At 39.0% G+C, this 288358-nt stretch overlaps 16 protein-coding genes, 2 long non-coding RNA genes and 1 pseudogene across 21 annotated transcripts in view; 4 read left to right on the top strand and 15 right to left on the bottom strand.

The window, feature by feature from the left end:
• LOC144636158 (uncharacterized) overlaps window positions 1–8387 on the top strand; it is a 14061-nt gene extending 5674 nt beyond the window's left edge. The window contains exons 2-5 of the mRNA XM_078495307.1: window positions 1–358; window positions 1756–1808; window positions 6808–7632; window positions 7747–8387. The exon at window positions 1–358 is cut by the window's left edge and continues 148 nt beyond it. Coding sequence (XP_078351433.1) covers window positions 1–358; window positions 1756–1808; window positions 6808–7632; window positions 7747–8387 — 1877 coding nt within the window. The remainder of the gene's footprint in view (window positions 359–1755; window positions 1809–6807; window positions 7633–7746) is intronic.
• A 7607-nt stretch (window positions 8388–15994) lies between these two features.
• LOC144659518 (galanin receptor type 1-like) lies at window positions 15995–26031 on the bottom strand. The gene is made up of 2 exons (XM_078520010.1): window positions 25935–26031; window positions 15995–17715 (listed from the first exon to the last, which is right to left on the bottom strand). The coding sequence occupies exon 2, from the start codon at window positions 17574–17576 to the stop codon at window positions 16266–16268; it is 1311 nt and encodes a 436-aa protein (XP_078376136.1). The 5' UTR covers window positions 17577–17715; window positions 25935–26031; the 3' UTR covers window positions 15995–16265.
• Window positions 23747–36331, top strand: LOC144665317 (neuropeptide FF receptor 1-like). Its single transcript, XM_078526584.1, has 2 exons — window positions 23747–23864; window positions 34388–36331. The coding sequence occupies exon 2, from the start codon at window positions 34523–34525 to the stop codon at window positions 35435–35437; it is 915 nt and encodes a 304-aa protein (XP_078382710.1). The 5' UTR covers window positions 23747–23864; window positions 34388–34522; the 3' UTR covers window positions 35438–36331.
• Window positions 36332–39344: 3013 nt separating this feature from the next.
• Window positions 39345–44082, bottom strand: LOC144632533 (uncharacterized). The gene is made up of 3 exons (XR_013566919.1): window positions 44008–44082; window positions 41255–41631; window positions 39345–39595 (listed from the first exon to the last, which is right to left on the bottom strand). It is a non-coding gene; the product is annotated as an uncharacterized LOC144632533 (long non-coding RNA).
• Window positions 44083–44109: 27 nt separating this feature from the next.
• LOC144664953 (carbohydrate sulfotransferase 11-like) lies at window positions 44110–52370 on the bottom strand. The gene is made up of 3 exons (XM_078526173.1): window positions 52246–52370; window positions 50282–50313; window positions 44110–45125 (listed from the first exon to the last, which is right to left on the bottom strand). The coding sequence occupies exons 1-3, from the start codon at window positions 52352–52354 to the stop codon at window positions 44310–44312; spliced, it is 957 nt and encodes a 318-aa protein (XP_078382299.1). The 5' UTR covers window positions 52355–52370; the 3' UTR covers window positions 44110–44309.
• Window positions 52371–61075: 8705 nt separating this feature from the next.
• On the bottom strand, window positions 61076–69780 carry LOC144662431 (carbohydrate sulfotransferase 11-like). Of its 2 annotated transcripts, none has more exons than XM_078523266.1 (5): window positions 69437–69780; window positions 68361–68392; window positions 66474–66540; window positions 64195–64226; window positions 61076–62997 (listed from the first exon to the last, which is right to left on the bottom strand). In XM_078523266.1, exons 1-5 carry the CDS (start codon window positions 69711–69713, stop codon window positions 62197–62199), a joined length of 1209 nt encoding a protein of 402 aa, XP_078379392.1. In that variant the 5' UTR covers window positions 69714–69780; the 3' UTR covers window positions 61076–62196. The 2 variants fall into 2 exon arrangements, with proteins under 2 accessions (XP_078379392.1, XP_078379463.1); XM_078523337.1 differs by having other exon boundaries at window positions 66474–66507.
• A 3159-nt stretch (window positions 69781–72939) lies between these two features.
• On the bottom strand, window positions 72940–75969 carry LOC144664230 (ankyrin repeat domain-containing protein 61-like). Its single transcript, XM_078525367.1, has 2 exons — window positions 75543–75969; window positions 72940–75061 (listed from the first exon to the last, which is right to left on the bottom strand). The coding sequence occupies exons 1-2, from the start codon at window positions 75724–75726 to the stop codon at window positions 74151–74153; spliced, it is 1095 nt and encodes a 364-aa protein (XP_078381493.1). The 5' UTR covers window positions 75727–75969; the 3' UTR covers window positions 72940–74150.
• A 7596-nt stretch (window positions 75970–83565) lies between these two features.
• Window positions 83566–115822, bottom strand: LOC144658267 (mitogen-activated protein kinase kinase kinase 3-like). 3 transcript variants are annotated; one of them, XM_078518827.1, is made up of 10 exons: window positions 115416–115822; window positions 110561–111234; window positions 109912–109946; window positions 109302–109379; window positions 108861–108986; window positions 93318–93447; window positions 87782–87852; window positions 85903–86006; window positions 85199–85364; window positions 83566–83715 (listed from the first exon to the last, which is right to left on the bottom strand). In XM_078518827.1, exons 2-10 carry the CDS (start codon window positions 111177–111179, stop codon window positions 83620–83622), a joined length of 1425 nt encoding a protein of 474 aa, XP_078374953.1. In that variant the 5' UTR covers window positions 111180–111234; window positions 115416–115822; the 3' UTR covers window positions 83566–83619. The 3 variants fall into 3 exon arrangements, with proteins under 3 accessions (XP_078374953.1, XP_078374834.1, XP_078374908.1); XM_078518708.1 differs by having other exon boundaries at window positions 83568–83715; window positions 109912–109961; window positions 115416–115820; XM_078518782.1 differs by lacking the exon at window positions 115416–115822 and having other exon boundaries at window positions 83568–83715; window positions 109912–109961; window positions 110561–112403.
• A 3002-nt stretch (window positions 115823–118824) lies between these two features.
• Window positions 118825–119433, bottom strand: LOC144644519 (carbohydrate sulfotransferase 11 pseudogene; annotated as a pseudogene).
• Window positions 119355–247517, bottom strand: LOC144644514 (mitogen-activated protein kinase kinase kinase 2-like). The gene is made up of 13 exons (XM_078504023.1): window positions 247508–247517; window positions 247090–247130; window positions 246588–246624; window positions 246228–246280; window positions 244415–244513; window positions 243874–243999; window positions 236174–236303; window positions 235210–235280; window positions 234618–234721; window positions 231402–231566; window positions 136871–136930; window positions 120944–120975; window positions 119355–119496 (listed from the first exon to the last, which is right to left on the bottom strand). The coding sequence occupies exons 1-13, from the start codon at window positions 247515–247517 to the stop codon at window positions 119486–119488; spliced, it is 939 nt and encodes a 312-aa protein (XP_078360149.1). The 3' UTR covers window positions 119355–119485.
• LOC144636143 (ankyrin repeat domain-containing protein 61-like) lies at window positions 126468–127653 on the bottom strand. Its single transcript, XM_078495282.1, has 2 exons — window positions 127572–127653; window positions 126468–127111 (listed from the first exon to the last, which is right to left on the bottom strand). The coding sequence occupies exon 2, from the start codon at window positions 126894–126896 to the stop codon at window positions 126468–126470; it is 429 nt and encodes a 142-aa protein (XP_078351408.1). The 5' UTR covers window positions 126897–127111; window positions 127572–127653.
• On the bottom strand, window positions 152314–165316 carry LOC144631485 (uncharacterized). Its single transcript, XM_078489956.1, has 2 exons — window positions 164727–165316; window positions 152314–153099 (listed from the first exon to the last, which is right to left on the bottom strand). Exons 1-2 carry the CDS (start codon window positions 165153–165155, stop codon window positions 153028–153030), a joined length of 501 nt encoding a protein of 166 aa, XP_078346082.1. The 5' UTR covers window positions 165156–165316; the 3' UTR covers window positions 152314–153027.
• LOC144636135 (ATP-dependent DNA helicase Pif1-like) lies at window positions 156554–159401 on the bottom strand. The gene is made up of 2 exons (XM_078495272.1): window positions 158091–159401; window positions 156554–157589 (listed from the first exon to the last, which is right to left on the bottom strand). Exons 1-2 carry the CDS (start codon window positions 159329–159331, stop codon window positions 156554–156556), a joined length of 2277 nt encoding a protein of 758 aa, XP_078351398.1. The 5' UTR covers window positions 159332–159401.
• On the top strand, window positions 160934–163061 carry LOC144632247 (uncharacterized). The gene is made up of 2 exons (XR_013566876.1): window positions 160934–162427; window positions 162807–163061. It is a non-coding gene; the product is annotated as an uncharacterized LOC144632247 (long non-coding RNA).
• On the bottom strand, window positions 173057–174527 carry LOC144648074 (uncharacterized). The gene has a single exon (XM_078507714.1). The coding sequence runs from the start codon at window positions 174525–174527 to the stop codon at window positions 174045–174047; it is 483 nt and encodes a 160-aa protein (XP_078363840.1). The 3' UTR covers window positions 173057–174044.
• LOC144636125 (uncharacterized protein F54H12.2-like) lies at window positions 175381–176075 on the bottom strand. The gene has a single exon (XM_078495260.1). The coding sequence runs from the start codon at window positions 176026–176028 to the stop codon at window positions 175381–175383; it is 648 nt and encodes a 215-aa protein (XP_078351386.1). The 5' UTR covers window positions 176029–176075.
• On the bottom strand, window positions 176077–176793 carry LOC144636113 (uncharacterized; the record flags this gene model as incomplete). The annotated part of the gene is made up of 1 exon (XM_078495250.1): window positions 176077–176793. A coding segment is annotated over exon 1 (708 nt), but the record flags the coding sequence as incomplete, so codon positions are not given.
• On the top strand, window positions 188276–189390 carry LOC144648066 (uncharacterized). The gene has a single exon (XM_078507708.1). The coding sequence runs from the start codon at window positions 188313–188315 to the stop codon at window positions 189102–189104; it is 792 nt and encodes a 263-aa protein (XP_078363834.1). The 5' UTR covers window positions 188276–188312; the 3' UTR covers window positions 189105–189390.
• On the bottom strand, window positions 218595–220004 carry LOC144636100 (ankyrin repeat domain-containing protein 61-like). Its single transcript, XM_078495241.1, has 2 exons — window positions 219875–220004; window positions 218595–219505 (listed from the first exon to the last, which is right to left on the bottom strand). Exons 1-2 carry the CDS (start codon window positions 220002–220004, stop codon window positions 218595–218597), a joined length of 1041 nt encoding a protein of 346 aa, XP_078351367.1.
• Window positions 247518–288358: the final 40841 nt, after the last annotated feature.

Genomic DNA, 288358 nt, shown 5'->3' with positions numbered 1-288358 from the left:
ATGTCGCAGGGTATCACATTAGGCTCAAAGTTGACAACCCCTGGTTAGCTGGACTCTTAGGCGTTGGCGCACTGTCGTTGGGGGCTTATTATTTGTCACGGAAGGAATTTGTTGAGGCTGCAGTAAGGAACGCGCTGGCAGGACTAGGGGATGGTGTCCTGGCTATAAGACCGTCTTCCATTCTTGTCGAATTGTGTTGCCATACTAAAGAAAGTTTCCTGTCATTTTTGGACGCTTTTGAAGCAAAGATAGTTAAGCAAAGACTACAAGAGGAGTTTCTAAAAATTGGCTTCAAAGAAGAGCTGGAAGTAACTATCACAAATAGCAATGAGGTTTACGACAACGTGAATCAGATAAGGTAGGGTACATGCAAGCTCAGTAAAAAGTGGTAAGCTTATGATTTAAAATGTAATCCTGCACGGAATACATTTAAGATGTATCCATGGCGGGACATTTGGATTGCATGTGATGTATTAGTCGGGTCCACGTAACTGAGAAACGACAATGAACATCCTTCAAATGTGACAGAGCTGCAGCTGTGTAACAAAACAAAGTAGATAAACAAACCAGAAAGAAAAGATTGGTTTTGTTTTCTCGAGAATGTCAATGCCCCTCCGAGAAAAATGCTATAAAACAGAAATGACTAGTTTCTGTTTCCCGCGAAACCAGTGGGAATCACAAAATAAAATTAAAACAAACGCCGAGTTAAAAAATAAACAGCCGTTAAATAAATTCGCAGTTCGTGTTTTATAAACTTGATAAAATACTGCTGCTCATTTATTAAAAAAACATTACTTAATAACAACACCTTCGTAGCTTGCTAGAAAATTTCGCATATTCTTTAAAAACACCTTCCGTTGAATGTGACAATTACCACCAAAACTGAGAGAAAGTAGGTGTGCCCGCCTAGCCGTCCGTCTATCCCGTATCAATCGTCCGTCCCATATCGAGACGATTAACTGGATGCGAGACGGGACGCTCCAGTAACTCTTATAATAATGATTGCGGGAGTTTGATTGATGATTCTGGTTATTTTTTGATTGATGATTGCCAGATGTTCTATGCATTGCTTTCCCGTTGGTATTGTGGGTCACTACAGACACCCGACGAGACTTCAACTAAAGGGGAACGATCTCTTCAGTCACATCACAAAGTTTGCATTTCATATCTAATATGAGAGTTTATAAGCGACCATTTTGGCGGGACTGCGCGCGCAATGCATTTGAACTGTGGATCTGTGAAACCGGCGGACAGCCTAACACACGTCTTTCAATATTTTATCACTTATATTTTTATTTTACTTTTGTCTCACAATCACAACCACAATCTTTATTTAACGTGGTCTGCACGCTTAGCTAAAAAGCTAGTTTTCAGATGCGCCACGAAATAAAAATACAAAATAGAGAAATAAAAACTTCTTGGAAGTGTATAAAAATAGATTAAGCTATAATTTAGAATAACTACAAATTACAATATTGTCTAACTAAGATTAAAATATAAAAATTTAAAATTTACAAATTAAAAAGAGAAATTTAAAATATTATTAAAAACAGTAAAATAGCAATAATAAAAATTGACAAACTACTCGGGACAAAGTCCCGTAAGATTTAATGTTCTTAGGTTCGTGTCTGTTATTCTTACTATTTTATCACTTCTTTTTATTAAAATGCTCGTGTTGACGGTGTGCCTGTGTTCTTTTTGCACCTGGCTGCTTTTAATTCTTGAGAATAATAAAGTAGTAATCTTTACTTTTAGGCACGAAATCATAACCAAGAAAGAGGAAGATGAAGGACTTTTTCGGAAAGCTGGTGAGTGTTGTTTTATTGCTTTCATATAGAAAATACAACACAGTGGCGAGAAGATATAAATTTTCTGTTCGAGTGGCAAAAAAATATATTGGTTTTGCCAGGAGAACATACCATTCGTATGTTTGAGCGCACGTGGAGAACTATTGTATTGTTTGTTAAGAAAACTCATTGTAGGCGACATAGCAGTGTGTACGGCTAGTTCACACTGGGGACGTGTCGCTGCAACATGTCCCCGATATATTTTCGCGCGTGCGTACATATAATTTATTGTGATTTTGTCGCTGCTTCATGTCCCTGAAGTGTGAACAACACATGATTTTGTCACATGATTTTGTCGCTGCGTCTTGTCCCCACGTGTTCGGAGACCTTAAATATCTCACCTTTGGTCTACTTTGCAAGAAACTCTTTGAATTGTTTTTAATCATGTGAAGTTTTTCTCCCTCATGTTTGTATTTTCCTGCTCCTTAGTAATCGATTTTAAGTCGGCTTCGGTGATCGGCTTCGGTGAACCTAACGTCTCTATCACTCGTCATCTTTCAACCGGCGTTTGGCAAAGTTTGGTAGCCATGCAGTGGCGCGAAATGACGTCATCGACATCCTCACTAGTGAAGATATGGAAAATACGCCACTACGGTCCCGGATGAAATTTCGCATGAGTTTTCCAGTAAAACACTCGCGTCTATATAATAATTATGAGAATTAACTTGGAGTCATGAGGAGTTTTTCGCGTTACATTTTTTACCCAGGTGAAGTTGAAACTGCAATACCTCGTTGTCACCCCTTCTTGTAGACCTTCTGCAACCAACCAATGTCAAGGAGGTCTCTTTCTCTCACTGCATCTACACAGTTAATGAAGTAGTCGTGAAGAAAACTGTATATTTAACAGGGTACGAACGGGTCAGGGAAAACCTTGACCTTAAAATTATAAAATTTTAGAATTTATTTTTCCAAGCCTGGAAAGTCATTGGATTCTATAGGAAAATTCATTACCTGACGAGGGAATTCCACGTTAAATTTCACGCGAAAAACCGATATCGATATCGGTTTTTCAAGTGAAATTTAACGTGGAATTCACGAGTCAGGTAATGGATTTTCCTTGAATCGCATAGCCTTTTTAAAATGTAAGAAAAGCCAAATTTCTTTTTTTGTTTATATAGTGGCTGAATTTTTAACGCGCGCTCAGAAAGCCATTCCAAATCATCTGTCATGAGCCAGCGAATCGGAGTCAAGCTAAAATCGATCACAGAAGTTCATTTGAACCTCGCAGTTGACACTGAATTAAAGTTTTTCAACGGTCCACACAAGCTTTTTTAACTACCATTTTAACTACGGAATGGTAGTATTTGACAGAACATTCTTGTTTTTCGAACATCTATTTCAAGTTTTCGTCTCATCAGCACAATGCAAACTTATGAAATCTTTTATCTCTTCGGCCTGAAAGAAGTAGACAACACGCATCCGTAGTGAAAAGCACTGAACATTTAACAGCGTCAAGTAAAGAAGAAGGAGGCGTGGAACGATGAAGTAAGTACCTTGAAATAACTTACAATTAAAATTCGACATTTATAAGTTAAAGGTCTAAGTCCATCGCAGACAATTTCTAGGAAAGAGCAAGGCTGCTTTCAAAAAACCCGCTATTAGCGGGTCGCTACGCAAGCAAATAGTTCGCTGGTTCGCTGTGTGTACGTTTTGTTCATTTCCAGAAACCGCTTTTTGCATCGTGAGAATCAGTAAAAGAATGTAAGAGGTCATTCTTTATCGAAAGTTTGGAGCTTTTCACCGCATAACAATTTCTATAAAACTGTCTTTTGTTTTAATCGAGTCTACAGCACGCAGTAATTGTCATAATTTGTTTTCTTTCGTTTCGTGTAGATTTTATTGTACAAACACGGCATTACTGTCGAACTATCAACAGTATTTAACACTTTAACCCTGCTTTAACAGAATGAACAGCTGTTCTTTTACACGAGAAATTTGTAGTTTTTCTTTCTTTTAACGTTTCTACAGTGGTCATGTAAGCGTAACTGCTATTTACTCGCGAGTTTGTCCATACAGTACGGACATTTATATTTTCCGTTTTATGCGGTGAAAGAAAATGTTTAACTGCTGCTCGTAAGAACGCCGTAATTGAAATTTAAACAAGGAAAATCTTTTACTTCCTCACTTCGGTCAGGTTTTTGCTTTGTAAACGGACAAAATAGTTTTGTAAACATAAATCGAATCCAATTTGAGTACGTTGCTATGTGAAGCTACGCGTTGCTACGGTGTAATATCGCTCAACCTCGCTTTCAAGTCGCAATTCCACTCTGAATACCAATCAGATGGCGAGAATTCTCCTAGCTATGCGATTCTAGTGTAAACCATGGAGATTTATGGAAAATTATGTTGATTGTGCAACATAAAATTAGGCAGTGTTTTTTTTGCGAAAAAATCAAGGTAAAAACGAGCCAGAAACTGAGATAAATTTTGAAAACGTCCAAGAAAATAGTCTAATTAAGTTCAGGAAAAACTTTAAAAAGTCATGGAAAGTCATGAAATTTCCAAAGCTGACTGAGAAGTGGGAACCCGGTTTAAGTTTAACCTTGGGATTTAAACTATAAATTATGTGGTTCTCAGCTGAAACATGCATTTTGAACAAGGAAATTACAAGGGTAATTTTAATTCGGTGATAGTCAACCAGATTTTTTCTCGCATTATTTTTTTTAAGGATTTCTTGACTAGTTCTATTACAACAAATTAGTTAGAAGAAGTTAGGGTTGTTAGTAATCGGAGTAAAGGCGTAAGAAGATCTCTTTAATCGATTGCCACTTGGATGGTAGTACATTGAACCATTGCGATTCATCAGAGGTGGATCCATTTTCTGTTCACGTTTAAGTAAAAAAAAAATCCGCTGGCAAAGACTTTGACGATCATGTCACCGATTGCAGATACAGTTTCTAATTAACACGTAGACGGCAAGCTAGAGGTTTCTATTGCCCAAGTCAACAATCAAAAGTCGATGGAAACTAAGAGCGAGCCGTCTACATGTAATGTAATTGTTTAGCATAACCCAGAGACGATCTTTTCAACCAAACGTTTAATGAAACTGGTTTTTTATAGTTTTGGTTTATGATTTCGGCATTTTTTTCACCAACTGGAAGACTCGTAAACTGTTGTTTCACGACCCGTACGATTTGTAGGACTTGTAATACATCCAAGTCTCACTAATTGCATACACTTCTCCAACTGTACGACTCGAAAACTAGTGTTTCACGACCCGTACGACTCGTTCAACTCGTACGAAGGGTGTATTGTCTCACTAACGATATACAATTTACCAACTGTACGACCGGTAAACCATTGTTTCACCATCAGGGCTCAAAATAATTTATTGGATTAACCGATTTTAGCTCGGCCACGTGTCGTTTTTGAACGGTCAAAATAGTGAAAACAGTAGTCGCTTTTGCTGTTCGTCGAATCGTCATTGTTTGCGTAATAGAAAAGGACCCACCATCTCTTCACCGTTTTGCCACAGGCAGACCACCCTATGTGTTCGTGGTTAATAATCGTTCACATAAGACTTACATAAGAAATATGTTGAAATCTATGAGAGTTATGAATAAAGCTCTGAAAATTACATTTCTAAATTAATCTCGTTCTAAATATTTCAATAAAGGTGAATCAAATGTTAATCGAATCGTGTGTGGTGTTTTTTCGCTTTTCTGGGCTATATTAAGCGTTTTTGTCCTATGTTACTGTTACGTTAGGCCGAAGGCCGGTAAGCAGAGAAAAGGATGTCTCCTTTTCTCCTCTTACCGGCCTTCGGCCGAACGTAACACGTTATGATTATTAACTACGATCACATAGGGTGGTCTGACTGTGGTTTTGTCTGCCATTTTTTTACTGATAATTTCTTATTTTTTTTACTGATAATTTCTTAATACCCTTGTAAGATGCGATAGCAACAAGTCAATTAACTGAGGCAAAATTCAAACATCTCTCACATTGTTTTTCCTCTTTTGCGTTCGAATCAAATGCCTAGTTACCAAGCTTTGGAGGTTTTTCCGTGCACGTTCCTTTCACTGACGTTTCGCATAACGCTTTTAAGTATTATACTTAAAAGTATAATACTGACCTTAACAGAACTGCATGGGTCAAATACCAGCAAGAAAAGATGTATCATGTTTCCGAATGACATTTAGGAATTTAGGAATGACATTTATACTTCATGTATTTCAAATTGGCAATTAAAGGTAAGACTTAAAAGTTACCTAAACTTAAACGTAGAGTGGCTTAAACGTAGAGTTTGCTGATACTGTGTATTAAGCAAAAAATCAATATCGCTCCACGTGTACATGTTAAAATGAGTTGTTTCTAATTAACGTTATAAATTGGCAAAACAAATTTTTCTGGTCTGGTGCATGGCCGGTCAAAATGACCGGCAAACCGACCTTTTGTCTGGACAAATTGTCATCTTGGCCGGACATTGTCTGTTGACCGACCGTTATTTAGAGCCCTGACCATTCGTACGGGTCGTAAGAATCGTACGGTTAGACTGATGCCATTTACGACTCGTGTATATTGGACAACCCTAAAAAAGGCCGGTAAACTATTTCTAATGCTCGCTTAACATCCCGCTCAATATGATTTAGTTAAAGTTAACTACATGAAGTGTTTAGTTTTCAAGGATTGTTTTGGAGTTTGGAAAAAGTCCAAGTTACCGCCCATACCCCAATAATAAACGAGTCAGTGGGAACTAATGAACTACTTCATTTTAAATTCAAAGAATTATTTCTGGGATTGCAAGCGTAAAACGAGGATTGGAGGGAAGGAAAACACGCCCCATCTTCCTTTCTCTCTCTTCCTTTTTCCTCCCTTCCCCTCCCCTTTCGACGCCTGCCTTTGTTGGTCGTGGACGCTCGTTTAGAAAAATTCAGGTTTAGTCTGTTTCAAAGTCAGTTAAATTTTTATTAGAGTTAACCTGGTTCACTGTTTTGCCCGGGCTTATTTCTTTTCCTAGGAGCTGCATACCAGGCTCTCGGTGACTATGACAAAGCAAAAGGATGTTTTGAGAGGGCACTTGCTATGAGCATACAAACGGGCGACAAAAAAATGGAAGCAGAAAATTACGAAAGCCTGGCAACGTTGTACCTGTTCTTTGGTGATAACATTAAAGCAAAAGACTCCTTCGTAACAGCCCTTGGTTTATTTCAAGAAACTCGAAATCTTCAAAAAGAGTTCCATTGCCATTGTAACCTAACATGGGTAAACGTTTTGGAAGGAATGACGGAGGAGGCCTTCTTGAATCTCTTTGCAAGCATCGAGAAGTACAAAGATTGGCGAGGATTTCCCATGGACACGGACGACTTCGAAATGTCCAACAAGCACGCGTTTCCTTACTGGTTATTATGTGCATTGTTTTGCGAAGTTGGAGATACTGAAAAAGCTCTCTCTGCCTCGGAGTTTGGGCTTGCCTTGCTCCCTATGGAGTCTAGGGAAAGACAAATGCCTACTTTTCCGAATCCACGGGATTATATTAAAGACGTTATCAAGAAAGAAGATTTATCCACTTTTGTGCATATTTCCTACTCTTGCCGAACCATTTTCTTTTGGATTCTGAAGGCAAACAGGGAAATTGTTTTCCGACGAAAAACAGACGTGATTTATGAGGGATCAATTCATGATTTTTTAGCAAGTGTCAGTAATCAACTGATATTGGAATTCAATCAATTTTTGTACCAAATGATCATTGCTCCTGTGGTTGACTTGCTTGATAGTTCCGAAATCATCATTGTTCCAGACCGAGCCTTGTACCAGGTCCCATTTGCAGCTTTACGTGATGAAAGTGGGAATTACTTATCAGAGACTTTCAGGATCCGCATTGTTCCTTCTTTCGCGACACTCAAGCTCATTCAGGACAGCCCTACAGACTATCACAGTCAGACTGGTGCACTGATAGTGGGTGATCCCGAGGTCGGTAAAGTGAGTTACAAAGGATACACTAAGGACATATCGCGTTTGCCTTATGCAAAAAGTGAAGCAGAGATGATTGGACACATGCTGGCCGTTCAGCCTTTGATAGGACAGCACGCAACCAAACACGCTGTACTTGAGAGGTTAAATTCAGTGTGTCTGATACACTTTGCTGCACATGGTGATGCCAAAAGTGGAGACATTTTCCTTGCCCCTCTACGCACATCTGGGATGCCACAAGAAAACGACTACCTATTGTCAATGTCTGACATCTCCAAAGTAAAGATGCGTGCTAAACTGGTAGTACTCAGCTGTTGTTACAGTGGACGGGGACACGTCAAGGCTGAAGGAGTCGCTGGAATCGCTCGAGCGTTCTTAGGATCCGGTGCACGTTCAGTACTGGTGGCACTGTGGGCGCTAGACGACAGTGTAGCAGAGCAGTTCATTGGTTGTTTCTATAAGCATCTTGTCTGTGGACAAAGTGCTAGTGAATCCCTTGACGAGGCCATGAAGTGGATGAGAAGTGGATACACGTATTCTGACGTGAGAAACTGGGCACCTTTTGTGCTGATTGGAGATGACGTGTCTTTTGCTTTTGAACAGCTCACGCATGTTTTGGAAAAGTAAACCTTGAATACTTTCCAGTAAGAAAACTAATGAGCTAAACGTGACTACACTTGTGTCTTAGAACGGTTTCTTTGTAGGTAAGTTTTTTTCGCTTTTTTCCTCAACACCAGAACAACAAACATGAAAACATTTATTGCCGTTTTCAGTGAAATGCGAGCTCTGAAATTCAAAATCAAACTAACGATTGCGTTTTTCGCTGCCGTCAATCATAATTATGGCGACAGCCAACGAAACATGAAAAACAGAAATAAACAAAATGGATCGTAATCTACCAATCACAACTGACAGACGTGACCTTTTGACCCGATTGAAGTAAACTTCTGTTTCCCGAGAGGTCCGCTAAGATGATTGACGGCAGCAAAAGCGGTAACCGTTGGTTGAGGATTGAATTTCAGAGTTTGCATTCATGGAGATGAAATTATTGCAGATATGGGACAAAAAACATTTTTACAGCGATTCTTCGTGTTAGACCAAATTCTGTGGAAGATATTGAGAATTATACTATGTTAATGCTATCTTAATTTTGATTGACTCAGAAAACTATGCTAACGCTAATTCGAGATGGTACTGTGTCTAAGCGTCATATCTGCAAATACTTCTTTTTTATGCATGTAAGAAATACGCCTTTTTTTTACTGACAATCGTTTTTATGTTCGGCTTGCAATATTACGTCACGCGCGGCGAACGTTTGTAACAAATGCTGACAAGCTGTTTGCGCATAAGGCGTTGCAATTGTTCAATAGAAATTCACTTGAAAACCAACAGGGACGACCAATGGTAAATAAATACACTATTTCACCGTTCGTAATATTGTGATCACCGAGGGGAAACCTCATAAAGCTTTGTAAATTTTAGAAAAAGTTTGAAGCAAGTGCTTTTGTTTTTTCAGTGTATATTAAAACAGTAAACGGATTCGGTTTTCGCATGAAAGCGAAATTATCAAGCATGATAGCTTCGTTTTATAGTTTTTTTTTAGGTTTTTTTTTTAAGCTTTGGCCAATAACACAAAGCTCGGTCTTTGATAATCATCACTATCATGCCCAACCTAATCTTATGTCGGTAGTCTTTAGTTTTTCTAAAGATAGATATACCTTTCAATAAGTGATTTGTACTATAAAGACTACAGCAATCGGACTGGAATTGAGAACATTAAATTATAATAACAAAAAAATATTAAGGGTAGATAGTAGTATTTTGTATAGCCGTTATGAGAATGTCATTGGCTTCGTAGTTTTGACAATTAAAAAGACGTGGCAAGTACTCTAAATTTGTAGGAAATTATACAGTTATCATAGCTAACATTTAAGCCGAAGGCAAAGTCCATGTGCGGAACATTTTTGAAACCTTCGCACTATCAGTGGTATTAAAACCTTGAAAAGCCACTCGTGTTGGCAGCAACTCTAAGGCTGTCGGGTTCTTTAGCCTTGGCCTTTAAAGAACGTAAAGGAATAGTTTCCTTTATAAAGTAAGATCATTCTTGTATTTAACAAACAACTAAGTCCATATGGTGCGAAAAAGTGACGGATGTTTGTCCGCGGACATCCTGATACATCATTCACTTCGGAGAAAACTGTGAGAAAATTTATTCCAGTCACCGAATGTCACCAGACGACCCTCCTTCGATCAGTGTAAAGCTTTGAAAAATAAGAAGCAAAGATTACTTCTGTTTTTTTTTTTTTAATAAACAACGGAAAAGAAAGCAAATGGGCTCGCAACTTCACAGTGTTGTTGAATGATGTAGAATTAAGTGTCTACTTCAAGAACCTAAATGTGTCTGCAAAGAAAGTAAATCAAGAGCGTTCTTCTTTAAGAACCATATGTGACAATAAAGAGCTATGTCTATATGCAATAGAATGCAACATGGCATGTGTGTTTTGCCAAGAATCTGACTCAATAAGCCAGATGGTCGAAAGAATTTTTCTCCGAAGTAATGCTGGTTTTCATTGTCACGCCAGGGACGCTACTGTCACGCGCAGCAAAAAAGTAAATCAAAAGCTAGTGAGTAAAAAATATAAAGAATATTACATGTTGTAAAAAATTACTCGATAGTCTACTTGTCCTAGTCTCAGGTCTGTACGGTACAGTAAAAACCCGCGTGTAAGAACCTAGGGATTTAAGAACCTTCTGGCAGAAATTTGCTTTTTTAATACCCCAAAATATAAGAACCTGTTTAGCCAAACAAATTTTAACAGGTTCTTATATGTGGGGTTTAACTATTTTATTTATATATTTTTTTACTGTATCATTGATCAATTAATGTTGTTGGACTTTTGGCAACATGGGTACATTAATAATTATTTATTATGAAGAACAGACCAGATTTTATACCATTTTCTGATAATCAACAACAATGTCTACTCTGTGAAATTAAGAACCTAATTAAGAACCTACTTAGCCTAAACTGACAAAAAGTACCCCATAATACAAGAACCTGTTTTGCCAAACTCTGAAAAAAGTAGGTTCTTACACGCGGGTTTTTACTGTATTCCTTAATCGAGTTATCCGTCAAAATGTTCCACGTAAATTTAGAGAGCCCAGTATGAAAACGCCTTGTTGGTGCCCGTGTGGAGGGCCACCAACATGGCGGCCGGGCATCTGGCATTCACTTCTGCTATAAAAAGAGATCAGTTCACCCTCATGAACAAGTAAACATTCACAATAAACACTCGCAAAACCTCAACTGTTCAGATTGTTAAAAACAACAGGATGAGGCATTTTTTTAAGGATACGTGACAGCCTTCTGACTGCCATATTGATGTCGTGTGGCGTGAAACTTCGAAATTCAAAATCTTATATCTTAAAAGCGGATGCTATTGAGCTGAAAACCTGAAACAAGAATTTTTCTTTGTCCCATGCTCGTGTCATTGTTGAAAAATCCATCTTCAATAAGAATTAAGTGGTTTAACAAAAAAAATTGACACCTTTTCTCCTCCTCCTTTAACTCTGGGAAATTCTCAAATGAATCTGGCTCCGGTACAACCGCCATGATACAAAAAAAAAACTTTGTTTAAAAGAAGGAAGATTAAATGGAGGAATTAATTAGGAAATTGGAACTCAAGTATCACGTTGAAGATTTGTAAGTCATTAGTGTAATTAAGCCTCAGGAAAGGTTAGACAAGACAATACTAAGTAAGTGACTAATTAAATAATAATAGCTTTACTACCTAGACGCCGTTAAGATTACCGTATACCTTCGAGGGGTGATTCTTTCAAAAAAAAAATAACCAAACCAAATCAATGGATCTAGTTTATGTGTAACGTCCAAAAAAATATTTCAAAAACTTGAAACGCACGCGTGTTATCCACAAAATCGTATTTTTTGAATACTTTTTTTACAAGCCAGTTAGAATGTGCCAACTGCAGAGCTGTACGTGACGTTTTTTTGCGGCATCCGAGTACTAGCATTTCAAGATGCTTTCCTTCTGTTAACAATTTTCACACAGCAACCTAAGCTTTTGTCGGTCATGTTTTAGCCAGGGCCTTATATGCCAGCTTGTCGCGGCGAATTCGATTGCCTGCAATAAGCGAATTACGCTAGCGAATTTTTTCCTTGCACTTCCCAAGGAGGTGACTGGCCAAGTCATCTGAGAACGTGTTTGCAGGCAGATTGTGGGCGTAGTTTGTTTGCAAGCGAGCGTATTTCTTAAGCGCCGTTTAATTTCTCAAATTAAATTTTGGGGCCTGATAGGGACACTTCAAAGAGCTAATTTCAGAGTAGTTAGTTTAATATGGATCCATCAAACACGTCTGCGATTGTTTTATTTCTCCAAACTTCTGCGTCGAGAGGCTTTTCTGTACGACCACTTCATATTTTTAGCCTTATTTCGAAAATTTTCCATAGCCTACTTTAATGAATATGAGAAATCGCAGACACATTTTTTAGCGCTTAGAACAAATTAAATTAGCGAAATACAAAATTCGTTGTGAGTTATAGCTTTTAAAAGCCGTTTACGACGTTCGCGTTCAGACGCTGTGAAAAATTCATCAATTTATTTTGTTACATAATGGATGTAAAATTTAGATAGCCAGCTTTTTGAGCTTTAATTCGATATAGGGGTTTGGGTATCTACATTTTAACCCTGACGCGCTACAGCGTTTGGAAGTGAGCCACCCCTGAAGGTATAGTGGTAACTTTTAAGGTTGGTATTTTTGTGTGTTTTTTCTGTAACGTTTTGTAGGTCCTAAATTATTTCTAGAAAGGATAACGTAACGTACGTAGTGTAATTACTATGTACTTTTAATGTAGTGTATTGTAGTTTACTGTATATTGTTAATAATGGAGCATGACATTGTAATGTAGTTTAATGCAGTTTAAGAAGTAATGAATTATACTGTAATGTAGTGTAGTGTAATCAAAAATCTAGACTTTCCACCGATGAAGGGCAGAGCCCGAAACGTATGGAACTTTGAACCTTTTTTAAAGGCACTAATTACTCATTTAATGAGAACTTTTTAAACTTTGTACTGTAATGTAATGTAGTGTTTATTAAAGCCAAAGGCAAAGGCAATGAGCTGAAAATTTGGAAAACCCTCGCAAAATCAGTGATGTTATTGAAACCTTGAAAAGCCGCTCGTGTTGGTAGCCGCTCCAAGGCTGTCGGGTTCTTTAGCCTTGGCCTTTATAGAAGATAAGGGAATAGTTTTCTTTATAAGATGAGATCACTCATTAAATAAACAACAAAACCCATATGGTGCGAAAAATGACGGATATTTGTCTGCGGTCTTACATGTATCATTCAGTTCTGAGAAAACTCTGACATTTGAGGAACGGATAACGTCGCAGGACAAATATCCATAATAAGTTTGAAACCAAATGGTTATTTCTTTTACCATCTTTGAAATATTTTTGAAAGATCTCAGCTTAGCTGTAATACGGCAAACAAGTAAGCAAGATTATGGTGTTTCATTGGGTCTGATATTTTATCCTTGTACATATACGTAAATAAAATTTCATAATCATTTTGTGTTGTTGTTTTTAATTGGCTAAGTGATTCTGTTGGCGTTTTTAAAAAATGTTAATTCTGTTGAAAACATTCAGTGCGGAAATTTTCACAGCCTCCCCACATTTATCTAAAGAAGATGTACGGAAAAGAACCGCGAGTGAAGTAGGCGTAGAGCGCGAGGGGGTTGGAGTCGGGGGCAAACGAAAAAAAAGATGCTGTCTAAAAATGTAGAATTTAATCTTAGACTCCTCCTTAGGTCATCGCCTTGTCTCCACCAGTATTGCTCCTTGACCTTGACCTCTCGAATTCTATTATTTCAATTTAACTAAATTGAAATAATAAAATTGAGGAGTTGAATAGGTGGTACATACTACAAGTCTCAGTCAGAGACGTCTTCTTAAACTCCAACCAAAAAACAAACAATTTATCCTATTAGATATTTTAGTGTGTATTTGCACGGGTCTTCGTTCCTCGGCATGATTTACCGGTTTAAGACGTTTAACAACGACCTCACAGGGACCGCGGAGACCGTTTTAAAGTGGTAGGGCTAAAAGGCTGGACTAAGACAAGCAAGCATTAGGGGTCACTGTTCCGCCACTTATCATGTAAAATTTTATAGCGGAGCTCCCGCGCGCGCCTTCGCGCGCGCACGAGCGAAGCATCCATAAGAAAAGGAGGGGAAATTACAAACAGCAAATAAAGCTCGCAGGGCAAGGCAAAATATAGACAACGGGTAAAATTACTCAGCGACAGTACACAGCAGAACATCTGAGAGGTTTATTATCCAACTGCTCTATTTTGTTTGTCTTTTATCATGTATGAGTGTATCGAAACCTCGACGCCTTTACGCAAAAAAATGCGGCACTCGTTCAATCGCTACACGGTTTTTTTGTAACCGTGAAACGAGCAATTGACATAAGGGGTGGACCATTTGATTTTTGATGGGGGGGGGGGTTGCAGGATTTTTAGGCTGCTAGATATTTTTTTTATTCTTCCAGCCCTGCAGGATTTTTTTTAATCTTCAGGTTCTTGCACGATATTTTTTTAATGAAAATTTGGAACACAAATTTTGAAGTTAACTTGACCGTCACCAGCCACTCATAATAGACATAATTCACCCTATTAAAAACCACTTAACACGCAATGCCTTTTAAAGTTTACATCTTTTTTCAAAGCAGTAAAAACTCATCTTTATTCAATGTACAAAGAAATGCATCTCAACTACCTGGGGCTAGTGGATTTTACTGTCATGCACATAATGTGCAAAATGTGTTAACATTCCTCAAAAATTGGATCAACGAGTAACATTCTATGAGGTTGTTGTTCGGCAAATTTCTGAACTATAGCATCGTAATCGACAGGCGTTTGGTAATGGATACTCATTAAAGCCAGGCCCGAGAGTCTCGGTTGTCATCGTCGTTCGAAGGTGGCCCTTAACTAGTTTTAGAGTGTTGTTTGAGCACTCGTTGTCTGCTGATGTCACTGGAATTATACATGCAATTCGCAACAACAGGTGGATGTTCGGAAAGATGTTTTGAATCTGAATGCATGAATATCTTTGAATCATAATGTCCTTCTGGATCAGAGGGTTCACTTTAATAGGAAATCTAATTGATAAATCACGCGTCACGCGCTTGCAAAATACCAAATCACGCATTAAAATATGCGATGCCCAGTGTGACTCACAGCTACTTCAGGGGCCGTCATGCGTCACGCAAAAATCCTATGCCACGCCCTTATTACGGCTGCTCGATATTTTTTTCCTTCTTAACAATTCTGCATGATATTTTTTTTAAACCAGAAGCACATGCTCGATATTTTTTGGGGGATTTGCACAACCCCCCGATCAAAAATCTAATGGTCCACCCCTAATCGTCTATCAACTGGATGATGTGGACGTTTTAGTTACATCTAAATGAAGTTATGATATGGAAACGCGGGAACATTTGTTGCACGGTGTTCACTGTGTATGCTGAATGAAACCGCGAGTAAAAAGAGCGACAGAGAACTTTCTTTCCCAATTTTTCTCCCATGATGTCCTCAAAAGTCATCTATATTCCGTGAAATTGTGGAAAACGAAAATGGTTTACGAGGAGGTCCAAAATAATTGCGAATGATATTCCTTGTGCAAGCCCAGTTTGCTTGTTTCTGTTGTTTGCTGTTGAATCTGCGGCTGTTTGTATTAAGGATACAATAAGCTTAACTTTAGCAATAATTGTGTTTAAACGAAGCTAACGACTGCATAGATGAAGTCCGCTGAAGAAAGAGACAGGACTCTGATGCAAGCTAACAACCTGTACTGAATTGCTTAACCAGTTTTTATGACAGAAACTTTCATGATGTTTTTACCTTGATGTGTTTACTTTTTTGAACGCAGTTTCGATAGATTCCGTGTGGGTTTCCCATTTAGGTCATTTTTAAATAAATGGGGAGCTTCGCTTTTAGGCTTGCCTAAATCTATATATTACATTATCCTTTTCATCTAGAGCCCTAAAATTTCAACCCAATCAAAAAAAGTGGGCTGTACCAGCCCTTCCCCCTCCGCGGTCCCTGGCCTCAAACATGCAGTCCAGTTGTTAAATAGTCAATTCATGGTACGAATTTTCATTCAGTAAAGACTCAGTAAGTTAAATTATTAAATTAAAGTTTAATTTTAAAAAAGGATACTTTTTTCCAAAGAGAAGATTATCTCTCTCATGGTCTTTATTACTCTTGCTACAGTGATGCATGTCAATTATTTATTTCACAGCCAAAGTAGAACTAGGGAATCTACTGTAAAATTGCTTTGCTTGCAATTTTGTAGACACCAATACATCAATAAATAATGCAGTGTTGACAGCCCAGGTTCAAGTATAGTTCTGCTGAAATCATCAAACTTTACAGGTTCAAGAGATTCTAGAGTTACAAACTAAAAGTGCTTCATCTCCACCTTACATTACAGTCTCGTGTCATGAACACTTTGTTCGTCATCAGACACATCCAAAGCAGAGTTAACAAAGGACAAATTTACAAGTGCTTTCGTTGTCGTACAATCTGGTTCGTTGGTAGTTGCTACTACGATCTCTGTGCTGTTTGGCTGCGGAACAGCAGACCAAGCAGACGAAGGGCTTCCAAGTCGATTATTCTCTGCGGTTTGGGATAAATTTGGTGAAGACTGCAGGTTGGTAGTCTTACTTTGTTCAACAAAACTCTTGCATTTCAAAGAACCGTGAACTATGACCCCACTACCTTGTCGTCGCGTGTGCCTTTCGCGCGTCATGTTTTCCGAAATTTCGGGGGAAGATATTCGCGTTTTCCTACAACAGAACACATATCTCAAGTATCGAACGTACCCTTGACGAAACTGACCAGTTAAAGACCCGTATACAATCGGGTTCACACATGCGTGAAGGAATATGAGCGCTTCTGCACTGATCCAAAAAGCATGGGAGAGTTGCTTTTGAGAATCGCCGCCAAAATCGTACAACAACCACGCGATCTGATTGGGCAGCATACAGGCCATAAATAGAATCACAATAACAGCTAATGTTCGTATGATCTGAATGTTTTCGCTCCTTGTCTTCTGTCTGACAACTTGTCCTCGAGAGTTGACTGAAGTTCGCATTGGTAAGCGGGATGTGATTAGGCGAAAGGCAATTCTTAGGTATGCTATAGCGATTACAATCAACGGGATGGCATATTGGAATGCGAATAGTACCGCAGTATAGGCTTGCCGATAAGAAAACTTCGGCCATTCCTCGACACATATCACGTTTCCCGAACGCGTTACGACCATTAACGGAATAATCGTGACGAAAGCGCCAATCCATATAAGGAGAATCCAAACCAAGGTGGCTTGTAGCTTGATTCGCGGTTGTAATGGATTTATGATTCCTCGACACCGCTCAACTGCCATGGAAGTTAACGTGAAAATACTGACAGAAAGAGTAATGGACATCATAGGCCAAATAATTTTACAGTAAAACACGTTCTTGTAGAATGTCTGGAAAAGCTCATACGTGTAGAAAGGAATAGAAAACCACAAGAACGTTAAGTCCGAGACTGCCAAGTTTAAAATGAAATAGTCATTTATGGTTCGCTTGCGTTTTCCTTTTACGACTACAATGACGAGGAAGTTTCCCAAAGAACCAATAATGAACAGACAGCAGTAAAACACCATTTTGAAGTTCCTTTCAGCTTCGCTTAAACCTGTTGATCCTCCTTCAGTCTGGTTGTTGCTTGACGAGTTTTTAATAGACTCGTTCATCTCATAGGAAAGCTGTCGAAACGAGCAATACAGATCACTGTGGTTTTGCGTCAAAATGTCTTCTGGTTAAAATGGAAACTTCTTTAACGCACACGTCCAAAGAGAATGAGTTGAAGTTTGGAATTGACTCTTTTGTTGCCTAGTCAGGGAACAAATACAGAAAAGTTAGTGAAAATGAACTACAAGTTCAGCGTAATATATACTAATCGCGATGGCAGTAAAATTTTACGCACACGTACTCTTCTCTCTAATTGGCCAAATGCAGCTATTAAAAGCGTCTGGCAAAATCAGTACTTTGCATCTATCGCTCGTGCGAGTCCACATTCAGGAACAAATATATTATTTACTGAAGATATATCATTCGGAAATGTTTCTCAGTTTACAAAACCAAGACAAAAAGGCAGATGTAACACTATACTTATACATTAGTATACAATTGCGAGATACAAGAGTACGCAAACCTGTAAATTACACAAAGAACATTAGTATGAAGATAAGCGCAAAGAGCAAATTTAATGATCCGTTGTAAATTATCGCTTCTGTTTTAATTTCTTGTGGCAAAGGTGACACGATCTCAATACAAAACAATGGCAGTAGCGATATAGGAGATGTAAAAATTTAATATTAAATACAGGAGGAAGAGATTATGATAATGGAGCGGAAACAGTGGAGCTCTGCAAATGGATATCATAAGAGTTTACCTTTCTAATTATGCTTCGGACCATCGTCACCACTAATGCGAACCATTATCCCACGTTTTTTATTTGCAACAAACGTATTTCGTTTAAAGAGACCATAAATTCTAAGATAGAAATTAAAACTGAAAGAAAACACAGGGTTAAATAGAAGCAGTTATATTTAAAAAAAATAACCTTGGAAAAGATTTTTCTTTTAAATATATAGTAACATAAACTGATAGCTATTGCAGGTATGTTTAAGACAGGGAAGATAAACATCTTAATTATTTTTGCACACAACAACGGAAAGTTGCTAAGCAGATAATGGGGCTAACTAAGGAGCATCGATTTCTACTGACGCACAATTTTTACTTTGCCGACGGACGTGACTTACACTGGCTTTACGTGTTTAAATTAAATAGACAATCCAAAATGTATTGACAGCTTGCGTCAGTGATACACGTTCATATTTTCGTTATTTGATTTATGATCGTAAAAGCCAGTTAAATTTGCATCCACAGGCACGTAAAAACCACGCAGCGAGTGGAATAAAAATGAAAACACTAAAATAGGTAAAATTGTCTCCAAATTCTCCAGTTGATTGTTAAAGAAATGTACTGAAGAGTCGGCGCTTTTCACAAGTGTTTTACATTTAATTGTGACTTGTTGTAATTTATATATTTTACCCGATGTTAAGTTTTTTTGTTTTGAGAAAAGAATGTCATGGAAAGTTAATGTTTGCTATTTTTAACAGGATTCACTCTAAAAAAGAAGCGTTTTATGGATATTTTAACAATAAATAGAAGAAAAACTACTTATTGTTATAAAATATTTTATTCAAACCGTCTTTAAATCCATGTAGTTGACGTTATTTCACATTAAACAACAGATGGACTTTAAATTAGCTAGCCTACTGAAAAGCTTAACGTTCATTTTTAGATACAAAAAATAACTTAAATTCATGTTGCACTTGAATAAAAGGATTCTCCTACAGAATTTAGAAAAGGTTATGTTTAGTTCATTCTGATAACTTCAGTCTCTGTTGTTACAGATATCTGTTTCTTACACTACTGAGCTCAAATTTAATTGAATGTGAAATAAAATAGGGATTCATTGACAAGTAAGAAAAACTGTTATCGCGTTCGTTATAGATCGCTATGTTTTTGCGTTTAAAGTCCTTGTCGATCGAGAAAGATACAATTAGGTATTTGATTTTCTTTTCGCTGTTGCTTAGCTTTTCAAAGGCCAGGTATGCCTCCACAAGGCTTGACTCAGTACAGTTACCACTGTCATTCCATGTTATTTTTCTTCCTTTTCATTGGTTGAGAGCCAGCCACGTGATCTGAAAATAATTGCCTACAAATAATGGTCTGCTTATGCGCATAACCTTGTGACAGTGGTTTTGCTTTTTGATGCAAATGATATTAAGCTTACGTGTAGTTGAAAAAAAGTTGCAGTTCATTTCCGGAGTTGTTGAAAAGGGGTCAGTATAATAAGTGATTTAAAATGTCTACTACACTAGAAGGAAACTCAGTGACAGAATGATAAAACAATTATCGGGCGAGGTTGAGCAAAATGTCAATCAGTTGATCAGGCTCCAGTTGTTCGAAGGTTGGATAACGATATCCACCGAATAAATAACTATCCAATGGATAGCGCAGTTTATGTTTTGTCAGCACTTATCCATTGGGTAGTGATTTATCCGATGAATAGTGTTATCTACCCTTTGAACAACCAGGGCCTACTTGCCACTGACAAATCACGCAATTTCGCTCAACCTCGTCCAATAATTGTTAATGATTCTCTGCAAGCACGTCTCATGTAGGGAACTGGGAGATGGTTGAAAAAGTCAGTCGAGTGGTATGCAATATGCTTCAACTGATTAAAATATAAACTTTGTTTTCTCAACCAATCCGGAGCAATATTATTGACTTACGCTTGTTTTTCTACGCTAGACACGTTACAGTTTGTTGTTGTCGTTGTTGTTGGGCTGTTAACTTAATTTATGAATAATAATTTATGCATTAAATTATGGGCTGTTAACTTTAATTTATGAATAATAATTTATGCATTAAATTATAAATTAATTTTCCTTGTTTTTTTTAAACTTTTCGTTTCACACTTCTGAGGTTTGAACCGGCGACTCCTAACATCAACTATGGTTTTGAAGACCAAATCCCTTACCGCTCGGCCACTTGGGCGAACTAATTATTTGGGTTGAAAATTAGCATATAGGTTCCTTTGTGTTGTTCTTACCCGCTGACCGATACCGTAGGTTCAAAGTTTAATGGCTTGTATGTATAAAAGCTTCTTCGAATGGCTCGATTTATAGCTCTTAAGAATTTCACATGACAAATAGAAGAAATAATCTTAGAGAAAATATGAAAATCTTCGAAGCACTGAACTGATATTCCGTGTTTTGATGGAATTTATTAGATTTTCCAGGCACGAACTGTGGACTGCGACTCTGTTGGGTATTAAAAGGTTGATTTCAGGACAATTGTATGAATAAAGTCCGATTTTAGCAGTCTCTGAATGTTTTATAGTTCCAAGCGTATTGTATGATAATCGATAGTCATGATACGTAAATAATTTATCGTAAAAAAGCTCGCCAAACTGCGCGTATTTCTAGTGGGTGTTTTGTTGTTCACACCCTTATGGGAACGTGATTTGTCCTACATTAGATAGGTTGTTCAAACTCCCTGATGAAGTCTGTAGTTATCAGACGAAACCGGTAGGAGAATAAAACATCAGTCAACAAGATTTCTTCGTTGCTTGTGCTGCTCACTAGTATTTTGTAAAAAAAAAAAAAATAAATTGTTCAATTTTATCGAAAATAGGGTTTAAAGGATTAATTTCCATTTATCGGAAGAAAGACGACTTTGAACTGTCACAGATGAAAAAAAGGAAATGAAATTTCATTTTGGTGTTACTGAGAAAACGTGACTATAAGCCATTTAAAATTCATCATAACAGACGAGGAACTTATTAATTCGTATATTCTCTTTGCCTCAGAAACACTTTAATGAAGTCCAATCTCTGCTAAACGTTCATTTTGCCCACATGCTGAGAGACTGGCTAAAATTTTTATTTTTTCTAAGTCAACAAAGAAATGATTTAAATCGATCTTCCTTATCTAAAGCATAACAATTTTTGAGCATCGAACAGGTTATTATGTGAAGTACACGAACTATTGGTTAAAAGAGAAACTATCACTAAAAACATGTATGAAGTGTATATGTTTCTCGATGGCTATAGCTCATTCAAGGCTCTAAATCCAGTATTTTTAAATGAATTATTCACCATCTTAGAGTCGTGCTGTAGCTGAACAAAATATATTTGGCTGGACATGAAACATGAAATATTAACACAATACATTAAGTGAAGTGAACAGATAGTAATACTTACAAGCCATTTTTACTTTTTCTCAAGCCGTTCTTTGCAATTCTCTTCTTCTTAATTTCAAACTAAGATTGCTTCCAAATTTACACCGGTTAAAGAGAGATGTCTAGGTCATGTCCATTATGCGTCATTAAACTTTAAAAAAAAGACCGGAGGCACTAAAACAAATGTAAAGGAAGTCTAAAAAATGTTTGTATTATTTTTAGTAGATAAGACAAGATTAGGAAACGCAAATCGAGTCAAAATTTAAAATTTCACCACTCTGCTGCTCATTATAATAAAAAAGCAAATTGAAATTAATTTCCTATTACGATCTGAATAACGCGTCATCAAAATGTCGCCACGTACAGCTGCTCTTAGAGAATTCTCATGTTCTGCACGATATGTTTTCTAGAAGCTTAATTTTTTCCCAAAAATGTTCAAAACACAATCCCTAACGTCGACTGAACAATGCTAAAATGAAATGAAATTATATATAAAGATCGCCCAAGAGAAAGCACCAAGATCGTATATTTTACAAAAGTGCGCGCACAATTATTCACGCCCACCCATAAAATTTCTCAATCAAATAATGAAAAATCGGATAATTGCTTATCTGTAAATTTTACAATTTAGCCGGAGATTAATCTTATGTTAATAAAAATTGCATTGTCAAATTTCATTTTGTGAACTTTCTTGTTTTACGAACAAGTTGCCGTTCATTGTATTATATTTCCATAGGAATTAGGTACATTGAATTGAATTGATCACAGAGCAAACACATTTTTTATTGTTATATTGTAGTATACCTGTACCAGTTTCCCATGATGTTCTCTCATCCTATAGTTATACGATCATAACTCAACAAACTTCAATTTCGATAATGTTCACAGCACAAACTATATAGCACTAACATCCCCCCAGGAAGGGGGTACTAAAAAACAATTATGTGCACCGATTTCTTATTGTCCGCTTACAGATCTGTTTCAGGGAAGCTAGCAGCCCTCCGAGAGCAAGTGAGATTCGATGAAAAGAGTTACACTGTCTAAAGTACATAGTCCAAGGCACACAGCAGGGAAACAAACTCTTACATATTTTGTCAAGCCACAGACTTTACAGAGACGTGCAACGTCGTTCCCAGGGCTTTTCCCTCGGTAATTTAGGGAAAAGCCCTGGGAACGAGGTTGACAAACGTGCTGAATTGCGATAATTTAGTTTACATAAGACGGAGAAACTCAGAAAACGTAAAGATCATTATTATAAGTGCAAGCTCGGGGAGGTTCGACTGTATCACTTCAAGTAGCCACTACACCCATATTGATTTATTTTTAATATTAAACATAGTTTTCAAGTTTTTAAAACAGGGTGTTCTGGTTAATCCGAAAGGGAATTGAAAACAAGGTAGGGTGCGTGTTCTTCTGCAAAGTGTCAGTTTCAGATCAGTATTTTATTTTATTTGATTCCCCCCGACTTGTTTAAAAGTTTGGTGGTATGAAAAATATAAAAACAGCTCAAAATATTCGAGCCTTAACAAAACGAAATTGTAGAAAGAAATACAAAACACGTGCACTGTGACCAAAGTAGTTTCCGCGTTTGCGTTGATTGACGGCTTGTATTAGTACCTTTTTAATTTTAATTATTGTTAAAATGCTAATTCGTTATTTTTTTGTCATTTAAAGATCGGATAAACGACGTTTCTTTATTATTTCAGTACTACGTTTTACACTCCGGTTCAAAAAAGTGGGAAAGCTGAGAAGGAGTATGAGCTGGATTTCTGAAACAGAAGTAGCTGCTGGTGTAAGCAATAATCGAACCAAACTAGATCCCAGAATCTCTTGGTTTCAGGACGCAGTGACAAAAAGGGGACTGGGAACTACGTTGAGCAATAACAGCAAAGATATCGCTTCTTATCTTCACTGGGTGGGAATTTACCGAATAGCTGACATGTGGCCCTGATAATCAATACAAATATCGTTCATATCATAGAAATTAAAGTTAAAATATTCTAGCAGCCTGGGGCTGTTGTATGCGCATGACTTTTGCCACATCACGGAAACACAGATAAATACCGAGTGGCGAGTTTCTTCCTTAGCTCTAGCGAGTGGTTCCTCTCTTTATTGCTTTGTATTCTTTTACAATTCGGTGACAAAGACGAACATATGACGGAAACTGGCATAATGTTTTCACATAGTGATCATATAGGGACGGAAACCGCTTAACTTTTTATGTGGTAAGTATTGTTATATCTTTAATTTTCTAGGAATGTTACTTGTGATATGCAATTAATTCTTGTAAAGCGTGTATCGAAAAAATGGGCATTATACGAAGAAAAAGCTTATTGTATGCCAATTTTAAAACGCGAAAAAGCGAAACAGAACTATATTGATTTGAAAGTAAAATTTATACAATAAAAACAGGGACTGTATTTCACCACCTATTTCCTTTTATCAAGATAAGATGTTTTACTTTTCGTGTTTAACCTTTAATTCCCCATTTTAAGATTAAATTTATTGTGCACACTTTCCCAAAAAATCATTTCCTCGTTTCGGCCGTGAATTAGTATTTGCTGGATCATCTCGGAAAGCTGATTTATTTTAACGTTTTAGCATGAAATATTTTAATACTGTCAAAGTTAGCTTGACATGGGAGCTACATTAACCGTCTTCTTCCTAATTAGTATTCGCTAATTACGAAAAAGAAATGTCGCAATATATAAATAAATCTGCCTAAAAACGAAGAAGCTAAATCAATGCGCAATGGGTAATCACAGGTAGTCGTGTTAGTGCTACTTTCAAAGAATTGCATTTGCCGGTTTATATTTTTGTCTTTTCTTTAAAAATGAATACATTAACCCTTGTAAGCGCCTTGGCATTTATGACTTGCATGTGCCATTTTAAAACCCGACTAGTGGATGCATTCATTAATTTTGTGTTGTAAAAAGTGGTGACCAAAAATTTACCTTTATACAATACAGAGAGATTATATATTGAAGAGCTTTTATATTCTGACAAACGTTTAGGGTTAAATGTAAATTTATATTTCCAAGTTGAACAGACGACGAAAAAAGCTTCCTCACCCACGTTATTTAGGGTCGATGTCAGCTAAAAAAATCTCTGATTCTTCGATCAAACGTACCAAAAAAATGATGTTCGAGTAATTTAAAAAACTAATTTTTTAACTTGAAAAAAGAAACTTCGATACCTCTTTTATTTCAGTCATGGCAAAGGCAAAAACTGAAAAAAATCGGGAACTGTCAAAAATCCATTCACGATTTAATTTCCATAATTCATCATTTAAAATTTCCTTATTAATAGAGGGCAGACCATTGCGTGCTATTTAGCATTTGATAGTTTTAGCTAAGTTTGATAAGAACATCATGACTCAGGTTTTTTTAAAGTGTTTGGTCGGCGTCAAAGTTGAATACTTACAACTGAAAGTATAATTTCCATCCCCAAAATTTATTTTCCTTTGTTCGCGAGCCTTGCCGGTTTCTTGGCCGCCCTGAGACTGTGTGTTTTTGTAATCACGGAAAAAATATTATGAAAACAATTACACTTTTTAACGGGCCCACACGGAGTTTTATTTTGACTGACAGCTTTCATTATTTATACAAGACTCGTTGTTATAGAAAGATTTCTGCGGAATCATTTTTCGTGTTATTTTTGTAACGCGCAAGGCACACGTTTTCCACAGTAAAGTAATAACCTGGTTACCAGAAATAGAAAGTGCCCAAATGATCCATAAATAAGGTATTTATTCGTCACTGTCATTAGCGGAAAGGTATTGTATCTTGTACAAACAAATCTAACCGTTCTAAATTGCCTTGATACCACAACGAATATATTTTTTCAAATACCCAAATTGTTTTAACTTTTAAAGTTTCGCACTGTTAACAATCTCATAATCGATCTTCCCGAAATCAACTTCCTTTAACGATCATAAATATAAATCTATGTTTATTTACTGTGCACATAAAATATCCTTTTCTGTGTTGAAAATTTGTGGATTCCATACATAACACAAACATCGAACAATGCTACTATATCTTGGCGAAACTTATAGTCAGAGAGCCTTTCGATCTCATAACATATACAACTTATCTTTGCATTTTTTGGCTTTACATTTTTCGCGCGAAGCTAATTTAGTTATTCTAAGCCAGTTAACGAAAATATAAACACACAGCTTTGTTGTGCCACGATTGTTGCGCTAAAAATGACTTAAGAACGGATTATGCGGTATGCATTGAAAAAGCATAAGATTTCTCACGCGTGTGTTGTGATATTCAGATAGAAATACATACCTTTCCTTTGATAGAGACCCAAATTTCTGCTGTGAGTGCGTAATCATGTAATGCAGCTGCTATTCTGCTATAATTGTGGCACAGAATTAAAGTAAAGTCCAAAGACCTTGGTGATTGGTACAATAAAATGGCCTCCTTGTCAACAAACTTATTTGACTAGTAAACAAGCTTATTATCGCCTTTGAAAACTTGTCAAAACCTGTCAAGCCTGTAGCTTTACATAGGAACAAAAAGAGGTCAACAGTAGAAACAAGTCTGTTGACACGTCTTTGCCACTCATCACTTAACTTATTACATGCTCTACAAATAATAAGTTGTGATAATTTTAGCACAAGTGAGATACATCAATTATTTTCATTTAAGAAACTTGATTGGATTTCATTTTTTATTGCAACACAGACAAAAACGTCACTCTCTACTTGTACAATACTTATACTACAAACAATACAATACAATGCGACGCAGTACTTACGCTACTGACAATACGACACCGTAACTATTTACAACACTTACACTACTTGCAATTTTATTTTTATAATGTGTGCAAAAAAAAACATAGTTTTAAGGTATTGAAAAAACTCGAAATAAGACTCAAGGAGGCCATGCGTCGAAGAGGCAGACCCAGAGAGACCTGGAGAAGAACGGTAGAAAAAGAAAGAGCGGAGCTTGGTCTAAAAGCTTTTGCGACTCTGGGGTTTGTGTTAAAGACCGAGAAACGTGGCGAGAAAGATAACAAGGCCCTAGTTCCCAGTTAGGGAAAATGAAAACACGAAGACGAAGAGGATAGTTAAAAAAAACCGACGACAATGTGGTATAACAAAAGGAAATCCAAAACAAACAAAAACCAAGGAAGGTTCAGATTAGACCAGATTGTTAAGGATTATGAGCTACGAGATTTAAAAAGTTTAGTCCAAATCCTGTAGTCAATAACTAAGAGCTGAATAAAAGGCTTAACTTCAGATTAGCTAAAAATCACACTTCTATTAAATTTTATGAATGAAGTCCGACGAAATTAAATGAACAATGTCACCGATAGGGCAACTTTCAAAATAAGCCCATAACATTTTCAACGTTTGTCATTTCTCCTCCGTTTTAATCTTAGAATCGTAACTTTCACTAACTTACATTTTAAAGAAATCGTATTCTTTTGACAATGTTTTTCTATATTGTTACTATTGCATGACTGTCAGTATTTTTTTCGTGGCGTAGTTTAAATAATTAGCTTGTAGCCTCTTGAAAACACACATATACACTTTTATATTTAGTATCGGCGGGTGCGCCCTCTGGTACCCGGAATTAAAACTGTAAAAAACTGAGCTTGAAATACTGCAACTTCCTCGCATCATTTTCATCTTTTTTTTTCCCTTATTATATTTTTTTTTTTTTAAAAAAAAAAAAAAAAAAAAAATTTTATAATATTTATTTTTAAAAATTTTTTTTATATAATATATCAAAAAAAAAAAAAAAAATCAAAAAAAAAAAGTCTTCTCAAAAAATAAAATATTAATCTACCTAAATAAGATAATAAAAGGTAATAAATTACAATATAGAAAATTAACTGGAATAGAACAATTGGTCCTGTTTTGATGAGATAAGAAACTAGTAAACATGGAAAAACGTAACCAAACCATATCATGCTTGATAACTGAGCTGATAAATAACATGTAACACGAAATATTCACTGTAAAAGATCGATTTAAAGATTAAAATATGCCAACATCAAATGAATGTTTTCCTATATGCGATCAGGAACGACAAAGTTTTAAATTTTGGATCAAAACGAAACAAATTAGTATCGTGAAAATTAAGAGGGGCCTATGTGATGATTGTGTTAATTTCCTATCATGGGGTAATAAAAAGTTAAAGTCGAGTTTTTGTGTAACGTTTAAAATTTAAACAAATAGACAATGTTTCGTCAGGTTTTAAAAAATCATGAGACGTAGCTGAGTAATTTCACGGAGTGATAAAACGTGTCGTGAGTTTATTGTACAACTTCAAAAAATGTCTCGACGGCAGTATAACCATCATTTTTGGGATGAAAAGAAGTTGACAAACGCAACAAAAGAGATAAAATTAGCATGCAAGGAAAATTAGCGTTTTTTCTATATATAAAAATTCATCTGCACACTAGTACTACTGGTGTTCTACCAATGTAAAATGCATGCACATGACTCATCTGTGATTTGGTAGTGCCTGGGCTTATTATATAAGGTCTTGAAAGAGTTATTCTAAAACAGTCAACGGGACACTTAAAGGTTATTGCATGTTGTTTGTCATGCCTGGGGAAAATATGACAAAATACCAAATTAATAAACTAAATTAATGTGAGTTCAACAAAGAGCTGCGTTGTATACGTACGCAATTACAGTAGGGGGCAATTTTAGGCGCAGGTGCAGAGAAGTGTATATAAAAAATCAGATAACTTCTCCTGTTGTAAAGAGTATAGTTCGAGGCCAAGGTAAGTCCAAAAGTAGCAGTCCAATTTTACAACCAAGAAACTTCTATAAGGACATTGTTTTTTAAAACCTAAACCTCAAAGAGTCTACAGTCAGCATCGTCAGCGACATAGAGAATACTCGAAGCTCGGGGTATTAATTCATACTGACGTTCTAGGGAAAATACGTTTTGTTTTAATCAACGGGGGAAAATGGTGTTCCGCAGTCTAGGATTAAAAAGACCAATATTACAAAATTAATTTCTTCATTAGGCTCTGAAAAAATTGTGACGCACTTTGCCACGGTTATGGTTAAAACCTGACTGTGCTGGGGTGTATTGAAAACCTATTCCAAATAAGCCGAATTAGCAGTAGGATGGACAAAATGCAAATTCGATAATAATTTTAATGTTTAATTTCAGAAAAGTTGGCTTTATAGCGCAGATACAAAGCAGTCTTTTGTATCTGACTTACTGGCATCTGTGCAAATTCTACAAATTCTAGAACCATATTAGAAACAAAATCGTAGGGCCGTGGAAGGGTTGTAGCGTATGATAAAAAATAATAAGTGTGTTCGGTGGGTAATTGAATTCTGATAAAGATCGTATGTTTTGTTTGAAATAAAACAACCAAGGGGCTGATCGTGACTTTAAAAACGGAACAGACCAAATTTATGGATCTCTGATTTTTATGACTTTTAATCTACCGAAAAGAACGCATTCATTTTATTTCAGTATAAATGAACCGCCGGGTAATTACATTAAATAAAATATAGGATTAGGGAACAAAAAGTACCGCCTGTTCTAAATTTCCGCCTTTTGGTTTTATGTTGATTTTAGTGTCTCGTTAACAACAAAGTGCTAACAAGAATACTAAATGTAATTACTGTAGGTACGCAGGCAAAGTTTAATTTTTTTCAACGTTCTAGCAAAACTAAAGTAAAACTTCCCCAAGGGTTGACTGCAAAGGAATAAACACAACTATTAAAGATTTAAAAAAAAAAAAGATTTTTTAAAAGACAATGTTTTGTCTCTTTTTCCTCGATACTTTTTCTCTACAAACTCATAGTAATATTTGTGCCAATTAATAATGGTGAGCTTTATACTGAGGGTTGACGCACGGATATAAATATAAAAAGCATAAAACAAATAGGAGGAGAAACAGATAATCAACTTATAGCGGATGTGTTGTTTCCGAACGTAATGTCACGTTTCAGAATTTCTCTTTCTGCATGGCCCTATCATTGCCTAAAGGCCACACTCATACAAAGCAACTAGCGTGTATCATGTCTTCTCAAGTAATAAAGCTAAAATGGTTAGCAAAACTAACAGCAAAATATATGCGCTGTAATTATTATTATAAGCACTTTTCACAGCTAGCATCAAAATAATACCAGGTCGCTCGAAGCGGTTCTTCAAAAAGTAACAATCGCAAAATTTAACTTTCATTTCATGTAAAATATTGCAAACAAAAGTGGCATATACGAACAGCGAAGGTACAGACCACTGAGGAAACATAATTGCGATAGTCGCTTTTGAAGAAAGAAGTTTCGCATTACGTCGTAATGCGAGAATATTTTCATTAAAATCTTCATTTCCTTATTTGCTGACTTAGCACCTTTGTTTGTTCGACCAAGCCAACCAAACAAACAAGCACGTGAACCAACGTGCATTTCTTCCCGTCTTGACTATCTTATTATATTTCCTATCTGAATGATTTTGCTTGTGTTTTTGAGTTTTAGATAATATCGTCCTGACCATGAACTTTCTTCCGATTCTGAGTGCATTTATTTTTCCGATTCTTAGTGACGCGACAGCTATCACTCCCGGAATTACTCTCGGTCGGAGAAGTGTTTTTCTTACATGTAGCAATATTCCCTTAAAAACTACGTTTTTCGGGCAATTTTTTTTTAAAGCGTCCATTTTTTTATATGGTACACTCCATGTTACCAGACGAAAAAAAAAAAAACCAAAAAAAAGAAAAAAAAAATTTAAATCCGTGAAAGAAAACTTTTCACGAAAGGCAAAAACAGTCCCACTGTGAAAGTAAACTGAAAATGTCCAAGAAGTATTCTATACCTGCTTAGATTTAGTTACAGTGCGTATTTTGTGTCAAGTTCAGTGGAGTTTGTTTTGAAGGTGTTTTCTCAGTCGAGGTTAGAGAAGGTTGTTATTTTGTTTTATTATCTGATCAAAACTAGCTTTATTTTTAATATTTATCAAAGAATTTTACTTATACATTTAGGTTTGAAAGGGTTGCGACAATGCAGAAGGTGTCTGATCCCCAAAAAAATCCTGCCATCTGATAAGCTAAATTCGTTTGTCGTTAGCTTGGAAATGGAAAAACCAGACAAGGAAGTTAATGAAATGTAATACTTCTTGGAAAATATTATTATATTACACTATTTTTACGGTAAATTATCACAAACATATACTATTACCAACTAAAATAGCTATTTCATCTTCTGCACGAATAGTCTCGTATTTCCAAATTAATATTGCTAAGACGTTCAGTAGAGTTGTAAGAGAAGATAAGTCAATATACGCATCTCTGGAGCACTATAATATGCTCCTTTCAGATAAATGTATCTATCTTGTGATGTTTTCTGGAATTCCCGGAGGGTAAAAAACCCTCTACATCTTCTACACGCCTTTTGTTTCCTGCCAGATTTTTAAAATCGTGCAAAACAAACAACAAAACCTTTAACGTGCAGTAAGAGAGAGCGCCACAACAAGTCACATATTACCTAAGGAATCATGTTTTAGCTCATTGGGAAATCAAAAGCCGGCTTTGTCTTTCAAGGTTTGGTGTATAAAATGACTACATTTACATGGTTATATTTTGATATAAGTTTTCAATTTTGTTCAAGGGTTTATTCTTCAAGTGTTATTTGTAAATACCTAGTTCGCAATATTTTTCACAACATGCCCAGTTCTTAGGAAATAACGCGTTTTTATAAAGAGGATTGCAAAGTTTTAGTCACTGGAAATCATTGTCTAGGGAATAAAACAATCTCCGAGAACTTTTTAAAATATTGATTATGGAACCTGTAACAAAACAGAGATTTTGTGAAGACTACAATTCTTAACGTTCAGAGGATATTTTCAAGACCTCAGGTTGTTTTTTTACATTCTTCTTCCTAAGGAAAGTTATTTTTATTGAAATTATTAGCTGTACAAAAAGGAATAAGAATAGCACGAGATCGGTTAGAAAATACATATTACGATCACAATTTAACTGTGGCAGATGTACATGCTAAATTGGCAAAACCTCATGTTGACATAGCAAATACATCAATTACTTTGCGGCTAAAGTGGTTGGTCGAAGTAAAAGTTGTCACCAGTTATACGGGGTTTCAAATTTATTTTAATTTCAAGACAAAGATTTTTTTGTTTGATCATTACAACTTCAGTTGTCTGCTAACATAATCACAAAGTCACCGACCACAAGACCAAACCTACAGTAAGGTAGGATTAACTTGAAAATACAATTTAAACCAAAAAATGAACCAACCGTACAAAGTTTAACTAAAGAAATTAACTAAACGATGTAGGCTTTGCGCTAGACCTTATCCTTTTTTCACAATCAGTTTCAATTTGGGTGTCGGTAAAACGCCGACTCGGGGTCGGGGCCGGGGTCGGGGTCGGGGTCGGGGTCGGGGTCGGGGTCAATTTTTTTTTTTTTAAATTCACTGATTCACTGAAAAATTCACAGAAAAAAATACAAAGTTTATATTAGCGTGTGGGTCAAAAAAAAGCATTTTTCTTCACAAATTGGGCACAAATCTTGATCCTTATAAGTTCAAGAGTACAAGAGAAGCATTTTAGTTAAGGTCTAACAGGCGAGAGGTGAAATTTAACTTTTACATACAGTTTAGCGACAAGATGTTGTTGTTTACCTCTCTGTAATCGAATATTTTACACCCGCTTTTAATGTTACGTGCATAGCTATCTTTCTACGTTCGTCTTTCGACATCATCTTTCGACAGCATCTTTCGACGTGCTGTTTAAAATGAGCCAATTTTAAAACAGCGATGGATACCCTTGTTGGTTTCACCCACAAGGTCAAAAGGTCATTCTGGTGGGCTGTAATTGGCGGATTTCGATCCGTGTTGTTTGTTTTACTTACCGCTATGCACCTAACACTGAAAGCGGGTGTGATACTTTCTCAACAGCATAACCTCAATTAAAATGTCTTTCCGCATTTCGGTCACGCAAATTGGAGAAATGGCTAGATACCTCCACTTATATTTAAAACAATAACAGAATTTAGAAACTTAAAGATTGCGAGACATGTTAATGCGAGCTTCGCTGTCTAAACAAAACAATTCTGCTTCCTTATAAATATTTTTTTGGAAACGAAAGGCGGCTTTATTTTAAAGATATAAACCTGAATTAATTTTCTCTTGCTACACAAACGCATGTACAATTTGATTTAAACCTGAAAAAGTTCATGCTATGTTGGCGAGGAGATAGCGCTCAGAAACAATTCGGCAGCAAATTCTATCCGCCAAGCTGTTAGAAAATTTCACCTTTCGCCTGTTAGACCACAGATTTCTTCTTTTATACTTTTGAACTTATAAGGATCAAAATTCCCGGCTATTTTGTGAAGGAAATGCTTTTTCCGACTCGAAATTTCCCACACGCTAATATTAACTTTGTAATTTTTTTCTGAATCGGTGAATTTTTTTTTTTAAAAAAAATTAAAAAATTGACCCCGACCCCGACCCCGACCCCGACCCCGACCCCGGCCCCGACCCCGAGTCGGCGTTTTACCGACACCCTTTCAATTTTTAATTCATCATCTGGGCCGATTTTACAAAAGAACTGTAATGCAGAGAAATTTTCGTGAAAACAGAATAACGTTTAAACAGCATAGCATCAAACCAGGCTGGTTTTCAAAATCAGCGAAGGTTTGATTTTTTCAAGATGCTTTTCCCTGTTTTGATTTTTTTTCGAAGTAGGGGGTCCAAGGAAGATCAATATAACATTGTCTCAATTCGAGCATTTAAAAGTTTTTCATTATAAATGTAGAGAAGCTTTTTTTGTTGTGGGTGTTTTTGTTTACACTGTAATACACGTATACACAAATTCTAATTAGAAGGACGGAAACAGAAGTAAAATTTTGTCACAACCGCGGTGCACTCATTTAGCTTGAAATTAGTTGAGGTGAATATTTCTTTTCAAATTTAAATTTGTCTTCTTTTATTTATTATTTGTGGGTATTTTTCTGTACTTTAAGTCCAATCTAAGCGCCAACGAAATAAAAAGTTTTACTTCCTAATGATTCTTCTAAGAAAATCATAAATTCGTCATCGTTCGTTGTCTAAAACTCGATTATAATCAAAATAGAAATCAAATAAGTGGGAAAATTTGTTTTTTTAATTTTATTAAAACTGTGAGCAAGTTTTCAATTATTACTCGAAAAGTAATTTGTAGTGAAATAACTGTTTTGTCCTATAATGGGCTTATTTAATTTCGAATCATTATATAGTCGATTTTCAATTTTTGGAAGAGGTTAATTAAATATGACATAAAATGTGACAGACTCGGAATCGCCTTAAATAACCTGATCTTGCTTCTAAAAGGCCACGTTATAATTAATTTGCAATAATTTATGATACTTACGTGACCTAGTCAATTAAAAAAAAGAGTAGTCGTAAAACAGAATGGGTGCGGGAAACCGAAAGAGTGAGGTAAATAAGATGACAAGTTTTGAGACGATTAAAATGTATATTATGCAACTTTTTACATACAAGTCTTCTAAATTTTTGAAAACTTTAAAACTTCCACAAAAATTAACTAGACATTTACGGCTTAATTAAAAAATGGCAATTTTGGTTATTTCACCATGCACGAGCTCTTTCCATTTCAGGCCCATTCTGTTCCCGACAATTTTGTTATGTAGACGTGTGTGAAACCGTTTGAAAAATGTATTTTTAACTTAAAACCCGCCGTTGACTTTCTTGTCGTTGTTTCTTATTTTCAGATCTAATTATTTTCATTTTTTTCGCTTACAGCTAGGTTCAAAGTTATTTATATTACAAAGAGGCTGTACCCAGGTACTTTTTGTAGACGCTGTGATCTTCAAAGTCAAGAATAAGATTTATCATTGTTAGAGAGAATATCAACATCTGACGCAGAATTGAGCATCAATGGGCCATCCTACTAACTTCTCCACTGTCACTGAGACAGAAAAGTACATAAAGCTTGGCTTGTATGTGCTTACATTCCTTCTTGCAGTTAGCGGAAACTGCCTTGTTCTTCTTGTCTTGTGGAAGAAAAAGCGGAAGTCAGTAAATGACATTCTTATTTTTAACTTATCCACATCTGACTTGACGCTCATGTTGCTGTCTTTACCAGTTAACGTTTATTTCCTCGGTGGGGTCGAGTTTCCGATGGTGTTCTGCAAGTTAATCTGCCCTCTTATGACTGCTACATTCAACGTCAGTATATTTACTCTGACGTTTATGGCGGTTTACCGCTGGCGCGTAATCGTCAACTCCCTGAAACCGGAAATGCGTCACAGGCACGTATTCATATGGATTGCGATTATTTGGATCGTTGGATTTTTGCTTTTACTTCCGCTCATCATCGTGGCGGAAACCGCCGAGAACGGGGGTTGTAAAGAGAACTGGGCACCACACCAAAGTCGGGTTTACACCGCTGTCCTGTTTACACTGCAGTACGTTCTACCGCTGACAACCATCGCCGGCGCTTATATCTTGATTGGAATTGACATAGGGAAAGCCAAAGAGCGGCACGACTCAAACGCGCAGGACCGCTTTGCGTCAGAAGTGAGACGAAAAGAAGACTTTCAAATTATCAAGATGATGGGAATGATCGTTATATTATTCGCTCTCTGTATGTTGCCAATTCAGGTCGCTTGGTTAATTCAGGACTTTGGAGCTGACGAGCACAAAGGAGTTGGCGATGTTTTATTAAGGGTGGCTGACATCGCGGCATATTTGCACGCTTGTGTAAATCCCATAGTTTATGGAACTATAACGAGATATTTTCGACGTGAGTATATTAGGTATGTGAAGTCCGTTTTCTGTTGGAAAACGTAAAATCGAAAGATATTTGCAGTTGTGCAAGAAGTTCACTTCGCAGCACTTAGTACACGGCACGAAATTGTGCCTTTGCAACACTTGATTCGCGTCAAAAGTGAGACAAAGTTGGATGACAAACTTTAAAACAGATATCAAAGGTAAACAAGTTCTTTGATATCGCCTTTGACAGGGATTTGACGCATGTCATAGATTATAAGATATTCGACTTGAACGGAAGGCACCTTTGATGCGGGTCAAAGTCACATTTCACGGTAAATTTGTCACGCCTTTAAAAACGTCAAAACCGTACTATCTTTGATCAAAATCATTCATCCGTAATCAAAGAGTTTGCACAGTCCCTACCAAGTTTACCTCCAAGCCAACGCTTTGTGTCATTTTAATTTTTCGTGCCGTGTACTTGAAGTGAGATTTCTGAAACTGAAACTTACCTGTATATAAGAAACATTCCACAACTAACGCTGACTTAAAGAACGGACTATGTCATGAAAATATATTGTGTCTGTTGTGCACAAAACTGTGTCACCAAGGTAGACCGTGAAACCCCGGGGAACTCCCATATGAGAGGTGCGGGGATGTTCGTTATCTCGCTTTTGAGTGATCCATATTAGGGATCTTGGTCTCACTTAGGGTGTTCTGGACAAAACATCAACATTTTCAGCCGTCAAGGTCTCGTTTAGGGTCAGACGTGAAGAAATAAAAAATGTTGTGATAATGTGTTGGCGGTCTGGACCGATCAGGAATGCGAAAAACGGTAACTTTTAGGGATCGAAGAAAGCTTCAGCTTCGCGCAGATTTGTCTCCATTTGGGATTTAATTTAAAGTTTTCGATGTGCATCCCCATCCCTTTCGTGTGAGAGTTACCATTAGGCAGAGAAACACCACAGAAGTAATAACCGGTATGCAATGCATACTAAGGCGGTGACGTTCCAGTATAGCAAGTCAGTATGTTTGAATCAATCCCAGTCATAGGAAAAATAGACCTTTTGAGCTTTGTTTGTTTGTTGTCCCATTTCAGACTATGTGATGTTACCCTTGAAAATTTTTTCTTTCAAATTGAAACAATTTCACGATATTCAGAAAGAAAAAAGGAAATTCTCTAGTAAGCATCATGTGATTTGTAATATAGGCAATTTACATACAAAGCTTAAAGGTCTATTGTTGTGAGTGAATATGTGAGCCCAAAAGATATCCAAGTAATTTAACACCAAAATAAATTATTGTCGCTTGAAGTGTGATTTCAGTTGACAGTTTAGAGACTGATTCATTTGCTATAAAAGAAGAAAAGGGGTTTGTCAAGTAAATATAGTTAATTTCTAATAAGTTGCTTTCAAGTGGTATTTTTTATTAAGTTGTGCACTCCAAGGTAAGGTTAGTTTCTAACCAATGCTAATAAATAAAAGGCAAATATTGAGCTGCTTTAATCACAAAATTGACATTTCAACTTGTACAATTCTAAATGAATGTCTTTTATCCTGATTTTATACAGTGGCATGCAACATAGTATGCAACAGTACTAGAGAGCCAGGAAGCTGCCACAACTTTGGCAGAAAAAAAATATCTTTAAATAATGTATCTTGATTTACTCTTGTTTAAATGCAGCATCGGAATCTTATTATTTAATTTTGGAGGTAACACACAAGTGAAGTCCAGGAAGCATGGTTGATACAATATCTTGATTTACTCCCCGATTTACTCTTGTTTAAATGTGGATGATAGTTGCCTACACTGACTGTACAATCCGTAATGCAAGCTATGTCCAATAAGTCCAAAATATTGTTACAGTACAAGTGGAGTCCAGGAAGTAAAGTTGATACAGTGGTGAGCCAGTGATGACTTCCGAATGAAAGGTCTTAACATGCAGAGCAATAAAATTGCAACTTTTTTGTATTTCATTTTTTTTTATTTTGCTTAAATTACAAAACAATTTTGCAATACATTACATGCATACAATGTGATGCAATAAGTAAAAGTAATGACCTTCATCAAACAGAATGGCCTAGCATTAATTTCCATACCATTAGCGAGGCGAGGCGACAAACAGGCGATACATGTCAGAAAACTGTGGATCATTTTCGTTTGTAAGGGTCACAGAGTCTGAATCAAATCAACAGCACTTTGAAATAAATATTATCAGTGCGTGTTCAAGTAAAACAAGGACTTCAGCTTAGATAGTCAGAAAGCCCACCTTTTCAATCTTTTGCAAGGAACTTGCTATCGGTTGGCCGTTTAGTACAGGCTTCTACGGAATTAAATTTACGAAACTCAACTTATGGTCGATCGTGTACAATAATTACGAACACTTCAGGACTGATGTACTGCATGACTCGTGCGAACTCAGATTTATCCGGTACCTGACAAAGTTAAACACTCACTTCAGGCCTGAAACCTCTGTTCGACCGCTGATGCTATAGCAGAAGTTGTAACAGAAAATTGTTACTCGCAACAACTCAAGATGGCGAGTCGCGTTGGAAAGAAGCAAATAAATAAGCTTAATATCAAGCTAAATAAAATAAGCTTAATATCAGTCAAACAAAGGTTTCAGATAGCTCACCTTTTCAAATGCAATCTGATCAAGAAACTGCTATCGGTTGGCGCCCTCTGAGTTACGACACTTCTAAACGGCCTTCTCCACTTCTCAAATTCAAACTCGAGTCAGTTATCGCGCATTACAAACTCAAGTACCGTAAGTGAGCTCAAATTTATCCGACGTACATTGGTCTTTCCTGCCAGAAATCAAACGTGTTTTACCGATGCTCTCAGCTGCGAAAGACGATTCACATATGAAAATCAAACATGGCGGAACGAAAAGTAAACAATGCTTCTAGTTCCCAGTTCTCTTAGGTTTGATAATTAAGTAACTCACACGAACGAACGAATAATCCTCCATCGTTCCCTGGCATATAGGCGTCACCGCCTAAAAAAAGCGGATTAAGAGCTACAGATGGATTAATTCCTAGCAATATGCATATGGCTGGATTTATTAAAACCAGGTTAATGAAATTTTTACCTTTTAAGCGCAAATCGCCGAAAACGCGTTTTTTCTCGCCAGAAAAAAAGTAGACGATATAAAAACTGAAGTGAATGTCAGTCTTTCTTTCTCTTCTCCTCTCTCTTATCTACCTTTCAGTTTTGTTTCTCGCCATGTTTTTAGCCATATCACAGTGCAATATACGTGGTTAAAAACACTCAGGTCACTTTTCGGCGACCACGTTTTCATTAATCCAGTTATGCATAGATATGCATATATCGATCATATGCGTTGACAAAACTTGAACAGATATCACTCATGAAGTAAACAAATTCTTCAATATGAGTAGGGTTATGGTGAAATGTTTTAGAACCCGCTAAAGATGGAGGGCTGAGCCGGCAGCTAATTTTTGTTTGAAAAACGCCGAAGGGTAAAATATATTTGACCTTACTGTGTATCAGTTATTATAAGCGTAGAACGCGTAAAAAAATCAGATTCAAGCCACATTATTTCTCTTCAAGAATGGTTCAATTCAAAAATTGTCGCAGAAGCACATATTTTGTCGTAGAGCATTTTCTTTTTTTTTTTTTTTTTTTTTTCAAAAACAAAGATACATTCAGGCCAGAAAATAAGACTTTTGTCCATTTTTGAAAATCTCGAGTCGTTTCCCCCAGATGGATGAGAAAACCTGTTGAATCCACCGTAACGTGAAAAAGATGGCCACTGGTACATTTACCCACAAGAACTTCAAACCCTGCAGCCTGAGCAGTTTCGTTAGAACAGAAACAGGAAAATGACTTTTAATGTGCCTATTGGCTGTGTTAGGTTTGCAAAGTATTGTGGTAAAATGTACAGCCGCCATCTTTTCTCATACGGTAGATCAGTGACTTTCCAGGGACAGGAACTCTTCCTATAAAAATAAAACTTGTTTGCTTGACTCCCTTTTTCGTTACTGATGTATTCTCAAATAAAATGCTTCCAGTATTTATAGGGGAAGTCCACAATTTTGCCAATAATCTCTGCAATGTTTCCTCACTAAGTTATTATGGTAATAAAGTAATTTATTATTTTTTTATTTTATAATTACAGAAATAGTATCGGATTCGGTCTTCAAAATGGTTTACACGCATTCTTTGGTTACCTATTTTACTTTTTTTTTGTAAAGAGCGCCTACTCTAAAGGAGTAACTTACAGAGCGTTTCACAAAACTTTTGACAAACGGTTTGCGAAGTTCGTTTGAAATTTCCGAAGTTCGCTGCGAACTTGGGAATTTCATTACGTAGTTGTCAATCAAATTGCGAACTTCGAAACGAAGTTGCGAATTGCTTTCAGCGAGACAGTTCCAAGTCTTCCGTCTATTTCCGATTGTAATGACAGACTTGCCGAATTGTATTGCTGTGTTTAGGGGCAAAAAGGACGAAAAACATAGCAGCTAATTGTTGAATTACTCTCAGCGAACTGAATTATTTACAAGTAGACTTCAGCTGAAACGTCCCACTTCCGATCAAGTCGATATGATGTTTTCAAAGAAACTAAGCTTACCTTTCGATCGATGCAAAACACTCGCTGATGTATCAAGTTGATTGGCTGAAGGAAGAATCACCGCTCCCAATTAATTTGAGGTAAGAGTGCAGAGCGAAGAAATATTTGTGAAACTAAAACCAGCGGAGAACTGCAGTCGAAGGTGGAAATGCGCCAGGTAAGTTGTTTACGTATTTTTACCACCGAGAAGTTTCGTTCGTTTTTGACTTCAGTCTATGACAATTAATTTTCTTTCTATTCAGGGGCGGATCCAGGATTTTTCAAAGGGGGGTGACTGTTTACCAATATTTTTTTTTGGGGGGGGGGTGGGCTTTTAGGCAATTTTTTGAAAGTGGGAGTGCAAATGAGTTTGGATGTGAGGCCCATATTTAATGGAGCCGAAGGCTCTATCCGCCTATGGGGGTCTGGGGGCATGCCCCCTCAGAAAATTTTGAAAAGTTGAAGCCTCTTAGACGTGATTTCCGCGATTCTGTGCAGCTTTATACAGCTGTCAATTAAGTTTTTAAACCACTGTTTCTCCTTGATAATTTGGCAAAATATTCTTTCTTCAACCTACCTTGAGTTATATTTCGGAGAAAAAGTCTAGTTCTTATGAAATAAACAGTGATTGAAATTTAAAGTTGACAGGCCACAAACTTACAGGAAAAAACAGATATGCGTTTTTTGCTCACCCATGTGCTTGAAAATTTTTAGCCCTTGGCAAAATGGCCTGGGGACAACTTTGGCGACTTTGCTTGTTTGTGAAATCGCTTCAATGCGAAAAAACGGTACGAACACTCGCTAAAAAAGATGTAAATGGAGAAGAAAATCATTCCAGCAAGGCTAAAACAACTCTCGAAAGTTAAGAGGAATCTAATTTTTTCAAATTATACACACATGTTTTGTTACATTAAGCCAGAAGTTCGTAAAACAGGCTGTCGGAAATCTCCTATTTTGGAATAATGGCCTTTCTTAACTTTGAACGGCCGCCTGACTATGAAAGGTGAATGTACATTGTCTATTTTAATATGTTTTTTTTTTTCATTTTTTCTGGTGGATCACGGGGGGTGGCTAGCCACCCAATCCACCCCCCCTGGATCCGCCCCTGCTATTGTGGCATTTCAATCGAAAATAGACAGAGGACGTACTTGAAAGCAACTCGAACTTCTATCTTGCGAACTTAGCTGCACGTGAAATTCGCAACTTCGTTACGAAGTTCACAATTTTATTGACAACTTCAAAATGAAATTCTCAAGTTCGCGGCGAACTTCGGAAGTTTCAAACAAACTTCGCAAACCGCTTGTCAAAAGTTTTGTGAAACGCACTGTAACGACAAACCTCTTACCATAAATTCCTGCTATATATTTTGTCCCAAGTAATGACGATGATGTCTTATGGAGCTAATTTTAAAGACATTATGTCTTGTGACAGCTATTACGATAACGTCAACATTAATAAAGATTGCAATGTGATTGCCTACTGTAACAGTTGTCTTGTTTGGGTATTCAGAAGAGGCACGCCGTTGGAGTCAAATCTTGGACCGAGTCGGGTCCGAATCCGAGTCCGAGTCGAATGAGAAAGGTCACATTCTGCTAAATCTCCTTACTGCCTAATGCAATATATACATCTACGGGCAAGTCTGCTGTGGAACTAAGTTCATCCACATATCTCTATAATATAAAAACAATACAGCAGATGATGTCTATCGTGTATAGTCAGGTCGCTTAGGGCAATTTTTTGGAGAAATCGTGACACGGTTGATAAAAGCACCAAACTTTGCAGAATGATTCTTTAAAGACTATTAAATAATTTTATCCGTGGCTCCACCTGAATTTTTTCTTGCAATTTGCAAAATTTGCTAAACATTTTGACCACGCACGATCTCTCAAGCACCGCTACCACGCCATTTTGAATTGATTAAATTAAAGTGGGACAGCAGGAAATATTTCTCTTCTCCGTAAGTAATTTGCAGTTTTATGCTTAAATGTTGCAAAAATATATATAACTTGAAGACATTGTTGAAGTTTTTTGCTAAAATTGTAATTTTTAGATGCAGTATTCTAAAATGTTTATTATGGTAGTTACAGTAGAACCCGGTAACTCGAACTCGAATAACTCGAAAACCCTGCCAAGTCTGGTTAGCTCAGTTGGTAGAGCGCCGAACTGCTGTGCGGGAGGTCGTGGGTTCGAACCCCAGACCGGACCAACACTCAGGGTCTTAAAATAACTGAGGAGAATGTGCTGCCTTTGTAATTACATCTGCAAATGGCTAGACATTCTAGTCTTCTCGGAAAAGGACGATAAACCGTAGGTCCCGTCTCCTGTATCTTCAGTCTTAAAACAGGGGACGTTAAAGAACCCACACACTATTCGAAAAGAGTAGGGCACGAAGCTCCTGGTGTTGTGGTCTGGTGTACAGCGCATTTGAACATATACACATGAAAAATGCGCTATATTAATTCATTATCATTATCATTACCATTATCATTATGGCCGCCGAGGGATGTGGAACATGCTTAAAGAAGCCTTGAAGAAACGAGATTACACAGAGGACGCACAAATTTTGGCCAAGGCAGCTTCAATAATAAGAAAATACATTTTTAGCCACGAGGCATATAAATTTAATGGTCGATTGTTTCCATAAAATAGCCAAGAAGCGTCGTTACCATCTTACCTCAAAATCATAATATTCTTGAACAAACATAGATCGAGAAGCAAGCGGATCATCCAGCATTTACCCCAGCTGGGAATTGCTATTCTTATGTCAGGGTCACACTAACCGGCGATATCGATCTTTCTCCTCCCGCCGCAAAAAAAAAAAAAAAGAACGCCTGATCGCAAGTTAGGGTTACACAGCTTGAAGAGTGGACAGAAGAAGCCATGTGCAAGCACTTTGACGAAGATGGAGTTGTATCCCCTGCCTGCCTGCGAAAGGTCTGTTCACTGTTGGTGCCTTAGACAACCCTAAAAAAGCTTTTTTTGGTACCGGCATCAGTCTCCTCCAGTTTCCAACTGAGAATTGGCAACGGGTAAACGTATACCAACAGCTATGATTCCTCCATCTGTACCTAGAAAGCTCTCTGCCATTGTTCCACGCTATATCTGGTTGTAATACTACATCCATGCAGTTTTAGGGAAAAGGGCAGACTTGGCAGGCATTTAAAGAAGAAACAGAAACAATTGCCTTTTCAGCCTCTCTCATCCGTTTAAATCTCTTGATGCCGACTGTGAACACTTCCGTAAAATTGAACGGCTGGCTGTCATGATCATTGTTTATGACAGAGAGAGTTCGTCCTTGTCTCTTAACCAAACTAGGATTTAACTTTTCTGTCTTAGCAGCGTTCATGGAGAAGATGCCACCGACGGAAAATGCTTTGCTTTAACTCACTTTAATAAGGCTCAACAAAATATCCCTTCACCAGACTTTATTTTAACCGAACATTGCAACGATTTCTACACCTTATCGAGTTTCACTCTCCTTATATTTCAAGGGGGTGGCTAGCCACCCCGATCCAACGCCACTAGATCCACTCCTGTCTTGGATATTACAGTTAATTTTTTCAAGCCTTAAGCCACCGCATTTTTTACTTTTGTCATTAAAAACGACTGCGTGGAACGCTAGGGTTAGGGAACCTGAAAATCGCGTGGTTTTTTCTTCAATTTACCTTATGGGTTATCAATATCAAGTACTCTGATAAATGCCTGTCCAAAGGGAACATTGAAGAACAGCGTTTATGAATTTATGCAAATTAGATAAAAACGTTCTTGTTTAAAGTCAAGAAAAATAAAAAAATTCGGATAGAGCCACGAATAAACTTAAAACAAGTATCAAAATATGGCTGCATGCAAAAATTGGGGCTTTTATCACAAAATCTAATCGATCGCTTATGAAGGGGCATTGCGGAACAACTTTTATGAATATATGCAAATGAGCTAAAATCGTTCTGGTTTAAATTTCAAGAAAAAATAAAATAATTCGGATGGAGCCACGGATAAACTTAAATAAAGTATAGAAAGGAGTCCGCATGCAAAAATTGGTGCTTTTGTCACGCAAGTAACGATTATTACGCTAACCGACCTGACTAGTAATAATTATGTTTTTTATTAATTATTAGTTTTTCGTCAACAGGAGCCCGTTAACAGTGCTATTGCATCATCATCATCATCATCATCATCATCATCATCATCATCATCATCATCACTGTTACTATAAATGCTATAAATATTAGCTATCACATCATAACCATCATAGATAAAAATTTCAGTAATAAACGTTGTGAAATAAATACAAACCATTAAACCTAAGGGAAAAAGCTTAGCAAGGGTAATTACAAGCCGAGGCACAAGAAGACAGTAATGATGTAACGCTGTGCTAACAGCTCAAATAGCTAAAAATTCATAAAAAGAGTTTGGTAAGTCATATCCAAACATCTCGGAATCGTCTTCAAATAACTGAACAACCCTGTACAGCCGCTCCTTGGCGATTTGTGAGTAGAAAAATGGAACTTTCGAGAAAGTGCTTGATGGCTTGACTTGTGGAAATGAAATATTCAACTCTGTATTTATCCCAGATATTTCCAAGACATAACGAGCTTCGTCTTCAAGATTTTCGAACCTTCCAATGAAATCATAATGAACTCCGCAAGGATAACAAAGTTTGTCGTATGTCTTCCAGTGCTCGTTCCAGTATCCATCTCCAATGTTTATAACGTAGTTTACAAACTCGTCAAATGTTATGTTTTTATCTTCAGGTTTACCTCCAGGTCTATACCGTCTTATAATTTCCTGTCCAAAATTCTTGTGAAAACCAGGGTCCTGGCCGCCATAGAATTTATCAAGATAAGCGGATAGCAGCCGTTCGAAAGGCTCTCGAACAAACACGAACTTAAAATAACTCTTGAGCATCTTCTCGGCTTCATCCGTGGGATATTGATGTAGAAATTTAAAGTTTCCTGCATCGTGGATCCAGTTTCTGGATTTTGTACGATTAAGGCTCGCCATGACTGTTTTCCACTGAGAGCAGGATACTTTTGGAATGTAACAAAATAGTATTTTGAACTTTTCATCAACTATGATATTGTCAAGCTTTTTGGTATTCACGGTTTCGTTGCTTCTGTTGTTCTGTTTGCAAAACTCCCTGACAGTTGCTTGCCTTTCCAAGTTCATAACGTGTATAGATTTCATGCCACTGGTATGCTAAGAAAGGAAAAAAAATTGTTACGGATCTTTGATTCGGTTTGGCTAATGTTTCGACATGCATACTGTAGTGTTTGTTACTTAAGCCTTACCCTCCCCACCCCCCATGTATATATTACCCAGCATGACACTGGAGATGTGATGATTAAATGTACACGAGTGTAATGGCGTCGTTCTCTTTTACTGTTGGTTAAATCCGGATCATCCACGGTTAAATCCGCACATCCACTACATTTTGGCGACGAGGACGGTCGTTGGTAGAGTTCCTCTGAGATGGCAAGTGTATTTTTGAGCGATACACAAGGTTTAAAGCCATTTGACTGTACCGAAACTGCTGGTATTTCTGCACGCTGGGAAAGATGGCTGCGAGCTTTTGAATTGTATGCTGCGGGAAAAGGAGTCAAGAATGTCGATCAGAAGAAGGCTTTATTGCTGCATACTGCTGGTTTAAGTGTTCAAGATATTTATTTCACGTTGAACGAAGAAGGAGGAACAGATAGTTATCAGAAAGTAAAGGCGACCTTGAATAAATATTTCAAACCGCAAGCGAATGTTCCGTATGAAAGGCTTTGTTTTCGAGAGACGAGTCAACTGGCCAACGAAACCATCGAACAGTTTGTGACCAGATTGAGACAGAAAGCCCAAACCTGTGAATTTGGAGACGGCGCTGCTGTGGATGAACAAATTCGTGATCAAGTGATTAGCAAGTGTTTGTCACACGAACTCCGTCGAAAATTACTTCAGAAAGGTCGAGCCTTGACACTGCCACAATTAAGAGAAATTGCCCGGTCTATGGAAGAATCTGAGAAACAGGCACGTTCAATCGAAGGAGCAAGTGGCGAGGTCAGTAGTGAGGTGAATAGTGTGAGTGGAAAGTCTGATTACAAAGGGGATGCGAGCACAAGGAATGTGAAATGTTTTTGTTGTGGAAATGTGGGACATAAAGCTAATGATCACCGATGCCCAGCGAGAGGGAAACAGTGCAGATGGTGTAAGGGAACTGGACATTTTGAAGCTGTGTGTAAAACTAAGAAGAAGCAAAACACTGGTCGTGGAAGTGGAGGAGCTAGAGGACCACGAAGACCAGATGCAAGAAGAAAGGATGGTCCGCCTCACCATGTAAGGCAAGTAGAAGCTGAAGATAAGCAGAGTGATGACAGTGAATATGCCTTTGGCATTTCAGACGATTGTAATGTTTCAAGTGATGGTAAAATTTCTGTGAAAATAGGAGGTTTGCCAGCAACAATGATTATTGATTCGGGTGCTAGTTGCAATGTCATAGGTCGTAATGTGTGGGAGTATCTGAAAGCAAATAAGGTTGAATGTGTGTCGAGCAAGGTGTCCAAGAAGTTATTTGCATATGGTAGTAATCAGCCATTACAAGTTGCAGGCACATTTACTGCAGAAGTGTCTGTTGGAGAGAGAGTGTTGAGTGGGGTTGAATTTGTTGTTATTGAAAATGAGGGACACGCCCTCCTTGGGCGAGAAACTGCCATTGCCTTAGAAGTTTTGAAGCTGGGTCCTCAAGTTAACTCACTAAAGGTATCTACAGATGGAGCAGAAGGGGTACCAAGCATTTTTGAAAAATTTCCCGGATGTTGTGAAGGTATTGGCAAATTGAAGGATTTTCAGCTAAAAGTCCCAATTGATTCAGAGGTACAACCCATTGCACAACCAATTAGACGAGTTCCATACCACCTTCGAATTTCGCGATAAGCTGAGTGACAAACTGGATGAACTTGTTAAGCTAGACATAATTGAGAAAGTGAGTGGTCCAAGTCCAGTGGTAGTCGTACCCAAGCCCTCAGGTGACATCCGTTTGTGTGTCGATATGCGTCAAGCCAACATGGCAGTAAAGCGAGAACGTTATCCAATACCCACCATCGATGAAGTTTTACAAGATTTGAATCAGAGCAAGTTTTTCAGCAAATTGGATCTCAACTCTGCCTACCATCAGATAGAGCTGTCACCTGAATCAAGAGATATCACTACATTTTGCACACATAAGGGACTGTACCGATACAAGCGTCTCATGTTCGGTATAAGTTGTGCGCCTGAGATGTACCAGAAGGTTCTCCAGCAAGTTCTGCAAGATTGTGATGGCGCCCATAACATCCTTGATGATGTGATAGTGCATGCAGCCACTGAGGAGGAGCATGACAGAAGATTTGAGAATGTGGTCCGAGTATTGAGCAGCAAGGGGTTGACATTGAACCGTGACAAGTGTCAATTTAAGATGTCGCATTTGGAATTCATGGGCCATGTGTTGTCAGCACGTGGAATTGGTCCAGCGGATGTTAAAGTAAAGGCAGTTGTTGACGCCCGGGAACCAACGATTGCTGCGGAAGTGAGGAGCTTCCTGGGACTGGTCAATTTTACTGCACGTTTTATTCCTGACCTGGCAACGGTATCTGCACCTCTCCGCCAGCTTACAAAGAATGGTGAACCCTTCGTGTGGGGACTGGAGCAACAGAAATCATTTGAAGAGACTAAAGAAGCGACTGTCCAGTGCAGCGACACTTGGATACTTTGATAAGAATGCCCCGACTAAGGTGATTGCTGACGCAAGCCCTGCAGGATTAGGAGCTGTACTAGTCCAACAGCAAGGGGAAGAGCAACGAGTTATTAGCTATGCAAGCCGAAGCTTGTCCGATACAGAACGCCGGTATTCTCAAACGGAGAAAGAGGCTTTGGCAATAGTGTGGTCCTGCGAAAGATTTCATGCCTATTTGTATGGTGCTGAATTTGAACTAATGACTGACCACAAACCTTTGGAATGTATTTTCTCCCCTAAATCCAAGACCTGTGCTAGGATCGAGCGATGGCTTCTCAGAATGCAACCTTACAGATTTACCGTGAAATACGTCCCAGGTCCCCAGAATATTGCAGATTCTTTGTCACGCCTCCTGCAACCAGTGCCGCCGTCAAGAGACGAAGACCAAACAGAGGAGTATGTGAAGTGGGTAGCTCAAGAATCAACGCCTGTTGCCTTGACAACTCGTGAAATTGAGAGAGCATCAGAACATGACCCAGAGCTGAAAAGTGTACGAGAATGTCTCTTGAATGGAAAGTGGCATGCCATAGAATTCAAAGAGTACCTACCTGTGCGAGGCGAATTAAGTGCAATTGGAAAGCTAGTTCTTCGTGGAACTCGAATTGTGGTACCAAAGCAACTTCGTGGTCAAGTACTAAAGTTGGCACATGAAGGTCATCCTGGAATTGTATCAATGAAGCAACGTTTGCGAACCAAAGTGTGGTGGCCAGGCATCGACAAAGAAGCGGAGAAAGCTTGTAAGACCTGTCATGGCTGTCAGTTAGTTTCACAACCATCTAAACCTGAGCCGATGTCACGTACAGAGTTGCCTTCTGCACCGTGGCAACACCTAGCGGCTGACTTGTTGGGTCCACTGCCTTCCGGTGATTATGTCTTTGTCGTGGTGGACTACTACAGCCGATTCTTCGAGATGGAATTTACCAAATCGACTACCTCTGAGAAGATTGTATCAATTCTGTCCAAGATTTTTGTCACTCACGGTCTTCCTTTGTCCCTAAGGACTGACAATGGACCGCAGTTTGTCAGTGACTATTTCGAGAAATACTTGGAGGAGAACGGAATTGAACACAGGAAAACCACACCCTTATGGCCACAGGCCAACGGTGAAATCGAAAGACAAAACCGCAGTATCCTGAAGCGCCTGCGTATTGCTCAAGCAGAGGGTCGCAACTGGAAATCAGAGATGGACAACTTCTTAGTGATGTATCGTAGTACACCACATTCTACAACGGGGGTTAGCCCAGCAGAATTGTTGTTTGGAAGACGCATCAGAACCAAACTACCCCAACTTCAAGAGTTCAGTATTGAAGATGAAGTCAGAGATCGTGACAGTGAGCGGAAAGAGAAAGGGAAGTTGTATGCAGACAGCAGAAGAAATGCATGTGAGAGCGAGATTCAAGAAGGTGATAAGGTGTTACTGAGACAGGAGAAAGAAAACAAACTGTCAACACCATTCAAACAGTCTCCCTTTACAGTTGTTCAGAAGAATGGCAATAGTGTTCTTGTCGAGGCTGATGGTGTACAGTACCGTCGGAATGTGACCCATGTGAAAAAGTATCTCGAGCGTGATGATGATGTATTACCAGCCACCAGTAAGTCATCAGATGTTTCGGAGGCTCAGAGAGCAACACAAACTTCACCAAGCCGAGAGTTTAGTGAACCTGTTCCTTCTGGAACAACAAGCGAAGACAAACCAGTGGAATACAAACATGTCATGGAACAAAGTGATGCTACTACCCTACGCCCGTCAAGAGTCAATAAGTACCCTCTAAATTTCAAGATTATGTTCTAGGCTGCGTTCAGTTGGTCCCAGGGTAGAACTTTTAGATCCAGATGTGAACTGGAACTTTGAACTGAACTGGAACTATTAGTTGTTGTGTTACATTTGTACTTATGCCAGTTTTAAAATGTTGAGCCTTTGTTAGTTCAGGAAAAGACATTCAGAGACATTTGCATGCCTATAAAGTTGGTTAGGTTTTATTCTGTTTTTGTTGCCTTCCAATAAAACGAGTTATTCGAAGAAGGGAGGAATGTAGTGTTTGTTACTTAAGCCTTACCCTCCCCACCCCCCATGTATATATTATCCAGCATGACACTGGAGATGTGATGATTAAATGTACACGAGTGTAATGGCGTCGTTCTCTTTTACTGTTGGTTAAATCCGGATCATCCACGGTTAAATCCGCACATCCACTACACATACGCTTTACATAGTGTACCAGTAAGGTTAACGTAATGGCGTAACATGAGCCTGTTATACGGCACGACACCAAGTTCTTTATTACTAATCATAACTATAATAAAATTCGAGGAACATTTTTTGATTAAGTTCATTAAAAAAGCAGTTTCTGGTGTTAGGAATATAAAGAAGGAGTGTTCAGTCTTATGAATGCTCGGGCATGAAAGAACCAAATAAAGAGCGCACTCGGCATGCGGATTTTGTTGTTGGCCCTGAACATCTAGCCATTGGACACTTTAGCCCCCACTATTGCACACCTTAGCTGCTTGCTAGGAACCAATCAAATTTGAGAATTTTGTTATAGTAGTTATGATTAGTAAAAATATTCTTTCCTTAATCAAATAGCAACAAAACGCTGCAAACCTGATTTATTCTTCTACTGACTGAGCTCCATCCTGTAAAATAAAGGTTGGGTATGTTTACAATTTGATCTAACACAATTAATGTGGACAATGTGAGCACAATTTTCAGTTCTTTAGACCATTTTATGTTAGTAGATCCCATGGCATTAAATTGGGAAACAAAACTTCTTAAACTAATTAATAATTCATCGAGTCAAACAAAGAAAATCATAACCGTGACTGAGGTTTTGGATACCCAGTCTTTAAGTTAGTTAGCATCAGGGGCGGATACAGGGGGGGGGGGGGTGGATAGGGTGGATATCCACCCCCCCCCCCCCCCATTTTTCAGTAAAAAAAATTTCGAAATGTCACTTTATTTGAAATAGAAAATAAATAAAGAAATAAAAATTAGCTCTAACCCCCCCAGACCCGCTCATGTCTGGTTGTTGTTACGCCACGTTTCGCCGTCTGCCGCCGTTTAGGGTTAGGGTTAGGGTTAGGCCCTAATGGTCTGCCATCCACCCCCCCTTTTGAAATCCTGGATCCGCCCCTGAGCATAGATTTTAACTATTTTGTTTTTCCGTTTACCTCGTAGTTTGTGTTTTGTTTGAGAAGATATATCAAACGCTTGAGACAATGTTTCATCGGCTATTTAAACACCTCGAATTTCGTCAAAGATATTCCGCATCGTGTCTTATTTTCAACTCTCATCTCGGTTTTTGGATATCCCGATGAAACACTGTCTCTTGTGTTTAATATACTACATTAACTGGCCCACGAGACTGCGTGACTGCTTAAGAAAGGAGTAACATTGATGGCGCACGCTATAGCTATTTGGAATAGATACTATGGTAAGTCATTAAAGGAAAGACAAACGAAAGGTTATGAATAAGTGAATTGAACCACGAGGATGTGCTGGAAACACTTTCCCCATCCACTTTCCTCGGCGTTCCTTTCGCGCCTCGTCACTATTATCCTATGGCCTTCTCGCAATCTGATTGGCTAGCAAAAGACAGGTGCATGTCTTCTACCGATTAATTTATTAAAGGCTCTTGGACCATGCGTGCGGTTTGGTCGTAGCTATCTAGGCGGGCTTTTTGTAAGATTATACGAATTGACTTGTCCCCACCCCCCTCGAACAAGTCGTGCATGCTACCTGCGGATGCGGATTGGGAGTATCTGTATTTGTTTATGTACATCTGAACGTAAATAAAAAATGTTATTGCTATATGGTACTCTCTAAATTAACCTTGTCAAGATGAAGTCAAGACGCGCAATTATCCACGGGGCTGCGCTGTATAACAAATTAAAAGACCTCTTGGTTTATATCGGCTTTGATAAATAGATTGATAAAAACCTGATTACTGGGCTCTTATCAGCTATCAGCCGTAGAAATCTCGCGCTCAATGTGCAGAAGTGGTTTTTGATCGAATTTTTAAATTGTCCCTAAAAGCCTTATCAATTCTCTTAATTACTATAACTCAAGCTGATTTATTTTAGAAGCTTCCTCGAACCCGTTTCAACCATAACATTATGCATTAACTGTGACGTTGTCCTGACGTTGTAAACATTTCTCGTAATTTTTGTAAGAAGTTGTCTATGGAGGAAACGTAGGTGCATTACAGTACATTTTGGGCGCAGTTGTGTAGTAAATCGAAGTAAATATTATGTACTGTGTTAAGACCTTCATTGAAAGCCACCAATCGGACTACCAAGGCTGCTGCGAATGTTTTTATAATTTGAAGCCCCCTACAGTTGGCCACCGCGTCACCACGGATTGGATTTGTGTAAAATGCTCTCTCCGTCATAAGTGATAGCCACAACTGATCAGTACGGCATCGGCTTTTTGTGGAAAAATATCAAATCGGCTTCAAATATAGCAGAATAAAACTACCCTCAGGCTTTGTTTCCTGTGATGCGATTTGCGAAGGATAAGTTAATGATCACTGAACATTTTACAAAAGAAGAAATTAATTTTTAACTTACCTTGTTTGTGAATCGATAATGAGTTTGTCCATGCCACATACAGAACAGAGCAGGAAATTACTATAAAGGTTAAGGTGCAGAAAGTGAACAAATATCTTTCGTTTTGCATTACGAAGAACGTACGCGTGTTGATGTGAATTTCGTATTTTTCTCAATGGAATATATTTATTCCCACATTCGCCGCGGCGTGTTTGTAATTCAACTGATAATTTAGACAAAAATTCCATTAAAGGAGTTCTGTTTCTAACGACAACCACTTTTCTCCAATTTACGTGAAAACCGCGATACTTTATACTGGTTATTTCATAATTCCCTATGAAATATGGGCGAATGTTTCACGATGAGTCATATTTATAGGTTATTTCACGGCTTTCAATGTTTAGTGAGAGAGTACTTTATAAGAAAAACGGTATAAAAATAAAAAAAGCTTTTAGATTTAAATACAAAACTAATAATTATAAATTTTAAATCACCGAAACCTTACAAACCACTCTTTACTACCAAATAAGCACTTCGTTTTTTTTGCAAATACTAAAACACGCGATAAAAGGTGTTTTAACGCGGTATCTAATCAGCAGAGAAATATACAGTACAATTTGAGGCAGAAATCCCTTGGTTGTTAAGTGAAAAGTGCCTTCTTTTGACGGCTTTAAATAATGAATTACTATAATTGAAATTTTTATCACGCAAATTTCACTCCATAGTACCATAAAGTCCAGCTGTGCAAAGCAATTGGTAGAAAATAAACTAAGCGAAGATAACGTTGAAACTGCGTTAAAGTGCTTGATATGAGAGACGTTTCTTTTGACGTTTAAAATCTTCGCGTCACTGACTTTTTGATTAACAACTGACGGCAAATGTTTTTAAAGGGGTGGAAATTCAATAAAGTGATCTGAAGTTTTCAACGGTGTATTGTTTTACGTAATTTGCATTTACGTCTAAGCCATTCTTCACGAGCGACAGTAAGCTAATGTCGGATTTTCAACTTTTCCGTGTAAGCTTTGCCATCTGGGTTTTAACATTGATTCATGCGGCTACAAACATCAATTTTCCTCCCAATGGACTGGGCCAAAGCTGTTTAGTAGAATTATTTACAACTTTCTATGCGGTCGATTTTTCTTCGTCAGATGGCAGTAGTTCTGATGAACTTGGCAAAATAAATTCTTGGCAAAATAAATACAGCTGTTTCAAAACAAGTTGACCAAAAGAGGCTTAAGAGCGTAAGTGACAATGCCGAAAAGTAGAATGTAGATTTAATTTGTAGATTTTTTTCCACTGATATGCAAAACTGCTATGAGAATACATCTGCAATGCCGTTCGGTTTATTTACGAAGCATGTCTATTCATGTTTTCTTCTGCCGTCTTGCTGAACTTACTTCGTATAAGCGTCGGTGAAGTATCATTACCCATAACACTCTTCAGTGTTGTCGCGTACGCTTTTACGCTGTGGACAACCTCTTCCTCGTCCCCAGGCGCCGATCGGCCGGATGGTTAAAGCAAGGAAACAGGGAGCCCGGGGGTTGATGGTTGGGTTGCGGGCCGCATCAGGCCCACAACGCCAAGCGAACCGTGCACCGGCCAAGGAGGAGGACGCCTGGGGACGAGGCAGGGACTACCTTTCTGGACTGAGCTGTATACATCTCCTCAGTTATGACAGACAATTTGAACTGAACTCGTGGCGTGTTCTTCAGTCCAACTGTTTCCCCAGGAGAAAGTTAAGCTAAGCATGTTTCCCACTTTAAATAAAGTATTGTATTGTCTCTTATTACCGCATGATACTCGACACAAACACAGCATGTTCTGTTGAAAATCCGCGGAATCTGATTGTTTCTCTCTAGACCCGGGATTTTCTTATTGTTGTTTATTTGCTGGTAAAACTGATGAAAGGCACGATTGTTCTTGAATATGGCTTTTTTTTGTATCGCAATCCTCTAGAAAGTCCACCAAAGCAATTCGACACCACGGCCTTGTTTTCTATGAGAGATAGTCAACTAGGACTGATATATTTTTTGTAGTTTTTATTTTTTTTGACATTTAGTTGTAATACGTACAATACAACACAAGACATAACACTACTTACAATAAGCTATAACTACAATAGACTACATACGGCAAATTACAAATACTAACAGTAACTTAATAATACTATATAGAATATACAATGCGTTGTTCATGCGTTTATTTTAAAAAAAGAGAAAACAAAGAAAATAAGAAAAGAAAAAAAGATAAAAGAAAACTAGAAGCTAGTGACATGCTGAGAAAAGGAAATTACACAAATTAAGCTCAACTATTATAGGAATCCTTCCCTAAGAGATGGCATTAGTTTTTCCCACTTTTTGTAATGTTTATAAAGTTGGCCATTTTTGGTAGCTATTTTTTTTTCAAATGTAGTATACTGTTTTAGTCTTTGCTAAGGAAATTTTTAGTGCTGGTTTAATTTGATTTAATTTCCCTTTTTTTTTAATAAAGAACTTTCCTAGAAGTAACAAGTGATTCAGGACTAATAAAATCTTCGTTGTTGTTGAACACTCCAAACAGTATATTTTCAATTGTCAAAGTATTTAAAGATATATTCTCGTTTGAAAGCCAAGAAGAAAAAGCCCGCCAGAAGTCTTTTGTTGTATCACGGTAAAAGAGAAAATGTTCGAGGGACTTGACCTCTTTCAAACAAAAGGTGCACATTGGTGATTCAATGTGATTCTTTGAAAATTAGTCTCCATTCGTTTGGTATGGCATCTACCATTCCTATTAATTTGAAATACTGGATTGGATTCGCTTCCAACACTTTAGGACTTTCAAGAAATTTACCCGTATCGGATAACAAGTCACCAATTTTAACAATTCCTTTAGTAAACAAATGTTTCTCAAATAGAGATTTTCCGTGCATCAAAATATTTCTATTATTCCAAATAATTTGGTCTACAACATCCTCATAAGTGGCTACCTTTGATTTCTTTAAATTACGAAATGCCTCTAGACACTCTTTGTAGAATATTGGAAGATGAACCGGTATTTTACTAGTTTCAAAATCACAGAACAGGATGAGTTTTCCACCTATATTTTCAAAAAAGAAATCATCTAAAATTATTTTCCAAGTGCTGTTGCTCTCACCTAGATATTTTTTTAAGGTCATGACTCTTTGAGCCGATATCATCGATTCAATATCAAGCATTTTTAGTCCTCCATTTTCAATATCAATAATAATTTTAAGCGCGGTCCGTTTAATTTTATCGTTACCTTTCCAAATGAAACTGAAAATCAGTCTGTTTATCTCCTTGACAAGATCGTTTGATATTGAGATTGCAGTCGCTTTACTAAAATTTTTTTGGAATAATGAAGGTCTTAACTATTTCAATATTACCAATCAGGGTAAGACCCCTCCACTTCCACATACTCAACGTTTTTTTAATAGATTTGAAAATTGAGTCGAAGCTTGCTTTGACTCGTGATGGTTTGGGATAGTAAAAAATGGTACCTAATATCTTGATTGATTTTCGCACGTTGTGAGTAAAGACATTTTGTGCTAATTTATGAGGGCCGATAGCAAAAACTTCTGTTTTATCGTCATTAATACGGAGACCAGAATGCAACGAAAAAACCTTTAAAGTTGCACAAAGTCGCGAATATGAGTTTATGTCTTTTAGAAAACAAGTCATGTCATCTGCAAAAAGCGTCAGTTTGATCTCCACATTTTTTACCATTATTCCTTGTATGTTTTTGTCTTGTCTGATTTGACATGCGAAAACTTCCAAAGCTAAATTTGAATAATAAAGGTGATAGAGGGTCACCTTGTCGTACGCCACGATGGACAGAGAAAAGATCTGTAGTAAAGCCATTGTTTAAGATACAGCTGGATATGTTCATATAAAATGTTTTTACCCATTGTAAAAAGTACGGTCCAAAATTACTAGAACTGATATGATTAGGCTGAGCCTTATGGACTATAGAAAAACTTGAGCCATGTGACGATAGGTTTTTCATTGCTTTGTGCGTTTGAACCGACTTTTGAACTGTACGGGAAGTGCGCTGTAACTACGCTGAAATCTGGCTGAGATATGACTCAAACACCACTGAAATATGGGGAACTTAACTCGGTAGAGCACTCACTTGCTGCGGAAACGAAGCTTCGTCACTAGCTTCTGTACACGGCGATCTAACTTCAAGGAACTTCAGAACTACAGACGTAAGGCTGAGACAGAACTTGGGTCCAACAGTAGTTTTTTTCCAACTCAGTTTGTAATCTTAGATGTAATCAAAGAAAGTTTACAATATCGCTTGCTTATATATGATTTCCTAGGTACAAATTACAATTCTTAAGTAAATAAGTCCACGTATATAACAAAAGAAGTTAAAATATTATTTTCAAAGTTAGCGATTCTAATTGATTGACAAGCAGGGAGATCTTCCGCTCGAAAGGATATGATGCAAAACAAACTTCCGCATGAAAGAAGCTGATGCAATATGAAATCAAAAAAAAGAAATTATCTTAAGTCCGTAGATGTACAAGTACAAAGTCCAACATAACTAAGCGAAAATACAAGTACAAAGTCCATTATGACTAAGAGAAAAGTACACAGTTCACCATGACTAAGCGAAAATACAATTACAACGTCCATTGTGAATAACCAAGATACGACAGAACTTATTGAAACCAGAGGACTACTGTTGGCTTTTCTAAATTTTCTCAGTGACGAACACTCTCTATTATATCGGTAAGACGAGTAAATGCGGCTAAATATTATAACAACTGTGTCACGTCCATATATGGCTTTTTGTCATTTTGGACTACAATTACATGATCGAATGTAAGGAATGTTCAACGATTACTTTCTTATTCTTAACGAGACTCCCGGTCGAATCTCTACAGCAAAACAGTGAGCGTTGATTAACGTAACATCTTAAAACTGTCTTTTTCTGAAATCACGGAATTATACTAATTTCCCTCGTTACAGCCATTATAGAAAAACTTGGTCTTATTTTTAGTTTTTTAGTTGGAAACAGTATTAAATAAAAGAAACATTTTATGCATAGCGTACAAACAGATATTTAACTTAAAGCCTGTAAGGGGTGTAGGTAGGTTGGGGAGGGGGAGGGGGAGGGGTGGAGAGAGTGTGTTCTGTCGCACTTTGTAATAATCATCGCACTTTGAAATACCTGTCGCACTTTGTAATAAAACTGTCGCACTTTGTAATACCTGTCGCACTTGGTAACAACACTTGTCACAATTTGTGATAAAATAGCTGTCACACTTTGTAATAACAAGTTGTCGCACTTTGTAATAAACTAGTTGTACCTATCGGTAAGTGCCAACGAGCGAAATACTCATGTTTGTTCATAAGAACAGATATTAAATGGTTTTTTGATAGAACTATATTTGAAATGACCACTGATATGGTAAATTGTATTTTAGGTAATATGCGAAAAAAGTGCTATTTCTCTGGTGTTCATAAATGACACAGGCTTGAGCGCCGTAGTTTCCAGCGCGCGTATTCTCGCGATCGCGCACTCTTTTAAACACCCTAAAAAACGTACACAGATGTCTGCTACGCAGGCTACGGGTTTGACAGATTGATAACTCTTGACAATTATTTCTTATCAACGTTAAAATGTCACAAAATGTAGGCAATAAATGAGGTTTAATCACTGTTTTGTAAATACAACACGCGATGGTTAAAATGTTTCCGTCCACAAAAGGGATAGTTGCATTTCAAGAACTTCTTATAAATCAAATCCCAAAATCAAAACTTCTAAGATGCTTATTTAAAAATAATTTTCAGTAATCAGAGACAGTAATGCACGGGTCAGATTTCAGTTTCGCATGCGAATTGTCATGTTCAGTTACGCAAAACTTGAAAAATTTGAACAGAAAACAAAACTTGAACGGTCAAGGATTATTTGGAGACAAAATTTTTATTCAAGTTAACATTAAATTTGCCGTTAGAAGCAAAAAACTTTTGACTTTCTTGTGTGTATGACAAGCAGTAATTTTAGTGAGCGTCGCTTTGAATTGATGTTATTCCTACGCGGAGCGAAAATGCGTGCCAAATAAAATATTAACGGTATTTGATTTGGAATAAATCATCGGTCAAACAATTACTATAAACACAATCAAAACTAAAAGGAAGCATTTACCCGACTTCAGCATTCTCATAAGTCAAGAAGACTCTATTTGAAGTCAACAGTCCGCTTTTGATTTTCATGTCTCTCTTCGATCGTAAATCAAAGGACTCCAAAGTCGAAAGATTATTTCATCGCTTTGAAGACCTTGATGTTCATTTTTTCGGCGGTCGAATATTCTGTAGGGTATTTTCTTTCGATTTATAATTCCCTAAAGGTATATATATATTTATCGGTAAAGGGATAAATGACCACATTGAAAATTTTAACAGCGAGCCGCGTGGACGCCATTTTGGTCATTTGCTCTCTAGCAAGGAGTGAGAGACTGGGAACCAGTTGGGAAGAACAATACAACCCAAATATGGGGTTTACTTACACCCAAATATGGTAAAAACTAGTTATACCTATCGGTAAGTGCCAACGAGCGAAATACTCATGTTTGTTCATAAGAACAGATATTGAATGGTTTTTTGATAGAACTATATTTGAAATGACCAAAATATGGTAAATTGTATTTTAGGTAATATGCGAAAAAAGTGCTATTTCTCTGGTGTTCATAAGTGACACAGGCTTGATATCCTGCGTAGCAGGCGCCGTAGTTTCCAGCGCGCGTATTCTCGCGATCGCGCACTCTTTTAAACACACTAAAAAACGTACACAGATGTCTGCTACGCAGGCTACGGGTTTGACAGATTGATAACTCTTGACAAATCAATTCTTTTCAGCGTTAAAATTAAATTAGGAATAAATGAGGTTTAATCACTGTTTTTTAAATACAACACGCGATGGTTAAAATGTTTCCGTCCACAAAAGGGATAGTTGCATTTCAAGAACTTCTTATAAATCAAATCCCAAAATCAAAACTGCTAAGATGCTTTTTTAAAAATAATTTTCAGTAATCAGAGACAGTAATGCACGGGTCAGATTTCAGTCTCGCATGCGAAGTGTCATGTTCAGTTACGCAAAACTTGAAAAATTTGAACAGAAAACAAAACTTGAACGGTCAAGAATTATTTGGAGACAAAATTTTTATTCAAGTTAACATTACATTTGCCGTTAGAAGCAAAAAACTTTTGACTTTCTTGTGTGTATGACATGCAGTAATTTTAGTGAGCGTCGCTTTGTATTGATGTTATTCCTACGCGGAGCGAAAATGCGTGCCAAATAAAATATAAACGGTATTTGATTTGGAATAAATCATCGGTCAAACAATTACTATAAACACAATCAACACTAAAAGGAAGCATTTACCCGACTTCAGCATTCTCATAAGTCAAGAAAACTCTATTTGAAGTCAACAGTCCGCTTTTGATTTTCATGTCTCTCTTCGATCGTAAATCAAAGCACTCCAAAGTCGAAAGATTATTTCATCGCTTTGAAGACCTTGATGTTCATTTTTTCGGCGGTCGAATATTCTGTAGGGTATTCTCTTTCGATTTATAATTCCCTAAAGGTGTATTTATCGGTAAAGGGATGAATGACCACATTGAAAATTTTAACAGCGAGCCGCGTGGACGCCATTTTGGTCATTTGCTCTTTAGCAAGGAGTGAGAGACTGGGAACCAGTTTGGAAGAACAATACAACCCAAATATGGGGTTTACTTACACCCAAATATGGTCAAAAAAAAGTCCCTTACGCAGAACTTAAGATTTTCTCTACCTATACACTCATACGCACACGGCTCTATGATTCTGCCGCCTCGACAGCCTCGCCTCTTGGCTCGGCTGTCTCGTTGGCAAAAAGTCCCTTACGCAGAACTTAAGATTTTCTCTGCCTATACACTCATACGCACACGGCTCTATGATTCTGCCGCCTCGACAGCCTCACCTCTTGGCTCGGCTGTCTAGTTGGCAATTAAGCTGTCGCACTTTGTAATAACAAGTTGTCACACTTTGTAATAAGCTTTCAAATTTCCTTTGAATAGGATATTTGGTAGAAATTATATGACTTAACTAATCCCCCAAGGCACAAATACGTTCTTTCTTGACATTTTGCTCTGCGAAACTCGTTCTCCCCCACGCTTCTCGCAATTGTTATTTTGGAGATAACACAGCTTGCTTAGCAACGATGGAATGCAATTAGTGAACAGAGGGCAAATAACTCCTGGTAAAAGTAAAAAGATACGCGAGAGGGTTTAGTCCAAGGGTTAGTAAGGGAGATGGAGACTTCAAGTGACTTGCCACATGTTCTATATGAGGTAATTTTTGGGGGAGTAGTCACAGGATTTAAAATAGTTGCTACAATCATGGCTAAAAGTCGGGATACCTTGAACATGAAATCACCCGTAGACTGGTCTCGATGCTCCCGAGTATTTACTTCTCTGTGAGAGTGGTGATCTTGGCATCGTTAGCGTCAGGAGCTTAATTAATTAAAAAAGTTTGGATCTTCGAGTGGTGTTGTGCTGGAGGTACGGCGAATAGTTGCCAGTCCAAATTGGGTAAATGCTTGGCTGGATCTACGATTTCGTGGTTTGGGATGGTTTATCATCCTCAACATATTCTGGCGAAAAAGTAAAAAGGGGTGAGTAGCAATTTGTTGAAATCTGCTTTGTCATTATCATCCACTCGGCTAGAATAGAATCACCCATGGTCTTTTAATGACTTTTTGCTTTTAAACAAAAAAACAGTTCCTTGAACTGAGGAGAAAAAAAAAACATTCTGTTCGTTCAGTTGTTTATTAAGTATTTATAAACAACTAGTTAATTCCGTTTCATGTTATAGTTCGTTGTTGTTTATTCAAGGTTGAAATAGACTTTTATTCAACGGTTCTGATTCAATGCTTTAATAATAATAATACCACATATCCTGATTACGGCTATGATGGTTGCTGTTCCATATTATGTCAAGCCAATGCGATTTTTGAATTAAAATACGATACTATTTCACAATTATTCTATTCAACTATAGTTAACGGTCCCTTCTTAGAAGACTCCCAGTCAAAGCCTTTATTTCCGGATCGTACCATTTTGTACAGCTGTTATAAATACCAGCAAGATGTGTCCTCTACTCTTTTACTGATACACTATGTCCCTGCAAGTTGCTTTCCAGTTTCGTCCTCTCTAAAACTCCCACGGAAACAAACCTTTTTATTTTCATCCGCAGGAGATGCCAGTATATTTAAAATTCGAATCTTTATTTAAGATGTGATAAATACCTTTTTAATACCTGAATTAAGCTATCATTTACAAATTAAACATGCAATAGGGTCTCATTTGCACGATAAATTAGACTAGTACCTAGCCAATGGAGTGGCTTAACAAAACCGATTTTTAAGTCATTATTCGTGATGACAAAGTGTTTCTGTCGCGATACATCGTAGTCAAGACAAATAATAATTGCGAGAAGCGTGGGGGAGAACGCGTTTCTTTTTCATCTCCTTAGTTTAGTATACAAAGTAAAATATCAAAAAAGGACGTATTTGTGCCCTGGGGGATTAGTTAAGTCATATAATTTCTACCAAATATCCTATTCAAAGGAAATTTGAAAGCTTATTACAAAGTGTGACAACTTGTTATTACAAAGTGTGACAGCTTAATTTATTACAAAGTGCGACAACTTGTTATTACAAAGTGTGACAGCTATTTTATTACGAAGTGTGACAAGTGTTATTACAAAGTGCGACAGTTTTATTACAAAGTGCGACAGGTATTACAAAGTGCGATGATTATTACAAAGTGCGACAGAACAGAGTGGCATATACCTTCCAAAGTTTCCATGACCCAGAGCAGAGCTCGAAAATGTTTGGATGTAAAATAGTTTTCTAGCGTTTGTGTTATTTTTTCCTCTCAAGCTCAATACATGTGGGCAATACCCTTCAGGTCTTTAGTTTATCATTTATATTCTGGCACGAAGGGATGCCGGTAAGTCATATCCAAACATCTCAGAATCGTCACCAAACAACCGTACAACTCTGTGAAATGTCTCCGTAGGGATTTTCGAGTAGAAAAATGAGATTTTCGATGAAGTGCTCGATGGTATCACTTGAGGAAACAAAACATTCACTTTTCTGCTTATACCAGACATAACAAAGCGAGCCTCTTCTGCAAGGTTTTCGAACCTTCCAATGAAATCATAATGAACTCCGCAAGGATAACAAAGTTTGTCGTATGTCTTCCAGTGCTCGTTCCAGTATCCATCTCCAATGTTTATAACGTAGTTTACAAACTCGTCAAATGTTACGTTTTTATCTTCAGGGTTACCTCCAGGTCTGTATCGCTCAATAATTCCCCGTCCATAATTCTTATGAAAACCAGGGTCCCCGTTATGAAACTTCTCGAGATAAGCGGATAAGAGCCGTTCGAAAGGCTCTCGCACAAACACGAACTTAAAATAACTCTTAAGCATTCTTTTTGCTTGATCCGGTGGATATTGATGTAAGAATTTAAAGTTTCTAGCATCGTGAACATAGTATTTAGGCTCTGGACTTTGAAGTTGTGCCAAAGCTGTCTTCCACTGAGAACAGGATACTTTTGGAATGTAACAAAAAAGTATTTCGAGCTTTTCATCAACTATGATATTGTCAAGGTCTTTGGTGTTTACGGGTTCGTCGATTCTGTTGTTCTTTCTGCAGAACTCCCTGACAGCTTCTTGTCTTTCCAAGTTCATTGCTTGAATGGATTTCACGCTACTGGCATGCTGGAAAAAGAAAATAGAAAAATGTTATTTCAGTTTTTCTCCCAGGCGGGGAACTCCCATATGAAAGGAGGGGGATGCTTGTCGCAAATTTCGAAAAGAACCCTAAAAAAGATCAATCTGGGCGTGAATCAAGCCTTTTATCGCCCTTAAGAGATATGGAATCGAAAAAAATATTTCTTTGCGTGCAACCTTTAACGAGACCTTGACTCAGAACACTCTAAGTAAGACCAAAAAAAAAAAAATGGAATTTACACCCCTTAGCGAAGCGATGGGCATCTCCGCCCTTTCAGATGGGCCTCATGCTGGACTTTTTTCTCTCCAATCCTTAAAATGTTTCTGCATAAAAATGAGTTAAAAAAAAAGAGAAAACCCGTTTCTTATAAAAACAATCAGAAACAATGACACTGTATTAACTTTTTTCCGCCAACCATTGGATGGATGATAATAAAAATTGTTGGCCGAGGTTTTGTTGTATTCTAATGTGAAGGCTAATAGTAAATTTTGTGAGTTGTAGGAATAAGAATATGAAAAAGGGAGCCGCAGATTTCGAATCCAGCGCTCTAAGCTACTCGGCAACGCCACTTTTCCAACCAAGGTGATGATTTGCAGAATTATTTACCTTAAGTTTACTATTGTCAGTGGCTACTAACTTAAGCGGTTTTTCTGGGTATAAAGACTTAGCGATTTTCCTAAAATTGAAACAGTTAGCGGAACGAGTTTAAAATGAACATATAGCGTCACTTTTTTTTTTTTTTTTTTTTTTTTTTTTTTTTTTATCTAAAAAAATTTTTTTTTTTTTTTTTTTTTTAAAAAAGAAAAAAAAATAAAAAAATCAAAAAAAAACCCCGCAAAAAAAAAACAATAAAAAAGGGAAGAACGGACTATCAGAGGGACAGAAGCGTCACGAAACTGAAGGAACGCTTGCATAACCGGAAAGAACAAGGTTAGTTAGAAATATGAGAAAAATTTGACCGATACAAATTTTAGCGAGTACTAAATTTAGCGCTATTCGCCCAACTCGCTAAAATCGCTTAAAAGGGCACGGTTAATTTTGATGTTTATTTTCGTGGCATCGTTAGCGCGAGTAAAATTTTGTAGGTCATCAGTTTTGTAGTGAAAACTTGTTATCAGTTTCGAAAGCACTCATTTTCCTTACTGAGTAGCAAACAAAGGTAATAAGCGAAACTCTCAACTAACCTGAGTCATTACGCTCGTGGTTGAGTTCAGTCCTGTGAAAAATATATTGTGAGTATTTATTTACTTATGGCGGATTCACATTTTTCATTTGATAATTGCTAATACAGGTAGAAAATTTACTAAGCTTAACAGAACCTGTAATGGCTAGTTAAAAGTCTAATATTGTTTACAGACTAAAAAATTAACTATTATCAATAATAAATTCGAAGTACTTTTGTAGGCATAGCGTCTAGCAATTTTTTTTTCAATTTTGTCACAGGACAGACTTTCGAACAGCTTAATCGTTTTTGGATCGGGCAGCTAACAATTAGTGCTAAATAGTGAAAACTAAACAAAAGAAAATAATGGAATAATTGTCTAATAGTATTTATTCACGGTTGAAGTAAAATCACTCTAGTCTGAAATGGAAAAATATACAACAGAGCAGAAGATAAAAAGGCCATTTGTTTTAGATAACAATAGTTGAATTAAAGTGACTTAATTGTTGACGTCACTACTTTAATTTCGAGGCCGTCGTCGTTATGTTTGAGAACATTCTGACTACATTTCTGTTATTTATGGTGCAATTCGCCCTGTATTTACGATTTTATAAATTACTTTAAGTTAAGAGCAGTAGTCTATCTATCTCTTCATCAGCCAGCATTTTTGTGTTTTCTAGAAGGCCGTAATGTCATGCATAAAACTTATGTATCATGACCTTGCAATATCGTCATAATTATTCAAAACAAATTCGATGTTTAGTTGTGAATGAAAACATGATGGCAAAAGCTCCATAATTTATGTTGTTCTCCATTCGTCATTTGGCGAGTCAAGCTGATTGTGAGTTATAACAATTGTATTTCGCAAAGTGAACAATGCACAAAAGTTCATTTTTAGTAAAACACCATTCAGTCAAGTCAGTACCCATGTATGAATAATTGTCTCACCTCGTGTGTGAATAAATGATGGATTGCTCTTTGCCGTATACAGAACATTAAACAAAATCCCAGTGAAAGCAAAAGTGAAGAAAGCAAACAGGAGGCTCTTTCGCCGGTCCATTGCAAGTTCTTGAAATGAATCTGATGCTCGTGTTGTAAGTGTTAAGTTTGCCGCGGAAAGATGCTCACAGTTTACACTTACGTTTTGGTCAATATGTTGATATTGGTCAGGCGTAACACCGTTTTAAATTGGCTCCTCATTTCGCCGGTGTTATCCGCTGACCACAAACAGGCAGCCACGTGAAACGTTTGTACTGATCGTAACACTGTAAATACAACCACTGTATGGGAATAACTCAGTTTCCTGAAGAAATATACCCTTGAAAGTCACATGACTGTATCAGTGTAATTGTAGCAGTCAAGGCCCATTTATACGACAGAAAATTTCTGGCACGGCTCGGATAAAAATGGTTCGGCACGGATAAAGTTTGTCTTGTAAACGACTTTGCCTCACCCGTGCCGAACCCAAATCTTACCCGTGCTCGGACCTAGTCACGAGGTAGTCCGAGCACGGAATAAAATTGGTTCACGTTCCTGAAAATATAACCCGGCTGGAAAAAAAAAAAATGTGTAGTGTAAACGATAAGCCGTGCAGAACCAACTCCTTAATTTCTGATGAAACTTCAGCAAATACATCTCCATAAATTCCACTCGATCGACATGGCGCTGTGTGAAATAAAATGCGTATTTTAAGAAAAATAGTTGCCAAAAATCTTATGAACATTCATGGAAGAACGAGCGTGACTTTCAGCAGTCTTCTTTGGTCGCATTCTTCCGAGATCGTGATCGGTAGAGCCCAGAGCAGAGAGCTGAAATTCTGCCTTGGAAAAGCATGATGTCAGTAGTTGATCCAAATAATGCAGAAAGAATAAAATAATTATAAAAATAATCGTCCTCGTTAATAGGGGATTAACAAGCCATCATGCTGCCATTAGAATAAGAACCATATAGCTTCACCCTTTTCTAGTCTTCTGGGAAAAAAAGAGAAAGATGCGCGAGTTGTATGTCACGTTCTGTCACGTTTAAATGAAATAGTGGCATGCGCACTAAGGCAGAATCGCGTACGCTGGCCAAGGTGTTGAGCCTATTACCCGCACCTAATCATTATTAAACGCAGTTTAGCTCGGTAGATAAAGGGACGTGTAAACAGAGTATCAGTGCTATTTTTTGGTACGTGTACAAATTCTATCCGAGCCGTGCCAAGAATTTTCTGCCGTGTAAATGGGCCTTCAGTTATTCACAACTATTTGTGTTTTATTTTAAAAGAGCTATTTTTAAAACATACTGGAGGAACAAACATACTCATTCTGTGAATAGATTCCAAGTCTTTATCATTCTGGAAAAAGACAATACCATCTTCAGGGGTAGCCTAAAGACAGAATAGACATAAAAACATGTTAGTACCTATATAAAGATGAGCTTTAACCCTATTCCTATGTAACTTCCAGAATATTTTTAAAAGCAATCACAATGAAACTTATAGGATGTAAAGTATGTCCAAACATCTTTCTTTTGGTATTCGTCACGTGGGGTGATGACGTCACATCACGTGACAATTACATCATGATGTCAAAACAGCCGCCATCTTGGATCCGCCATTTTGGATTTCAAAATTTTTCCAAAATGCCAGAAAACCACCCAAAAATTACTGCAAAGTACACAAAATCAATAAAACTGTGCTTAAAAACCGTAAAAAGGTAAAAAATAATTGCATTTAAGTTAATTTTCATTAATAGAAACACGAAAATTACAAATTTGGGAAAACATGCCTATAAAAATACCGTTACCATGGTGATGTCAAGTTCCTGACACAACATCCTTTCCTACCAAATTATTTCCAGATAATTTTTAGATAAACTCACAAAGTTTGGCAAGGTTTGGTTGAATCTTGAAATAGTTGTAAGCGTTCAAAGTCAGCGCGGGCCTCAAAAGCCCCCCCCCCCACCCCCCTTCCCGGTCTGAATAGGGTTAAACATGATTATGCCATCATGGCATCATAACAAAAAAATAGCATTGGAAACACCAAACACCATATTAACGGGTGACGTCTGATTTGGAGCAAGTAAACAGTTAGTACATGATGAAGTTTTGGTGAAATCCAGAGGCTAAGCCTGATTATATAGAAATCTAGTTGATGGCACTGGGGGATTTCAAAAAGGGACAACGACCTCCTTATTTCAAATCCAACACCCGCCATAATTACTCGGCTTCGCCAGACATTATAAATACAAGGTATAACTTAATTAGGCCATCCCAATAAAATATTTCGTTTCCCATCGCCCGACCGACCCCTTTTATTTTCGAAATGAAAAAAAAAAAAAAACAAATTCACTAGTCAAAGAAGCAAGTACCTTGATTTACAAGCATACGATCTTGTTTTATTAACAACAATCCATGATATGATGTGATGTCTTTGTCTTTAATTAACATCGATACTTAGTTTTTCAAAGGCTGTTTCGCGCCAAGGGCATTGTTCCAACATTCTCAGCGAGATCGACTGGAACAAAAATGAACCCAGACCCCTAGTCTTAAAATGTTCGAATTCTTTTTTTTTTTTTTGCCCGACCGACCGACCCAACATTACAAGAGACGGGGCAATGGGAAACGAAACATTTTATTGGGATGGCCTAATATAAAAGGAAGAAAGAAAGAAAGAAAGAAAGAAAGAAAGAAAGAAAGAAAGAAAGAAAGAAAGAAAGAAAGAACGAACGAATAAAAAAACACTTTATCATGATGTAGTAGATAAAATATGAGCGGGAGATCTGTATGGGCGTTTACAATGGCGAGCCGATAGGCGAGCCATTGTAAACAGCCATACAGATCGGACGCGAATATTTTATTCTACTTGTGAAATGAAAGCAATAAATTGAATGCAAAGTATTGTTATGCGAATCAGTACAGATCTGTATCAAAAGTTAATGAATACTAATTAGCTGAGCAGGAGTTTGTATCAAAAGTTAATTCTATTGATTGATTTGTATTGGGGTTTACAGTTGTGTACATGTGATCTGAATATGGTACTGGGATTGGTTTGCACCCGCATGAATATTTAATGAATTTTACAATACAATTTATTAATTTTGGTGCTTGCTGTCAAATGAAAAGCGCATTATGCAAATCTGTTTTTGGTCACAGTGCATTCACTAAACCACGCTTCGTTGACCAAAGAAATAATCAAATTCAACAAACCTGCTCCGTAATATCTGTGGTTAAATTCCGTCCTATAAAAATAAAGGATTTGATTAAGACAATGTTCACAAGTCACCGGTCTCAAATGGAGCCGAACTGAGATCGCAAACTGTTACAATTTGCCCAACACTATAAGTATCGATCGCCAAAGTTCCATTGTTTGCTGTGTCATTCTTTTATCTTCATTACATAGGCCGTTTCACGGATACGGCATTTTGCCCCCTTCGCATCCTATAATGCTTATTAAAATGATTTATTCTTTTATTGTGATATTTCCAATTACCATAATAAAAGAAAAAATATATATTATAGGATGCGAAGGGGACAAAGTCAATATCAATATAATTGATCTTTAGGAAGAACAAGTGTTTTACCTATGAAACTCTATTCACTGCTCTTTTCGAAATCCACTTTCTATGAGACATCATATACCCTTAAAATACTTTGTGTTGCATAATTGTCATTTCAAAGCTCTCCAAAATGACAATTATGTACATAATAATGTCACGCAAGGCTTCGCACCACCGTATTTTCGAAGCAGTTTGCGAACTTTCGTATCCTGCACCTGTAATTTATCGTGATATTTTATCGGCTCATCAACACTTGCGAATGTCGCAAATGGCAAAGGAAGTATAGATTTGGTAATATTTGAATCGATGTTGTATGTAATTTTCACCTTGTACAACAAACATTACCTCATACTCCGGCTTTTCAGCCGACATGGAAATAATTTTATAGAACGAATGCAGAATTGAAGGAAGCAAGCACGAGGCAGTTTAGAGGCGGTAAATGGTAAATCCAATGCTTAGCGAGATGGCGAAATTTATTGAGCGTACTTCAGTGTAAAAGTTAAATAATTTTGCCGGGTGGTATTCACGATTCGGAGTAACACCAGCATGATTTTCCTGTCGACAGAATAGAGTTGTTTCAAGATTATTTACATTTCCGGCACACAAGTTAGGAGATATTTATAATCACCGGTTTTCCCTCCACAGTCGCGACAAAGATCAGTTACAATAATGGTATTTTGCGAGTCAAAATGTGAAATATTTATGCATGTGTATAATTATTCTCACCTTGTTTATAGTTAAACCTCGAGTTGCTCCGTTCCATGTACAAAACATTGTAGGAAATTACAATGAAAGAAAAAGTAAAGAAAACAAACAGGAGAATACTTAATCGGTCCATAACAGTTCCTTGAGATGAGCTTGTCTCTTGTGTGTATTTGTAAGTTTTAAGTTTGCCATGTGAAGGCACACGCAGTTTGCTCCGGTAGACAAAAGGAACTGTATATTGCTTATTAATATTCAAAACATCGGCAGAGCAGAAAAAAATTGCTAATTGGCTGCTCATTTCGCGGAATTACTATTATCCGCTGACCATGCACCTAAAGACGGCTAGGTGAAACGCTGTAAGGGGTATCAAATGGTCTTTTTGAGCATGCGTGTTGTGTTATAACCTAGGGGACTGGGGAGGAGCCATGGTCTAGCTATCCAACTGGCGTAGTCACATCGGTTGTGCGGCCATTTTTCTCTCTCGCCTCCTTCTCCGTCTTTTCCTCTGGCGACGTTTGTCTCACTAAAATCCCCAACCAATTCCAAAACCTCCGGGGCCACGTCAACATCTTTCGTCCTCAACCTCTACTCCCCTTGCAGCTACTCTCTACACTTTCTCCTCTTCCTCTCCTCTGCCCCATTGCTCATCTTTTCTTACTTGTTTCCTCTTTTTTAATCCCTCAACAAATTCTCTTCGTCTCTCATTTCCTTCCTTCTCCCTTTTCCTTCTTCTCCTCACACTTAATCCTCCTTCTATTCCTCATCTTTCCCACTCCCTTTTCTTTCCAACCCCACAGGACCTCTCCTCTCCTTCTCTTCTGTTCTCCACACTCATCTTCTTCTATTCTCCTTTCTTCTATTCTTCTCCTTTTCTTTCCTTTCCGCTCGTCCATCCTCCTTTTTCCACTTGAGGTGTCCCTCCTCCCCTCCCTCTTCTCAACTCACTCCCCTCTCCAACAACTACACTCTACCATCTTCCCTCTTTTCTCACCTGTCCTCCTCCTCCGATCAAATTCTCCTTTCTTTGGACTTTTTCTTTCTTTCTCCTTTCCTCCCTTACTTGAGCAACTAAAAAAACTTCAAGATGAGCAACTTATCTCGCCCTTGTCACCTCGACCCCAAGGGCACTGATTTTCTTTCTTCTTGTCATTCCTCAGGCTTCATACTTCTTCTCGCCTCTCCACTCTGTCGTCCTCTCACTCTTCCTTCTTCCTGCATGACACATCTCTGTCCCCGCGACAAGGTCGTTCTGGCCTGAGTCTCTGTACCTTTTCTTCTTCCACTCCTCTACACTTCTGTCACCTCCAATCGCAGCTTCCGTTACAAGTCAGTGCCATCTTCCACTCTTCCCTTGTAGTCCTCATCCCCTCCCCTTTTCCCTTCTCTCCTCTCTCCCTCCACTTCTAACTCTCTCTTCTCTTTTCTCACTGGGTTCGTCCTCCTACTTGTGTTCTCCACCTTTCCCCGCTCTAACTTGGCTCCTGCCTGCGGGTAATTCTACCACTCCTACTCATCCTATTTCTCCTCACCTTCTACGGTGGGCATCTCACCTCTTCTCCCATGTGCCATCACTCGTGGGCATCCTTTCCTTTTTTTGTGCTATATAAAGTCTCTTTCCTCATTCTTCTCTCTACAAGATCTTTGTTCTCGGGCATTGACCCCGCTTCTCTTCCAACACTGAGCACCACCATACAAAAACCTTGGGGCTGGCTATTACCTCGTGTACCTCAACACACTTCTCTTTCGTCCCACTCGCCTTGGTGTCTTGCGGCGGCCTTGGATTCTGTGGGGTTTCCAACACACTTGTCATCCTACCGACTGGGCAGCCGTAATTGGGCCTCGGGTCAGTAGTTCGTTTTCTCGGTCCCACCCTAATTTTATTCGTTACTTCATTCCTCTTAAATGTCCCTGTCGCTTCCTCTCCTCTTCCTCTGAGCCCTTTCGTCGTGTTCGGCTCTCCCCAACTGTCCTCTACAATGTCCTTTTCTACTTTTCGTTCCTTTTTTATTTCTCCTAGGGGGGAGATGTTGTCTTCTCTCCTCCTCCTTCGGGGGGGGAGTTGTGTTAAACCTAGGGGACTGGGGAGGAGCACATGGTCTAGCTATCCAACAATGCGGGCGCAGTGTTTTTTTCCCGAGCATGAGCGTTAACAAAAGTTAGCCTTGCGAGCAAAGAGCACCCGCTAAAAAACTACTTTTACTAAAAACCGAGCAAAAAAAAAATTCGCTGTTTTCACCGTTCCCATAATACATCTGGTTTACCTGGTTTTCACTAGCGACGCAAGCACAAGCGCAAGCACAAGCACAAGGATAACAGCTCTAATTTCTCCGTGAAAAAGGCTTCGACTCAAGCAAAAACACAAGCGAATTGCATTTGGATGATTGTGCTTGTGCTGCGGCAAGCACAAGCACAAGGGTCAAAATTTGTCCTTTTTGTGTGATCGCGCTTGTGCTTGCGTCGCTAGTGAAAACCAGGCTTAAGAGTTTTAGGGCTAACGTTGCATATTATATTATAATATTATTTGGGCCGCAAAAGTGTCTTTAAAGCAAGGGTCATAAATGATCCCACAAAATTTTGCAGTGCTTGTAAAGTTATTCTTCTGCTTTTTTTTCGGAATTCGCTTTTTTCACGATCCCATAATACAGTCAACTCTCTCTTAACGGACACCTCTATATATAGACGGACACCTCCATAAGACGGACACCTGGTTATGGTCCCTGCCGTTTTTCAGTCATTTTACTGTAAGAAAACTCTCTGTAAGACGGACACCTCTCTAAGACGGACAACGGACACTTTGAAACCGCCAACGGACAGGCACTAAAAGTTATTTTTTCGTGAATAATACTTCAAAACTTGTTATCGACATATAGCATAGCAGGTCAGCGCCTTTAGAATACCAAATTTACCAAAAACAATCCGCTAAAACGCATTACTTCTCTGCTTAAACTTGTAGATTTAGTTTTCTACTTACAGTATCACCGTTTGTTATTAACAAACAAGTCGAATCTCTGATATTATTTTTTTTCCACTTTATAGGTTTTGCTAACGTAAGCGACTAAAACAGACGTGTATTCGTTGTGCATAGCCGTTTAGCTTTATCGTCTCAAAGTTTCTGGTGTCACGTTACCTCGACTCTCTATAAGGCGGACACCTCTATAAGACGGACAGTTGGGGCCGGTCCCGACGGTGTCCGTCTTAGAGAGAGTTGACTGTACATCTTGTTTACCCCCCCAAATTTTTGCATAAGCATTGTTTTCAATTTCTCTTGGTACGATTGTACGTCATTGTAAATCCCAAGAGAAATTAAAAACAATGCTTATGCAAAAATTTTGGGGGGTAAAGCTTGGTTTTCACTAGCGACGCAAGCACAAGCGCGATCACGCAAAAACGACAAATTTTGACCCTTGTGCTTGCCGCAAGCACAATCATCCAAATGCAAATCGCTTTTGTTTTTGCTTGAGTCGAAGCCTTCTTCACGGAGAAATAAGAGCTGCTATCCTTGTGCTTGTGCTTGCGCTAGTGCTTGCGTCGCTAGTGAAAACCAGGCTTTAAATGTAAAGCGCACATGACAAGGTTGTGCTAAACTCGCTTGTTTGATTCGCAGGATAAACTGCGCATGCGGGCTTGAAAATTCAAATGACGGCTAATCGCAGAACGAGGCACTTTGTATCACTTGCAGCGCGCCAACTATGAAATGTAAAGCAAAGGCACGTGATCACATCGTGACGCAAGTGGTGGAATGTGCGGCGAGATTGCGTGAAATACGTAAAAAACGGGAAAACACAACCTCTTGTTTACATTTGATCCCTCTCAAAAAGACTTGCCGAAGGACAGCAAACAAAATCTTGCGTTCTTCAGAAATGCGTCCGTCAGCGTTAAAAATCGAGAAGCGAAATTGCATGTATCATTAAGACATGACTGGGCAATCATTGCCCAAATTCAGCCGCAATGACTTGTATTTTTATTCTATATCCCAGGCTATCTAGATTTGTGACTTTATGGCTATTGTGACTATTGTTAAAAAAATTGTGTTTTGATTGATCTGTTCTGTTTGTTCATTACTCCACATCCAACGAAACGCTAAACGATAAAAGAATTATAAAATAAAAGAACTTCCAACTGTATATGGTATTTTATAAAAACTCAAAAACTGAACCGGACTGAAACAGAAAGCTTCCCTTCCTGTCTAGGGTAACAACGCGATTGGAGGGAAACAAAACTTACTGCTTCTTTAAAATCAACAAGAAGCACAAGTTACCAAGCTCCGTGGTGTGGCCAGTACCTTAGGCATGCGCGCAACCATTTCTTACCAAGGCGGCAGCCATGGACAGCTGTTTCGTTCTTGTTAGCGCCTGGGGCTATGCCATGCTGATCAGTCCTAACAATTATGATGAAACAGCTGTCCATGGCTGTCAAGATGTGATAAGTTTGATAAGTTTGTGTGATAAGTTTGTGCGCATGTGTATGACTCTGTCCATACCACGGAGTATGGTAGTGCGTGCTTCTTGCTGATTTACTTTTCTAAATGCTACTAACTCATTTTCTGTGAGATCAGTTATTAATTTACACGGTGTAACAACGGCTCCGCGATGTACAAGTGAAAGGAGATCTGTAACAGTGTATAACCGGCGTTATCAATCTAGAGCTGGCTGTCAGTCTCAAAGCAACAAAACCAAACACAAATGGAAATGGAAGCGCTTCAAATAACTGTTTGTTCATTTCAGCATTTCAAATGTTAACCTGTCTGCAGAAAGGAAAGATAGGTCTTAAGTGGATTGGGTAAAGGGAGCTGATAGGTTCCTTCAAAAAGATTTTTACTCCTCCTCTTGAGTTGCTTGCGTATCACACACCGACAAAGATGAGTTAGATCTCTAACATTCCTGGAACATTTCACGAGCCAGGCATGATGGTCACGTGACAGTGAACAAAACAGAGACGATCCTCGACCCAGAGCCCCAAGGCTGAGCACAGCCTGTGCATCATATAACACGCGGCAAATGTCCCAGCGTTGGTTCTCAGCGGCTGTGATAAGCGCTGTCTTACCGAATACTGTCTCAATGCTAGGATCGCCATGATACGCCAGATTTAGACACAGGCACTCGACATCTTTAGCCAGGTGTAAGGCCGTTCTTCCATTCCTATCTTGTAAATCAACATCAGCTCCTGAGCGACACAATATCTCAGTGGCTGACACACGTTCGGCCTTGCTGCGCCCGTACTGAGCATACATAAGCGGTGTTGCGCCCCAACTGCTCGCCAAATTAAGAGGTGCCCCGTGATTACACAGTGTTGCCAAAACATCAAGGCGTCCGTTGAGTGTCGCCATGGCTACGGGTGTCTTTCCCATGCAGTCCTGAGCGCACATGTCAGCCCCATGCTCCAGAAGAATCTCAGTGCATGCGGCAGATTGGGCAAAGTGTAGAGGCGTCATACAGGGGACTCGGCACGAGGTAGTAATAAACGTACCGGAAGTGATGTCATCTGACTTAGTACTCCATACGGCTTCTCTGTTGTTTACGCTCGCTCTGTGACAGCAAAGCCATTTCACGACAGCTGCGTTATCGTATTCCACGGCAACTCTGAGTGGCGTGACGGGAAGCCCATGAAGTTCACTCTTCAGGCTTACAGAGAAGTTGACATCTATCACTAAATAATTTGCATAAAATTTATTTAATCGTTCTTTATTCATCTCGATACTTGTAACCAGCATAAATATTACTAAGTTTTCACAACTGTGTCATAATGAAAATTGTTCAAACTCTTCTCAAAGAAATAGGGAGTGCTGTAAAAATAATTAGTATTGTTCCGTTGTCTAGAACTAATATCTGAAAAACGTCTAAGAGATCAGCCAAGTCTAAGGATGAAAATAAAAAAATGCGAATAGACCATTATAGAATGGTAAAAAAGTTATAAAATTATTTAAGATTTCTCATTTCATTTCCGCTGACTTGTTTTTCTTTGTTGTAAATTCCGCATGCCGAGTGACCCTGCTATGGCTTGCTTTCTGCGAGGCAGTAAAGTTGAAGCATGTAAGTTAGGACTTTACCGGGTAACTCAGTCAAATATTTTTCTAAAATTATTTTTCTAATATCGACTTACATTTTACGCGCCTGTGTGATGTACTTACCAAACTTTGCCAAAACTTCCAAGCAACTCACGGATCCTGAGTAACATGCGAACACAAACAGCTCTTCAAAGTCTTTGGTCATTAAATCCGAAATACTCGGATCTTTCTTTGTTACTTGTGTACATAAAATCTCATATAATTGCTGACTATTATGTTTTAAAATGAGTTCTAAAATATTATCCATTGCTCGACTGACCTATTTACAGGAATATAAATATAATGTACCAGTAGAATGCAAAGTGAACTTTTTACTGTGTTCGAAAACCCGACAAATCGTCGCGCGTTCGATTTTGAGTTATTCAAAAATTATAAGTTTAGAGCAAGGAACACGTGCAGTAAATTATTCAGGTTATCACACCTCTCGACTGGATATTATTGTAAAGATTTTTTTGTTTTGAGTTCATCTATAGTTCATTATTTAGACCACCTGTTTGGTGCTTTCTTTTGTTTCTACAACTGGTCATAATTAATTGCCTTGATTTGCAAAAAGTATTATTTCTTGGAAATGAGAAACTTTTTTATATTTTCGAATTCAAGCAAATTCGCAATCTAAGGGCGAGTTTATTTGGGAGAATGCAAAATTAGATTTTTAATCACAGATCACACGGATTTTTCGCGCCCAAAGAAAAAAATATCCGAAAATGTATAATTTTTCTTGACAAGTGCATACACAATTCAGTAATGTACATTAACCAGTCCCCTCTACAACAGATGGTAAATTAATCAGCATGAACCCCTCCTCATTCCCCCCTCGCTCCAACCAAAAAAATAAACTGTGGCCCCAAATTATGTGACTGCATGAGGGAATTTAACTAAGGTAAAAGGCAGAAGCTATTAAGATACGTTTTATGGTCATGATGATCATAGTTTTTTATGAGATAGCAGTAATTTGCAAACAAGTCTCACCTGCCAACAATGATAAATGAACAGGCATTTAGAAGAGAATTGACCAATAAAAAACACCTTAATGCAGTACTGAAAAAATTGAAAGCCACTGATATCATTGGATCAGAAGTAAAGTTATCACAAACAAGACGAAAGAGGAAGGAAGGAACGTCTCAAGACGGAAGGCTGTCCTTGCTGTATCACACCAAAACTAGGTGTTATGATTTCTTTTGTCAGCAGGCGGGGAGTGGGAGCTTTGTTGAACATAAGAAAAGTGAAAACAGAAAATTCGTTTCCGTGTCATCTTAGTACAATTTTCAAGTAAAAAGTAACGGACAACAGAAAATGAATTTGTACTAAAGTTTAAGGTGTAAAATCGAATAATTTAGTTTCATTTTGCGGTCAACGGTTGCTAAATATAAATTCAACTTTTTGACATTAGTACGACCAGGCTTTGTTGTTAAAGAAGTATCCTCCAAGCTGAGTGCGTGTTTAACGATATGCCATGAAAAAGTAAGGATAACGCAATTTCTATATGCCTTTAACGTCTGAAACGTTTCGATTTGCAAACTGAATTTTATTCTGATCCCTAACACTTGCTTATACCCAGTCAGTACAGTTTCTTTAACCGCCCTCAATCGCCAAAGAAAATTACATGGTCATCAAGTATATATTACGGACTGAAGTCAATTCAGTCCTTGTATTCATGTTTAACTATAACCAACGATACGACAGCAATGTAATTCTAGCTGTTATTTTATTTGCTGGTGAGTTTTAATGTTATCATTTCATCTTTTTCTCCTTTTCGGGAGTGGCGAGGGACGGAATTTAATAACCAGCATTTGGTTAGGTCTTATCATTGAATGGGATGGGAGGGGGTAGGGGGGGGGGGGGGATTTAGATACGAGCAGTAATGGATGAGTTGATGGATACTTTTACTTGCAGCTTTTTATTAGCTCTGCTTAAGCTACCATATAATATTAACGGTAGCTGTTTCTTTTAAAATAGCAGTTTCAGTCAGTTTACAACAAAACTGAACCAAGAGCGCTCATCTAATCCTTTTCACAAAAACTACAAATTTAGGTTAATGGATAACTTTTGATCTATACAGTTTCACTAGACTACAAAACTTAAAAAAAGTACTTACTTTTCAAATGCATAAAAATCACACTAGGTTTGAAGGGAAGTTTTTTCCCCAACTTTGGTTTTCACCTAAAATACCACTTACTTTTGTACAGTGACCTAAAAGTGGTAGGTGTTTATTTAAACAAATAAACAACTTAAACAAATTTATCAACTATCAGAGACATTTATAAAATGTTTCGTTTCCCATCGCCCGACCGACCCATTTTTTTCGAAAAGTAAAAAAAAAAAATTCCAGATTCACTAGTCAAAGAAGCAAGTACTTCAATTTACAAGCACACGATCTTGTTTTATTAACAACAATTGATATGATGTGATGTCTTTGTCTTTAATAAACATCGATACTACGTTATTTAAAGACTGTTAATTGTCATAGTCTATAAGATTCGAACTTTGGCCGGACACCGTACCTCACCGATTTCGCTGAAATTTGGCATGCAGTCTTGTTTTAGGGTCCTAACTACCAAATGGATATTAAAAAGTTTCAGTTCTTTTTATTTTGGAAAATATCGAGAAGGCCGATTTGAAGCGTCCGTGACGGCTCGCCAACATGGCGGATCGAAGGTGTTCTTGTTACTTCGACACTGAACCTGCCGTACCAGTTTCTCGATCATACTTGGTATAGTTATAAAGAACTATCTTTCTTCTTTCTATATATCAAAATAGATTCGGCAAATGTTGAGTTTGGATGATCAACGGCCAAGAAGTTCGAAGGTATGTTAACGATGTTTTGAACAGTCTCAAATTTACTACAAAATGAAAGGCTAATAACTCCACTGTTATCTCGATTTAGAACAAGCCATTTACCATGAACAAAGCTTGCTCATTGGTGAATTGATTCCATTAATAAAAAAATTGGGGAAATGTAACCGTTAAGAATAAAAAATTATGGAACCTCTAGTAAATTGGCCATTTCAGCGCCATTTCAGCGGATCAGCTCATTTAACAGCAAATAATCGGGAGAAACATGAAAGGGTTACAGTCGTTTATAATAAGCAGTTTCCATGTATTCTTTGCTTATATTAAACAAATACATGATCTTTGCCAAAGATATGGCGATTTTTGAGCGTAGGATCGTTTTTCCAAATTTTTATGTCGGCAACTTTATTTTATTTGTTGTCGAGATTATACGCTGTTGTTATTCAATATTCGTTTCACAAGAACTTCTGTTGCTCGCATTTCCCAAATCACTGTTTAAGAAATTGCCCATTCCCTAACAGGGTCATTCTTACTTTTTCTTTAAAAATTAGTAGGAAAGCAAGAATGTCATAGAACAGTTTTATACTAGTGAAAATACCTGTCAGACATAACTTCAACTGTTTGTGTTATCTGGCTGTTTTCACAAATATGCAAATTAAGGAATTCTTAAAGTGCCTATCTTTAACTATTTCACGCTTAAAGATTCCTCTAAATCTTTTCGCCTACCTTTTGGCCAAACGAAGTTTTGTGTCTCCAGGCAGAATGCTCGTTATCAGCAATGAAAGTCAAAGAGATGCAGAAGCTCGAGTGAAATTCTAACTGCTGTGAAATGAACATCGTTTGTGCTTGACGTGTATTTATAGATTGCGCTCGAGCTCCGTTAATTAAGTTTATTCATTTGGCGATCAGATAAAAATCAATAAATGATCAGAGTTATTAAAGTCCATTTCTAAGCACGAGAGACACGGAAGTTTGTTTCAGAAGCATTTATGCATAGAAATACCGGTTTATTATTGACTGACGCGGTTAAAAAATACTCGGCTTCTAGCGGTGAATCTGCATTATAATAGCTGGGAGTTTTTTTTTTTTAGTGTTGTTGTAGGAAGGCGGGGGGAGGGGGTGGAAGTGGTGCCTCCGAATCCTCTTTAGATCTCTGACACAGTGGTCTGAATGTTGAACAAAAGAGCTCATCTGTTAATAAGCATAATGCGAGCTGATTTATAAATGAACATGACTTTACGTTTGTGTCATCAGTAATTATCGTGTTCGAAGAAGGCGTGTCTTACTCGTGGCAAGAACAACATAATAACAGTGAAGCTAACACATTTTCCTCATTGATTTGAAATTAATTTCGAATCAATTCTTTTTAGGGCAAGTTAAAAGATACAAATGTTTTTCGTCCAGATTTTTACAAAAAAAAAGCAGGTGAGAACTTGGCCGTAATTACTCGAATAAGCGCCGTGGCGCTTATTAAATTTTTTACGCCTCCAGTGCGGCGCTTATTCGAGGGCGGCGCTTATTTGAGGGCGGCGCTTATTAAAAAGTTTGACGCCACAAAGAATCTAATCCTTTACATGTATTAAAATAGGGTCCCCTGATTGCCAAAAGTCGTCTCTTGCTGAAGATTGTACTGAAGAATGTTTAACAGAAAAACTGAGCGGTAAAACAAGCACTTTGAACTGCAGAACGTCGCTTTTGATGGAAAGAAATGTCCAAGTTTGTTTAAGAGTTGCTTTGTAGTTCTGTTTATAAGCGCCGCATCGGTACTGCGGCGCCGGGGGCGGCGCTTATTAACTTTTTTTGTCCGAAATGCGGCGCTTATTCGAGGGCGGCGCTTATTCGGGGGCGGCGCTTATTCGAGTAAATACGGTATGATAGTACAGAGGCTTTCCGAAGAACTCAACGCAATATCCCCCCAAAGCTCGAACCGGGATTTAAAAATCTCAAAAAGTGTTAATATGAATTGTAAATCCACTCATAGTGGTCTGGCCTTACTAAAACCTGGAGAGAGAAAAAGACAGTGGGCAGATAAATGAAAGCTGCTCGAGAGTACGCTGTTGAGCAGATTCTGTGAAATTCCCCTTTTTATCCTTTTCTCTCATAAGCCCTCCCAATTCAAGGCCCATATATTTCTTCCAAGTCAACTGTCAAAGTTTAAGGCCACTTTTTTCCTACCAGGTTACCGTCTTGAGAGTTTTAAATTTTATTAAATCTTGGTGACACTATCCCTTTAATCCATTAATGTAATTCAAATCAGTTTATAAAAACGTTTTTCAGAAAACAAGAAGTTTTTTAGTTTCGCTTTAAGCCACCGCACCCCAACCACGGATATAAGACCTACCACATTTAAAAGCCCACATTTCGTACAAACTGTACAACCCCATGGCTTATACAAGCAGATTTTTGCACTTTCTTACACGGTTGGGGAGCGTGATGGCCTAATAATGGTCACTGCGCTGGACTCTGGACCAAACAGTCCTGGATAGAGCTTTTGGGGGACAATGCGTTAAGTTCTTTGGAAAGCCTCTCAACTCCCAGAGTCCCTTTCCTTACCCAGGTGTAAAAATGATTACCAGTCAATCTTTAGCTTTTCGGGAAGGGAGGTAACCCTGCGATGGAATAGCATCCCATCCGGGTGGAGTAAAAAATACTCGTTGTCGCTTCACGTTGCGGAAACCGGTATGAGCTCCGGCCTGATGGGCCACTAGGCTCGTAACCTGCCTATTGAGAGACCTGGCGGAGAACTACATAAATGGACCGGGCGGCCATAAATTTTTTATCGTGAATTGAGGCGCGGCGCTCCCACATTAAGGGGTGACATGGCATAACGAAGAGTAATTGATAATCCATTCCCCGAACTGTTCCAAATTCAGGCCACTGTGTAAAAGAACAAAAGAGGATACGAAGGTACCACTTCCACACCCCCCTCCCCCCCCCCAAGCCCCCTCAAAAAAAAAAACACCAAAAAACACAACACAATTCCCAGCTATTATAAATGCAGATTTATCGCTCAAAAATAAACCGGTATTTCTATGCATAAATGCTTCTGAAACAAACTTCCGTGTCTCTCGTGCTTAGAAATGGACTTTAATAACTCTGATCATTCATTGATTTTTATCTGATCGCCAAATGAATAAACTTAATTAACGGAGCTCGAGCGCAATCTATAAATACACGTCAAGCTCAAACGATGTTCATTTCACAGAAGTTAGAATTTTACTCGAGCTTCTGTATCTCTTCGACTTTCATTGCTGATAACGAGCATTTTGCCTGGAGACACAAAACTTCGTTTGGCCAAAAGGTAGGCGAAAAGATTTAGAGGAATCTTTAAGCGTGAAATAGTTAAAGATAGGCACTTTAAGAATTCCTTAATTTGCATATTTGTGAAAACAGCCAGATAACACCCTGAACAGTTGAAGTTATGTCTGACAGGTATTTTCACTAGTATAAAACCGTTCTATGACATTCTTGCTTTCCTACTAATTTTTAAAGAAAATTTAAGAATGACCCTGTTAGGGAATGGGCAATTTCTTAAACAGTGATTTGGGAAATGCGAGCAACAGAAGTTCTTGTGAAACGAATATTGAATAACAACAGCGTATAATCTCGACAACAAATAAAATAAAGTTGCCGACATAAAAATTTGGAGAAACGATCGTACGCTCAAAAATCGCCATATCTTTGGCAAAGATTATGTATTTGTTTAAGATAAGCAAAGAATACCTGAAAACTGCTTATTATAAACGACTGTAACCCTTTCATGTTTCTCCCGATTATTTGCTGTTAAATGAGCAATCTATAAATACACGTCAAGCTCAAACGATGTTCATTTCACAGCAGTTAGAATTTTACTCGAGCTTCTGTATCTCTTCGACTTTCATTGCTGATAACGAGCATTCTGCCTGGAGACACAAAACTTCGTTTGGCCAAAAGGTAGGCGAAAAGATTTAGAGGAATCTTTAAGCGTGAAATAGTTAAAGATAGGCACTTTAAGAATTCCTTAATTTGCATATTTGTGAAAACAGCCAGATAACACCCTGAACAGTTGAAGTTATGTCTGACAGGTATTTTTACTAGTATAAAACTGTTCTATGACATTCTTGCTTTCCTAGTAATTTTTAAAGAAAAAGTAAGAATGACCCTGTTAGGGAATGGGCAATTTCTTAAACAGTGATTTCGGGGAAATGCGAGCAACAGAAGTTCTTGTGAAACGAATATTGAATAACAACAGCGTATAATCTCGACAACAAATAAAATAAAGTTGCCGACATAAAAATTTGGAAAAACGATCCTACGCTCAAAAATCGCCATATCTTTGGCAAAGATCATGTATTTGTTTAATATAAGCAAAGAATACATGGAAACTGCTTATTATAAACGACTGTAACCCTTTCATGTTTCTCCCGATTATTTGCTGTTAAATGAGCTGACCCGCTGAAATGGCGCTGAAATGGCCAATTTACTAGAGGTTCCATAATTTTTTATTCTTAACGGTTACATTTCCCCAATTTTTTTATTAATGGAATCAATTCACCAATGAGCAAGCTTTGTTCATGGTAAATGGCTTGTTCTAAATCGAGATAACAGTGGAGTTATTAGCCTTTCATTTTGTAGTAAATTTGAGACTGTTCAAAACATCGTTAACATACCTTCGAACTTCTTGGCCGTTGATCATCCAAACTCAACATTTGCCGAATCTATTTTGATATATAGAAAGAAGAAAGATAGTTCTTTATAACTATACCAAGTATGATCGAGAAACTGGTACGGCAGGTTCAGTGTCGAAGTAACAAGAACACCTTCGATCCGCCATGTTGGCGAGCCGTCACGGACGCTTCAAATCGGCCTTCTCGATATTTTCCAAAATAGAAAGAATTGAAACTTTTTAATATCCATTTGGTAGTTAGGACCCTAAAACAAGACTGCATGCCAAATTTCAGCGAAATCGGTGAGGTACGGTGTCCGCGAACTTTTAAAAAAAGCTCGAAAATTATGGAGTATTACACTTAAGGAATAACGAACGAAAAGACCACGTTTTCGAGTTGACTTAGTAATCAGGCTTTCTTACTTAGCAGCCGGGCCATTTCTAAAACCCAGAACCCTTCAAGTGTTCAATCTTTTTTTTTTTTGCCCGACCGACCGACCCACCCGGCATTGCAAGAGACGTGGCGATGGGAAACGAAACATTTAGTCCAGGCGAACAGGCGGGAATTGCGGAGTCCGAGCGAATTCCCTGAATCCAGCCCAAAAGGCTTATTAAAGTTTTTTGATACCTAAGCTTTAAATAGACCATTGCTAAGCTAAAGCGAAATACGATCGCCAAGACCAGTGTGGCCGTAAAAATAATCCTTTACGATGCAGCGTTTTCTTGCTCTTCTGTGGTCACGCCGGGTGAAGTAACGAATCTGTATGTAAGCAACTCTTCTGACCACGGTCGGTCTTTAGGCTCCTATAAAACGAGATATAAATACCAGTCTCAGTTTTACTCATTCCTACTGCCATAACCTGAGTATCAGGGCTTCCTAAGGGAAGGTGGGAAGGGAAGGCTTCTTCCGCGCTTCTTCCCTTCCTCTCTTCCGGTCCCTTTAGAAAAGCCTGAAACTCGGGTTATTGTTACTGCCATGTCTCAAGTGCATCCCTTATTTGAATTGCCTTCGCAAGAAAACCTGTGGTCCTGGTAGTACCGCAGAACATTCTAACATTATTTGATTTGTTTGGGACAATAAGGGCAAAGGTTTTAGTGACCAGGGCTCAAAATAGTGGACGGTTGGCGGTCCTGTTGACCACTTTAACAAATTTTAGCTTGGTCCAATGTCGTTCCTGACTTGCCAAACCCATTACATCGGACAAAGTGCAACAACGACTTTTAGCGCAACAATGTTGGCAAATGTTGTGCGCTTTTAACTTGGGTCAAAACTCTCAACGTGTTGCCAAGTCAAATGTTGCGCAAAAACATCGTCCCCGGTATCATGTTACACATGTCATGTCAGTGGCCTTCAGAAACAATATTGCCTATTGTCTTTAGAGATAGGGACATTGTTCGTGCCCATTATCCTATTGTTCTCACGACCAATCATGTGAGACGTTTACTGAGGTGCTATTGGCCGAAACTTTGCCTTTGCTTGAAATGTAGGAAGAATTAAGGAAATGTTAAGTGTCTATAAAATTTTTGGAATTTTGTCGATGTACCTGTGTAACCCATTTTAAGCTAACCAAATGATCATTTTTAAAAGATAGTTAAAACTATCGAAGTTAAACTACCTTGGGAAAATTACGCCAACGTTGTTCGTCACAATGCTTAGTATCCGAGCCTTTAATAAGGGTTTGCCAGAAGTAACGACAAAGTACTGTTGAGCATCGTCAGAAATCGACACTTTACTGATCAAGAGATGTGATGGCAGGAAAGATGCCGTGGAAGTCGTTATCTGCTACAAATATGGTAGCAGATATTGAAACCAATCTTTTATTTTGTAATACAAGCAAATTTACCAGTAGCCTATTTGAAGAGTAACCCAAAATCGAGAAACATTCAAAGGCAGTGTTGATATGACTATCCTTAACATTCGAAGCGTTTTACGGTAGTGGTAATAATTTCTTTATAAACTCATGTGGAAGAAGTAAAGATTTCTATATGGAGTTTGCTACATCTGTTTATAAAACCACTTCCATGTGTTAATTTTTCTTCGAAAATTGAAGCTCCATTACGTTGTAACACCAAACGTCTGATGTGAGATTTTAGTCTATTGCCTGATTTGCCGTCAAAATGTCCGGCAAATCGAAAGGTTGACAGGACAAATTGTCATCTAAACCGGCCGTTATTTTGAGCCCTGTCACTGACACATGCTAATTCAAAAAGGCTTGACATAAAAGCTGCTGTTGTTACTATACTTTCATATGCTTTCACCGGTATATTATGTACTTAACGGTACTAACCGGGCCATAGAGGCCTGTAAAATGTCCAATGCATCTTGTGATATTCCCTCTGGCATCTTTGGTTCAGTGCCTAACCATCCAACGAGTAAAATGACTTTTTGTGACTCTCCACTTACAGGAGGCTTTCCTGTCAACATTTCGAAAACAGTACAGCCCACACTCCTTTAAAAAACGAAGACAATCAAACGTTGTATATAATTTACATAGATGTGCACAACAAAACCTAATTTTAAGTAACTTGCGGTTAACATTTCGAAAACAGTACAGCCCACACTCCTTTAAAAAACGAAGACAATCAAACGTTGTATATAATTTACATAGATGTGCACAACAAAACCTAATTTTAAGTAACTTGCGGTTAAATTTAATGGAGGTCCAAGATTATTATTGCGCGTGCCTTTTCTAGTCTTCTAGCAGTCGATCCTTTTCTTTTTTAATCCTCTGCACGATTAGAAATGTAACAACGAAAAATAGGAAAAGAAAATAAAGAGGCTTGCCCTTTTGCTTATCACGTGTACCAAGCTAAAAAACTGTCCAAAGATGTACTGTCTAATTTGATGTCAATTTTTAAATTCACTGAGGATTTATGATGATTTAGCCGTGTAAAATGAAAACTGTCGTTTGAATCAAGTCAGCCGCCTTTTCCCAAGTGTGAACGTTTTACACGTTTTGCGGTTGTAATTTTAAAGAATAAGCTCACCAGATGTCTGCTTTACGTCCATAGGCTTCTCCCCTTAACCGTTCAGGGGACATCCAGTTCCAAGTGCCACATTCAGTTCTCACCTTTGTTACACTGCCAACTTTCTGGAGCGGACAAAAACGTATTTATGTCAGAACTGACATTGCTCAAACTAAAACGATCTCTGTTTATACTTTCCAATAACAACAGTGCCAAAAAATTAAAAAGGCACCCCAAAATGCACTTTTTTGTATAGCACTTTCTTCAGTAAATATACAACAACCGGTACCAAAATCAACCAATAAATTCAGTGTCAAAACAGTTATCTTTTGCACGCATTTTTAATATTCATCACACTGCTATGTTGTACGATAAGTAAAGGTACGGTATTACGGAAGAAAAAGGAGAAAAAAGGAGAAAAGGTGTGAGAATTGTTGCATATTCTTGGTTTTGCATGTCGCAAACATAACTGCAAAGTTTCCAGGCACTTTCAGTCGGAGCTATCAAAACATGTAGTCTAGGCTTAAATAAACACAAACTTCAATAGTTTTTTAAAATGTATATGCCCTTAAATTTATACAGACCATTTATATGTTTTAATACATATTAGCCAGTAGGTGAGAATACTAGTTTCTCCGGCTTCATATTCAACAAACGTTTCACGGCACAGTCTGATGATTAACAGTACCACACCACTGGGTATATTTTAAAAACGGGGTGGCCTGTTAAAAAATAAAGCTAATCAAGGAATTAATTATATAGCTGTCAGTAAATCCTATATTGTCAGCGCAGTTATTTTTCCTTAATTTCTGAGAACTGTCCAATTTGGGATTAAATTTGGATAGTTTCAATTAGGACTTTCAGGTAAAATGCACAAACTGTCCAATTTAAGAAAAATTGGACAGTTTTGTCTCAGCCAATCAAATCGAAGGAAAAACGACATGTGACGGATATCAGCCAATTAGCATTAAGCTTAGCGTCAGCCCGGTAAACTTGCCGCATTGTTAGTCGACAATGGCGGAATTTTTAAGGCAAGTTTGCTACGTTTTTCCATTCTTTTTGAGCTTTTCAGCAATAGTAACAACAAAGAGAAATTTTCTACGTTGTCAGAAGAGGAGCTAGCTACACTAAGAAGCAAAAACTAAGAGCAAAACGCCTCTAATAGTACAAAACTTCGGTGAATGTAAGTGCAGCGAAGCGAAGCAAGAAATCTGTCAGATATTCATCGCCACGAGCTAGATGCAATTCTTTGTCGTTTATGCTGAAATTCGAAAAGAAAAGACGGCCATGAAGTATGAACGAAATAGTGGAAAGGAGTATGTCAGATTCAAGAAGTTGTAAAGCTCTTCGGACACTTTGTTTACGACTTTCATTGATTGATGCAGTGTTTTCACTCACTTTGTAGCAAGCTTCGCAAACTCAGGTGAATAAAATTGTACTGTTTTGTTTAAGTTTTATTTGTGAAGACAATGCTTTGAGTGAGTTGCATGTGCTGTGTTATGCCTACTATTGTTGAATGTTTTTCCCGCTCTGGAAATATAAAAAAGTTTATTGTTTACGCTAGATTGACTGACTACAAGCTATATAATTAATATGTAACCGGACTACATGCTTGTCCAATTTTGAAATAATTTGATTCAAAAAATTCCTCTGACAGCCAAAATTGGACGAGGCCTACGGCCTCGTCCAATTTGGCTGCCCTCGGAATTTTTTTCATCAAATTATTTCCAAATTGGACAGCATGTAGTCCAATTACGTATACAAATTATAAAATGATTACTCGTTAGATCACCAATAAATCGAAATATTTTACAGATTGAGTGACTAACCACATCTTCGGAAGTTTTCATTTTTGCCCGTTCTTCTCAGACATGCACATTCAATTTACACGTATTTGTACCTCAATTCTCCTTGCCAGTCCAAAATCTGCCAGTTTTGCATTCCCATCACCATCTAAAAGAATATTTGGTCCTAGACGTAACAAATAATGAGAATATATGACGACTGCAAGAGATATTATTTTGATTGTTGACAAAAGTTGCAAGAGACAAGGCTAATTGCGGGAGGTGAAGATTTGATTGTGTGAATAAAGTTTTGTTGTTGTTGTGAAACCGCGCGTTACAAACACTGGTTCAGATCTGCAGCTACCTCCGACTACAACCGTGACCAATAATCATAACCACCACAAAACAAAAATACCACCGACAACCACCACGACCATTACAGCCAACGCAAAATTGACAAAAACACAACCGTTTAAGTGTTGTCTTTAGCGTATAAAACATTTAGAAGTTCCTTCTAAGCTTCGATTCGTACTGGCGCGATTAAGCCTATTCGCAGGCTAAAGCCTGATTCGCACAAGGTGACATAGCGACGTATACGTAACGACATTTATATCATAAATACTGAGATATTCTCACGAAAAAAGATTGCGTACAAATGATACGTAAGATGCATTAGCCAATAGGAAACGTGAATGATGAAAAATCACTAGTGAAAAAAGTCGTTCGTCCAACCTTACGCGCAACGACGAAAACTCACTAGTGAACAACACCGTATCGCCATTTTGATTCTCGTCGTAAACACCGGCGACATGGCGGAAACTCGTGACACGTTCAAGGTTTGTGTCTTTAAAAGGCTCTATTGAGTCGTTTAATATTGCAGAATAGGAAAACCAAAACACTTTAAAGAAAACAAAACAAGACGGCCTTGATGACAGTGTTTCTTCAAACAAAAGGAGAATTCCTCCTGCCGAGTTGAATAAACCTTTGAGTAAATTTGCACAAAGGAAGGACAAGAATACGAGTCCGAGTCGTCGTCAATCCTAAGGATTGTAGCGAGTTTTGATTCAGATGATGAATAGGACACTGCAGGTTTGTCCTTGGTTTTTGCAGACTGTTTTCATGACGAAATTTGGTGAAAGGCGGCTCGGGTTCGCGTTGAGAAAAACAGCGTTTACCGTTGTTTATTCTGATTTTATATAAATCATTGAATTCGAACTTGCAAGCTTCAGTCAGGTTTTCTATCAAAAGTTGTTTCTGTAAAAGCCGTGAGAGTATAATTGACGTGTCATTACTTGTGTTACTTCATTGTCTTAGTTATCTTAGTTAGTTATGGCAGATGAACGGGTTCCCTAAACACGCGCGTAACTAATAAAAAGTCGAGCGCTTTTGCTTTTCAAAACCCTCAGTATCTATAAAATAAACAGATTACACTGTCTTTATGTACATAGAGTTTACTCCGTGGAAAATGCTTTGTACGATTTTAATTCACTCGTTGATTTGTATCAGTTTTTTGATCCTGCTCAACTCAAGAATAAAAATGATTATCCCCGGTACGCGCGCATTTTCCATGGAGTAATCTCTATGTACAAAACGACAGTTTATCCTTATGTCATTATGTTCCAACTATGCTGTTATGTTGTGTTGCCCACACCATGAGGTGACATAAACCGTCGACAAATGATGTTTTTTTGCGTCTGCGTGACCGTGAACGAGGCTTTATTAAACGACCTGGTTCATCCGCCATGGCCAATCTGCAGTGACTCGGGCATTTGGCTTGGACTCGACCTGGAATCGTGCTCGGATTTGACTCAGAAAACGGTTTTACTCTTAACTGTCTAGTTAAGCTGCATTAGCATGCATACGCATTTCTAGATCTTTAATGCAAGGAGATAAAAAATCATTTAAAATGATTAAACTTTCTCTGTAGTAAGCTTGGATACATTTTGCAAGGATAATATTGAGCATAATTCACTACTTTCGGTAGTACATATTTTGCTGGCAGAATTCTGCATTGTGATTCGCATCTCACATCATATAGTAGTAGCTGAAGGCGCTCACGACCGTGCTTACAGAACATAATGCTACCCTTATGGGTGAGCTACAGTTACTACAAAACAAGGCTATCAAGACCATTCTTAGTTTACCAAGTTTTTCCTCGTCTACAGAAGCATTAAATACACTTGGTTGGCCAACACTTGTGAAACGCAGGTTATTTCACTGCTGCGTTTTCGTTTTCAAATAATAAAAATGGTGACCCTCCACGGGAAAACAGTGAAAAAGGTGAACGCACGGGCACGCGTGTCATGGCACGGCACGCTAAGCGTGTCACACATCGCACGGATATGCGCATATTTAATAAGTAAAACAAAGAATGGCACGGTTGATATTGTTTCGCACGCTAAAGCTTTTATCTAAGAGAAGTGTGCTATTTGGCACGCTTAACGAGCGATATGACACGCGTGCGATATGGCACGCACGCGTGCGATAAGACACGCTTCCCAAACCAGCCTTCTTATGGCACGAACGGGTCGAAGCTATCTAAAGAAAAACATGCTAGACAGAAAGAAAATGCTTTTCAATTTTTTGTTATCATACCAAGACATACAAGCTCGCATAACTTACGTTCTTACCCGATGAACGTGCATAACAGTTAGCTAATTCCAGATCGTACGAGGCTTATGCATAAGGCGAAAATAAAATAGAAATAACTTCGATTTAAACCACGATATTTAATCGTGCTTTAAAAATAAAGATTTCTCGCAAGAATTCAGTTCATCGAAATCTGTTGATTGCGAGTAAACCTCGCAAGCGATTTGTAAACCCACGCCCAGACCACTCGCGGTTAACGGGAGGAACTCGGTGCCGGACCCATGGCGTGGATAGTTGGAGTTTCGTTGCTATAGTTACAGAAACAACACCTGTTGTTCAGCCTTTCAGAAACCGCGTCTAAGAAGAAATATGGAATACACGCAATCTCAAGAATTTTCGTACTTTCTTTCGCGCGAAAACGACTGATTGGGGGGACTCAAAGTGGGGACGCAATAAACACGTGTCGATTTTGAAAGGGTGAAATATTTGAAACCTGCTTTCCTTTTTTATAAATCCTAATTTGCTCATGAAATTGACCCTATTTTCAAACGGAACTTTGACCAAAATCGTTCAAATTAGTTACGAAATGCGACGGTTGAAAATTATATTAATCTAGGAAACTCTGGGGCAGTGGACGGGGGGAAAATAATCCGCGGGCGAGAAAGGTTAATGCGAAACGTTATAAATTTTAATCTTTGAAACGAACGCAAAATTAAAGAACAATCGATCGCGAAGCTCGCTGCTCAAACTTCGCGCTCGATCGCTTGCTATTTCTAGTAGCTCGCCGCCCGAACTACACGCTCGATCGTTCGCTTTTTTTGCGTTCGTACCACGGATTTAAAAGAAAAATGAGAGAGAATGCTCGCAGTCTATTAATCCCGTCCCGATTATCTGCCTTGGGCGGGAAGAGTAGTCATTTTCCCGTTTCCTGACCAGCCCATGCGCGGCCTCGAAACACTGGGACCAAGGACTATTTTGTCAACATGGCGGGTCAGTCGGCGGGTGAAACGTAGCGACAACGTTTGTGACAATAAATTTAGCTTTAGTTTCTAACGTAAGCTTTCGCTGGTTTTATCTCCGATTTTCTGTCGTTTACTTTGAAATTGATACTCAATTAATAGGCTCGGTTCGTCGAAAATCTGCGATTCAATGTTTGTTTGTTTCGAAAGTCGGCTTATACGGCTGCCGCTACCACTACGCTTATTGAGCACCGACCTTGCAAAGCTTGTACGTGTGATAGTTTTACATGACAAGAGAACGGTAAGTTAAACGTTTCTCTTTGACACGGCTAGCGTGTCATTTTGCACACTTGAATTGCGTGCTATTTGACACGCTGGCGTGCCATTTCGCACAGTACAGTGCTCGACACGGAACATTGTTCGAAAAGACACGCGCCTTTGTTTTTATCGTGCGATACTAACAAAAGAAAATTTTTAATTAGGCGTGCCTTCTGACACGCTGCTCGGAAGCCGGCGTGTCATTTTGCACACTGCCTATTGTTTAGCGTGCCATTTTGGCGTGCCCGTGCGTTCACCTTTTTCACTGTTTTCCCGTGGAGGGTCACATATGTAAATGGCCTCATAGATTTTAATTTTGATACAAAAAGAAACTATCACATTCATTCTTATAATACCCGTGGCAAAAACAATTTTTATTTACCGAGAATTAGACGTAATTCAAGCAACGCCTTTTTTTTACCAAGGACTTGCAGATTCGAATAAGTTTGACAAATCGATACGAGAAATTAAGTCAATTTTACTTCTTAAGCAAGCCCTGAAGAATGTAGTTTTTAGCTAAATTTTTTATCTGTGCCTTTTATTGTGAATTTTAATACTATACATTTAAATTTAAATTCTTAAAGTATTTTTTTTAAACTCTTAATTTTGAATTTGAACTATTGTTTTGCAGGGCCTCACTGAATAACACCTTTGGTGATGTGAGCTCCCTGGATAAAGAACATTATTATTCATTCAAAATATTTTTGTGTTTCTGATTGGCTTTCGATCCCCGGCTAATACCAGCTATTCGGCTAGCGCCGACCAAATTTGGAAAAAAATTCCAATTATTGGACGATTGACGTCCAATGTCAAAAATTATTGGATCGCAACCTCGTTCCCAAGGATGATTATCCGATCGCAACCTCGTTCCCAAGAACTGCTGACGTCACGCGACTGAACGGCTTTGCTGCCGAGCAGGTTGAAAGCGCGAAAATGGCCGCTAGATTTGAGCATAACGAAGAGGTAAAATTGTAAAGTTATTAGAAGACAAGGAAAGTCAAAACACGGAAAGAGCAACGAAGGGGAGTCGATCGATTTTGAAAGCGTATCTTCAGGAGGAAAAGATCCCTGATCCAGCCACAGCGGAGGACTTGGAGTGGTTTTACGAAAATTCTACGTCGAAGTAAGCAAGAACGATGGAAACCTGTACTCGAAAACATCGCTTTGTGTCATCAGATTTAGCTTCAATCGACACTTCAAGCAAGTGCTAAATATCGACTTTAAAAAGGACAAGAAATTTAATGAGGGTAACCGAGTTTTTGAAGTTTAAATCAAATTTAAAAGCGAACGTTGTTGTGTATTTGTGTACTTTGCCTACTGTCAAAACCCTATTAAATTCATTTTGTGCATTCGGAGCTCTGGAAATATTTTGAATGAATAATAAAACCATTTTTGAATTCGGCTTTCGTATGATATGAAGAATTATGCAGATCTCGGAGGGTGTTATCCGCCTCAGCCTTCAGCTTCGGCGGATAACACCCTCCTCGATCTGCATAATTCTTCATATCATACTCAGCCTCATCCAATAATTGCTAATTATTATTATTATTATTATTATTATTATTATTATTATTATTTTTATTATTATTATCATCATCATCTCACGGCGGATAGGCAGTGCTGAGCTTAATTCGAACAGAATTTCGTTGTCAAGCAGAACATTAATTTTGAGCAGACAAAGCGATTTTTATGAGCAATGCTGGCAGGCAGAATACGCCAATATATACACGTACACGCAAAATTTATCCAAGCCTAATTTGCAAGTTTTAGCGATTTAAGAGTTCACCTTTAATATCTCTGTGGATTATTCTCTTTGAATGCAGAAAGTACACTCCTTCCAGAATTTGCCTTGTGTACTTTCTTGACAAACTCTCGTCGAGAACTCCGTGCTGTTTTATTAAGTCGAATAACGATCCCTGTAGAAATGAAATGATACAGCCTTAAGTGCCATTGTCAGAGAAAGCGTTCCAGACCTTGGAAGTCGGGGTCAACCGATTTTCCTGAAACTTACTACAGAAGTTGCCCTTGATGAGATATTCCAAAAGCCATTTGGGTTTGGTTTACTGACTCTTACTTTCAAAGTTCCAGGGGATCACGCTCCCAAGAGCATTAAAAAGTTATTGGATTTTAGAGACGTCGGATACGATCTGAGAGGAACCGACATCCTGAAACAGCCAAGGGTCAACACCACCACCTACGGCCTCAAATCGTGGCGTTGCCTAGCGCCAAAGCTGTGGAACTTACTTCCAGATTCGTACAGAACCAACAGATCTTTTAAGGCCCTTAAAAATAGTATAATGAAAATTGACCTTTCGGGCCTTTTAACCTAATTTTAGTAGTATCGACTCATTTATTGTACAGCATATTGTATATATAATAATTACTTTAGATTTTATCTCATCATCCTGACTTATATATTTTTATTTATTTATTCACTAATTTAGGTGGAATACCTGTAAACTAGCTGGTGTGACATTTCTGCAATGTCACACCTTGTTGCTAAGTGTATGACACATTAAACGACTATTGTATTGTATTGTATTGGTCCCATATTGAGCCTTCAACTCAAGAAAAATCCTGTTTTTGAAGGAGTAATTTTGCACTTGTATAAAACCAAACACACAAAACCTTTTGACTAAATACTTGTAGGCTGTGATTCTAATATAAATGCTCTTTCATTCATTTGGCATAGACGGTTCTGACAGTGTGAGGCATGGCACGAAATTTGGCCAACTTTTGATGAGAAAACAACAACCCAAAATTGCCAAAATTTAGATGTTCATATTTTTTAACTGCCTAACTAGCAAAAAAGAACACTCATATCATGAGTTATCCCATTGCATGTAGAACAAAATTCAGTTGAGAAAAATTTGGACCGTGGAGTTTTTTAGTTCTTTAATAACCAATTTTGAAGCACATCCTGAACTAATTTGCATATTGTCAAAATCAAAAGTGTAACATCCATATACCATTTTTAATTATTTTTAAAAACTTTAATTTGCCTTGGTGAGGCTTAAAGTTGTTAGGAAAGCTGTTATTAGCAGTAATAAGGCAAGTAAACATAAATTTTTACTGTTAAAATTGTCAAAAAATTAGAAAATCAATACTGATGAAATCAGTTTGTTCCCTTCAAAACCTTGTTCCTCAAAATATAATGTGCATACAATACAGGGAGTCCGTATAACGTCTACGTGATAGTTTACTATAGTAATAAATACACTTCCTTCAAACATATCCATGCTTAACTTACCAAAACTTAACTTACCAAAGCGTATTAAACGCTCTTCAAATAAAGTAAATTTCCATATTATTTTTTGAAAATCGTGCGAGTAGAAACATCCTACGGCGTAATCGTACTTCCTGGTGATCGTTACATAATCTGCATTTGTTGACAGAATTCCTTTATAGTCCCCTGCAATCAAATAACATTTCTGAAGCCTCTCAGTTCTTTGCCATTTTTGCTGTTTTGGCTGCACACTGTCCATCCGTCATTTTTGGATGTGGTCGCAAGAGAACTGGATCGAGAGTCACGTGACTGAAAACATGTGAACTCAACGTACGCGTTATACTTTATGAAGTTTTCCTGTTCAGAGGTTGTTTTTTTTAGCAAAAGACCTTTGCTCAACTTAAAGACAGAATCGTGACACTCTTTCATTTTGGTCACATTTCATTAGACCTGGGTGGAACTTGACTGTCGAGCATATGAACACAGGCAGACCGCAGCACATGACCACAGGCACACCACCCTATGTGTTCGTGGTTTATTATTGTTGTTGACATGTGACGGACAAAAGAAATTTTGAAATCTACAAGGGTACCTGAAATAAAGCTCTGGAAATTAATATCCTTATGTCCGTCTTATGTCAACAACAATAATTAACCACGAACACATAGGGTGGTCTGCCTGTGATATGACACGGGCCCACAAATGAACTAGGTGGTCAACAGTAACTCAAGAATCTGTTTCTGTGTTTAGATTTATGTCGAATCGTATTCCTGAAACTTTCGCCTGTCGTTTCGTTAATAACAAGAAGCTTGAGAAGCTTGAGAAGCTTAAAATCGGGCGCTTAATAATTAGCTATCTGTTTTGACTTTAAAGGCAGGGTACAGTACAGTAAAAATCACTGGAAAACAGTCACTTAAACCTATTCAGACCGGGGGGGGGGGCTTTTGAGGCCCGCGCTGACTTTGGACGCTTATAACTTTTTCAAGATTCAACCAAACGCTGCCAAACTTTGCGAGTTTATCTAAAATTTATCTCGCAATAATTTGGTAGGATAAGTTATTGTGCCAGTAACTTGAAATCACCATGGCAACGGCATTTTGACAGTCTTGTTTTCCCAAATTTTTAATTTTCGTGTTTCTATTTAATAATGAAAATCTGGAATGTTTTCAAGATTGCATTATTACTTAATGACATAATGGTCTCAATTTATAAATATATTTCGCACAATACAAATAAACGATTGAACTAGACGTCTAAAAAATATAAATTTGTAACACTAAGCAAAGTGCAGCCTTTTCGCAATACTTAATAAAGGCAGGGTTTTTACCTGAACACCAATTTTTCCAACGCTTTAGGTGGCTGACGCATTTCAGTATTTTCCAGCCCTTACACTTTAATGGAACAGTATACAACTCTTTATCAGGTAACTACTATTGTCAAGAAAATGATCACAACTTATTGACCAATGATTAGATTTTTGTTGTTTCATACCATTACTGTAATAGCAACTGGTGAAGAATAGTAGTACTGACCCAAAGTATAAGGGCTAGAAAACACTGAAAACCATTTCAACCGCGTTTCACGGAATCCAAAAAAGTTTTACTTAGCCCATATATATTTGTTTTGCAGTATTTTGTTAATTTTTGGACGATTTTCGGGGATGTCTGGGAGGCGATAGTTTTTCTCAAAGGATTAGTAAAATTTAGACAAATAAGAAATATTCACACTAAAATATTGGAGATTTAATGTGATTTTAAAATTTGAATTTGAAGTTAAAAATTGGTGGACGGACACCAAACAGTCTCCTGACAACCCGGAGTGCTCATGCGAGGGGGTCAACTGTTTGGTGGTGTTTCCATTCTTTTCTTCAATCCCTTCTTTAAATCTCTTAAAGATCCATTCAAATTCAGGTAGAACCCCACCTTAAGTTTTGTTCTAGTGAGAAAACAACAGAAGTCAAAGGTTGCGTGATATAACCAAGCATGGATTTTAATTCTCCCTCCCTTTCCATCTCCTTAGCCTTTCACCACCACCTGTCCCTCCCTTTCTACTCTCATTCAATTTAATGTTTGTTTACATTGCCTAACCAATTCAGTATCGTACTAATCTGTGCCAAGAAATCAGATAATAACAGAAATTTGCCTTAATTTTGATCTCCCATACCAAGACCTTAGAGTATAAACCGCTAATAAAACAAAACACACTTGAAAATAATTCTCTGAGGTTATACACCTTGCAGTATTAACGTACTAACGAACTTGATAACAAACCCCATGTCGTACTAAGGATTTTTACTGATCAACATAGAAAATAAGTTCACAATGGTTTGTTCCCAAACGTTTTTTACTGTACAGAGGGTCTGTATATTGACCTGTAACTTGTATACCGTATTGAAAAATTCAGAACGAACCGACTTCTGTCCGCTACCATGATATCATGTTGAAAAATTAGCTCGTTCGAAACTGTAGCAAAATCGTTAGAGACAGACAAGATACAGCCGTTTACTGGCAGTCTTTAAAAATCCTGAATTTCGTCAAAATGATAAAATTTCCTTTATCAATATGGTTCTTATCTTTTTATTCAATTCTATGAACTGCTTTTATGCAGTACTGTCCAACAAAGATTTCAATTTCCTCAAAGTTTCGGGACAAATGGATACAAAATATTTCGTGCAGAATGTAATTTGATTAACCGAATGTTTTCACGTCTATAAATACTTCAAGCAGTGAATGAAAAACCGTTTTGTTTTCATCAATGAGAACCACTTTCAAATAGTTAATGCATAAAAAATAACAATCAGATCAGAATACAATAATTATTAATGCAAGGTCTCGCTATTATGTCTCGGCAGAGATACTTCTTTTTTGCAAGTTCAAATGTATGCAAATGTCGTGTGAAATGTAATTCGATTCCATTGTCTTGTTTACAAACTCTTCCTTAAGAAAGTTGTATTTTCGTGAATAAAACCCATTGGCCTGTTTTGTTTTCCTGATCATGTTTGTCTGTGATTTTTACATGTGGTCTTTTTTTTTCGGAACTTTAAGTTGTACAAAAATTCCTATTTTAAACACAGATGTCACTTCCGGAATTTCTCTTCTAAAATTCAATTGGTATTTAATTATAATTATTCGAAGTTTTCATTTTGAAGTCATCTTTTCATTCAATAGCTTTACTGATCTCGTAAAAAATTCCATTCAAGTTCACACCAATACTGTACATTGCCAATGTTTTGCTGTGTCTTACTAACGCCACTAGTCAAATCTAAAATATATCCAAAACATGTTGTGCAAACATTCTACTCTTTTTGACAGGCGACTTTGACGCCCAACTGTGCGGAAATGAAAATCGACATACTTCTTGCTAAATATATAAAAAAATAGTTTTAGAGTGGAGTCCGCCTCAAAAAAATGTACCGCCAGATCACACTGCTATTTGTAGAAACCAGTAAAGCGTCTAGTTTCAAAGTTTCCCACAAAAACATTGCGTGACATGAATGACGTTACCCCTTTTATTTACAAAAATAGCTTTAACTTGTCAAAGCAACTACAGTTTCACAATGGTGATTATTAGTACTTTACCCCTTAACCCTATTCAGACCGGGGGGGGGGGGGGGGGCTTTTGAGGCCCGCGCTGACTTTGAACTTTATAACTTTTTTAAGATTTAACCAAATGCTGCCAAACTTTCTGAGTTTTCCTAAAATTTATCTGGCAACAAATTGATAGGGTTGGATGATGTGTCAGGAACTTGACATCACCATGGCAACGGCATTTTGACAGGCATGTTTTCCCAAATTTGTAATTTTGCGTGTTTCTGTTAATAAAAATCAACTTAAATGGCATTATTTTTACATTTTTACGGGTTTAAAGCACATTTTTATTCATTTTGAGTACTTTGCAATGATTTTGGGTGGTTTTCTGGCATTTTGGAAAAATTTTGAAATCCAAGATGGCGGATCCAAGATGGCGGCTGTTTTGACATCATGATGTAATTGTCACGTGATGTGACGTCACCATCCCACGTGATGTATACCAAAAGACAGAGTTTCGGAAGTACAATACATCCCATAAGTTTCATGTTGATTGCTTAAATATTCTGGAAGTTACATAGGGGGGGCTTCCGAAGCCCCCCCCGGTCTGAGAAGGTCCAAAAAAGCCCGGTCTGAATAGGGTTAAGCTTTTTTCTCTGTCCTCCCGCCGAAGCAAAGAAGAGAACCAGATTGCAGATTAGCCCAAAAGTCGACCAATGTTCCTACAACGATTTACTGTCAAAACTGAAATGAAACCGATTGGCCCAGGCTATCCCCGTCGTTTTTAGCCGACAGGAGACTATCGTCTAGGACGACCAAAGGGTAAACTATAAATCGGCCACGCCCGATTAATTAAAATTTCCAGGGGGGGGGGGAGAAACTCCCTTTGTTACACGACTGAAAAAGGGGACATAGCGGTGCCGGGCAACCGAATGTGCGCAGTAGCTATCGAAAGGTTGCTAAGTGCATAGTGAATAGCTTAACAAAGTCAGTGTCTAGTTCGCATGTCTTGGTCTTGACCGTGCACAAACACAATAGCTATTTGCATTTTGTTTGTTCTTTGAAGTTTGCCGGACATCACAACAACAAACAGTGATAACGGTGCCCAGTCTGACAAAAGTAGGGCTTGCGAATTATACCAATTAAAACTAACTCCAATGATTCTGAAATGATTTACCATTTTTTGGTTGTTAAATGTCAAACGTGACCAATTTTTGGCTTGGTATTCTACGCCGCCAAAACATTCTCAGTGACGTGTGAGAAATCAGTGGCGTGAAACATCAAACGCAAACACCGCCACTATTCGCATTTCACACGCATGCAGTCATTGATATTTAAATCTTTCTGAGAAAACAAAACTTTGGGTGACGTCTTTCTAAGCAACGACTTGATTGATAATTATAGACTCGCACCGTTTCCAGGCACCGCTATGTCTCCAAAGAAAAGTGCCGACTTTCTTCCCCCCCCCCCCCCTAAAACGGACTTACACGTCGTGTAATGATCATAATAGTGTGCCTCACCCAGCTAGATAAATTAAAGATCGGCCAGAAGAACTAGTAAAACTAGCTAAACGTTGGATTTTAGGGACAGTTTTAACTTTGAAAATTCGCGAAAAGCAGTACTGTTTTGAATTTTTATTATATTGAAATGACACTCATGCTCATATTATGATGAGAAATAAGTAACAGCATGTATATAGTATATGGTGTAGAATAAGAGCCATCAATCGACATCAAAATGTTGTCAGGACTCTTCAATGATGCACAAATTGTAACCGAAAACCATTCCTGGTTGCAGTTGGCAGGAATAGCCAGCCACATACGTATATGCATGCGAATGGTGCGCTCACCATTGCCTTCAGCTTTGCAGTCACAGTGACCTGGCTGGTGAATTACAACAGAAAAACCACAGTTCAGGTTAGATTTCGGAAACTACTGCAACCTTATCTTCCAGACGACTTCTTACGTCAAACGGAATTAACCTTCGACCATTGTAATTCTCCATACCCAACGGCTACTGCGTAGTTTCTCTGCTAGAACTGTTGATGAGCACGTTACAGTTCTTAAAAAACAGTCTACATTACTTAACGTTTTTTCAAAAGATCCCGCTATTACGGACTCTCGCTATTACGGACACTAAACGACGTCCAAACCATGTTGCTATAGCGAGAGTTGTATCACGGTACAAACTCGCCCCTTGTGATTCGAATATTAGAAAACACATCGAAACTCGGAAAATGGTAATTGTAAAATATATTTAACCTTACGATGTCATCTGTTGATTTAGCCTTGACCATAAGCAAGATTCATTATAACTTATTTACCTTCCTTATGGGAATTTCCGATCTATTAGTGATCTTATCGTAAATCAGTTCCGCTCATCCGCAATCTACTAGGAATTGCAAACTAAGCAAAAACCTTAGCAATAAGCTCTGTTGTTTGCACAACAGAGCACTCGAATATAAATCAAGCACGTACTATAAGGAAAGTCTTGCAGAGGTCATTGTAAATAGAGAATCATCAATATAATTATATAACTTAAGATGAAAATGAACTTCTTATTGATCTTTAATGCAGTTTCTCGTTGTATTTCGCTTTATGTCAGTAATCTAATTATATTCAGACTTCTGTAAAATGCAAGGTTAGCATATTACAAGTAACACTATTATTTGCCTTTATCTTAAGCAATATCCTGAAACTTATTTTGAACGGAAGATTTAAGTGTTAAGCAATTTCCTTCCTAGAGATCGACATTGATAAACTCAATGTAGTTGTTTATTTAGCCTTGAACTTGTAGTCCACCTGTCGTTAATTGCCACACTGTAAGCGTATATAAGAAGCCCTTTTCTGTACGACATTTGAATTACCTTTGAATTACCTTCGGATTACCTCCAGCTACCTACGAGACACGAGTTACCTACAGCTGTCAAGAGTTGTTTAGTCCAGATGCAATAAAGAGTCAAGAGAAGTTCCTAATCCTTAAGTGTCTTACTGCCGCTGAAATGCTGTCCGACTGATCTAGAAGCTAACGACCCTGTACCTCTGGCATTGAGTAACGAGTGCCGTGCAGCAAGCCTGTGCTCTACCTAGCTTTCTCCCCCGTACAAGCCGTCCAAACCGTCCGTTAAACAGCGCCCCAGCTGGTTATCCGTTTCCGTGCATTTAGTGCACTTTAGAGCCAAAAACCTATCGTTACAGTTGACTCACGGTAATATTCTTTTAGCACAACACGAGAATAATAGATCTTCAGGCCGGTCACGGTTTTGCCCGCTATCTGGAAGGATAGGCAACGCCGTCACAAATCACAGTGTCTTTAGGAATCCGATGGTAAACTTTATTTTCATAAACGTAACTGAATGCCAAACAACTAAGGGATGGACCATTAGAAAAGTGATGGGGGGGGGGGGGTGGGGAATTTTCGGCTTGCACGAATTCGAATTTTTTTTTCTGTCCATTTCTTGTGCAGGAATTTTTTTTTCGGGTGAAACCCTCTGCTCGAATTTTTTTTTTAGCCAAACGTTTTTTTTCTTCAGACAAATGCCATGTTTTGTTACTTTATACCATAAAAATGCTGTTGTTCATTGACTTCATCCTTTAGGGACTGTCAATAAGTACCGAGGGGGGGGGGGGGGGTTAAAGAGCGGTGCAATTGGAAAAAGTGGAGACCCACCTCTTTCTTCTAGCTCAAAACACTCACCCCTGGGCGGGGGTTGGAAATTACATGATCCAACCCGGGGATCCACCCCTTTCTACAAAAAATAGTTACCGGTAATAAAGAAAAAGTCTGTTTGATTGTCTGAAATGGATTAGAGGTTTTTGAGTTGATGTCAGCTTTTAAAGTGCGATCCCAATCATATGCCACCATAATTGTCCCTAATGGACACTGTAATTCTGTGACGAGCTCAGGCCTTCGAAAAAAATATGCAAAATAGCTTAGCGGAGATTGAATCTCCGCTATAAAGGTAATTTAGATTGGTAACATAAGAACGTAGTTAGCACGTTGAACTACCGCAACGTACAGTGAAGTGTCAGTCATAAACGTCGCGGCTTCTCTGTAGAGAAAGAAAAAAAAAGATATTAACTGGAGTACGGGGTTGCCTAACAAGAAAACAGCAAACATCGAGGCAAGTAAGACAGAATAATCATTTAGCGCGAGGTTAATATTCTGCCCACAGATAACAAGAGCTCAGTAAAGAACTCACCACCCAAGTAAGACAGAATAATTTAGCGCGAGGTTATATTCTGCCCACAGATAACAAGAGCTCAGTAAAGAACTCACCACCCAAGTAAGACAGAATAATTTAGCGCGAGGTTATATTCTGCCCACAGATAACAAGAGCTCAGTAAAGAACTCACCACCTAAGTAAGGCAGAAAAAAATTAGCGCGAGGTCAGTAAAGCGAAATAAGTCAGCGCGCGATTAGCAAGGTTTAAGCACCGCAAGCTGATTATTATAGCAGTGCTTGACATAAGCGATCATTGTGAAACTGAAAACCCAAGTTAAATTTTATATTCCACAAATAAAAAAAAATAAAACTTACCATTGTGCGGTGTTTGTCTTGCTTCTATCTTGGATGAACGGCGGGCCGCGCTGTTTGCGAATTGCGTTACCTTATTAGTTCCCGCCAGAATAAATTAACCCGGTAACAGTAATCATTTAGACGAAAATGCCGAATCTCTTTTCGTTTATTGGGCGAAACCCTTGCAAAATCTTACAGGACTTTCCTGTTTCGCATTCATCCACACGAGTTTTGCAGTGTAGCGAGTACCATGTAGCAAAAAATGAAATAAAAACATGTAACAATGCTACTCAATTCATGTCGTGAAGACTAGCTACAACAATAGACTCCTTGAAAGCCCCGATCTTCACACATTCAACTTGTTTCCGCGTGCAGAATTACTGTTGATCTCGCTCTTATCGATATCATTTTCGTCGACTCGCTTTTACATTCATTATAACTTACCAAAGTCGACTCATACTTGCGGCTGTCCGTCGGATATCCAATGTCGTTTAGCTTCATTTAGCTGATACAAAAACACCAAAACGCCGCCTCAAACTTGACCGTGTTGCCAAGAAAACTTATGAAACAGGACTGAATCATTTAAGGTCGCAAACAATACCGATATCGACAGTTTAGCAAAGAATATTGTTAAAGAAGATACACCAGCACGTTTCGAAACCGCAAAAGCAGAAACTGCGTGACACAAGAAACATCACGTACACATAGCTAGGACCGGTTTCATTTCACATTTCTTGGCATGCGGTGACAAGTTATGTACAAGATTAAAAGACCTCCTGGACAGAATTTTTTCTGAGGGCTAAGCTTGTCATTAGTTTCTTACACATCTTCTTTCGTTTCTAAACACACCAAAGCAGGATGAATTTCTCAATCACTTCGTATAATAGATTTGTGTTTTTCATATATTTCTGTGAAAAGTCCGTGGGAAAACTTAGACATAAACATATGCAAAAACTAAAACTATACGTAATAAAAATTCATAAATAATTACTGCAGAAATCCTATTTGACCGGAATTGACAACATAAACTAAGACCACTGTATATCGTACCATTCATGTTTGCAATCTGTTTGAGAAATGAGTTAACTAGTAAGCAATCTACGCAGGCTAGAGAGAGACGAGCTAAAGGAATGTTATGATCACAATCCATTTACGGGGGGTGTGGGGGCATGCTACCTAAGAAAATTTTGAAATTTCTAGGCTCGGAAATGCTACTTTCAGCGTTTCCACCATATATTTCGTCGAAAAATAGATTTCATCTAGTGTTAAATGATGGCAGGTATTATCAGGTATTAATAGGACCTTTCCTTCTGCACGAATTTTTTTTTTCTTTGCCTTCCCCTTTGCACGATTTTTTTTTCTTTCCATTTTGGCTTGCATGAATTTTTTTTTTTGTTTTTTCCCCACCCCCCCCCCCATCACTTTTCTAATGGTCCGTCCCTAAATGAAACGCGAAGCCTAGCTTCTAGGCAAAATATTTAATCAAACAAATTTGAATAATGTAGCTGGGATATAAAGCATTCAGTAACGTTTTAATTTTCCATTAATTGCTGTGTATAAATCGCTCCGGCTTGTTGTGTGGGTCGACGTAGTTCGCAGGTAAAACGTATAGGCAAACACCATCGCATCTAGTCCAGTCCCTGAACTCTCTCTTCCGCGCACCTTTTATAGAGGCCGAACCCAGGCGCGCGAAGAGAGAGTCCAGGATAACTTGCATGCGCATGCGCCAGTTTTCCCCCCAAAATTTGGGAAAAAAAAACATATTTGGCAGAACTTTTTAAAAACGAACGCGCACAGATGACGAGTTCAACTACGCGACCGTGTACTAAAGCAGGAAAACCGGAAAAAACTTTAAAAAGCCTAGCTTTGCAGTCAGTGTCTGCTAAAAGCTAACGGCGCGCCAAAACAAAAATCGCTATCTGTTAACTATTCCTAGTATTTTGTAGCTGTTTATTGAATTGGTTTTGGATGCAATTGAGCACAGTTTTTTTTTCTTGCATTTATTCGCGCGCTCGGTCGCGTAGTTGAATTCGTCATTTGAGCGAGCCAGTTTTAACCTAGCGCGCGCGTTTCAAGCAAGTGACGCCACACTCCTCGCTACTGATTGGTTCGTTCTGAGCATGCGCATGCAAGTTATCCTGGACTCTCTCTTCGCGCGCCTGGGTTTAACCCCTATAAAGGGCGCGTGGAAGAGAGTTCAGGGACTGGACTACATCGCATCTTGACAATGTGCGAGCCCTCGAGTCGTGCAAGCCATTGCTGTTTGCTAAAAAAACACATCGGTTACCCTAAGTGGCATTATGCGGTTATGGTTAGCCTTTATATTAGGATTTGAGAACAAAAGGCACTACTATTGTTAGCTCATCATTATATTATAATCAACATTGAATCAAAATGAGACACCTTCAGGGGAGGGGGAAAAGTAAAAAACATGAAGAAAAAAAAAAATAAAATAAAAAAGGGGGAGCGCGTGGAAGGACTAATTTATTCCTTCCTTCTTTCCCAGTTCCCCAGAGCGCTTTTGTTTTTCACTCTCAGGCTCGCGCTTACTTTTCACCTCTCCCAATTTCCCAGCCCTTACAAAAAATTAAAGAAGAGGCCTCTGTGGAGGACAGAGTAAAGTTCATGCATGTTTCAGGCAGACACTGCCGTTTACATACACTCCTCTTGATCAAGCAATCAGCCACGGGTTTTTTAGTCATTTTCCAATTCCTTCCAAATTGAAGTCAGTCTAAAAATAATAGTTTTCTCACATAAAAAATGACAACAGAGTAATTCTGCAAGTTATCAAAACCTGAGAAAAAACAAAGATGTTTTTTAATGACTGATTATGACAAAAAACCTAAAAAATTTGACATTTTTTCAAGATTTAATGACTGTGATGTAGTTCCTTTATACCCTATAAAAGTGTAATATGCAGAAAAGAGAATATTTTAATTGCTCTCACTCGACACCAGAGATAAAACACTTGTTAATTTATGTTTCACTTCATTATAAGAGTGATTTTAATACGCCATTTGGTTGATTTGGGGGCCTGGTGTCGCACCTGGTGTTCCACCCAGGCCAGGTCTAATAAAATGCGACCAAAATGAAAAAGTCTCGCGATTATGTCATCGAGTTAAGCGTAAAAAGAGGCTAATTTCAAAACAGAAATAATTTTCTCACATTTCAAAGGTATCTTCATGAGTTCTGAAGTTTTGTTTCAAAAACGCTTCGTCCACACGTTTTCAGTCAGGCGACGTCTCGACCCAGTTCTCTTGCGACCACATCCAAAATGGCGGATGGACAGTGTGCAGCCAAAACAGCAAAAATGGCCAAGAACTGAGAGGCTTCAGAAATGTTATTTGATTGCAAGGGACTATAAAGGAATTCTTCCAACAAATGCAGAATGAAACGATCACCAGGAAGTATGATTACGCCGTAGGATGTTTCCACTCGCACGATTTTCAAAAATATGGAAACTTACTTTCATACTTGAAGAGCGTTTAATACGCTTTGGTAAGTTAAGTTTTGGTAAGTTAATCATGTATATGTTTGAAAGAAGTGAAAGAAGACGTTATACGGACTCCCTGTATTGTACGCACATTATATTTTGAGGGGAACAAACTGATTTCATCAGTATTGATTTTCTAACTGAATTCTTTGGCAATTTTAACAGTAAAAATTTATGTTTACTTGCCTTATTACTGCTAATAACAGCTTTCCTAATACCTTTTAGCCTCACCAAGGCAAATTGAAGTGTTTAAAAATAAACAAAATAAGTATGGTTGTAAACTTTTGTTTTGACAATATGCAAATTAGGTCAGGGTGTGCTTCAAAATGGGTCATTAAGGTCGCGCAGGACCCTTGAAATCATTATGTATGTATTTATTTAAAGAGTATGCACGAACTGCGACGACTGAAGCCGACAACAAACGAAATATTCATGAGCATTTTTTTTCTCAGAATTCTTTGTACAAGTAATTACACGGTGTTGTTCTCAGCCTCGCATCCTGTGCGCTGGAACATAGCGAATTATCAAAATTAGATTCACAGCTTTAAATAAAGCACACGTTGTTGTAAACATCGACTCGGAAGGTCTTCGGAAGCCTCAAAACCTGCAATTTTGTGCCCAAGTTTTCTCCGCCAATATAGAATTTCAAGAGTTGATTCGCGAGGAACATAAACTTGGTGTACTCTATTGTGTTCTGGCTAGAGCGAATTTTTAAATTTCCTTCTCAAAATGAAGAGAGTAGTTTCAAAGTTTAGATTTCACATTTTTACTCTCTTAGAAGCCATTAACTTCTAGCAGTTTTTGAAATCGAAAATTTCGTTCTAGTGGGAACACAAAAGAAGTTACGATTTATCACTAGGCTATATAATCAATTAATTTGGTGCGCTGTGCTAGCTGAAAAGTTGGACACAAAATCGCATTATCTTCAGTTAAACTTTTAAGGGCTTGTAACATCACAGACAACGGTCATCTCTCAGTAAAAGGACAATCATGATGTAATTCCATCATCCCTGGGTATCCTTATAAAAATTTTAGAGGAATCGATATTCAAAATGTAGTGAATTAAAGCTTTACAAGAAAGCACTCCAACAAGAAATTTGGCTAATGAATATATTAATGAGCAAGGGTCCTGCGCGACCTTAAAGAACTAAAAAACTCCACGGCCCAAATTTTTCTCAACTGAATTTTGTTCTACATGCATTGGGATAACTCATGATATGAGTGTCCTTTTTTGCTAGTTAAACAGTTAAAAAATATGAACATCTAAATTTTGGCAATTTTGGGTAGTTGTTTTCTCATCAAAAGTTGGCCAAATATCGTGCCATGCCTCACACTGTCAGAACCGTCTATGCCAAATCGGCATATATGAAATGAAAGAGCATTTATAGTAGAATCACAGCCTACAAGTATTTAGTCAAAAGGTGTTGTGTGTTTGATTTTATATTAGTGCAAAATTACTTCTTCAAAAACAGGATTTTTCATGAGTTGAATGCTCAATAAAATATGGGACCACCTATGGAACTTTGAAAGTAAAAGTCAGAAAACCAAACCCAAATGGCTTTTAGAATATCTCATCAAGGCCAACTTCTGCAGTAAGTTTCAGGAAAATCGGTTGACCCTGACTTCCAAGGTCTGGAACACTTTCTCTAACAATGACACTTAAGACTGTGACACGCATATAATAATTACAAATCTTATTACATTGTACATATACTAACAGCATTTCATTTACAAGAGACCTGGAGTTACCGATATAATTGTAGTCATAGTATGATAGCAAGGTGCATTTCCAATGATCATGGGCACTTTTCCTGCTTGCAGATCTAGATATCTTTTAAAAGTCCTAATGAGATATGACTTATTTTGGTACTCTTTACAGTGTAAAATAAATACAGCATGTATTTTCTTCGAAAAAGCATGCTTCCATGTAGCAGTAAACCGCCAACCTATTGTCCTCGTACCTGGTTAACACGTACAAAGGACCAAGATGGTGGGCAGGATTTAACCAACCACATGGAAAAGTTGACTTGTAGTAAAAAATGGTCTTTGAGAGGACTTTTTTTACTTCTTCCCTAAGCTAGGAAACAGTTTGGCAAGAAAGCGTTAATATAACAAGGGTTTCCAATAATCCATCATTTGGGCTCTGGCACATCGAAAAATATTTCTGGCAGTAAATTTATTGAAAAGGAAATGGTAAATTTTATTCTCCATCTCTTTTCTTAGTAAAATCTTAGTTACACAAAAAGTTCCAGGGATTTTAATCGACGACGATAGTTCGAAGATAACCGAATTAGATATACAGGTCCATGCGCGAGCTATGTTATAATTAAAAAATATACTCTAAGTTGTTCGCATATACGCGCGCCGTTGTTTTTTATGGCACAACAGCCCACTCAACCATCACAACAGTGCGCTCTTTACTAAAAACGTCGAGTCAGCAATGTACGTAGTAGAAAATTCAAGAAGAAAGCTTAGAAGAATACTAATGCAGAGTGAAAAGATAAAGGCTTTATTTTGTTATAAGACATCTTAATTTGTTAAATAATCCCCATAAAAAGCTCTTACCCCAACCATGTAATCCATGAATAAATAAAGTTGATCATCCTTCCGTTCACCTCCATAGCATGGCAAAATTCTCTCATGTCTTAGAGTTTTCACAATGTTTATTTCAGTTCCAAGATGTTTTAGTTCCTGAAAAAATAACATCAACGTAATTATTTAATGCCCTTCTTAACTTAGAACTACTGCAAGTTTACTTGATCCCAAATTTTTCCTGAACTTTCCAAATCGCCATGTATGGCTTCCTCGAATTCAATTTAACATGATTTAAGACTTATCAAGACCCTGTCTTGAAACAAAACTTTTAACAAGAATGATTGGTTTATATGAGGTTTATTGAACAAAGTGAAATTTGAGAAATCAACTTTGAAGGTGGATTAACAACACATGATATCTTTTAACTGGAATAAACAAACAGCAAAAAAAGAACGTTGTTTCAAGACCTACCTCTTGCTGTGTAGGATCAATCTCAACAATTTTCACTGCTATTGTAGTTCCAGTCAAACAGTGGATAAACTTGTGTACCTGCAATACATCACATAAGCTGTGTAGCAGATTGCATTCTGTCTGGGGTCGAGAATGATGTCGAGAACAGCTCAATCCAAAACACTCTCTTTTTAATTTAATTTTTGGTACTGTGCAAGGTAAAGCATCATGTACCAGCAAAGGACTTTTCTCCCTAAGTAACATGCGTTGCTTGAAAAAAGAATTCTGCTGGCAAAATTTTAACTGTTTTTTACCGTGACGGCATCTGGACTACCCGCCCACTAGACAACTCGCCCTCAATCTTCAGACGATTAGCTCCCTACCTTACTAAAATCTAGAGCAAAGGGTGAGTATAATTGTAAATTATTCTTAACTAGCATTGGGGACTTATCGTCCAACGAGTGGGGGCTAATCATCTAAATATTGCGGGCGAGTTGTTTAACGTAATACATTGGTCATTTTTTGTTTGCTTCTTGTTCTTTGTTCGTTTTTGTTTTTCTTAGAGGGATGGAGAAAGGGCTTTAAACGTAATACACTCATTCATATGGATGAAGGTCACTATATAAAGTACCTTTCGGCCAAAACTTCCTCTTCCAATAAGTTCTCCTATTGCCCAAGTTGCTGAAATATTATAATGAAAAGGAAATTAAAAAAGTCAAGTTAACTAGCCACATAAATGTACACCCTACATGTAACGCTAAATGTGGCTTGAGTAATTTGCAGCCTGACTATGACCTTTATAAAGAAAGCAAGGTGAACTAGAGGCACGAAACATGTTGTAACCTGAGATCATGATATGCCCTCCGAAACATGAGGCTGCCTTACGTGATGAGGCAATAAGTTCGTCATACGAAAAGGCCGGTGAATAGTTACGGTTAGCAAACGAACTTTAGGAGCCTAAATTCCTTTAAGTTTCTCACAAATAAAAACTCCACTTCCTTGGCCAGGAAACCGAAAGGTAGCTTATGGAAATGTATAAAAATAGGGTATTAAAATTTTTCCTATTATGGCGTAATGCTCTTCATTTGGATCTAATGGTTTTCGTAGGTATAAATTTTAACACACACTCGCTCTGAGGCCTATAAGAAAGCCGTAAACGCTTCAATGACACGAAATGTAAATTTGAAGCTGAGCTCCCGGAGCCCCAGACCTAAAATATTTTGGTTGTTACGTGATTGATACAGTGTAGATACTACTTTATATCAGATGCCCGTTGTTACCTGAAGTGCCCAAATCGCTTCTGTTGTTCGTCAAATCACGAAGTTCCTCTGCCAAAAACTCGAGTGAATTTCCAAGAAAATCCAAGGCATGTGTACTTATACCAAGGGCTTGAAATGCATCTTTAACGTACTGCAAGTGTCGGTCAAACGTTGGTTTGTCCAACACCACGGAATCCCAGTGAGCATAGGTATTTCTCAGAAGTCGCAGTTGATCAATTGCAAGTGTGATTGTTTCGAGTCTGTCCCCTGTTGGGCTCAATACACAAGAATAAAAACTTCCAGCAGGTAAATTCTTGGGCCTGGCGTACATGTTATATAGTGTAACGTTGCGCCCCGTATGATCTGGCACACTGAAGACCCGTGCAAAGATAGTGGCCGCGACCAGGATGGTTGCGTCCCATTCTTCATAAGAGAGACTTGTAGGAACAATGCTTCTCCTACCTTCTAAAGCCAAGAATTGACTTCTCACAGCAGGGGAATCATCCCATAGTCCATATTTATGTTCAAAATTGGTATCCCACATGGTTTTAAAAACTTGTCGCAAGGCCTTAGGAATTTCAGTCTTAATAATTTGGGTAAAATGAAAATAGTGCATCTGGTTTTCAGTTAACTTGCTCATAGTTCTACTCAAATTTCGACGTAGCTTGATAGTAAAAACCCGTTCAAATCCAACCCTAACAGGAAAAATGAAAGGAAATCAAGTTAAATACAACAGTAAAAGGCCATTAAAAAATAGTTCAGCCATGGACATGTCTATTGTTCACAGAGGTGTCTTGAAACAGTATTTCGGGACTATGCCGACCATTTTCAATCAGCTTTTCATTAATCTTCCCTTCCTTCGAAACAGTAAAACCTATTTCACAAGGATAAATTGGAGCGTTCTTGTCGAAGCCTAGTTTAAAGTTTCAAACGATGACTATTTTTTCCACTAGATTTTTGTCGAATGAAAAACGTCTGATTTGTCGATGTGATTCGTCTTTTAGATGCCGTAAAACCGTAGTTTATTATATATATATATATAGCGAGAATTTTAAACAATAAACCTTGCAAATAGAATTCTATATTTGCTATATTTCACATGTGAAAAAAGCAATACGTCCAATCAGCTTCGCGTATAGCTTTCTTCACATGTGAAAAATATAACCAATCAGCATCTAGAGTAGTACGACTCAACCAATCACAGCGCGGGAATTTAAATGGTTTCCAACGAGGTTGAGAAAGCGAGCGGCAAGTTTGCTCTCGACGGCAGTTTATGTTTTGAAAACATGGCTACACGTTTTCTTCCTTTACAAAAGTTTGCCTTTTAAGAACTTAATGGAAATGTAAGCCAACAGAAACACGCTAAGCAAAACCTTAAGAATACAGCAGTGATAAAAATCATTCTTCAAAGGCGAAGTGAAGACTGGCGAAGGCGAAGTGTCGATATTAAAGTGAAAGCGAAGACAAGACTTTCATCGGAACTTACAACACATCTGCGGACATTCTAAGAATATTCAGATACTATTGGGATCGTCTTGGTTAAGTAAATTGCATTTTTAATTTGGATTTAAGTCGTAATTATTGTTTAATTAACCGACTCCTTGTGTTGTCACAATTTGTTCACAATTCGCCAGATGATTCGCTTGTAGTTTATTCGCTTGTGGCGAAGTTTCCTCGATGCGATACGAAGTTCTTAACGTAAATTTAACGCAGTTTGTTTATTTAAAAAAAGTTTTTGTCTAGGAGAGTTTGTCGCCAGTAATTTTTCTGTTTTACATGTATATTATTGAAATAGCGAATTCGCTTGTAAAGCTATGTGCATTTGCAGCTTTGTTTTCTCGCACTGTAAAATGCAGCTGTTGTATGTCAAAGTTTATAAACTGGAAAAATCGGCGTAAAATGTTCAGTGGTTGAATTCTCGTTACCGTAATGATTCGATTTAGCGCCCGGGGCGCTTATTTACTTTTGGCACCTCAAGGGAGGGCGCTTATTCGAGACAGGGCGCTTATTTGGGACAGGGCGCTTAATTAATTTTTTGAGAAACAACCAAATGTTCAAAGCAAAACTTTAATAAATATTAAAATAACTAACAATAACAGAACTGTAACGTAACAAATTGTTGACAGTTAGGTTAATTACTTTTAAAAGGATTGTTCATTTTAGCAGTAAATATATACATGAACGGTACGGTGAATGTTCCTGAGTTTATCTGTTCGACGTTGATGACTTCAGTTGGGGCTGTTATCCATGATGGGGGCGCTTATGAGAATAGGGGCGCTTAGAAGAATGGGGCGTTTATTAGAATGGGGGCGCTTATTGGAATAGGGGCGCTTATTAACAAAAACACATTTGAAGGGGGGCGCTTATTCGAAAGGGGGCGCTTATTGGAAGGAGGGCGCTAAATCGAGTCATTACGGTATATATATACTAGTGGTACCTATCGGTAGAAATGCCAACGAGTACAACGGGACGCTTTATGATTTTGGTCGATCAATAAACATTGCGCGTTTTCTTTGAAAATCTTGAATGTTTATGGAATAAAATGCGATTTTATGAAGGCTAAATGAGGAAAAAGTTCTAAAATAATACCAAAGTAGTAAAGATTTAGTGAGAAATCATGTAAACTTCATCCTATTTGAGAGTTTCAAGCCATTGTTGTCCGATGCCGCTATTTTGAAAAGGTTTCCGCTGTTTTAAAGTCCTATAGGTCTTAATCAAAGTGGCTATGAGCCACTGAACACGGAAAATATAAAATTACGAAACGAAAAGCAAACTTTTACAAAGATTATAGTTAGTAACTATGTAAAGATTTGCCAAAACAAAGCATTTCAAACTTTCCACACTGCAGTTAAATCCATTCAGCCCTTATAAGTATTCCAAAAAATTGAGGTTTTAAAAGGTAAAAGCCTCGTCGGACAAGTTTGTGGCCAAAGATGGAACAAGTTAATTTTATTATTAAGAGAATAATTCATCACGCGCAATGCGTGATGTCTCAAATGTCACGTTGAATTGATGTTGTTGAGACACTGCTAATTTCGTTCGGGCAACCAGCTGTCAGGAAAATTAAAGGCCCTGTTTTCCGAGAAAAAAACGCCGGACAATCCAGGAAAAAATGTAGTATAGGGAATTAATTTTATAAATTCGAGAAACGAAATAAAACTCTCTTCTGATCGATAAAATCCGTGTTGTTTACTTTAATAGCCAGACCTAACTTAATTTATACGCATGCAAATTTGTATGTTTTCGAAATCTTCGAAGCTTTGGAAATCTTGAAGATTTGGAATGCATTTCTTGCCTTCATCTTAAATGAAATTAAATTCTAAACAAAGTTTAATTCAAGTTTCTTTCGTATTTCAATCTCTAGTTCGGGAATTTTGGCTTTTTGAAGCGAACAGATTTGAAACGCATCTTATCTGAGACGCATCTTGTCTGAGAATTTAAGTTGCCAATGAATCATGCACGTAGTAGCGCGCTGATTGGCCAAACTACAACAAAGTGTGCACGTGCTGAACAGATTCAGCTGAACGGATTGGCTAAAAACATCAGAAATTGTGTCGTCACGATCAACCTTACATTACATTACTTACATTACTCGACATTTGGAGTGTTTCTGAGATTTTTTTCGCATATACAAATCTTCTCGCGGCTCTATATTCTGCCGCCTCGTCAGGCCTTCTGGTTTTCCAGAAGGCCTGACTCGTTGGCAATGATAAACAAATTACAGCTTAGAAAGTGCTTTGTACGGATTTATATTCACTCGTTGCAGAACTTTGGAAAACTCACACTTTCCTTACGCTCACTCTTTTGTTTTCCAAAGTTTTGCAACTCGTGGATATAAATCCGTACGGCGCACTTTCTATGACGTAATCTATATAAGTCTAGCCCAGGAGTATGACTCGAATGTTTTGATCTGACTCCGGAAACAATGGATTCGTTAACGTCACGCGTATACCCTTTTCTGTCTTTTCTGCGTATATTCTGAACTGATTACCCATGGGTTCTGCGGCCATTCGTTATGGAAATTATTTCTCATTCAAGTCGACGCAAGGGCTCCACTGCCCTGCAGATTTTGACAGTACTTCAATCAGTTTGACTCGCCAAGGTAAGTTTTTAAAAATCTACAATGAAAACCAATCAAGCGTTCTATCGTCACTACAACTCAGTGAATAATAACAAAGTTCTGAAATTTGATGTTGTTCTTTTTTTCAGTGGTGCCGTGTTCCACATTGAAAAGCCGCTGTTCTACAAAACTTGACAAAAATCCATCAATTTTGTAAAATTTCCGGGTATCGCCAAAGAACTGAAGCGGAGATATGATGGAAGGTGACTGAACGTCTGTCCGCGAGCTCTAAAATTTAAACATAAAGTCTTACAATTCTTAGGTCTGCTGTAAAGTGTCGATCCGAAAGTTCTACTCAACTCCGATACAAACGCCCAACCTCAGTCTCATCTATGACACAAATCAACAAACCCATTTATAAACAGTCCATGTACACACTATAAGCGACGATTAAATCGAATTTTAAACTATGCCAGTTGAACTTTATGAGTTTCGGTTAAACTATTAATCTTATAATAAACCGTTCCCAAAGCAAGTTTTAACACCATATGCATGCATCCTAAATGCCTGCAATGTAGTCGCCAGCACTTGTCTTAATATACGAGAACATGTTCCGCAATCACAGATTGTCCCATAATCTTAAACGCCGGCATGCTTGCGAACTTGATCTATTTGACTGGAGTTTAACTTCGCAGATATGCTGTGAAAATTGTCAATCAAAACAGCGACTCCGATGTAGCTATTTATAAGGCAATTGCCGGTGACGAAATCGCCGGATCATTATAAGAACCAGTTATATTAAGAGTGTTCACTTACCCGCAGGATTCTTTCGTATTCTAACTTGCTCTAAATACTCTTAAGCCTCTGAGGAGAAAGAGAATAATTTCAGTACGAAACAACTAAATTCGGCAAGCAAAGCAAATAGGCAAATGACGTCAATCGTCAAATCGACAAAAATAGCACGTACATGCGCACTACTCTCCAAGTTGAAAAGTCACGCGATAAATCTCGTCAGGGTCACGCGATAAAACATTTGGTTGCTCCGTGCGCTGCGTTGTAATGATACTATTAAGTCTTCACCCAGTTGTAATTACAGAGTCCATACAAAGAACGTCAAGTCAGCCATAGCTACAAGCAACTGGCAAGCGAAGCGGGCCGGAGAGGAGAGTGATGGGGAAACGGTAAACACCAGAACATCCGGCCTCGCAAGCTTGGTTCTCGTGCATGAGCGCTAGCCCATTGGATGAAAGATTTGAAGCCGAAATTTTACAAAAGTAACAAAACCAGACAAAAAACCCCACTAAATTCAGTGGATTTAGGGTCAATTTTTGTCTGCAGGCCCGTCTGTTTACAAAAAATTCCCGGCGGACGGGCACTATGGGCTGATAGTGCTTCTCGGATAAGGGACGGACCATTAGAAAAATGATGGGGGGGGGGGGGGGGGTGGGGAAAAAAAACACAAAAAAATTAATGCAAGCCAAAATGGCAAGAAAACAAAATTCGTGCAAAGGTTTAGGCAAAGAAAAAAATGCATGCAAAAAGAAAGGTCCTATTAAGCACTGAAAATACCTGTCATCATTTAACACTTGATGAGATCGATTACTCGACGAAATATATGGTGGAGAACGCTGAAAATAGCATTTCCGAGCCTAGAAATTTCAAAATTTTATGGGGGAGCATGCCCCCAGACCCCCCTAGATGGATTGTGATCATAACATTCGTTTAGCTCGTCTCTCTCCAGCCTGCGTAGATTGCTTACCAGTTAACTCTTTTGTCAAACAGATTGAAAAACATGAATGCAGTTAGGCTTTGGTAGATTGTGCTCCTAAAAGTGGCATATTATGCTACTAGCAGTGCTCAAAATTTTGCCATATTATGCAACAATTATGCCAGAATTCCCAAATTATGCTTCTGATTTCCGAACTTATGCTCACAAAATGACGCAGATTCTGTACATAGAGGTGCGCAATAACGACACCAAATTATGATGTTTTCCAAATAAACTGTTGCTGTAAATTTATTTGTGTTTTATGGCAGTTTGTCACGCCCGTCAGCTGTCCAAATTAGCTGCTCGCATCTCTGAACCGTTTGTAAAATGCCTCCAACGACTTAACAATCACAATTGTATAGCTAAAACACGCATTGCAAGAACAAACTACCTAAATTTCATTTATTTCTGTAGAAAGTACACCATATTTACTAAATTTTATGAATTTATGCTCCAAAAGTGCTAAAAATTGCTAATTATGCCGTGGCAGTGCTCGTTTCACAAATTATGCTTTTTAGCTCCAATTATGCCAAAAATTATGCTAGCATAATCTACCAAAGCCTAAATGCAGTGGTTTTAGTTTCTGTTGTCAATTCCTGTCAAATAATGATTTCTGCAGTAATTATTTATGAATTTCTGTTACGTATTGTTTAAGTTTTTGCATATGTTTATGCCTAAGTTTTCTCATGGACTTTACACGGAAATATGTGAAAAACACAAATCTACTACACGAAGTGAGAAATTCATCCTGCTTTGGCTTGTTAAGAAGCGAAAGAAGATGTACATAGAATTACAGTGTCCATTAGGGACACAGGGTGGTGTATGATTGGGATCGCACTTTAAAATCTGGTATCAATTCAAAAACCTCTAATCCATTACAGACAATCAAAAAAAATTTCTTTTTAACTATTTTTTTTGTAGAAAAGGGGTGGGTCATGTAATTTCCAACTCCTGATCAAGGGTGGGTCAGTCAGTTTTGAGCTAGAAGGAAGGGGTGGGTCACACATTTTTCAGCCTCCACTTTTCCAATTGCACCACCCCTTGACCCCCCTCCTCCCCCCTTCGGTACTTATTGACAGTCCCTAAAGGATGAAATCAATGAACAACAGCATTTTTAAAATATTTAAACAATTAAGCAAATAATCAACAAAGCAACATTTGTCAAAAAAAAAAATTCGAGCAGAGGGTTTCACCCGAAAAAAAAAAATCCTGCACAAGAAATGGACAGAAAAAAAATTCGTGCAAGCCGAAAATTCCCCACCCCCCTATCACTTTTCTTAATGGTCCGTCCCTAAACACTTGCGCGTCACGAGATCATTTTAAACCAATCAAAATCGGAGAAAAATTGCAATTGGTGGTGAACTATAATCCCTAATAGTAAAACGCAGCACGTAGTCTTAGTTTTAATTGGAAATCGTGTTGACTTAAATAAAACATTTCAAGCATATAACGTACGAACGTTATTCAGAATAACAGCGACCGGCCGGCCAGGAGTAGACTGCGAACAGTCGGCTTTTGTTCCTGAAATCCTACGCCAGAAAAATTGAAATTATGCCGTTCACTACTCGCTCGCATTCATGTTTTCGCCTCGCACACTAGGAAAAAAGGACACTGCTCGCAGTCCAGCCAGGGGTGAAGGGCTGAACGTCCAGCCTGAAAAAGGGGCACTTTTTTTCAGGCTGGACGAATATGAAGGCGTAGGGATTTCACGAGTTGAAGTATAGAAGAGGAAAGGGAAAATGCTATTAAGGTATTTAAATCTTGAACAGACTTGCCTAATGGTTCATTCATCCAAGTATTTTTTAAGTGGTTACTCGGTAAAAACTTTAGAAAAGGAATACAGTATTTCTACTGAAGGTATGAGAAAGGGAGGGTTTATGAAAGGGACACCTTTTCTGACAAATATGACAGATGAAAGGGTAGGGGTTTGGACCTCGGGGCGGAGTTTCCCTGTATTAACATTGTTGAGCAACCACGCCTCCACCGGGGGTACAAGCCACTCGACAAGAAAAAAAAAACTTTCACTAGTTAATGTTTGATGTCCATTCGGGTTTGATACGTATTGTTATACATCGGCAGTTTCTCTTGCTCTGAAGACGATTTTCATTGGATGATTCGTGATCACGTGACCTTGCATAAATTTTAAAGTTTTCCGATCGGGATACATTTTTAACAAATGTTTCGGGAAACATCGAGACTCTCAGGAAAACAAAACTAACTGTTTCCCTCGGGACCAGACAGTAAGTGTATATTACCATCCCTCAGACTATAAATTAATCAGTGCTTGTTATTCTGGCGAGGATGGGTTTCGGCAAATCATATCCAAACATCTCGGAATCGTCTCCAAATAACTTAACAACCCTATAAAGTCGCTCCATGGGGATTTGTGAGTAGAAGAATGGAACTTTTGATGAAGTGCTCGACGGCTTGACTTGTGGAAATAAAATATTCAAATCTTTACTTATGCCAGTTATTTCCAAGACATATATAACGAGCTTCTTCTTGAAGATTGTTAAATTTTCCAATGAAATCATAATGAACTCCGCAAGGATGACAAAGTTTGTCGTATGTCTTCCAGTGCTCGTTCCAGTATCCATCTCCAATGTTTATAACGTAGTTTACAAACTCGTCAAATGTTATGTTTTTATCTTCAGGGTTACCTCCAGGTCTATACCGTCTTATAATTTCTCGTCCAAAATTATTGTGGAAGCCAGGATCCCCGCTATAGAATTTCTCAAGATAGGCAGATAAGAGCCGTTCAAAAGGCTCTCGAACAAACACGAACTTAAAATAACTCTTAAGAATTAATTTTGCTTGGTCTGTGGGATATTGATGTAAGAATTTGAAGTTCCTTGGATCCTGAACATAGTATTTAGGTTGTGGTCGATGAAGTTGTACCAATACAGTTTTCCATTGAGAGCAGGAAACTTTAGGAATGTAACAAAATAGTATTTTGAACTTTTCATCAACTATAATGTTGTCGAGGTCTTTGGTATTCACGGGTTCGTCGATTCTGTTGTTCTTTTTGCAGAAATCTGTGACAGTTGCTTGTCTTTCCAAGTTCATTGTGTGAATAGATTCCAAGTTTTTGTCATTCTGGAAAAAGACAATACCATCTTCAAGGGTAACCTAAAAACAGAATCGACGTTAAAACAAGTAAAGCACGTAGGTAAAGTGTGTTCGAGCCTTGTGCCCATCAGGCCCGCCGGAGCTATCCCGGTTTCAATAGCATGAAGCGACTAGGAGTATTTTCACTCCTCCCTGGATGGGATGCTACTCCACCGCAGTGTTTAACACCCCCCCCCCCTACATTAAATTTGGTATCCATTTATACACCTGGGTAGAGAGAGGCACTGTGAAAGTAGTGTCTTGCTCATGAACAGAACACAGTGACCCCGGCCAGGGCTAGAACACGGACCGCTCGATCCAGAACGCAGCGCACACCGCGCCTCCCATCATGAAAACAAGTAAAGATGAGTATCGTGCCATCATAAGAAAACACCATATCAGTTACTAGATGAAGTTTTGGTGATATCCATGGGCCTAGCCTGATTATATTAAAATCTAGTTGATGACACTATTGGATTTAAATAAGGGGCGACGACCTCCATATTTTAAATCCAGCACCCGCACTAATAACTCGGCTACGCCAGAGATGATAATACAAAAAAAATACATAACGTAAATGATCTAATAAACGCCCACTTCAAATAAACGCCTCGTATCTAATAAACACCTCCCCTGAAGTGTTAATTTTGTATTAGACGCCCCCCTTTAATAAGCGCCCCGTGTCTAATAGACGCCCCCTCCAAGAATCACCTCAAAAACCAAGGAAATACTCCATAGAGTAAAATTACGCAATAAAGTTAGTTTCTTGCTTGACTCGGACATCGAAGAGGCCAACAATGCCAACATAACTGACATTGCTGATCCTAGCAGTATGCAGGACGCGTGTCACATATCAACCTAGTAAATGGCCCAGCTCAATAGCGAGTCTCTCGTAGCTCAGTTGGTTAGAGCGCCCAACCGGTATCTGGGAGGCCATGGGTCCGATTCCCGTCGGGGACTCAGATTTTTTTCGTTGTTCCACGCTCGTGTCATGTTGAATAATTTTTTCACCAATGCCAACATAGTTGATCCCGATGACGATAAAAACATCGATATCCAACTATGAAGGAAATCTCTCGACTTTGCATTAGCACAGATTAGATTAGTCTCCTGCTCTCCTATTGTGTCTTGTATCTTACTCCGCTAGCAAACTACGCATCCATTTGTTTTGTTGACGTTGTTACAGTTAAAGTGAAAGAAACGCCCTATCTAATAAACGCCTCATATCTATTTAACGCCTCCCTTAGGACCCAAAAAAAGTATTAGACGCCAAGGCGTTTTTTAGATCATTTACGGTATGTAAGAAAGAAAGAACGAAAGAATAAAAGAAAGAAAAAATATCACTTAATATTATGCAAATCTGTTCTTAGTCACTTTGTTTTTTAAGTGGAACAATAGGAATCGCTTTTCATAGTGCATTCATTAAACCACGCATCGTTGACCAAAGAAATAATCAAATTCAACAAACCTGCTCCGTAACATCCGTGGTTAAATTCCGTCCTATAAAAATAAATGATTTGGTTAAGACAATGTTCATAAGTCACCGGTCTCAAATGGAGCCGAACTGAGATCGCAAACTGTTACAATTTGCCCAACACTATAAGTACCGATCGCCAAAGTTCCTTTGTTTGCTGTGTCATTCTTATATTTTCATTAGATGTTGATCACTGATAAAAGATCTTTTGGAAGAACAAGACTACAGTGTTTTACCTATGAATCTCAATTCACTTCTCTTTTCGAAATCCCACTATCCATGAGACATCATACCCTTAAAAATGCTTTGTGTTGCATTGTCATTTCAAAGGACTCCAAAATGGCAATATGTACATAATAGTGTCACGCAAGGCTTTGCCTCTCTTGACGCCCCAAAATGCATTTCAACTCATAATAACCACCGTATTTTCGAAGTAGTCTGTGAACTTTCGTATCATGCACCCGTAATATCGTAATATTTTATGGGCCCATCAACTCCTGCTAATGTCGCAAATAGCAGAAGTAGTATAGACTTGGAAAATATGAATCATTATTACACGACTAAGGCGGTCCGAGGGCCAATAACTAAATCAGCCAATCGGATTACTTTTTCCTTTTTCCAGTATCGGACCGGGTTTTGTCCCGGATGATTCCGCGCTAATTTCCGCGCGATTTAACGCAAGATTTTTTGCCAGTTTTATTTTGGCAAGATTTTTTCGGAGTTTTTATTGCTTTGAAAATGAAATGACCTTAAACATAGAAATAATTATAATTCATTTAGCACGCGTAAAAGTTTTGCCGCACATTGTTTTCCACGACATCTACCGGGTAGCAATTCTCACTACATAAAGTTTCCAGTCGTGTAATAAATCTCTTATTAACCAAGCTTGCTCGGGACCGTACTGGGCGAATATTGGCCCTCGGTCTTTTTTGTACGGACCTCGCTGCGCTCGATCCGTACTGTCAAGACCTCGGGCCAATATTCGCCCAGTACGGCCCTCGCGCGTGGTTAATAAGATATGTATACTGTATGTAATTTTTTCCTTGTATGTCAACAAACATTTCCTCGTGGTCTTTGTAGCCGACATGGAAGTAAATTTAATAGAACGATAGCAGAATTAACCCTTTAAGTCCTAGCCACGCATATGTGCGTGGAAAATACCAGCAGTGATTGAAAAAACTCTAGCTTTTACATATCTGGGCACATGATAGTAATGACTGCTTTTTATGGCAAAGTGATAATTTTCATAGCTTTAAAAGCCAACTAACTGACTAAAACTCTTGATTTCTGTTGCATATGGTTGTTTGTTCAGCAGCAAATCTGAAAATGCCCGTTTTCTACGTAACAGGACAACAACAAAAAACACACATCTTTGCCTCCATTTTTTTTAATGAAAAAATAATTCTGACTTCAAAAATATACATTTGCAGCAAACTTCAACCCTATTCCCTTCCGTTCACCAAGGAAATTTCCCATCAATCATTCAGCAGACTCAGCAATTACTATTCGATTAGAGCTATGCTTGCAAACCTGTAATTTCCTCGTTGCTGACCGAAAGGGATGCTTGGGAAAAACAGTCATGGCGACGGCATGAAAGGCTTCCTACCTTTATTCCATATATTTTTTTATCCATCTATTTTTTATAAGTGTCGAGCCACCCAATCCTGCCTGCAAAATGTTGCACCGATTGCATTCTTTGGAAGTCAGAACTCGTCCAAAATGCCTTGGCAGGTCTTGGAATCCACCCACAGAACGGCCAGAGAGACAACTTTACCAATGAACCGCCATCTTTCGATTCGAATATTTCTGGCGTTCCAATCAAGACAAAATCATCTCTCACCTCTGGTTTCTTTCAGATGCTGGCCTCTACCCACCATTCTAGCTTAATGATGCCAGCCTGGGGGCTTCTGCAGTGGAAAATGACTCGAAAAAACACTTAAAAACGAAATATTCGCCAGATTCGAGCCCGAATGCTCGCTCAACAAGAAAGAAACGGTTGAATGCTGACGTCACAATAAAACTTTGAGCCATCAGTGTTTTGAAACAGCACACATTTTTACTTGAGCTTCTTATATGCAATCACGAAATTCGACAGATTAGTTTAAGCCCAGAAAACTGCTTAAAAAATACCAGAACCTTAGGATTCTAAGGGTTAAAGAAAACAAGCACAAGGCAGTTTAGAGGCGGTGAATGGTAAACCCTATATATACTTAGCGAGATGGCGAAATTTCTTGAGCGTACTTGTAAAGTTAAATAACTATGCCGGGCATTCACGATTCGGAGTAACGCCTGCATGATTTTGCTGTCGATGGAATAAAGCAGTTTCAAGATTATTTACATTTCCGGCACACAAGTATTAAAAAATATTTACAATAATCTGTTGGTTTTTCCCTCCACATTCGCGACGAAACTGATCAGTTAAAATAATTGTATTTCGCGAAGTCGAAATATGAAATATTTATGCATGTGTAATATTCTCACCTTGTTTATAAATAAACGTCGAGTTCCTCCGTTCCATGTACAAAACATTGTAGGAAATTACAATGAAAGAAAAAGTGAAGAAAGCAAAGAGGAGAATACTTAATCGGTCCATAAAAGTTCCTTGAGATGAGCTTGTCCCTTGTGTGTATTTGTAAGTTTTAAGTTTGCCATGTGAAGGCATACGCAGTTTGCTCCGGTAGACAAAAGGAACTGTATATTGCTTATTAATATTCAAAACATCGGCAGAGCAGAAAAAAATTGCTGATTGGCTGCTCATTTCGCGGAATTGCTACTATCCGCTGACCATGCACCTAAAGACGGCTAGGTGAAACGCTGTAAGGTATATCAAATGGTCTTTTTGAGCATGCGGGCGCAGTGCTTTTTATCCCGAGCATGAGCGTTAACAAAAGTTAGCCTTGCGAGCAAAGAGCACCCGCTAAAAAACTACCTTTACTAAAAACCGAGCCTGCGAGCACAAGCAAAAGAGCAGCCACAAAACATTTTCCGAGCATTCGCTGTTTTCACCGTTCCCATAATACATCTTGTTTAAGCCTGGTTTACACTAGCGACGCAAGCACAAGCGCAAGCACAAGCACAAGGATAACAGCTCTAATTTCTCCGTGAAAAAGGCTTCGACTCAAGCAAAAACACAAGCGAATTGCATTTGGATGATTGTGCTTGTGCTGCGGCAAGCACAAGCAAAAGGGTCAAAATTTGTCCTTTTTGCGTGATCGCGCTTGTGCTTGCGTCGCTAGTGAAAACCAGGCTTAAGAGTTTTAGGGCGAACGTTACATATCATATTATAATATTATTTGGGCCGCAAAAGTGTCTTTAAAGCAAGGGTCATAAATGATCCCACAAAATTTTGCAGTGCTTGTAAAGTTATTCTTCTGCTTTTTTTTCGGAATTCGCTTTTTTCACGATCCCATAATACAGTCAACTCTCTCTTAACGGACACCTCTATAAGACGGACACCTCCATAAGACGGACACCTGGTTATGGTCCCTGCCGTTTTTCAGTCATTTTACTGTAAGAAAACTCTCTGTAAGACGGACACCTCTCTAAGACGGACAACGGACACTTTGAAACCGCCAACGGACAGGCACTAAAAGTTATTTTTTCGTGAATAATACTTCAAAACTTGTTATCGACATATAGCATAGCAGGTCAGCGCCTTTAGAATACCAAATTTACCAAAAACAATCCGCTAAAACGCATTACTTCTCTGCTTAAACTTGTAGATTTAGTTTTCTACTTACAGTATCACCGTTTGTTATTAACAAACAAGTCGAATCTCCGTCTGATATTATTTTTGTTCCACTTTATAGGTTTTGCTAACGTAAGCGACTAAAACAGACGTGTATTCGTTGTGCATAGCCGTTTAGCTTTATCGTCTCAAAGTTTCTGGTGTCACGTTACCTCGACTCTCTATAAGGCGGACACCTCTATAAGACGGACAGTTGGGGCCGGTCCCGACGGTGCCCGTCTTAGAGAGAGTTGACTGTACATGTTGTTTACCCCCCCCCCCCCCTCAAATGTTTGCATAAGCATTGTTTTCAATTTCTCTTGGTACGATTGTACGTCATTGTAAATCCCAAGAGAAATTAAAAACAATGCTTATGCAAAAATTTTGGGGGGTAAAGCTTGGTTTTCACTAGCGACGCAAGCACAAGCGCGATCACGCAAAAAGGACAAATTTTGACCCTTGTGCTTGCCGCAAGCACAATCATCCAAATGCAATTCGCTTTTGTTTTTGCGTGAGTCGAAGCGTTTTTCACAGAGAAATAAGAGCTGCTATCCTTGTGCTTGTGCTTGCGCTAGTGCTTGCGTCGCTAGTGAAAACCAGGCTTTAAATGTAAAGCGCACGTGACAAGGTTGTGCTCAACTCGCTTGTTTGATTCCCAGGATAAACTGCGCATGCGGGCTTGAAAATTCAAATGACGGCTAATCGCAGAACGAGGCACTTTATCTCCAGAGTCGAAAGCTGAAATACTACCTTGGAAGAGCATGATGAAAGGAGTTGAACCAAATAATGCGAAAAGAATAAAATTTCAATAATAATAATCGTCGTCGTTAATAGGAGAGGTATAAACCATCACTGCTGCCATTTACTGCTGCCATTTGAGCAATAGTCATATACCTTCACCCTTTTCTAGTCTTCTGGGAACAAGGCGAAAAGATGCGCGACTCGTATGTGACGTTTATATGAAATAGCGGCTTGCGCACTAAGGCAGAATCGCGTACGCTGGACAACGTTTTGAGCCTTTTACCCGCACCAAAACATTATTTAACGCAGCTTAGGACGGTAGAACAAAGGACGTGTAAACAGGGTATCAGTAGAATAGATCCGTTCCGTACCGGAGCTGCTTCTTTTTACATGGAAGCGATCTAGGTGGTTACATGGGACCGTTCTGAAACCGTTCCGGAACGGTTCCTAAACTGTTGGTGTTTTGCAGGTCCAGCTTTGGATCCGTTCCGGACAAAAGCGGTTCCAGAACGGTCCCGTGTAAACAGAAGTCCTTATCCGGTCCGATTTTCGGACCGGATCCGTTTGGAACCGGTCCCGCGGGATCAGTCATTAATTGTACCGGATATTCTTTAAAAGGTGTAACAACAGCTGCGCGATGCGCAAGTGAAAAGAGACCTATAACAGTGTACAACCGGCGTTATTACTCTTGAGTTGGCTGTTAGTCTCAAAGCAACAAAACCAAACACAAATGGAAATGAAAGCGCTTCAAATAACGGTTTTCTCGTTTTAGCATTTCAAATGTTTACCTAATTACAGAAAGGAAAGATAGGTCTTGAGTGGAGTGGGTAAAGGGAGCTGAAGGGTTCCTTCAAAAATATTTTTACATCTCGTTTTGAGTTGCTTTCGTATCACACACCGACAAAGATGAGTTAGATCTCTAACATTCCTGGAACATTTGACGAGCCAGGCATGATGGTCACGTGACAGTGAACAAAACAGAGAGGACCCTAGACCCAGAGCCCCAAGACTGAGCACAACCTGTGCATCATATAACACGCGGCAAATGTCCTAGCGTTGATTCTCAGCGGCTGTGATAAGCGCTGTTTTACCGAATACTGTCTCAATGCTAGGATCACCATGATACGCCAGGATCAGACACACGCACTCGATGTCTTCAGCCAGGTGTAAGGCCGTTCTTCCATTTCTATCTTGTAAATCAACATCAGCTCCTGAGCGACACAATATCTCAGTCGCTGACACACGTTCAGCCTTGCTGCGCCCGTATTGAGCATACATAAGCGAAGTTGCGCTCCAACTGCTCGCCAAATTAAGAGGTGCTCCGTGATTACACAGTGTTACCAAAACATCAAGGCGTCCGTTGAGTGTCGCCATGGCTACGGGTGTCTTTCCCATGCAGTCCTGAGCGCACATGTCAGCCCCATGCTCCAGAAGAATCTCAGCGCATGCGGCAGATTGGGCGAAGTGTAGAGGCGTCATACAGGGGACTCGGCACGAACTAGTAATAAACGTACCGGAAGTGATGTCATCTGACTTGGTACTCCATACGGCTTCTCTGTTGTTTACGCTCGCTCCGTGACAGCAAAGCCATTTCACGACAGCTGCGTTATCGTATTCCACGGCAACTCTGAGTGGCGTGACGGGAAGCCCATGAAGTGCATTCTTCAGGCTTACAGAGAAGTTGACATCTATCACTAAATAATTTGCATAAAATTTATTTAATCATTCTTTATTCATGTCGATACTTGTAACCAGCATAAATATTACTAACTGTGTCATAATGAAAATTGTTCAAACTCTTCTCAAAGAAATAGGGAGTGCTGTAAAAACAATTAGAATTGTTGTCTAGAACTAATATCTGAAAAACGGTCTGAGAGATCAGCCAAGTCTAAGGATGAAAATAACAAAAATGCTAAAAGACCATTATAGAATAGTAAAAAGTTATAAAAGTATTTAAGATTTCTCATTTCATTTCCGCTGACTTGTTTTTCTTTGTTGAAAACTTTGTATGACCTTGTTATGGCTTGCTTTCTGCGAGGCAGTAAAGTTGAAGCATCAGGTAAGTTAGGACTTAACCGGGTAACTCAGTCAAATATTTTTCTAAAATTATGTTTCTAATATCGACTATTTAACGCGCATGTGTGATGTACTTACCAAACTCTGACAAAACTTCCAAGCAACTCACAGATCCTGAGTAACATGCGAACACAAACAGCTCTTCAATGTCTTTGGTCGTTCAATCCGAAATACTCGAATCTTTCTTTGTTACTTGTGTACATAAAATCTCATTCAATTGCTGGCTATTATGTTTTAAAATGAGTTCTAAAATATCATCCATAACTAGACTGACTTCTTTAGAAGAATATAAATATGATGTACCAAAGTGATACCTTACAAAGTGAACTTTTCACTGGTTTGAAAACCCGGCAAACCATTCCGCGTTCGATTTTGAGTTATGCAGAAATTATAAGTTTAGAGCAAAGAACACGTGCATCAAATTATTCAGGGTTTCACACCTCTCGACTGGATACTATTGAATAGATTTTTTGTTTTGAGTTCATCTATATTTCATTATTTATACCACCTGTTTGGTGCTTTTGTGGTTCATTGCGAAAATTGTTATTTTCATTTTAAAATGTACCTTTAAAATTTCCCTTTATTTAGACACGGTGAGGTTTAAAGCTATAAGCTTGTGGGGCCGTGTATTCCAGATTGAATTGGAATTTGGAAGTGTTGGTTTTTGTGGAGGGAGGAAAACCGGAGAACCCGGAGAAAAACCCTCGGAGCAAGGACGAGAACCAACAACAAACTCAACCCACATGTCAATAAACTGTACTCGTGCAAATGGTTCATTGCAAGTCAAGTCAGTAACCTCTTCTTTGCTATTGAAAATCTCTTAACTTCCATAGCTAGAAAGAAGAAAGGACTAAAGACCCTTTTAGGAATTTAAGCATTATTAAAGATGTAATTCCAGTTAGGATTGTCTGTGTTATTGAAAAAGACAAGTTCTATTCAAGAAGTATTTTAGGTTTTTAGAATGTTTATGCCAAACTCACAAACAAAAACACGTTTCTTTCAAAGTAGGCGCGATGGCACGACACTACAAATGGGTTGCGTTACCATTATTTTGCAATCATCATCATCATCATCATCATCATCATCATCATCATCATATATTAGCCACTTTAAATTGAGAAATTAGTAAAACAGGCCTTATCACGGTTTCCAACGCCATCTTTACGAGTATGCGAAGCGGTTAAAAATTACAGTGTTTTCGCAAATTGACGCGGTTCGCGGGAAAATTATAGACAAATGTATGGGGAAATTAGAAACGTAACTGAACGCTTTCTAACCCAGCCACATCCATCAAACTTGGCGCATAAAAAACTTTCGCCTAGTTTCTTAACTTTACAATTCATAAGTTGTCCAGAATTCAATTTTTGTAAAAGATATTTGCCGTCGGATTCCCACATAAAAACACTGTAATTTCTACCAGCTTTACCTACTCGTCAAGATGGCGTCGAAATCCGTGATAAGGTATATTATGCGAAGGCGATAAGACCTCCAAGAAACCACCAGGCTTATAGGGGAGGGCAGCCCCAGAAGGCTTTGCGGATACAATGTATTTCACATCGATTGTTTCGTTTGCCAAATACAGAATTTTTATAGCACAAATTTTAGCCTGTGTACAGCCCTCACCTCCGTCCCCTCACCACAGGCTACAAACATTTAAGAACTGGCTTAATTTGAGGAAACTCTAGCCTAAATTTCTGTAGGCGACCAGAGAGAGACGTCTGAAATTCAGGCTACGGAAAGTCAAGATTTACTTTCGTCTGAATTAATTGCGGTTGTGGTTGAAAACATCCACTTGAAGTGGGATCATACTTTGATAAGGGAGAGCAGCAGCTTGTAGTTAATTTTTTACTCATTTCATTTTTTAAATATCGTCATCCACCGTCTTTCTTGGACAGATTTTTGTCACAGTACTTTGTGGGCAAGTAAACGGAATTAGGGCTGCGCGAATTTATCGTACTATCGAGTGTTGAGGTTAATATTTCATGCATTCATGATGGACGCGAACCAATTGAACATGATGCGCGAGTGGCTTTTATTCTCCTTTCGAGAAATAAATCGTTTCCTCGAAAGCCTTTTCGAGTCATGAATATTCGAGATTGCCTTGTTTCTCGATCATCAAGACTCGAAATTCGTATCACTCGAGTATCGAGCTTCGAGGATCGAGTCGAGACTGTCAACTTACATTTGAGCGGTACTGTGTTTTACCTAAGTTACATCTTAATTTGATACTTGCACAGAAACAAGATCTAATTGTGCTCCGCCAACTAGCTTTGGTCTCTGAGCTATTTGTGAATTTAAAATGAAAATATTTATACTTGCTGTTCAGAGAGTTATGGTTGCTTAAACTCTTCCATATTTTAAATTCGAATTAACGAATATTATCAAAAAGACCTTTTTCAGTAAAAATTAGTCTATTAGTATACATGCTCTCAATCTGCTATTTATTCAGTCTCAGTTTATAGAAAAAACAATATTTCCGTTACAGACTAATCATTATTTGCAGGGTTGGGAGGCTGCTTCAAATAATTAAGGGGAGGGTCAATGGGAGGCGCGGTGGCCTAATGGTTAGGGCGCCGGACTCCGGATCGAGCGGTCCGAGTTCGAGCCCTGGCCGGGGTCACTTGTGTTGTGTTCTTGGGCAAGACACTTTACTCTTATAGTGCCTCTCTCCACCCAGGTGTATAAATGGGTACCGGCGACATAAATGCTGGAGGGAACCCTGCAATGGACTAGCATCCCATTCAGGGGGAGTAGAAATATTAATCCTAGCCGCTTAATGCTACGGAAACCGGGATAAGCTCCGGCAGTGTGGGCCGCTTGGCTCGTGGCTTCTCCTCAATGCATTTTATGCAGGGAATAAGGGAACCCTTGTAAAATTGATGCACACGCATAAGCAGGTTTAAGAGGGTGAGTGGAAAAAAGGGGAGGGGGACGGTCAGAAAAAGGTTGTGCTTTATAAACGAAGAGAGATGAGAAAAATCAACAGTCTTCCTCCATTTGCAACAGCCCTCCCCCTCTGAATAATGACCGGTCCCTTAGCCATTTATTTACAACTCATTAAAGACACACTGGAAATACATAAACTAAAGGTTTCCTTGCAGGTAGCCCAAGCTCCTAAAAAAGCCGTCAACATATGACTTTGCGTAACAACGTTATTATAAGCGTTTGTATGGCAATATAACGATCATAAAATATAAGAATAGAATTGAATTTCAAGAAATTATTTATGGAGAGGACAACAGAGAACCTAAAACCCACTGGAATGGCTTTTAAACGCCTCCAAATGGCATAGAAATACAAGATGTACACAGAAGAGGGAAGAAAAATCGATTGTATTACGTCTTTCCCCTTATTTTGAATTATTTTTTTACAATCTTTATATTCCCATACAAACTCTTATAATAAAGTTATTACGCAATGGTATATGTTGATGGCTCCGCTAGGAGCTTGAGCTACCTGTGCAAACACCCGCCAAAGTTTGACCACACTATCGTAATCCACAACGTGACGCGACCCTGGAATCGTCACGTTCTCTGATTGATGGTCGAGAGACAATGGTATCAAAGCGCTCGTGGCACGGTCCCCTGGGCGGATATTAGCGTTGCGGTGAACATTATCCCTTCGCCCACCGGGTGCGCTTGTAATTTGAAACAAAAGGCCGGGTCGCCAAGCTATTTTCAAACGGTTGCTGCACGGAACACACAGTCAACGCATGTTTCGACGGCTCTCAATGAAAAACAAAGTGCTCCTTTTTATCAGGTTAATAAATAAAGAAATGGTTAGAGCAACTATCAGAGGTGCTCTAGGCGAAATCGTGGGGTGATCGGAGCCTTTGGGACGAATTTATGGCTGGATTTCTTCAGTCGATCTGCTGGGCTTCGGCACTCGAGTGCCCTACCTTGAGGACTTATATATGGAGAGGAAAACAGAGAACCTAAAACCCACCGGAATCGCTTTTAACGCCTCCAAATGGCATAGCAACACAAGATATACACAGATGAGGGCAGATAAATTGATTTTATTAGGTCTTTTTCCCCTATTTCACTGAATTATTTTTTCGATTGCTACCTAATGTCAGTCTTAAGTCCCTTAAACGGAGTTCTGACATTTGCTACGTTCTTTTCTTAACTCAAAACATGAGCTATATGGTAAGTGGAGTTTGTCTAAGTTAAAAGCTAATATCTTACCACTAAAGTCTTTTCTTTACTACTCTGTTTACTTCTGTCGTTGTTCGATCACAATACATGGGTAACCAGGCTTTTATTCAACCGACAAAACCTGGATGTTAAACTAATTTGCATTTGAAGTGCCCCTGGCCACTCCCCCAAAAAAGCACCATTTCATGCCTTTGGGGTAGGTATTCCTACATGTGGACCACTAAGCTAATTTGCATTTGGGACTATGTGTATAATACCATGGGCAGGAAGATAATCCCTTCTTTCGTGTGAAGCTCGTAAGATCCAAAGGTGGCCATTTTCCTTATAAGGAATGTAAAGGTGGCCCACCTGGGGGTTATACAAAGGTAACCATTCATTCACACAGGGAGTGGGATGAGGTAAACATGGGCTTACCCGAAGTCGTTGGAGTCTTGCTTAATTAAATGGTTGAATTTTGCGACTATGAATTGGAGTTAAGAACTATTTACATCACCTTTGAAGTAAATTGAAATAATACGGGTTCGCCCGCTCTTACTACTTTTCTTTATTTTACTGTCATAATCTGACGTTCTAATGTCGAAAGAAGAAGTGAGTGGAGGAAATAAAGTTTTTTCGGCTACATTCCAGAAACAGTAGTGGATTCTCCGACGACAATAAATTGCACGCCGCAGGTAAATAATTGTATTATATATACGAGTCGAAAACATTAAACAAAGAAGTGCTCTTACAAGCTTAAATTCGTCAAAAAACCTGCATAAAAACTAACTCACCCTATGCGGAAATTTTTCTTATTTATTTTATTTCAAAACCTCAGTCGTAAAAGCCGATTTTTCGAAGCTTAAATATTCACAACAACAATTAGTGAATAGATTTGAATATTCATATTTGTATGTTGTGACCACACAAACACACGCGTAGATTTCAACGCCTGTGTTTTCCCGTTCATGCTGCACCGGTTAAAAGTCACTCGTTGCTTGTTTAGGCAATTTAAGACAACTCCAGCTTACTCCATAGCGAAAACCTTCAAAAATAACGACGACGACCACAAAACTATCCGAAATTTACATTTTTTTTCCACCGTTGAGTTGCGAACATCTCTAAATAAACCAAAATTCATTTCCGGTTGCCAAACCTTTCTTCGTCCATGTGGGGAAAGGCTCAAGTTTGTCGCCTTTTTCATACCTCACTAGGGGATTGAGAGTGCTCGTTGATCTTACGAGCTCAACACGAAATTAAAAAAACAATACCCATTGTTTGTCCGGTTTAGTGATTGGCCAAAAACCAAAATCTCCTAGCAACAGTAAAAGTTTTTCCTACCCAGTGTTTTTATTATTCGCTGTGACACCAAATGCAAATTAGTTTAGCATTCAGGTCTTCTCGGTTGAATGAAAGCCTGGTTACCCATGTGTTGTAGTAAACAGAGTAGTAAAAATACTTTAGTGGTAAGATATTGGCTTTTAATTTAGAAAAAACTCCACTTATCCTATAGCTTATGCTCAAAAAATATTTTTGGGCTCTGTTGTATTTTCACAAAAGCCCTTTAAAGCTGATTTCCAGTCCGTACTGCGCAGACTCGGGCTTTGTTTTCGTTTTTGTTTTGAATTCGTTGAAACGTTACACTTCGGTGACAGCATACATGAAGAATTTTAGTCCGTCATTACAGTTCGTTTCGTTCAAGAATTTCCGATGAGCTGAAACGTCGGTTTGAAATAGCGTCAAGGTTCCTCTACTCATTATTATTTGTTCTGCAAGGATATCTGGCGTTAATTATGAAGAAAAAGGTAAGTTTGTCGCGGAATTTTTAGTTTTGCTTGTAAACTTGTAAATTTCTTCGTGTGGGCTCACATAAACATTGCAGCCGAGATTGCGCAGTACGGACTGGAATTCATCTTTAAGGGGCGATGTATTAATATATATTAATATCGATCCGGCTAGTTTAAAACCCCATTTACACGCGCAAAAAAATCAGCACGGCACGGCAAATTTTTGGCACCGTGCTGACAATTTTTGGGCACGGCACTCCCAATTATCGACGTGTAAACGTACCGGTCCCAAAAAAAATGTGGCACCAGCGCCCAATTTTTTAGGAGTGCCGAGACTACTTCCAGGAGGTAGTCTCGGCACGGGTAAATCGAGGCACCGTGCCGAAAACAAGTGTGACGCATGCGTTGTTTCTACGAAAATGGCGGCCACTGCGTCATTCTCGCCCCAAGAGACTTTTAGTCACGTGGTCGGCGAAAAGAGTACAAAAAGAGAAGTTCTGGGGGATAAGAATGCCACCGAGGCAGAAGATAAGAGAAAGCTCCCGCTCTAAAAAAAATCACTGTAAGTCAGCCACTTCCACCATCACTGCAAAGAGCCATTTATTTTTCAGACTTTTCAATCTTCTTTTTCTGATTTCGTCAACTCCTTTCAGATGTCGATTTGTCTTGCTCCTGAACACTCTTCATTATGTTGAATGGTCGACAACTCGTTCCTTTCCGATAAAATTCGCGTTTTGCACTGAAAGCACGATGAACTATCACAGCAAAACATTTTTCTGCCATTTCTCGGCAAGGAAACCGATGGAAAGTAGGGGTGCCAAGATAAAAATTGGTACCGTGCCTAGCAGGAGAGAACCTTCTTGTTTTGGTCGTGTAAATGGGCAGTGCCGTGCCAAAATGGTTTGGTCACGGTGCCAAAAATTTGCCGTGCCGTGCCGATTTTTTTGCGCGTGTAAATGGGATTTAAATATAATAACTCTCTCTTCATTTTGTGTCATTCAAGCGTTTCCCACTTAGCGAGCGCTGAATATTCACATTGCGAAATTGAAAACTGTTTTGATATGTCCAAACTTTTTAACTGCATACAGCAGCAGCTCATGTTCTACCCTTACTTTTTTATTTCTGACTGCGCACAGCAGCGGCAGTATACTGGATTAATCATGGCCAGTCATGGCGGTTGAACATCTTCATTACCAACCATGGTGAAAACCATTAGGGTACCTACAAAAACAAACTGTAAGTTAGGAATAACGTCCTATACTCAGGAATCTGAAATGAAGCTGACTAATAAATTGTAGAAGCTCAGATAATCATTTAAACCTCGATGATGAATTACATTTTACAAAAGCTGTACAGCCACAGTGAATATATCTCTTACAATAAAATTTTAAGATTTCACGTGTCCTGCTATGAAAAGGTTTTTTTAGAGCAAAAATAATGGAATTGCCTTTATTATTTGGTGAAAAGGATAAAGAAAGCTCACCCATTCGCTTAGTGAAACGTGCAGACACTATCACTGGGTAGAAGGTAAAATTCCCCTAATCTTTTGCTTTTTGCCTTTTTTTTTCATCATTATAAAGATATCGTACGTTTGGGGTAGCATTTTAAACGAGTGGTTTTCCGATGAAATACATCCTGCATGTTACGGATAATCCAGTATATTGCCTGATTTCATACGATGGGAAACTGGAACCTGTAGTTTGGTTTTTGCTGGCAAAAGTGGCGCACCGGTGGCGTCACCATTGAATTTCTTCGCGAAAATGACGGACAGAAACAACAATAAAACATCAGGATGGCACTAAAATTGTGTGAGTGCATTGTGCACAAATAATATCCGTACTGAAGGCAGGGCCGTAACGAGACTTTTTCCACAGACGAGGCAAGATCTTGCTAGGGGGTTCTGGGGACATGCTTTTCAGAACATTTTGAAATCCAGAAGCTCTGAAACTCTCTCCTTAACATTTTTATAAGGATTCTTGAGAAAAATAAATCTTGTTCAACTGGGGATTATTTTCCCAACAAAACATATTTTAATTTTAATTTTGTTTTGCCCCTTGCTAGTTACCGCCCTGACTGAAGGTGTAATTTACTTTACCATCTGATCCTGAACTGCAAAAGGGCTTCGCATTAAAAGGTCTTATGAACGAGAATGTTAACTGGCGAAAACATGTGATTTGTAGTGCCCACTGGAGCGAGGGTAGAGAATTTGTACTCTGAAGTACGCTGACAGAATAGCACAAGATTATTAAAAAAAAAAACAACTATCGAGCTAAAACAAAAACTTGAGTGTGCAAGGAGAGTGTTATCTTCATCTAATCAAGCGTTTAATTCCAGCTTAAAATGCCAAGTTGAGAGATTAACAAAAGAACTCGGCCCAATAAATAGTTGTATAGACAAATTGCAACAAGAGCTAACAAAGCTTCAAACAGAACTGGGTGCCAATTCACGATATTATCAACAGCAGCTCATCACAATGAAAAAAGCATTGGAAGTGAAAGAATTTACTTATGAAACGCTTAAAAAATTGCCCCATAAAATGTTTTACATGACTGGATTATCAGTAACTGAATTTGATTGTCTATTTGAACGTGTACAGCCATTCATAGGCTCAATGATTTATCCAGATTGCAAAGAAAGTGAAAGCACATCACTTCTTGGAAAGCTGGATAAAAACATATCTAATGTGCTTTCTATCGATGTGCAGACATTCCGGGACCCTACATCTCGGGATAATGGCATGGATGACGGGTACCAGTTCATCAACAATGTCAACGATATTTGTTGGCTGGTGTGTGTTAACTGTCGAATAAGTCTTCGTCTTTGAGTGGAAGCAATACCAAGTCCTTCTTAGTTCCAGAAGATTTGATTTTCAGCCCTTGACAAAATTTTGACTTGTTAAATTAAATCTATTGCTAATTTAGTGACAGTAAATTATGCGAGCTGAAATTGCAAGGCATCGCAAAATCTAAATTCGTACACCACACTGACATTTACAGCGTTGTTTGGACGATATCGGTGGTCTGAAGCATGGGCACGATCCCCCTTCCTCCCCTCCCCCTTAGTTTGCCAAATACAGGGTCACACAGTTTTGCATGGATATACATACATTATTAGGTTTGATAAAATCATCGGTCTCCTAGCTGACGAAAAACTGAATCAACCTGGTGGATTTTTGTCTGACCTGGTAGAGTTTTTGTTGAAAACCTGGTGAACAATTAGGTTTCACCAGGTCTGTTACAGAAGGGTGTTTAATTGTTTCTTAACTGACACGTTTTTTGCTCAACTTCGACTTCCGTCTGGCAGAAACCAAACAAGGTTCCAGACTCCCACGGTATGAAATCACGCAATGGCCTTCTTCCTTTTGTGCTAAATAGCTATAGATATCTTTCAAATATTTTAAGAGACGATTGAACATAAGGCTAAAATCGTTGTCTTTATAATTATTCTGTGGTTCTACCTGTATTGAACAAACGCGTAAGATAGCAACTCATCGGACCATGGTCGTTCGTCAGGTTTCCTACAAAAACAAAAGAAGTTAAAATTAAAGCGCAACTGCTATTCACTTTCCAGTTTCACTAACACTGCATATTCCTTTTTCATATGCATCTCATCAATGCCGTACTGCCGACACCACTTCAGTGAAACCGATATATGCATACTTTTGAACATATTTTTTTTTACATACACCCCTCGCCTAAATAACCAACGTGGCCTAGTGGTTGGGTCGCTGGACTTGTAATCCCGGGTTCAAATCCTCTTCCCTGCCACTAGAAAGATGAATTTAACTTCGGTGGTTTTGAATTCAACTCCTTCACGCTTGGTAAATAACCAACTGGTCAGCCTCCTGCCAGGCGGCGTATTTAACAAGTTTTCTGTGTTGAGTTTTCATTATTTGATTGTTTATTACAGTGTCTGTCCTCAATTGCTACAACAGTGTTTAATATATTGTTTAAAGTGATTTATTTTTTATATATTACTTAACAATTATTCTATGAGCCTGCGTTGGATACGAGGTGGTAAATAGCCAACGAGGCGCGAAGCGCCGAGTAGGCTATATAGACTCGTATCCAACAAGGGCGAATAGAATAATTGTTTTATTAAATTCTTCTTTAAGTTTAAATCGACTGGAGATTTCATTTTGATGTAAACAGTGATAGTATAAAGAGGCGGGAAAATTTGTGGCGTGGTGTTCACTTCTTGAGTTGAATGAAACACTCGAGGAAAGCGGGTGAGAGAGTTTTCTTCCCAAGATTTTTATCCAATAATCTCCTCTAAAGTCGTCTTTATATCCTGGAAATTGTGACGACAGTTAAGATTTACGGGATGATCCGAAGCAAAAGCTTTTCTGGAAACTACACGTCTTGTGCAAGAAGAACGAAGCTCTTGTTGTGCGTTTACAAGTATTATTAATTAAACTTTTCGCATCAATCCTTTTGTTTCGCGTAGTTAATTTTACGATGGCATTTCTGTTGTTTTTGTAGGCACCGCTGATTATTTCTTGTTCATAAAGCTCGCCAAATTTTTTTACTCAATAGTTTTGGATTTATTTTTACGCGGCGTGACAGTGAAAACCACCTATTGATTCGTGTTCCTGATTCAGTGCTCGGTCTAGCTAGGGTACGAAGAGGTTATATTTTGAATTTCCTAGGTTATGTGAGTGACACTGGATGTAGTTTTAAAGATGCCTGTTAAACGAACTGGAGAAAGATTGTGGAGAGCCTTAAACAGATTAATAGCTAATTGCTTTGAACTCCTTCGCTCCAGACACTCCCAACCGAGGTCATCGATTAAAGTCGAAGATCTAACATTTAGGTCTGAGAAGGTGATTAGACGTGTAGCCCTATTTTGGTGTTTTTTTTAGCCTCTCAGACTGGTACACACCTATGCTGCCCCATACAGAGCTACAGTAGTCAAAGTACAATTGGACGAGAGCTTTATAGATGATAATTAGAGCTTCACGGGGAACTAAGTTCCTGACGCGTTTGTTAGCCCCGAGGCCGGCATACGCTATTTTGACAACACTGTCAGTATGAGAGTCCCACGATAAGCTGTCATCCAAATCAATGCCAAGATAGTTTTAGCTCTTTCTAGATAATGTTCATCGATTTTTACATCAAACTGATGGTTTTAATTAGGCAACTTGTAATGGTTACCAAATTTGTTTTTTTGACATTTAGACTAAGTTCATGAGCTTGTAGCCAGGTCTGTATCTGAGCCAAAAGTCATGATTTAATTTGGATTGTAAAACGACTGGATCACCCGAGAGTAAGGCTTGTGTCATTGGCGACATTCTTGGCACAGAGTGTAGGTGGCACGGAAGGTCATATGTAGATCAGTAAGAACAAAACAGGTCCCAGGATTGATTCCTGTGGGACACCGCAGATAGTGGGGCAAAAGTCTGACATCTGGCCGTTTACAAATGTTTTCTGTTTACGGTTTGTTAAGTATGACTTAAACCACATTATAGTGTGGGAATCCACCCCATAAAGTTGACATTTCTGCAGCAAGATCCGATTATCTACAGTGTCGAAAGCTTTTTTGAGATCGAGAAAAAGAACACCTATTATAAGACCATTGTCGTCATTGTCTAAGTTTAGGTATCACTCATTAGTAGCTCCTAGAAGGGCAGTTTGAGTGGAGTCAAGAGAGGTCTAAAACCAGACTGAGTGTCGGCTAACAGATCGCGCACTATAACACACTCATAGAACTGGTCAAAAACTACTCTTTCTATTAATTTGCTGATCACAGGTAAAACAGAAATTTGCTTGTTGGGGTCACTCACAGGTCGCACGGTCAACAATAAAAAAACAACACCACCACCACCAACAACAAATGACATAGGCTCTGGTGTGGAGAATGAAAGTAAATTTACATAACCAGACATACAGGCGCACGAGAATTCTCAACTCATCTCTTTTCCGTTCTTGTTTCGAGGTCAGCTCAAAGAACATTCTGACTCATATATGAATCTTTTCATCACATCCGTCCGTTCATTTCCCAACCGTCCTCCTTCCTTTCCCATCTATTTAACAATTATTCTATGAGCCCGCGTTGGATACGAGGTGGCAAATAGCCAACGAGGCGCGAAGCGCCGAGTAGGCTATAACGACTCGTATCCAACAAGGGCGAATGGAATAATTGTTTTATTAAATTCTTCTTTAAGTTTAAATCGACTGAAGATTTCATTTTGATATAAACGAAGTGATAGTATGAGGAGGCGGGAAAATTTGTGGTGCGGTGTTCACTTCTTGAGTTGAATGAAACACACGAGGAAAGTGAGCGAGAGAGTTTCTTCCCAAGATTTCCTCGAACAATCTCCTCTAAAGTCGTCTATATATCCTGGAAATTGTGACAACAGTTAATTAACAGAAAGATCGGAAGCAAAAGCTTTTCTGGAAACTGCACGTCTTATGCAAGTCGAACGAAGCAATTGTTTACACTGTACTTGCTTACGGCTCCACGGCTGTACATGTCATCAAACTGCTATATTATTTGAAGCGAAATTGAGCTTAAAGTGGAACAGGTTTATTGAAGTATAAAAGGACAAGACCAAGATTGAAAGGTAACAAACTTTACAGAAGTGCTGAGCCTAATTTTATGACGTACACTGAATGAAACTGTGCCAGTTTGTCGTTCTTTCGTAAATTATTTGCTGCTTTTCTACTTTATTCACTCGCTCTTGTTGTGCGTTTACAAGTATTATTAACTAAACTTTTCGCATCAATGCTTTTGTTTTGCGTAGTTAATTTTGCTATGGCATTTCTGTTGTTTTTGTAGACACCGCTTATTATTTCTAGTTCATAAAGCTCGCCAAATTTGCTGTTTTCAACCATTTTTTCTGATGGAACTGTCGCTTCCCGAAGAAAATTTTTTAATACGCTGAGCGGCACTTACCGCACTCATTTCCCATATAAGGTCAAACATAGGTATATGAGCTGATAACCGGGATTCAGTGAACCAATCAGAAAGCTAGAAATGCAATATCCAAGGTTGAGAATTTAATAAGATGTAATAGTAACCAAGGCTTACGTTGTTTATTAAACTTACCAGATATCTACTTTACGTCCATATCCTTTACCCAAGACAATCTCTGGCGCCATCCAGTACGGAGTTCCGCAGTGAGAGTCCAAATTTGTTTTACTGCCAATTTTCTGATAAAAGTAAGACAAGGCAATAGTTAAGTTTGTAAATGTAAGCGAGAAAAGTCAAATTGCGCTGCGAGCTGCTGTGGGAAACTCAGGGAAAATAATACTGGCCAGAGATTTTCCAACCTAACGGGTTTCAACTTTAACTCTTTACAAATTTAGTACGAAATACACTAGCCTAAGCTATCAGAGGATAGATATTTCGCGGCCCATACTGGTGATCGTTAACCTTGAGTCAGGCCTATTCAGTAAGTAAGTGCATATAATTTCATAATGATTCGTACCTGAATTATTTTTGATAACCCAAAATCTGCCAATTTTACATTTCCACTGCCGTCTAGAAGAACGTTTAATCCTAAAAATAACAAGTGAAGAAGTTAAGTTGGAACAAACACAGCGAAGACACAAAGAACAATGGCGGGGCTTAAATTAAACAAATAGAGCAATACTGACAAGATTATCAGGTATTGTCAAAACTATAAAACAACATCATGCTGCCAAAAGTTCCTGGATAAACGAGACAGTATAAATTTTTTAAAACATTTAATTTTTTGTTTAATTACTTAACAACCCAGGTGAATTAGTGGTGCTGATGATTGAATTCTAATTGAACAACTCGATTTCAAAGAATAGGATAACGATCAAGTCATGTCAATATATTCCTAAAAACACTACGGGTGCTCAATGTCATTCATTTGCCATTTTTTAAAACAAAAATCTTGAAACAATGAAAAGCACTACATAAATAAAACTGAGCTCTTTGATTGTTGTCATAGTAAACTCAGCTTTGAATTCCAAGTGTCATAGAACTCGTTTCATATACCGAGTTGTCTTCTTGTTTCTTCCGCCCAGGTTTTAAACATTGGTTATAGCAGAATAGCATTTAAATTGTTACCTACTTTATGACACTACCTTTAATGTCTCTGTGAATTACGTTCTTTGAATGCAAAAAGCTCACTCCTTCCAGCATTTGCCTTGTGAACTTTCCCGATCCAGGTTCACAAAGAATTCCATTGTTTTTTAAGTAGTCAGATAATGATCCCTGCGGAAACACAGAAAACCAGGACTGAGATTTCAAGTTTTGCTTTTTTGCGACTGATTGCAAAGTCCGGAGCATATGGGTGGCAGTAAGCTAAAATTCCGTCCGTCGATCGACCTTTGTATTTTCGCTGACCAGTGCATGAGGTTGTAAAATTTAGTGAAAAAAAAAATGATAATAGTAGAAATGAAATTTATATGGCTATGTTTTAAAATAAAGTGGTCTAAAATGAATACAATACGGCTTAAAGTTAACTAAAAATAACACGCAAACTGCGGTGATAACCATTACGGACAAACGCATTGTCGGAAAAAAATAGACCTTTTACTTGACGTTTCGTATGTTTCAACATACATCTTCAGAGGTTAGAAGTAACTGTTAAAATTAAAGTATAACTTAATTTAAATTTGAAAAAAAAAATAGGATTGACAGATGACGAAAAACTAATGATGAAAAAAATAATAATAAAATAAAACACAATGATATGACAATTAAAACAAATTGTGCAAACTAGTAAAGATAGAGTTTTTCGCTGCCCACGTTATCATTCAGTTAATTAAAGTTAATTTAAACCCCACTGTGTGCAAAGGCTAAAATAACATCCCACCCCCACTTCCTGTTAAAGCTAATAACTAAGGCCCCGTCAACATTGACGCGGGTAAATTTGGAAACGGAGAAATTTGAAAACGCCGCGTAAAATGTTAACCGTCCACATTAACCCTGGTAAATTTAAAAACGATACCCACCTTGGAGAGCGTTTTTGAAAAGTACCGTTTTCGGTGACCGAAAACGCCGGTTCAGTGTGGACGATTTGCCTAACCGGAGAAAAAAGATTCGTTTTCAAATTTACCCGGGTCAGTGTGGACGGGGCCTAAAGTACACCCCCCCCCCCCAATTCCGGCCCGGATATATAATGGATAATTGTATAATGGTAAATGTGCGAGCTATAAGCTTGTTCTATTATTTGACAAGGGACAAAAACAAACAAAACACAGTAAGATGAAGCGTACTAGGACCGACTGTCTAATCACCTTACCTTAGCCATGTATTCCATATATAAGTATAGGTGATTACTCTCCTGTTTACTACCATAATATGACACGATTCTCACATGCGCAAGATCCTTCAAAATACTAATTTCATTTTTGAGGGCTTTAACATCCTAAAAAAACAACCAAATAATTACTACTATAAATATATACCGTTCAATGTTACATTGTAACCATACTTGAGTTCATGGTTTTAAATTGCGTTTTTTTAATTTGTATACCCAGGTGTTCCTATTGAAGCTATATGTTTTTGGTTAACGTTAACTTGGTCGGAACAGAGCTTCATGCTTACCGGAGAACGGAACTGATGATATGAGCCAGCCGAATAAAGTGATTCTACGTTTGTCTTTCCTTTAGATATATATGGAAACAAGGTACTGTTCAATTTCGAAGCCATGTTATGGCAAAACAAAAGCTAACAAAGACTTCATGTGTAGATTTCCTTTCCACCAATCGATGCAAAATCAATTGAGTACCCAGAGAATCTTTTGGTCTTGTCGCATTTAATGCTTTTACTGTTAATTAAAAAATCTGCTGTCTAGATAACTTATTGCGATCAACTTTTAAGAATAATAAAAACGGTTATAGCTGGTGGTTACAAACGATTGGTAGTGGGAAAGGGGAGGAATCGCAAAGGTACAAACGCCCTGAGGAAAATTAATCGACACAAATAACTTACCTAGAAAAATTAAAACTAAAAAGGGGGAGAAAAGAAAAAAAGTCACGACGGAAGAAGTAATAAGAAAGATACTGAATTTCCATTCTAAGAATATTTTCCGCGCTAAAAGGCAAACATCTTACAATAATATTAAAAGCAATGTCAAAGCTAACAAACGAATAACACTTTGTTTAAAGTCTAAAATGCAATGAAAGCCAAGAATCTTACAAAACTATGGGGAAATTCTTTTCATTTATTTAATAAAAGAGCCGTTTTAAAACAATCCAAGCTGGTTGCAGACTTGCTAGACAATTTAGTATAGCATTCCAGTCTGTAATATGGCGATTAAAGAAACGAGAATTTTAAAAGCTCGTCTTTGGTCTCAGTTTATACTCATGATTCTCACGAGTTTTAGTTGAAACATTGTACTGTACCCTTTCTGAGAAGTGAAGGTGGATCGTGGGTCATGGGTGTGGGTAAAAGTCGTGGGAAACAAAAGAGTCATACTGAACAAAAGTTTGGGAGGAAATAGTTCGTGTATGGCTAGTATGACGTAGTGTTTCGACCAGGCCAAGGGACTCTTAAGGTGTTATACCAGAAACACAACAAAATACCCTGGAACACCGAAAATGTTTAAACACAGATAAAAAAAATTGATTATCGATACACGAACTATTTCCTCACAAATGTTTGTTCAGTATTTTTTATGACTTTTTTGTTACCCACGACTTTCACCCTCGACCCACGACCCACGACAGCTAGCTACACTTTTAGCTGAGGATGATGTCGTAACATGGATGTAGAAAGATAGCTATGCATGTAACACTGAAAGCGGGTGTAAATTTCGCATGAATTTTGCAATTGACCATTTCCACATCTCCCATAATACACCTTGTTTGCCCCCCAAAATTTTGCATAAGTATTGTTTTAAATTTCCCTTTGGACGACTGTATGTCTCAAAAAAAAATTGAAAACAATGCTTATGCAAAATTTTGGAGGACAAACAAGGTGCATTATGGGAGATGTGAAAGTGGCAAATGCCGCGAAAATAAGTACCAATAAGGTATACAGCTAATTCGCAAAAGGTTGTCGCGACAAGACCGAAAGGTAGTATGGGTAGAAGTAGAAAATAAAGAGCCACATTCTCGTCCCCATAGCCCTTTCCTTTCTCTTAGCCGGCTTGGCACGAGAAAACGGAGGGCTCTTGGGACATAGGATCTTTATATTTATTCGAATTTTTTTGATTGGCTGTTTGGAACAAAGAATTCCTAAACGGAAGTCGAAAACCAAACGACTCTATTAAACATTTTTTTGAAACGTCATGACTGCATACATGAAGACCGGAAGTCCTAGGATCTAGTACTGGAAATTCTGTGTCCCCAGAGTCCTTCGTTTCCTCGTGCCAAGGCCTAGCCGGCTAAGAGAAACGAAAGGGCTATGGGGACGAGAATGAGAGAGCGACTGCACGTGTTGAATACTAATAAGATGGCGACACGACAAACGCGAATTTGCACGTATTTTTTTTCTTCATACATGTGTAAACAAGGTACTTTTAGTCACGCTGAACTTAAAGAAGAATTTTCATGTGACAGTGAAGTAAAGCTAAAGAAAAAGGCCTCCTGAGTAAAAAGAACCTCTTCACGTGCAAATTTTTTTTTTTTTTTATTTTTTTTTTTTTATTATTGCAACACACACAAAAAAAAATACATCACAAAAAAGTAAACAATACAGCTACTTACAGACCAATTGCATACAAAACTTAAGATAAAATAACTTACACTTATTTTGCACTTGTCATGTAATATATACAAAGTAATACAAAGACAAATAAAGGGAAATATACGCAGGAAATAAAGTAAATATGAGGGCTATGCATTAGACTAATACCCGAACACATTACAACTTTGTTATCATTCTTACTTTTTTTTTTTCTTTTTTTTTTTTTCCTTTTTTTTTTTTTTTAGTGCGAGCAAAGTTATCTATTTTTTATTAATTGTGCAATAAGATACCCGGAGAAAGTTATTCAGTCATTGTTTGAAAATGAGAGCAGTTTTCTAATTTCCATTGAACAGTGACTTTACTCACGAATTCATTGACAGAGAGTTTTTTCTCAAGACATTTAGAAGCATAGATATATTGTTTGGCCAAGATGATGAGGAAGTCTAATCTGCGCTTTATGGGACTGGAAAGCCTTTCAGACAGATGCGATATGTCATGAAGAGCAATTTGTTTATTGGATAAAATGATCGGAGTATCTTGACAATGATTAAACCAAGATAAAATTTGTGAATAAAAGATTACAGAATCATTACAGTCAATAAAGGTATGTTCAATTGAGTCCGAACTAGAACAAAAAATACATTTGTCGTCGTTGGCTAGATGGTAACGTTTGAGTTCTTTCTTCGTAACAGTTATTCTATGCAAGAAACGAAAACCGAATTGACGCAGTTTGTTATCTTTAGTTGATCGGTATATTTCTTGGAACTTTTCACTCCAGTTAGTAAAATTTTCAGGAAATCTTTCCTGCCACTTTTGTACACCACTTGGAATAATAAAACTGTGATTGGTTACTAGTTCACGTGCAAAAATACAAACCTTGTATTTCCTTTAGGCTAATATGCAAAATTCAAGTGATCAACTTTCGGTCTTGTACATGTCGTGTACACTTTTTGTATTTCTTCAACAACCTTTCTCGAATTAGCTGTATAATTAAATAGATTTCGCCATGCCTAAAAGCGGAGCTCCCCGATTATTTCTTTGCACGCGACCTCGATGACTTCAACACCTGAGGCCGCGATATGGTCATGTGAAACTGTTTTGATAGCTATCAATTGAGTATAGTATGGATGTCTCGATGGATGTCAGCTGACGTTAACCTTAATGTTAACCTATTTCTGGAGTATGGTCGTCATTTTGCAAGACATGTTGACCGACGTACTTACGTCGTTTGTAGAACGCACGCGCACGCACTAATGAACCGTGCCGCTAGCTATAATGACCATGAAAAATGAAATGCACGGTCTTCCTTTTTCTATGCATTTTCTATCCTTATGGGGCTCCGCTACTAGGTATGAAGCTGGTCATTCAGAGAGCAATCTCATGACTTTATTATATAATTGTTACAAGACTTACCGTGTGCCTTTCAGTGTTTTGAGACTCTATTTTAACTATTTTTACTGCCTTCCAAATGCAATCATCCCGAACGGAAAGATACTTGTACACCTGCAAGATATAAAGTGAAGAACAGTCGGTTTTGTTTCTTTCTAAAACAAACTTTATCAGTGCAGATTGGCAACTCTTAGGTGTTTATTAAAAAATGCTTATTGCTCGCGCGGTCGAGCCTGAAACTCATGTACGTCATTCTTTTCACTCTACAGTTTTGATTTTTTTTCTGTTCTGTGCAGAATGAGAACAGTGTAGTAAGTTGAAGTCATGGTGTATCTTAAATTAAGTCAACGAAAACCACATTAATTTCGTTAGACGACGGGCATTCTGCGCTCTCCCCAGTTTTCGCTCACTTTCAGAGACCAAGATGGCGGCCCCTCGAACTGTACCGACGATCTGTACCCTACGACTGCACACAAAAGCAGGCGACTGGTACTGTAAACAGCGTCTGTCAAACTCTACAATCGGGAAACCGTGCAGACCTATGACCGCTAGACATTTATTACGTCATATTCTCACGGCTCTATTCTACATAGAATGCCTCCAAAAATTAAGGTTCCCTCCAGAAACAAGAAGTGGAAGCTAAAAAAGGGCGAAAGACTGAAATTAATATAAAACGGCAGATGTACACTGAGTAAGAGTCGTGTAGGCCTGTAACCTTTATTTTTTGAAGTTCCAGGTATGGCTCTGAATTAGTTCTGTTCATTGCGTGCTCTTAAATGCATTCGAGCTTCCAGAAAACTGATGACTTACAAAAATTAAGTTGTCAATATGTAAGCTGTAGCAGACAGGGTATTAAGTGGCGTTACCACACAAGGGCTCTTACTTTCGGATTGACCTTAGTGCATAGCTCACTGATGTGACTAGTGAAGTTTCAATTCTCATCAATTTGGATCCCTAAAAGCTAGATCTTTATCGCTCTTTTGTTAACCTGCCCGTTTACGCATAAATCTGGATTTTTATGGAATTTCGTGGATTTCGTGGATTTCTGGTCTAAACTGTTAGTAGTAGGCAACTTAACCCATGAAAAATGTTATCTCTGACCATCTAAAGGAAGACATATAATTTGTGAAGAGAACTCAAACCACGGCTATAAATATCAACTTTTTGAAGACGCGCGGAAACAACTTGAAAAGTTAGGCCTCCATTTTTCGAGTTGTAATCCATCTCCATCCGAGCCATTTACAACCAAATACGCTTGTTAGCAGTCTCAGTGCTTTAATATAACAATTTTTAATTAAAATGGACCATAAGGTTTTTGGTTTACTACGGCACAAATATATATTTTGGCTGTTCAAATATTTGTTAAAATCGAGTAATGAAGGTTAACTAGTGGTAACCACAGGTTAGAAAGTGCGGACCTCGATGCAGTTAAGAGAAGATACTGGGAGGGAAGTGTTTTTTGTTAGTTTGGAAAATAACTTCAAGTCGAAGGTTTTGGGAAGGTTTTTCCAGAAGTTAGCATAACTGTGGTAATTGAGATTTCTTTTATAAACTGCAGTTGTTTATTGGAAGTCTGTCCACCAAGAATAACAGTGCATCGTTCTTTGCAGAAAAAAAGATTCTTCGACTTCATGTTTGAACAACACATTTTCGGATCCTTTCGCATTGTAACCGTTCATGATAGAAGAAGAAATAACTTAAGTCACCTCATTTCACGTCAATTTTTTCAACAGGTCACGAAAATTTTTCAGACAGTGTCGATAAATCACTGGACAAAAGAAAATTATTCCGAGTAAAGTAGAGTAACGCGAACCAATCAGAGTTGTTTTTTTGATTGACAGTTTTGCGAAGTGTAGTCGAGCACGCGGTGTGAATTGAGATGTGATTTTCCTCCGTCGGCAAACTCGCTTTGTTGTCAGTGTTATAAGGAATTTCTCGAGAATAACTGTTGTTGGAATCATTCGCTTTGCCGTATTTTATCTGTGATACAATCACAGCAGATCTTCTCAAAAGCAACACCTATAAAACAACGTCTGCAAAACGTAATGTCTGCAAGACAGAAGCCTCGATCTAATGTGACAAACTGTTGATTTGTCGCATCCTTATCGCTCTTGGAGACAAGATTTTTCTCTTCCGGTGTTACGACAAACTGTCGTGATTGACACATTTTTTGCATTCCGATCGTTCTTAGTGGAAGAACAACATTTTCAACTTCCGGTTTGCAGATAGCCTTTATAAACGTGGCGCGCACGCGTAATACGCAATCCGCTGGTCGCTGTCAAGATTAGGGTTGCGGGCCTCTCTTGGGCCCGCAATAAGTGTAATAATAGACATTTCGATATGCCCATAAAAGCTGTTTTGTCGGTCATGCCGCAGTTTAATTTGTTAACGATTTTTAATTTAATTATTAACCATGCAAGGTTGGGCAAGTTTCAGGTGACCCTAGAATATAGTACCTTTCCAAAAGCCCCTGATCCAATAAGTGTTCCTTGAGTCCCATTGGGAAGCGTTTCAACTGGAAGTAAAAGAGAAATTGATAAGCAAATACTTGGAGAAACAAAATTTTCTGAAAAATGCCGGTATTCAAGTCCCTTGTTCAGTTATACATATATATATATATCGACATAGATATGGTATGGATTATATGGCAGGAAAGTGCGTGGTCGCGAGCGACCTGGACCGTCTGAAAATCAGGCTTATCTACCTGGGGTCCCACCTCCATGTTAACAGGCCAAACATGAAAAGCTATTAGACGTCTTTTGCGTGAGCTGTCTACCGTTTTCACGAGCATAAAGAAAAGGGAAATTGTGATACTTGCATCCAAGTCTAGCAAGCTTTTATTGTAAAATCAACATTACTCTTGCGTCGCTCGTAAAAACTATACTTCACAAAGCAGAGAATCACCGAATTAAACCAAATTTAAAGTCCCTTTTGTAGCTTAGTGGCCCAAACGGCTGGCGGTAACAATGAATTATGTGGCATGAAGTGACAAAGATTATTTCTTTCCCCACCCCAAACGTTTCTTAGCTCGCTGGTACCCATAGACACACCTGGGTGAAGAGAGGTACTGTGAGAGTAAAGTGTCTTGCTTGAGAACACAACACAGTTACCCCGACCAGGGCTCTATTGTCTTAATTGTTCACCACTAAATTTTCTTCCGCGCGCACATACAAAAACAAACATCGTGAATTATTTTTACTTTTGAGGATAAAAAACTCAATTGAAAGCCGAAATTTAACAAACGAAATAAAACCAGACGAGAAACCCACTAAATGCAGTGAATTTGGTTGGGTTTTTTTGTCTGCAGGCAGCTTGTTTACAAAAAACAGTCACGAGCGGGCACTATCGATCCGGGCATTTTTGACGGGAGGGCACTATGGGCTGATAGTGCCCTCCGGCGGACGGGCACTATCGCGTCACGTGTTCAATTTAAACCAATCAGAATCGGAGAAAATTTAGTGGTGAACTATAATCGCTGACAGCACACGATTGCGCGTGCTTTGCTATTTTAGGGATTTTCCTTTTTTCTTGATTTTTTTTTGCCTTCAAAGTGCATAAATTTGTTGGTTTTGAACTGCAATTCTTTTAGAGGTTCTACTAAAACAATTATACTATCGAAGACTACCATAGAATTATGAGCAATCAAAGTCAAATCTTACTGAACTTACTCTTTGGTAGTTCCGGCTCAACATGCTGGAAGAAAGAAAGATATATGAAGATGTAGTTAAAAAATGAAAAAAAGGATGGGCGGGGGTGGGGGCGGCGTTTATTTGATCTTTTCTCAATCGTGGCCAGATATTATCGTTATTTGCATCTGCGCATAAACAACAAAATAAACTATGAATATACAAAGCTGATTGTAAACTTTTAATTGCGGCACATTTTGAACTCACACGTGAAGGAACTATGCAATTACATGGACTGGGCAGTTAAAAGTTCCAAATTAGAAGAAAAGAAACTGGTACCCTATTTTTGTAATGATTTCATCCTGAGAGCCTTAACCAACGGTTGTAAAGAATGGCCGATCGAGAGAGATTAAACACGACCAGTACTATACATCCTTCATTGTCTCAATACTCGTCTATAAAATCAGGGTAGGGGAGGGGGCGCTTATTCCAGGGGAGGGGCTTATTTTAAATTTTAGCCTATAGGAGGGGCGCTTATTCCGGATGGGAGGCACTTATGCTCTTTGAGGAGGGTGAATAGGAAAACGGATCGACGGATTTTGACTATATTGTGGCCCGGATTTCGGATTCAGAGCATAATTTTAAGCTGATTTTCGGATCCTTCAATCGAATTTGGTCATTAAATAACAACGGATCGACGGATTTGGTCATTAAATTGTGACGGATCGGCGGATTTGCATACCCCTATTCACCCCCCTCCTCTTTTTTTTTATTGCACGTCAATGAAATTGAAACTTATATCTACATACGGTTTGTACTTTCCTTACCTTATCAATACAAATGATTATTTTACTCACCGATTCTTCATCTGATGTACTGTAGGGACAAGCACCACCCAGAGAACGCAAACGTGGATTGATCGACATTTTACCGCTGACCTACGACGGAACATTCAATGCATAATTTTATAATCTCTTTCTTCGGATTCACAAAGCAGAACGCAGAAAACTATTTCAATTTTCTTTGTCATGACCAGTTTTGCTCTCTGCACTAACCGCTGGAGTAATTAAACCATAACCGGCCACGAGATTTGCTCTTGCATCGAAGGCTGCCATAAGCGATATCGGAGTTTTGAAAAAATACACGTGCGTCGATCGGAATAAAATCGAATATTCATATGCGGGAACAAAGAAAAGGTCATGAATTATTATCTTGTTTGAAACCTTAAATTTTTCACTTTCATGAATATTGAATTTTATTCCGACGCGCTCACGAGGTTTTTGTAACTCGTTTCATTATGTTGAGTTTGGCGCCAAAATATATAATTGTTTCCGACCTATTGTAGGCCTTGTCCTGGCAGTTTGCATATACCAGACGATCGGGACGATCATATGAGACCCCCCCCCCCCCTGATCGCTTCCAATCGCTTCGATCGCCTACGATCGTCTCAGTATTTGCAAATGATCGATGCGATAGGAACGATCGGTTCCATGGTCTTCAATATTCACTGCACTGGAGTTCATTGTAAAAGTCAATGTACATTTATAAGATAAGATAAGATAAGATAAGATAAGATAAGATAAGATAAGATAAGATAAGATAAGATAAGATAAGATAAGATAAGATAAGATAAGATAAGATAAGATAAGATAAGATAAGATAAGATAAGATAAGATAAGATAAGATAAGATAAGATAAGATAAGGACTTTAATAGTCAGCTCCCCACAAAGCTTTTCAGTAACTATAATAAATAACCGGCATGCAATGCATGCTAAGGCGATGACGTTTCAGTATAGTAAGTCAGTATGTTTGAAGCCCAGACAGACTGGGAATAGACCTTTTTGGCTTCGTTTGTTTGTGTCCCATTTCAGACTATGTGATGTTACCCTTGAGAACTACTTCTTTTAAATTTAAACAAATTCACGATATTCAGATAGATAAAGGAAATTCTCTAGGGAGCATCGTGTGATTTGTAATGGGAAATTTACACACAAAGCTAAAAAGGTCTATTATTGTGAGTGAAAATGTGAGCCCAAAAGATATCCAAGTAATTTAACACCGAAATTGATATCGTTGATAGTTTAGAGACTGACTCATTTGCTATAAAAGGGGGATAGGGGTTTGTCAAGTAAGTAAAATTTTGCAATAATTTGCTTTCGGGTGGTATTCTTTATTAAGTTGTGCATCCCAAGGTAAGGTTAGCTAACCAATGTTAATAAATAAAAGGCAAATATTGAGCTGCTTTGATCACAAAATTGACATTTAAACTTGTACCACGCTAACTAAATGTCTTTTATTGTCACTTTATACGGTGGAATACAACATAGTACCGGTATGCAACTGTACTTGAAAGCCAGGAAGCTGTTACAAGTTTGGCAGAAAAATACTGTCTTGAAAAAATGTATCTTGATTAACTCTTGTTTAAATGCAGCTGATAGTTGTCTTCACTGACTATACCATCTGTGATGCAGGATAAGACCAATAAGTCCAAAAATATTGTTATTACATTTTAGAGGTAATACCACACTACAAGTGAAGTCCAGCAAGTAAGGTTGATACAGTATCTTGATGTACTCATGTTTAAATGCGGCTGATACAGTGTAGTTGTCTACACTGACTGTACAATCCGTGATGCAAGATATGTCCAATAAGATATGTTATCATTTGGAGGTGATACACACATACAGCACAAGTGGAGTCCAGGAAGTAAAGTTGATACAGTGGTGAGCCAGTGGAGACCTCCGATTGAAGGGTCTTTTCATTGGTGAATCCGGAGATGTTTAACACAGTTTCTTTTCAACTTGAATGTCACTGCTAAATGGTTTTTGCTGTGTGTTGTTTGAATATAGCAGTCACTCATAGTGAGGATTGGGTCTTTTTACTATTGTATAGAGACCAATAAGTTCTGGCCAGTTCTAATGCAATGGGCACTATCACACATACATAGTGTCTCTTGACAAAATGACTAGATTGAAAGTGTTGGACATATTAAACACGGCAGTCAGTGGATTCTCTCAAGACAGTATCTTGTGCATTTTCTTGTTGTTTTACATTTCTGTTCTGTAAACAAAAAAAGAAAAACAAAGCAATAATTAAAAATATTAATAATTTTTTAACAATAACTAATACACGTGCACATGTAAATATTATGAGGTAACATATTTATAACTTACATATCAAGACTACATGTACATGTGCAGGGATGTCGCTAACGGCTGGCTCAGTGTTTTCTTAGCAACATCCCTGTTAGATGTCACATCAGGACAACAAATAACTGCATTGTGTACTGTTCGTATACTTACCTAATATGTACAGTTGCAATATGGTGGGTTTGTGACCCAAACGGTCACAAGAAGGGGTTTGTGACCCAAATGGTCACAAGGGACTCAAAGGAGCCCTTACACAAATTTGTTTAGACGCCAAGGCTGATTAACTACAACACTTTAAAATGTAACACAAGTAGATACTGAATTCATTTAAATTTTCTTTCTTTCTGAAACACATACTTTACATGTAACTTATGCTTTCTTAAGACCTTATAGTGACCATTACAAATTTCTCCTCACAATGTCGATACTAAATCAAGAGAATAGGTTAGGAGAATTACACTGTAATAAAATGGTCACCAAAGGGAAATTGCTTTAAAATTTTAACAAATTCTCCAAACAATGCTATAAGAAAATGTATGGAGTTTAGTCAGGAGAATTGGTATGTGAATGACCGGTCGGTATAAAACGCAGACCATGCAGACTGCAGACTGCAGACTGCAGACCGTGCAGACCGTGCAGACGGTGCAGACCGTGCAGACTGAGTAATTTTTTTTTCTTCTTTTTTTACATTGTGTTTCACAAAACTTTTCACAAACGGTTTCCGAAGTTCGTTTGAAATTCGCGAAGTACGCTACGAACTTTAGGGGGAATTTCATTATGTAGTTGTCAATCAAATTACGAACTTCGAAACGAAATTGTGAATTTCACGTGCAGCGAAGTTGAAAGGTTGAGGAGTTCGCAAGTTGAGAAGAAGTTCGTCCAGTTTGTTTAATTTGGTGAAATAAATCCGTTCACGGTACAAGGAAAGGCAATTTCAAGCCCAGGAAGGCAGGAAATCATCTAAAGTTGGCTTCAAGGTCAAGGATTATTTTATTTAGCTTCCAGCTTGTTGAGTTTTCTTCTACTGTCAGAAAGCGCGTTACACTGTAAACATTGGAACATTTTAAGTTATAGGTAAAACGAACTGGTCGGATATAGCATTTTATTTGTTAAGTTCGGGTTTCTAGTTCAATTTTATAACGTAAACAAGATGCTTCAGTTGGTAGTTATGCTTTGGGAATACAGGGTTTTCTTGAGAAATCCCCCAAATTTTTTTACACTGTCCTTAATAATAAAATATAGGCAATTCGTAAATAAATACACATTTCAATTGTTTCAAAGCAAGTGTTGTAACCAAAGCTTATTTTTTTGGCAAATATAAATTATTTCAGAGGAACAGAGTTTATCACGAACAGACAGATGGCGTGACTTGCGTGTTGTGTAAACACAGAAGTATAACAACACGGAATTGAAAAGTTCTGGTTTCCGCAGATTTTCCAAACTGATGTGTATTCAAGAAGGAAAACGTTTTTTTTTTCTCTTTAGAAGATTTTTACGGCACACGCAAACAGTATTTTTTTATGTAAACCGGTTCATCTGTTGAAATTTTTTCCTTCGAAACTACACACGGCAGAACTTGTAATCTATTTTTAGTCGGGTGTCGGGTGACATTGGGAAAACTCAGTTGTAACATTCACAAACCATTTTCAGGGCAGCCTTGCTTTTTAGTCCGTTGATGTCCTGCCTTACTGGACTTGGGATTGCTTTTTGCTGTACTGGGAACGGATTCATTTCACCAAATTAAACAAACTGGACGAACTTCTTCTCAACTTGCGAACTCCTCAACCTTTTAACTTCACTGCACGTGAAATTCACAATTTCGTTTCGAAGTTCGTAATTTGATTGACAACTACTTAATGAAATTCCCCCTAAAGTTCGTAGCGAAATTCACGAATTTCAAACGAACTTCGGAAACCGTTCGTGAAAAGTTTTGTGAAACACAATGTAAAAAAAGAAGAAAAAAAAATTACTCAGTCTGCACGGTCTGCACCGTCTGCACGGTCTGCACGGTCTGCAGTCTGCAGTCTGCAGTCTGCATGGTCTGCGTTTTATACCGACCGGTGAATGACGGGGCATAAAAGGTTAATCATTTACTAGTCATTATAGTCTACAAAAATGTACATGTTTCTACTCTTTTTTGGTTACTATCCACACAGCTTTATGGTCACTAAAGTATGTCTCGAGAACACCAGTTTGGACCGTTGATTCATTTAGATTTGTATAAATGTGATCAATTGTAGTTCTGTTATCAGTAGTAAAGCTTGAAATAAGTTGTTTATATCCATATGTTACAATCATTTGATTATGTATACTGCTGTTTTGTACACCATCATTAAAATCAATGTTAAAATCACCAAGTATTATATGAAAATGTTCTGTTGACATAATGGAATGAAGATCTCTTTCAATGCTTGAACCAAATGTCTCACTGACACTTTTGGTGATCTATAAATTCCAGCAATAACAACATCTGGCAGACATTTGACTTTAATAATTGTTATTTCAACTCCATGCATATTTTGGCATTTGCGATATTCATCATAACATTGAGCTTTGGTATAAACTGCAGTTCCATAGAATGGTCTTTGTGTATGCAACTGCCTATCAAACAATGCATCATTTCTAAACAAGGAGAAGTCATAAATTTCAAATACGTCATTTTGGTCGAACACCCACAATCTAGTTTCAACAAAGATATTTACCGTATTTTCTCAATTAAACGCCTCCGGTGTTTATTTCAAACTTGGCTTCGTGGATCCGGCGTTTATTTGAATGGTGCAGTTTATTTGAGCAAAATGTTTATTAAAAAAGGGTCTTTAATCATTATTTGTGACATGAATGTATCTTGCCATCATACCCAAAGCATATTACACCTCAAATAAATGCCTGAAAGGCTTACTTACCACTCTACCTTGGAGACCCGGCATTTATTCGGGGCCCAGCGTTTAATCGAGAAAATACAGTATATCCGCTGCCTTAACATTAAAATCATTTTTCACATCTTTTCACATTAAATTACTTTACATGTAATTTATGCTTCCTTAAGAACTAACAGTGACCATTACAAATTTCTCCTCACAATGTCAATACTAAATCAAGAGAATAGGTTAGTAGAATTACACTGTAATAAAATGGTAACAAAAGGGAAATTGCTTTGAACTTTTAACAATTAATTGAAATTCTCCAAACAATGCTATAAGAAAATGTATGGAGATCAGTCAGGAGAATTTGTATGTGGATGATGGGGCATAAAAGGTTAGTCATTATAGTCTACAAAAATGTACATGTTTCTACTCTTTTTTGGTTGCTATCCACACAGCTTTATGGTCACTAAAGTATGTCTCGAGAACACCAGTTTGGACCGTTCATTCATTTAGATTTGTATAAATGTGATCAATTGTAGTTCTGTTATCAGTAGTAAAGCTTAAAATAAGTTGTTTATATCCATATGTTACAATCATTTGATTATGTATACTGCTGTTTTGTACACCATCATTAAAATCAATGTTAAAATCACCAAGTATTATATGAAAATGTTCTGTTGGCATAATGGAATGAAGTTCTCTCAATGCTTGAAGCAAATGTCTCACTGACACTTTTGGTGATCTATAAATTCCAGCAATAATAACATCTGGCAGACATTTAACTTTAATAATTGTTATTTCAACTCCATGCATATTTTGGCATTTGGGATATTCATCATAACATTGAGCTTTGGTATAAACCGCAGTTCCATAGAATGGTCTTTGTGTATGCAACTGCCTATCAAACAATGCATCATTTCTAAACAAGGAGAAGTCATTAATTTCAAATTCGTCATTTTGGTCGAACACCCACAATCTAGTTTCAACAAAGATATTTATATCTGCTGCCTTAACATTAAAATCATTTTTCACATCTGATATGTGCTTGTGAAGAGAACGTGCATTAAGAAAGACTATCTTGACAAAATTCTCACCAACGTCTGCAAGGGATATTAAGGATGGCTGAAGATAAGCTGCTGTTCGCAATCTCTGCATTTCATTCTTAACTTTGTTACTCACAGTAATCTTTTTTTCATTGAGATTCTTTATATGCAGTCCATCAATGGTAGTAACTCTGCTTAATGCAACATAATGAATGTGAGGAATAGCTCTTCTTGAAGTAAGATCAACTACAACCTCGATTTCAGTGTCACCCTGAGAACGGTGAATAGTTTTTCCTGCAGATTGCCGTAAAGGAAATTGTTTTCGAACGATCTGAGCAGTTTTACCTCTCCCTACAAAAAATGTTACACAAACAGGTTTTATTGGTGTCCAACTCTGCTGGATATTATCACTGTAAAGGCTTCTATTTTCATTCCGAGTTTTCTCTCCAACTTTAGCATGATCAAATTCAACCCAAACAATTCCATCAGGGCATGTACTAAAACCCGAAACAACGAAACGAAACCACCGAAACGAAACGACCGAAACCGCCGAAACGACCGAAACGAAACCGCCGAAACAACCGAAACGGCCGAAACGAGCGAAACGAAACTAAATCACCGAAACAAGCAAAACCCATTACAATTATTGAGAGCTAACCGTAAACAGGCTAACCGGAGTGCATAGTAGGCTAACCTGAGTAAAAAGTAGGCTAACCGGAGTGTGTAGTAGGCTAACCGGAGTGCATAGTAGGCTAACCGGTGCGAATAGTAGGCTAACCGGAGTGTATAGTAGGCTAAACTGAGTTTATAGTACGGTAAGTGACGAAAATATTGAAGTTTTACTTGTTTCTTTTATTCTGTTTCGTTTCGCTCGTTTCGGCCGTTTCGGTTGTTTCGGCGGTTTCGTTTCGGTCGTTTCGGCGGTTTCGGTCGTTTCGTTTCGGTGGTTTCGTTTCGTTGTTTCGGGTTTTAGTACATGCCTTCCATCAGGACATTCAGAATTTAGCAGACTAATAAATCTCACTAAACCTGCACTACCATTTGTAAGCCCATCATCCAATCTGATGTTTTGACATACCTCAATCCTTTCATTTTCTGCAATTGCAAGACAAGCTGCTAATTGCATAGTTTTTCGTGGATCATCTGGAACCTGTTTCAATAGCCGTGCCTTTAATTCCTCAGATTGAGCACCAATGACACTATCAACTGCCTTGACAATAAATTTTCTGCCAGTTGCAGAATTATAAACTGACTTGTTAAACTCGTCAACCCTGTCGTTTTGAATGAATAGGTGTGGAGCATGTCTGGGATAGTTCAAATCAGGATCTTCAATGACTCTTGCTCTCAGTATATTTAAGTCATTCTCAGTGTGAATACCCTCGCGCAGCCGGTTAAGAATTTCTGCAAACTGGCGACTTTCTCTTTGACGCATAATTTCATGTAATTCAAACATCTGAAAATGTTTCTGCCACAGATTAGCTGCTAAAGGAGCATAATCACTCTCCAAATCTTCAAAAACATACCCATCAAATACTGGTTGAAGTTGAAACAAATCTCCAATTGCTATAATACTCACTCCTCCAAAATCATTAGCTGTACCTATGATATCTTGGAGTCTTTTGTTAATTTGAACATTAAACATGGAATTTCCTACCATTGATACTTCATCAATGAAAATTATCTTCAAACCAGCAAATTTACATCTTAAGGAATTCAAACGACTGGCATCAAGCTTCTTATAAATTTTTAAGGACTGGTTTGCGGGCACTGCCAATGCCGTATGGATTGTACTTCCTTGAATATTGTACGCAGCTTTACCAGTTGGAGCAACAAGAATAGCTGTAATTTGATGAAAATCAACACCAGCTCTTGTGTTCAAATATTTGTAAACCGCTTGAAACAGTACTTTAGTCAAGTGAGATTTTCCAACTCCAGCACCACCAGAAAGAAACAAATAGAAAGGTTCATTAGTTGTCTTCACAAGGTGTAAAACATGGTAGAAAAAATTTAACTGCTCAACATTTAGAGAACGAACAGCTTCCCTATACTCTTCATCTGGCAATTCATCAAATGAGATATTATGTTCATAATTACTAGTAGCACTGGAAGGAATCCCCAGATCTTCAGAAAGATCATAGTTCCTTACTTCTTCTGTGTTGTGTACATGTTCACATTCATTTTCCGCAAGGTGACTCAGTTCTACATGTTGCGTATTTGGAGCTACACAATCCCACATATCATCACTGCATTCTATAGTTTGTACATCATCTAATGCTTGGTCTAGTTGTTCACTACATGGTGCATACTGCGCCATTTGGTCATTTATCTGTTCTTTCAATATCTGACACCTCTCCATGTAACTCTCACAGTCTCCTAGCAAATCAGTACTTTCATCTCTCCAAGCAGTAAATAACATTAGCAGCTCACGACAGTGCTTTTCAGGATGACTTTCTCTATTAAACCAGACACTTCTTATTACCCTGGCCTTTGACCGCTTCTGAGTTTCTTTTTTGCTCTTCTTTGATGTCAGCTCATTGCTACACATATCAGTAATATCTAAACCAACATCATCTTCATTGTTGTCATCATCAAATAACTCTAATGGTAAACCATCAACATCAGTATTTTTGGATTTTTGTAAATTTTGAAATTTTGAATTCCTATTGTCATACCAAGCGACCCAATCAGCTAATGTCACATTCTCTAGACAAGATGGCCTTTTAGTATACCTTTTTAACAAGCCGCCTGATTCAACATCTTCAGACTCGTCTTCTAGCTGCTGAATGTCATCAATTAATTTCAGAAGACAAACTCTTTCATTCGGTAAAGCTGTATTAATAAACACCACTTCACGAGAGGAGCGTCGCATTGGTAACTGAAGTACAATATATACCGCCTCTTGCGCACTTATTTCAACATTGTTCAAGAATTTGTTGCCAATGTCACGCACTTGCTGTTTAATACCCAAATTTCCTTCTCGAGCTTCCTCGCATGCTGTTCTCAAAAGTTCACTCATACCTCTCTGTGCCTTTGATATGTAAGAAACGACATATGTTGCACAAGAGTAGATATCTAGGATAAATTGGACATCCATGTTTGCTCTCCATGCAAGCAAGCACTGCTTGTTATAATTATTGATTCGAAGTTCGTTTGGCTTTCGTTTCAAAAAAATTGTTGCCCTACTTAGGGAAGATCGAATAGCCAGAATATATTCCTCTTCAGTAACCCCAAGTTCATTAAGAAGTTCTTTAAATGAAATATTCTCTCCTTCCCTCATAGAATTAAGTTTCTCATTGATTTCTTTCCAAGAAGCCTTGGGTTGATTCAAAAGACTTGTTTTTTCAATGTCACTTAAAGGATACAATATTTGAGTGCTTTTCATTGGAGGCTGAGGAAAATTAAATCTGCACTGCTTTTGAAACTTCTTTTTACAGGTAAATGAATGTTTATGTTCTTGACGAGAAACTAATTCATCTAGCTCACAGCCACTTGTAGGTTTTGAACAAGAAATGATTTTATCAACAAATTCACAAACTTTTTCGTCTGAATCTTCCCCAAACTTTGGTGCACCTTCAATCCATAACAGCATATGAATGTGTGGCGAGCCACGTTGTTGAAATTCAACTCGATAAAACCAATCTGCTATTTTGCCCAGTGGTGCACAATCACTTTGCAAAAATTTTACAATCAGTTGCTGAACTTGGAAATCAAAATGTCTTGCACATGTGACAGGATCACTTTGAATTAACCTTGACTTTTCCTCCCATGACAAGGCATTCAATTCATCATCACTGTATACTTGGTGATCAATTAATTCACCTAACATTCTTATATACACTATGAAACCAACTTTTGTTAAAAACCCATGAACATGCCATGAACAAGCTGTTATTCCAATTTTTAGGGCCATGAATTTTGCATTTTAGAAATTCATGGTGTGAAGTTGAAATTGCTTCTCCACCCTAAAAATACCTTGAAATGTATTCAGGGCCATGAAATGGTGCTGAAATGAAACACAAAACAATTTTCATGACAATATCAGTACCATGAAAATTTCTCTCAAATAACAACACACCATAAAAAAATAGTGAATGTGGTTTCCTGAATTTTCATGGGATGTTCACCTTCACTGAGATTCTAATGACAATGAAAAACCCATGATAATCCTGTGATACAAAATGAGTCAACTGACTAGGAATATCTGTACACTGCATGTACATTTATTTTATAATTTTGTTCATCGTTCATGTTGCTAATTGAAATAAATATGGTGATCTAATAACAAATCATTTTTCATATGTTTTTCCTTTTACTTTATTCATTTATATTAAATTTCTATGTCATTGCAGAAATAATTAATAACAACAAAATATACATAAAATAGGCTATCACAATCCTATTTTATTCAAGTAAACTTTGAATAAATGAAAACTTTAATCCTATTTTTGGAACTTGACAACATATTTATATGTCTGTTCCATTACGAAACATGTATGCAATGCTCTATTTTAATCCTATTTTAACCTAGGCACCCAGACAATATTGGAAAAGGCAAAAATATGCAGAGTATTGTAATTAAATGTCATATTTATTTTTTTTTATTTCTATTTTATTTAGAAATTCAAGATTTGCTTAAGTTAGTTCAACTTCAACTTTATTACTTCCATCACTTAAATAAATAATTTATAAATATTTTTTTAAAAAATCAAAAGTGATGAGGAGTCTACAGAAAAGCAGAATGCTTGAAATAGTAGACCCCTTAAGCGGTCATCAGTTATTTCTGATACAGCTGATATTCTGCTGATATTCAGTTTTCCTTATGGAGACAGCATATATCCTTTCCAAACCAATCAGCTTACCTTTTGAAACGCTCAAGGTTGAATGAAGAGATTACAATTGCATTCCACACATCTGACTTATACAAGCTTCATGCACAGTGATTTAGAGGACATTTTTATCAAGTTCCAGCTTGTATTCACGTCATCTTTCTCGCAAAAATCGATAATTTCACAACTCTGCGAGAGCAAAAATTGCTTGGAATCATCATGCACTTCTTTAAATGATTTATGAATACTTTCCGGTCTAATTGACAGACCGCTAAATGGAGTTAAAATGCGAGTTTCTTTCGTGGAAATCGACCGAACAGAAACACGAGCCGCCATCTTAAATTAGAGGCCTGGGAACGAGTTGATCTATCCCATGATGCAACGCACTTTGAATGCCCGCCTAATTTCAACTTTTCTTTTGTCAACGGTCGAAGAACACTTTATCGAAAAATGTCTCTGGATTATGATGTTAAAAAGCGAGAAAACAGGATATTTCAGCAAAGAATGTAAGTATACTGAGAATCTTAGTCTTCTGGAAGTAATAGTTTAGACAAAGTCGAACGAAGCGTTTTGTAACAATCTGCTCGATGATCAGTGTAGCCAGTGTGATGATATCAACTCGATCTTTGCATGTTGATCTTCGAATCTTTGCTCTGTGTTTCGTTCTTTTAAAACTTGCATGGAAGCTTGGAACTGATAACTAAAGGAAGATAGCATTGTAGCATTTAAACCTGTGATAGAAATCGATCTAAAATCATGTTTCTGTTACATGTAAAATAAACTACACTGTGCGTACATTTGAGTTAACAATCTTTGATTCCAGATCGAAGAAGAAGAGACAATGCGATTTTAATGAAATATTGTTGCCTTATGCTTTTGTTGTAGGCATTGCAGCAAAAGGGCTTGAAGCAGACATTCACCAGCAGAGCAATATGTTTAAAAAGCTAAGTGAAAACAGTTCACAAAGTTAACACGAGTGATTGTATATACTTTGAAACTTTTTAATCACAAGTTGCTTGAGGCAGCTGCAGCTAGTTAAAAACTCTCAACTGTGCGTTGTCTGTGAGCAGTCAATACATGTTTCTCGCATATTAAAGATAACCTGTAGATTTAGTGAATAAAATAAATTATAAACAGAAACTTGCTGTTCAAGGTCTTAAATCTTGTGTGGGCTCCTTTCGGTACCCTCCAAAAATCTATATGATCTAACCATTACATTGTTTGTGTCTCAGTCATTGTATTTCGGTGCAGTATTGCTTTTGCTTTTTTTATGTAATTTTTGTATAGTAGAGGGCTTACAACCGGGATATATTATTTCACTGGATATTTATCTATAATTTTGCACATGCCACATTTGTATAATTTCCTAAAGCAAAATATTCAGTGGATATTTCACCTTGGAACCACCACCTGCTCTCATAGGAACCTTTCCCAAGCTTATCTATTGGTGATGAGTTTAATAGCTATTTATAATGGAATATTAATGGTTTATACACCATGAAATCTGAGTTCATGCTTTTCTCATGGCATAGTGCTGTTTTGGCAATTAGAACATTAAAATGTCATTAGAATACCATTAAAAAATAATGGCCATAATTTGGGGTACGTTTCAAAGTATTTTCATGGCCATAAAAACTGGTATGCCATGAAAAGCTTGTTAAAAAATTGCCATGAAAATGCCATGATAACAGCAGTTCTCCATCCTCAGAAAATAATGGGTTTTCCAAAGCAATGAAAAACCTGTTAAAGGTGTACCATGAAATAACCATGAGTTTAACACTATAATGGTTTTATCAAGGCCATGAAACGTACCCCAAACCATGGCCTTTTTCATGAGTATTTCATGGTCTTTAAACCATTAAATTGCCATTGTTTAAACCATGATTTTCCCATAACCATCCATTTAAAATACTTGAAAGATGCCATGAAATATTAATGGCATTTTCATGGAAATTGATTTCATAGTGTTAACAGATGATTCCACTTTGTTTCCGCTGCAGAAAAGCTACAAAAAAGTGTCGCAGATCCAAGTTGCCTTATCATGGCGAATAGATCTCTCTTAGACTTCTCAAAGTATGGCGGGGAACCACGAAGAGCTCTTAGAAATCGGTACCCTTCATTCAAATGAACTAATTTGTCTAAAGCACCTTCTTTTTTTAATTCGCCTGCTGTTAGTTTCTTTCCATTTGTTTTATGTTTTCGCAATGCAATCTGGCACTTGCCTAAAATTATTTTCATTTGCAGCTTTTTCAGTTTAAAGAATATATTTTCAATACACTGAGCAACTCTACGATCAGAAGGCCTTAACTCTGATTTGCAAATGTCACTATAATACACAGGTACATTTCTTTCCTTGTTATCTGCTCTTGCTTGACCACAGAATATACCAGGATATGCTAGCTCTTCACAATATTGGTCTTTGAAAATACTAATTGGATGATTGCTTTCACCTGGTGCAAAGTTCAAAACCTTTTCACGTTCACAATCTTCTACAAAGTCTGGGGATGTTAACATTGTGTCCAAAGTACTAGCACACATTTCAGATTCATCCACTTCATTCCAAGGGTCATTTACCTCCATTTCAGTTGGACAGGAATCCTTACTAAGATCTCTACTAGATAAATGCACATCTGTTGCACTAGATGAGCATCTTGATACATTCAAAGTTACTGGTATACCTACTAACGCTTTAAGAGAAATAGTGTTTGCTAATCCATACCCTTTTGAACATGTTTCTACAAGAACAACATTTTTGGGATCAAGCATTTTATATCTGAACAGTTTGACCACAATGGAAGTACTTACATTAGCTGTTGCTTCACTGAATTGAGAGGATACATCATTTTCCATTGGTGGTAGATCATGAACAATGGCCATGTGATCACTAAAAAGTGATAGCTCTTTTTCCCAGGCACCACACAAAGAACAAAAAAATACCACTTCATTACTATTACAGTCATTTTGATGAAAAAATGGAATATAGTTACTCTCCTCCCAACACTCACTATCAGTTTGTACTCCATGATCATACAAAAGATGATTTTCTAAATTCATGGAGTCTATTAAAACTTGTTCACAGTCAAGGCAAATAAAAACTTTATCAAATTGAAATGAAAACAATCTACCATGTTCTGACAAAGATTGCACAGCAGTATCAAGTGACTTAATTGAAGATACAGGTGTATTTATATCTGTAATGTTGCTTGAACTGCTGCAAGCACTATCATTTGACATGTCATTTTCATTGAACCCTGCAAACAAACCACTCCAGTCTGGGTTCAGTTTGATACTTTCTTTCTTGTAAAGTGCACCATTTTCAGTCAACCACCTAGCTGCTTCAAAACTTTGGATGGTCTTATGTTTTGAGACAGGACATAGTTCTTGTATTTTAATTTTCTCTTAAGCTGCACTTTGATAGTGTCTGTTTCAGTTGATAGTCTTGGTAAGATATTCACGGTATTAACAACATCAGCAGGAACATTCACTATGTTGCCATGAATTTTATATTGCTTTCCCCTTGCTGCTTCGTGTATCTTTTGAAAGATCAATCGTGGTGATACAAGCCTCCACTCTAGTTCTGTTAAGTCTAAATGGTCAGGTTTATGTGGAAAACTCATTTTATTCTGGACTGCACATGGGGGGACTTTATTCTGCTTTAGATGATTATAACATGTATGACAAACCCATTGACCTGTACAACACTGCTCATCTTTTTTTATGCATCTTAATACAGCTTCGTTATTAAGTTTTAGTACAGTATCAGCTCTGACAAGACTATGTTTGTACCATAATTGCTCACAACATGTGCAAACAATTGTTGGCCCTGAAGCAACCAGACACACATGTAAATTAGGAGTTGTGGCACAAACCGTGACAACTCGCTCGGCTCGCCCAGGCTCGCCTCGCTCCTTGTCACAATTTGTGTCCACAACTCCTAATTTACATGTGTGCGCGGAACGCAAGACGCCTTTCTTACCCCCCTCGCGAAACGAGTTGCAAAAAAAGACGTTTAATCCCAGAAAACTTAAGAAAAAGAAAGCTGCAATCTTTATGCAAAGCATGGTTAAAACTAACAAAAAAATCGGGAAAGCAGGCGTGGAAATGGTAAAAAAAAGGAGGAAAATGTGAGTGGCTTTCACATTCCTAACTTCCTGAAGCAGATTCGCCGGACCCGACAGTGTACCAATCGTTGTATGGCGCCATTGTATTAAATTACAACCAACCTTTAATTGCTGTGCCAGAAACAATTCCTATTGAACAAATGCTCTTATTGAGTAAACGAAGATGGGAAGAGGGAGAACTGGAGAAATTAACTTGAATGTAAAGAAAAACTTGAAAAGATCTCGTGGAAAAGCGTTTACAACCTACAAAAAAACAAAAGAAAATGAAAAACAAATAACAATCTTTTTAACAGACGAGCTGATTGAAAAATTAAAAAAACTAGACAGCAGTGTTGTCGCAAACGTTTTAACAAGCTAAACAAAACTTGCACGCTCCGGTGAGTGCATAAATTATTGAGTAACACAGGAAGTCATTGTTTACCCTGTGTCAATTACGTGGGAAACCCCCTTGACGTAATCTAATTGTTTTTTTTTTCATCTTGAATATTTTTAGCCGGAAAACAACTCAAACTCTTTGTATGTGTTTTTTGAGAGCTATGATTTATACAACAACAATATTTAATTTGACTAACATGTAAATATACCGTGAAATATTGAGCTAAGAACTTTCTAGCACATAAAAGAACAATATAAGATCACGGTAATTTTATTCACCAGGCGTCATTACTATTTTTAGTTAATAGGTTATTTCCCGATGTAATGACGTCTTTTGTGACCAATCACAGTTAAAATTATAACTATATATTATTCACATAAGCTTTTTTGTATTACACAAGCAAGCATGGCCGATGTATAAAGACGTTTATCAAACCTTCATTGAAAAAGAAGCAAAGACACAGCTTACGGACATGAATCATTTGGAAACGACAAACGAGGGTCCGATTATAATATTTAACATCAGCCATTCGTGCATTCGCTTCACGAAACCGAATCAATTACGGACAACAATCAGATGCTTGGTCGTGTGAAGTTTTATTGCAAGGTTAAGTATATCGGAAGCTTGAAGACGTTTATCAAACCTTTTTCGATCAAAATTAAGACGATTTAACTCAGTTTATCGAAATGATTCATTTGTAGATGTCTAACGATAGCCTGATACAACTAAAGCGTTTTGCCAAACTTGACAAAAATCGGCCAAGTTACAAGCCTAATTGGAATGCAAATGGGTTACGCGTAACCCGAATTGACCAAAACTTGTCAAGTCATCAAAGGACAGACGCCGCGCTGCCATAAGATGTCCGCCGTTGTCAACGAACAATTTACCATAGATACCGTGGCCATAGATGTCCGCCGTTGTCAAGGAACAATTTACCTTGGATACCGTGGCCATAGATGTCCGCCGTTGTCAACGAACAATTTACCTTGGATACCGCGGCCATAGATGTCCGCCGTTGTCAACGAACATTTAACTTAGCAACTGAATAAAATTATTTTACTTAACACACTTGTAATGTTTATTGATTGCTTATTATATCATTAAAAAGCTGTTGATTTTGCATAAGTCTGACGCTGTGGGACATTCACCCACACACACAAAAAAAATTTGCATGCATTGTTCAGACAAGCCCTTGACTGTGGGGATTAAATCAAGTGTTTATTTTTTTTCTGATTTCGACTCGGCTGAAAGTCACTTTAAGCACGCTTTAACCTTTTATTTTGCCTCGTTCAGGCAAACAACAACCTCTCTTGTGATGTCTCGAACATTTTTTTGCAACTCGAACGACAATGCTTCCATCACAAAGTAAACGACAAGATGAGCGCAGACAATCATTCTTTTATAAAATGAAAAAATGTTTTATTGGACTGAAATTTTATTTCGAAATGTCGGTGGCACTTTCGAGAAGTTTTTTTTCCAATCTTTTGCGTTCTTCTCTCTTGATTTCTTCCCGAATTTTTCCGATGTCTGGCTGGAGTGAATTTGTTTGTTTTTTTGCAAAGTTTGAGCGTAAAGTATCTTTAAGTTGGCGATATTTTTGCATTTCTCGTGTGATCAGTTGAAACTCTTTGTCAGAAACAAGATTATCATTCAGAGCTTGTGAGACAGAGCTGTTTATCGAGTCATGTTTTGCAACAGCCAGAGCGAGGATTCTTGAGTGCTTATTAACTTTACGTTCAAGCTTTTTGTTGATAACTGACAGGCCAGTGGAAGCTGCGCCAGATATACCTGCTACTGCTGCAACAGGAACGCCGATAACAATTCCAACACCAGTAAGTGAAGTGGCAACAGCTCCAGAAGACAGAGCTGCAGTCACGGCGCCAAGACAGACCACGGAATAGTGAATAACTTTCCGGACTTTTTTATATTTTTTTAACACAAGCCTGTAATGCTCAGCTTCAGCGGATATTTCTTTTTCAATTTTACTTATTTCAGTCAGCCGAAAATTCTCGGCATTTGTTGGGAGGCTTGGATAAAGTTGTGTTTCTTCGCGATCACCATAAGCAGGGGCACTCGGGAGCACATTAGCAGATGACATGGTCTCGTATATATAAAAGTTATTTTTGTATTTAATTTAATTCAATTCCAACTCATATGTAAGATTTGTGCCGTTAAAATCGAATGGCTTTCCATTCTCATCTCTAATCGAAAGAGTCAGAGATGATACATTTTCTTCAGCAGAAACGTCGCGCAAGACGTTAAAATGTGTATTTTGGTAATAAACTTTTTCATACGGTTTTCCACGTATGTCAAAAAACGCTAAAAGGCTTGATGGCTTACCATTTAGCGAGCTTTGTTGCTTGTCGATAAGGTCACAGTTGATGAAGTAATTTTTAGGATTTGAAACATTATTTACCTCAATTGTTTCAAAATATTCCTTTTCAATACTTGCGTAATTCTCAATCCCAGGCAAATTAAAGAACTTAATAAGACTTCCATTCAGTCCGAAAGCTTTTAAATTGGGCTCTTTTGCTTTTATTATCAATGAACGACCTGCAATGCCTTTTGTTACAGAAAACATGTTTTTCTCTGGAAATCCTTTTTCAAAAATACTCCCAATGTCATCGAGTGAGAAGTTTCCTTGCCGTATATAACGCGCCTTTTCTTCCTTGTTCACTTGTTTATAAAAAACTATTCCATCCTTTTCCAAACTATTCCAGCTGTTGTAAAGAGAACAACTTAAAAGCCGGATATAGCTTGGTTTTGGAATAGGCTGGTCAAAATAAACAGTGTTCGGATTTTCTTTTGTGGTAACAGTCAGCACAACCATTTTTATATTAAATAAAAATAAAAAATGTTTAATATAAAAGAGGACCATGGATGCAAAAACAAGAGGTTTTATGAAGTGGATGAAAACCCCAGAAGCAACTACAATTTCTAAAGCGGCAAAAGACAATGCATGGAAACCTTTTCTTGCAAAATATCCAAACGCTGACCGAACAAAATTTGTTGCACAGGTTGAGTTCGCGTACAACCACACAGCAACGGCAGACATTTATTACAAGGCAGGGCAAGGCCATTTGATAAATGTTTTTGGCTCTGACAGCAAATATTGGAGCCCAGAGATGAAAAAAGCACTGGGGGTGAATCAAATTTCAGGCGGTTTTCCACAACAGCTGTTACCAAGCGGCGCAAAAGGCTCATCTTTGCCAGTAGTATAGGTAGGCGCTTTCACAGTGCTCCAATCAGATTGCAGGATTATGGCAGTGAACCAATCACAGGTCCGGATATAGACCACGTGATCCCTTAGGGACCCACGTGACCAACCCCTCCTACGTCATCACTTAATGAATTCAAGATGGCGGCTTTACTTTTAATTTATTCAACATGGTGAGCCCGGATATGGGTCACGTGGTACCTTAGGGACCCACGTGACCAAACCCTCCTACGTCATCACTTAATGTATTCAAGATGGCGGCTTTACTTTTAATTTATTCAACATGGTGAGCCCGGATATCGACCACGTGGTTCCTTAGGGACCCACGTGACCAAACCCTCCTACGTCATCACTTAATGTATTCAAGATGGCGGCTTTAATTTTAATTTATTCAACATGGTGAGCCCGGATATGGGTCACGTGGTACCTTAGGGACCCACGTGACCAAACCCTCCTACGTCATCACTTAATGTATTCAAGATGGCGGCTTTAATTTTAATTTATTCAACATGGTGAGCCTGGATATCGACCACGTGGTCCCATTGGGACCTACGTCATCAAAGCCCTCCGATATTCGATACTCGATACTCGACATTCGATACTCGATACTCGATACTCGATATTCGATACTCGATACTCGATATTCGATTTTCGATTTTCGATATTCGATATTCGATACTCGATACACGATATTCGATACTCGATATTCGATTTTCGATATTCGATATTCGCGATACACTCACACTTCATAGTGAGTTAGCAAGACCACCATCCCTTATATATTGCTCGCAAATTTCCATGCTTTTTCAAAGAATTTGGGTCGGCGATACTGAGAAAAAACACGCTTGTAAAGCTATTTTTTAAAAAATCACGTGAGAGAGGGGGGATGGGGGTATCCCCCTTTCTCGGGTGTACTGGGAACGAGTACGAGAGTTTTGTTTGTTTGCTCAAGTCGGTGATCGAATGCACATACGACAACATGTAAACGTTTAACCACGTCTTTATTGTGTTCAACAACATTAAAGTTTCAACTTTTTCTTGGCTTGCATGATTCGTTTGACAATGCGTTCCGTCATGGTTTTACTTCCAGGTAATTTGTTGATGGCTTTAATCATTTTCTCGTCGGCTTTCCACTTGTCCCTTAGATTCTTGGCGTGACTGTAATCGATGTCGTGCTGTTTGGCGATCTTGTCTAATCGATTGATGCCCGGGTCCCCGCGTTTCAATCGCTTTGCCAATTTGGTTCCGGGACCCATGTACTGATAACCGGGCCAGTGAAATTCGATTCCAGTCTTCCCGAGCCACTTCTGAATGTCGATCCCACGTCCGCGTTGTCGTCGCCGTGTCGTCTTTTTTTCAGTCCTCTTCTTCTTGGTCTTCGTCATACTCCAATTTTCGTCTCAACTTTTTGCCTTTGGCCCAATCTTCCCAACCGGGTAATGGTTTCAGTTTCTCGGCTTCCGTTTTTCGCACAGCTGGCTTTTTCCTCGTCTTTAGTTTCTCTTCTAAACTCTTGAATCTCTCTGCCAATGTCGGTTTGCCCGCAGGTGCCGTTTTTGCTTTCTTTGTCGCCTTCGGGGTGACTGTGGGAGGTGATTTCTTGGCACTCCCTTTTATGAGTTGTTTCAACATGGTCTCCACGGGTCCCGTCACCAAACCTACATTCTCCAACTCCTCCTCCTCCTCCTCCGCTTCTTCGCCCGGCCGTCTGGCTGTTACTCCTCCCATGGGAAATTGACGTATCCGTTTGGTCAAACGAGCCCGTTCGCGAGCGAGAGGTTTCACTCGTGCCACGGCGATACCGTCGGGAACGGATTTATCTTTTAACAGCAAGTGACTTTCGGCTGCTATGCGAGCCGCTTTGTTCAACAATGCATTGTCCGTGATTTCGCCTTTGTAATATTGCACCAAACGATTCAAGTCTTTAGCGGGAACCATCACGACTTCCTCGGTCATCTTTGAAGTATTCTTCTAACAAGCTTTCGTAACACCCTTGCCAGTAACGAACTTCCTCTTCTAACTTGTCTATGCGCCTTTTCAAGTCGCTTCTCGATGTACACTTGTCGCTACACTCCTTGCACAGTACTAGGGTCTTTCCTTCCGGAGTCTCTTGCCTCTCTCGAATGCAATCTTCGCACTCTGCGTCGTATTTTAAAGCCAAATAGTCATGATTGACGCGGGCGTAGGCTTTGTGCCAATGGTCTGCTCTCTTTTCCCACTCTGCTTCTCTGTCCGCCGATTCGCGTAACATTTTCATCATTGTCTGGAGGGTGTTTTGCAGAGACATGCTTGGTAGATCTGTTGCAGTCCTTTCCAAAACCCGCTACCCTTCTGTGACAGGAGACCTTCTCGCCTTCTCTTCAACGAGTTTCTGCGCTTACCCAGTTCGCGCAAGACCTTCTTATATCGTCGCAGCTTGGCGGTGATCGGTGGACTGAGCGGAATGCGGTTCTTGAGCAAATTCAATACCATCTCACTCACGGCGTTGATCTGATCGGCGTTGGCGTGCTGTAACATCTCTTCTCGCTTGAACCGATTGGCTTCTCTCAGAATGCTCTCCAAGAACGGACGCTGTCGACGTAATCGATTCATACTTCCCACAGGGCTGGACGTCGGTTGTAACTACCGGTGACGCCCTTTGCCCCCATCCTCTTATAGCGTTTGTCCTTTCCCAATTTATAACCTAACTTGCCGGCAAACTTGAGTATGTCCAATAAACCCTCTCCTCTCCACACGGGTCCTCTTTTAGGTTGTTTTCGTCTTCTCCTTACTATCTTTCTTCCTCGCACCATCTTGTCACAGAATGCAGTCTGTTGTAACTACCGGTGACGCCCAATGCCCCCATCCTCTTATAGTGTTTTTAATCTCTTTTTCTTTCGAGTGGCTGCATCCAAGGCTTTCTTTGCACCCCAACCTGCAGCACCCGATGCAGCACCCAAAGCGATTGCTTTTCCACCCGCGATCAAAGCTGGTATCAAGGCTGCTAAGGGTAAAATACCACCCTTCTGTCCTATTCTTCTCCTGCCAGCACGTCTCCGCCTTTGCGTCACACGTTTCTTTCTCCTCATGGTCCTATCGTCGTCGCGGTCTACGTCTATAATGATTTACATTATCCATTATCCCTTTAAATCCTTGACTGGCCAATTTACCACCCAACGTGAAGAATGTGGGTGAAGGACCCGAGAGAAACATGCTGGCCCCCTCGGCTATCTTGTCCACCAAACGATGTTTACGTCTCGCGAGAGCCCCACCTCGCTGCCTCTTTCTTCTGGCCTTACGTTTCGTTCTCCCCATCCTACCATAACTGTCACTTCAGACGGGGGTACCTTCGGATTTATCGTGTTCTCTTTCGTACGCTTGCACGTACTTGTCGGCCACGGGCGGCTTGAAATCGGTGATCGTGTCATCTAGAGTTTGCATCTTGATCAAGAATCCTTCTAGTTCGTCCATCGGAAGACCGCGCGCGTACGTTCTCAATTCGATCAACGTCTTGTCGTAGGTGGTGTAGGCAAAACGACATACGTCCACTTTGAACGAATATTTCTTGAAATCGTTCCAGCCCTTGACGACAGTCCCAGCTGAAGTTAGGCATGCCACAATAACACTATTTTCTGTAAGGGAACCCGCAATGATACCCGCTGCCACGATGAATAAAGCCAAAGCGTTCAATGAAGCATGGCACCACTTAAAATGGTAAAACATTTGACGATGACACCACCACTTTTTGTGGTAAAAGGTATACAATCCGTCCAATCTGTGTAACAGGTCTGGATCCAAGGTCGTCTTCGACCCGTTTAGTAGGGACATCTTTAATGGCTCACTCTCGTCGAGGTACGACGAACGGTTGGTCGTCCCCCGTCTTTATAGGTCGTAGTGATGGTGTTTGTCGTGGTGATGCCTGCGATGCGACGTCCAGCCGCCACTTGACGTTGATCGTTGAACAGCATTTGCAATTGACGTTGCATGTCGTCTTGATTCAATCGGTGTGGACCACCCGTTAGCGTTCCTTGACCTGCAGGTACGTTGGACCTCGAGGAAGCAGGTCTCAAAGTCCCCGTACCCACTGCAGGAGACGGTAATTGATCCAAGTACCGTCTAAGGACTATGGGGTCGATTCGATCCAATGCCTGTTCCAATCCCCCTCGGTTGACGTTGACGATCGGAATGGTACTAGGACTGGTTCCTACTCCTGCTGGCGAATGTCTTGACATGTCTTTCTAGCTCTCTCTTCTAATGTCTGGATCAATTCGCTGAAGTAAGTCTCGTTATATTCTCTCACGAATTTCCACATCTGGCGCTTTTCGGCCAAATGTAGCACAGTTCGCATGGCCTCGTAGTCCATGTCCTCTTCTCTCATACGCTCGAAATGACGACCGCACAGGTCCAAGAACGCGTGCCACACGTGATCGTTACGTACGAACATCTCGAACGAATCTGTAACATCTCATGCATCCCTCGTCTTTTAAGAGGTGGCTAAAAATCCGTCTGTCGTCGCCACTGGCAGGGTGTAGATCCAATACCATGTAACCAAAGGGTCTTTCCGTCGTCTTGGTGTAGACGTCCATCACATCTTGCCATCGGGAGGGAAACGCTTGTAACAGTAAATTCCTCATGCCCAATTGATCGCGAGGGTTCTTGAAAGCCACGATGTAATGCGCATTTCGAGAAATGCTCTTGGCGTATTTTCCCGGCGGAAACATGTCTTGACACAAGTACAGGACGGTGATGTTCCTGTGGTGGGAAAGTTTGGTGAACAGATCCAATACTCTCTTGTCGTTTCCTCCTTCTTCCATCAGATCGTCCAATACCATCACCCCTCCACGGGGAAACCATTTGGTCAAATCTACTTCTTCGGGAATCCCTTCGTGAAATTTCACGCCTCGCTTTTTCATGTGCGCGAAACCGTCTTGCCAAGCCCCAAAACAGTAATGAATGGTCTCAAAAGTACCGACTCGGTAAAACAAGTCTTTCCGCAGCTAGAGGGGCCCACGATCAAAATGCTAGAGGGCATCCGAAAGCTAAAGGCTTCACCGCGCTCCATGGCGAAATGACATTCGTCAAAAAACGAGCAATGATATAAGCATGTTGCAGAAAAAAAGTCTGCAACGAATCCCGATCTCCCGAGCGACAGACGACACACACCTTATTTATTTCAACGTTTTTATTTGTCATCTCACAACAACAAGTGTCTTACACCGCAGAGAGACGGTTCACAATCCTGATGGTATTCCATCTTACAAATTTTGTGCCACGACGTTTCCTTCGAGATCAATTGCTTCAACATTTGCCCAACTTTATGATCATTGTACACGTAATCGTGTTTCTTGAATCTCGCTTCGAATTGACTCATGCTACGTCCTTCGGCCCTATCGATGAGATACATCAACGCGTAATCGCCGCAGCTCTGACTGTACAACGATTGTAGACTCTGTCCGTTGCGCTCCACGTACTTCCAATGATCGTCCAACCAATTTTGCAACGGTTGCGCCGTCTGGTACACCTCCAGGGGTAAGGCGTAACTGTCCAATACTTCGCACACGTTTCCATTCGTCCACAGCGCGATCCAATGCCGACCGCGCATGTAGTGAGGATCGGTGTTGACGATGTACCCGCGGGCTTCCGTCTTGAGTGGTTTTCGAGGTAATCGATCGCAGGCCACCGTCCCGTAAAAGTAAGGTTTCAACGACGGGTGATGTCTGGCCAACTGATCCAACTGCACGTTATTCAAAGTCACTTTTTCCATCACTAACGCTGGTACACGTCGTACAACACGGCTTTGTTCTTGTCTATCTTCAAGAGATTCTCAAACTCTCCGTACACGATGATGGTCAAGTTCACAGCTGGGTTGGCTCCAAAGTTCAGCTCTATTAGTAGATTTCCGGCTTGCTTGGGGTTCATCCTGTAACTGTCCACGCATCCATTGGCCACGTTGTCGAACACGAACAACGTGCAATTCTTTCCTTGTCCCCAATCGTCCCCTCTCACCATGTTTCCTTGCTGCTTGCACAGGCAACCGGTGGCTTGCAAGAAACGGTGGTACCCTCTGAGATCTTTGGTGCCATCGTTGTGGACCAACTCTAGCGTCTCGTAAGGATACTCTTCTCCTCCCACGAGTTGTTTTATGCTGCTCATTCCAAACTTCTGAAAACAGAAGGGATCGTTGACCACGTTCCCGGTGAAGGCTGTGGACAGTACCATACCCACGATCACGCGGTTGGGAATTCTTCCTTGGAACAAATTGGTGCATTCGTACCGTCGTTGATCTCCCTGCATGTTGAAGGTCCGAATCTCGCTTCTTACGGTCGGGTAACTCACCACTTGACTCTTGGTGGTCATCTCATCCATCAGTCTCCTGTACGTCGTGGGATTGAGACGCACTTGACACAGGTACATTCGAACTTTGACTTCCTCGGCCGTCAACTTTCCTGCCAGACCCACTCCGTTCAAGAACACGTCAGGAGAATTGAAGTACATCTGTATTCCTATCTGCACTCTGGGTACCAACAACTTGCTCAGATGAAACACTTCGATGAGGGGTTTGAAACGCAACACGTGTCGCTTGCCTTCCGTGTAATTGGCTTGTTCTGCTTTAGAGTTCTTGAGAGCCTCCTTGTGATTGGCGGTCAGGGCTACATAGTCTGCGTGTCCAGCTCCAGCGTTGGCTGCTGTGTTCGTGTTATTGTCCGTCCACGTGGCTGGGAAATCGATATGATTGTACCATCCTTGAGGTTTCAAGATGGTTTCTCCATCACGTCTGTCGTAATTCAGCAACGTTTCCAAGAAGGCTCTGTAATGGTACGTGTCCGTCTGGGGACTGATGAGAGTACCGTTGAGACGCACGCTGATTTGCTTGAACAGAGAATGGGCTAGATTGTTGACGGGCCACAGCTTGTCGGCAGCTGCCACGTTCTCATCGTTGTCTTTCTTCAGTTGCAATTCTACCTCGAAGAAGCTACGGCTGAGATCGATGTAATCTTCTTGGGGGTCGATCTGAAACTCCACCGGATTGATGCCTGTGGTGTAGGTCTGAACGGGGACCATCCGATACGACGAGACGCTGACGTCTGTCGGTGGTACGGCAAATAGATCCAATCGAGGATTGGCCTCGCGTCTCGACTGCGGGTAGGCGCTCGAGATGGTTTCGGTCATCGTCTTCTCTTCCTTCTTGCACGGCGCTTCCGTAAGGTCTGTATCCAGTCGTAGCCAGGAGGCTTTCTGACCTCGGGACCTATCCACCCGCCCTTTTGTACTTTTCGTCGTCGCCTCTTTTGTCCCAACAAGGCCTGGTTCAAAAGTGCCAGTGAGAATCCTTCTCCCCGCTGTCTGACGGGGGCGCGTTTGGATCGGACCAATCTAGACGATCGCGAGTAAACGGGATTCATTTTTCGCCAAAGATGTCGTTCAGTTTTCTCTTGACGTTTCGTTCTATGACGTTTTTCAGTTTGCGTTTCACGACTCGTTTAGGACCACTCTTGGCTCCTTGACCCGCTTTACGAATGCGGTCCGCGACGCCGCGCCCACTCTTAAATCCTCTCACGGCTCCACCGAGAGACTCTCTCACGATGTCGGCCAAAAATCCGTTCCCCTCTTGAGGTGGAGGATCCGGTGTGAAACGCGTCAGGGCACCGCCTCTCATGTTCGCTTGATATGTAAGGTCACGATCGTGTTGCCTTCGCCAAAATCCACCAGTTTACCTGTAGTCTCGCTCACTTGCGTTTCAATAATGTCCACGATCTGGTTGCGGAGTGGAATATATTGTATGTGGAGAGGTTCAAAGTACTTGATACCTTTTCCTTCACGTTGAAAGTGAATTTCCCGCAACAGATCCGTGACTTGATTTCCCACAACGGAACTACCACCCACATCTGAGTAAACGAAAAGCGTACGCGATGCATCTCCAATCACTTTTTAGAAGGCTCTGTTGAGTTTCACAAAGCGCCAGTTACAATAGCAACTCAAGAAAAGCTGTCCATTCTCAACAACCCAGAAATTTTTCCTGCCCTCTCCAAAATCATCCACGTCTATAGGATCGGGTATCGTAGCGTGGTGGCATTCCGGCTTCAGGTTCGGCCCGAGAAACACGTTTTCTTTCTCGTCCTTTTTTACCCATCCCATGTCAAAGGCCAAATCCTCGTTGAAAGACATGTAATATGGGACGCCTTCAGTTTTCACTTCCGAGACGTCCAAGTTCGAGTTGTCGAGGACTAGTTCTTCACCTTCCCACTTGAACGTATATTCCCACTGCTTTCCATTATCGGGCGACTTGGTCAAGTCTCCCACGATACGCTTGTATTCTTTGACTTGATCGAACTTGAAGACCAGGGCTTTCATGAAACTGAGGCCATCCACGATGTTGTCGTCATATAGAATGTCCTGGAACGTCAGATCGGTGGTCACCGACTTGCTTTGCACGCGACCCTCGTTGTCTTTGCGCTTGAGCATCCACTGGGCACTCAAGAGAGGAAACTTGAACGACTTAAAGCGAGTTAAGTCGATGCTGGCATCTGGCACGGAAATGCTACTCAATCCCACTTTCCAACCGGTTCCTTCCAATCGTAGCGGGTGAGGTAATCGCACCTTGAAAGAGTTTGCTCTATTCTCTGGAAACTCGGTTCCGCTGCTGTGACTGGGTAACGTGACGTAAAATCCTTCCTCGTGGCTCATGATTTTTTTAGAGCCGTCTTCTCGATCCAGCTGTCGTACTTGTCTGGCCAGCCTTTCCAGTGCACCAAGACTTTATTTCCTTTTCGTTTGACGATCTTGTCCACCCTGAAGACATCGTCGTCGGACACTGCGACTTTTTGTAGATCTTCCTTGTAAAACGTACCGCGAAGGGGGGTGTCGTCCAACTCTTGGATCTTGTAAGTCGTGACGGGTGGTCCCCGACGCACCTCTCGTATCACAAACACTTCTTCGGTCCAGCCGGGTAAATACCCTTTCTCGAACGTGCGAAATTTCTTGTTCAATCTCACGCGTTCTCCTACTTTTAGCGGGGTTTTTCGTTCTCTTTTACCCGACGACAATCTCTTCGCGTACAGACGTTCCCACACTTTTCCTTCGTTGCTCGCATTCACTTTCTCGGGGCTGGTGCCGATGCTACGATGGTGGGATCCGTTGTACCCTTTCACCAAGGCCTGGAGTACAGGTAGGTAACTCAGCGTGTTCTTGGCGGTAAAGTATCGGTACATGCGTTCCTTGAGAGTGCGGTTGAAGCGTTCCACGATGCTGGCTTTGGTATCTCCGGCCGTGGAAAAGTGGTGGATGCCTTCCCGTTTCATCAACGCGGCAAACGTCTTGTTGTAAAATTCTTTCCCGTCGTCGGTCTGTAGGTTCTGAGGTTTGCGTCCATCGGCTCGTTTCAAAATCTTGGCAAAGGCGCCCGACACCGTTTTTCCCGTCTTGTCTTTTAGGGGTTCCACCCAAGCATATTTAGACAAGACGTCAATCACGTTGAGTAGATATCTGTGACCCTTGTTGTATTTGGACAACGGTTGCGTTTCCACTAAATCGGCTACCCACTGCTGGTCGACGTTAAACACCAGGACCGGTAACGTGGCAAAACGACGTCTGCGCGGTTTGTGAAGGGTATAACCCAAATCGCGCTCCAATACTTTTTTGGCTGTGTCGACGGATATCTTGTGCGATTTGGCGAATCTTGCTATCCCACCCAAGCTACCCGGTTGACTGGGATCGTGGTAGTCCGAAAGTATCTTCTCGTCCTTTTTCTTTTTCTTCAGCTTCTTTGGCATGTTGACGACGCTCTGACCACCCTCATATATAAGTGCCGTGTAATTTATGAGCTGCCTCTTCGATCGTGGTCGGATGAAGTTTGTAAATAGAAGCAAACAGCTCGGCTGGATCCTTGAAATGTCTCAACCATAATATAAACGGTATCAATCTGAAATAGTTTATTTCTATGTGAGTGGCTTCGAACACTCTCAAGGGGGAGTCACTTGTATCTTCCGGTATATCTATACCCCTCCCAAATTCAGCATACGCTTTCTCGCACAATCTTTTCAACCACTCCCACTTTCCATACAGATCCATGACAAATGAACTTTTATTTATACAACGTCAATTTAAATAGCCTGCATCAATAAATATGTTATCAAAAGATTTTGTACATGTTTCACAACTTCTAGGTCTCCACAGTTTGGCTTTTTGGTAGTCGTCGCCCAGGTAAGCTTCGTCTTTATCCATGGCGCAACGGTTGCAGAGATCTCTGTCTAACAGTCTATCCGCTATTTCTTGCCAGCGATTGCTTTCTAGGCGTTGCAATTTTACTTGAGTTGCCAGTTGGTTGCACAGTTCTTCGTACGTGTTTGCGTCGACCGTGATGGGTTGTTTCAAGTAAGCAGACAATGTCTGGCTTAGGGCTACACTCGCTCTCAACGGGGCGATGAGATCTTCTAAACCACTCCGGTCGTCAAAGTCGCAGACGTTCGCGTTCAACCAGAACGAGACGCCATTGCCAATGGGCGGCGGTTTGCGAGACGTCGCGAAGAAAAAGGCTCGCTGTAATGGCACGTAGACAAATTCATTCCAATGTCTATCCCAGAGATAACCGCGCCCAATGTCTTTGAGGGTCGTTAGGACGGCTCCCTTCCAGTGAGGGTTCTCTTTGAGCCATTCACTTTCGGTGACGCGGTTCTTGGCACACCCGCGCTCTTTCACCATGTCCTCGAAGACATAGACTCTCCTTGGAATGTTTTCGGGTATGGTGGTGGGATAGTCTAACGACAACGTACTCATTCCCGTGTCGGTCTGGATCTTTTTTTCTAGCTTTGTACAATTGGTGTAGAAGAGGCGTTGTTCCAGGTCCATCCAGTTTTTTCTCGTACCCATGTCACTGCTCTTGGCTTGCTTCGGCCGAACCTTTGTGTAATGCACTCTCGAGATCGCACATCCAATGCTCTTGACACTGCATAAACGTGTAGCCGGCTTCCATGCCACGTTTCGCGCGCTCCAATAGGTAATCTTCGTCTGACTGAAAATCGTCCCTTTTTAGATCCCTATAGTAAGGCAATGGTTCCCAGTCCTTGGGATCTCCTTGTACAAAGACACCGTTGACTTGTGGGGTTTGAGTTTGAGTTTGGCTGGAATCGCTGTCTGTGCTTTCCATCGCTGCAACTGAGTCGACAAATGGACGCGCAGCTCTTTTTATACGTTGGATGACGTCACCTGGGTCATTGCCGGTTGGTCGGAAGAGGTCACGTGTTACTTCTCTGGTTGGTTCGTGCGTATTGACGTCATCCGAGAGTAGAGTATAAAAGCGCCGTGTTGTCTCCTGTTAGTCCTCAGTTGGAGCATCGAGAGCACCATGGACGTAGCAGAACCCAGCAAAAAGCGACAGAGGAGAGGGACTGGAAACCCCAAGAAACCCAAAGTTCCCCGTAAAAAGAGACATCCTACAAAGAAGAAGATGGAGTTGAAAGAGGAAGTGTTGGAGGAGGGGGAAATTTTCGACCCCAACCAGTTCCTGCAACAGACCTTTGACGACACGGAGCGCGACCCGGTTTGCCCCGTCCACAAAGAACCGCTGACCAAGAGAATGACGGACGGGGGATGGGAGTTCTACTTTTGCCCCCACACGAGCGAAGGCACCATCTGTTTCATTTGCACCGGTAGCGCCCACATTGACCAGTACGTGGTGGCGGTCAATCAACAATTACCGGCTTACTATTATTGGAACATGAATAAGATGAAATGTTACTGCAACGAGAGTCTCATTCTGAGCATGTCGAAATCAGAGAGCAACCCGGACAGGATCTACCTCAAGTGCAGAAAAGGGAAATGTCGGTTCTTCCAATGGGCCGACAGTGTTCCGTTTGGCAAGATCAAAGCCTGGCTGGAAGGAAAGGAATATGTAGGAAACGAGGATCCCCTCTACTCGAGAAGGTCTGGACTTGACTCTAGGGACGAATTTGGATACCCCAGAAGAGGACAAGACGTGGTGGATAGACCGCAACGAATTCTGGATGGGAGACCCGCCTTCAAAGTACAACACTACCCACCCCCGGTCAAGGATTGGATTGGTGATCTTCCCTTGGACGAGTCATCGGTCAAACAGTGTCAAGAGCAAAAGTTTTGGGTGGATGGAGAAGGGAAAATTATTCTTCCCCCGGAATTGGCTGGCGTGAAGTACGACTCGGATGAAGAGAAAATACTGAGAAATCAACTGTATCTGAGATGCATTTCCCAGAAACAATATCCTAATTTGGATCATTGAGATTTACAGTTTAAACATTTTCATATGTATTCTACGTCAAGCATCAGAGTGCAGTTGGCTCTGGCATGACTCCGGAAAACGTGTGCATGATCTTGGACTTGGAAGGTTACTTTGTGGAGAAGACGTTTCGAGTACGCGAGTTGGGTTATTACACTTGGCAAGAAAAGTTCGGACGCCATGCTTTCTACATGAGAATGTCGTGGTGCAACTTATCTTCCAGAGACAGAAAAACCGTGTCTTACGTCAAATACAACGTGCACGGACTGACGTATCAACCCAGAAAGGAAGAAAAGGCCTACGAGTATGACAGGGTGGAGGAGGTGATGTGGGATTTGTACGAGGAGACCAAAACCCCCGAGAGAACCGTGGTGGCTTACAAGGGAGGACACGTCGAAAGAGACTTGTTGGACAAACTGAACATTCCTAGCGTGAATTTAGACCTGTACGGATGTCCGAAATACGACGTGTTGAAAGAGATGATTGTAGAACCTTTACCTAGTTGCGGTTTTCATTTAAACGAAGGACATTGTCCGATGACCGAATGTTATGCTTTCTGGTTATGGTACCAGACTTTTGTTGTTAAATAAATTTAAGAATTGCTCCATGCCGAAACTGAATTACGAGAGGATGGTATTCAATCGCTTTAACAACAACAACAAATACCGCACGCTAAATTATATTTTTTTTCGCGAGCGGTGAAAATCACAACAAAGTCGATGACACTTGTGCTTAGAGACCAAAAACGTGAAAATTTCGGCTCAATAACTTTCATCGAAATAATATCTTTTATGGTTGGACGTCCTTTTTGATTTAAGGGCCGAAAAAATAATTTTTCTTCGAGAAAAAAAAAACATTTGAACAACGGCCGAATGAACCACATACAACAATTATATTTTTAGCGACCGGTGAAAAATCACAACAAACTCGTTGACACACTTGTTTAGGGTGTAAAAATGTGAAGATCCGGCTCAATGACTTGCTTTGAGATTCACTAAAATAATATCATTCATGGTTGGACGTCCCTTTCATTTCAAGGCCTCAAAAACAAACAAACAAACGCATTTAAACAACAACAAATACCACACGCTAAATTATATTTTTTCGCGAACGGTAAAAATCACAACAAAGTCGTTCACACACTTGTTTAGAGTCTAAAAATGTGAAAGGTTCGGCTCAATTACTTGCTTTGAGTTTCACTGAAATGATATCATTCATGGTTGGACGTCCCTTTGATTTAAGGGTCGCAAAAATATTTTTTCCTCGAGAAAAACGCATTTGAACAACGGCCAAATGAACTGCACGCTAAAATTATATTTTTTCGCGACCGGTGAAAAATCCCAACAAAGTCGTTGACACACTTGTTTAGAGTCTAAAAATGTGAAAGAGTCGGCTCAATGACTTGCTTTGAGTTTCACTGAACTGATATCGTTCATGGTTGGAGGTCTCTTTGCTTTAAGGGCTGCGAAAAAATTCTTCTTCGAGAAAAATGCATTTGAACAACGGTCAAATGAACCGCTCGCTAAAATTATATTTTTCGCGAGCGGTGAAAAATCACAACGGAGGCGGTGACACATTTGTTTAGGTTTTTTAAAAATCGTTAAAGCTTCACTTCTAGGTGGCTAGGTTTTATTTTTTCTGAATCCTAGTTGAAGGTTCCTTCGATATTTTTAGGACCGCGAAAAGAAAAAGATGAAAGCGTTTGTTTACGAAAGACAACGACAACTGCGCGAGCAATTTCGCTTAAAAGAATAATTCAGTCCATTGTTCATTCGTAAAGTTCGGTTTCATGTTTTCTTGACCATAAACACAACTAGACCAAAAAAAACTTGAACGAAATGAACGGGTCTAAAACCTTTTTCTTCTTTACTATGCACGGTTCATGATGGCCGCACGAACAAAAACAAACCACTCGTCAAAATTTACAACGTAACCAAATTTATTTTTCGCAGTAAATACATTTTATCAAACGCTCTTCGTCTTGTACAGTAGAGTATGGAGACATTAGCTCACCTTAAAGCTTATATCCTTCTTGAAAAGAGCTGTAATCCGACAAGAAAACTTCGTCCGTTTTGCTGTACTTTTCCGAGAATGAACACACGCGGGTTCCTAGAATTCCGAGAATTCCGAGAAAGATTCTCCACGCGCGTGCGTCGGGATTTTTCCCTTGGGGAAAATCCCGTCAGCTTGGGATTTTACCCTTGCGGGGAAAATCCCGTCACCTTGGGTGACATTGATCATGAGATCTCATTGGTTCATTCTGTATCAGGTCACCTCGATTGACCAATGGAAATGCTAGAGCCCAGTTCTTCTGGGATGGGAAAGTTGTATAAAAGGAGCTACCTTGCTCATTTATTTACTCGCAAACATAGTTTGGTCTGAGCGCTCATCAAGATATGGAAAAAGAGAAGACTTTGGAGGAGCCTGGAATTGAGAGGGAAGAACAGTTGGAGGAGCCTGGAATTGAGATACGAGACGAAGATGAAGAGGTGGACGTAGTTGGAGACGATGAAACGGAGGACGAACCTGTCAAGAGAGCAAGATTACAGGTTAGCACGTGGTTGAATTCATCGCTCGTTTGCGACGTAAGTTCTTACATTGTGTTTTGTTTTCTGTCGTAGGTCGAGAGTGAAAGGTTGACAGCCGATACAAGCGCTACAAGTAACGAAGCAAGCACTTCGGACGAAGAGGTAAATGGTTATTGTGATTATTTATCCAATGAAATAAAAGAAAAATTTATTGGGAGGCAGACTTCATGCATGCGGATTTGAAAATCGATCACCAGTGAAGGAAAAGATGTGACGATTATAAACTTAACTGACCTGCGCATCATACTGTATCACAACGGCTATGTTTTCCGAGTAAAATGCAATGCTAAAATAAGAGAATGAATGATGTAATTATCATGGCAATTATCAACAATGTTTGAAACTGCAAACGTCGTTAACAATATTAGACTAAATGCCTTTTAAAGACATGCACAAAATCCTTACTCTACATTAATTTCATTTTTATTCGCCACCTTTGATTTTGACGTCTTTAACATGTATGACGGGTGAATGAGATTTGGAAGGATCAGTTGAAGACAACAAATGTTAAGTAAATTTTAAGTAATTGTTTGTGCAAGTAGTCGATTACTGATTGACAAGGTCGTAGTCATGTCATGGTTTAGGAGCCGACTACGTTCCTCCCTCCCCGCTTGCACACGAGTTAATGAAGTTGCTTGATTGGTTAGAAGCTTTATGTCCTCACGCAAACACCAAATAGGACATAGAGTTCACTCCTCGATTATTTAACTGTATTGTTTGTTTTATTTACATTTAAGATGTTTGACTTTGAGCTGACTCCTCACGTCGACCGCCGCGTACGCAAGTTTGGTCTCCATATGAGGAACTACACTGCGCGTATTATCCAGAGAGGTGGAGGTGACTTGTCTGTACCCATAGGACAGAGACCCGTCTTGGCACAAGAAATGTCAGCTGCCCTCCAACGTGCCATACAAAGACATATCCTCACCGATGATAACGTCAGAGACAATGACCATCTACTCATCAATGTCAATAGCGACCGGTTACGCAACGCCTATCACTCCGTACGACTCACAGTGAGAGATTGGCGAAATAACACAGCGCCCGCACAACAGGTGTTACAGCAATTGTCCGATATGTTGAACTCCAACGAACACTTTACTATGGACGACACCTTTAATATGAACATTTCTCATGTGAGAGACCCTGGAACCGGCGGTACCTCCAGAGCCATAAAGTTGGGTTTGGATCCCATACAAAAAATCCTAAAGGATAAAAAGTGTGTGGTGCAAATCAAGAATACAGACAACTTGTGTTGTGCCAGAGCCTTGGTGACTGCCCAAGCGTATCGTGATTTCGGTTCAGATCACCCTCGTTACAAAGGTCTAAAGAATGGTCAACGGGAGCAAACGGAGGCAGCCCAAGAGTTGCATAGAAGAGCGGGCGTACCCGAAGGACCTTGTGGGCTCGATGAGATCACCCTCTTCCAATCCCATTTGAGAGAATACCAACTTGTCATCGTATCCGTGGAACACGGGTACCAGATTATTTACAAAGGGCCAGAAAAACCCGAAGCCAAGCGACTCGTGTTAATCAAACACAACCAACACTACCACACATGCAATTCTTTAAAGGGGTCTTTCGGCCGAAGCTACTACTGCCTTCGCTGTGAAACAGGGTATGACAGCACTTCCCGACACAACTGTCCCGGCACCAAATGCTTCGCTTGCCATCAGACGGACTGTACCGACTACCGCCGCGGTGGCACCGCCGAATTGCCTTGCATCGATTGCCGCCGGAACTTCTTTGGAGAAAGATGTCATCGACTTCACAAAACCCGCCAGAGCGGAAGCGGCAAGCCCTCCGAGTACGGTAAACGGAACAGCGTGTGCCACACCCATAAAAAGTGCCTCGATTGCCGAAAGATCTACAGCGGATACGAGATCAAAAACGGACATCGCTGTGGCTTCAGTGAATGCCCTTCCTGTAAAAAGTACCATGACCTTCGTACGCACAAGTGCTACATACAAAACCCCGAAAAGATAGCGGAAGAAAGACGAAATAGGAAGAGAAGGAGAGATGGAACGTCCTCTACCCCCACCGAACGCGACCCACCCCTCTTTGTCAGCTGGGATGCGGAAGCCATGCAGGAAGACGGAGAGCACGTACCCAACTTGATTTGTGCCATGACGTCCAACACGGACGGCGAATACAAGTTTGAGGGGGAGTCCTGCGTGGTGGAATTCTTGACCTGGCTGCGACGTCTGGCCGAAGAAAACGACATTATAGCCCTCGCCCACAATTTTCAGGGCTATGACGCTTATTTTATTTTAAATGAATTGTACGCCCAAGCCATCTGCCCTGACCAAGTCGTCAATGGGGCCAAGATCCTGAGCATGAGCATCCCCGGCATCACCTTTAAAGACTCCATGTGCTTTATGCAGATGAGCCTTGCTACCTTTCCCAAAGCCTTTGGCCTCACGGAGCAAAAGAAGGGGTTTTTCCCCCATTTGTTTAACACTCTGAGCAATCAGAACTACGTGGGTCCCATACCCGCAAGGGACTATTATGACCCTGAAGGCATGACAAAAGAAAGGAAAGAAGAGTTCGAGGTATGGTACCAAGAACGCGTGGATGAAGAGTACCAATTCGACTTCCAGCAAGAATTGTTATCATATTGCAAGTCAGACGTGAGGTTGCTGCATGATGGATGCCGCATCTTCCGGGAGGAATTCAAGGAAATGGCTGGGTTTGACCCGATGGACCAGTGCATAACCATTGCCTCGGCGTGTTCCCGATACTACAACACGCAGTGCCTCAAAGAACATACCCTGGCCTCTGAACCCGTTCGAGGCTGGCATGGAAGGGGTAATTCCCATTCGCGAGTTTCGTTAGAGTGGCTGCATTACCTAGACAGCCAATCCTCTACCCGTATACAACACGCCCGGAACGGGGGAGAATGTGAACTCTTTCTCCGGGGACACAGTGTGTGCGTGGATGGTAAAGACAGCGACGACACCGTCTATGAATTTTACGGGTGCTTTTTCCACGGCTGTCCTGATTGCTTCCCAAACAGAGACAGGAAGTACAGTCTGTTGAGCACGAGGAGTATGCGAGAAGTCTATGAAGAAACGCGATGTCGCGCCGCCGTCATCAGGGCCGCGGGATACACTCTCGTCGAAATCTGGGAATGTCAATGGAACAAGTTGAAAAAGGAAGACACCGCTGTCAAAGAATTTGTGGACTCGCTGGACCTGGTCACACGCCTAGAACCCAGAGAGGCCTTTTTTGGAGGACGCACCAATGCTGTCAAATTGTATGACAAGACCGAAGAGGAAGAGCAGATCCACTATGTCGATTTTACATCGTTATACCCCTGGGTAAATAAAACTTGTGTTTACCCCCAAGGTCATCCCACCGTCATACTAGAACCGGGACATACAGACGTCAGCCAGTACTTTGGATTGGCCAAGTGTACCGTCAGCCCACCCTATGGTCTGTACAGCCCTGTGTTACCTTACCGTCAGGGAGGAAAATTGATCTTCCCTCTCTGTCGAAGCTGCCTGGAAACGGAGCAAAGCAAGCCATTGACGGAGCGGTCCGCCACTTGCCATCACACCCGCCAAGAACGCTCATTAACGGGCACATGGTGTACTCCTGAACTTGAAGAAGCGGTCCGTCAGGGTTACGTGGTGGACCACATCCACGAGGTGTGGCACTTTCCCCAACGATCGGACCAATTGTTTAAAAAGTATGTCAACACCTTCCTTCAGATGAAGCAGGAAGCGAGCGGTTGGCCCTCTTGGACCGGACAAGATCCTGAAAAAAGAGCCCAATATGTCACGGCCTTTTACGAGAAAGAGGGCATACAATTAAATGTTGACAACATCGAAAAGAACCCTGGCAAGCGCTCCTTGGCCAAGATGATGCTCAACTCCTTCTGGGGCAAGTACGGCCAGCAATGTAACAAGCCTCAAGTAGAGGCCTTTACTTCGCCCGCCGACTTCTACTCTCTCTTGAGAGATGAAAGCGTCATCATCAGCGACCTTAGGGTCGTCAACGATGAAATGTTGGAGATCGTTCATAGGAAGAGAGAGGGATCCGAAAACGTCCAGCCCAACGTCAACATCTTTGTGGCGTGTTTTACTACATGCTATGCACGCTTGAAGCTGTATCAAGACGGACTCTCTCGACTAAAGCCGGAACAGATCCTGTATTTCGATACAGACTCCCTCATTTATAAGCGAGGTCCCACAGATCCAACACTTCCCCTAGGCGACTTCCTTGGCGACTTTACTAACGAACTAAACGATGACGACTTTATTACTGAGTTCGCCTCTGCAGGGCCGAAAAATTACGGCTACAAAACAGCCCAAGGCAAAGTCTGCTGCAAGGTGAGAGGGTTCAGTTTAAATGCTAGAGGATCCTCCCAGTTAAACTTTGACATATTAAAGGATAATGTCATCTCGGAGGTGAGAGAGCCATTAGACGTGCCCCGCGACATCCCCGTCTTCAACCCGCATAAAATAACCCGAGATAAGAAGAAGAAGACCCTCAACACAATCACCGAGATAAAACGGTACAAAGTCGTTTTTGACAAACGCATAGTGGATCGCAACTCATTTTATTCTTATCCATACGGATACATGAAGAGCAGACCTGACATAGAGGAAGAGGAACGAATAGACCTGGCAGAACTTTTAAATGGACAATAAGAATGTTGAACTTTTATTGGAACTTTGATTTGTTTGGATTTGACACACTTACTTTTCAAATTGGCCTCCTCATGTTGTTGAAAGGAGTGATTGTTTTAACAAGGTCAATTTCTTGTTTTCCTATGTTGCCAAAAGGAAGTCACCTTCGCGTAGAAATGCAATCGGTGGTACATAAACCGGATTAAGTTAATAGTGCTTTGAGAATTTTTTTGAAAATTTTTGAGAATGTCAAAAAATGAAGAACATCCTCCTCGTTGTATTTACCGCGCCGTGAAGTTTTTGTGATGTCCATCATTTATTTCAGCACATTAAAGAAGAGGTTAAACGTGTACATGGTGTCCAATTTTCTTTTTTAGAAGTGCACACGATTTTCGTGGTTCGTAGTGTCACGCCGTGTCACGCAATCTGATGGGTCAGTCACTCGTTCCCAGTAATACCGAGGAAAAGGGCGATTCACCCCCATCCCCCTCTAATTACAAGCGTGTTTTTTCTCAGTATCGCCGACCCAAATTCTTTGAAAAAGCATGGCAATTTGTGAGCAATATATAATGGATGGTGGTCTTGCTAACTCACTATGAAGTGTGAGTGTATCGCAAATATCGAATATCGAAAATCGAATATCGAGTATCGAATATCGAAAATCGAATATCGAGTATCGAATATCGAAAATCGAATATCGAGTATCGAGTATCGAGTATCGAATATCGAGTATCGAGTATCGAGTATCGAATGTCGAGTATCGAGTATCGAATATCGGAGGGCTTTGATGACGTAGGTCCCAATGGGACCACGTGGTCGATATCCAGGCTCACCATGTTGAATAAATTAAAATTAAAGCCGCCATCTTGAATACATTAAGTGATGACGTAGGAGGGTTTGGTCACGTGGGTCCCTAAGGTACCACGTGACCCATATCCGGGCTCACCATGTTGAATAAATTAAAAGTAAAGCCGCCATCTTGAATACATTAAGTGATGACGTAGGAGGGTTTGGTCACGTGGGTCCCTAAGGAACCACGTGGTCGATATCCGGGCTCACCATGTTGAATAAATTAAAAGTAAAGCCGCCATCTTGAATACATTAAGTGATGACGTAGGAGGGTTTGGTCACGTGGGTTCCTAAGGTACCACGTGACCCATATCCGGGCTCACCATGTTAAATAAATTAAAAGTAAAGCCGCCATCTTGAATTCATTAAGTGATGACGTAGGAGGGGTTGGTCACGTGGGTCCCTAAGGGATCACGTGGTCTATATCCGGACCTGTGATTGGTTCACTGCCATAATCCTGCAATCTGATTGGAGCACTGTGAAAGCGCCTACCTATACTACTTTTGCCAATTCCCGCGGTTGGATTTCACGAAGCCGCACCAAGTTTGAAAAAAATATTTAACAGCCAAATAAACATCTACGTCACACCAGACCAATATTTCACAACGAAATTAAGAGAGATTTTTCAAAAAACAAAACTGAAGCATACATCAGGAAAAGAGTCAAAAAGGTGGCTTGCTAGCCAAAATATGGCCTATTGGCCACAGCAACTTAACTTTGCGGTATGGTGCGCGACAACAGGCTGCGGTATAAGTCGAGATATTTTCGATGAAGAGCACTCAGCTCTTAGCTTGCCACCGATTGTGCGTAATTTTTATCTTTTTCACGTTTATTTCACGATAAGGCGAATATTGTTTCAGATGGGGGGAATTCAGAGCGTAAGCGCCTTGCCAGGCGACCCCACTTTTAGCCAGTTCGACAACAAGTACGACGTGGCTTCGTACAAAAGAATATGTGCTGAGTTCGGTGTCGACCCGTCAAGCGATTTCCGTTTCACAACAGGCGCAAACCACGGACTTGGTGACGTTTATATCTGGATCTCAAATATTGGTCCGAAAAATTCTGGAGCAAAATACCCCGATTACGATAAATTTTCGGACGAAGGGGGAGCTGCAAGCAAAGGTAACTTGATTCAATACATCGAGCCAGACGACGCTGCATATGCACAGGCAGACTGGTTTTGTCCTAACGGCACTGAAGGGCTTACTCAGGCAGGTTTGTCGAGAGTAAACCAGTCGATAGAGGCTTTTGTCTACTGTATTCTCGGTTCGCAGGTGAACGTTCGAAGTAGCATACTTGGAACAGGCGGCCGTGCAAAGGAAGCGCAAAGTGAGTTCCTCGTGTTGGTTGAAGACGCTATAAGGCAACCTGATCTGGCAAAGTCGGTCCAAAGATACCAACTAGCCATCGACGAAGCTAAGGTTCGGCTTAACCTTGCAGTCTGCCCAGGTGCCTGGCTGATGCCCGCTCGTATGGTGATAAACACAGAAAGCGTTGTTGGCTACAACAACCAGCTTAAGCAGGCTGTAGGAGGAATGAAAGTAGGAGTGAATGATGAGGTTAATAAAGCTACAAAAAAAGTGGGCGCAACGAGTATGAGCGGTGGGCCATCAAAAGTTAATAGACCAACAAGTCATCCGTCAAACCCGATTCACAAAGCTGCAAAAAAAGAGCCGGCGCCACATACGCCTTCAGCGGGTACTGTGACAAAAACAGACGAAAAGCAGAAGCCAGGCACTGAAGATACAGCACACGAAAAAAACAAGATCTACCTTATTGCTGGTGCCGTTATTGTTGCGTTTGCAGTCAGCCGAGCTCTTTGAGGGTGCCCAAGGGGGCACCGGCGCTTCGCGCCCTCTAGCGCTTAGCGCTCGCTTCGTTTTGTAACTCGCTCGATAAGAAAGATAGCAACACCGACAATCAAAAGCCAAGCATTCTTGCCGAGAAAGCTGATCACCTGGCCGGCCGTTCGAAACACAAAACTGGCGATCGAGCCAAGGAGGCCCGGCAGAATACTTGCAATTTTTTTGCCAAGTGTCTGAAGACCGTCACCAACACCTTTTGCTAAACCTTTTAAACCGTTTGAGAGAGAACTCAGAATTACGCCAATAGTCGTGCCAACGGCAAGCAAAACTGCTGTGACGGTGAAGCCATATTTTTTGAAAATCGCTTTTACCTTTTCTCTTAATTTGTCTGTTAAAGACAATCTTTCGATCTCTTCTTCTCTTTCATTTTCCATTTCATTAATTTCTTGATTCAAGTTATCAACTCTTTCGCGAGCTTGTTGTCTTTCCGCTTGTGGCCTGTTTTCGTCGTTTGCAATATCTTCTTGTTCATGTCTCTCTTGTCGTATTTCCTCTTCCCTTTCGAGCCTTTCTTCTTCATGTTGTTGGAATTCTTGTAAAGGTATTGTTACCCCAATCACAGGCTCGTACTCTACTTTTTTCAACCGATCTAATTCTTTCTGTAGATCAGTGCGCCTTTCAATTTGTAGTTTTGCTCTTTCTTTAGCTTTTTTTCTTTCCTCCGGGCTTTCATTGTTATCTTCTGCTGTTTTTTTGTTGTTATTGATGCCTTCTGAAAGACCTCTTATTTCATTTTCAAGAGTTAATCGACGACTTGGACCAAGGGCTTTTAAAACTTCTTTGGGAAGTCTTATATTTATCTGGTATTCTTCCTTGCCTTGAATTTTGGTTGTTAAATTATAATAAGGCTTACCTGGTTTAATTAACCCGACTTGCAGCCTTCCATTTTCATCTATTTTGTATTTAATCTTTGATTTGTCAGCTGATGGAAACTCTTTGTCAAGATAACTCGAAGCAGTGAAGGTTGTTGTCGCACTATCGTCGGGGATTTCAGGAAACATCGTTGTTGTTTCGTCCGGCCTATTCATCGTGGTAGTTCTCGTTGGTATTTGTTCGCTTGGTCCGGGCGTTGATGCCCCTCCAGGTTGGAATGGGCCTGTTGTATCGCTGTCATCGTTGTCATTACGGTCGTCACGGTCGCCTGTATGTTCCAAAAGAGGATCTCTGTCACCAAAGCCACCTTCTGCCGCCATGTTATATTAAATAAATACATTTTTTAATTTAAATATACAATGGCTGTCGTGAGCGAAAGACACCGACCAACGTTCGAAGAGAAAACTCCAAACGCGCTCAAGGCAGACAGAGTGCGACATCGCGTTACATTTAACCCGAATAAAGCGTCTCCAGAAGAAATTCTGAGAGTTGCTGTGCCGAAGCTTGAAGAAGGCGTCGTTCTCGTGCCAGGCTCCCTGGCTCTTGTGTTCAACTTGACGGTGAGCGGCCATGCCAACAACTTTCTCGTAAACAACGTCACCCGGGCGCTTGTCTCAAGGATGGTGGTCAAGTTTGCAGGAGAAACGCTGCAGGATACGAACGCTTACGACGTCTACAAACTTTTCGAGGACCTTTTTCTGCCGGTAGAAAAGCGCAGCAACATGTTTCTTGAAGGTATACAGTCCGAGGATTTATGCAAAATCCGTTCAAACGCTGGTGACAAAAAAACCTCAGGAGTTGACGCGGAAAAGAAGCTGGCAGAAGTTTATGGAAGCAAGTATCGTATCCCGCTTGATCACGAGATTTTGAGAGACCATGGCGTGTTCTATCCGCGCGCACTCGCAGACGAGCTTGTCTTCGAGATAAAACTGAACAGTCCAAATGTGGTTGTAAGAGGAACAGATTCATCAAAACTTGGGTATGAGCTAACTGACATCCAACTCGAATACGAGGCTATTTATCACAAAGAACTTGCAAGAGAAGTAGAAAGCACTTACATTAACGGCAAAAGTTTCTTTTACGAGCATGTGCACAATTACAAAACGATCACAGTAAAAAAAGCTACTGACACGATAATAAACGAAAGCATTAACGTCCCAAAGCGCTCCTTGAAGGGACTTCTACTTCTTTTTCCTGAACCCCACGCCGCAGGTGCAAGAGATACAGAATCTTTCTTTAACCCTGACATAACAAATGTAAAAATCAGCGTGAATGGCGTTCCAAATAAGGTGTACAGTCAGGGAGTTGAAGGAAGAGACATGTGGGAGGAAGTTCTCAGGTTCTTTGGCAAAAACGCAGACCAAAAAATGTTTAATAACGCCACAAAGTTTTATGCAGAAAAAAAGTTCGGGCTTTTCATTGACCTTCGCTCCATGAGCGACAACAACATGCACGGCAGCGGGCTCCGCTTGGTGAACACAAAGGATGGCGTTAATTTAGAGATACAGAGAACAGCCTCAGGATCAGGGAATGTCAAATGCTACATATTCGCTATCGCTGATGCACAATTTTCTATTGTAAATAAAGAATTAGAAAGTGTTGAGTATTGATACAGCTTTCGCAAAGCGAAGCATGGATCCTGCCAATATACCCTTCAACGCCCTCATTGTGGGACCAACGAACTCAGGAAAAACAAGATACGTGGTCAATCAGCTTTGTGGCCCTTTCCGAGGCAAGTTTGACTACATCGTGCTCATCTGCCCGACTTTCGAGCACAACAAGACTTATTATCGCTTTGCTGAGGAAGATATTCGATTTTTTGTTTTCATTTGCGAGCAGCACGAGGTGGAATCTTGGTTAAGGCTTTCAAGATTTCTTTTTGAGGGTACGAACACGCTTATCATCCTCGACGACTGTGCTGCTTCGAAAGATGTAAAAGGAAGAACAGGGGAGTTGGTGAATCTTGCTTTCTCTGCTCGCCACGCAGGCTTGAGCATATGGGTGTTAACTCAAAAATTGACAAGCATAACATCCTCATTCCGCGAAAATGTTGCGGCAATCGTTTTCTTTTACACCCCCTCTGCCAAGACCACGAAGGCAATCTTTGAGGATTACGCTGGCGAACTTGCCCATGAGGATTACAAAGAAATCATTTTAAAGCTAAAAAAAAATAAGTTTTCGCATCTTGTCATTTCTCATCGCCACCCTTACGGCACAAAATTTTCTTATTGAACATATTTTTTAGAGTAATAAATGGCTGACCCGTTCGCAACTTCTCTTCCCGAGAGCGTCAAGGGCGCTGCATGTGAACAAGAATTAGCTTCCGTAATGGAACTGCTAGGAGCTGAACCAGAAAGTACAGAAAGCGCAATGGCACTCATTCAAGGCCCTGACATTCCTGCTTTGCGTGAACAGCTTGCAATCCTTGTTTCAACAGGAAAAGCCAAAGAAGCAATCGGTGTGCAACTGACACACGAGCAGGTGAAGCGCTTGACAGATAAAGAAGTTGAAAAGTACTTAAAGAGATATGAGGCATACGTTGGATCCAAAACAACCGACAGCTTGATTGACAGCTTTATTTTTCTTGTTACTAAAGTCGTTGGTATGGCCGTAAATATCAAGGACGCCAATGATTATCAGAAGGAACTCAAAAACGACTACATTATCAGTAAAGAGCTGTCCACTTTGGCAGGCGGTCTGACTTTGAAATGCGGCCGATTTCTTGCCGTTGCAAATGCTGCGCTCATCACAACAAAGCACGTTGATTTAAACGAAGCCGCGCCTGGCGCGGGGACCCAAGGGGTCCCTACAAAGTCGCACACTTCGCTGTGCGAAACCAAAGGTGCTTCCAAAGATGCGGACACAAACACTACTGAAGATTTTTCTGAGCAATGCTAAGAAAATGCTAAGTAATTACTGAACAATGCTTAGCAATTGCTTAGCAAAAAATCTTGCTGAGCAATTTTCTATTTAAATATTATTTTTTTTTATTATAAATGGCCGAGCTCGAACAAACTCCGATCGCTCAAGAAGAACAGAAACAAGTTACTTCAACAACTCCAGCAACAAAGCCTGCCAAAAATCCAAAGCGAGTTGCTGCTGGCAAGCTTGCAGCTGAAAAAACAAAACAGGCTCGTGAAGCACAGAAAAAAGCTGCTGTCGAGGCTGCTGCAATAATTGCAAAAGAAAAGGAAAAGAAATCTGCTGCTGCAAAGCGAAATGTAACACCACCGGCCGTAACGGAACCAGCTCCGCCCGAGGCTCAGCCGCAATCAAGCGGTCTCACCACAAATCAATGGATATCTTTGCTTGGTATCGGCGTTGCAATCGTTACAACTTATGTGAAACGCGAAGACATAAAAGCCTTTATAAAGGAAAAAAGAAGTCCAACAATTAAAGCTCCGCCAACTCTTATAACTGATGACACACCAGTTACAGCAGAAAGTATTGGAAGGGTTGCAACGCGTTCTTCAGACACGCGCCAAACGGGCTCTAGAATTCCGCAACCAACAAACCAAAATGGCTCAAAAAGAGGAATCCGTCCGATGGATTAAAAAAATTATTAAATAATTTTCATTTAAACATTTGATTTTTTAAAGTATACAAAACACGATGACCGACACGAGGACATACACTATGCCTGACCCAATGGATTTTGGAAGCTTTGTTTTGTTGAGTCATTGTGCCAAATGCTTTGAAAAATGCTTTGAAGAAGATGAGGTACGAGTAACAGCTGCTATGGAATGGATAAAAGCCTTTTTGAACAGGCTGAAACCAGAAGGATTAAAAATTTTAAATGCTATTGCTGAAAAATCTGTGCAAAGTTTAAACAGGCAGTATGAGGATTTAATTGGTAAAGTTAGCCAACTTGAAAAAGAGTATGAAAAAATAGAAAATGAAGAAAAAAGAAAAGAGAAGATTGAAGAAGCAAAAAGTTTGGTGTGTGCTGAAATGGAAAAAATCTTTATTTCCATGTGCCATGATGTGTTTGACCATCTAAAGTTTTTATGCAAGTAATTTTTGTGTTACTGGCTAACTTTAACAATTAAAGCTTTTTTTTTCTTTATTATAACGATGAAGCTACCGCGAACTTTTGATGAATTTTCATCTTTATTTTTTAAAATCGGTGCTACGTCGATTTCTATTAGTGTATTATGTTTTGTTATAGGCTCTTTAAGAGATGATTTTATTGAAACATCAAGTGGAGTTGAGGAATATGAAGAGGACAACCAACAAGAAGAAGCGCGCGAGCGCCAACGAGTCTATAATGAAGGGTACAACGCAGGTATCGAAAGCACAAAAAAAGTTGCAGCCGGCGCTGCATGAAAAAAAATTTTCAATTGAATACTTTTTTATTATTTTATACTGAACTGTCATGTCCGACAACAAGCTCGTGAAAACGCTCATGGATGCCGCCACCATTACAGGTCTCGCCGCCGGAATCGGCTGGGCTGCCAAAAAAGTTGTAAAAGAAAACTTCACATCCGACCCAAGCAGCAGTTTTATGAACTATGTAAAGTTCACAGCCGTCATGGCTGGCAGCGTTGCACTTAAACAGTATCTCGAGGACCAGAAAATTCTCCCCACCAATTAAAAAAAAATATCATAATATAAGAACAAAAACACACAATGGCAAGCGTAGCGATTATGGCTGGCGGAGCTATCTTGAACGCTGCTGCTTTCATTGGCGGCAACTATCTTGCTCGAGCTTTGGGTGGCGGAGATGACGCCGCTTTGAAAGAAAAAGAAAGACACGACAAAGCTCTCGAGGCTTACCAGGCAGCGTACGCGAAGTACTCTCGCGACCGCACGAAGCTTCTCGACTGGATCGAAACCAACAATGAGATCAAACAGCAAGCGAAACAGAACTTTACGAACACAGACTACGCTTTCAAACTCTACAACCAGGCACATCCTGACAAACAAATGATTCCTCCGAAAGAACCCAAGTTCTCTGATTTTTATCAGCCAAGCGAGCAGCAGAAACAAGGTGAACTGATGTTCGTTGGCGCAGGCGCTCTTGCTCTTGGGTACGCTGCCTTTCGGTTTCTTTAAACGTTTCTTTTTTTTCTTGTATACGCATGGATGCAAAGATCTCGAAAGTCTACTATAGCCCCCAGGGCTACTGGAAGGGAATTGCAGCGATAAAAAAATTAGCCGAGGCTGCCAAGGTTTCCGAAGATGCCGCAAAAAAGTGGCTAGTTAAGCAGGCCCTTTGGCAGATCTACCTTCCGGCACCACGATACGTTCCTCGCCCAAAATTCGATGTTTCTACCCCTAACGCGGTCCACCAGGCGGACCTTCTTTTTCTGCCACACGACAAACTGCCGCGAGGGCGAAAAGTTTACAAATACGCGCTGACTGTTGTTGATGTTGCCAGCCGTTTCAAAGAGGCTGAGCCTTTGACCTCCAAAGATTCAACTGAGGTTGCAAAAGGTTTTCAGACAATTTACAGGCGAAGTGCACTAAAATGGCCACAGATGCTGCAAGTTGACCCTGGTCGCGAATTCATGGGAGCTGTTACTAAAGAAATGGAAAATCACAAAACCTATATTAGACGCGGGCGTGTTAACATTCACAGAGATCAAGCTATTGTTGAACGTTTTAATCAAACACTGGCAGGGCGCCTGTTTGGTTATCAGTACGGTGTCGAGATGAACCTGCCATCTGGCCAGCGGTCGACAGCGTGGGTAAAAAGGCTTCCCGAAGTTGTTGCCGCTCTGAACAACGAAGTAACCAGTCTTACTGGTAAGAAACCTGCTGCTGCAATCAAAGAAAAGGCTGTTTCGTCCAAGCCGTCCTCAAAATATACAAGACCTGTTGGCTTGAAAGAAAAAAAACTCCCCTCTCTCGTTAATGTGCGCTTTCTCTACCAACCTGGCGAGCTGGAAGGCGGTGTAAAAAGGGCTACAGATCCGATTTGGTCATTAAAAGTCTACAGCATTGAAAGGTCTGTTACTAAACCTAATCAGCCAGTTCTTTATTACTTGCACGATGGTCCAAAGCGCGGCTTCGTGCGTGAAGAATTGCTTGTTATTCCTCCAAATACACAGTTACCACCAAGCACTTAGTGCTTGAGCCCCTTGGGCTCAGAAAAGCTCTAAAAGTTATGTTTATGTAGGCTTTGTTTCGCAAAACTTATACCCGTAAGCATTTGTATGTATCCCATCATCCGCTATCCATCGCTTTGAGTCAAAGGAGGACAGCGATTTTTTGTTCACCACTATCGAATACAACTCATGGGCATAGCTTCTTATCATGTGCATTTCGTGAAAGCTTTCCTTGGTTTGGAAAAGTGTTTCTTTGAAATTTTCGTGATTTATCTTTTTCTTTGTCACACACTCTTTCACCCCCTTTGCCTTTTTTATATTTTTTTTGTCTTCTGTCATTATTGAATACATTTTTGGCCTCAAACAAACGCACTCTGAAATTTGTTTTCCTGCGCATTCGTCTTTCATTTTTCCCAAAACTTTTTTGTTTTCGTTTGAATGAAGTGAATGCTCTTTTGGGTAGTCGCTTGTGTCGTACTTGTCAATGTTTTTTGCCATGTCCGCGTAAACGTCTTCTGTTTCTATCTCAAGCAAAAGGCTGTCTGTGTCTGTATACAAAAGCTCGCAACGCTCTCCGTACTCCTTTTTCAGATGGTTGTAAAAGAAGTCATACATGCATAGCTTGCTTACGTCAAGGATGGTCATGCCTGTGTAGACCGGTTTATTAAGAAAAAGCCTGCTTTTTCGCATGTCTATTCCAACTAGATCGTTTGAAAACATTACATGCCTTGAATACAATGGGCTTGCAACTAATTTTCTTATTTTCTTTGTTTCGTCGCTTCGCGCTATTCTTATGTCTACACGGTTTCTCAGGTTTTCCATTGTTTTTCCAAAAACCGAGTTATTCATTAGCTTGTAAAAGTTCTTTTCAAAGTCGTTCTTTGCTTTTTTTCTGAATTCTGTGTTCATCCGGATGTAGGGCTCCATCCAGCATTCCTGTTCAAACTCTAAGACCCTGTGCACTTTTTTGAGTTTCATTCCCTGTTTTAAATAAAACTGCAAGTTTCGGTAATGCACGACGTAATTGCTTTTGTCTTCGAGAGTCAATACAAGCTTTTCGCTTTCTGGCAGTTTTAAATCAAGATTTTTTATTATTTTCTTTTGGTAAGGTGAAAACATTTCTTTGTTTATTTTCTTTTTCTCTGGCGCTAATGGATAGCTGTTTTGGGCGTCATGCAGCTCTTTCGGGTATTCTAAGTCCACCTCTAAAATCCATCCAGCTTTTGCAAACTCTTTTTTCGTCATTATTTCTTTTTCTGTCGGCATAACCTTTTTCCATCTAAAACCACTTTTTGGGAGCGGCTTGCTCATTGCCCACCCGTAAAGGTTATTCGCATCGAGGTACATTATGTATTTTTTTGGCTGGCTCGGGTCAAATCCCTCAACATAAGGGTTGTTCGCCTTTGCATATCTCTTGCTTACCATCGAAATTCCGCCTCTTAATCCCCTTTCAACAAAAAGATGCATTTCATAGTCCGTAAGTAACTCAAGCTCCACGCCTGTCTTTTTCAAAAGTGCGTCCCAAGAAAGGCCTGGCGTCGTGTAATAATTCGCGGGATCTAACCCGTACTTCTCAAGACAGATTTTTCGGAAGTTTTCAAAAACGTCAGCCAACAGAGAAACGTCTGTCTTAACGTACAAATCGTGGTAGTCGCCCAGGGTCTGGCAGCCAAAGGTTTCCCACACGTTTTGCGCGTGTTTGTACTCTTCATCCGTTATGTTCTCATCATTAAGTTTGCTGTAAAACTTTTCTTTTTCAGGCAAACTTGTTTCGCTAAATCTTTCCCATGAGTCCATGTATTCGTAAGGATAGATTCCCTTTTTGCAAAGAAGTTCAAAACTTTCATCAGACTGTGTTGAAATAGATTTTGTTATATTTAATGACTCCTTCGGTGTCGCTGTTACAAGTGAATCAAGACTTCCTTGAAGAAAGTTTAAGCTGTCAATAAAACGCAGTCCGCCAAATGAAAATGTGATGTATTTTTCCATGTTGTTTGCGACACATTTTACCTCTTTCTGTGCCTCTTTTGAAATCTTTGACATTGCCTGCATTAAATGGTGCGCATCATAGCCCCTTAGGTTGTGAAATACAACTGGTATTTGGACATTTTTTGGATTTATTCTCATCATCAAGTTACAAATGTTGTGCGCGGCTCCTCGAAACTTCCCTGTTATGTGGCAGTGGTCCTTTACCACATCTTTGTAGTTCGGCTGGATAAGCGGCTTGTGGCACTTCAAACATTTTTTTTGGTTTTTTGCGGCCACTATGTGTGTGTTTTGTGTCAGCTTTTTTAGCTCATAGTGGTGTTCGGTACCAAGGCTTTGCTCCGCTTTTTTCGTGCTGTAATAACATTTTTTGTGAAGCTGCCCAAAGTAATTAAGTTCACCATAATACCCAATCCAAACCGGCAACGAGTCTAAAAAGTTTTGTTTCATCAGCGTTTTTTCGCAAATGTGGCAATCGGTTGCATTTTTGAATTTTTCCCAGTCTTCCGAAGTCATCACAAGGGGTTTTTGCTTTGACAATTCAAATCTTATTTTTTTCTCTTCACTTAAAAGGCAGTTCAAAAACACTTCAACGGCGTTTTCACCCCTGTAAACGTAAGGTTTTTCGTGTTTGCCGTCGCTCCTTACAACTGTGTAAGCAAATCCACATGCTTCGTGCTGTTCTGTCTTTTCTGTGTAGCTTTTTTTCTTCAAGTCTTCTAGTTCTTCTCCTTGTTCTTTTCTCTTCTGGCTGTCCTCGGGCGTTTCGCGTTTACATCCTTGCATCTTTCTTAACAATGCCTCAAAGTCGGCGTAAATTACAAAAGGCGCTTTCATTTGTTTTTGATAGTTTTTAAAAGAAAGAGTGTTTTTCCCCTCTTCCGGCATTTCGATTCTTGTTGGCCTGCCGTTAACTCCATTGCAATATTTTTCGTGCTTTTCGAGCAAGTCTGCTCTTGTAAAACCGGTCAAGCACATCATGCAAAAGTGTTTTTTGTTGTGTGATTTAGTCTGATCGTAAAGCAGAGCGCTTACTCTTTTTACAAAACAGTAGTGCTGAATTAATCCTGACTCAATTAACATAAGGTTTATACGGGAAATGCTATTTTCTTTTTTGCTTGTTCTGAGAGGTATCACACAGTCGTCTTCCCATCCAAACACATTTATTGCAAGGCCTCTGTTTTGCGCCTCAAGCCTGTCAATCTGCTTTAGTGGCGTTGGAAAATCGATTCCATTGTAGTTTATTCCGTCGTCAACTGGGTATCTGCTTGTTCTTTGCGGATTTTTCCCATCTCTTGGCGGAAATAATGCAGCTCTCAAAGCCCATTTCAAACATTCGTTATCCCTGTTTTGCACGTTAATAACTGCTTTTTTGTTTGCCAATTTTGGTGGTAAAGGCAGATAACTCCCCCCTCTCAATGGCTGATAACGCGCGACATTGATATACGCCATTTCTATTCTTTCAATTTTCCACCCCGAGCCCTTCTCTGACCAAGCCTCAATTTCTCCCTTTGCTTTTTCGATAAATCTGTCAAACTCTTTTTCGATTTCTTCTTTGGTGTTTTTTGAAAACACGTGCGGTTCTCTTTCACTGAAATAGTGGTTCATGTGTTGCGTAACTCCGTCTCTTTGTATCGAAAATTTAACTTCAAGTCCAAAGCTTGCTTTTAAGCTTCGTAAGTCATCAATTTCGCTTACTAAAAGATCATAAAACTTTTTCTTGTTTTTTCTTGCAAAAATGTAAAGATCTTTGTTGTTTGTGTCAGTTTCGGGTATGTCCATTTTCCATACTCTAAGCCATTCGTTAAAATCGGTGTGGGCGAGTGAAAAAGACAAATTTCTTTGGGGGTTTCTTTGAAATTCACGGAGGTTTTCCTCCATCATAGCTTGCAAAACTTCTGACGAATATCTTGCGGCAGCCATCTGTTGCATATACTAAAGAAAAATATTTGTTCAATTGAAAAATAAATCTAGCACACAGGTGGCGCTCTCTGTTGCTGCGGGCCGTTAGAGGTGCCGCCAACGCCTTTTTTGCAACTCGTGGCGCAAGAGGGGTAAGAAAGGCGTCTTGCGTTCCGCACACACATGTAAATTAGGAGTTGTGGACACAAATTGTGACAAGGAGCGAGGCGAGCCTGGGCGAGCCGAGCGAGTTGTCACGGTTTGTGCCACAACTCCTAATTTACATGTGTGTACCAGTTTACGAAAACTAACAACCAATTCATCACAAGATGTTTGCTCCTGTTTCTGTTGTTTAGTTTCGACCTTTACTCTTTGTTTGGATTCCCTTTGCTTCTTTAATCTTTTTTCTCGTTGTTCTTTGCTTTCAGTTGCCTTGTTTTTCCTGTATCGTTCTCTTCTCTCTTTCAACCTATTTTCTCTCTGCTGTTTGGTTTCACTTTCTCGTCTTTTTCTCATTAAATCCCGATGCTTTTTTAATCTATCCTCTCTTTGTTCTTTGCTCTCAATTTCTCTTTTTTTAATTCTTTGTTCCTTGCACTTTCTTAATCTATTTTCTTTCTGCTCATTGGTTTCAATTGCTTTTCTTTTTTCATACTTTTCTCTGTTCTTTTGTGACAAGTTGTCCCTTTTACCTTCTTTTTCGGCTTTTCTTGCCATTTTCTTTTCTCTTAACACGAGCAAGCTTTCTTTGTGTTCTTCTGATTCTGCTTGTTTTCTCTTTCTGCTATTATTACCTGCATTTTCTTCTGAGCTTTTTTCCATGTCTGATTCAAAATTGTGACAGTGACTTTGATTGTATGATCCCTTGCATCCTACAGCACTAGAACTTGTACAGTATTGTGAAAAAGTAATGCAAACGAATTTCGACGAAATTCGCGCTTTTCGTGGCTTTTCAAGGAAATTTCGCTTGAAACGAAATCTCTTCGACAATTCGCGACATTTCGCCGAATTTTCGCGACGTCTATTGTTTCGATTTGCGTGAACTTTCGCGCAGTTTTCCGCTGTGTGCGGTAATTTGTCGCGAATTTTCGTGCGATAATTCGTGAACTTTCGCGCGAAGTTTCGAGTCTTTTCGAGCAAAGTTTGCTATGATGTAAATGTGAATCTTCCCTCTCAATCGTTCTCTTGTGCCGGCCTGAAACACAGAGAAAGCGTGTTTACAGATATAAATTCTTAATTACATCGTAAAATTGTTCTTTAAACTTACCTCGTTAGTGCACGAAGAAAACGTAAATATAAACTTCTTCCCAAATGACAAAAACATTGAAGTTTCATGACGAAAAGTTCACATTCGCGAGAAAAACTACTGAGAACGATATGAATGTCGTGTAAAAACACACAATGTTTCCCACTGTAGTGCTTGTCCCCGCGCGAAATTGTGTTTATTGCTACTACCGTATTTATTCGGCTATAAGCCGACCCTGGCTATATTAAAGCCGAGACTAAACTTTCGGTTTTCAGAACCAGTTCGAGTCTGACAAAAAATAAACCCAAAACACTCGGCTATAAGCCGAGACCCAGTTTTTCCTTCAAACTACAAAACAATCCACGTGCAGCAAATCAACATATTTGTTAAATCACAACTACATGTATGCAATCGAAAAAACAACAAAAGAAGTTACTAATAAATGGTGAATTTATTTAGATCTGTACATACGCGTGACAAAAAATTCACTTGAGTTTAGAATCCCATCTCAAACAATAACGCATTCTTCTGAAGAATTAGTGGTTATCGATCATCATACCAAAAGCTACTAGTTTTCAAACAACTAAATCTTCCGATGAAAGTTGTTGCTGAGGTAGAGACCGTTCAAAACAACTGCAAAATTGCCAGAGAATACGGGATGAATACCGTTCAGTTCGTTGCAAAATATTTCACAAGTCGCCAGTGAGCAGATAAAGCGGATGAACTTTAGATGTTATCAACACGAAACGCCATGCTGTTGTCGGTATTTGTCGAGTATTCTGAATTCAATCACAGGCGGCCCAAGCTCTCTATCAGATTACCTTTGGACGTGACTCTTGCTTACGAGCGGTGTTGTGTTACAAAGATTCGATTTATAAGGGTTTGTATGCATGGGAAACAACGGTTTTGCTTTAAAAGTAAAAAAATGTATATTTTGTGAACAAAATTGACTTATTCTGATTCGTTGTTTCATTCTTTGTTGTCTGCCAGATTCTCAGGTCGATACAGCGCGTTTTCGGTGAGTTATCGTTATTTAGGTGTCCACTGCCAGTGGACACCTAAATAACGATAACTCACCGAAAACGCGCTGTATCGACCTGAGAATCTGGCAGACAACAAAGAATGAAACAACGAATCAGAATAAGTCAATTTTGTTCACAAAATATACATTTTTTTTACTTTTAAAGCAAAACCGTTGTTTCCCATGCATACAAACCCTTATAAATCGAATCTTTGTAACACAACACCGCTCGTAAGCAAGAGTCACGTCCAAAGGTAATCTGATAGAGAGCTTGGGCCGCCTGTGATTCAATCAAACTTTCGAAGTGATTTCTTTTAGCAAAGAAGTCGTGGTATTAAAAGTTTGTAGTTTTGAACAAAAATATTACATCTAGCCAGTAGCTAGCCGCTTTCTGATAGATCGTGTTACAATGTTTGCCAAGAAGCGCGTGAGAACAGCCGCTTCTGATTGGTCAGTTTCTGACGTCGCCAAAGCAAGTCAAAACAATCGATTCTTTCTTTTTTCTCTTGAAGTGTCACGTTAGCGGTGATTCTGCATAAAACTTTTAAAAAGCTGAAGGAAAAGAAACAGTCTCAGGCAGAAATTTACTTGTGGAAGAAATTGCGAGGAAATTGTTCAATACATGCAAGATTTTGAATCATCTCGACCGCTCAAAAGACGATCACGCACGCCGACAAAATAATATTCCAGAGCGAGCCGATGGATGACCGCAGTTCCAGCCTACTAGTAAATAGCGAAGGAAAGACGAATGAAAACTTCATTCTTAACGTTTCTTCACTAAACCAAATGGCTTTTTAGGAGCCGCCATTTAAATAAAAGGTAATGAATAAGAATTAATAACAATTGCTTGTTAATTTTCTTTATCGATGATCGCTCGGCTTATAGATGAAATATGTATACATCGACAGCACTGTATGTCAAATCGAGCCAAGCCAGCGAACTTGCTTAAAAACCTTTCGCAAATGCCACGTGAGTACCCTTTATATATGTTAGTTGCGTGCTTTATTCGCTTAATGATCAATACGTACCAATTTTACTTAAATTCGGCATGCATTTGCGAGCAAAACAAAGATATATTTCGTGTATGTTACATGACCATCCGACCGAACGATCCCGTAGCGGAGTCTGCACGTAGAAAAGCGAACTATTGTTGAGAGTCTAGCGAAATTTATTGTCTCGCCTAGCGAAATTTCGTGAATTATCGGTGAGGCAGCGAAAGTTCTAGAAAATATCGTTCTTTGTTCCAGCGAAAGTTCGCGCGAAATGTCGTGAAATGTCGCGAAGTTCGCAACGAATTTTTCGCGAACTTTCGCGCGAAAGTTCGGGAGAACAAAGAACGAAATTCGCGCATTTCGTTTGCATTACTTTTTCACAATACTGTATACGAACAGTTCTGATTAACTGATAAATTTTCTACTTTAATACCCAACACTTCAAATGGGACTACATTCTTTTCTCTGTAAAAGTTTTGCAGATACTGTACCATTTTCTCTACACTAGTAAATTCCAACAGTATTGCTGTTCCATTTGCAGTAATATTACCATGGATATCTCGTGAATGAGAATCAAAAATTCTATAATGACCTTTGTTGTCAATAATAATAGCAACTGTATTGATTTCAACAGTCAACAGAAAGGCATCATAGTCTTTTATTAACATATTTAGTACATGTTGCAATGGGAAAAAACAGTCTCTTACATCAGACATGTGTAAGTCACCAGCAAAACTGCTGCTAAAACTAATGGAAAAGTTTTCGTCATTTATGGACAATGCAGAAGGAATCTCAGATAGCAACAGTCTGTCTTTCCCTACTGACTTACTAATATGAGAATAAAGCACATTGCCTTGAATCAATACTTCATTCAGCTGATCTCTTGACCACCATGCATTACTTTTACAATTGTAAACAACTGCAGTTAGGCACATCGCTACGCATTGGTTGCCAGCATTTCTTCCAAACAGTGCAACATCACCTTGATGATAGTCAGCCGTGACAGTTTTTGACGAATTCACAACGTTGAAAGGGCCAGGATTCATCTCAACATCATTGGCAAGTCGAATCAACAAGGGAAATATAGAAACGATAAAGACACATTTGTGTAAACCAAAGCCTCGCGTAATAAGCTATTTGCCATGAGCGGATAACTCTTTTTAATGTTGGCAGATATATCGCTTCCATGTAAAACATGAACAATAGCATAGACCAGAATTTCCCTTTCATACGATCCGAGTATTCTTTGGCCTTCACATGAACGTCATGTAACCCCACTGCCGCTCTATATTGCATTAAAGACACCATAATCTACGGTATTTAAAACACGTTCAAGCAAATAAAACTCAGTGCCGTAGCAGGGGTAAAATAAGTGGGGGGGGCACACGAGCGCCGGAGGCGCGAGCTGCTAGGGGGGTTTGGGGGCATGCTCCCCCCGAAAATTTTGAAATCTAGAGGCTTAGAAATGCTATTTCCAGCGTTCTACAAGAGCTATTTGTGATTTACACATATCGCAAATTTGAGACATTTTTGAGACATTTTGACATTTTTGTGACATTTTGAGACATTTTTTACACATTGTTGTCACGATTTCTGGTTTGATTTTGTTTTTGGCTGTTTAATATTGTTGTGCATCTTCCTACGTACATTGAAAATGAAAAGAAGTACAAATGTTATTGTTTCAAACCTCTCGGGAGATAAAATGTTATTTTCAACATTTTATACAGGTCTGTTTTTTACTTTTTGGGAAAAAAAACTGGGGGGCACGGGGCCCCCCGGCCCCTCCCCTTGCTACGGCACTGAAACTTGGATGGCTCACCTTTCTATCTTTCGCAATCTCAGCAGTTTTGACAGTGAACTTCTTCTGCACTACTCGTCTTCAGTTAAGTTCAACGCACAACGTCGCCAGATGTTCAGATGACAAATATTTCAATTCTGACAGTGTTTATATTGTTTCAATGGTTATATTCAGTTCAACTTCAGTTATGACAGGACAGGGTCTGGCCAAAACAGCTCACCGATACGTAGCGTAGAGCTCGATGCGAAAACCAAAATTTAATGCAGACCCTCGACCTATCTCGTGTGCGAGTATGTCGATTTAGTATGCGTGCACTACGAGTTCTTTATGTGTTTGTAGGTGAGCGCGAAAATAACAGATACAATCCTCAAGTCAAGGCTTCTCGATACAAGAAAATACTCACAAGTCCACAATCGCACGACCAAGATGGCGGATGGCACAAACAGATACCTCACGTGACCTGTCGCATGTGCTTAGTTGCCAATCCTCACCCTCGAAAACTCGTCGCCGAGAAGACCCTGGGGACGAGGGTAATTCTCACACGAAACTAGGGCGACAGCATAAGGGCGACTGTCATCGCCCTAAAAATAAAACTTTTTAACTCTAATATTTAAAAATAAAATTAAAAATACATTAAATAATGTTTAAAAATTCAAAAGAAGATGATTCCTAAGGTTTGTTTTAAAAGATATCAGAGTTTCAGTGTTTTTGATTTTAATATCAAGGCAGTTCCAGAGGTTTACGGCTCTGTAGGTGAATGTTCTTTGGCCTGCTGCGGTCCTGAACAGCGGAATATGTAAGCTTTGGTGTTGGCGGGTTTCTCGTCCATAAACATCAGACCTTTTATTTTGGCAAGAAAGATACATGAAAACAATGCGAAAAGGTAGTATTAAGAGTTTATTGATTCAAATTACTATGGACGAGAACCTCAGACCGCAGATGAAGGGATTTTGTGAGTTGCCATGTGAATTGGATCCGATCGACCGAAAGAAGAAGTCAATGATGCAAAACTTCTAAAAACAAACTAATTCAAAAGCGTAGACAATGCAACTGAAGGCTTCATTGATCCATTGATCCATATAGTATTTCAAACGCTTGTTTTGGAGACCAAGCCTTGAAAACAAAATCTTGGAGGTCTATTTAATTTGCCTGTGAAGATTTCATTTTGATCAGATCTATTCTTTTCATCGTTTTGAAATTTGTTTTTGCTTTACAATCAAAGCCATTCAAACGTTTTTTTCCAATAATGACTGAAGTATAACAAAAACACAACACGACATTACGAAATTAACACGATATTATGAAATATTCTATTCTTTAAAGTGACTAAAGTGCATACTGAACTATCACTAGCAATCGCTGGAGTAACTTCACTTTCTTTTCAACTTCTCTGAATAGAACCATTCATAGAACCATAGAACCATCCATCATTCTCAGTCACATTTTTTCAGTTATTTTCTCGAAAACGAATACAAATTAAGTCATGCACCGTACCGCAAAATATTTTATCAGTCTGGGCCTGTCTTTTGAGTTTCCTGAACTTTCCATGCGAACAGCAACGATTATACATGGCTCTACAATCAAACGCTGTGGAAATTATCATGTTAGCCGTCGCAAAGGCTCCACTTCCTTGCAGATCTCGACAGTACTTTTAATTTGACTTGTAATTGCAGAAAGGTTATGTTTGGCAATAGTTTCTAAATAATCTTACAGTGAAGACCGGTCGGGCGCACCAACCTCCCAATAACTCAATAAATAAATCGTTTCAGTGATAAACCGTATTCCACATTGAACAGCCATTGTATACGGAAACTCAACAGAAAGCTATCAATTTTTGTCAAATTTAAGGTGTTGTTAAACAAGCGGATATATGAAGGAATGTGACTAAACGAGGGCGGTGAATAGGTTCGCGGATCGACGGATTTGGCCTTGAAAAGCGGTATATATTTTGCGATATATTGAGCAGATTCGCAGATTTCGAAAATGCGGCGGATCGTAGATTTAAAGCTAAGAATTTTGGCGCGGATTCTGGACTCTTCACGTTAGGAAGTTCTGATCGTGTCGGATCACTACTGCGAAGTTCAGATCACTTTTAATCACTTCGTCGGTATGTAGGCGGAATTGCCGCAAAACCAAGCAATCTACCTTCCGTTGTAGTGAAAATTTGCAAAACAAAGTTTTTAGGTAGTGCGAATTTGAATTTGAACGAAAATAATGGCGGATTGACGGATTTTGCCAAAAACTGCACAGATCGGCGAATTTACGTCCCCCTGTTCACTCCCTTCTTTACGGTCGATTGTGTCCACGTGCTCTACAATTTAAACATAACGTCTTACATTTCTTAGATCAGCTACAAAGTGTCCGAAAAATGGAATCTTATTTCTAACTGTACCATAACTTAACCGTCGGCGTGCGAACTTGACTGGAGTTGTTAAACAGCGTCTCCAATGTAACTAGGGCAGTTGCCGGCGACGGCGAGGTATTCCGGATCATTATAAGAACCAGTATAGTTTTAACTTACCTGTTGTATTCTTTCGGATTCTGACTTGACTTGACTGACTCTACTCTACTCTGTGGAGGAGAAAGAGAATACTGTACTACGAAACAACTAAATTCTGCAAGCTTAAAGCAAATAGGCAAATGACGTAAATTGACAAAAAAAAAGCACGTACATGCGCATTGCTTTCCAAGTTGTAAAGTCACGCGATCAATCTCGTGGTCACGCGATAAAAGCATAATCCGCTCTGTTATGTTTTTATGTCTTAACCCAGTAGTAATTACAGTCATTACAGAGTCCATGCAAAGAACCTCAGTTCAGCCATAGCTACAAGCAACTGGCAAGCGATCAGCGGGCCAGAGAAGAGAGTGATCGGGAAACGGGAAACATCCGGCCTCACGAGCTCCTTTCTCGTGCATGAGCGCTAGATTTGAAAATTTGAAGCCGAATTTACAAACGTAACAAAAACAGACAAAAATGCCACTAAATTCAGTGGATCCAGTGTTGTTGTTTTTTTTGTCTGCAGGCTCATTCGTTTACAAAAATCACGAAATTCCACTGACGTGCTAATTGATAACGTCACAAGTGGTTCAATGACTGCACCTCCAAATAGTTTCTGTCGAGGAACATCAAATTTCCAAGGGGCAACTATCAGACCGATAGTTCCGAGACAGAAACACTCTATTGTTTTTATTGTTCACCACTAAATTTTCTTCCGCGCGCACATACAAAAACAAGCATCGTGAATTATTTTTACTTTGCAGGATAAAAAGCTCAATTGAAAGCCGAAATTTAACAAACGAAACAAAACCAGACGAGAAATCCACTAAATGCAGTGAATTTGGTTGGGTTTTTTGTCTGCAGGCACGCTTGTTTACGAAAAATATTTACGGGCCGGCACTATCGATCTGGGCATTTTTCTTTGGCGGGCACTATGGGCTGTTAGCATAACCACACTGACCTACTATTGGTAATCGCGCAATCTGATTGGCTAAACAGGTGCCTACTATCGATCCGTAGAAGGCTCTCGGAGCGCGCGCTTAGTCTTCGCTGAATTTTATCAATTAAAACCTTCAATAAATCAACTCTAGCTATATTTTGTGTTTAATAGATCGGTCGGTGGGTTATGCTAACACAATTAGACGGCTCGCTCTCGGTTTCTACCGGCTTTTGATAGTTGACTCGGGGCTACGCCCCTCGCCAACTATCAGCCGATAGAAACCTCGAGCTCGCCGTCTAATTGTTAAATAGTGCCCTCCGACGGACGAACACTATCGCGTCACATGATCAATTTAAACCAATCAGAATCGGAGAAAATTAAGTGGTGAACTATAAGAGCTGATATATAGTGCTTCTCGGTTAAACACTAGCGCGTCCCGAGATCATTTCAAATCAATCAAAATCGGAGAAAAATTGCAATTGGTTGTGTGTGTGGTGCAGCAACGAGCTATAGCAACAGATTATCACACATAATTAGTATGATACTAACAGAGTTGTGGAAATCAAAGGAAGACAGTGCTGTGTGTGCTAGCACAGAAGAGATGATAGCTGAGATGAAGAAGGTGAATAGTGTGCAGGTTGACAACGATCTAGTGGTGGGGTCTGCTGATGTGAAGGCAGTCTATCCGAGTCTGGACATAGACTTTACGATTGAAAAAGTTTGCGATATCTTCTTTAAGAGTGATGTTCAGGTGGAGGGAGTAGACTACGAAGAAGTTGGGCTTTACCTGGCGATCAACAGCGAACCGGAAGTACTTCAGAGATCAAATATAGCCGATGTATGTCCCACAAGGAGATCCAAACGCGGGAGAAAACCAACAATAACAGCAAGTTGTACGGAAGAGAAGCGTTTCAAACCGTGGAATCTGCCTAAAAAGCAAGCCGTTGAACATGCTCAGAGATTAATGCTCAGAGCGTTAGAGCATTACACGTGGCGTTATCAGTGATCATGAAGAACCATGTATACACATTCAACAACGAGATCAAGAAACAAACGAAAGGCGGACCAATCGGTCTTGGCACAAATATTCATAATCTGGTGGGACAGAGAATTTGCATGCAGGCTTAACGACGTTGGAATTGCACAGAAAATGAACCTGAGATATGTAGATGACATCAATGTTGCTGCAAAAGCAACTGTACCAGGACTGAGATACGTGGAGGGAACTGATAAGGCAGGTTAGAGATGTTATCCATCCATCGATAAAGCTTGAGGTCGACTACCCATCGAAGCATCCAGACAAGAAATTGCCAATCTTAGACTTGAAGGTCTGGGTCGAGCACAGAGAGAAGAAGGTTCAAGAATCAAACCAGATGGTGTCTGTGATGATGTATGAATTCTACAAAAAAGAAATAGCGTCTAAAGCATTGGTTAACGCAAGATCCGCCATGTCTGCGAGCGCGAAGAGGACAGTGCTGTCTCAAGCGGTACTGCGTGTGCTATTGAACTGCAGTCCACTTCTGCCCTGGGCGAATGTAGTGGAGAAAGTAGAGGAGATGGTTCTTCGAATGCAGTGTTCGGGATATAACAAGAATTTCAGGTACGAAGTAGTTGACTCTGCTATCAAGGCTTACAGAGCGATACAGAGAGAGACCAATACATCGACCGAAAGGATGGAGGAGAGACGAGAGAGAAACAGAGAAATCTAAAAAGAGAGAGGACTGGTACAAGAAAGGTGGAAACGAAGCGGTTATATTCGTGCCTGCGACACCTGGATCGCAGCTGCAGAAGGAGTACCAGAGAAAAATCGGAGACCAGGGTTATAGGATAAAGGTGGTAGAAAAGACAGGTACGACACTGAAGGAAGTGCTACAGAAGTCCGATCCGTTCAAACGGCAAGGGTGTGGAAGAGAAGACTGCCTGGTCTGCAAACAAGCTGGGAAAGGCCCATGTAATGCACACGGTGTACTGTACAAGATTGAATGCCAGGGATGCAAAGATAAGTACATTTTTTTTATTTTATTTTATTTATTTATTTTTTATTGCAATACTGACATTACTTACAATTTTACTTACAACCGCTACAATACTAACGTTATTTACTAGCGTTACTTACAATATTGACGTTATTTACAACACTTATCACCTAACTATCAACACTAACTTGCTCACAGTACTAAAAAAAATCTTACAATACAACATACCTTACAATTGCTTACAATCAAAATAGCTTACAGTTTCAATTATATTAATGTTGCTTACTATTTGAAATATAACAAAAAGATAAATATATGTATATTGTCTATATTAAAATATTTTGCAATTCATCTTAAAGTATAGCTCAGAAATTTTGTTGGGCAGTGCAAAAAAGAGCGATAGCCTCAACGTCTTGGGGTGTTGGGAAGAATATGAAGGAATAAAGCGATTTTTTTCATCTAAATTAAATGAATTAATTTGAGCCTAGGAGAGAGAGTAAAGGTTCCCATTTCTTCAGATTGGAATTGGGTTTAATTTATGGGTTTCAATATTAAATTGTGATTCAAGGGTTACAAGAAACGTTTTTACATGTGGAGTTTTGTCATTACATCTACAGCACCAAATGTAGTGTCTTGCTAATAAAAAACAAAAGTTTAGTTGAGGAGAAAAATTTGAAGTGTCAGACTTGAGTCCCAGAAATATTGTTATGTCTTTGGGATAGTTTGGAGGTATTAACTGAGACTTTTGAAGTATTTCAGTTAAATTACACCAAAAAAGTTTAATGATTTCACATTGCCAAAAAAGATGGATTAGGTCTTCAACACAATTGCTACAGAAAGAGCAGTTTGGGTCTTCCTGAATTCCAATTTTTGTTAAAAACGAATTAGTAGGAAGTATTCTGTGCAGAAATCTATATTGAAAATTAATGAGCATTGTGCTTTTTGTACACCTGGCAGCCAAAGTATAAGCGGTTCTCCAATCCACGTCAGTGCCGCGTTTCTCTGGGGCAATATTGGTGTTCCATTTTGTTTGACTTTTTGTGTTTTGCTGCAGCCGCAATGGCTGCAAGCAAAACACATTGAGAGCTGAAGTTTGTGCCGTAAGGTGTAAGTGCCGTAACAAAGGAGAAATCTGAACTACCGATGTCAATCAAATCCATGAACAAACAAAATCGAAACCAATGAACCGTAGCGCTGATCGCATTCGAAGTTACGGGCCAAAGTATTCGAACGCAAACCACGTTGGACACGTTGGAAAACAGAAAACCGATTTAAAAGTATATCGCATTGGGTAAGAAAACAAACTGTGGCGCGACCACTCCAGTTTTATGAGAAAATTATTCTGCAGTTTTCATCATTTACGAAAAGAGCGAAGACTTGGAACCTCGCCGAAGGTCATAAATATTTTCTCCAAAGGACCGGTTAGTGCACAGTTTGTAAACTTTCGCTTTGAAAATAAACTTACCCTCACCTTGTCTACACTGTCTACAGCATACTAGTACTGTATTAACTCTGAACTTCATATTTTAAAATAAAATGTATGAACGTGTAACTTGTCACGCAAAGACAGCTGGTAGGCTGCACCGCTAATTGTAGCTGTATTCGAGCTATATAAAAGACAGCTAGAAACGAATTAATACTAGTAACATCACAATGGGAAAGAAACTTATTCAGTGGTGCACACCGTCGAAAACAAAGAAATATTAAAGGAAGTTCTCATTCACCAGATTCACTGCATCAGATGCAACATTCGTCAGTTCGTGTTTAAATGCGTGGCGACCAGTTTGTTTACTAGTTATTAAAAAATAATACGGTCTTCATTTAATAAACAGTTCATCCTTAAATTTCAGCTTTTCTACGACTGACAGGTAGGTACTATAGTATAAGCCCCGCTAAAATAGCTGGAAAGGGAAAGTTTTTTGAAAAATGAATTTTTGACTGCCAGACGCGCTGGCGCCACATGTTTATTTTGTGAAGATTAATTAAACGCCGTGAAAAATAGAATTTGATGTCCAGCGAGCCACTGCATCTTCGGCTACGCAGTCCTCAGTGAATCCTCCAACTTCACAAATTTCTAAAACTTTAAGAAAACGAACTTTCGCAGAATCAAAAATTGGTCCTTATCGATCTTCCGATCTTGTTGTGAAGACACTGAAATTCGACGAGTGTTCATGCGTGAAGGGATGACTGACGAATGATAATAATTATTTGTAAACTTTCGCTTTCAAAATGAACTTTGCGTTACGTTCAACGCCGTCTTTCTGTTGTTGTACGCCGGTGCGCGTGCGATTATTTATAATTTCTGAATTTTGCATATTTAACTCAGGGTGACACAACAAGTTTGTTAAGAGTTAGTTGTTCCAGTGTTTAATTTGGGTGAAAGTGGTTAAAGAACCACTGTCTTGTCACTAATAAATATATCACATTGAGTTCTTATAAGGTCAATAGATTCTGTCTTTTTCGTTGTTGTTAATAAAACGCTACCATTGTGACAATGATTCCAAATACAACTAACGGTAACCAGTGAGATAACGCCACTAAAAGAATCACATTGAGTTCATTGAGATTTTTTTATAATGTTAGACAATCATGTCAGACATTACGTTAACTTACTAGTAATTAAATTATGTTTGCTGTCTTTGATTTCAACATAACATTGATCAGTAAAATTATCAGGATTGAATTAACACAAAGTGACTACAATATAGTGCAATTATTAACCTGCACACAAGTGACAGACAATAAAAGACGTTGGATTTCAATCTCGACTCACTTGTCTTTCATCAACATGTTCCCTAAGACTTTGCTCTAGCAGCGAAACACATGGACCCATTGGGGCCCTATTTTTATTGGTACGGTCAGTCCAGTTCAGTCCGGCCGACAAAACAAATTGTATTGCTTATTTATATTTAAAACATTGGGAAAAGAATGGTAATTGGCTGTTCATTCACGGAATTACTACCATCCGCTGACCATGCAGCAACAGTCGGCTAAGGGGTATCGAATGGTCTTTTTGAGCATTCGAGCGCATGAACTTGCTAGTAAAGAGCACGTTTCAAAAAGCTACCTCCACTAAATACCGAGCCTGCGAGCACTTGTAAAAGTGTGAAATAGAGCACCTGCAAAACATTTTGCGAACATTCCAAAAAAAAAAACAAAATACAGAAGCCTAATTTAACGAGCACTGCAAAATTTTTGAGGGCTCATTCATGACCCCTGCTGTAAAGACACTTTGCGGCACAAACCTATATACTAGGGGTGAATTTATTTGCAACATACGCATATAGCCATCGCATTTGCCCGTTGAAATTTTATAGCGGAGCTCCCAGCGGTCCGAAGGGCCGCAGAACACAGCCCCATACCCATAGAAAATTAATAGACCCATGCTTTTGGTTTTTTATGGTCATCATGGCAAGCAGCATGGCTCGCGGGCGCGTGCGACGACGACGACGAAGTTACCCCAACATGGCGGCTATGTAATAGTAATTGGACTGAGTGGAGTACAATTCAGGGAGTAATCGGGCGAGTCATTTCGAAATCGGCCGAGCGCGCAGCGCGAGGCCGATTTCAAATTACGAGCACGATTACTCTCTGAATTTTACGACACGAGGTCCAATTACTAATTAATCGTGTCAATAACAAAATTCGAGGTTAGGAAGTCTTTAGGAACCTTTTCTGTGAGTAAAAGTCAAAGGTAAATTCAGTTGGTTGCACAAAAAGTTAGAAAACAGCAAGAAAAAACCCATGCAAATGCGCATGATTGACGCGCGGATGGCGTAGGTGTCCAATTACAGGTATCCAATTTGAAGTTGCTCAAATTGGATACCTGTAATTGGACACCCACGTGATCGCGCGCCGATTACGCGACAAATAGGCGCGCGCAGAACCAATCAAAAACGAGAATTTTGTTATAGATACGATTAACTCCAGAAATCGGTTTAACTGACCAGTATCACAAGACCATATCGCGGGCTCACCTATAGAACTCATCGAGGTCGAATGTTTTTTTGAAGTTTACCGCTGACCAAATAATGGTTTACATTGAACTCTGTATTATAGTTTTAACTTGATAATGATGACATGGCGTCATCGAAACGTCGTTCTATTTTCTTATCGCTAATTTTTCTAAAGCAAAGGAACGTGATTATATTGTGACACAAGTGGTGGATTGTGCGGTGAGATTGCGTGAAAGATATAAAAAGCTTGAAAAGAAACCTTATGTTAAAATTTGATCCTTCTCAAAAAGAAGCCGTAATGACTTATTCTATTATTTTTCCAGGCTATCTAGTTTTGTGACTGTAGGGCTATTTTGGCTATTGAAATAGTAAAATAGTGTTTTGATTGATCTGTTTTTTCGCGTATTACTTCATATCCAATGAAACGCAAAACGATTAAAGAATTAAAAAATAAAACAACTTCCTACTGTATACAGTATACTGCAAAATCTTAATAATTGAACCGGACAGAAACAGTAAGCTTTCTTCCTGTCTAGAGTAACATCGTGATTTGAGGGGAAACAAAACTAACTGCTACTACAAAATCAGCAAGAAGCACACGGTACCAAACTCCGTGGTGTGGCCAGTACGCGCGCAACCATAACATACGAAGGCAGCAGCAGTGGACAGCTGTTTCGTCCTTGTTAGCGCCTGGGGCTATGCCATGCTGATGAGTCCTAACAATGATAAAACAGCTGTCCATTACTGCCACTGCCTTGGAGTGATAATGATAATGATAATGTATTTATATAGCGCATTTTTCATTTGTATATGCTCAAATGCGCTGTACACATACTGTAATTTACTACACAAAGGCCATACCACAACACCGGGAGCTTCGTGCCCTGCGCGTGCATGAAATACTGGCTATACAAATAGAGATGTGTCCTCTTACATTTACTACTACCATAGTTAAAAAAAACTATGCGGCTACTAACTGTGAGATCAGCCATTAAGAGAGCTATGTCGCGGGGATTTCGTAGATTTTAGGTCCAACTGTTCGAAATTAGTGGTAGGCAACTTAACTCGTAAAACCATTATCGTTGAACATCTAGAGGAAGATATTACCTTAATTTTCGGATAGAAATCAACCTACGGCTATAATGAATATCGATTTTTTGATGACGCGCGGAAACCAGCATAAAAACGTTTGCGTAACTTTTTTAAGTTACAATCCATTTCCATTCGAGCCATCCGCAGTCAAAGATGCTCGTTAACAGTTTTAGCTTTCTAATAAAGCAATTTTAATGAAATTGACTATTATTTTAAAGTTTCCTGTGACACAATTATAATTTTTGGCTGTTTAAAAATCTGGTAAAATCCGTGACATAGTGCGTTTAAGGTTTCCTTTACAAAGTGTAACAACGGCTGCGCGATGTACAAGTGAAATGAGACCTATAAATGTGTAATAGCGGCGTTATCAATCTAGAGTTGGCTGTTAGTCTCAGAACTTCAAACCAAGCACAAATGGAAACGGAAGCACTTCAAATAACTGTTTGCTCATTCCATCATTTCAAATGTTTACTTATTTGCAAGGAAGGAAAGATAGGTCTTAAGTGAAGTAGGTAAAGGGAGCTGATAGGTTCCTTCAAAAACATTTTTATACCTCGTCATGAGTTGCTTGCGTATCACGCACCGACAAAGATGAGTTAGTTCTCTAACATACCTGGAACATTTGACCAGCCAGGCATGATGGTCACGCGACAGTGAACAAAACAGAGAGGACCCTCGACCCAGTGCCCCAAGGCTGAGCACAGCCTGTGCATCATATAACACGCGGCAAATGTCCCAGCGTTGATTCTCAGCGGCTGTGATAAGCGCTGTCTTACCGAATACTGTCTCAATGCTAGGATCGCCATGATACGCCAAAATCAGACACACGCACTCGATATCTTTAGCCAGGTGTAAGGCTGTTCTTCCATTTCTATCTTGTAAATCAACATCAGCTCCTGAGCGACACAATATTTCAGTAGCTGACACACGTTCGGCCTTGCTGCGCCCGTATTGAGCATACATCAGTGGTGTTGCGCCCCAACTGCTCGCCAAATTAAGAGGTGCTCCGTGATTACAGAGTGTTTCCAAAACATCAAGGCGTCCGCTGAGTGTCGCCATGGCTACGGGTGTCTTTCCCATGCAGTCCTGGGCGCACATGTCGGCCCTATGCTCCAGAAGAATCTCAGCGCATGCAGCAGATTGGGCGAAGTGTAGAGGCGTCATACAGGGGACTCGGCACGAACTAGTAATAAACGTACCGGAAGTGATGTCATCTGGTTTGGTACTCCATACGGCTTCTCTGTAGTTGACATTCGCTCGGTGACAGCATAGCCATTTCACGCAAGCTGCGTTATCGTATTCCACAGCTACTCTGAGTGGCGTGACGGGAACCCCATGAAGTGCACTCTTCAGGCTTACAGAGAAGTTGACATCTATCACTAAATAATTTAAAATTTATGTAATCGTTATTTATATATTTTAATACTTATTTAAAAATTACTAGGTTTTCACAACTATGTTATAAAAAGTCTGCTACATCTGCCAAGTTTAAGGATAAAAAAGCTAATACACAAAAATTGAATAGTAATAAAGATTTAAAAGTATTCAAGATTTCTCATTTCATTTCTGCTGACTTGTTTTTCTTTGTTACAAATTATATGTATGAACAGCTTGTTATGGCTTCCTTTTTCCGAGACTGTAAAGTTGAAGCATTTAAGTTAGGATTTTACCGGACAACTTTAAAGCTTTTTTCTAATTCTGTTTTCTAATATCGACTATTTTAAGCACATGTAAGATGTTTTACTTACCAAACTCTGACAAAACTTCCAAGCAACTCACGGATCCTGAGTAACATGCGAACACAAACAGCTCTTCAAAGTCTTTGATCGTTAAATCCGAAATACTCGAATCTTTCTTTGTTACTTGTGTACATAACATCTCACTCAACTGCTGACTATTATGTTTTAAAATGAGTTCTAAAATATAATCCATTACTTGACTGACCTATTTACAGGAATTTAGATATGTACCAAAAGGGCGCTTTGCAAAGTGAATGATTCACTGATTTCAAATACCCAACAAACTATTCCGCGTTCGATTTTGAGTCATTCAGAAATAATAAGTTTAGCACAAAGAGCACGTGCAGTAAATTATTCAGGTTATCACACCTCGCGACAGGATACTATTGAATTTTTTTTTTGTTTTGAGTTCATCTATAGTTCATTATTGAGACCACCTGTTTGAATGTTTGTGGTACATCTGGTTCATTACGTAAAATTGTTTTTCGAATTTGAACTTAAAATTTGGCAAGGTCACTATTTAATGTAAGCACTTTCCAAAACCGAAGAGAAAAGGGGAGGTAATTTAATCATAGTACCACTTTAAATGTTTTTGTTTCAATAGTACGGGCAATACGAGCTGTGAAGCGTTTCAATTAAAGAATATTATAATATAGATAGGAGTCTACGCGCGCTCTGATTGGCTAAAAACCTATGTTTTATCAGAGTATAAAACATAGAAAAATCATGTTTTATTGTTTTTCGTCAGCTTTCCTCGAGTGCTTCGCGCGTCGTTGACTGTTCGTTGGCTATAACCACTCGTATCCAACAAGGGCGAATGGAATAATTGTTTTATTAAATTCCTTTTTAAGTATAAATCCACTGGACATTTCATTTTGATGTAAACGAAGTGAGGCGGGAAAAATTGTGGCGCGGTGTCCACTGCTTGAGTTGAATGAAACTCGCAAGGAAAGCGAGCGAGAGAGTTTTCTTTCGAAGATTTTCTTCGACAATCTCCTCTTAAATCGTCTATTCATGCTGGAATTTGATTGTGACAACAATTAAGGTTTACGGGAATATCCGAAGCAATAGCTTTTCTGGAAATTATACGCCTTGTTCAAGTCGAACGAAGCAAGGGACGGATGTCATCGAGACTACTATATTTATATGCTGAGACGAAATTGCACTCGGTGCAGTCGGTGAAGTTTATCGAAGTTCAAAAAGACAAGATCAAGATTAAAAGGTAACAAACTTACCTGAAATGCTTAGCCTTATTTTACGTCGAATACTGAATGAAATTGTGTCAGTTTTCTGGTCTTCCCGTAAACTATTTTCTGCTTTTCATCTTTGTTTACTCGCTCTTGTTGTACATATTTTTAATTAAACTTTTCACTCGCGGTGTCTAAAATCTATATCATAAAGCAAAGAAAGAAGCCTAAGCCATGTTTTATACTGTCATAAAACACTCCGGGCATTTGAGAACACTCGAGAAATGTAGAAAACATTCGCCTGCGGCTCATGTTTTCTACATTTCCCTCGTGTTCTCAAATGCCCGTCGTGTTTTATGACAGTATAAAACATGGCTTAGGCTTCTTTATTTGTTAATTATAAGTTCACTCCAGAATGGCCAGTAATTTTTTTTACGCCAATAAAAAGTTTATGCAAAGATATGTTATTCACCAAAATTTCAGCTTCTAACGAGCGCTTAAACCCTACGAAATCCTTTTCTGAAGTAGCCCAAAACTCGACAACTGAACGCCGCCATCTTGAAGCTGTTAATGTATGCGTGACGTCAAAGAGCTCAGCCTGAAGTTGAGCGGGAAAATTTTAATTACTTCAAACTCCTTGTTTCTTTGTAGTGGCTTTTGTTTGTCAAAATGCCTGTTTGTGCAGCTCCATTTTGCTTAAACAGAGCTCCAAGAAATACAAAAAGAGGTATTTCCGTTTTCACCGTCTTTCAATATTTAAAGAACAATTGCTCAAAAGCGGACACAAATATTTGTGTGTTCCGGCGTTAAATCGGGGTCCGATCGAGTTCATTATTGAAGTGCAATTTTCTGCAACTTTTTCAGGTTGATCTATTATTACCTATCCTTCGAGACCCTCGATTTTTCTCGTCGTCCCGCTCGACAATCTGTCTCTGGGTCTCCGAGGATGATCATGTTACCAATGTTGCAGTATTGCATACGGTACGTGCATGTTGCAATCAAGATTTGTGACAAACAGAACATAAACAACCAATAAGTCCATAAACGGCAATGTCGCCAATGTCCTTCGCGGTAATAAACGTCCTCCTCCACTGTTCGCGTCAGTCATGACGACATGAACGCGAACATTGCTGTTTCGTTTTGTTTACAGCATCCATCCTAGTTATTTTACGCCGGACGTTTCCTTGAACATTATAAAAAATTGCCAAAGTAGCAGACCGTACCAGTTTGTCGTAGCAGTGCTACTGAAAAGAATATATTTACTTGTTTGCTTGACCACAAATAATCGCCGGGACCTCGATCAAACGCCCCCAGGGTTTATTTAATAGTTAGCAGTTTTGACCCGGCGTTTATACGAAGCCGGCGTTTAATCGGGGACCCGCGTTTAATCGAGAAAATACGACGAAGTCAACAACAACAACAGAGAGTTTCTCTGGTTGATTAAAAATTCTCCCTGAAATAAAGTAAAAAAGTGAAATAGCATAATCGTAACATTGGTTGGTATTGCGTCTGCCTTTTTCTTTTTTTGTGGATATTTTCACTCAGGAGACTGTATCTGTGATCTTCTTCGAAGCAGTCTTCCGTATCGTTTTCGGAACACACAAATATTTATGTCCGCTTTGCCAGGAATTTTTCGTTTCTGCCCATTCTTATAATCCATTCGTGAGCATTTTTTCTTTTAGATATTGAAAGACGGTGAAAGGTTTTTTGTATCTCTTGGAGCTCTGTTTGAGAAACATGGAGCTGTACAAACAGGCATTTTGACAAACAAAACAAAACAAGGAGTTTTGAGTATTCAAACTTCAGGCTGAGCTCTTTGACGTCACGCATACATTAACAGCTCCAAGATGGCGGCGTTCAGTTGTCGAATTTTGGGCTACTTTAGAGAAAGATTTCGTAGGGTTTTAGCGCTCGTTGGAAGCTGAAATTTTGGTGAATAACATATTTTTGTATAAACTTTTTATTGGCGTAAAGAAAATAAACGGCCATTCTGGAGTGAACTTCTCCTTTAAGAAAGAAACTTACTGCACGAATCCCAAAGTCGTGAATGCGTGCAATATTCGCTTTTTAGACATGTCAGTACTACCAATCTGATCCATTTTTCTTTTAAAAAATAAAAGAAAAGAAATGAATTACAAAAAGAAAATAACCGCTTTTCTTTTCGTTGCAAAAAGTTTGTCGTCTCCCTGTAAGTGGAATTGTGACCGATAAAAAAAAAAAAAACAGAAAGGAACAAGTAAAAAATTTCAGACAAGACCAAACAAAACAAGACCTTTGCCGTGTTTTCTTGAAGGTATGCGTTGGTTTGTGTTTTAACTGTTTTAAATACATTATTGATAAAGAAGATAATAAAACTTGACAGTTATAATTTTATACTGAGGATTAATTTCTCTTGTATGGAGGAAAGTCTTATTTAGCAGGACGGATTTCAACAGGGTCGGATCCACGATTCTAAAAGGGTGTTGCGCTTAACAAAAATGAAGACTGTAACAGGACACATGCAATATGACACCACAAATACGCTTGCTATTATCTTATATTTTAGTTAAAAACTGTATCTATATGTTAATTCTTTATTATTTGAATGAGGTGGATGGATAACTTTAAAAACGTGAAAGTAACTCAATGCAATAGAGTTGAACCTCGGCACAGTGGCCACCTTGTAAAGAGATGGCCGTTTTAGGGAGGTTTTCTCAAGAGTCAAGTCTATGGATCGGTGCATGTGGGGACAACAAATTCTGGTCGTTATTTCATAAGAGGGAGACGCTATAGAGAGGTGCCCGTTAGTGAAGGTTCGACTGTAGCTTTTTTTATTTCATTCACAATAGGCTAAGCATCAACAATTTGCGACAAAAGTTTCGGGGCACATCGTTGAATCGTCGTTCTCCCCTCGCACTTTCAGTGCAATGTTGATTTCTATTCATCCAACAGTGCGACAATATTTCAACATTATTTTTCTTTTGGGGTGGCTGCCGGCGCAGATGGCATCGTTAACGCACAAGCATACGGGCGATTTTTTGCCCCCCCCCCCCCCCGGGGGGACCCAGTTGCCCAAAAAATGTCAGTTACATAGGCCTACATTTGATGTGAAAATATCCTTACCTATGAATTTATCATATGAGCTTATAAGGTAATGCACTGCCATCTGCATTAAAAGTCGCCGTCTCCTGTTTGCTCTAATGTTATTTGATCATGAGAGGCATAAATAATGCAAACAAACAATATCCACTTTATCTTTTTCGGCCATATTGGCGTGCAACTGTGCGGAGTCTGGGATTAAACATGTTACACGCCTTTTTTCAAATAAGTTCGACACAATTTAATGCGACGTTCAAATCAAATGCCGAACTTTTTTTAATCCCAGTAGACTCAAATTAAGATTACATTCGGCGCATGCGACGTTTAAACCGGGTCTTAAGTTCTTAAATTAACAACAAACGACGAACAAGGGCGAACGGAATAAATAAACAATAGCCTCCATTTGGCGCGAAAATATGCACGAATATTTGTCCGCAGACATTGTCTGTTCTGAGAAGCGAACAGTTTTCCGAGAGCGAAGCTCGAGAAAAACTGTGAGCTTCGAGGAACAGTTAATGTCCAAGGACAAATATCCGTGCATATTTTTGGAGCCAAATTGAGGCTATTGTTTTCATTAATATTCAAATAATTTATACACAAGGCCACTTACTTCGGAAAACCTTCTCTCAAAGCTTTCAAACGAAAAACCTTTTTTTGTAAGCGTTCAAAATATTACAAGTCAGTTCAAAATGTTTAGTTACATTCAATTTAACAATTAACTTGATATGAAAACTGAACGAACGAACATAAATCCCAAAGTTCATAAACTGGGGAATATCACTCGGATATTCCCAGTTTTAGTTGGGGCATATTATGTCACGTGCCGCTTTGTAACCAATCGCGTGAGAGCAAAAATATTTGATGGATTATAATTAACAATTTACACTCAGTTTTTAGCAATAAAACGGAAAAAAAACAAACACTACGAAAAAGATAGATATCTGGTACCTTTGTTTAAGCGTTGGCGACTTCTGAGCAATTGTGTGAATCCTCTCGAAATTACCTTTTGCCAGTCGATCTCAGTGAGTCATGGCCGCGTGCGATGTCCAAACTGACCACTATGTTTACGATCAATTCTAATGCCTTGAAAACCATCTCTTGAAAATATTTTCGGTTCAAAAGCTTTGGTAGTTAATTTGCAAAATTCCCAATGTTTTAAATATCCAGGACTTGGAGTGATTTTTTTTTAAATGAGAGAAATTTTCATTCCGCCAATGCCGCCATGTTCACTTGCCTAGATGGCAAACGTGGCATGGCTTAGTAGCCAAACCTTGGGATGCCATATTCACCGCCTAGCGCGGTGAATATTGCGCCATAAACCGAGCTTCTCGTCCAATCAGAATTGAATTTACCTCTGGAAATTATACTAATGACTGATAACCGGTATTCAGTGTACCAATCAGAAAGCTAGAAATTCATTATCCTAGGGTGAGAATTTATTAAAATGTTTAACTTTGGATTCATTTTTACAGCATGACACAAATGAGATGCAGGCATCACAAAGTGTCCTAAACAGATGTCTTGTTCATGGTAACTATGATCTGATGATGCTTCAATTAAGCGGCGCACTGTTGCGAATGAATACAGCGCTTATGCACTCTTTAATATTTTTGCTCATATACAGGGCGCTAAACCAGTAGCGGCGCTTAATCGAGTACATTTGGTATTTGTATAGGTAATCACATGATTTTGAGTGCAATTTGGGATAAATAAGCACAAGTAATTTTTAAAGGTTTTACGAGTGCTTATTTATTCCAAATTGCACGAGAAATATCATGTTATTATTTATTAATAATATTCATGAAAAATTTGCAAAAGAGCAAGCTGCGCAAATTTCGTACAAAAACAATTTATTCAAACTCGGCAAATATCATCACGTGCTCAGTCAAAACAAGGTCAATGTTTTAAACCGAAAAATCTGACTAAACAGTTTAACGAGATTATGGGTTTTTACAACTGAGTTTCTCGCTTTTCCAGAGAATTTCTTGTGCTTCTAATACTTGTCGAGCTTTGCTTGGGCGCTTTCGATTCGACGGCCAGCCAAGTGAAGCTGTTTCGCTTTAAATTCCCTTCAACACTTTCTTGGACGAAACAATTCTCTGTCCGTACACTAGAAAGCCTATAGGTTCTGTTCTCTAAGTACAGTGTCTAGCAAACGATATAGTCATTACTTTGAGGTTGTCTGGTCCATAATCTTCGCCAATGTGTTTCAATTTTATTTCGGCGTAAATGAAATCGCTCAATAGAAGCAGCAAGCGTAATTTCGATTTCGTCGGCAATTTAGAAATCACTTATTCCCAACAGAGAACCAAAAATCAGTGCTTTTCAGGGCAGTTGTGATATTTAGAGCTGTCTTCAGGTCTATTACTGTGCTCAAAACGGCAGCCATTGTTTTTTTTTTATTCGCAACTCGACGAAGATCCAGCTCCACACCAGTTCAGTACCCTTTTTTTATCAACCAATCAGAATGCTCTGTATGTTTTTCCTTTTTTTTTGCACTGAATTCCCTTATATTTGCACTAAATTAACTTATTTCTGCATCGAATTAACTAAAAACTGCATTTCTCCTAGCCAATCAGATTTGATATTTTTCATGTATATTATTAATTGTTTGTTTCAGAAAAGAAGTGGTAGTTTTACTGCAAAAACGTTGTACTTACAATTATGGATGTCTTGAGATTTTATTTAACAATTATTCGCCGAAGGCGAAGTGACTTTTTGTTGATTATTAAATTCTCAACCTCGGATATTGCATTTCTAGCTTTCTGATTGGTTTACTGAATCCCGGTTGTCAGCTCGTATACCTATGTTTGACCTTATATGGGAAATGAGTGCGGCAAGTGCCGCTTAGCGTAAATTAAAATTTTTAGCAAGCGACAGTTCCTTCAAAAAATGGTTTTAAACAGCAAATTTGGCGAGCTTCATGAACAAGAAATAATTAGCGGTGCCTAGAAAAACCACAGAAATGCCATAGTTAATTTAACTACGCAAAATAAAAGGATTGATGCGAAAAGTTTAATTGATAATACTTTTAAACGCACAACAAGAGCGAGTGAATAAAGTAGAAAAGCAGCAAATAATTTACGAAAGAACGGCAAACTGACACAGTTTCATTCAGTGTAAGTCATAAAACTAGGCTCAGCACTTCAGTAAAGTTTGTAACCTTTCAATCTTGGTTTTGTACTTTTACACTTCAATAAACCTGTTCGACTTTTAGCTTAATTTCGCTTCATATAATATAGAAGCCTTGATGACAGCCGTGGAGCCGTAAAGAAGTACAATGTAAACACTTGCTTCGTTCGACTTGCACAAGACTTGCAGTTTCCAGAAAGCTTTTGTTTCGGATCTTCTTGTAAAACTTAACTGTTGTCACAATTCCCAGGATATTTATACGACTTTAGAGGGGATTGTTCGAGGAAAATCTTGGAAAGAAAGCTCTCTCACTCGCTTTTCTCGTAAGTTTCATTCAACTCAAGAAGTGAACACCGCGCCTGAAATTTTCGCGCCTTCTCATACTATCACTTCGTTTACATCAAAATGAAATGTCCAGTCGATTTAAACTTGAGAAGAATTTAATAAAACAATTATTCCATTCGCCCTTGTTGGATACGAGTCGTTATAGCCAACTCGGCGCTTCGCGCCTTGTTGGCTATTTACTACCTCGTATCCAACGCGGGCTCATGGAATAATTATTCAACAATAATGAGCCTGAGGCAAATAATTGTTTTAGTATAATTTTTAGAGGTGATCATCAAGAACTTAAAAAAATAACGATAGCAAACAAGAAAACAGCAAACACAAGTGTTCGCTTGCAGACGGTGTAAACCAGTTTAAATCATCGATTGCAATCAGAATTTATTTAGTTAAAGCAATAAAACGGAACAAAACAAACACAATGAGAATGATAGATGTCCGTTACCTTTGTATGATTGTGGATGACTTCTAAGCGAATGTGCGAATCCTCTAAAAATGAGTAGCTCTGGTAAGAAGAGAACTAAATGATGTTTGCTCACTCGATCTGACTGAGTTTCTCATCGATCACCAAAACCGCCGTGTTTACGATCATTTCTAATGCCTTAAGAACCATCTCTTGAAAATATTTTCGGTCCAAAAGTCTTGGTAGTTAATTTGAAAAATTCCCAATGTTTAAAATATCCAGGACTTGGACTGGTTTCTTTCAAATCAAAGAAATTTTCATTCAGCAAAAGCGGCCATGTTTACTTCCCTGGATGTCAAAGGTGGCGTGGCTAAGTAACCAAGCCTTCAAAGCTATAATCACCTCGCGCGGGGTGATTATAGCCTCATAAGCCGAGCTTCTCGACCAATCAGAATGCTTCAATTCTTATAATCACCTCTGAAATTATACTAAATAGGGATAACCTCTTTACTTCCTTTTTTCAAATTATACAGAGTTGAATAAGGCCAAGTAAAAAAAAAAAATAAACAAATGTTTCTCGTCCGGATTTCTATAAAAAAAGAGAGCGGGCGGGCGCTGTTTTTGTTATTTGCTATTTCCTCCATCGAACAAAAATTGACCTATCCAGTGCGGCCCTAGCGTACCAATTTTGGCCCGAGTTCGTAATAAAAAGCACAGAAAAGCAGTGTCTTATAGAATTTTCTTTGTAGTGAAACTAACCAACGCCTGTTAGTTTTTGTTCGTTCAAATTTTTGCAATAACAAATAAAAAAAAAGGTGCCCTCCCCCCCCCCCCAAAAAAAAAAAAAAATGAAGCGGGCGGAAACGGGGAACATTTGTTTTTTTGTACTTGACCTAAAGATGTATGTATTTATGTATGATATATGTATGTCAAATAGAGTAGGAAAGGTTTCTGATATATAGAAATCAAGAACATACCTCATTTGATTAAGACGATTTATTGAAAGCTTTACAATATAACAGAAATATAAACATTTCCGCAACTACTTCAATTTTTCAATTCCAGCAGTGATAATAAGGCTATTTTAAACAAGAACAATAGAAAATTACTGGAACAATTGCAACTGCAAAGCTAAAGTTCAACCTATGATAATACGTTTCAGTTTACAACAGTTCAATTATTATAAAACTGGCTTTTAAGCTATGACAGATTGAACACTTAACTGATGTGTATGAAGTTATTGTAAAAAATGGTTAATCACAGTATAATAAATGGCCTTAAAACTCTTACTTATTAAATAAAATTAAGAAAAAATCTCAATTGAAATCAGAGAGGTTCCAGTAGCATTATGTCTTATTTGGACTTTTTTACTACCTCGCGACCATACTCATACAATGTGGCTTCTCAATGTTCATGAATTTCTAAATCATCTGTGGCCTTAGCTTTAGACATGAGAATGGACATGAGATTTCCCAATGCTGATGGTGATTCTACATTCATACTGACTAAAATAATTTCAGAATGGCTTTATAGAAACAAGTAGATGACGGCATAAGTTTTCTAAAAATTACTGCTATGGTTAAACACAGGGTTCACATTCCTCTTGTTATCTTGTGGTTAACAGTCGGTCGCATCTACAATGAAGCCGTGCTTTAGCAACTCATGCGAACATGGGCGTTTTGAAGGGGTCCTGCAAAAACAATATATTCTTTTTTAAAAAGCGGTAGTTTTATGTTCGAGGACGTGCCGGATATTAGCTGATATATAGGCGTGTTCAAAACACGAAATGGCGAAATGGCGAAACGAAATGAAAATGAAATGAAATGAAATGTTCCTTTGAAATAATTCAGTCTAGACATGTAAACAGAACTACCTTGAAGTTCAAAAGGAAACTAAACTATATTATTTACGTGTATTTATCTTAACATTTTGCCGTTTCGTCATTTCGCCATTTCGCCATTTCGTGTTTTAAATTAAACACGCCCCTGATATATATAACCCTCGAGGCCGTAGGTCGAGTTGGTTATAATCAGCTCATACCCGACAAGTCCGAGAAGATTAACTGTTTAAGTAGATTCTTAAACACTCAAATAACCGATAACTGGAAGATGTAAGGAAAAACTATTTGCGCTCCAAGAAAAATACATGAGTACAAGTGTCGCATGACTGCTACGTAAATTGGAAGCGAGGCCCGCGGTTGATTAATGAATCATGCAAGCGGCGAGATCGGCATTGTTTTAAAGTTTCTTTCAAAATAAGTCAAAATGTCAACATTATAACCGGTTCTAGCCGGGCTGGAAATTTCAGCCCGGGCTAAAAGTGTCTTCATGTAATCGCAAACGACTTTTTTAGATTTCTTTTGTAAGCCACACTGAAATCTCAGCCCGGGCTGAAATTCGCCATGTAATCAGCCCCTAAGGATGAACATCATCATCCGACTATGTAACAAGCAAAAGACAAAATACATTGAAAAACATTGGATACCTTATTATAGGAAATTAACGCTTCATGAAATTAAAGCAAATTTCAAAAATTCGCATTAATTTAAGTCGCGTTATTTTTTGATAACGTTAATTTCCGCGCCGTTAATTAAGTGGAGCGTTAATTTCCATGACCTTAATTTCCATTATTTTGGCCCCAATTTCTCGATACAGTCCAGACGTTTTTGATTCCTAGAAAAAGGCATCATTTCATCATGATAGAAATCTGCCGGCATCACTGAAACTATGACGAACGCTCGAGGCGCTCATATCAGATTCCTTCGCTTAACCCCTACGTTTAGGATTATACGCCTAGTGGTGAAATAAACTTGTTCCCGTTGTCTCAACAAGTTTTCTTTTTAATTGTGTTTGTCGCGTTATTTTCCTTCATTTTGAAACGTTACCCCCTCTTTCGCGTTAATTTCCTTGATTGGGAAGTAATTTTTCTTCAATTCGCGTTAATTAGGTCGCGTTAATTTCAAATACCTTAATTAACACAAGCGATAAATTTCCTATAATAAGGTAAATCCATTATCCCAGCGGTGAATTTTCGGGATCCACGAATGCGTGGAATTTACAATTTAGTCCCTGAACCTCCCTTACACCGCCCTATATGAGGGCTGGCTAGAAAGCGTTTAGGAAAAATACTCTGAAATTAATTTATGGAATTTATCGATTAAATCCGAACAATATTTTTTCAGAAGACCGAAGATCCTGAGCCCCTCGCCCTACACGTTTACTTTCCTAATTTACTAATGCTGCGTTTGCTTTCGCATCTCACTGCTGCCCTTTAGTACCACTTGAATTACATTTTTTTTCTAGTCATGTTTTCCGGCATAAAAGATTTTAAACGTACAATCCTTAGCTATTGAGCCTTTGCTTTAAGTCCTCCCTTGTGTTATTACAGTACTTACCATGTCAAAGCAGCTTCTATAAACTCCTTTGCATCTTCTGATACGCCCTCCGGCAGTGTGAACACGGTGGGTTTAAGCCCAATCCGAAAGATAGCTGCCACTGGTTCAAGGTGTCCCAAAGGGGGACGTCCAGTCAACATCTCCACAACTGTGCATCCGACACTCCTTTAAGAAAAAAAAAGCAATTGCAAATTTTTAAGTTAGAATGATACTTGAAATAAAAAAATTCTATTTTAAGTATCATATCTTAATAAAATCACAGAGCGGGTCCAATCAAAGTAATTTTTGTTAATAAAACATATTGACACTGACATCGAAAGCGAACAAGTGACCTTAAAGAGATTATGAAAACAGGCTGATTTAGGAAGCTGGCAAATGTGAGAAACCCACGCTCCCCGGCTGTGTGTGGGGGGAGGGGTAAGGGAGGCAGCAAAGCCTTATTGCCAAGGAGACAGCCGAGCCAAGAGGCGAGGCTGTCGAGGCGGCAGAATCATAGAGCCGTGTGCGTATGAGTGTATAGGCAGAGAAAATCTTAAGTTCTGCGTAAGGGACTTTTTTTTTACCATATTTGGGTGTAAGTAAACCCCATATTTGGGTTGTGTTGTTCTTCCCAACTGGTTCCCAGTCTCTCACTCCTTGCTAGAGAGCAAATGACCAAAATGGCGTCCACGCGGCTCGCTGTTAAAATTTTCAATGTGGTCATTCATCTCTTTACCGATAAATACACCTTTAGGGAATTATAAATCGAAAGAGAATACCCTACAGAATATTCGGCCGCCGAAAAAATGAACATCAAGGTCTTCAAAGCGATGAAATAATCTTTCGACTTTGGAGTCCTTTGATTTACGATCGAAGAGAGACATGAAAATCAAAAGCGGACTGTTGACTTCAAATAGAGTTTTCTTGACTTATGAGAATGCTGAAGTCGGGTTAATGCTTCCTTTTAGTGTTGATTGTGTTTATAGTAATTGTTTGACTGATGTTTTATTCAAAATCAAATACCGTTTATATTTTATTTCGCACGTATTTTTGCTCCGCGTAGGAATAACATCAATACAAAGCGACGCTCACTAAAATTACTGCATGTCATACACACAAGAAAGTCAAAAGTTTTTTGCTTCTAACGGCAAATGTAATGTTAACTTGAATAAAAATTTTGTCTCCAAATAATCCTTGACCGTTCAAGTTTTGTTTTCTGTTCAAATTTTTCAAGTTTTGCGTAACTGAACATGACAATTCGCATGCGAAACTGAAATCTGACCCGTGCATTACTGTCTCTGATTACTGAAAATTATTTTTAAATAAGCATCTTAGAAGTTTTGATTTTGGGATTTGATTTATAAGAAGTTCTTGAAATGCAACTATCCCTTTTGTGGACGGAAACATTTTCACCATCGCGTGTTGTATTTAAAAAACAGTGTTTAAACCTCATTTATTGCCTACATTTTGTGACATTTTAACGTTGATAAGAATTTAATTGTCAAGAGTTATCAATCTGTCAAACCCGTAGCCTGCGTAGCAGACATCTGTGTACGTTTTATAGTGTGTTTAAAAGAGTGCGCGATCGCGAGAATACGCGCGCTGGAAACTACGGCGCCTGGTACGCAGGCTATCAAGCCTGTGTCATTTATGAACACCAGAGAAATAGCACTTTTTTAGCATATTACCTAAAATACAATTTACCATATTTTGGTCATTTCAAATATAGTTCTATCAAAAACCATTCAATATCTGTTCTTATGAACAAACATAAGTACTTCGCTCGTTGGCACTTACCGATAGGTACAACTAGTTTAGGCTTGGGGTAAACTACATATCGGTGCCTGGATACGGAGTGTGCGCAAATGCACAGAAACGGTTGCTAACGAAAATTTTTCGCGCGCTGCAGGCATTCACGAGCCATGAATTAACAAATTGACATCAGTTTTTTATGCGTATGTCCTGTTATTGATGATAAATTGTGTCATAACATTATCAAAATGTTTGTTGTAGATTCGCGAGCCACTAGGCGAGCGGATCTACAACAAACTTTGACAACGTTATGACGAAATTAATCATCAATAACAAGACAGACGCATAAAAAACTGCTGTCAGTTTACTTTTTACAATAACAAAAAGCCAAAACTGATTTAAAAACGAAGGAAAGAAATCCGTGCATGAGGAAAATGCGATTGCCGTACGGCCGCAGAATCTAAATTTCAACGCTGTAATTCGGAGAATCACACTCACAGGCTCGTAAATTAAAATTTTGGTAAGAATACCGCCAGAAATACAAGATAAAAATTCAAATTGTTCAACTAACCTTTACAGCCCGACGCGCCTTACCGTGGCCACCCAACAAACTTTTTTACAAGTGTAATCTTGTAATACTTAACGTTTTCACTGCGTTTTGTTGGTAAATACGATGTAACAAGATCTATTTGATCGTATTTAACTTTGCAAGTAGCCGTGTTTGTCGAACAAATAATAATATTACGAGAGCACACTTGTAAAAAAGTTTGTTGGGTGGCCACGGTAAGGCGCGTCGCGCTGTAATACACTGAAAAGTGTTCACAAAATAATCCGCTGAAACGCGCTTCAGCTTCTTAATTTCATTGACAGCACACATTAGCTCACCGCCGATTTTTGGTCTGAATCCTCAATAAACATCCTGATCTCTTCGCTCCCACTGGTTTCTTAAGTTTTAACCGATAAATTTACGATGATTTCCTCATTGAAGATTTGCCTCATCAAGAATACAGCGCTAAATCAGTGCTGAAACGTTTGACAAAACCTTCGCTGATTGCGTCAGCTACGAGTTTCATGCGTCTGTACTCTTATTGACAATGAAAATTAGCCAATCAGCGCGCGAGAATTTACTCAGTTATTGTAAAATACACAGTTGACATTATGTTTTTTAAGTCTATACGACACTTTGCCATTACAGTGGAATACTTATTTCTCGAACCCTCGTTTTTTCAAACCTCCCGATAACTCGAGCGAAAAGTCGTTTCCTTTAGATTTGCCTGACTCAGTCGAACACTGCAGTTTTACTCCTGATTTCAAGGAATCAATTTGAAATGTCGAATAATGGCTTGACTATACGTGTTAGTCCTAAATGCACTCTATTCTTTTGGCTATTGTTTTTGAACTGTATGAAGAATGAAGCTCGTGATTACTGGCGGCGCATTATCTATAACCAGAAACCCTTACGAGTTTCTGCTATAACATACATACCATATATCTGCTTTGCGCCCGTATCCTTTACCCTGTATGATCTCTGGCGCCATCCAGTGTGGCGTACCACAATGAGATATCAGGTCTGTTTTGGAGCCTATTTTCTGGAAATATCGACAAATTATTAGTTACTTTAATCGAGCGATAAGAACAGTTTACTTTTGCAGATGGAGCGGTTTGAGTCGAACAGTGCGTAAAGTCAGCAAGAAATCAATGCAAACAGTTGAGTAATTTCCATTTCTGATTGGCTAGTTATATTATTTTCTCGTTTCTGATGGATCAGGGCAGCGGGTTGAAATATAGGACTGCTAAATTTTCCATTTTAGTTCGCAAAATCTGCAACAATGCCCGATGAACATTCATAATTTCCACAGTCACATAAATTTCAATTAAACCTACAGCTTGTTATACCACGAATAATTGCCTGAGGGGCTTATTCACAAGTCAACCTTATCGACCCGAAGTTTATTCTCTTTAAAAACAAGGAACACTAAAAAAACTACTAGATTCTTATTGGACGTAGTGTTCTCCAGTGTTCTTCATAAAAAAACGTCTATTACTGTAATTATATAGTCGGTTCTTCTATTGGTACCTGGATTATTTTTGACAAACCAAAATCCCCCAATTTCACATTTCCTACACGGTCTAAAAGAACATTTGCACCTAGAAATAAAAAAAAAAAATACAGAAATAAATAAAATAATTTACAATATTAATTTACCTTTTGAATATCATTTTAGTTTAAGAAATAGCAGACGGTTTCACATGCCCGTCTGCAAGATGTAGTTTGTTTTTTGCTTGCATTTTTAACTTAAATGATTCAGCCTTTTTAAGTTGTTTTTATGTAAATAGATCATCTTTTAGATATTTTTTAGCGATAAACATTTGAATACTTGTAAAGTTTTATCCAATTTAGCCCTTAAGCTGTAATTTTAAAACTTCAATAAACTATCATTTATCTATTTAATTTAGAGAGGAAGGCACATCAGCTCTAGCTGGTTTTCATGCGGGTACTCAATCCAGGTTAACTGGAATCAACATGAAAATTACCCTTACCTAATGAAGGCAATTGATAGCAAATTAAGGGTACAACGTCAGAGACTCAAATTAAAGCACAGTGGAAACATTTTTCCTTCTCCTGTTCATTTTCTCCTGAAATGTATCTCGTGCCATTGTGTAGCTACAGCTCTAGCAAATTTTACACTGAATAACTGCAGAATTCCTCGCGCGCTTTTTCGCCGCGATCTGGCTATGTAAGGAGGGATAATGCTTGTTCTCGGAGGACTTTTTAAGCGAGGGCATTACCGTTTCAATGGAAGTTTTTATTATTTTACAATGAATAAAACAAAGAATTGCTGTCGCGTTTTGCGTTTCGCAGCACAAGACATGCACTTACAAGTTAAAGAATAGCTTTAATATTACCGTGGCCCGAGTTTTGCAACGGTTTGCAGATTAAGAAAACTGTGAGAACGCGTTCCAAACTAAAATGTGACTTGGAGGCGGTTAATTAACACAGCATTGCTAAATACATAGGACATAATCATTAGCTGAATTACCTTTAATGTCCCTGTGAATAATGTTCTCTGCGTGTAAATAGCTCACTCCTTCCAGGATTTGTTTCGTGTACTTTTTAGATTCGCCTTCAAAAAGAGCTGTGTGCGTTTTAATATGGTCAGCTAATGACCCCTGAAGAAATGCAGAAAAACAGTACTTAATAAAGTGTTCTACTCATTAACCGGCGTCACCAATTTTAAACATCTCGAAATATAATTCACAGTTACTACAGGGTTTTTCAAAAGTCCTTGCTCCTTTTCTGAGTGGAAAGCAATATCGTTTCTCAGATTGCAGGCCTTAAAGAAAATTTAACATCCTGATGACCTATGTTCGCCCTACCTCTAGACATAGTATCACGTAAGTAATAATAATAATAATAATAATAATAATAATAATAATAATAATAATAATAATAATAATAATGGTTTTATTGGTAACATAAGTGACAGTGTTTTTAATGCATCGAGGAATCGATTGGGCCACCTCATGCAATGAATGCAAAGGCACACTTATCCATGCTTTGCGCATTCGTGTTTCCATGTAAATAACCTTGACAACAATGCTTCAGAGATACTCTAGTGGATTAACTGACTAGCTGTTTGAGCTGGTGCTCCATCTCGTACATCTACATTCTACATCTACATTTTAATATGTCGGTAAAAAGTCCATACGGATATCACACCAACGTCTAAAAATAAGTAAAAATACAATATGTACATATATAATAACTGAAAAATTCTAAATTAAAAAAAAAAACCTAAAAATTCTAAAATTCTATGGGTAAAGGTAATGCGATAAAGGTAATGCTCTTATTTCTTTTTACGGGTTCTTCTTAATAGTTGCATTAGCAGCTAAGTAAAAACTTTTCTTTCTTATCAAGTATTTAGCTGACATAATAGTCAGTCGTTAACGTTTGTCCTTGCAAAATAAAGTGAAGGTTTGCCGCGGCTAGTCATTTCACCCCAAATGATTCATTTGGCTCTTTGCTTTACTTGACGTACTCGTAGAACTTTGCTTTCTTCGAAACCACATACGGCATCATTATTTTGATTAGGTATTTCGAAAAGGTTCTTAGGACATTCGTCTGTAAATAGAAAGTATTCCGATTTTTCTGCTTTACGTTTTCTGGACTATTAAGCAAATTTCAAGCGAGCATTGTGTTGTTTTTGGGCAGAAGTGGTTTCTTTGTGACGTCTTAAATGCTCCCATCATTTTTTTGCTTATGTTTAGTCAGACTGTCGATGAAGAACCATATAGGGCAGGCCTTTGCTCAGTAGCAGCTTGGCAATCCTTTTTCGTTTGTCTTTTTTCAACTCGGAACCGACTGAGATGATAGTCAGAATCAGGAAGACTTTTTTGTCCGTCACTTCATGTTAACTCTTCGTTGCGAATACCTTTTTAGTAATTGAGGAAAGATCTAGGCCCCCGTCAGTTATTAAGCTAACCACTCGTTGTCAGAAGGCCCATTCAAGACGTTGTGTGTAGAGGAGACTACAGAGCCACAGGTGTCCGGAATAGCTGTAGTAAAGTTCGCGGGAAATTTTGAATCGTCATCAAGCCCGCTTGCCCAAGAAAATCGTGATGGAGGTAGAGAAAATTACTCTCACCGAAGAAGACGTCCCTGTGGCTTCATTTAAAGGGCAAAAAGCAAGCTCTCAGTATAAAACCAATTTCGTTAAAATGAAAAAAAGTTATGCAAGAAATTGTATATTTGCTGGGTTGCGTTTTGTAGTGAAGTTTCAACGAGTGTTTCCTCCAGTCGAGTCTCAGTGGCGCGGTTATTTAATTAAATTCCTAAAACTTTTGCTTGCCAGGTATTTTCAAAAACTATACGAAGACTCAATATTTTACCCTTTCTAAACATGGGGAAGTACAGTCATGATGTCTACACTCGTAAAAATCTTTGAGGCTCACCTTTCGAGTCGCACAAGTAATCGTTCATCAACAAGATTATGGAAATAAAAATATATTTGCTCGCACGGCCCTCGCTCGGATTGAAACCACAACTGCTACTCGACGAGTTGACATTTCCAGCACAAAAACAAGAAAACTTCTTTGTTAATTAAAGAATATTGCACTTACAGTTCTAATTTGACGAAAAATAAAATACAATTTTAAGATAAAAACAAACAAATAATCTGTATTCACATGCACAGGGCAGTTTTGATTGATCAGCTTGAGATTATCCTCTATGATTGACCCTTCATGATTCTTCGATGAAGCTCAATTGAACAAGGAAAATTGTTTGACTCGTTTCTCGGTCTCACTGTAAAAATAAATTAAACTGACCGTCCCGCCGAGCAATCATGATATATGGTAAATTTTTAAGCTTTTCATTGAAGAATTAATTCACCTGCGATCGAACTGAAAAAAATAAATGTATAAACAAATTTCGAAGCGTCGACAGGAGTGTAAACTTAGCAGCTCAACTTCAGATCAAAATAAAAGTCCTAAATGTCCAACTTTGCCCTTGGCTGCCCTTAGCCAATCTTAAGGCAGAAGCGAACTACACAGACGAAAAAGCACATATTAACGATGTTAGCACTTCCCTCGATAAAGTAGAAAATATTTTTAACACAACTGCAAGACAATGTTTAAAGATTAAAATCACAAAACAGCGTAAGCGTATCCAGTCATCGTCAAACAAAAAATGGTTTGATCGGGAATGTAGATTAAAAAGGCCTATCTTCTTCTTTCACCTGCATCTGCCAGTACCCCGAAGCCAAATCCAGACTAGAAAACCACTGAGCTCCACCCAAGGCCTCCAACAAATCATCTGTCCGAGGCAGGGGTATGGCATCCTTCTTTGTAGACTGATTAAGTTTACGGAAGTCAATGCACATACGATATGTTCCGTCATGTTTCCTTGCAAGCACCACTGGACTGCTCCATGGACTTTGAGACGGTTCAACCCTGCCTGTAGCTAGCAGCTCATCTATTTGCTGATCAATAACTTCTCGCTGGTAGGGTGGTACCCGACGGGGAGGCTGTTTCACTGGTTTGCAATCACCGGTGTCGATGGAATGTTCTAAGAGGCCCGACTTTCCTAAATCAGAGCTGTCCTTCGCAAAGATGTCCTCGTATTCTGTTACTAGAGACAGAAATTGTCCTCGCTGGTCTTCTGACAGCCCTTCCAGGTTACCTTGTAAACTTGATTTCCACTTTTCTTCCTTCATTGGCTCCTCATCTTTCACTACTGGTCTGTCAATAACCGAACAAGATGGATGAGAGGCACTTGTAACATCTGGATCCATTTCCATGGGAACAACATGGCCATCCACACTACTAATAGGGTGGTATTCAGCAACAGGAAAATCTGACCGCAGTCTGATGGGCCTATCCGAGAAGTTAGCAACTCGAACTATGGTCAGTCCATCCCTGGGGATCACTAACGAACGAGCTATATTAATTTCTGATTTGCCCCTCAGTTCCTTTGACTCCTCTAAAATCCCAGGACTGCCAGTGTTACGATCATATCCATTCTCTAATTTGGCTTCAAATACTTGCTCAGTTCCGGGTTCTACTTGTATGTCATCACTCAGAAAAATTCTACAAACACTTGGTGTAACCTTGCTGTACCTGATTGGAATTTCGGTATGGCCAACTACAAAGGTTCCAGTGTCATAGTGAATTTGACAGCCAAAATGCTGGAAAAAGTCTGAGCCAAGTATGCAATCATGGGATAGGCCCCGTGCAATCATGACTGACCAGAAACAATCAATGTTTCCTACTCGAAATCTAACTTTTGTTTCTCCCAGAACCGTTAATTCATTTCCATTTGCAGTGGTCAGGGTCCCAGTCACTGGGTTGACTTTTGAGACATGTCCACTTTTTCTCCATGTTTCCTCATTCAAAACACTAACAGTTGCACCAGTGTCTAGCAATATACAAGTTACACTATGGTTGACAAGTCCTGAAATATAGATTCCAGAGTCTGATATGGCAGAAAGTACATTGTTACTTATAAAAGCAGGGTTGTTTACCTCATTGGCGACTTCTGGTGCTTGGGCCACCACTGTGGGCCTCACGGGGACTGCCTGGCCCTCGGCAGGCCCCGAGCTCTGTTTCCCCCTTCTTTGAATGGACAACTCCGAGCAAAATGGCCAGGTTCGCGGCAAGCAAAACACACCCCATCATTGCGGCGCCGTGCAGTCGAAGTCGATTCAGCTTTCCTTTCCAGCTCTTGAATTTTCACATTCATACCAAGGACTATCTCCTTAAGCTCACGAATCTCAGTCGAAATTTTGTCACCATCCGCTGAAGCACTCACCACATTCACCGACTTTTTCTTTTCCACAGATGGCACGGCCTGGCAAGCTTTACGCGCGCTTTCCAACCGACGAACAACACGAACAGCCTCCACAAGCGACGCCGGTTGACTCATGAAAACTTTTTCTCGTAAATCATCACTGATTGCCACTCCTTGAATAAACTGATCTCTTGCCAGTTCCACCTTGAAGGAATAAGCTGCCTCTGGGTAGGCATTTTCCACTAGCTCCATTAAATGATCGGCGAATGCTTCGAAGTCCTCATTTGGCCTTTGACACCTAGCCCATAACTGCAATTTATAATCTTCTTTCGTCTTGCCCGAATCAAACCTTTGGATCAGTTGTGCCGTGAATTCCTCGAAAGTTAACGATCCCGAAAGCTTGAGCAGCTCAACCGCTTTGTAGGCCGGTTGATCCAGTAGGGTGAGCAAATAAGCTCGACGATCTGAAGGCTTGATATGTACGAGATTTGCATACTGAAGAAACTGCGATAGCCATGTTTTGAAATTTTGACCCACTGAATAAACACGCGGAGCTCGTACGTTCCTCCTGGATTCCGTTTCGCTAGAAACCACCATGCTCTGCTTCAGGGCCTGGGATAAGGTATTCACAAGCTGCTGAATTTCAGAACTCTCCTCCTGCGATGCACTTTTTGAAGCTTTTGGTAGTGGCTTCGCTTCTTGTTTTGGCGCGGTTTCTGTTGGAAGACCGCCTTCGGCGCCTTTGGGAATTTCCTCTTCTCCGTCACTCATTTCTGGTCACTTCGAATCCCAGACCGCTGCCACCAATGTAATAAACGTCACACAGGAAGATATAGACAGTTCCTGAAGTCGTTTTTACTGTTTTAATCGCGTAACCGAGTAACAAACAACAACATACACCGAAGTCAAATCGTTCTCTCTCCCACGTGCTTTTAGTCCGATCCTTACACTATGTATCATGCACAAAGTGTCCCATTACAATCCCATTCAAGAGAAAATCTGTAACGAACTTCAAGAAGAAGAAGAAGTCCGGAAAAAACAATTTCGGCCATTAGATCACTTGATTACCGAAAATGAAATACGAAAAGCTGCCAAAAGTTAAAGAACAACAATTCTTCTTATTCAGATAAAATTAAAAATGAAATGATTAAAGCAAGTATCAACGACCTTATGCCCGTATATTACAAACTTTTCAATGGAGTTCTAAATTCAGGTTCCATGCCTCAAACATGGTGCGGTGGTCTCATAACGCCAATTTATAAATCGGGTGGAAGAAGTCATCCGTTAAATTACCGTGGTATCTGCGTTTCGAGTTGTCTGGAAAAACTGTTTTGTTCTATTTTAAATCAAAGGCTTCTCGAGTATTTCAACAACAATCATAAATTACACAAGTCACAGATCGGCTTCATGCCTAACAATCGAACAGCAGACCATGTTTTCACACTCAACTTTGATAGACAAGTACGTCCATAATCTCAATGGCAAAATTTATGCTTGCTTTGTCGATTTAGAAAAGCTTTCGACTCAGTCTGGCATAATGGGCTTTTAAGTAAGTTATTGCAAATTAATTTAGGAGGATCCTTCTACAGTTTAATTACAAGCCTTTATTCTAAGTCTTCTTGTTCAATAAAAATTGATCAGAATCAGACACGACCCTTTTAATATACGAGAGGTGTACGACAAGGCTGCATTTTAAGTCCACTACTTTTCAACCTTTATATTAACGCTTTACCGTTCTCATTTAAAAATATTCTGTCTGATCCTTTTGTCCTACCAAACGGTACAAAATTAAACGCTCTACTATATGCCGACGATTTAATTATTTTATCACGTTCTAAAACAGGTTTGCAAAGCTGTCTTAACACATTAGACACATACTGCAACACGTGGATGTTGAGCGTAAATCCCAAAAAAACCAAGATAATGGTTTTTCAAAAACGTGCGAAAAAATGTACTGAACATGTATTTTACATAGGAAATCAAACAATTGATGTTGTACAAGATTATACTTATTTAGGAACCAAAATATCTTTTACAGGAAATTTTAAAATCTCACTTGATCACCTAAAAGAGAAAGGACTTCATGCACTTTTTAGTTTGAGACGACACAAATTTTAGTAGATTGAAACCTTTTCTTGCCTGTAAAATCTTTGATGCAATGATATCTCCAATTCTGCTCTACAATAGTGAAATTTGGGGTGGTTATTTAAAATCTGATTTTAAGGCCTGGGATGGTTCACAAATTGAAGGAACACATCTACAGTTTTGTAAACGCTATCTTAAAGTAAGTAATAAGGCTTCTAATGTTGCATGTAAAGCTGATCGAGCTTGGTCGATTTCCTCTCCTTATCACCATTAATCAAAGAATCCTCAAATATTTGATATATCTCCAAGAAAAGCAACCGGATTCTTTTGTTAGACAGTCTTTTTTAATTTCATTAGAGCTTCACACCGCTGGTAAAAATAGTTTTTACTCTAATCTTATTTTAATATTTTAATTTTGGTAATTTTAATCCTGATTTAGTAGACACCGCAAAAGTGACAATGTTTCTGCAGTCAATGAAACAGAAATATATTTCGTATTGGCAGCATACTCTACAGCATTCTCAAAAACTAGAATTTTATAGATCTTTTAAGAACGAATATGCTACCTCCAATTATCTAGAGTTAACTAGGAGAGTTTCTGGTAGGAGAACATTAGCTAAATAACGTATTAGTAATCATAAGTTAATGATCGAACTAGGCAGATATAACAATACGCCCAGACATATAGGCTCTGCCCGGACTGTGATTGTAATAAAACCGAAGATGAAATTCATTTCTCTTTTATTGTTCCAAATATACAACAATAAGAGATAACTTTTACAAGAAAATACAGCCTAACTGACTACCAGTGCCTGACTTGATTTTAGAATTAATGAATTCTTCCGATTATTTTGTGACCACGCAATAGCCTGCGTTGCAGACGAACAAAACCTCGGTATTGGAAAGAAACAGCCGCACTTTGCTGAAAAAGTCGACTGGCAGTTTTTAGCGCCACGTAAAAAACTTAGTATTAAAACTAAGGAGGTTTAACATATCTCATTCAAATGAAAAGAAGATAAACGTCATAGAAAAAAGTCTATTAAATGAAGTCAGAAACCATGAAGTTTTAAGGTGTCATACGAGGTGAGTTTTAGGCCGCTGGAGGGGCCAAAATCATGCAATAGTGATTTCTCCAAGAAATAATGCGGCGGGAAGCAGTTTCTTTGAGAGCGTGCGTTGTAACGGGGAATATCACAGCTATATAACAAAGTAAATTGTTAGGTGTCATGTGTCCTTGAAAAAGTAGCAAATGCAGGTGCGCGCGCTGTTGGGGAAAAATTTCCAGCAATTTTTCAATCTTAGATACTGTATGTTATAACATACAGATAGATACTATTGTTTAAGTGTTCTTTAACATTTAGCTCATACCCCAGCCATGAAATCCATGAATAAATGAAGATGATCGTCCCTCTCTTCACTTCCATAGAATGACACGATTCTTTCATGTCTGAGATTCATCAAAATTTCGATTTCATTCCTAATAGCCTTATGTCCCTGAAAGAATTATGAAATGATTAAAATGCAGGTCAAAGGAATAAATCTATCGTTCCTCGAATATCCTTTCCAAATCTTAAATGCGTAAAAAAGATTCTTTTTTTCTTTCTTTAGGCGGTCAGCTTTATATGAGGATAAGGTTCCTGCCTGCTGACACCTTTTGCAATTTCATTTTTTTCTCTTAATGCAATGAAGTTATTATCAATTATAAATAAATAAATTCTAAAGTCAAAGTAAGAAACAATATATTTTTGGACAATAAAACACTTAAAGGTAACTTAATTAATTAAAACTTCTAGGCTGACATAAATCAAAGATGAATGCTTGAAGAACTGCGCCAAAAGGTTTTTGCATAAAAATATCAGGTTATGACAGTATGAGATTAATATTACCGGACTTCTCTTACATGACTAACCTTAGACATTTCTGTGTACTGAGGCTCGATTTTCACTATTTTTACAGCAAGTCTTTTCTTAAAATCCAGTGAATGGGAGACTGGAAAACACTCGTACACCTGGAACACACCAAGTATAAAGGATTAGCTCGTGTTTATGTAAATTGCCATCCCTAGCTGGGTAACTACCACTGTTTGATAGGTCCAAACTAAAGGATTAGATGGGTTAAGAGGCTCATGTCTTATTGAATGACTTTGTTAGACGATAGAGTCCAAGTAACCATACCTAAAATTAAGAAGCCTTATAAAAAAGTAGAAAAAAGGAGAGGAAAAATAATTTCTGAAATGTATTTATATTTATAGGATTATAAAAACGAATATTTAGTGACAGGAAGTAACCAATTAAAGTACATAAGGTATGCGATTTTTTGTTACCGATACCATGTAATGAAAACCTTGGTTGCTCGCGCTTCAATTTAGTGAAAAATAGCTTACTTGGAACCAATCATTTTCAAGAGTTTTTTCGTAAAGGATGAATACCGAGGACGCCGGGGGTATTAATCCATATACATCTCGAGGGAATTTTGTTTTGCCTTAATTATATTATACAGATAAATCCCCCATTTATGGTCAGTCATAAATTCAATTCAACAGTCCTGCCCTTCCCTGCCATGTTATCAAGCTCTACCAGGAATTTCAGTTAGTTAAATATTCAACAGGATTGCAAGTTAAATATAGGTTGTAAGAAAATGGGTCAATCATGATATTAAAACAATTCCTTCTAAATAAACAAATTCTAAATAAAACACTTTCCAAAAAGCACCTTGAAACAGGATTGTCTGAGCTGTCTACTTATGCATTGTCACAATTCGATTACGGACACACCGGACACTGTTAAAATTGCAAAGGAGTCAACTACGCAAAAGACATTTTAGGAAATATAAGTAGGGGTATGCGCCCCAGGGGAGGGGAAAGGGGGTAGGTGGCGCTTGGTTTCGTGTACGACGAGCTTCCCCCTCACGTTTCAAAACGCTCCGTCACCTCTGTAATAGCGACCTTCAGATTTGACTACGAGATCGAGTACGAGTACGACTTTGGAATTTCAACACAATTATATCCCCCAAGCTATAACTCTTTCCTTTTGCTAACTAGCACATAAATAAACGTTAAGGATAAGATTGGTGTGATAAGTGATTATAGGAGGCACACGAATTTAGTTTGAAAACTCGTACTCGTACGCAATCTCGTACTCGTAGTCCAATCTGAAGGTCGCTAATATCTTAACTAGGGATAACCACGGGTTTGGAAGTGCAGGCCTTGATAGACTGAAGAGTTGTCTTGTGATCGGGGTCATGGAAGGAGAGGGGGTACTCGAGAGAGTCTGCACGCTTTTGAGATTGGACCTGAAGCAGGATCGATGATTACGTTGCTTAAGCCAACACTTAATACGACGAGCTTCCACCCCCCACGTTTCAAAACGCTCCGCAACCTCTATAATATCTTAATTAGTTTGGTTAACATCGCCGCGAACTCAAAGAAAGCAGCAAGTTGGATTGTCACCCCGAGGGGGAGGGGATGGATAGTCCCTTATATAAGGGTATAATTGTCATGCGTTTTTGGTGTGAAAAAGGTATAGATTTTGACCATTATGGTCTGAAATAGGGTATGATTTGTGCATTACGGTCAATCATCTAAGTGGTCCTCTTAGAAAATAGAAGTTCACTTCAACCGGAACAACAGGTCATTTCGCAATTATTAGTTGAGATTTTGAACTTCAGAGTTGGCATGTTACCGAAAGGTGCATGTACAATATTAAAATACGATAATAAGGTACCTTGCCATATGCTCCTGCTCCTAGAAGTCGTCCTTGCAGCCATTCGCGGAAGGCTGGCCGATAAAAAAGGACACTGATTTAGAAGGGAAACTTACCAAAGCAATACTAGCAGAAAAGGTGTTTTTAAAATGTTATTTAAGGCTCTGTCATCTTGTTTCACAAGATTAACTCATTATAGGTCAGAATTATACTACAAGTAAATAGAGTGAATTAAAAATGCAATGGAATTAATCTTTTATATCATGTCGAATTTGAATAGGTCCATGCACCTATTCTGATACGACGTAAGAATGCCCGTTAACGTTATATGTAATACAAGCAAGCAAAATGAAAAATTAGATTTAGTGTCTCTGAACTTACGTAGTGAGTTATGATACTTAGTCCCACAATCTCTGCCCTGAAAAAAAGTATTCAGATAAAGTCAATGCTAATATCACTTCTGATCACTTTTGCATGAGCTGTACGAGACAGAGTGTTGTGTTTAAACTGGAATGTTGTTGGAGTGTTGTGTTTTATTTACACTGGAACCAAAAATTCTACCAGGAAATTTCGTTTTTTTTCATTCAGAAAAAAGTATAAACATGTCTACCGATCCTAATTAACTTGAAGAGAAAGGCTGTGTCAATCTTCAAAACTCTACCTTTTATCGGTACTAAGGTCACTAAGTGCAGTGCAGAAGAACACAGATTTGCTAAACACTATGTTCCAATTTCTTTTTGAGAAAAACGTAAGTCGAGTGAAACGGAACCGACTTTTAATGGAGGAAAACTTTATCCAAGAGAATCAAGTTGTTCTGTCAAAGCTTGGCACTGGGGGACACTTTGGGAATTTTATTAGATACTTATATATACATTTTTCTTACCAGTGGTGCGCGGAATTCGTGACCTTGACACAAGTTTAAGTCTTAAAAAAGAAAACAACAACAACCAGATATTAGACAACAAATTAAGAAGAAATATTCTGGTGTTCACAACATAAATATCCCTTTATCTTCCCTTTGTACCAAAGAACTCTCGATAAGGCCTTTTATTCCTCCACCCCTTTGAAGACTAATACCCTAATATTCTGTCACAAGAACGGAGAGAAAGATTTTCGATGGAAATGTCGCTGTGAATGGTATTTTATGTTTTTATTAATATTATATATTATTAAAAGAGTTAATCACAGTGTCAATACGAGGAACAGATTTTCCTCTATCGAACTGCCGAAAGTGAAACTAGAGTTTGGCCGGTGGAGTTTTTCGCTTTTAAGAGCCTGAGCCTCCGTTTTTAACTGTTTACCGTCGGACATGAGAAATCTGAACTCTAGGCTTCTATTTAAACAAAAAGTTAAAGAACATTTTTATTTGTAATTTTTATTCATAAGCTTTTATATGTTTTTGACTACTGTAGTTTTCAATTGACTTTTTTAAACTTTTTTACCTTTTTAAATTGTTAAAATCTTGCGGCGGAAAACATCAACCTCGATGACGTATGTATTCCGCCGCACGCTAATGAGATTCCACTGCAAAAATATAAATGTGGCCTAAACGGTGCGCCCTTTAATACTCGATTTTTATTTGAACACGAATTTTCGTTATACAGTTTTCTTAATTTCTATGGCATCGAAAATGGCGGGAGCTGCCACAGAAAAGAAATTATAACGTCCTCTTCACAAATTTCTTACTTGACGTTTTACCCTTGAATAGGGTGTCTTCTATATCCAATATTAATATACAATCTTCGTTCACTGTCCAAAATCCACGCGCGCCATTGGTTAAAATAGATCACGTGATTTTGCTTTACCTGTCGTCAGGAAACTCCGACAGTGCAGTATTGACAATAATGCACAAAAATCGTGCATTATTGAAAGTGTCTTCAGCTTCAAGGCTTGCAGAAGTGGAAGAAAAATATATTCCTCAAATAATCAACTATCCAGTACCAAATAAAATCGAAGAGGACAACAACTTGAAGCGCTTTCATGTTTAAAGGTAAACTTCAGCTCAATAAATTCATTTTTTGTGTGCGATTGACTTGCTTGTTGGTTGATTGTGAAAGCCATCGACTTGTAGCTACTTGCTTTGAACAAGCTTCTCGCTGACTGTATTTATGAACGACCACAGCTGATGAACGATTTTATGAATCATTTTAAGCTTTTTTTGTACGGCTTATTTGTGATTTTTTATATTATTGATCTAATCCTGTGTAATAATGTACTACATTTCTTACTTTTAAACATTATTGTTTGAAGTTCGTTAATCGCTTGCAGTGTACTCAGATTGTATATTAAAAGGGTTAGAGTCTGTCCGTTCGTGTTTTGTTGACAAATACACACACTTGCTGGCCTCACAATGAACTCGAAATTTTCAATACTGCACTCGGCTACGCCTCGTGCAGTATTGAAAATTTCTCGTTCATTGTGCGGCCAGCGCGTGCGTGTATTTGTATACGTAATTGGACTACATGCTATCCAATTTGGAAATAATTTGATGAAAAAAATTCCGAGGGCAGCCAAAATTGGACGAGGCCGTAGGCCGAGTCCAATTTGGCTGTCAGAGGAATTTTTTGAATCTAATTATTTCCAAATTGGACAAGCATGTAGTCCGGTTACATATTAATTATATAGCTTGTAGTCAGTCAATCCAGCGTAAATAATAAACTTTTTTATATGTCCAGAGCGGGAAAAACATTCAACAATAGTAGGCATAACACAGCACATGCACCTCACTCAAAGCATTGTCTTCACGAATAAAACTTAAACAAAACAGTGCAATTTTATTCACCTCAGTTTGCGAAGCTTGCTACAAAGTGAGTGAAAACACTGCATCAATCAACGAAAGTCGTAAACAAAGTTTCCGAAGAGCTTTACAACTTCTTGAATCTGACATACTCCTTTCCACTATTTCGTTCATACTTCATGGCCGTGCTTTCTTTTCGAATTTCAGCATAAACGACAAAGAATTGCATCTAGCTCGTGGCGATGAATATCTGATAGATTTCTTGCTTTCCTTTGCTGCACTTACGTTCACCCAAGTTTTGTACTATTAGAGGCGTTTTGCTCTTAGTTTTTGCTTCTTAGTGTAGCTAGCTCCTCCTCTGACAACGTAGAAAATTTCTCTTTGTTGTAACTATTGCTGGAAAGCTCAAAAGGAATGGAAAAACGTAGCAAACTTGCCTTAAAAATTCCGCCATTGTCGACTAACAATGCGACAAGTTTCCCGGGCTGACGCTATGCTTAATGCTAATTGGCTGATATCCGTCACATGTCGCTTTTCCTTCGATTTGATTGGCAGAGACAAAACTGTCCAATTTTTCTTAAATTGGACAGTTTGTGCATTTTACCTGAAAGTCCTATTCGAAACTATCCAAATTTAATCCCAAATTGGACAGTTCTCAGAAATTAAGGAAAAATAGCTGCGCTGACAATATAGGATTTACTGACAGCTATATAATTAGTCAACAAAACACTCACAACAGACTCTAACCCATAAACAGACGCCAATCTAAAAAGCTGATATAAAAGGTTCAATCTTAGACTTCAGACGAGAAAGAACGCAGATAGAAGTGCAAAAGATCCTGAATTTTAATCAGCCAAAGATCAAGGCTTCGGAAAAAGGCTCCAAACTGCATTCCGGAAGCATTAACTTTGAAACAAGCCTTGATTGTATTCATAATTTTCTTGAAAAGTCTTTCAATTACTACCAAGTTCAGTGGACTTAAATTGTCAATATGGACTACCTGCGTCATTCAAGGTGTTTTTTTTTTTATCAATTACAGTAGAGAACAGTAGAATTGTCATGTCTGTGAATTATAGAAATTCAATCAGTTCTACAGTACCTGTTAAAAATTTCTACTTTTCTTTAGTTATTACAGTGCATTTACGAAAAGGAGAGTATATAAAGCAGAACAGGATATAACAGACCACATAAATTATGGACATAAATAAAAAAAAGTTATGTTTTAACTTTTGGCCTGACTTGACGTTATCATTTATCGGGGCACATATTTAAGCTGGGGACTTCTTTCAACTTATTACGCAGCCTCATGTGGACATGTGCGAAAATCGAGTAGATTACTTTCGCGTCTCTTTGGATACCTCTGTGTCATGGCAGCACAGCACACTGTTATTCAATAGAAAAATGCGCAATGAACAGACAAGTACAGTTGTACCTCTCTAATACGGACACTGAAGGGACAGAGCTTAGTGTCCGTGTTATAGAGGTCGCCACTATGACGTCACTTTTGAATCATTGGCAGCTTAAAGTATTTAGTAACTAAAATGAAGCCATACTCGTCTTTTAACTGCATGTTAATTGATAAATATGCAGTATTGAGTCACACTGTCTATCAGGAGAGTACTATAAAGAAAATTAACGGACATTGAAAAATTTAGCCACGTGCTTTCATTCTCAATTACTTTTTTCCAGGTTGCCACACATGAATATTGCATAACAAACAAGTAGAAAATAATATAACTCTATGATCAGTTGGTTAGAAATAATTATTATATATATGCATGCTCTCAATATTATCAATACAGCACCTGTCTTGGCTCCAGTCGTGACTATCCAAGGAAATAGCTTTCTTATAGCTGAGAGCGTCGTTGTTGGCCTATCTGTAGAAAAATCGAGCAAGCAAAACCAAAAAAGAGATGTTTAAGGCTGTAATCACGTTTAGGCTGACTCCTCATGCATGCCTGCGTTGTAAGAAAGGATCGAGAAGATTGGTAAGCCTCCCCTCTTCCGCCGTTTGTAACCCCAAGTTAAAGGCCCATCTCCATCTGCCCGTGCTAATACAGTGGAACCCCGATATAACGATCCTCGATATAGCGATATTCCCAATATAACGATGAATATTCTATGTCCCGGCAAAAGTTACAGTAAAATGTATGGGACTGAAAATGTATGTAACGATCTTCGATATAACGATGAGAATTTAGTGGACCGAACGTAAAATCTTCCCCGATATATCGATACAATCAGTACACAGTCACAATTTAAGCAAAAAATCGAATTAATGCAATAACATAACAGTAATCGAATGATCTCTAAAGTTTCTGTAAATAGCTTTGTACGATGATATAAGAAAATGATACTGTGTTCTAAACCTCTTTATCAATTTTACTCTCTTTATCCTTCTAAATTAAATAACTCAGATACTACGCTTGCTCTGATTGGTCAAAAACCTGTGTACTGTTGTACCGGTAAAGTCCCGCTTCTGTCCCGACATGGCCGCGCTACGCTCGATTACGCATAAGGACGAAGGATTAACGTTAGTTTAATGTATTCTTTTGGTCTATCTGATGGTTAAAACGGAGGATATATGATTCTCGTAAATGACCATTATGAAAGTTTACTGAGGGTGGATCACAAAATTGAATTTTCCCGCCCACCACAGTTGTGCAAACATCGGTTTAAAAAGGTGGTAAAGAACGTATAAAACTCTCTTGTTACCTTCATCAGGGTTAAAATTGGTTCAGTTTTTGCATGATAAGTTTTTATACACAGCCGGTCTCTAGGGATGTTCCCAAATGCACATGCTCATTCACAAAGTTAATGTCCTGGATAGAATGTAGCGCTTTTAGGAATAGGCGTTTGCCTATAGACCATTTGCATTATGACGTAAAAGCGCAAAGACTTCTGGTAGTTGTAGTTAAGTTCGCGGGAAAAAAAACCATTTCTGCTTTATGATTGGCTAAGGGCAGCCAAGCGTGAAGGTGGACAGTTGAGCTGCCAAATTTACGCTCTTTGTCGCTTCGAAATTTGTTTATACATTTATTTTTTCAGTTCCCTGTTAAAAATATAGAAAACAGGATGATAGCTTTGGAATGAAAATTGACTGAGTTCTGTGTTTTAACCAAGACAGTCAAATGTTGTTCGTGTTCAAGTAAGTGTACGTTGTGTGGCGGAGTTGACTTGGTAGAAATTCATTCATCGCGGCCAACAACTTCTCTTCGTAAACAATTTTAGCCTAATATCACAGCTTCAAAAAACCGCGCACTGAAAACAGATTGCTTGGAAGAACGAGTCTAGGATATAACTAAATTTGTGTGGAATCAAGTGAAAGCAAGGCAAGCCATTGACTTTGTCCATCATCTCTTTTTAGACGTTCAACAAACAATCGCTTCCATCGATCGCAGGTGAATTAATTCTTCACTGAAAAGTTTAGAAAATTTACCATTTATCATGATTGCTCGGCGGGACGATCAGTTTAATTTATTTTTACAGCGAGACAGAGAAAAGAGTCAAATAATTTTCCTCGTTCAACCGAGCTTCATCCGATCATCGATGAATCATGAAGGGTCAATCATAAAGGATTTTCGAACTACCCTGTGCAGGTGAATACAGATTTAATATTTGTTTTTATCTTAAAATTGTATTTCTGTTTTCGTCAAATCAGAACTGAAATTGCAATATTCTTAAACAAATAAGTTTTCTTGTTTTTGTGCTGGAAATGTCAACTCGTGGACTAGCAGTTGTGGTTTCAATCCGAGTGAGGGCCGTGCGAGCAAATATAATTTTATTTCCATAATCTTGTTGATGAACGATTACTTGTGAGACTCGAATGGTTAGCCTCAAAGATTTTTACGAGTGTAGACATCATGTACTGTACTTCCCCATGTTTAGAAAGGGTAAAATATTGCGTCTTCGTATATTATTTGAAAATACCTGGCAAGCAAAAGTTTTAAGAATTTAATTAAATAACCGCGCGGACTCGAGTGGAGGAAACACTCGTTGAAACTTCACTACAAAACTGACGCAACCCAGCAAATATACAATTTCTTGCATAACTTTTTTTCCATTTTAACGGACTTGGTTTTATACTGAGAGGTTGCTTTTTCCGCTTTAAATGAAGCCACAGGGACGTCTTCTTCGGTGAGAGTAATTTTCTTTACCTCCATCACGATTTTCTTGGGCAAGTGGGCTTGATGACGATTCAAAATTTCCCGCGAACCTAACTACAACTACCAGAATTCCTCGCGCTTTTACGTCATAATGCAAATGGTCTATTGTTGACGTTGTGAGAACACTCGAAAAGCTTGTAAATTACTCGCCTGACGGCTCGCGATTTACAAGCTTTTCTCGTGTTCTCCCAACATCCCGCGTGGTTTTATTTCGCCAGTAAAGCCCTAGAAAGTGTGGTCTATTGCTTAAATAATATGCAATAAAAAGTACTTGTTAAAAACGCTGCCAGAGATTTAACGATTCTTTACAAGTATTAGCTTGCGTTCATACAGGGATTGTAGTTAAAAGTGATAACTAAATAACTAACTAACTTATGGCAACAAAGTCAATATCGACTGAATGGGAAGGCATGGAAGAAACCTCCGTACCGTATATATATATGTTAAGTAAGATAAATTCCGGCAGCATAAATTCTGAAACAAGCCGTTATGCCATTCGTAATTTCCCTGAAAATTCGTTCAATCACTACTGAGTTCAATGCACTCGCGAAACAGTAATAACGCTTTCTCAATCATTAATAACTGTTACCTGTCCATGCTCCACTACCAGGCGAGACGTTTCTTTGATTATTTCCTTAAAAATTCGTTTTATCACTACAAATCGCGAGCACAGTGCACTCGTGAAACAGTAATAACGCTTTCTAAATCATTAATAACTGTTACCTGGCCATGCTCCGGGCGAGACGTTACTTTTAGAGTGAAATTTTCTTGGACTTTTTGTTTTAACAGGGGAATGTTGCCTTGTCGCTGCAGGTCCATATAAAAGAAAAAAAAAAACAGGAGATGTTAAAGAGTTACGTTTGGTCAAAGTCGTCCTGTATAGCCTGCGTCGCAGACGAACTTACTCCCAGGATTTAGTTCGTCTGCGACGCAGGCTTCATGCATGCAGGCGTTTCCTGCCGTGGAATTGTGATTAGAACAGCAACAAATGGTCAAGAATATTGGTTCTCCGCATAAATTTGTAGTTTGGTTCATCTCATCCTAGTTTATTTAACCCTTCTCGAGGAGGGGGTACTCCCATAAATTTCGGATAGGGTGTATCGCAAAGGTCCTTTAACCCTGACCCTATTTAAGGACACAGAAAGCGAACATTGATACCCTTCTTAATGCCCAAAACCAAAAATGACACCCTTTTCAAGGGGAGGAGAAGCGTTCTGTGACGACCCGAATAACAGCTAACCACGCACGGCAAAACACAAGTCTTTTAAAAATCGCTGTACTAATACTTGAACGGATAGTTCAGTTTTAAGATACCGTTTTTCGTTTAGCTGGGCGTTTATTAAAGCTGATAGAATAAAATATAGGTACCCTATCTATTAGGATCACACCGGAAACACAATGCCAAAAGGAGCAAAAATGATACCCTTCTTAAGGAACGAGAACCTCAAAAACCAGACCCTTATAAATTTCATAGGTTTTATTTTATTCTTTTTTTTATATACTAATGTCATATTTACTCACAGGAATCTGAGTTTTCTGGGGAATCCGAAGATTCTGAGGTTTCTGTAACTTTAAATTCCCTGAGAACTTTGGACATTTTGTGTCTTCCGTAAGCTGCAAGATAGAGATGAGATAACTTGTAAAATATACTGAGGTGGCGGAGCGTTTTGAATCGTGGGGAATGGGGGGAGGGGGGGGGGGGGTGCAACGTACTCCAAGCCAAGCGCATACTCCCCCCCCCCCCCCCTCAAGGCGCATCAGCCCACTCAAATTTCCCAAAATGTGTTTAACAGTGCCTGGTGTGTCCGTAATCGAGTTGCAACAATGCATAGTTTAGATGATTCTACTCCATGGTGCTTTTTGAGTTGTTCTTTAGACGTGGAGGGGTAGAAAATGTACTCCCTGCACTGAAATCGCCGATGCCATAGATAATGTAAAATACAATCTTAACAGATTGCGGACCTCCCCCAGTAACGTTTTGGGGAAATGAGTTTCGTTAAAACTCCTAAACCATATTATCCCGCCAAGCACGATCCTGATAAAACGATTGGTGCCTTGACAAACCAATTTTATGCTGCGCTAGCGATACTTTCGACACTGAAATGTGGGGGCTACAGCCCCCCTGCCCCCCTTGTTCGGCTGCCTGTGATATAACTTAATTATACCAGACCATTCATAATGATTTGAGTCATTTTGAAATAACTTAGATTTAGATTAGATACATAGTTTATCCTCGAGTAATTGAGGCTTTGAGAGGGCTTTTTAGACCCCCCAGCATAAACGGCTTATTTTTTTAGTTAACATATTTTTAGGTAGGAACTGAGTGCTTTCAATTAATTATTACGCAGCTAGACTCGGTATCGGATTCAAGTCAGAAAAAAAAGCAGATTACTTTGGCAAGAGTTAATTTCGTCTTCAAAATGTTCCTAGCGGAAGTCGTGTTTAGCCTTTTTAAGTTAATTGAAATTTAGACTAGATCCTTTTTTATCCTCATACAACTGGTGCTTTTTAGGGACCGGTCATTATTTATCGCCTGGGGGGGGGGGGGGATGGAGGATTTTGGGATAAACATGGTGAAAGTTAGGTGATCCCCCATTTAAACGGCATTCCATGAAGTGGTCCCCCGTCATTACTATTAATAACTTTCGTGTCCCCCCCCCCTCCGACCTCAATGGCTTTGCCCCATATTCAGTAACCAGTTAAGGAACCCCTGGCAAAAATATCTTCTGCTAAACCAACACTCCACGAAATTGAAGTTTTTTTTAACAACATAGCAAACAGATTTAGGAGATAATTCATGTCATTCATTATTTCCTTAAAAATTCGTTTTATCACTACAAATCGCGAGTACAGTGCACTCGTGAAACAGTAATAACGCTTTCTAAATCATTAATAACTGTTACCTGGCCATGCTCCAGGCGAGACGTTACTTTTCGAGTGAAATTTTCTTGAACTTTTTGTTTTTACATGGGAATGTTGCCTTGTCGCTGCAGGTCCATATATAAAAAAATACAAATAAAAAAACAAAAAAAACAAAAACAGGAGATGTTAAAGAGTTACGTTTGGTCAAAGTCGTCCTGTATAGCCTGCGTCGCAGACGAAATTACCACCAGGATTTAGTTCGTCTGCGACGCAGGCTGCATGCATGCAGGCGTTTCCTGCCGTGGAATTGTGATTAGAACAGCAACAAATTGTCAAGAATATTGGTTCTCCGCATAAATTTGTAGTTTGGTTCATCTCATCCTAGTTTATATAACCCCTCTGGGGGATGGGGGTACTCCCATAAATTTCGCATAGGGTGTGTTTCGAAGGTTATTTAACCCTGATCCTATTTAAGGACACAGAAAGCGAACATTGATACCCTTTTTAATGCCCTAAACCAAAAATGACACCCTTTTCAAGGGGAGGAGAAGCGTTCTGTGACGACCCGAATAACAGCTAACCACGCACGGCAAAACACAAGTCTTTTAAAAATCGCTGTACTAATACTTGATCGGATAGTTCAGTTTTAAGATACCTTTTTTTCGTTTAGCTGGGCGTTTATTAAACCTGATAGAATAAAATATAGGTACCCTATCTATAAGGATCACACCAGGACGACAATGCCAAAAAGAACAAAAAATGATACCGTTCTTAAAAGGAACGAGAATCTCAAAACCAAACCCTTATAAATTTTACAGGTTTTATTTTATTCTTTTTTATATAGTCAGGTCACATTCACTCACAGGAATCCGAATCTTCTTGGGAATCCGAAGATTCTGAGGTTTCTGTAGCTTTAAATTCCCTGAGAACTTTGGACATTTTGTGTCTTCCGTAAGCTGCAAGATAGAGAGGAGATAACTTGTAAAATATACTGAGGCGGCGGAGCGTTTTGAATCATGGGAAGGGGGGGGGGGGGGGGGAGGGGGGTGCAACGTACTCCAAGCCAAGCGCATACTCCGCCCCATCAAGGCGCATTACCCCACTGTGTTTAACAGTGCCTGGTGTGTCCGTAATCGAGTTGTGACAATGCATAGTTTAGATGATCCTGCTCCATGGTGCTTTTTGAGTTGTTCTTTAGATGTGGAGGGGTAGAAAATGTACTCTCTGCACTGAAATCGCCGATGCCATAGATAATGTCAAATACAATCTTAACAGATTGCGGACCTCCCCCAGTAACGTTTTGGGGAAATGAGTTTCGTTAAAATTCCTAAACCATATTATCCCGCCAAGCACGATCCTGATAAAACGATTGGTGCCTTGACAAACCAATTTTATGCTGCGAAAGCGATACTTTCGACACTGAAATGTGGGGGCTACAGCCCCCCTGCCCCCCTTGCTCGGCTGCCTGTGATATAACTTAATTATACCAGACCATTCATAATGATTTGAGTCATTTTGAAATAACTAAGATTTAGATTTATACCCCTATCAATTTAAATTAGATCGCTTTTTAACTTTATACTTTTTACAATTTTTATAATAACTATTTTAATTAGATTAATGTAGGTCCACATCAGCCTCTGGCTGCCTGTAGTTTTTTAACCTATTTTAAATAAAGTATGTATGTATGTATGTATGTATGTATGTATGTATGTATGTATGTATGTATGTATGTATGTATGTATGTATGTATGTATGTATGTATGTATGTATGTATGTATGTATGTATGTATGTATGTATGTATGTATGTATGTATTGACTAGATACATAGTTTATCCTCGAGTAATTGAGGCTTTGAGCGGGCTTTTTAGGCCCCCCAGCATAAACGGCTTATTTTTTTAGTTAACATATTTTTAGGTAGGAACTGAGTGCTTTCAATTAATTATTACGCAGCTAGACTCGGTATCGGATTCAAGTCAGAAAAAAAAGCAGATTACTTTGGCAAGAGTTAATTTCGTCTTCAAAATGTTCCTAGCGGAAGTCGTGTTTAGCCTTTTTGAGTTAATTGAAATTTAGACTAGATCCTTTTTTATCCTCATACAACTGGTGCTTTTTAGGGACCGGTCATTATTTATCGCCTGGGGGGGGGGGGGGGATGGAGGATTTTGGGATAAACATGGTGAAAGTTAGGTGATCCCCCATTTAAACGGCATTCCATGAAGTGGTCCCCCGTCATTACTATTAATAACTTTCGTGTCCCCCCCCCCCCCCCTCCGACCTCAATGGCTTTGCCCCATATTCAGTAACCAGTTAAGGAACCCCTGGCAAAAATATCTTCTGCTAAACCAACACTCCACGAAATTGAAGTTTTTTTAACAACATAGCAAACAGATTTAGGAGATAATTCATGTCATTCATTATTTCCTTAAAAATTCGTTTTATCACTACAAATCGCGAGTACAGTGCACTCGTGAAACAGTAATAACGCTTTCTAAATCATTAATAACTGTTACCTGGCCATGCTCCAGGCGAGACGTTACTTTTCGAGTGAAATTTTCTTGAACTTTTTGTTTTTACATGGGAATGTTGCCTTGTCGCTGCAGGTCCATATATAAAAAAATACAAATAAAAAAACAAAAAAAACAAAAACAGGAGATGTTAAAGAGTTACGTTTGGTCAAAGTCGTCCTGTATAGCCTGCGTCGCAGACGAAATTACCACCAGGATTTAGTTCGTCTGCGACGCAGGCTGCATGCATGCAGGCGTTTCCTGCCGTGGAATTGTGATTAGAACAGCAACAAATTGTCAAGAATATTGGTTCTCCGCATAAATTTGTAGTTTGGTTCATCTCATCCTAGTTTATATAACCCCTCTGGGGGATGGGGGTACTCCCATAAATTTCGCATAGGGTGTGTTTCGAAGGTTATTTAACCCTGATCCTATTTAAGGACACAGAAAGCGAACATTGATACCCTTTTTAATGCCCAAAACCAAAAATGACACCCTTTTTAATTCACAGCATGAAATCTTAAATTTACGATCCCGTAAAGATGCCGTCTAGAAAGCGTCAAGATCCTCTTTACGAATCTATACGAACCTCTTTACACTTTCGTAAAGAACGTCTATACGCATTGAAAACCATAGTGTGTAAAGAGTGCGTAGTGAGACTCGAAACGTATCTTTACGCGTGTTGTAAAAAAACGTAAAAAGATTGTTTACGAAATTTTACGGCTACTGTAAGGCGATCGAAGGTCGATCTTTACGCATTGTTAAACTTTCGTAAATGAGCAGTATTTAAAAGCCCATTGACGGCTTTGTATCTTTCTGTATTCGTCGGCAATATTTCCTTTTTGGTAACCCGACTTTTATAAATGCAGGTTTCTGACAACATCTACATAACGCGCAACCTTAAAATCCTATTCAGGACGTTTACGATATTTTACGCTTCCGTAAACTGCGATATAATTTACGTTCATGTATATGACTCCCAAGTACTGACCCAGCCTCAACAAGAACAGGATTACATGTTTAATACCTTGCAATTAATTTTATTGTCAAAACTCAAACAAAACATACATGTCTGTTATTTCAAGAATGAACGTTTAGCCGGTCATGTAGGAATGATTTTTTACTTTGCAATGCACGTGGTTTCATTTTTTTTAACTTATCACTGATTATAAATAACAGTGAATTTATACTAAAATACTTGGAAACAATAACAGGTTTTTTAAAACTTGACTGTCCAGCTAAGTTTGCATTCTTTGTTTCCACTGTTCAAGGTTGTTTGGCTTAAGTGCCTACATGTACACTCTATGTGACAGAAAATAATTATTGTTACAGTACTGTAAAATACAGTGTATATCTCAGTGTACATTTCCTTTGGCAATAATACATTTCCTTAGAGATGTGTCCACTTATTTAAAGCTTTGTACAGGTAATTAATTTCACTGAATTTTCAGCATTGCATGCTTAAGAGAAACTAAGTTAAAAGCACAAACAATATTTTTTGGTGAAATTCCTAATCATGTCCACATTAGTGTCTACTCTGTTGTGATGTTCCTTACAGGCCCAAAGTGGGCCAGCAGTTGCAGGCCTCTGACTCACCATCAACATCTCATGGTTTTGTCATTGCCCTAAGCCTTGCATGATGGCATTAGAGTGTTCCCATGGGGGTGCTAAAGTTAAGCTTTTGTTTTGAAAGACCGGCCCTCTCCCATGGTAGCTGCATGGTAACATGTCACATAATTTTTTAGTCTGTCTTACCCATAATGAAGATCACTCATGGAGAGTTAAAATTCTGTGAGTCATATGAGTCAATGATTATGAGTCGAATGTTAAATTTGAAAATAGTGTTGCCCTTACTAATAAATAAAAGCTAACTGCAAGCAAACTAGAGTGGAACTAGCTGCAAGCAGACCTGAATAAAACTACCGGCACAAAACTAACCGCAATCCAATTGGGGTCGTAGAACTAACCATAAGCAAAGTACACGTACAGTGCTGCTAAGCTAACTTGTATAAAGGGAAACTATGGTTTAATAGACAATAACCCACTTTGTGTAAAATTCACCTTGACTCACGACTCATAGAAACTTTACTCTCCATGACAAGTGGTCTTCATTATGGGAGAGACACCTACCATGGGAGAGGGCCAGTCTTACAAAAAGCAAAAGTTTAACTTCAGCACACCCACGGAAACATTCTAATGCCATGCAAGGGCAATGACAAAACCATGAGATGTGATAGTGAGACCTCCCACTCATGTAGTCCATGAAGATACAGTAGTCTCACAATAGCAACTATAGCTGCAGTGTCTTTCTTTTGGTGTCATCATGTCTTTCAATTATGTACATGTTGTATTGTATGCAGAGTGATGCCTTTCCAATTTCTATTAATAAAATGGAATAAAAATAACAATTCAGTCACAGTGTCAGATTAGATGTATGTGAGACAATTATTAACATCAACTCTATTGCTACAGGTTATAAGAACTTTCCCCATTAATTTAAGGGACTAGGGACAGGGTATGTCATGGGGGTTTCGCAGATTTTTGGTCTAAACTGTTCTGAAATTAGTGGTAGGCAACTTTACCCATGAAAACATTGTCTTTGAACATTTAACGAAAGATTTGGGGATATAAATCAAACTTCGGCTATAAATATTAATTTTTTTTAAGGCGCGTGGAAACAATTTGAAAAACATTGGCTAACGTTTACATTGTAATCAGAGTGGTATGCTTTTTTATTAAAGGACCCTAGCCAGCCTCTGCCACTTTTAGTGCCATCAAAATTATGAAAACTGTATTGTGAAGCGAAATCTTTAATTACCTTTAGCAATTTCACCGTTATCTGTTTTGTTTAGACACGCTCCACATAAAATATAACACCGAAATTCTTGTAAGGGTGGCTGACAGTAGCCTCCCACGCAGTCGTTCTTAGGGGCGATCGTGTTTCACTCCTCCCCACTAACGCCTGCTCAACCGAGGCCAACATTCCTTTCCCATTGTTTTATTCGCCAGACAACCTACCAATCACCATTGAGGTATTGTCTGTCGGTGAACAATTAAAATGATCGCGGAGATGCGGCATGCGGGCTTGAAGTACAGTATTTCACTTTAGTTATGCATTTTACGATGACTAAAACACCGGAAAAAATATCGATTGGAATAATTCAAGTGCTTTTTGTGCAACACTTTGATAAGGTCATCTGCTGGAACTGGAAGGGTTAGAAGTTTTGGGAAAAGTGCAGTAGTTGATCTTCCTCGCCTACATATATTCCAATCGACAATCTGTGAGAACATCAACAAAATATCAACACAGTGGATCTGCATTGCTTCAAAGAAGAGATCTCTAGTATTTCCGAGTTAATAAATCGAAGGGTAAAACAACAATAAACCGACCAAGTTGACGAACGCGTAGAGCTTAGAAATAGTGAGCACAATAATATAATTCACCGCGCGGCCGGTGAATAAATGTTTTCATTCGGTGATATACTTGCCCTCGGACGATTCTCAAGGTTGAATATTGTGTTAAAAGGCTAGCTTTGTATTTTTCCCGTCGATAGTTTGACGGTCCTTTGATTTTATGGTTGCGAAAAATATTTTTCCTTCGAGGAAACGCATTTAAAATGATAAATGAACCACGCACTAAATATATTTTCTCGAACGGCAAAATCCCAACAGAGCCAACGAATCGGTGAGACTGTCGAACAGCAAAGGACAAGTTTGATAAAAAGCAAGCGAGTAACCGTAGCCAGCAAATTCAGAAATTGCTTTCATCTGAATGAATTTAAGCGAAACATCCTAAACTTGGAAGCACACGGTGCTAAACAGCTCTCTCGTTCCGCGAAGAGCGTCTTGCAGCTAAGGTCAAGGTCAACCCTCCGGATTTTAGTAGGTAAAATCTGATTGGCCTAGCGGCGGAAAGGAATGTTGGCCTCGGTTAAGCAGGTGTTAGTGGGGAGGAGTGAAACACGATCGCCCCTAAGAACGACTGCGTGGGAGGCTAGGCTGACAGGGGTCCTTTAAGATTTTAGTGTGTAACAAAAAGTTTTAATCAGAAACTGGACTTGCATGACACATGTGTAATAAGTGTGAAATAAGAAAACGGCAATTTCCATATTGCAAAAACAATGCACTCTGGGAGAGTAAGAGTCAGAATTGAAGTAAATTTTTTATTATTCACAAATCAGTTAATTTATGACTCTCGATCTCACTGAACTTTTTGATTTCTTACTTAACCTTTTCTTGTTTCATTACTTAGATCAATCTTTTTTGTGTGGGTACATGTAAATTTGTCTAACCTCAAAAAGGGCAAAAATGTTTCTGATGATTATCAATAGTAACCGAAATCAATCAGTAACTCAGGCTTTACAGGGATATAAAATAATTGTAGCTGAGATTTGATTTACTATTGGTGGGTATTAGCAAAGGAAAGGTCATGGCTAGATTTCTGCACAGCCCCAGACATTAATTATGCACACAATTTTCTGACTGACTCATTCTTTTCAGGGTAAAGGTCTCCCACAAGGACAAGATGTAGGGACATGTTGCAATAACAAGTACATGTACATGTACATGTAGCAATGACAAACTCATGTGTTGTTCACACTGAGGGGACATGTAGTGAGGACATGGAGCAGAAAAAATTAAATCAAAATGTGTACACACACAAATAACTGTAGTGGGGACATACTTAGGGACATGTGGTAGTGACACATCCCCTTGTGTGTGCTGATAATTTTTGGCATGTGCAACAGGAATTCCTGCAACAGTTTGTCCCTGTGACATGTTGCACGAAGTTCACTGAGTTGAATTCTGTTCAACATGTCACAGGGACAAAACAGCTTCAAAGATCGTGTTGCACAAGCCAAATATGTAATCAGCGATTACATATTTGTTGTTGCTACATGTCCCGCTCCACTTCCCCTCAGTGTAAACAACACATGATTTTGTCGTTTCTACATGTTGCTGCGATGTGTCCCTGCAACATGTCCCCATGTGTGGAAACCTTAAGATTCATGCAACAAACAAACAATGTACCGTATTTTCTCAATTAAACGCCCCCGGCGTTTATTTCAAACTTGGCTCTGTGGATCGGGCGTTTATTTGAACATTTTGGTGCAGTTTATTGAAACAAAATATTTATTAATCAAGGGTTTCAAATCATTATTTGTGACATGAATGTAATTTGCCATCATACCTAAAGCATATTACACCTCGAATAATTGCCTGGAAGGCTTACTTTCCACTCTAGCTCGGAGACCCGGTGTTTATTTGGGGCTCGGCGTTTAATCGAGAAAATATGGTATTCTTATCTACCCAGCTCCCAGCTTTAATCTGTATTCCTTCCTTATTATTTTCTTTTACATGTAGCAATCAAAAGCAATTGAAATCACAATAATTTTGTTTCTTTGAACATTGATTTTCATTTATTGTTGTCAACTATCTGTTTATCAATTGACTATGCCGGGTGTTTGATGATCAAGCAAGATTTCAAAAGAATTCAGTTTGATTAATGTGTAAATGGGTGAATTACATGTATGAGTGAATGTTTGCGCACAATAATTTGTTTGTCATGAACTTCTGGGGATACGAACATGATAAGTAAAATTATTGCTCAGCTCTAACGTGTAAAGAAATAGAAAGAAAAGGTAAGAAACTATACATAGCTTAAGATATAAAAAGAGAATGCCTACTCACCTACATGGTAAACATACTTTGTGTTGAATTGTTCCTCACTGTTTCGCGCGCGCAATTCTTGTCGACTCGAAGTCATGGAATTACCTGAGGAATAGAACGATGTACGCGTCCACCACACATTCCATCACAACCTTTTTCTTGTCCAAAGGCTTGTATTGTATGTTAGGACAAGGTTTCGATAAACTAAGCTCAACAACAACAGGAGAGAATACTTCGAAGTGGACCGTTGAACAAGTTGTGAATCATTGTCACTTTCAAAATGGACGCCAATTTCAAGCACACACGTAAACCCGCTGACCGTTAATAGCGACGTATAACAGAGCCCAGTCCACCTCTGAGGGACAGACTGAAAATCGCTCGGCGGCTCGCAAACCGAGAATGTGTTCGAGCTTTACGGTAACAATATCGATTTTTGTAATAGTGTCTATTAATTGAACGAAGCATTGTTTTATTTAAAAGATAAGATGGGTTTTCACTTGCAAACTAGCGAAAAAATTTAGATTCCGGGAAGTGGATCGGTTTTTAGGATACACCGCGGCCGGAGGCTAGGCCAGTGGAAGAAACCTTGACAGTCTAATCTTAAAGTTGGAAAAGCCAACTGTGTGTACAGAAAATCGAAAGGCCTTAAAGAAATAGTAAGTTTCTTAAAGAAAAAAAAAGGTGCGTAAAGATTGATTCTGCGTAAAGAAAGTTAAAGGTCCGTAAAGAACGGTGCGCAAAGAAGCGTAAACAGTGTTAAAGATGCGTGAAAGTTTTAACAACGAAACTGATCATAATAGTTTTAATTCTACTCTGATCGATGATTTATCACTTCTTTTAGCATTTCTCTTATTAGAAAGTGGTGAATTATATCCAAAGCGCGTAAGAACTGTTTTCAGTGCGTAAAGAAAGTTAAAGGTCCGTAAAGAACGGTACGTAAAGAATCGTAAAGAATGTTAAAGAAGCGTAAAGTGTTAACAGTGAAGCTGATCAAAATAACTCTAATTCTACTTAAAAAGGATGATTTTTCACTTATTTCGGTATTTCTTTTCATAGAAAGTAGTGAATTAGCTTGAATTATAACCATCTAAATCTTCATCCTTTACGAACATGTAATATCCTTTACGCAGTCTTTACGCGTTCTCTGCCGTTTACGCATCTTTACGGAACGCGAACTTGTCCGTAAAGAAAAGGCCATATATTTACGAATATTTACGCAAGCGGTAAAAATACGTAAATTCTTGTTTTCATGCTGTGTATATATAAGGGGAGGAGAAGCGTTCTGTGACGACCCGAATAACGGCTAACCACGCACGGCAAAACACAAGTCTTTTAAAAACCGCTGTACTAATACTTGAACGGATAGTTCAGTTTTAAGATACCGTTTTTCGTTTAGCTGGGCGTTTATTAAAGCTGATAGAATAAAATATAGGTACCCTATCTATAAGGATCACACCGGGAACACAATGCCAAAAGGAGCAAAAATGATACCCTTCTTAAGGAACGAGAACCTCAAAAAGCAGACCCTTATAAATTTCATAGGTTTTATTTTATTCCTTTTTTATATATACTAATGTCATATTTACTCACAGGAATCCGAGTTTTCTGGGGAATCCGAAGATTCTGAGGTTTCTGTAGCTTTAAATTCCCTGAGAACTTTGGACATTTTGTGTCTTCCGTAAGCTGCAAGATAGAGAGGAGATAACTTGTAAAATATACTGAGGCGGCGGAGCGTTTTGAATCGTGGGGAATGGGGGGGGGGGGGTGCAACGTACTCCAAGCCAAGCGCATACTCCCCCCCCCCCCTCAAGGCGCATCACCCCACTCAAATTTCCCAAATTGTGTTTAACAGTGTGCCTGGTGTGTCCGTAATCGAGTTGTGACAATGCATAGTTTAGATGATCCTGCTCCATGGTGCTTTTTGAGTTGTTCTTTAGACGTGGAGGGGTAGAAAATGTACTCTCTGCACTGAAATCGCCGATGCCATAGATAATGCCAAATACAATCTTAACAGATTGCGGACCTCCCCCAGTAACGTTTTGGGGAAATGCGTTTCGTTAAAACTCCTAAACCATATTATCCCGCCAAGCACGATCCTGATAAAACGATTGGTGCCTTGACAAACCAATTTTATGCTGCGAAAGCGATACTTTCGACACTGAAATGTGGGGGGCTACAGTCCCTCTGCTCCCTTGCTCGGCTGCCTGTGATATAACTTAATAATACCAGACCATTCATAATGATTTGATTCATTTTGAAATTACTAAGATTTAGATTAGATACATAGTTTATCCTCGAGTAATTGAGGCTTAGCTTTGAGCGGGATTTTTAGGCCCCCAGCATAAACAGCTTACTTTTTGAGTTTACATATTTTTAGGTAGTGACTGAGTGCTTTCAATTAATTATTACGCAGCTAGACTCGGTATCGGATTCAAGTCAGAAAAAAGCAGATTACTTGGCAAGAGTTAATTCTGTCTTAGAAATGTTTCTAGCGGAAGTCGTGTTTAGCCTTTTTGTGATAATTGAAATTTAGACTAGATCCTTTCTTCAAACAATTGGTGCTTTTTGGCCCCTACATGTAGCTGACATAAACGGCTTATTTGTCGATTTTACATATTTTTAAGCTAAGGAGTGCATGCTTTTAATCAATTATTACGGGGCTAGACTTGGATTCAAGCTTAAGTGAGAAAATAAAGTAGATTAATTTGGCGAGAGTTTATTCCGTCTTCTAATCACTTCTAACGGTTCTGTGCAGTCCATGTTGGCACAATATACTCGATCATTACATGGAGGAGAGTGTTTTACCGGGAACTAAACCACTCGTAGATTCCATACGCCACTCCATCCGGGACCCGAGTGGCGTATTTTCCGTGTGACACTCTTGCGAATGACATATCGCTCATTGACGTCACGATTCGCGCCATTTCTATTTTGCTGAATGAACTTGGTTTCGTGTCGTTTGTTGTTAGGGACGGACCATTATTTTTTTGGAGGGGGGGGGGGGGGGGATGAAAAGTATTGAAAAAAATCGTTTGCAGGGCCTGGAAAGACAAAATAAATTGTTTGCAAACACGATATGTATAACAAAAAATAGTAAGAATTTCGAAAAAAAATGTTTGCAGAGGTGCATAAACTAAAAAAAAAGTTTGCAGAGGAAAATTTTCATCCCCTTCCCCCTCCAAGAAAATAATGGTCCGTCCCTTAGCAAGCATCGACACGAAGGTTTAATTTGTTTAACAAAGCAACGAAAAAGAATGAGTTTTCCAAAAAAGTTAAGAATGAGTACATGATAATGAAAACCTTGACGATTTCAAAGTTTTTAGAGGGAATTCTTAGCAAGGAATTTCACCATTGCAAGAAGTCATGTAGAATTATTTCTTCACTTTTTATCACCGAGCTTAAAATCTACCATCTTAATTATTTATTACAAATTTGATGATTTCGACATTGCTGATCCTAGCAGTATGCAGGACGCGTGTCACTTATCAACCTAGTAAATGGCCCAGCTCACAGCGAGTCTCACGTAGCTCAGTTGGTTAGAGCGCCCAACCGGTATCTGGGAGGCCATGGGTTCGATTCCCGTCGGGGACTCAGACTTTTTTCTTTGTCCCACGCTCGTGTCATGTAGAATAATTTCTTCACTATTTATCACCGAGCTTAAAATCTACCATCTTTATTATTTAAAACAAAAGCAGTTGAAAACTATCGATCGGCCATCAAGACTTTGTCGCATCGGATTCAAGTCAAAGTCAGTAATGTTTCAGTTCTTACTTGTTACCTTATTACATGAAATTTTCGCGACACTTTAATTTCGCGAATTTCGCGATTCTAAAAAAATCGCGAAATTAAAGTGACGCGAAAAATAAGTGTCGCGAACATAACATGACGCGAATATTAAGTGACTCGCGTATGTCAATAATCAAGAAAGAATAACTTTAGTACCACTGAAGGAAGGAATTTTCAATGTAAATGGATGTTGTCGTCAATTGACTCACTTGCAGACATTGTGAGAACTGCTCTGTTGTTGCTATTGCCGAGATTTAGTCCCGCCCTGCGTTTTTGTTACTTTTGACGTTATTGTTCCTTCGATGAAGTCGTTTTCTATAATTCAAAGGCATGTCAAATAATATTGCCAAGAAAATGGAAATTGCGTCTTACTCAAAAACGCGAAATTTAAGTGATTCAAAATACAAAATTTTCGCAAAATGCGCACCTCAAAATCGCGAAATTAACGTGTCGCGAAAATTTCATGTAATAAGGTATTTAGTACGTTGAACAGCATTTTGTTTCATCGGAATTCAGTTATTAGTGTTATCCTGGGCACGGATGCTTTGCATTTTCTATGAAGACGAATGCTGATTTGTAAAACTGGCTCGATTATTCGAAAACAATGAAATAAAAATCGACAACGTCAACTACATCTGGTCTCCATATAATAAAAAGAGCGTTACACGTTGGCTCAAAGATATGAATTTTATGTTCTCGTGGCAAAAACGATATTCCACTCGTTCGCTACGCTCACTCGTGAGATATCGTTTCTGCCACTCATAAAAAATTCAATTGCTCGAAAATTCAAATTACTCGGAAAAAAAAAATTCAATTACTCGAAAAGCTTGTAAATCACTTGCCTGACGGCTCGCGATTTACAAGCTTTTCTCGTGTTCTCACAACATCCCGCGTGGTTTTATGACGCCAGTAAAGCCCTAGAAAGTGTGGTCTATTGCTTAAATAAGTTTAACGAGTCTTTGATTCGTCTTTATTAGGCTATGTACGCTAATTTTGGATTCATTCCCAAAATGATTTAATCATCCGAGGCACCAGGGTCAAACTTGGGTGCTGAAGTCCTCCCCCCGCGCGTATTTTTTTTTTTCGCTTCAAGCTCGACGGACTCTGCGAAAAAATAGGGACTGCTCGTAGTCTAAATTTATGCTTATTGTTACAGTCGCATGGCGAAATGCGTGCATTAAATCAGGGCCGTAGCCAGTCCTTTGGCATAGACGAGGCAAGATCTTGCTAGCTAAGGGACGGACCATTATTTTTCTGGAGGGGGGGGGGGGATGAAAAATATTGAAAAAAATTGTTTGCAGGGCCTGGAAAGACAAAATAAATTGTTTGCAAAAACAATATGTATAACAAAAAATAGTAAGGATTTCGAAAAAAATTGTTTGCAGAGGTGCATAAACTAAAAAAAAAAAAAGATTGCAGAGGAAAATTTTTCATCCCCCCCCCCCCCTCCAAGAAAATAATGGTCTGTTCCTAAGAGGTTCTGGGGCATGCCCCCCAGAAAATTTGGAAATCTCGAACCTCTGAAACTCTTTCTTGAACATTTTTTATGAGACAATTCTTCAAAAATATTACTCTTGTTCAACTGGGAATTATTTTCCCAACTAAACATGTTTTGTTTTTAATTTTGGCTTAAAATCTCAACGAGGCAAGTGCCTCGTCTTGAGTGGAATGTACTCCCTGCGGCGATTGTTGAGTCCGGCTCTCTTACGTCCTTCCAGTCCGGACTGCGCGAGCATTTTTATTAATTTAGTAGTTTACCCATATAATTTTAGAATTTTTAGATTTTTAGAATTTTTAGATTTTTAGAATTAATTTAGAATTTTTCAGTTATTATATATGTACATATTGTATTTTTACTTATTTTTAGACGTTGGTGTGATATCCGTATGGACTTTTTACCAACTTATTAAATGTAGATGTCTCTTGCTAGTTACGGCCCTGATTAAACATGGACGTTTTTACTGACTTGTGATAAATATTGCATTTCAAACTGAAAGAAAAAATACAACTTTCACCTGCCCTAGCTCCAGTCGTGACTTTCCGGTTAGGATTCGCATAACGATCCCTGTGAGGCTTTTTGGGACTTTGCATTCTTTGCCACTTCGCTGTAGTACCAAAAAGGATGATAAAGATTGAAATCAAGTTTTGACTAAGTCTACATGCATGCAGACGTTTCTTGTCGAGAAACAGTGTTTAGAAAAGCAACAAAGGGTCGAGAACATTGGTTCTCCACATATTAAACCGAATTCAGGAGGGCGGAATTAGCCGTGACATTAAAAAAACGTACTACACGGATTACGACGAAAAGCATAAACCATGAACGGCATGACCAATTGGTATTCTGGGTAGACGGCCTTAGTAAGCTTAGTAATATTTCTATTATTTACATTCAAGATATCTTCCTTCTCTGGGAACCTTAAGAGCATAATTCCTGCAACCTGCCTTATTATCATGTTTATCAGTGTCGAAGACAACGATTATTTTTCCGATTTCCCAGTAAACATTTGGGTCGCGTCGTTCATGGTTTATGAGGAAATCCGCCAGGACTTCGAGTAGTTATTGGACAAAATTATGTACCAAAACTATTTTCACCTGATTGCAAGCTTTTGTGTTACTGCTTCAAATATCTTATCGAAAGAAATCTTTTCTAACAACACCACACATCGAAAACACATTTTGAAGTTCCGCTGAATTCCACTGAATCGCTTAAAAGATGTAAGCTTTTGCCCATAGCTTGTGAACTTTAAATATCATTTTCTCAGACTCTGATAAGAAATTGTTGTACCAGAATTATTTCCACCTTATTGCAAACTTTTTTGTTACTGCTTCAAATATCTTATCAATAGAAATCTTTTCTAACAACACCACACATCGAAAACACATTTTGAAGTTCCGCTGAATTCCACTGAATCGCTTAAGACGAATTTACAAAATGGCTACACGTGAGATTTTGCCCATACCTTGTAAACTTTGAAATTCATTTTCTCAGACTCTGATAAGAAATTGTTGTTGGTGTTATCACGGATAATTACTTACATCTTTACCTTTTATTAAGGGTAGGGAATAACGCAATAGGATTTAAATTATTCTGGAAATTGATTTTTGTCCAACTTTAATAAATATTATTCGACTTCCTAGTGGATTCCGTCTTATACTTTTCGTGAGTCAACGGTTCTTCCTTCAAGTGCATACAGTGATTATATACTACTTATTAACCGAGAGTGAGGTCATTACAGGGGAATCTCAGACCCAGGCCTTGATGTATTGACCGAGCGATAGCGAGGTCAATACATCAAGGCCGAGGTCTGAGATTGCCCTGTAATGACCGAACGGAAGAGGTTAATAAGTTATTTATTATATGGCCTTTTAGCGCTATTAAAAATATCTAAAAAACACCGAGGTGAAACTCGCTCTCGCTCTCTGTGGCTCCCTTCGTCGCTCATACTAAAGAAGTATCGGTATGGTAATATTTTTCTTTTAGTTATTGAAAAGATAGTTAAATTTTGTCGGTATTTATTGTCGTTTTCAAAATTGCGCTAGTAGCTTTTACTCACAACTCAAAAAACCGTCGAGCCGAGAAAATTTTTCATAATGCCGGGTCATTACAAGAAAATAATGCCCGCTCAGCAGCTAACCAGAGCGCACGTACTATTGTAGCCATATAATAATATAAGTCCTGAACGAACGAAGTGTACTTTTTAATATGAATTTCATAGATTTCAGTATTTTTTAAAAAAGAGTATACAAAGGCCATATTTACTTACTGCCGTGATCCTCGTCTTCTGAGAGTTCCGAATCTGAATTTTCAGAAAGATCTATGGGCTCCTGGTATCTGTAAGCTGCAAAATAGTAATGAAATGACTTGTACAATAACTCAATTATCATTCATGATGACTTGCGCCTTTTTGTGATAATTAAAATTTAGACTTTAGATACTTTCTTGAGTTATCTTCAAACAATTGGGACTCCTTATAGGCCTCCAGCATAAACTGCTCATTTGTCGATTTTACTTATTTTTAAGCTAAGGACTGCATGCCTTCATTCATTTATTACGCAGCTAGACTTGGATTCAAGTGAAAAACAAAGTAGATTACATTGGCGAGAGTTAATTCTGTTCGCTGTGCAGTCTATCTTGGCCCAGAAGAAGACCGCTTTTAAATACCTTTTAATGTTCGCTTTAAAATAGTGGTAACTGATAATGGGGATGGTTCCTTATTTTACTTACACATGCCAATATACTTGTGTGACCTCTTTCTTTCCTTCCTCGCCACCTCGCGATCCATATTTTCCTTGTATAACAAAATAAATAAGATAACATTAGCTATGAGTTTCAAAACACTCTTTCCGGCCATTTTTTCGTTGAAAGTAAAGAAAAAGTTATCTTTTGCTACGAGTTATTTTTGAAAATGAAATTATTTTTGGCAAAATGCCAAAAACGTGCTGTGTTCAGAGTACCCAAGTACTACAACAAGGTCCGAGTACTTGTACCAAAGCACTAGCATCGTACTCGGATATTGTGACGTGTTGGATGATTTGTCATTATACCATGCCCAACAAACATGGTCGACAAAAGACGTCTTGATGTCCTTTTTTCTCATGCAGATTAAAAGATCTATTCATATTTTGTGGTCGTTTTTAAGGACGTTTGCCAAAGAATTCTCTAATACACATTTTTTCTTTTTTAAAAATTTGACCCCTGTGAGATTATGCCTAACAGCAAGATTCAATGCCTGTGGACAGAACAAATGGTAATTTTTTTACTTCCAACATTGATTTTTTAGTTCCTTTTTTATGTCGAGAATTACAAGAGAAAGCTGTCTTTCAAAAGAATCTCGGGGGTCACTGGCCATTTAAAAGACTAAACTGCGAGCCGGAAAAGTTAAAGCAACAGCCACGAGCCCTAAATGTTTCCTCAGCACACGCACACGATGCTTGACGTGGCTTGATGTTGCGACATGATTTACGCGTCCAAAAAAAAAAATCACTTCACTCGTACTTGTTTGATAAAGGTTAAGTTTTAACCAACCGTGCGTACCATCTCATATCCAACGCGTCCTCGTGCAATAAATGCACGTGTATGCAACGGATCCTAAGAAAAGCGAGAGATCATTCGTAGTCTAATGCAATCCGCCTTAATTGCATGATGCAGTCCACTGAAATGTCTGCTGACTCTGCACTACCGCGAGATCATAGAGTACAGTAGACTTTTCCACTTCAGACTTTCCTTTATTAATGAAGGAAGTGCATAGATTTTATTTTAAAATAGACAAGGGGCCGTATTCACTTACAAGTATCCAAGGCTTTTATGGAATCTTATATTTGTGGAAGATCTGTGGGGGCTGCAAGATAATGACGAGATTTCTTGAGATTTCCTGTAATACATATAAAATTTATTCATACAATTTTCATTAACATTAAGTTTTTGCCATGTATATTAGGACTTTTTAATAATATTTGTACACAGACGATCGATTGTCGTCGTTTGTCCTCGAGATCAAGCGAGTGTGGAACGAGTGGCAGAGGAAAATGGGTTCCAGTTTGCGCGAGCGTCAGCGAAGTACTAACGACCACTAACTGGAACCCATTCTCGTCTTCTCGACTCCAGAGCTATTGTCTTTTCCACGTGACTGACGGCGACATGCGCAAAAGAGAAGAGCTCTGGGGTCGAGAATGACTAGAACCCACTTTTCTTACCGAGTAAATCGCATCGGCCATAAGGATGGGCCGATACCGGTTTTTCAAAACGATACGATATTTGCCTTTTTTCTTGATATCGATATCGATATCGATATTATGACGTCATTTCCGTCCTGACGTCATTGGTTTGTCACGTGACCATACAAAGGACAGACTTAGTATCATAAATGTTAGCCAAGAATGTTGCTTTTGGTCTTTTTGTTTCACTGTTCATCAGGAATGTTTGGACATCAAGTCAAGGCAAGAAAAATTCAAATATTGACGAGAACATCAATATTTCTTTGAGCAAAATTGCATTTTTAAACCTCAGGTGCTGACCAGAAGACCGCAGGCTCAGGTCACGTGTGCAGTATCGAAAACGTATCGAAAGTGCGATATTTTCCGAAAGTATCGATACTTTTCCAAATTGTCAAAATATCGGTGTATCGAATATTTGGTATCGAGTAGCGGCCCACCCGGCCACCCTTAATCGGCCATTTTGCTCGTAGCCTCTGCTGCGGGAAGGAGCTGCTGGGAAGTCTTCGTTCGTTCGTTCTTACGTACGGGGGCGTTTGCTACGCAGACTATATTGCTTGTGGTATTGAGAGTTTTAGTTTTGATTCCCCTTGTTTTTACTTTCCAAGGTAAGTCGTTTTTCATTTTTGGCAGTCTTTGCATGCGTCGAAAATCTGGTTTCATAATTTCTTAAGCTTATAACGGAACTTGAAACCCGTCTCAATTTTGTTTTCGTTTCAAGTGTTAGTCTTATATATAAAGACGAGAGTTGTTTTCCTCACGCAAGCCAGCACACACGGACATGGCATGTGTTCACTGCAGGTTCCTTTTATGAGCCAATATTTATCGTATTGATAAATTGACATTTTTTGGAATCCAGAGTCGAATTCCCTACCTCTGGACACCTAGCGAATGCCAAACTTTACATATCTCCTCTTAAATTTCTAACCCAGCAAACCATTATAGATGTAAAAATCCCTTCCCTGGGAGAGCTTCACGATGTTAAAATCTCGTGGGTTGCTTCAAATAAACGCCGGGTCCACCAGACCAAGTTTGAAATAAACGCCGGGGGTGTTTAATTGAGAAAATATGGTATATATATTTTCTGAAAGCTTATTGACAAAAATTGACAAAACTGACGGTAGGGTGAGCCAGGTACTGTGAGGTTAACATCTCTTCACCAAAGACTCTAACACTCACATCAAATAAGGGTACATGTAGGTCAAACATTAAAATTAGTAATTTAGAAAATTTCAAGCTTTTCCTGTGAAGTGGTTAGTCCCAAATGCTTTCAACCATCACAATTTCAATATTCAACTTGTGTCAGGGCAGGTTTGAACCACACAAGCGCCAGAAGCGATCAAATACCTTGCAAAACATCCAATAATCAAAAGCAGGCAGCCAGATGGAATGGACATACATGTACATTCTTGTTTCAAAGCTTCAAACTCAACGTTGATTTGCAAATTTAAGCTATTTCAATATCCTTTTGAGGGTTAAAAAAGAGGTGATTTTCGCTGTTGTCTTGCAATGACAGAAAATTTTGTGACTTTTAACAGATGAATTTTCATAGATTATCACCAATTTTCATTGATTGTCATCAATTTTCATGGATTTTGTTTTGGTTTGTATTTGTATGAATCATTAAAAGCGATCAACCGATACCTCATTTATTCATTCATGTCATGCAGTAAAAACAACATTATTGAGAAAAGGCGCAAGGTTTACACTAGCATACAACACACTTGACAAATACAATGTCAAAAATTCTTTTATGTACAGCATATTAAATGCAAGGCCTTAAATTTGCAAATCAACGCTGGGTTGATTTCAAAAACGGTCAGCCATTTGTAAGTTTGACAAAGTGATGGAGTATTTTACGGCAAGCAAAACGATGGATTGGAGCACTATCATGTCTTCTTTTTTTATTTGAGTGTTTTGGAAGCAAAGATCTTCCAAATATATAATTTTCTGGAAGAACATATTTCCTGGGAAAATGACTGTTACTTAGCTTAACACAGAGAAAATGTAGTCACATTCAAGTTGGCAACTATAAAAAACCAGGAGTCTTAGACGCCAAGGATGCAGTGAGTCACATTTTTGAGCCCTACATTTTTCCCTCATGATTTGTCTGATGCACACTTATTTCTGAAGGTTGCAATCTTAAAAAACTATGTTTCTTGCCTGCCGGGTAACCCATGATCAGAATACACTAGCCCAATGATTAATCCCACTAGCCCCGGGCTATCAGATAGCACTTTTGTCACACCCTGCCTGGACACCAAAGAAGCATTCATATTAAGTTTTTGTTAAGCAGGGTTCCAATGTAAATTAACGGGGCAGAGCACCAGAATTTGCAGGGTAAACAATCCACCGAGGGATACTGATAGCAAACTAAACCTGTCTATATTTTTTGATTGATCTGAAATAGGAAATAATGGAAAAGCTCTTTTGACTGACTATGATGCTCTTAGCTGATGGCTCTCTGATGCCCAGTCGACGCGCAAAGAATCATGTTGTGAACATTTTCCCAAAAGTTCAGTTGCCAATATTATGGCTGAGTAAATGTCATCCACGTTTTTATGCAACTTATTCCATGGAAACGAAATTGTCCGATGAACTAACCGACCAAAACCAAGCTTCAAATTATTACTTAGGTGACAGAAATTGGCGGAAAAGTCGAAACATTTTACAAACATACAGAGGTCGACGTTATTTTACCTTTTGTCTAATTTGGGACTCACTTAAAAGTTGTCTATTGAGACCAAATATATATTTACAAACATATATTAAACCAGGAACACTAAAACTGCAACATATTTGTAACCACTAACTGCTAAATATGGCTCACAATTAAGTGGCAGTTTCTCTTAAAGCGGTCCATCGCATTTCGGGTCGGAAAAAAGTTTTCCCTTAAACTTTGCCCAGTGAACTATCTTAGGTTGTAAGTAAATGCAACGACTTTAGTTTTTGGAAATACGTTAAAATATATTTTTTAGAGCTCTCAACAGTGAAGGCTGCAAAAGGCCTAATTTTAAACTTGGCCAGAACGAGAAATTTCATAAGTTGACGAGCTCGCCGCTCAAAAACAACCAAACGCACCAAATTATTATTATTATTTCTAAGTTAAGTGGTCCTTCAAAGGTTGGAAACGCATGTTAATTTTGATACATTTTGATTTACGGGTCCGTGAAAATTTAAATATCAGCAACCGTTAGATCGCTTTTTGTAAACATGCAAAAGTATGGTATCTTCGCTGGCCTTTATTTCACGAGTCCAGACCAGACCATTCTAAATTCCAACTGAATCCTACCAAAAAGATGTTAGGAAGCATAGAAATATAAAAGTATAAAAATACCTTGCACTTTTTATCTTCCTTTGCCACAGCGACTTCGAAAATTTCGTGCTTATGCGAGTAAGTAAGCTCATTTGCATAATTCCTCGCGAAGCGAGGCCGAAGGCCGAGCGTAGCGGGGTGTATAATTTTGTTCCTCAAAGGGCTCAGGCGGGATGGAATCTCGTGTGGAGTTTACGGTCATATATATATATATATATTTATTTATTTGTGAGCTTGGTGTGTGGCGGAAATGACGTCACACGGCCGCGCGCTGGTGGCCTAATGGTAAGGCGTCGAACTTGAAATCAGATCTTTGGGACTGAGGCCGGGGGTTCGAATCCGGCTAGGGTTTTTTTTTTTTTTTTTTCTTTTGTGGGTTCGAATCCTGAGCCTTTTATTTTTATCGTTTTTCTTTTCGGATTAAAATAACACTGATTTCCACATAATACTCCCTCGACGCCTATAATAATTCAGGCTATAAACCTTTCATGGCCATCAGGGGCCCGCGGGCGGAGGGTTCGAATCCTCCTGCCGTTCGTTCTTCTTCTTTTTTTTAATGCCCTCAAATAAATGTCCAAAATGCGACTATCCAATAATTTGTCGATGATTTTGAAAATAGCCTGCGCTTCCCAACGCTTTATACCTCTTTACGAACCAGAAAGAGCCGCCATCTTCAAAGCGGAGTAGACCCTGGGAACGAGGGTGTCGCGGGCATGCCCGTTACTAGGCAACAATAACAAATCACCGGTTAAAACCGGTTATCACTCATTATTTACAACACCCCCCCCCCCTCCAAACCCAGAGCTTCGCGAGACCCTGTGAGTCACGTATTACTAGTATGTATGAAATACTCGCATAAGCACGAAATGTTCACGAAATGTTCGATAACAATTGTGCAGAGAAGGCAAAGTCTTGAGTGAGGACAATGATGTGTTCGCTACAACAGAGGAAGTGGTACACAAGGCTGTGTCCACACAGGTACAAGTCAAGGGGAATTTCAATGTGACACAGGTACAGTATGGTAGTACCCCAAAGGGTTTGTATGTATAATCCAGTTATAGTGCATGCGGGAAGTTTGGAGAACATGAAAAAAGTATAAGAGCAACATCAAGGTCTTTAAAGCGATGAAATAATCTTTCAACTTTGGAGTCCTTTGATTTACGATCGAAGAGAGACATGAAATCAAAAGCGGACTGTTGACTTCAAATAGAGTTTTCTTGACTTGTGAGAATGCTGAAGTCGGGTAAATGCTTCCTTTTAGTGTTTATTGTGTTAATAGTAATTGTTTGACCGATGATTTATTCCAAATCAAATACCGTTTATATTTTATTTGGCACGCATTTTCGCTCCGCGTAGGAATAACATCAATACAAAGCGACGCTCACTAAAATTACTGCATGTCATACACACAAGAAAGTCAAATTTTTTTTGCTTCTAACGGCAAATGTAATGTTAACTTGAATAAAAATTTTGGCTCCAAATAATCCTTGACCGTTCAATTTTTGTTTTCTGTTCAAATTTTTCAAGTTTTGCGTAACTGAACATGACACTTCGCATGCGAGGCTGAAATCTGACCCGTGCATTACTGTCTCTGATTACTGAAAATTATTTTTAAAAAAGCATCTTAGCAGTTTTGATTTTGGGATTTGATTTATAAGAAGTTCTTGAAATGCAACTATCCCTTTTGTGGTCGGAAACATTTTAACCATCGCGTGTTGTATTTACAAAACAGTGATTAAACCTCATTTATTGCCTACATTTTGTGACATTTTAACGTTGAAAAGAATTTAAAGATTTGTCAAGAGTTATCAATCTGCCAAGCCCTGCGTAGCAAACATCTGTGTACGTTTTTTAGTGTGTTTAAAAGAGTTCGCGATCGCGAGAATACGCGAGCTGGAAACTACGGCGCCTGCTACGCAGGCTATCAAGCCTGTGTCATTTATGAACACCAGAGAAATAGCACTTTTTTTTGCATATTACCTAAAATACAATTTACCATATTTTGGTCATTTCAAATATAGTTCTATCAAAAACCATTCAATATCTGTTCTTATGAACAAACATTTAAGTATTTCGCTCGTTGGCACTTACCGATAGGTACAACTAGTATAATAAATGTTAAGTGTCCCATGTTTTTTTTATTGTTAATTACTAAGTACTGTATGATTGATCCGATGCAACCATTAATTTCCTTAGTGTTTTTCAACTTTACTAGTGTTCTCATTGCATTGTTTTCAGCTGCTTAAGTTTGAGTGGAATAGCGAATAGTACAGAGATACTGTCCACCAATTTTCTGATCATTTATTCAAGCAATGCAATGATTTAATATAGTTACAGAGCTGTGTATGGGCATGTTGCACAGAAAAATTTATAAAATTTCTTGGCTCTTGAATGATCCACACCAGAACCAAAAATAGTTTTAATGCTGAAACTTTCAGTAGCGTTTGGTGATCCCCAGTGGAAATTTTGATTTGTTAACCACGTGTCCATGATTTTTGTGGTTGTCATGGCAACATCATAATTGCAAGTAAAAGTAATGCCGAAAAATCGTCATTTTTGACGTTTTTCTTTTTTCTCGTTTTTTTAAACAAATCTGTATGATTTGTTTAAATTTACATTCCATAAGCATTCTGGCTTGATTTTTATATCAATTTCCGTTATTTTGACTGTGACTATTTACCAGTAATAGATATCGTTTTACGGAGTATTAGTTAAACCACTCTAACTTTATTGTAATATTTTCCATTTCAAAACAATGAAGAAAGGCGTATCAACGCCGGCTGTGATAAATTCTATAACTTTTTGCATTATTATTTTGTATAAAACTCATCAGTTCCTGATTTATGCAAGTGATATAATAGCAGACATTAATGAAGTAAAAAAAGGTTAAAATAAAGCTGACGCAGGAACCAGTAAAAATACATTTGTATATAAATACTATATATCTACGTTTTTGGTGTCCTACAGATTTTAAGTAAAAAACCAACGGGGGACAAATACCATTTTGTTACCAAGGTCATTTCCCCACATGGTTTAAGAAGAAAATGAAGAATATTAGCCCATGCATGGGTAGCAAAAACTGTCAGATGGCCTTAAACAAAAGTTCAATACTTGTTTACAAAATAACCATCTACAACGCGTTTTAGGGGAATAAATGGTAAATGAAAGGCAATTTTAGGATAACTATCAAACATATAAGTGAAATCAAAGATACATTACAAGTGACTTTAACCCATTTTGGGAAGATCCAAGAAGTCTAAAAATGAATCTTGGTTAGTTATAAATACTGCAAGTGAAACTGCTTTATAGGAAGACTTCAATGTGTTCATGAAAGTGCAATAATTAAATATAAGTGTTACATTACAGCTGTTTTGTCCGAAACTTAAACCCAACTTGCAGTGTAAACACTTAAAATGTTAACCGTTTGTAAGTTATCTTTAAAACCAATTTATTCAGTTTTTCATGCTGTGGTTTCGGGTCATTGTTGGCAAAACAAAACAAAATCACTGCATTTTGAGGCAACAAACTTCTACCGGTTTTCTATAATGATTATAGATCTGCATCCGTAGCTTAATTAAATTAATTATCATAGAAACGAAGAAAAACTAATTTATTTCGTTTTCCTGTTGCAACGCTACAATTTAAAACGTTTTCAATTTTTATAATTAACATTCCGCACCAAAATTTTCTCATAATTATGCGAGTGTTTTTTTAATCAACCAATCAGAATCGCTTCCCCGTTTTCAGGTAGTGACGTTACTGGACAACATTAGAAGGTAATTGTTTCAGACGTCTTTCTTGGGAGCTAGCGACCAGAGAAAACGGCTTAAATTCAGGATAAAGATGAATCTAGCATGTTTTATTTACCCGTGGTTAATTCATTTTGATATTTACCATTCTTTTTTATACTTTGCTTTCAGTTTGAGCAAAAGGTCAAAATACTTCCGCTCTTGAAATCTGCTTGCGACAATAAAAATACCTTTAATGACGATAAAATTTCACACCGTATTCTACTGTAAGCTCTATAAAATCGCTGCTAACCGCTTGATCTCAAGGAAAATTTCAGGAAACTCGAAAGTCAGACCCACATGAAATATTATTAGGCGAATGGTCTGCTTGCCGTCGGCTTTCAAGAGAGCGGAAATTGAATCTGCGAGACATTTGGTCCGTGCACGGACAAGTCAACAAATCAAGTCACTCTTATGAACAGTTGCTAGCACGGATAGCAAGCGTGAACACAACAAAAAGCCGTCAATTTCAGTTCATTTTAGTAGCGTGGGTTATAAAAGAAGTAGACTGAATGTCGATTCTCTTCGAGCTCTACACTTTCGACATTTGAAAAATTTGCATGCACATTTTCCTCGAGCTCAGCTAGAAATATAAATGAAAAACATTCTGTGATATGAATTTCAGCGATTTGCTCAAGTTTTCTTGAATAATTCGATAATTTTATCAGGGATAATTTGATGGTTGTGCGAACTCTGGCTTATACAATGAGTTAGTTCATTTTTTTCTATTAGCACTTTCCCGCGCGCCGAAAAATAACGGCTTCCATTGCCACGGTTTCTTGTTAACCGTTCTTTATCATAGTTCTCTAATACGCAAATCATTGCTTAAAGTGTCCGAACGTTCGACTTATCTTCAACTCAAACACCAAACCTCTTATGCCGAAGCAAATAAGGGAATGAATCAGTAGATTATTATAACCGCGTCTCTAACTTCTATGGACGCGATCCCTTCGACAGCACGTTTGATTCGAATTTCTCTAACTGAGAAATGTTTCGAGTAGCTATACGCTACTTCTATTAATAAGATAAACTAAGTATTGTAAACCGGCCCAAAAACATGATAGTTTGACAGTATACAATACATCTAGTGGTTTTTAGTTGTTTTTCACTTACCCAAGGATGTTTGACTTGATGAACCTCTTTCCTTCGCTTTCCAATTTTACCGCCACAAGGATGAACGTTATCTTTTCTGTTGCTTACTGAGGGGCAACGTTAACTCAAAGTATCGACGGAGTATAAAGCTCAGTGGTGGTTTAGTTTGCTCGCTATCGCACGAGAAAGATACTCAAGCAAAGAGAAAAGGCAGTATAGGATACGAGCGTCGCAAAAATATATCCTTTGTTTAGTGCACCGCATATTTTATCGCTGATTACGACATTCCACATAAATAGCATGTACGCACATGCGCGCATGCGCATGGTTCCCATGCAGTAGTTCGACGCGGTTGGTCACGCGATAAAACAAGAGATTACGACATGGGCCACGTGAACTGAGGACATTCAACTTGAATTGATACAATTTTTTCTTCGCCAGGTGGTGGCTGACAGAGTCCAGTCCTAGTCCTGTGAAAGAACCTCAATTCAGGCGAGTAGGCAAAAATTCGAGACGTTACAGGTGCAGCTGACCAGGGAGCTGAAGTGTGCCGGCGAGGAGACTAGGGCGAGAGCGGGAAACATCTCGCCTGTGCTTCGCGCGCAATTTTCAGGCGATGACGTCAGTCTATCGCCTTTTGTCATGTGCCGTCGACAGGTTTTCTTGCGATCGACCGTTCCGAATAGGACTGGGGACTAACTACAGGAATAAATGAGACGTGGACAGAGACTAAGTTTATCACAACAAGAAATCGCCGGAAATAACACAAAGCAAAATAATCCTGGAAAGTTAGAAAGGACTAATACAAAATGTAAACGAAAGAGAAATTATATCTGAGGAGTTCTCTTACATTCAATCAGGGGGGGCCGAAAACTCCTGAAATTTTCGTTCTGAATCATCCAACAACAAATGACGTCACATCCGGTCAAAAATCGGCGCGGCGCCCGTTTCTACAAAGTTGAAAAGTGATCAAAAGTGAAGTATCGGTCGAGTGTGATTTTTCCGTATTTGTGAACCAAAACTTTCATGGTATTTTATTGTGAGAATATCAGCAAGCTGCAGAGACATTGTTTCGACTTCCTAATCAAAGATTTTGCCAAGAGAGAAACGTTTAGTATAATTTTGTAGGGGGAAAACAGAGAGCGAAGTGCCTTATCATGGCGGATATTTCAAACCTTGAAAACGAGTGGTGTTCCAACTTTTGCTTCTAGTAGTTCCTGATGCATCGATAACATCATGCTCTATAGCCTATCATCTCTACGACATCATGGATGAAATACTGGTGGTCATAGTTTGCAGTGTTTAGTAGCAGAAGTCATTAACCCTCGCCGTAAAGTTTTAGAAGTCGCTGTCACTAGAGTGTTATTGTTAATTCGTCCACGCGTGTTCAGTCGAAGAGAGAAGCTGAATCGCATGCTGAAGGTTCGTGTTTTATTTTACTGTCTTTCTTGCTAAGTTTCGTTGTTTCCACTAAGAATTACTTTTATGTCCACTAGGATTTGGGGGAAATCAGCCGCATTTTTGTGCCGTGATTATTAATTCATCTACTATTTTGATCAACATTTCAGTATTTTGTATCATCGACCTCCCCTTAAAGGGTTTGAAAAAAGCACGAAGCAATCCTGATCTTCTCCAGGGGTAAAACAAAGTCTCCTTATTTACATTTTCTTCAACTGCCATACCCCTTTAACTTCACTATCCATGATTTCTCATTGATTTTTCCTATTAGAATTACCCTGAGCTGATAGGTAGAAGGAAGTTATATCCAGCTCTACTCATTGGACTACAATTAGTTTGAATCATATATTTTATTCGACTGCAATCAGTAGAGTACCAATAATGCATGAAACGAGTACCAATAATTATGCTATGTTATAAATTACCGTGGTACCGTTGCCTTAGTTGTCATGGAAACAAAAGCACATGACTTTCTTATTTCTTGTGTTTGTGTGGTCTGAGAGAATTTGGATAATAAATCTCACATTATACAGAACCATTTACTTTTTCAGTTCTTTTAACTCACCCTGTAGGCCCGGGCAGGCTCATCAAAATACAGCACAACTCTAAAAAAATACAGTGTTCCAACACGCTTAAACTGGCTAATAGGTTGTAAATTTTAAATGAAATTGATTTACTCATGTTGCACAGAAGACCTTCTAGGAGCTATGGCATTGAAGATCAAAATATTGAAGATCAAAATATAATTTATTTTTGTGAAGGGGGATAACTGGAGGAATTAACCCAGAGAAAAACCCTTGGAGCAACGGTGGAAACAAATAGTCAACCCAAATAGGGCACCAGGCCATGATCAAACCCGGGCCACAAGCGCTCTCACCACTGCACCACCCTGGGTCCCTGATATATGCAGGATTACAAATATCCCTTGAATTTCGGAGTTTTGCGCCACACGCAGGGGAGGGGCAGAACACTCTGCGACGCAAAAACCATGTGAAAAACAACACTGCAAACATGGACAAAACCATGTGAAAACAGTGAAAATGTACAGCATATCGGATCTATGTTTTCAGTGTAAGGATAGTTATGTCTATTCTCACTTCCCTTATCGAGACAACGACATGACATTTCGAATTCTTGACCTATTGAGTAATAGTCACGCGGCTATGATCAATGGGCGGGTGTTTGAATTTGAGCCCATCCGGATTGTCATTACCACGAGCACTTTATAGACAACTGTCTTTGCGCTGGTTGTTCTATTCTGTGCGGCATACACTCTGCTGAAGAGACCCAATCAGGTCGAAACAGCTGTCCAGAGTTTGCATTTTTGACTTTCAGTTTGGACTCTATCATGTCGTTGTCCCGTTAAGGTTTTTTCATTTCTACGTAGTGTCAGCCTTGCTTATCTTGTCCCTGTACAAGATAACGTAACTTTTGTTAAACAATCATTCGATACAGAAGTTGTCAGCTACTTTTAGTTAGTACCGTGTTTTCTCGATTTAACGCCCCCGGCGTTTATTTCAAACTTGGCCTGGCCTGAGCCGGCGTTTATTTAAGTGGTAAGTAGGGAGGGAGGGCATGATCTCAGGTTAGCGTTTATTTGACTCCTGCAATTTATTCAAGCCTGGGTTTTCAAAAATTTATCTGAGTGGCTAAAACACCTACGGCTTTAATTATACCTATTCTATTTCTAACTCCACCTTGAAGCCGGCTTTTATTAGGTTCCCGGCGTTTAATCGACAAAATACGGTATACAGCTCATTTTTTGACAGATTTCCTGAAAACTATTTAAGACCCCTTGGGAAACGTCATCACTTCTGCATGCACTGCATGCCTTTTATCAGTTTTATTTATTTATTTATTTTTTACTATTTTTAACAGACATAGGTGCATAAAGAATGGTGATTAGTGGCATTTTCTTTGTTGTTGTAAAGCGGAACAATTATTTCATACCTACCTTGCAGAGGATAATACAAGAAACTTTCTTTCTCTTGTGTCTTTGTAAAAGAGAGTTATATATACTTCACGCTGCTTGGCTTTTTAGAATTTGCCCATGATCAAATTAATGTGGAGGAAGATTGTGAAGTTTAGGGAAAATGGACCTGACGGAGATTTAATAAAGTGAATTTATGCCGCTGTTAATTAATCTCGTCTGCCAGGGCCTTATCGTCGTTGCTTTAATTTTGCCTATACCTTCCGTATCATTTTCGACTAGGAACATTCTACTCTTCTCTGCATGGGAGGTTAGCGTATCGCAGGGTTACCCTAACATTATTTTCGCCTGCACCAATTTATACACCTTTGTAGAAAGAGGCGCTGTGAAAGTAAATTGTCTTGCCTACGACTCTTTGACTCAGCACAATGCAGTGACCCCCGCCTAGGCTCGGACCCGTCAGTTCTGATCTTGAGCTTTTTAGAATGTTCCTAGTCGAAAATGATACGGAAACCAGGATAAGCTCCGATCTGATGGACCACTAGGCCACAACACAGACTATAACTGGCCATAAGAAGATGAAGCTGGATTGGCCACGTCCTGAGAAACAACACCAAAGAAGCCCCATATTGGACACCGGATGGTAGACGCACGCGAGGGAAAGCCATGTCTATGTCACGCAATTTTAGGCATATTTCAGTCATTTCGGCACTGACCAACTGGTCATAAAATTAACTGAAATATCACAATAATGGCTTAAAACTGTAGACGAACTTAAAAGAAACACAGAAAGGCCAAAAAGGGGCATGGATGGGCAAATTTCGAGAAGATTAAAACGGATTAGTCACTGGCCTCAATTTGCATAAAAGTGTCCTTTACAATGCTCGAAAATCAGCCTTGTTTGTTAAATGACCTTGATTTCGCCAATAAAAGGTTTTTGCTCTGCGAATAATAATAATAGGGTTGCATAAAATAACATGACCTTGCCCCTTAAACGCAAAAATTGGTCGAAGCATAATTGAAAGGAAGATTAGGGCCCAATTCGAGTGACGCGTCAAAAATTGCTAAGGATCGAAAACGCTGGATGGATCTGGTGGGGGGGGGGGGGGGGGGGGGGGGGGAGGGGGTGTTGGACCTACGCTCTATGTAGCGTAGGGAGGTACATAAAAAGGTGTTATATTTACCACCTGTTTCTCTGTCAGTTATGCAATTTTTTTAATAGCATAACAAATAAACAAACTAACAGATAAACAAATCAAAGTCTCTTCGAGATGTCGACGTTTTTGCATGAAGTATGAGTCGAAGGTTTATCCTGTGCATTGTTCTTCGAACTTATCATTACAGTTTCTTTGTAGTTTAGTTTAACAATTTCCTATCTTCGCGGAGGAAATGCAGCCATATACTTTTGTCAAAAATGGCTCGTCCGCGCCGGATATTTATACACATATTCCTTAACATTACACAAATAAACAGTGCAAATTTCACCGAGATCTGACAATTCTATACTTTAAAATTGCAAGGACCTTTCGAGGCAGTCGATTACGGCAGCGAAATTAGCAAATGAAACAGCAAAATATGCGTTCGACGCTTTGTTTTTGCAACGCCATATTTGAATTGTTATAGCCGGGTAGACCGCTGTTCAATGTGTTCAAGGCCGTATCGTTACGATTGCTCCACGAAAAAGCACGAAAAAAATACGGATATTTCCGACTACTGTTGGAGAAAACATTGCGCATATAATTGAGGCGTAAACATATCGTTACACTCAAGCTGCGTTTTGTCTAGGCTCTGCGAGGGTCGGATATCAAGACCCAGGATATATACAGTGAATGCTTTCGAATTATATTTGAAGATGAAATACGAAAGAATTTTGCTGTCTTTGACTGAAATTCCACTCGAACTGCGTAGATACGATCGCATGTTGTAAAGCCGATTCATGCAACATTGCTGTCATTCCCTGTCAACGCGAGGTCACGTCCCTAACGACCTAGGCTGATGACGAAATAGAGTTGCGCTTGCATGTAGCGACCAAATTTGGCCTAAGTTTTAACCGCTCCTAAGCTAAAAGAAGCCCCCATCTCTTGCATTTAATTTGTTTTAACTTCAATAATATCTTTGAAAAGAGCGAGTTTTTTGGTATGGTTTATTTTTGACGTTTGTAATTTTTAAACGATGTAAGTGCTAGTGATTATTTATTCGTGTTTTAGTTACGCAATCCATTGTTTGTGCGACGCTTTTTATAGATCGCCTTTCAGACACACGTGCGTCGAGATAAGAAAGCTGACATGTCACTTTTAAAATTGTTATATAACGTTTTTAAAATGTGACAAGACACGTTTTTTTTCACGAGATCGCAAGTGATCACCCACAGCGGAAAGTAATCCCTTGAGAAATTAAAACAGTCCCTTGATAAATAAAAAAAAGTCCCTTGAGAGTTTACAAATATGTGGTTCCAAATTTTGTCCCATAACCCCTATTCTACGTTTTTAGCTTGTAAACAAGCAAAAACGTCGAAAAAAGCAAACGAAAGAAAAACAAAATAAGCAAACAAACGCACAAACAAAACGGTAGGGCAAAGTAACCTTCAAACTCAGTTTATTTCACGTATACATGCAGTACAATTAAACAAACAGCTGTCAACAACACCAACTTATTTAAGTTTGCTTTGCAAAAATCTCGATATATACAACGTAATATTGCTTAGTTCTTCGAACTGTACATTCAAGATACATTTAAAATCTTACCGAGTAGCTAGGCACCTATAACGATACTACAAAACCTTTGAAAGGCCATTTCCCCGCATATGTACACAACGTTCTCTTGAATACCGGTAACTACTTCTGCATTTCTGAATATGAAAGCTGTTAAGTTATAACGCGCCTCTATCCAAAATCTACTTATCGTTATTTGTTACAAGGTATAAATGAATGAAATCGCTGTTGTTTGGACGTATTATTTCGCTGGTGAAAATATACCTTACTCGTTTGCTGTGCTTTCAAATAGGATATCTATCTTATAATAACTGAAACACGCGGAGATAAACTTATGATAAAGCCAGGATTCGAGCCAAGATTCGAGCCAAGATTCGAGCCAGGATCCGAGCCAGGATCTGAGCTAGAATCAGAGC

The sequence above is a fragment of the Oculina patagonica genome, chromosome 1 (genome assembly GCF_052425735.1).
Source record: "Oculina patagonica isolate OP01 chromosome 1, crgOcupat, whole genome shotgun sequence".
In the NCBI taxonomy this organism is placed as follows: Eukaryota; Metazoa; Cnidaria; class Anthozoa; order Scleractinia; family Oculinidae; genus Oculina; species Oculina patagonica.
Note: the sequence above shows the minus strand (reverse complement) of the source record. Positions and strands in the feature narration are given on the sequence as shown.

Coding starts and splice junctions, on each gene's coding strand:
- LOC144659518 (XM_078520010.1), bottom strand. CDS start 17,576: ATGAACGAGTCTATTAAAAACTCGTCAAGCAACAACCAGACTGAAGGA.
- LOC144665317 (XM_078526584.1), top strand. CDS start 34,523: ATGGGCCATCCTACTAACTTCTCCACTGTCACTGAGACAGAAAAGTAC.
- LOC144664953 (XM_078526173.1), bottom strand. CDS start 52,354: ATGCAAAACGAAAGATATTTGTTCACTTTCTGCACCTTAACCTTTATA. Junction 50,314..52,245: donor ATTATCGATTCACAAACAAG/GTAAGTTAAAAA, acceptor TTTATTTTACAG/GATGGAGCTCAGTCAGTAGA. Junction 45,126..50,281: donor TCAGTAGAAGAATAAATCAG/GTTTGCAGCGTT, acceptor TTCCTTTCTTAG/CATACCAGTGGCATGAAATC.
- LOC144662431 (XM_078523266.1), bottom strand. CDS start 69,713: ATGAGCAGCCAATTAGCAATTTTTTTCTGCTCTGCCGATGTTTTGAAT. Junction 68,393..69,436: donor GAGGTTTAACTATAAACAAG/GTGAGAATAATT, acceptor TTATTTTTATAG/GACGGAATTTAACCACAGAT. Junction 62,998..64,194: donor CCACGAGCGTAATGACTCAG/GTTAGTTGAGAG, acceptor TTCTTTTTCCAG/CATGCCAGTAGCGTGAAATC.
- LOC144664230 (XM_078525367.1), bottom strand. CDS start 75,726: ATGGATAATATTTTAGAACTCATTTTAAAACATAATAGTCAGCAATTA. Junction 75,062..75,542: donor GGAAGTTTTGGCAAAGTTTG/GTAAGTACATCA, acceptor CAAATTATTTAG/TGATAGATGTCAACTTCTCT.
- LOC144658267 (XM_078518708.1), bottom strand. CDS start 111,179: ATGAGCAAGTTAACTGAAAACCAGATGCACTATTTTCATTTTACCCAA. Junction 109,962..110,560: donor AAGCGATTTGGGCACTTCAG/GTAACAACGGGC, acceptor ATAATATTTCAG/CAACTTGGGCAATAGGAGAA. Junction 108,987..109,301: donor TTGATCCTACACAGCAAGAG/GTAGGTCTTGAA, acceptor TTATTTTTTCAG/GAACTAAAACATCTTGGAAC.
- LOC144636143 (XM_078495282.1), bottom strand. CDS start 126,896: ATGACGCCTCTACACTTCGCCCAATCTGCCGCATGCGCTGAGATTCTT.
- LOC144636135 (XM_078495272.1), bottom strand. CDS start 159,331: ATGTGGGATTGTGTAGCTCCAAATACGCAACATGTAGAACTGAGTCAC. Junction 157,590..158,090: donor ATTAGTCTGCTAAATTCTGA/ATGTCCTGATGG, acceptor GGGTTTTAGTAC/ATGCCCTGATGGAATTGTTT.
- LOC144631485 (XM_078489956.1), bottom strand. CDS start 165,155: ATGTCAAATGATAGTGCTTGCAGCAGTTCAAGCAACATTACAGATATA. Junction 153,100..164,726: donor TCAGTGAAGCAACAGCTAAT/GTAAGTACTTCC, acceptor TTTTGTTTACAG/AACAGAAATGTAAAACAACA.
- LOC144648074 (XM_078507714.1), bottom strand. CDS start 174,527: ATGAAAAAGCGAGGCGTGAAATTTCACGAAGGGATTCCCGAAGAAGTA.
- LOC144636125 (XM_078495260.1), bottom strand. CDS start 176,028: ATGTACCTGTGTCAAGTGCGTCTCAATCCCACGACGTACAGGAGACTG.
- LOC144648066 (XM_078507708.1), top strand. CDS start 188,313: ATGATGCTCAACTCCTTCTGGGGCAAGTACGGCCAGCAATGTAACAAG.
- LOC144636100 (XM_078495241.1), bottom strand. CDS start 220,004: ATGTTATGTACACAAGTAACAAAGAAAGATTCGAGTATTTCGGATTTA. Junction 219,506..219,874: donor GGAAGTTTTGTCAGAGTTTG/GTAAGTAAAACA, acceptor TAAATTATTTAG/TGATAGATGTCAACTTCTCT.
- LOC144644514 (XM_078504023.1), bottom strand. Junction 246,625..247,089: donor ACGAATTCCGCGCACCACTG/GTAAGAAAAATG, acceptor ACTTTTTTTCAG/GGCAGAGATTGTGGGACTAA. Junction 244,514..246,227: donor GAGCAGGAGCATATGGCAAG/GTACCTTATTAT, acceptor GGTGTGTTCCAG/GTGTACGAGTGTTTTCCAGT.